Below are 288,358 nucleotides of genomic sequence, written 5' to 3' on the forward strand. Positions count from 1 at the left end.
ATGAATTTCAATTCTTAGAATATCAGGCACGTTTCCATATTTTTTAGGGGGCAGGAGAATTACAGAGGACCCAACTTGAAATAGCTTTGATTGCTTTTATTAGAATCTTTACATCTTTACAGTGAGAAAAAAATGTATGCCATGAGAGGTACCGGATCCTGGCAAATGGATTCCCGGAACGAAACAGTCCAAATCTGAAAGGTGCCGAATCAGCTAAAATTGTCATTGTCAAACTTGGCATCGAATAATTTCCGTGAAAGCTCCTCTGTCCTTTGGAATTGCTTATTTGTGAATGATTGTGACTGACAGAATTGGGATTGAGGCACCTGAATCTGGTGTAGTCGGTGGACTTTAACACCGAGCCCCAGGCCCACGTAGCTCCTGAGACAATGTAATGCAAATGCATGTTGACACTATGTCAACCTAGTGGACAAGCGTAAACACTTTAAGTAGGTATTGATCTCTTAGTGTCACTGGATTTAACAAGCTTTGCGGTTGTCAACAGAGCCACTCTGGCTTCTCCTCTCCAAGCTCCCTCTCTAACTAAGATTTGATGAAAGCTTGGCTCAGTCCTAAATCTCTGCTACACTTGGCAGTGAGTAAAAGCTAAATCTTTCTTAGGATTTTCAAGGATTCTGTTTCTTCGGAATCTTTCTTTACTTGCAGTTCCCCTTTTTTCCATCAGGGGTCTACAGGTGTGCTGCCTGTGTCTCTTTGAGGGACATTAGGGGGCTAGAGACTGAAATACTGATGAAACGTTGCATCAGCAGCCAGCCATATGGACTAGAGCGGTGCTCCTACTATAGCATCAGCAGCCAGCCATATGGACTAGAGCGGTGCTCCTACTATAGCATCAGCAGCCAGCCATATGGACTAGAGCGGAGCTCCTACTATAGCATCAGCAGCCAGCCATATGGACTAGAGCGGTGCTCCTACTATAGCATCAGCAGCCAGCAAGATGGACTAGAGCGGTGCTCCTACTATAGCATCAGCAGCCAGCCATATGGACTAGAGCGGTGCTCCTACTATAGCATCAGCAGCCAGCCATATGGACTAGAGCGGAGCTCCTACTATAGCATCAGCAGCCAGCCATATGGACTAGAGCGGTGCTCCTACTATAGCATCAGCAGCCAGCCATATGGACTAGAGCGGAGCTCCTACTATAGCATCAGCAGCCAGCCATATGGACTAGAGCGGTGCTCCTACTATAGCATCAGCAGCCAGCCATATGGACTAGAGCGGTGCTCCTACTATAGCATCAGCAGCCAGCCATATGGACTAGAGCGGTGCTCCTACTATAGCATCAGCAGCCAGCAAGATGGACTAGAGCGGTGCTCCTACTATAGCATCAGCAGCCAGCAAGATGGACTAGAGCGGTGCTCCTGCTATAGCATCAGCAGCCAGCAAGATGGACTAGAGCGGTGCTCCTGCTATAGCATCAGCAGCCAGCAAGATGGACTAGAGCGGTGCTCCTACTATAGCATCAGCAGCCAGCCATATGGACTAGAGCGGTGCTCCTACTATAGCATCAGCAGCCAGCCATATGGACTAGAGCGGTGCTCCTACTATAGCATCAGCAGCCAGCCATATGGACTAGAGCGGTGCTCCTACTATAGCATCAGCAGCCAGCAAGATGGACTAGAGCGGTGCTCCTACTATAGCATCAGCAGCCAGCAAGATGGACTAGAGCGGTGCTCCTGCTATAGCATCAGCAGCCAGCAAGATGGACTAGAGCGGTGCTCCTGCTATAGCATCAGCAGCCAGCAAGATGGACTAGAGCGGTGCTCCTACTATAGCATCAGCAGCCAGCCATATGGACTAGAGCGGTGCTCCTGCTATAGCATCAGCAGCCAGCCATATGGACTAGAGTGGTGCTCCTGCTATAGCATCAGCAGCCAGCCATATGGACTAGAGCGGTGCTCCTACTATAGCATCAGCAGCCAGCCATATGGACTAGAGCGGTGCTCCTACTATAGCATCAGCAGCCAGCAAGATGGACTAGAGCGGTGCTCCTACTATAGCATCAGCAGCCAGCAAGATGGACTAGAGCGGTGCTCCTACTATAGCATCAGCAGCCAGCCATATGGACTACAGCGGTGCTCCTACTATAGCATCAGCAGCCAGCAAGATGGACTAGACCGGTGCTCCTACTATAGCATCAGCAGCCAGCCATATGGACTAGAGCGGAGCTCCTACTATAGCATCAGCAGCCAGCGATATGGACTAGAGCGGTGCTCCTACTATAGCATCAGCAGCCAGCAAGATGGACTAGAGCGGTGCTCCTACTATAGTATCAGCAGCCAGCCATATGGACTAGAGTGGTGCTCCTACTATAGCATCAGCAGCCAGCAAGATGGACTACAGCGGTGCTCCTGCTATAGCATCAGCAGCCAGTCATATGGACTAGAGCGGTGCTCCTACTATAGCATCAGCAGCCAGCCATATGGACTAGAGCGGTGCTCCTACTATAGCATCAGCAGCCAGCAAGATGGACTAGAGCGGTGCTCCTACTATAGTATCAGCAGCCAGCCATATGGACTAGAGCGGTGCTCCTACTATAGCATCAGCAGCCAGCCATATGGACTAGAGCGGTGCTCCTACTATAGCATCAGCAGCCAGCCATATGGACTAGAGCGGTGCTCCTACTATAGCATCAGCAGCCAGCCATATGGACTAGAGCGGTGCTCCTGCTATAGCATCAGCAGCCAGCCATATGGACTAGAGCGGTGCTCCTGCTATAGCATCAGCAGCCAGCCATATGGACTACAGCGGTGCTGTGAAGCCTTTCTGCACTGCTTTGCATGGCTTAATGCCACTTCTGAGAATTGAAAATCCAGGCCTTAGCATGGGGTTTTGAGCATACAGTTACATGTAACCTCTCTCCTCCTCCTCTCTCTGTATTTGTATGTCTCTCTTTTCTTCTCAACTCTTACTTTCCCTGGCATTCTTATTTCTTTAAAGTGATTTCTGCGTATTTCAGCATTACATATTAATGTGCAGCCAGTGTTGCTGTTCTGTTGGGGTCTGGGCTAAGAGTTAATGTGGTTGTGCATTATATATCCCCCTGCTTAATGAACAGCCCCCACTTCCAACAGGCACATGAATATTACATGTCCCAAAGTGTCAACACGACCAGGATTGTTGGAATAATTACATTATGTAATGTGATAGCCACTGCCTCAAGCGTTGTTCAATAAAACCTCAATAGTCTTCGCTTTTTCACGGGACTGCCATTATATACACACATGAAAGCATGCATGTATGTATGCACACATGCAAGCAGACACACACACACCCACACGCATGCACGCACACACAACTACACACACACCACACATGCTGTACGCACGCACGCACACACACATGTTCAATATAATATGACCCCCCCCCCCCCCGTGGAATCAAGGCACACACACCCACACGTATGCACGCACGCACGCACGCACGCACACACACACACACATGCACACACGCACAGACACACAGACACATGCCACACATGCCTTACACACGCATGCATGCACATATACACACACACACACCTTCAATATCTTATGAACCCCCCGGTGGAATCAACTGATCATCATCTGAAGGCCTTGCTCGAGGACTGCTATCTTCAATACAGCTATATATGCTCACGAAATCAACCAGGCACAGTGGGTTGTAGGTGATTGCGGCCTGCTGCATAGCAAATCAGTCACCAAGTCCCAAATGGCACCCTATTCCCTATGTAGTTCACTAGTTTAGACCAGGACCCAACCTTTGATAGCATTACAGCTGTGAATCTTTCTGGGTATGTCTCTAAGAGCTCTGCACACCTGGATTGTTATTCTATAAAAAATTCTTCAAGCTCTGTCAAGTTGGTTGTTGATCCAGGCTGTATCACATCCGGCCGTGATTGGGAGTCCCATAGGGCGACGCACAATTGGCCCAGCGTCGTCCAGGTTTGGCCAGGGTAGGGCGTCATTGTAAATAAGAATTTGTTCTCAATTGACTTGCCTAGTTAAATAAAGGTAAAAATGAATAAATAAATAAATAAAATTATAAAATCATTGCTGGACAGCCAGTCTTGCTATAGATTTAAGCCGATTTAAGTCAAAACTGTAACTTGGCCACTCAGGAACATTCAATGTCATCTTGGTAAGCAACTCCAGCGTATATTTGGCCTTGTGTTTTAGGTTATTGTCCTGCTGAAAGGTGAATTTGTCTGCCAGTGTCTACTGCCAGAAGAGGACTGGCCACCCCTCATAGCCTGGTTCCTCTCTAGGTTTCTTCCTAAGTTTTTGGCCTTTCTAGGGAGTTTTTCCTAGGGAGTTTTTCCTAGCCACCGTGCTTCTTTCACATGCTTTGCTTGCTGTTTGGGGTTTTAGGCTGGGTTTCTGTACAGCACTTTGAGATATCAGCTGATGTACGAAGGGCTATATAAAAATAAATTAGATTTGATTTCATACCCATGACAGGATGCAGCCACCACCATGATTTAAAATATAGAGTGGTACTCAATAATGCGTTGTGTTGGATTTGTCCCAAACATAAAGCTTTGTATTCAGGACATGAAGTTCATTTGTTTACAACATTTTTTGCAGTTTTACTTTAGTGCATTATTGCAAACACAATGCATGTTTTGGAATATTTTTATTCTGTACAAGCTTCCTTCTTTTCACTCTGTCAATTAGGTTAGTATTGTGGAGTAACTCCAATGTTGTTGATCCATCCTCAGTTTTCTCCTCTCACAGCAATAAAACTGTAACGGACAGATCAACATCTACTGGCGGGGAGGGGATGGTCCAACTTAAGGTGTCATAAAAAAATATGCACCTCCCTCCCCAACGTAAAAAAACATTTTTCACATGACCCTCCCTTTGTACTGTAAAATAAATTCAACACCCTCCCCCCTCATACAATTAACTCAAAATAATATTGGCGACAACAAATAACAATAACTGTAGCGACCCTGTGTTTATTAACGTGGATATCGACTTTGCCACTTCTGCATGCTTTTGTGGCACAGTTGATGCCACGCAGGGTTACGAGCCAGAAGGTTGAGGGTTTGCCGACTACCACCAACGATCTCACTCTCCCTGCCTGTTTCATTACACTTCGATTAGAGCTGGCTGCAGACAATGATCAGCTAGGGGGAATCTGATTTTCAACATTTTTATGCCACATCTATAATTATATAAAATATATGCAACGAATTTTACACCAACAGGTTTCTGTGCCAATGCAACACACAAGCAATTAACAAAGCATACCGAATTTGGGCACTTCAATATCATGGTTTGCGTTTTCAACACCGCAATACAAAGACTATTTCAATCTCGACAAACAGAAAATACATCCCTCTCTAGCTTGTAGACTTACGGCTTGGCTTGAACTTCTCCAGATGTAATAAACCTTTTGGTGTTTAGTAACAGATGACTCTTTCCATTCATCAATTGGCCGCTGCACAGTTTGGATTGATTGATTGGTTGATTTTATTTGTCAGTAGAAAAAATACATACTGTATATAAAAGAAGTGACCAGGATTACACAATAAAGTTGGGACTTATTTTCATTGTGTTCCTACTTTTTACAACATATAATACATATACAATTAAATAGATACAGACACATTACATAGATACATACACATTACAGAGATACAGACACATTACAGAGATACAGACACATTACATAGATACAGACACATTACATAGATACATACACATTACATAGATACATACACATTATATAGATACATACACATTACAGAGATACATACACATTACATAGATACATACACATTACAGAGATACAGTGTCACGTCCTGACCAGTATAAGGGGTTATTGTAGGTTGGTCAGGACGTGGCAGGGGTGTGTTTGTTTTGTGTTGTCAGGGTTTTTGGGTAGTGTTCTATGTTTTGTATTTTTACATTTACATTTAAGTCATTTAGCAGACGCTCTTATCCAGAGCGACTTACAAATTGGTGCATTCACCTTTCTATGTTCTATTTTCTAGTTATTCTATTTCTATGTTTAGTTTATTGTTTTGACCTTCAATTTGAGGCAGCTGTTCCTCATTGCCTCTAATTGAAGGTCCTATTTAGTAGGGGTGTTTTTCTATGGGTTTTGTGGGTAGTTGTTTCTTGTTTAGCTGTGTGCCTGACAGGACTGTTTTCGTCGTTCTTTTTGTTCAGTGTTCATTTATTTAATAAAGAAGAAAGTTAGCATTCACATCCCTGCTGCATTTTGGTCCAATCCTTACGACGCCCGTGACAGAACTACCCACCAACAACGAACCAAGCAGCGGAGGAAGGAGCAGCACCAGGAGAGGAGCTATCTGGAATCGTGGACATGGGAGGAAATTCTGGACGGGGCTGGACCATGGCACCAGGCTGGGGAATACGTTCGCCCTAAGGAGGAGCTGGAGGCAGCCAAGGCAGAGCGGTGCCGTTATGAGGTATTATACGCACCGATTGGACAGTGTGAGAGGCAGCCCCAAAAATATTTTTGGGGGGGCACACGGGGAGTGTGGCTAGGTCAAGCAAGAGCCCTAAGCCAACTCCCTGTGCTTTTTATGGGGAGCAGCGGATCATGAGAGCGCCGGTCTATGCGGAGTTGCGCACAATTTCGCCCATGCGCACGCACAGTCCGGTGCGAGCGATCCCAGCCCCTCGCAAGTGCCGTGCTAGAGTGGGCGTGCAGCCTGGTAGGAGTATGCCTGCGTAGCGCATCTGACCAGTGGTGCATCTCCTGTGCCCAGGCTACCCTGCGCCTGCTCTACGCACGGCAGCCATCAGGCCACTGTACAGCCCTGTTCGCCCTGTGCCAGCACTCCGCCCATGCAGGGCTACTGTGACTACCCAGCCAGGATGGGTGGTGCAGGCTGTGCGCTCCAGACCTCCAGTGCTGGTTTATGGCCCGGTGTATCCAGTTCCTGCTCCTCGTACTAGCCTCAAGGTGCGTGTCCCTAGTCTGGCATCTCCAAAGCCAGCACCACGCACCAGGCCTCCAGTGCGTCAGCCCAGTCCAGTACGTCCTGTTCCCGCTCCTCGCACTAGCCTCGGGGTGCGTGTCCCCAGTCTGGTACCTCCAGTACCAGCCCCACGCACCAGGCCTCCAGTGCGTTAGCCCAGTCCAGTACATCCTGCTCCTGCTCCTCGCACTAGCCCTGTGGTGCGTGTAAATAGTCTGGCGTCTCCAAAGCCAGCCCCACGCATCAGGCTTTCAGTGCGCAGTCCCCGTCCAGAGCTTCCGACGACAGTACCCCGTCCAGAGCTTCCGACGACAGTACCCCGTCCAGAGCTTCCGACGACAGTACCCCGTCCAGAGCTTCCGACGACAGTACCCCATCCAGAGCTTCCGACAACAGTACCCCGTCCAGAGCTTCCGACGACGGTACCCCGTCCAGAGCTTCCGACGACAGTACCCCGTCCAGAGCTTCCGGCGACGGCCTACAGTCCGGAACCGAGAGAGTCGCCCTACAGTCTGGAACCGGCGCAGCCAGAGTCGCCCTACAGTCTGGAACCGGCGCAGCCAGAGTCGCCCTACAGTCTGGAACCGGCGCAGCCAGAGTCGCCCTACAGTCTGGAACCGGCGCAGCCAGAGTCGCCCTACAGTCTGGAACCGGCGCAGCCAGAGTCGCCCTACAGTCCGGAGCTCCCAGAGTTGCCCGCCAGTCAGAGGTCTCCAGCGATGCGCCTTAGCCCTGAGCCTTCAGCAGGGGTGGACAGGTTAGGTTGGGGACTAAGGCCGGAGCCTGAGCCACCTCCGTAGTGGAGGATTGGAGAGGGGGGGTGTAGCACAAGAACCGTCGGTGACGGTGGCCACCCTCCCTTCCCTCCCTTTAGTTTGGGTTTATTTTTATGTTTTTTATGTTTAGGTACATCCTGGGTCTGCACCTTTGGGGGGGGGGGGGTGGGGGGGTACTGTCACGTCCTGACCAGTGTAAGGGGTTATTTGTTATTGTAGGTTGGTCAGGATGTGGCAGGGGTGTGTTTGTTTTGTGTTGTCAGGGTTTTGGGTAGTGTTCTATGTTTTGTTTTTCTATGTTCTATTTTCTAGTTATTCTATTTCTATGTTTAGTTTATTGTTTTGACCTTCAATTGGAGGCAGCTGTTCCTCGTTGCCTCTAATTGAAGGTCCTATTTAGTAGGGGTGTTTTTCTATGGGTTTTGTGGGTATTTGTTTCTTGTTTAGCTGTGTGCCTGACAGGACTGTTTTTGTCGTTCTTTTTGTTCAGTGTTCATTTATTTAATAAAGAAGAAAATGAGCATTCACATCCCCGCTGCATTTTGGTCCAATCCTTACGACGCCCGTGACATACATACATACACATTACAGAGATACAGACACATTACATAGATACAGATGAAAAAATGCTCAACTTCCAGATGAGTATGATGGGGGAGTTTAAGTACAAATCTTACAAGCTTTTTTGGCTACTGGTGAACCATGACGTGCATAATCAAAGTGACACTGGACTAGCGCACTTGCCAGTCTTTAGTGTGTTTATAGCTAGGTTTCCATCCAATTGGCGACAGACGTTCATGTGAGTATTCAAGAATCTTCATAAAAACAATATGCCATTTTCGAGTTTCCTTTAGTAAATTTGACAACGGACAACAAGACAGGGAAGATTTTAATTTACCGGGCATTTCATAAATGTAATGGACATCTATATGCATTCAGATCTAACCATGCTCAGCCATCAATAAACAAGGGATAATGACAAAATGAGCCACATTTATGTGTCCAGCCTAACAAATTACAAAAACACTATTCCTTGTGTTACGATGTGTATCACATGCAAAACCTTATAATCTACTTTCGTAAAACAAAATTGTCCACTAAGGTTCAGCTGTCAGAGATTTGAGCACTTAATGTATCAGGGCATTGCATGCAAAGACCTATTGGCTTAGGTGTCCAACATGATAGCTATATTTTAATATATATCGCTTCCTTTGTGTGTATGTATATACATATATATATATATATATATATATATATACTACCGGTCAAAAGTTTGGACACACCTAGTCATTCAAGGGTTTTTCTTTATTTTTTATAATTTTCTACATTGTAGAATAATAGTAAAGACATCGAAACTATGAAATAACACATATGGAGTCATGTAGTAACAAGACAGTGTTAAACAAATCAAAATATATTTTAGAATTTTCAAAGTAGCCACCCTTTGCATTGATGACAGCTTTGTACACTCTCGGTATTCACTCAACCAGCTTCAAGAGGTACTCACGTAGAATGCATTTCACTTAACAGGTGTGCCTTGTTAAAAGTTAATTTGTGGAATTTCTTTCCTTCTTAATGCGTTTGAGCCAATCAGTTGTGTTGTGACAAGTTAGGGGGTAGAAGATAGCCCTATTTAGTAAAAGACCAAGTCCATATTATGGAAAGAACAGCTCAAATAAGCAAAGAGAAATGACTGTCCATCATTACTTTAAGACGTTAAGGTCAGTCAATGCAGAACATTTCAAGAACTTTTAAAGTTTCTTGAAGTGCAGTTGCAAAAACCATCAAGCGCTATGATGAAACTATCTCTCATGAGGACGGCCACAGGAAAGGAAGACTCAGAGTTACAAGCCTCAGAAACTGCAGCCCGAATAAATGCTTCACAGAGTTCAAGTAACAGACACATCTCAACATCAACTGTTCAGAGGAGACTGCGTGAATCAGGCCTTTATTGTCGAATTGCTACAAAGAAACCACTACTAAAGGACACCAATAAGAAGAAGAGACTTGCTTGGGCCAAGAAACACGAGCAATGGACATTAGACCGGTGGAAATCTGACCTTTGGTCTGATGAGTCCAAATTGGAGATTTTTGTTTGCAGCCGCCTTGTCTTTGTGAGATGCAGAGTAGGTGAATGGATGATCTCCGCATGTGTGGTTCCCACCGTGAAGCATGGAGGAGGACGTGTGATGCTTTGGGGGTGCTTTGCTGGTGACACTGTCGGTTATTTATTTAGAATTCAAGGCACACTTAACCAGCATGGCTACCACACCATTCTGCAGCGATACTCCTTCCCATCTGGTTTGTGCTTAGTTGGACTAGCATTTGTTTTTCAACAGAACAATAACCCAACACACCTTCAAGCTGTGTAAGGGCTATATGACCAAGAAGGAGAGGGATGGAGTGCTGCATCCGGTGACCTGGCCAACACAATCACCCAACCTCAACCCAATTGAGTTGGTTTGGGATGAGTTGGACCGCAGAGTGAAGGAAAAGCAGCCAACAAGTGCTCAGAATTGGGGCGGCAGGTAGCCGAGTGGTTAGAGCATTGGGCCAGTAACCGAAAGGTTGCTAGATTGAATCCCTGAGCTGACAAGGTAAAAATCTGTCCTTCTGCCCCTGCACAAGGCAGTTAACCCACTGTTCCTAGGCCGTCATTGTAAATAAGAATTTGTTCTTAACTGACTTGCCTAGTTAAATAAAAAATATGTGGGATGTCCTTCAAGACTGTTTGAAAAGCATTCCAGGTGAAGCTGGTTAAGAGAATGCCAGGAATGTGTAAAGCTGCCATCAAGGCAAAGGGTGGCTACTTTGAAGAATCTCAAATATAAAATATATTTTGATTTGTTTAACACTGTTTTGGTTACTACCTGCTTCCATATGTGCTATTTCATCATTCTGATGTATTCACTGTCATTCTACAATGTAGAAAAAAGTAAAAACTAAGAAAAACCCTTGAATGAGTAGGTGTGTCCAAACTTTTGACTGGTACTGTATATATAGTCTATATAAGGAAGAGAAGCTTAGGCCTAACCCCAGAGATAGATATATGCCAGTGGCATGTTACGACACCAACATGCACTTCTTAATGTCAAATGGGTACTATGCAGATATAGACGTACATGAGGGTAATTTGTAATTTGTAAATTTTCTATCCAAATATTTCTATCCAAGCATTATATTGTCAGATTATAGGAGTAACTCTGGTAGGACTGAAACATTCTTCCTCGCCTGAAGTTCAACTGTCGGAGTCCGTTGGAGCGCCGGGGCGCGCTGCCTTCATATCATAGGTCTGCAGTAGCTAAAGCTTAATAATAGCCACAACACACCAAACCTTCACAAACATTTTCTTAACATTATTAGGGTAATATCAAAAGTAAGTCAAGCCATTTGTTATAGGGAAAATATGAGCAGAAGAGCAAAGCAGGGAAAAAACCCACTGTCCTCCCCTGTGCCCAATAAAAACCCACACAAACCTCCCTAAACCAAAAAGAAAGTTTAACAACCTTCCCGTTTTGGACCACCCCTCCCCCCAGTAAATTTAGATCTGTCCCTAACTATTATAAAGTAACCTTTGGCTTCATGGTGAAATGCCTGAGCTGTTTCCTTCCTCTCCAGCAACTGAGTTAGGAAGGACACCTGTATCTTTGTAGTGACTGGTTGTATTGATACACCGTCCAAAGTGTAGTTAATAACTTCACCATCCTCAAAGGGATATTCAATGTCTGCTTTTTTTTCTTCTTTAAAAAAGAAATGATTCCATTCTTTGCGAGGTATTGGAAAACCTCCCTGGTCTTTGTGGTTGAATTTGATTTGATTTGATTTTGAATCTGTGTTTGAAATTCACTGCTCGATTGAGGGATCTTACAGATAATTGTATGTGTGGGATACAGAGATGTATGTGTGGGATCCCAAATGGCACCCTATTCCTTAGTGTCTTCAGAATGTATTCACACTCCTTAACTTTTTCAACATTTTGTTGTGTTACAGAATTTTAAAAGGATTGCATTTAGATTAACGTGAAGGTATGTGATGTGGTCATTGTGTAGGTAGCTAGGTGCTCTGTACTATTGTGCATGGGCTCAGTTGGATGATAAATGTTTACAGCACTACATTAAGGAGACATTTTTGCTGGAGGCCGGATCATTCATTCATTGTGAGGGACTGCCCATCGCCTCTCCTGTCTTAAATTAGTCGGCACCTTTCACTTGCAGAGGGTGGTAGGGGGTGAAGGGGGATTAGGGAGATAAATCTTTTGGACGGACAGTTAAAATCATTATTTGGCATCCTGCGGGACACATGGTTGTGCTAAGGGTTTACAAATCAGCTCATTCCTCTTATAAACATCCATAATGCATGCTGTGGGGAGGCAGGAGGGTTCATGTGTTCAAATGCAGTATGAGAAGAACAAACTGACAGCTGAGAGAGAGAGAGAGAGAGAGAGAGAGAGAGAGAGAAAGAGAGACAGACAGAGAGCATCCCTAATGGCACCCAATTCCCTATATAGTACACTATGTAGGGAATAGGGTGTCATTAGGATGCAGACAGAGATAGAGGAGAAAGTGAGTTAGTGAAGATACGGTATTAAAGGCTGTAGGATATCAACAGTTTTTCATAAGGAGCAAACATAACAAGCCCTCATGGCTTCCCTACTCTTCCGCCAAAGATTTACGGTGCTCCACGCTATTCAGCAATTTCCCCCTGGAATCCATTATTTTGCCTTCTTCCGTCAAGGTTGCGGGTGTTGTCAAGTTGAAAGGGCCTCTCAACCCTGGCAAATGGTTAATTTTAGAAACTCGTTGAAATCCCTCCTCTCTCTCAGCCCTCAGCGTGGGATTCTTATAGAGTATCTGTACAGCAGATTCATACTTATTTTTCAAAAGCAATATCTGGAGAACATGAGACTAGAGAGGTTGTAATAATACATTATGGATATGTTGTTGTGAGATATAATTTATATGCTGAGTGACATTGCCTATGTTAATGTTTTAAAGATAAACAGAGATTTGCATATTTAACAAAGCATCTTACAAAAAAAGGTCCAATCAACTTTTTGCAAACAATTCTTACCATCGGAGTCTAATTCAGACCCACAGCAAGTCATCACTGTTTCCTTACTGTGTGTGTGTGTGTGTGTGTGTGTGTGTGTGTGTGTGTGTGTGTGTGTGTGTGTGTGTGTGTGTGTGTGTATCCTCATCCGGTAGTAATCCTGTTAATCTGTTCACTGGCCACAGCTCCAGTATTGATGTTTTCCTGTTGTTTTAGGAGAATGATTAAGCATTGTGGAATTAACAATGGCTTAACCTCTTCACAAGATTCCTCCACAACCCCCTTTCTCACAGAAAGCCTTGGGAAAATGTCTTGTCTCTCCTATTGCTCTCTACTCATCTCAAAATACTCGATGCTCACACAAAAAATCACAAACTATCAAACTATCACAAACTTTCTAAATGTCTAGTAGTTAAAGTGAGAACATAAAGAAAGATCTTTTTTTTTTTGTGAAATACTTGGATTTCTTTGCATCCTCTCATGTACATGTTGCATTAGGCCTATCTTTCCTGAAGCTTCTAAAGCGCTACAAAGGAATTCGCATTATCCTTTGTATTATGAACCAAGAACTACGTATTATCCTTTATAGAGAATAGTCGGCCGGGCCTAACCTCTGACTGACACTTCAGCGTTGTTCTTTCTCATTCTTTCCAGAGCAGATAACATTTCCCAGCCAGGCTGTTTTATCGAGGCAGAAGGTCGGGTTGTTCTTTCTCATTCTTTCCAGAGCAGATAACATTTCCCAGCCAGGCTGAGGTTTTAATGAGGCAGAAGGTCGGGTTGTTCTTTCTCATTCTTTCCAGAGCAGATAACATTTCCCAGCCAGGCTGAGGTTTTAATGAGGCAGAAGGTCGGGTTGTTCTTTCTCATTCTTTCCAGAGCAGATAACATTTCCCAGCCAGGCTGAGGTTTTAATGAGGCAGAAGGTCGGGTTGTTCTTTCTCATTCTTTCCAGAGCAGATAACATTTCCCAGCCAGGCTGAGGTTTTAACGAGGCAGAAGATCGCGTTGTTCTTTCTTATTCTTCCCAGAGCAGACAATATTTCCCAGCCAGGTTGAGGTTTTAACGAGGCAGAAGATCGGAAGCGCCACTTTCCCCATCAGCAGTTGTCCAGTCAAATAATGGTGAGGTCATAATATATATAATTTAAAGATGATCTCTAAAGTGCTAGACATTATGCTACTGCAAGAGAGGAAAGAGTCAACTTAACATTGTGTCTGTAACATTGATCAAAATGGGAAGGGGAGAGGAGACAGGTTCTCAGACCCTGAACCATGGTGGCTACTACGCTAAAGAATACCTCTGAATCCGCAACAAGAGATACATTAATGTCATTCATTTGAAATAAAGATCACCTCCACGGGGTTGCCAGGTGTGAACATGAGGTGCTGATTCGACGACACCTGGGAAAGTGGGTGAGAAAACTCACCTTTAATTTCACAGTGCAAAATAAAGGTGATGAGTTGTGATACAAACTGTCACACGGCTATGCAAAGTCTGGATAAATTCACTCCCTTTTCCAATTCACAATTATTATTTCAGCACAGTACTGAAAAGATCCTGCATGCATTTTGTCTTCATCAATGTTTAAAGGAGATGTTTGAATTTCGTGCATTGAATACATGTTTTTTCATCGCCTCATTGCAAACATTTTGTATATAGGCCTTCAGTCACTGGTAATCATGCCTCTGAGGCAGCGTATACAAGAATGACGTGACTCTGGCAATGAATTAATATACAGTAAATAATCAATATTGATATTGACATGAATAATCAATGCACTGATGTCATATTTATGTCATAGTGTTGTGATGTGTGGTAATAGGCCTACTGCTCCGGAGTGGTGCAGCGGTCTAAGGCACTATATCTCAGTGCAAGAGGTGTCATTATAGTCCCTGGTTTGAATCCAGGCTGTATCACATCCGGTCGTGATTTGGAGTTCCATAGGGTGGAGTACAATTGGCTCAGCGTCGTCCGGGTTTGGCCGGGGTAGGCCGTCATTGTAAATAAGAATTTCTTATTAACTGACTTGTCTAGTTAAATAAAGGTTAAATAAAGAAGAATAAAAAAACACATTCAGTTCTGGAATTAAGATCCAAATCTGTTACGAAGTAAATTAGAAAATGACAAATAATGTGTTCAGACCATAACATATTAAAAAACACTCTGCCCTAGGATTGAACCGCTTGATGACTGGATGAAACATTATTAGGCCCTCATCCTCTTTTTATCTTACTGCGATGAAGACTCCAAACATGATCTACTGATTTAAATCAAAAGACTGTTTCCCATGTTTGTCTCCAGTGACGTAGGCCTAGGTCTCCAAATACTCATTGTCCAAATGGTACCCTTTTTCCTAGCGTCTAAACTCAATTCCATTGCGAAAGAAGTTTCTGATGAACTCCACCATTGAAGTTGAGCAGAGACCAGGCTTTTTGGAATTCAGCTCCAAATACATCGATTCGCCCAAGGTCAATACTTAAAAAAATGCTAATAACGAAACGTTTACCTTGTAACTATGACCTTGGGAGAATCGATGTAGTCGGAGCTGAATTCCTCAAAGCCTGGTCTCTGCTCAACTTTGTTCCTTCAGCATGGAGTTGAGTTTAGTCAGCTACCTTTTCCCTATGTAGCGTACTACTTTTGACCAAAGAAGTATGGGCCCTGGTCAAAAGTAGTACACTATACAGGCAATAGGGTGCCATTTAAATCTCACACTATGATGGCCACCCACTGGATCATTCCTTTGAACATTTTTTCTTGTCCTTTTCCCCCAACAGTTTTATACTTGAAGGGAGATGTTTTAAATAGTTTTCCAGGAAAAATAAGCATTCACAGAAAAGAGACTGACTGACAAACAAGAATAATAAGTATAGTTGCAAGCAGCAATGAATGGGGTTCACAGGATGACAGAAAGGACACAAGATCAGTTGGATTAAAAAGAAAGCACTCTATCATGAAGGAACTTTGTTGTTCTTCTGCATAATTTAAATGGAACATTCATTTGCATGAGACAAAGTCCACTTGATCAATAGTTATTGCTCTGGTATCCTATGGTGCCACTGGTGCCAATGACATCTGTAGTGCCACCAACTGGTCTGGTGCAGCCATCTAAGGTTGCAGTGACTTTATATTTACGCAGCTTCTAAGGACATATATGTGACTCATTTCAGGAAACTAGGCGTATGTCGCGCGTCAATACTTCACAGGACAGCCATTTGAACGTAAATGTGAAAAAGATATCTAAATGCGTTTTTTTGCAGAAATGCCTTCTGGAATGGAAACTTTCATGTGCCTTAATAACAAACTTGTATGCCATCTGTAAATACGAATAACATTTTTAAATTAGGAGCCTAGTTGGTTTAGCCACTGAAAAAGCCAGGAACCTTCCCGTTAGCCATGATTGGCTAAGATAATGGGAGGGCTGGACATGCCGAGAGATGAGTTCGGATTTGTCTGCCGTGTAGTACGCTTCTGTCTATAATATGAGCTGGTCAGTATGTGTAGGTAATCCTTGCTAACGCTGCTTTTAAAAAAAAAAGATATCAGGTAGCATAACTGCAAAGGTGTTGCTCTCCACTTTCTGGAGGACCAAGTTTTGAAATCAGTGGAATGCACAGTGGAATTAGAGTATGATAGCAAAGGAGATAGAGAAAATATGGGCATTTGATTGCAAATATGCAGACGTAGTCGAAAAGAGAACACACAGAAGGCTGTGTTGTATAAAACACCTGGCTCCGGATTTCATCTTCAAACTAAGGCAACCCTGGCATCTGACAGAGAGGGAGAAGTGTCCATCTATGTATACACGTGTAAGATAGTCTAGCTAGTTACATTTTTAGATATTACATGTTTCTAATTTTGTCAGAAAGTCGTTTTCATTTCAAGTTAACCTCTTGGGGCTAGGTGGGACGCTAGCGTGCCACCCGTGGTGCACTCCATCAACAGCAGGTGCATTTCAAGAGCGGCAAATTTGAATCCAAATAAATGTCAAAATTCAAATTTTTCAAAAATACAACTATGTTACACCATTTGAAAGATAAACATCTCCTTAATCTAACCACGTTTTACGATTTCAAAAAGGTTTTACGGCGAAAGCATAAATTTAGAGTATGTTAGGACAGTACATTTACAAGAGTTGTGTGTAATGTTTTGTCAAGTCAAAGACAGGGTCACCAAAACCATAAAACCAGCTAAAATGATGCACTAACCTTTTACAATCTCCATCAGATGACACTCCTAGGACATTATGTTAGACAATGCATGCATTTTTAGTTCTATCAAGTTCATATTTATATCCAAAAACAGCGTTTTACTATGGCATTGATGTTGAGGAAATCGTTTCCCTCCAATAACCGGCAGTCAAGTCAGCGTAACAAATTAAATAATTAAAATTAGAAAACATTGGTAAAATATTATATTGTCATTTAAAGAATTATAGATTTACATCTCTTGAACGCAATCAACTTGCCAGATTTAAAAATAACCTTACTGGGAAATCACACTTTGCAATAATCTGAGCACTGCGCCCAGAAAAATACGCGTTGCGATACAGACTAGACGTCATGTTGGGGAGATCTAAAATCGAAAATACTATGTAAATAATCCATTACCTTTGATTCTCTTCATCAGATGTCACTTCCAGGTATCACAGGTCCATAACGAATGTAGTTTTGTTCAAAAAAGCTCATCATTTATGTCCAAAAATCTCCGTCTCGTTAGCACATGATGTAAGCCAGCCGGACTTCTCGTCATGAACGAGGGGAAAAAATATATTTCCGTTCGTTCAAACATGTCAAACGTTGTATAGCATAAATCATTAGGGCCTTTTTAACCAGAACATGAATAATATTCAAGGTGGACGAATGCATACTCTTTTATAACGTATTGGAACGAGGGTACCCAACATGAACTCGCGCGCAAGGTGTCTAATGGGCCATCATCGTTCCATGGCTCTTGTTCGGTCAGATCTCCCTCCAGAAGACTCAAAACACTTTGTAAAGGCTGGTGACATCTAGTGGAAGCAATAGGAAGTGCCAAAATATTCCTAAACCCCTGTGTTTTTCAATGGGATAGGTTTAAAGTCAATACAACACATCAGGTATCCACTTCCTGTCAGAAAATGTCTCAGGGTTTTGCCTGCCAAATGAGTTCTGTTATACTCACAGACACCATTCAAACAGTTTTGGAAACTTTAGAGTGTTTTCTATCCATATATAATAAGTATATGCATATTCTAGTTACTGGGTAGGATTAGTAACCAGATTAAATCGGGTACATTTTTTTTATCCAGACGTGCAAATGCTGCCCCCTAGACCCAACAGGTTAAAGCGTACTGTTAGATAGCTAGCTGACATTAGCTGGCTGGCTCGCTAGCTAACGTATGTGTAGTAATATTATTCGTATCTCAAAGCCATTTACATTGCTAGTTAAAGTCTACTGTTAGCTAGCTGGCTAACATTGAACCTGGTTGGTTAGCTACCTGTAAATTCATGCAGGGTAGTAACATTATGAGTTGGGATTATGGTTCATTGTTCAGATAGCTAGCTAGCTAGCTACATGTCTAAACAAAAGACTCCACTATGCAAGTAACCATTTGAATAGAATGTTCATGATGTCACTGCGACAACTGTCGATAGACGTAGCTGGTAAATTCGCTATGGATATCTACTCCGATTTCAGAGCACTTGTCTGAGTGTGCCAGAGCGCAGAATAACTGACAAATTTACAAACACTCAACACCTGTTGAATATGGCCGGTGTCAGTAAACGTTGGCAAAAAAGTGTAATTCATTTGTTGCCAGCAGCACAGTTGCAGTCATCAACGCTCTGGATAACATAAAAACAGCCTAACCAGCTCTGCTAGGGCGAGTAAAATGGTCAGAGTGAGCAGTTCCCTCATTTTTGTCTGGAAGTCGCTAGCAAACTAGCTACCATTAGCCAATTAGCTTGGGTGCTTGACTGCTGTTGTTTGCTCAGAACGCTCGGATCAACCCTACTCCTCGGCCAGAGCATTCATTGTGCACTCTGAATGCTCCGTTAGCGAAACGCTCAGAATTTACAAATGGACAATCTGACAATGCTCTGAGTTTACGAACACCCAGAGTGCACTCTGAGCACACTCTGGCACTCTAGATAGAATTTTCGAACACACCCGTAGTATAAACCGGCCTTTAGTCTTGAAATCTTTGGTTGTTTAGTACACGGCCTCACATATGAATCCTTAAAGAGCTGGGTGGGGCTAAAGCTTAAGAGTGTGTGGACGATGCTGAATTGGTATAGACAAAGAAGAGCTCTCCCGTAGGTGTACCAAAACATTCAAAGGACATTTTCTCAAAAGTGAGGTTACAAGTTTATCAACTTTCAAAGCATAATTATATTCCCATTGTTCCTCAACTGTAGTGTATGTATACCATTTTCTAGCTCTGAGTCTCCACTTTCATCCAATGTAAAAAACACAATTTAAAATGTTGCTACATAAGACCGAATTGAGCCGGTTGGTCACATATACTGAACAAAAATATAAACGCAACATGCAACAATTTCAACGATTTTACTGAGTAACAGTTCATATAAGGAAATCAGTCAATTTAAATAAATTCATCAGGCCCTAATCCATGGATTTCATATGACTGGGCAGGGGCACCCACTGGGGAGCCAGGACCAGCCAATCAGAATGAGTTTTCCCCCACAAAAGGGCTTTATTACAGTCAGAAATACACCTCAGTTTCATCAGCTGTCTGGGTGGCTTGTCTCGGACGATCCCACAGATGAAGAAGCCGAATGTGGAGGTCATGGACTGGTGTGGTTACACGTGGTCTGCAGTTGTGAGGCCAGTTGGACGTACTGCCAAATTCTCTGGAATGACGTTAGAGGCGGCTTATGGTAGAGAAATTAACATTCAATTCTCTAGCAACAGTTCTGGTGGACATTCCTGCAGTCATCATGCCAATTGCACGTGGCATTGTGTTGTGTGACAAAACGGCACATTTTAGAGTGGCCTTTTATTGTCCCCAGCACAATCTTGATATGCCACACCTGTCAGGTGGATGGATTACCTTGGAAAATGAGAAATGATCACTAACAGAGATGTAATGAAATTTGTGCAAAACATTTTAGAGAAATAATATTTTTGGCCGTATGAAACATTTCTGGGATCTTTTATTTCAGCTCATGAAACATGGGACCAACACTTTACGTGTTGCGTTTATATTTTTGTTCAGTATACATAAGATTTACATACCAAATGTCAGTCGGTGTCCATCGGTTAAGTTCTAGTAGGCAGTTGTTGTTGCCAATGGCGGAATCATCTACAGGGCTTCACATTAACTTTTTTTGCCACTTGTAACTTATTTAGCCACTTGTCCTTCGGACTGATTTTTTACTTGTATACTGTCCAAAAGCTCAAGTCACTTGTCCAAAAATGCTAAAAATGGTCAGTAACACCATTTGGTGACAGATATTCATGCAAATATTCAACAATCTGCATAAAAACAATTGGTGCATTTTCCCACCAGAGATGTGTTTCCATCACATTGACTTGTTGCGGATAAAAGGCTGTGCGTGATGACGTAGTGCACATAAAAATACCTGTTGCGGTTCAATTCCCATGTACCAAAAAATAAACTATTGATGGTTATCTCACCCCAAAAAATTGCATTATATAGCAAATGTGGCCACTCTGGTACTGGCACTTGCGCTCTAGACAACAGCTTGCAGATGCAGTGCAAAAGCTCTATATATTACTCTATATATCACTATATATTTTACCTCTTGGGGATGTCATTCGAAAACATAATGTTAAATTTCACTGCTATGCGGACGACACACAGCTGTACATTTCAATGAAACATGGTGAAGCCCCAAAATTGCCCTCGCTAGAAGCCTGTGTTTCAGACATAAAGAAGTGGATGGCTGCAAACTTTCTACTTTTAAACTCGGACAAAACAGAGATGCTTGTTCTAGGTCCCAAGAAACAAAGAGATCTTCTGTTGAATCTGACAATTAATCTGGATGGTTGTACAGTCGTCTCAAATAAAACTGTGAAGGACCTCGGCGTTACTCTGGACCCTGATCTCTCTTTTGAAGAACATATCAAGACTGTTTCAAGGACAGCTTTTTTCCATCTACGTAACATTGCAAAAATCAGAAATTTTCTGTCCAAAAATGACGCAGAAAAATTAATCCATGCTTTTGTTACTTCTAGGCTGGACTACTGCAATGCTCTACTTTCCGGCTACCCGGATAAAGCACTAAATAAACTTCAGTTAGTGCTAAATACGGCTGATAGAATCCTGACTAGAACCCAAAAATTTGATCATATTACTCCAGTGCTAGCCTCCCTACACTGGCTTCCTGTTAAGGCAAGGGCTGATTTCAAGGTTTTACTGCTAACCTACAAAGCATTACATGGGCTTGCTCCTACCTATCTTTCTGATTTGGTCCTGCCGTACATACCTACACGTACGCTACGGTCACAAGACGCAGGCCTCCTAATTGTCCCGAGAATTTCTAAGCAAACGGCTGGAGGTAGGGCTTTCTCCTATAGAGCTCCATTTTTATGGAATGGTCTGCCTACCAATGTGAGAGACGCAGACTCAGTCTCAACCTTTAAGTCTTTACTGAAGACTTATCTCTTCAGTAGGTCCTATGATTAAGTATAGTCTGGCCCAGGAGTGTGAAGGTGAACGGAAAGGCTGGAGCAACGAACCGCCCTTGCTGTCTCTGCCTTGCCGGTTCCCCTCTTTCCACTGGGATTCTCTGCCTCTTACCCTTTTACAGGGGCTGAGTCACTGGCTTACTGGTGTTCTTCCATGCCGTCCATGGGAGGGGTGCGTCACTTGAGTGGGTTGAGTCACTGACGTGGTCTTCCTGTCTGGGTTGGCGCCCCCCTTGGGTTGTGCCATGGCGGAGATCGTTGTGGGCTATACTCGGCCTTGTCTTAGGACGGTAAGTTGGTGGTTGGAGACATCCCTCTAGTGGTGTGGGGGCTGTGCTTTGGCAAAGTGGGTGGGGTTATATCCTGCCTGTTTGGCCCTGTCCGGGGGTATCATCGGATAGGGCCACAGTGTCTTCTGATCCCTCCTGTCTCAGCCTCCAGTATTTATGCTGCAGTAGTTTATGTGTCGGGGGGCTAGGGTCAGTCTGTTACATCTGGAGTATTTCTCTTGTCTTATCCGGTGTCCTGTGTGAATTTAAATATGCTCTCTCTAATTCTCTCTTTCTCTCTTTCTGTCTTTCTCTCGGAGGACCTGAGCCCTAGGACCATGCCTCAGGACTACCTGGTATGATGACTCCTTGCTGTCCCCAGTCCACCTGGCCATGCTGCTGCTCCAGTTTCAACTGTTCTGCCTGCGGCTATGGAACCCTGACCTGTTCACCGGACGTGCTTGTAGCACCCTCGACAACTACTATGATTATTATTATTTGACCATGCTGGTCATTTATGAACATTTTAACATTTTAACATCTTGACCATGTTCTGTTATAATATCCACCCTGCACAGCCAGAAGAGGACTGGCCATCCCTCATAGCCTGGTTCCTCTCTAGGTTTCTTCCTAGGTTTTTGGCCTTTTCTAGGGAGTTTTTCCTAGGGAGTTTTTCCTAGCCACCGTGCTTCTTTCACATGCTTTGCTTGCTGTTTGGGGTTTTAGGCTGGGTTTCTGTACAGCACTTTGAGATATCAGCTGATGTACGAAGGGCTATATAAAAATAGATTTGATTTGATTGATTTGATTTGATTTGCAGGTATTGCCTACACGAGACTATTATGGACAAAAGAGCAAGATAATATTTAGTTGTCAAATGGCAGCCAAGCATCGATCATTAAGTCACCATAATAAGACCGTCAATATTTATTGGAAAGGAGCATCAAGCTCATCACCTTGCACTTTCACTACATGTGAAGTTTATCATAACTTATTTCATCTTTAGCCTAATAAACTGCATAGTTTCCCGAGTCGCAGTAGGAGGACCAAACAACATGTCATTGCATGACTCCAAGTTCACTTCAATATGATGGATATTATTTCAATATTTGCTCATAAAAGCGTTTCCACCGATATTTCTCACATAATTAATTTTACAGAAACAAAATGATCCCACCTTGTCTACCGTATTTTGTTTTGTCGACAGGCAACCAGGACATAGGATGTGAAAGTGGTCCATAAACTGGATGACACAGGGTTTGTGTGCTAAGTGGCCCCATTTCCCTATATAAGGGCCCTGGTCAAAACTAGTGCACTATATGCACTATAAAGAGAATTTGGGAGGCATAAGGTATTCCATGATGCCGGCTGTTGCGATGGCTTTAGTGGCTATTTTTGGTCAGGCCCCTGTGATTCATCAGGGGGTGTTTGGCGGTCTGATGTGGCAGGATGTGTCACACCACTAATTGTCTGACTGGCTCATGGTGATTTCTCACCGACCTCTGTGCTCTTGGACAGACCTGACCTGAGACTGAGAGCACTGTGGCTGACACAGGAACAAACTGAGCCCACGGGGGCAAATCTGTTTCATATTTGACTCATCTGAGGAGAATAGAGGTGCAGTTCATCCTCCCATGGCTCATACAATGTCCAAGAAATAGCATACTTTATAAGGTACAGTGTTTTGGGTATGATGAGGAAGCAGTGAAATGTTCTTAAATTCATTGTTGGGGTCTGGGGGGGGGGGGCTGAATAATGAAGTCAAAATCATCAACATGTATTGATCACATCTTTACTAATGCTGCAGGAATGTGCTTTAAAGCAGTATCCAAATCCATAGGTTGTAGTGATCACAATTTAGTATCCATATCTAGGAAAACCAAAGTTCCAAAAGCTGGGCCTCATATAGTGTATAAGAAGTCATACAAGAAGTGTTGTAGTAATTCTTATGTTGATGACGTAAAGAATATTTGCTGGTCTGTTGTGTGTAATAAGGAGCAACCAGATGCTGCACTTAACACATTTATGAAATTGCTTATTCCAGTTACTAATAAGCATGCACCAATTAAGAAAATAACTGTAAAAACTGTTAAATCCCCTTCGGATTAATGAGGAATTGAAAAAGGATGTGGTTGAGAGGGATGAGGCAAAAGGTATGGCAGCACAACTGACTGGCAAACGTATTGCAAATTGAGAAATCATGTGACTAAACTAAATAAAAAGAAGAAGAAACTACATTATGAAACAAACATAAATTCTATAAAGAATGACAGTAAAATGCTTTGGAGCACCTTAAATTACATTTTGGCCAAAAAGGCAAACTCGGCTCCATCATTCATTGAATCAGATGGCTCATTCATCACAAAACCCACTAATAACTACTTTAATTGTCATTGGCAAGATAGCAAACTTAGGCATTACATGCCAGAAACAGACACTGACACTACACATCCAATTATATCTGACCAAATTATGAAAGGCAAGCACTGTACTTTTGAATTCTATAAAGTGAGTGTGGAAGAGGTGAAAATTGATTGTTGTCTATCAACAATGACAAGCCACCAGGGTCTGACAACTTGGATGGAAAATTACTGAAGATAATAGCTGATGATTTTGCCACTGCTATTTTGCTATGTCTTAAATTTAAGCCCACTAGAAAGTGTGTGCCCTCAGGCCTGGAGGGTAGCTAAAGTCATTCCGCTACCTAAGAATAGTAAACCCCCCTTTTCTGGCTCAAATAGCCAACCAATCAGTCTGTACCAACCCTAAGTAAACTTTTGGGAAAAATGGTGTTTGACCAGATACAATGCTATTTTACAGTAAACAAATTGACAACAGACTTTCAGCACGCTTATAGGGAAGGGCATTCAACAAGCACAGCACTTACACAAATTACTGATGATTGGCAGAGAGAAATTGATGACAAAAATATTGTGAGCTGTTTGGTAGATTTTGGTGTGGCTTTTGACATTATCGATCATAGTGACGGCAGGTAGCCTAGTGGTTAGAGCATTAGACTAGTAACTGCATGGTTGCAAGATTTAATCCCCGAGCTGACAAGGTAAAAATCTGTCGTTCCGCCCCTGAACAAGGCAGTTAACCCACTGTTCCTAGGCCGTCATTGAAAATAAGAATTTGTTCTTAACTGACTTGCCTAGTTGAATAAAGGTTAAAAAATATATATATTTGATGTGTGCATAAATATGAGAAGAAAGCGCATGCAACCGGGTGTTGAATACACATGTGCCCAGGGAGACAGCAACCTTACCTTAGACCCAGGGCCAACTCTGGCTTGACCTCTTGTCTGCTGCTAGAAAAACATATGTGTTATGGCTTTAGACCCCCTGCTATATTGTGGATAAAGAGTTACCTGTCTAACAGAACACAGAGTGTGTGCTTTAATGGAAGCCTCTCCAACATAATCCAGGTTGGAATCAGGAATTCCCCAGGGCAGCTGTCTAGGCCCCTTACTTTTTTCAATCTTTACTAATGACATGCAACTGTCTTTGAGTAAAGCCAGTGTGTCTATGTATGCGGATGACTCAACACTATCCATGTCAGCTACTACAGCAACTGAAATGACTGCAACCCTTAACAAAGAGCTGCAGTTAGTTTCAGAGTGGGTGGCAAGGAATAAGTTAGACCTAAATATTTCTAAAACTAAAAGCATTGCATTTGGGACAAATCATTCACTAAACCCTAAACCTCTTGTAAATCTTGTAATGAATAATGTGGAAATTGAGCAAGTTGAGGTGACTAAATGGCTTGGAGTAACCCTGGATTGTAAACTGTCATGGTCAAAACATATTGATACAGTAGTAGCTAAGTTGAGAAGTCTATCCATAATAAAGTGCTGCTCTGCCTTCTTAACAACACTATCAACAAGGCAGGTCCTACAGGCCCTAGTTTTGTCACACCTGGACTATTGTTCAGTCGTGTGGTCAGGTGCCACAAAAAGGGACTTAGGAAAATGATATGCATGTCAATCTCTCCTGGCTCAAAGTTTTTGTAAAATGTTTTGACAAGCTGAATTTTTTATTTAAAAAAAGAATATATATTTATCCTTTATTTAACTAGGCAAGTCAGTTAAGAACACATTCTTACAGACAGCTCGTGAATGCCGAGCTGTCTGTTTAAGCTGCTAGCACATAGCTCGGACACCAACGCATACCCCACAAGACATGTCACGAGAGGTCTCTTCACAATCCCCAGGTCCAGAACAAACCTCTGGAGGCGCACAGTACTAAATAGAGCCATGACTAGATGGAACTCTATTCCACATCAGGTAACTGATGCAAGCAGTAGAGTCAGATTTAAAAAACTGGTAAAAATACACCTTATAGAACAGCAGGGACTGTGAAGCAACACAAACATAGGCACAGACAACATGCATACACACACACACTATACACACACGTACATTGTAATATTGTTGTATGGTGGTATTATACATTTTGTACTGTAGATATGTAGTGGTGTAATAATGTTATATGATGTACAGTTTTATATCTAATGTAAGAGCCTTAATGTGTTTGGACCCCAGGAAGAGTAGCTGCTGCTAATAGGGATCCCTGATAAATAGAAATAGAAATTCAAATACAAATGTCTGGAATTATATCATTAATGCATGTTTCCCCTTATAATTAAAGTCCCCAAGCCTTTCATCATGCAACAAGGTTTACAATGTTGGAATGCAAAATGACTCATTGTTGGCACACAATATTAAAAATGTTTTGAAATGAATAGGCCTACATTTATTAATTATTTAATACATAATTTATCAATTATGTATTAATTAAAATGTTTATTGAAAAAGATAATTAAAGCAAGCAAGCCTTGTAATATGTTCAATATAATAGTCGCTGTAAATGTATTCATAATGCTTTATAGTTTACACAGGTGGTTTATGGAAACTGTTAGCAATATAGGATGAGATAGACAGTTACCATATTCTCCAATCTGGGCGCGTTAAGCATCACTGGTCCACGCGCTGCCTTCAGTCTCCTCGCAGTCGAAGGGAGGAGAGCGAGATAATACGCAGCACCTCCATACATGTAGTGATGCAACTGTTGTATTAAGGTTTCATATATTGTATATTTCTAGAATTCCTTCTTCTGAGAGGGAACAGAACCCCTAGACACTCGGGACAGGTCGGTCGGCGCATCTTCGGCAGCAAAGAATTCACGAGCTGAAGACTGACTGTAGCAGAGTTGTAGGGCTACTGTAAAGCGAGCACTCGACGGTTTCATTAGATGCGTTTGCAGAGAAGTAAAGCATGACAACATCCTCCGCGGGGTAAAACGACGACATTATGTTTTGACGTGAGTAACCTATTTTACATATTTCGTATACAGTAATATCTGCAATGTTTTTAAGATTGGCAATGTTGTGGATGTGGAGCCCTACTGTAGATAAATAGCCCGAGCAAGAATGTAAGACCTTATTTCACTGGTCTACACATAAAGTATGTTAGCCTACACACAAATACTAGAAACTTGGCTTCTTACCCATGCTTTTAAGGTTATCCTGAGGTATAGCCCACATCTACTGCAAATACAGTTGCAGTAGGTTAGCCTATAATAACCTTCACTTCGGTGGATAAATACAGTTAGATTCCAAAAAGAAGCAACCTACTTCAACAATGTTAGGTTGACAGGAGTCAAGAATGTCAAACTTTGAGATAGGCTATTATTGTTGAATAAACTGCAGAGGGCACACATGTAACACAAAACAAAACACATCCATTGCTGTAGTCCTCATATCTAAATAGTAGTTCACACATTGCTGTAGTAGCTAGTAGTAGTTGCTGTAGTTTTCCTAATTCTGTAGAACAGCTTGTGTCCTGGGGTGGTGAGAGTGACAGCACCATGGCTCATCTAAGGGGCCTGTGGCCAAACAGCTACTCATTACTGTGCAGCAGCAGCGCTGGTTTCTGTTGGCTGGAGACGGCGTGTGGCTCATCATCAGGGGTCACTGTGAGGGGTGTTGCGTCGTGATGAAACTACATTTTTTACTAAGAGTAAGGTTAACTAAATGAATTCATCTGAATTCACATACCAAAAATCAATAACAGATCATTAAAACCTTTAATACAGCAGTATCACAAGTATTACATTACAAGTTATGTTTTCTGTTATAATTGTGTCCTAATGCTGTCTCTTAGCCTATGATTATTAATCTCCTACATAAACAGTTCGATTAGGTGTAGTGTCAGTCAATGATAAACACGAGATCGTTAAATGGAAGATTTTCTAAGGTCCTTGATACGTGCCCTTCACCTGGACTCCTGGATACTTAGTTGCTCCTTGACTAGAATGTTAAAGGCTCACACACATAGCACTGATTCTAGCGTTCGTCTGCCGATCATTCAGCGCGCTGTGTTTTAGGGACCACCCGCTGTCTGACTGCCGACATTTTCAGGTGATTCTACGTGTAAAATCGGTGAGCACTCCGTTCGCAAATTGCGTTCAGAGGTGCTTAGTACTCTCAGCCAGCAAACACTATTGGTGTGTCTGAGCCCTAATTCCTTACTAGACTGAAATGGTGTAATCAGTCAACTATTCGTGTTTCTTTCCATTCTCCAAAATGAACAGTGGTTCTCAAACTTTTTGGTTTACTGTACCCCCCCCCCCCCAAAAAAAAAAAAAAAAAAATCTAAAATATTGCAATTGCGATTTGACTTCCAATATAGATGTTGGAATCCTAGAAACAAAATGATTTATATTAAGAAGCAAAGTGGAAGGCAGCATTGTTTTTGTTTGGAACAGTCTGTTGACTGCATTTGACCTAACAGAACAGCATGCAAACGTACACTGAGATTACAAATCATTAAGAACACCTTCGTAATAGTGAGTTATACCCCCTTTTGCCCTCAGAACAGCCTCATTTCGTCGGGGGCATGGACTCTACAAGGTGTCTAAAGCGTTCCACAGGGATGCAGGTCCATGTTGACTCCAATGCTTCCCACAATTGTGTCAAGTTGGCTGGATGTCCTTTGGGTGGTGGACCATTCTTGATACACACGGCAAAATGTTTAGTGTGAAAAACACAGCAGCGTTGCAGTTCTTGACACATTTAAACCGGTGTGCCTGGCACCCTCTGAATGGCACACATACACAATCCATGTCTTAAATCCTTCTTTAACCTGTCATTTACACTAATTGAAGTGGATTTAACAAGTGACATCAATAAGGGATCATAGCTTTCACCTGGATTCACCTGGTCAGTCTATATCATGGAAGCCTATGTCATACACACTCAGTGTATAGTGAATCTAACAGCGTGGAGGAGGAACTGCGCTGCTTGAGTGACAGGGGGCGGGGCTTTGTGTGTATGGGAAGCAGCCACAAGAGGAAAGAGGGAGAGAGACACGACAAACAGAGTAAACTATAAAAACGGACGTTACACGCAGACAGAGTAAACTGTAAAAATGGACGTTACACGCAGACAGAGTAAACTGTAAAAACGGACATTACACGCAGACAGAGTAAACTGTAAAAATGGACGTTACACGCAGACAGAGTAAACTGTAAAAATGGATGTTACACGCAGACAGAGTAAACTGTAAAAATGGACGTTACACGCAGACAGAGTAAACTATAAAAACGGACATTACACGCAGACAGAGTAAACTGTAAAAATGGATGTTACACGCAGACAGAGTAAACTATAAAAACGGACATTACACGCAGACAGAGTAAACTATAAAAACGGACGTTACACGCAGACAGAGTAAACTGTAAAAATGGATGTTACACGCAGACAGAGTAAACTGTAAAAACGGACATTACACGCAGACAGAGTAAACTATAAAAACGGACGTTACACGCAGACAGAATAAACTGTATAAATGGACGTTACACGCAGACAGAGTAAACTGTAAAAACGGACGTTACACGCAGACAGAGTAAACTGTAAAAATGGATGTTACACGCAGACAGAGTAAACTGTAAAAATGGATGTTACACGCAGACAGAGTAAACTGTAAAAACGGACGTTACACGCAGACAGAGTAAACTGTAAAAATGGATGTTACACGCAGACAGAGTAAACTGTAAAAACTGACGTTACACGCAGAGTAAACTGTAAAAACGGACGTTACACGCAGACAGAATAAACTGTAAAAATGGATGTTACACGCAGACAGAGTAAACTGTAAAAACTGACGTTACACGCAGAGTAAACTGTAAAAACTGACGTTACACGCAGACAGAGTAAACTGTAAAAATGGATGTTACACGCAGACAGAGTAAACTGTAAAAACTGACGTTACACGCAGAGTAAACTGTAAAAATGGACGTTACACGCAGACAGAGTAAACTGTAAAAATGGACGTTACACGCAGACAGAGTAAACTGTAAAAATGGACGTTAAACGCAGACAGAGTAAACTATAAAAACGGACGTGGCGTTTCAAAATAATGCGAAATGAATATCTCTTGTGATATGTACATTGCCCGTGAATATTGCAATTTCGATGTGAATTCGATTAATTGTGCAGCCCTACTCACGATTGCATTTTGCACTTCCCAGGATACCACCTCATTTGCATTTTACAAACAGGTCTATGTTGAGTCTTCCTAAGTACCCCCTGCGGATAGGCCAAGTACCCCCCCAGGTTGAGAACCTCTGATTAACAGAATGTATACTCACATTACATGTATACTTCAAATCTAAAGGTTTCAGTTACTTCTCTTTTCAGTTTAGCAAATTTCATTACGGCATGTTAAATGTGTGTTTCTGAACCAAAAATCAAGACTGACATTTTGTTCTACATATTCTTAATTGTTGACTGTCAAAGGGTCGATAGACAGTGTGTGAGTCATCTGAGCGGCCATCTAGCTGAACTAGGCAGGCAGCATCTCCAGTATCTTTCGCATCTTTCTGTGAAAGGTTAGACAAATGCCACAAATAATTGTCAAGAGTAGTTTCCTTATAATGTCTTTCCGTTGGCTTGCCACTATGATTATCCGAGGAGGATAAGGTCAGAGGGGCCAATGAATATCTAGTCGGCCTTGCGGTGTGTGTGTGGAAGCCATCAAGCTTACTGTGACAGTAAGGATGTGAGACTGTGAGGTGTAGTCTTTGACAAATGAGGACTGTCTGTGACGGTGAAAGTGGATTTCTGGCTGCACCTCTTGTTTCTGTGCATCCAGTCACTGCTGCGGCTGTCCCAAATGGCACCCTATTCCCCATGAAGTGCACTACTTCTGGTCAAAAGCAGTGCACTATATAGGGGAAATTATGCCATTTGGGACACACAGCCTGTGTAAAGAGGCCTTAGAGCCAGCTGTTGACAGACTCTGTATGAATGAATGGACTGTGTCTGTGTGGACTCTGCCATGTTAAGCAGCATTACTACAGTAAGTCAAGCACCACTGCCAAGATTAGCAGTGGAAAGCAAGGGTGCGTCCCAAATGGCACCATAGTCTCTATTTAGTGCACTACTTTTGACCAGGACCCTCTTTATATAGGAGTTAGGGTGCCATTTGGGATCGCAGCCCAAGACTCTTAACACTCTAGGCATGGATCTAGCTCCCATCTCGGTGGAATCAGAGATGCAGCTCTGATGGCCGTCGAGTGCTTAACTGGTTCACTAAGCATCATGCTGATGCAGGGCTTGAATTCATGTTTATAAAAGAGGTAGGAATCGAAAAAGGACCGGCTGTATGTATGCCCTCCCTCGTTTTGCCACCAGTGCTTTTGTCTGCCCTGCTTGCAGTGTTTACTCAAGATTTGAGATTTTAGTTTTGAGTGGAGGTGTGTGATGGCTCCCAAAGCAGCGTCCCTAGATACAAGATTTTGAATTGAAAAAAAAACTTTTTCATCAAATGTGGTTTTCATGTAGGTAGCAATTTTATTCCACTGTGTAGTTACTGCCACAAATGGTATTTTCTTTCAAAGGGTATCCTTTTGAATTACCCTTTCAATTCAAGCCCTTATTCCTGCTTTTACACCCAATTTTCAAACTTGTTGGCCTCATGTTTTCAGATATCTCAAAATGAAGTTCTGAGTCACAAGGTGTAACAAGGTGTGAGTCAAGTGACGTTTCTTTTGTTCCCGTAAAACAGATAGAAGCAATTATCTGGGAGCTGCTATAGTGTTAGAGACATTCCATAAACAGTCAAGTGTTTATCGCCCCATAAAGTTCCTTTATTCTGCAGTTTGACATCAAAAGGGGGTTTGTTGATATCGTTTGACAGACAAATTAACAGCATGCTAGTCCAAGACATTCCCATTGAGAGAATGATAATTAGATGTCTGTTTTTTAATACACTGAACATTTAATAGGAGGGCCTGTGGTTGTCAAACTGCTGGCTTTGGGGAATTAGCACAAAGTCTACAAGGAATTGAGAGGCACAGGTTGATTATTTTTGCTCTACCGATCATTTCACCTTTCACTTGGCAGTCTGAGATTTTGAACTTGAAGCTAAAATAAAAGATTCTCAATAAAACAAACTATACTATGTAAAATATCAGGACACAGAGATAGTCACATGGTGGCCAAATGTTCTCATTATTTGCTGTTAAAAATCACCATAGAGGCATCTTGTTGAGCACTGGGGAGGCATTGCTGCATTGATCTGATCTGATTTGTGTTTATATTTATTATGGATCCCCATTAGTTCCTGCCAAGGCAGCAGCTACTCTTCCTGGGGTTTATTATGGATCCCCATTAGTTCCTGCCAAGGCAGCAGCTACTCTTCCTGGGGTTTATTATGGATCCCCATTAGTTCCTGCCAAGGCAGCAGCTACTCTTCCTGGGGTTTATTATGGATCCCCATTAGTTCCTGCCAAGGCAGCAGCTACTCTTCCTGGGGTTTGTTATGGATCCCCATTAGTTCCTGCCAAGGCAGCAGCTACTCTTCCTGGGGTTTATTATGGATCACCATTAGTTCCTGCCAAGGCAGCATCTTCTCTTCCTGGGGTTTATTATGGATCCCCATTAGTTCCTGCCAAGGCAGCAGCTACTCTTCCTGGGGTTTGTTATGGATCCCCATTAGTTCCTGCCAAGGCAGCAGCTGCTCTTCCTGGGGTTTATTATGGATCCCCATTAGTTCCTGCCAAGGCAGCAGCTACTCTTCCTGGGGTTTATTATGGATCCCCATTAGTTCCTGCCAAGGCAGCATCTTCTCTTCCTGGGGTTTATTATGGATCACCATTAGTTCCTGCCAAGGCAGCATCTTCTCTTCCTGGGGTTTATTATGGATCACCATTAGTTCCTGCCAAGGCAGCAGCTACTCTTCCTGGGGTTTATAATGGATCACCATTATTTCCTGCCAAGGCAGCAGCTTCTCTTCCGGGGTACAGCAAAATTAAGGTAGTTATATACAAATAAAAACATTACATTACACTTCACAACAGATTTCACAACACTCTTCTACTACCACATACTGTATCTACAACACAAAATTATGTGTACTTGTGTGTATAATGCGTATGTTATCATGTGTGTGTGTGTGTGTGTGTGTGTGTGTGTGTGTGTGTATGCGTGTGTCTGTGCCTGTGTGTGTGTGTGTGTGTGTGTGTGTGTGTGTGTGTGTGTGTGTGTGTGTGTGTGTGTGTGTGTGTGTGTCTCTTCACAGTTCCTACTGTACCGTAAGGTGTAGTTTTATCTTTTTTTAATCTGATTTTACTGCTATTGTCATGAGGAAAAGTTCATGTTCTGAAGCTTGTGCTCTTTAACCATCATTATAATGTAATGTGCTGTGAGTCACAGATGGCATCGTTGATGGCAGAGGGTACTGTAAGGAGAGACGCTAAATACATTTGTCAAAAAATGTCAAGCACTCACTCATTTTAAGTGATTCACTCTTTATTTAATAGCATCTCCAGCCACTCGTTTGTGTGGGTTGCCTTTGGCAGCCCGCCGTTTCCCATTGTTCATTTCTGCATCTTGCTGTGTCAATCATTTATTGGTTACCTGCCGCACTCGCTGGCTGCATTAGCAATACAATGTCCATTTCTGTAACCATGTAATCAATGAGAGACAACGTGCTGAAGTAGTCTTGGCACAGTTTAACTGCTGTTATAATCTCACACAGTTGTGTTTCTTTTGAAGCACTTAAATAAAGGTTAAATAAAAAAAATGTATTTTGAAGCAGTTACAGCTAGGTTCTCACCTTACATTGGGGGAGAGGGGGTTCATTTGAGCCAAAATAGTACGTTTCTGGGAAACCATGCACAAAATTAATTATTTAACCAAATGTTTAGGAAGAGATCTTCCTTTCATGGAGTTTGTGAAGGAACAAAAAACAGATTTTCACCAACTCAAATGAATTTATTGTGTTAGAGATAATTTTAAGATTGTTCTATACATCATTTGGGGTCTCTATAAGCTTCAATATGAGGTCCTAAACCTAGCATGATAGTGCAACCTTGTAACTGTGTGGGCAACTATAGACAAAATGTTTGCGTTGGGGAAAGTTGAGCCAATGGCCATGGGTTAAGTTGAACCAATGGTTGAGCCAATGGCAAGTTGAGCAAATTGAAGTGCATTCTTCCCAATGCAAGGCATTATCACTGGGATATGAGGTAACAACAGGGCCTGGCCTATGTTAAAGAGCCACTGAGCATTCCGATTGGCATGTGTTTTTCTGTTGCTCATTCGAAAAACAAGATTTCAGTCTTGAATGTGTATTTCCTGACTGATTCCACATTTCGTTAATGATGTTTGTACCCCATGATACGCTGTAGACGTGGAAGCCTGTTTCACTTCTTCAAAATCCCCAGAATGAATCTAAGATAACTCAAAAAATCTGTAATATATTGTGACGTTTTTGCCGAGGATCTTTTGGTTGCGCAATTTTACATCAACCTACTGTAAGGTGTTTGGTGCAGTATTTCTCAGGTAAATAAAGTCGGACCTGCTGAGCACGTCTGTCTCACTCTCTATGCTATTTGAGAGAGAGCAATCACCACAGCTATTCATGTTAGTGGGCAAATGGTCATTGTCAAATAAAAACCCAACCTTCATTTACCCGTTTTGACACATGGATGTTCCAAACTCCGTTTTAGACCAGACTGACTTTATGACCCAAGTTATGCTATTTATCCTTTGTAGTACATTTTGAGACTAGAATAACTGTTACTGACTCAAATCAATGCCACATAGGGCATTTTCAAAGGGATTTGTTGCTTTTTGAAGGCAGTCACTCTTTAAAGGTGTTACAAAAAGTACATTGTTTGTTAGGTGTTAAGCCTGTGTTAAAATATACTTAAAATGAAATGATTAAAAGACAATAAAACAATTGTGATTGTGTTGAATTGTGTTTGGGAAATAAAGATAGACTTGGTTTTAAAAACATAGTGGTAATGTTTAATTCAGCACAGAAATGTGTAGGCGGCTGAACTTACCCTGTCCTGCGGCTCAACTTACCTCACACCCGGTGTAAGTTGTGCCAGGAGACCACTTTTTTGGACAGCTATGTTTTCAAAACTGTTATGTTTACATTCATTCAGATTATTTCCAGGGAAACACAACATCCTGAAATACATGAAGATATCTTTGTTAGAGAGAATACTATATTTCCCTTGACGGAGTGATGCGGAATTTAAAAAAGGCTCAACTTACTCCACTCTCCCCTACCGTCACATGGAGCTAAATATATTATCTTAGATGAGTAGTTTCAAAATGTCATAATAATTCCCATTATGTGCATACATTTATGCACTTTGGATTGACTTACCAATTAACCTGTAGTACTATAAATTCTCTGTGTATTATTTATGCAACTTGTAGGCTATACAGTAACTATAACTTCAAACCTGATAAAATAATTTCCCTTTTGAATGCATATGTTGCATATTTATCAGTTGTGTCCAGAGGGGTCTGCAGGACCAAAATGCACTTCCATCCCTGAAGAGAAAATTGCCTTTGCTGTCTTCTAACATCCAGGTTGTATGAACTGTAATCTGAATCTTGATTTTGATGTGTTTATTAGGGGTGTAACAATTCACCAAGCCCACGGTTAATTTATGTATTGCGGTTTTGGGGTCACAGTTCGGTTCGCTTTCGGTACAGCGGTAAAATGAAATGCCAACAGATACTGGAGTTCATTTTTGTTTATTTAAGAAAATACAAAGTGTTGGTATTCCTGATTGTGAATACTCATAAAAAACAACACTAAAATAAAGTGCAATATGTGTGTAAAGTCAATATGTAAGCAAAGAGAAAAATATTCACAGTTGTGTAACTCTCATAAAGGCGGTGTGTCTATAGTGCATTACTTCTCATCTCCCACTCCGGGGTAATGTGATGGGCTGTCACTGTTAAGTAGCTCTCTGTAGCCCTGGAGGTCCACCATCTGCAGTAAGCGCACCACAGGGTACATTGGCCAATTCATTGAAAACTTGGGCTTTGGCTTGCTTATATTGAGCAGGTACTACCTGTTTGCTGAAATTGGTGCGAGAGGGAAGTTCGTAACGTGGCTCAACCACTTTCACAAGGTGCTAAAACCCTCTATTCTCAACCACCGAGAATAGGCGCATATCCACGGCTATAAACACTAATCGCGCTTGGAATTTCTTTAGCCCTGTCAGAATCAGCTGTGAAGAGCTGCTTGAATGCAGAGGGGAAGCGAAGTTGTGTTGTTGTTTCTTTGCATTTCTGTCAAGCTCCGGTGGTAGGAATATTGGGGCGATTTTGGCGTAAATGTATCAAAATGTTTGAGGTGTTGGCAGCTACATAGGCTATTCTCGATGAGCAGTGGCGACATGTGTTAACGTTTTATACACAGCTCTCTGTCCATCGCCGTTGTAATCTACTTGGAAGCCAACATTTTCCCAAACTGGAGATTTAAACGGTTTATTGACCCCACCACTCTCCATCGTACAGAACTAGTTCCCGGCTGTGCCTCACAAATGGATAGTTTGAAATGCCGCAATTAAGATTTGAATTTGGATTACAATGTGCACATAGGCTCTAGTTGTTTTAACAGAATAGCCTGAAATGTTTTTTCAGTTCAGATTTCATCAAGCAGCATACAGCACAGCGTAGGCATTGCTTATTTTTTTTAATATTGTTTTTTATGTATTCATTCGTGTTCACAGTGCGGACCAAACTGAGTTCCCTGTACTGAACGGTTTGGTACAAATAGGTGTATCGTTACGCCCGTAGCGTTTATACTACAAAAGACACTGTGTTATTGAGGCATTATGTCATACAGCCTTCGGGGGGGAGGATATTGGCAGATACATGAAAGGACTTGGCTGTAGTATAGTGAGAGATAATAATAATAATGGAATGGAAATGTGTTTCTTGCATATCCCGACTCCCCCTGAGACACCAGCAGGGAGTGGGGTCACAGCCAGGGTCACCATTGTCGAGCGCCCCTGGAGCTCTGGTCAAAAGTATAGTGCACTAGGTAGGGAATACGCTGGCATTTGCAAGCAGCTAAAGTAAACGGTCCACAGTGAGGGATGAATAATATTCAACATAGCCGGCACAAACAATAGCACACAGCAAAGGAGAGAGGCTATGGATTATATCATGGAACTGTGTACCATTGAGACGATGGTGGAGATTGCAATTAATGCTCATGGCTCCTCCGAGGGATCTTTGAGGAACCAGTAGTTGTCTGCAGTGGAGTGAGCATGGTTGAGATGATAATGAGGGGTAATGTGGTGCTTGTAAGCAGCATGAAAGTGCCAAAGGAATCAAAGACGAGAAGACACAGAATCCTCCATTAAATATACGTCAATGACAGTGGAAACAAAGAACAAAGACCTAAACTCTTTGTGTTTGTTAAGGGTGGGGTGTGTGTGTGTGTGTGTGTGTGTGTGTGTCTGTGTGTGTGTGTGTGTGTGTGTGTGTGTGTGTGTGTGTGTGTGTGTGTGTGTGTGTGTGTGTGTGTGTGTGTGTGTGTGTGTGTGTGTGTGTGTGTGTGTGTGTGTGTGTGGGTGTGTGCATGGGTATGTGTGTGCGTGTGTATGGGGAGGATAGTTGAAATAGCTTATTTATGAAGGCATCAGCCCCCCTCCCCCTATCACACCAGCTGTTTATGACACTACAGTGGAGGCTTTGATCATCAGGCCAAGGGCACAGAGCTTGACGTGACAGATGCAGACCAGAAGGTAGGAACCGTAATTGTTGCTCTCTCACTCAAGTTTTTAAAATAGATATGTCTCTTCATATCACAGCATTTCTTTACTCCACCGCCAAGTATTGTGTTATTATACCCCTCGTGAAAATACCCCAAAATATGTTTTGGACACACCCCCTGAACTATAGCGCCACGCAATACAGATAAGATCTACTATTGCACTTGTTTGTGAAAAATAGTGCCTCTAACGACTTCAGGTAAATTATTTTTCTAATAACAAGACTTTGTATACAATTACAAGTTTGAACTCAAAGAGACAATAGCATTATCACAACAGTCAACAGTAGTACAAGGTGCCTTGGGAAAGTCCATTCAAAACAGGAGGAATGTTGCACCTGCTACCGGAGCTGTGAATTGTCGTCACTAATTTATTACCAGGGATTTCAGACAACGCAGGTGCCCAAACCCCATACTCATCTGACCTGGAAATGACTGCAAGCCAAACAGCTGCTTCATACATTTATCTCTAAATTGCTGTCATGGACTTGATTGTCCCTATTGAGTGTAATCTAATTATATGATAAGCATAGTAGGCATATATTTTTTGCAAAAAAAGCTATTTGAATGCTATTTGAACTTATACATTTCTGTCATGCGGGGTTACAGGTACAATATTTAAATTCATATAATTTCATATTGAATCCATATTTGTTTTATTAATTATTTCATACATTGTACCTGTGGGCTGCCACTCAGAAGAAGACAACAAGAAGAGAAAATAAAAAAACAATACAAAAGGTGCATAATTACAAAGTATTGATCATTTTGATAATATTTTTGAGTTTAAATAATAATAATTTCAGTACAAACAGGAAAAGAAAACAAAAAAGAAGTGGGCCTCCAACCCCGAACTCCCATCCCATCCCATCCCCCCAACCCCAACCAGCAAACAAACTTCTCATTTCCAAGTAAGGTCCTATGCTGTAGGTGATTTATCGTAATTAATTATATCGACAAAATGTCCACGATAAGTCGTCGGTTTGGTCGGTGTCAATCATTTTCAGTTTATCGTCCCAGCTCTAGTTGACATGGAACATATAAAAAAAGGCTACCTGATCTAATAGCAAGCTCGCGCCACATTTTCATATAGGTAGCAGACCTGCGTTTAAATACATCTGTATTGGAGTATTTGTTATTTTAAATACTTTTTTCTGTGTATTTTAGTATTTTCAAGTACAAAGCCCAAAACAAGTACTTTTATTGGAATGCTTGCATGGTTATTTGTAAAAAAAAAAAAAAATAACAGTCTTCCAAATTATATTTTAAATAATTTTCAAAAACGTATTTTAAATACTATTTTCAAATACCTGGGTTAAATGTATGGCAGTGTATTTGAGTCAGTGTATGTGAGTATTTTCAAATACTTTCCAAGTGTATTTCCAAATACATTGTAATATTCAACTACTTGATTTTTCCAATAAAGGTTATCTGAATACTTACTTTGGAATGTATGTGAAAGTAATTGGGATATTTGAAATAGTACTTGAACCCAGGCCTGATAGGTAGTCACGATAATTATTAAATACATTAATGACATGAAATGCATACACTTCTCTTGCCACTGACGTTTACACCTCAGGGAAATAATTACTATAGCATTGACACGCCATGCATGAGATTTGCATGGCTAGTTAATTCAAGGCAAGGCTATGCTACCCTAGAGCACTCCAGCAGTAGCTGTCAGGGAAACAATTATTTCTACCCAATTATTTTCTCCTCTGAGACAAAGGCGTAAAAGTGAATTGGATATTGGAGGAACTGTTTTATGTTGCTTCTTTCAAGGCTTTTTCTTTTATTGATGTCAGGTCTTTACCAAAGTCTTGTATGCATCACAGAGGGTAATTATATCCTACAATAGATCCATAATGCTATAAACAAGACTGCTGACTTATTGAGACCAGACAAATGACCAATCAATATATTTCATAGAGACACATTTATTTTTTAAATTACATTTACAATGTTTTTCCTTTTCTTGAATATCTTATTTGCCTGATGACAAACTGAATTCTTCCGCAGCTCTATTGTACCCTACAGTCTGAGACTGCCATCATTGAAGTGGTTTATGGTGACGTCAAAATGAGGGGTGTTGAATTTTTTCATGGGGATGGGGGGGTTAAAGGTACCATATTTTAATTGATATAATTTCATATTATATTCCATTTGTTTTTCATTATTTCATACATTCTACCTGTGGGCTGCCACTCAGAAGAAGAAGACCACAAGAAGAGAATTAAAAAAATAAACATTACAAAAGGTGCATAATTACAAAGTATTGATAATGTTGATCATATTTTAAAGTTTAAATAATAATAAATTCAGTATTCAGTGTGAACAGGAAAAGAAAACAAAAAAGAAGTGGGCCTCCACCCCCAATCTCCCATCCCATCCCATCCCCCCAACCAACAAACTTCACATACAGTGGCTTGCGAAAATATTCACCCCCCTTGGCATTTTTCCTATTTTGTTGCCTCATAACTCGGAATTAAAATTGATTTTGGGGGGGTTTGTATCATTTGATTTACACAACATGCCTCCCACTTTGAAGATGCAAAACATGTTTTTTTGTGAAACAAACAAGAAATAAGACAAAAAAACAGAAAACTTGAGCGGGCATAACTATTCACCCCCCCAAAGTCAATACTTTGTAAAGCCCCCTTTTGCAGCAATTACAGCTGCAAGTCTCTTGGAGTATGTCTCTATAAGCTTGGCACATCTAGCCACTGTTTTTTTCCCATTCTTCAAGGCAAAACTGCTCCAGCTCCTTCAAGTTGGATGGGTTCCGCTGGTGTACAGTAATCTTTAAATCATACCACAGATTATCAATTGGATTGAGGTCTGGGCTTTGTCTAGGCCATTCCAAGACATTTAAATGTTTCCCCTAAATAACCTGTTAGGGCTAGGGGGCAGCATTTGCACGTCTGGATAAAAAAATGTACCCGATTTAATCTGGTTACTAATCCTACCCAGTAACTAGAATATGCATATACTTATTATATATGGATAGAAAACACTCTAAAGTTTCTACAACTGTTTGAATGGTGTCTGTGAGTATAACAGAACTCATTTGGCAGGCAAAACCCTGAGACATTTTCTGACAGGAATTGGATACCTGATGTGTTGTATTACCTTTAAACCTATCCCATTGAAAAACACAGGGGCTGAGGAATATTTTGGCACTTCCTATTGCTTCCACTAGATGTCACCAGCCTTTACAAAGTGTTTTGAGTCTTCTGGAGGGAGATCTGACCGAACAAGAGCCATGGAACGATGATGTCCCATTAGACACCTGGCGCGCGAGTTCATGTTGGGTACCCTCATTCCAATACGTTATAAAAGAGTATGCATTCGTCCACCTTGAATATTATTCATGTTCTGGTTAAAAAAGGCCCTAATGATTTATGCTATACAACGTTTGACATGTTTGAACGAACGTAAATATATTTTTTCCCCTCGTTCATGACGAGAAGTCCGGCTGGCTTAGATCATGTGCTAACAAGACAGAGATTTTTGGACATAAATGATGAGCTTTTTTGAACAAAACTACATTCGTTATGGACCTGTGATACCTGGAAGTGACATCTGATGAAGAGAATCAAAGGTAATGGATTATTTACATAGTATTTTCGATTTTAGATCTCCCCAACATGACGTCTAGTCTGTATCGCAACGCGTATTTTTCTGGGCGCAGTGCTCAGATTATTGCAAAGTGTGATTTCCCAGTAAGGTTATTTTTAAATCTGGCAAGTTGATTGCGTTCAAGAGATGTAAATCTATAATTCTTTAAATGACAATATAATATTTTACCAATGTTTTCTAATTTTAATTATTTAATTTGTGACGCTGACTTGACTGCCGGTTATTGGAGGGAAACGATTTCCTCAACATCAATGCCATAGTAAAACGCTGTTTTTGGATATAAATATGAACTTGATAGAACTAAAAATGCATGCATTGTCTAACATAATGTCCTAGGAGTGTCATCTGATGGAGATTGTAAAAGGTTAGTGCATCATTTTAGCTGGTTTTATGGTTTTGGTGACCCTGTCTTTGAATTGACAAAACATTACACACAACTCTTGTAAATGTACTGTCCTAACTTACTCTAAATTTATGCTTTCGCCGTAAAACCTTTTTGAAATCGTAAAACGTGGTTAGATTAAGGAGATGTTTATCTTTCAAAGGGTGTAAAATAGTTGTATGTTTGAAAAATTTGAATTTTGACATTTATTTGGATTCAAATTTGCCGCTCTTGAAATGCACCTGCTGTTGATGGAGTGCACCACGGGTGGCACGCTAGCGTCCCACCTAGCCCATAGAGGTTAAACCACTCAAGTGTTGCTTTAGCAGTATGCTTAGCATCATTGTCCTGCTGGAAGGTGAACCTCCGTCCCAGTCTCAAATCTTTGGAAGACTGAAACAGGTTTCCCCCAAGAATTTCCGTGTATTTAGCGCCATCCATCATTCCTTCAATTCTGACCAGTTTCCCAGTCCCTGCCGATGAAAAACATCCCCACAGCATGATGCTGCCGCCACCATGCTTCACTGTGGGGATGGTATTCTCGGGGTGATGAGAGGTGTTGGGCTTGCCCCAGACAGTGTTTTCCTTGATGGCCAAAAATCTACATTTTAGTCTCATCTGACCAGAGTACCTTCTTCCATATGTTTGGGGAGTCTCCCACATGCCTTTTGGCGAACACCAAATGTGTTTTCTTATTTCTTTTTTTAAGCAATGGCTTTTTTTCTGGCCACTCTTCTGTAAAGCCCAACTCTGTGGAGTGTACGGCTTAAAGTGGTCCTATGGACAGATACTCCAATAGCCTACAATAGATCGATAATGCAATAAAACAACACTGCTGACTTATTGACACCAGACAAATGACCAATCAATATATTTAATAGAGATACATTTATTTTTTAAATTACATTTACAATATTTTACCCTTTCTTGAGTATCTTATTTGACTGATGACAAATTGAATTCTTCTGCAGCACTATCGTTTGCTACATACTTCAGTCTGAGACTGCCATCATTGAAGTCATTTGTGGTGACATCAAAATGAGGGGTGTTGTACAAAACAAAATCATCAGCGATTGGATCATCTCTAACCAATCACATTATCAAAGCCAATGACAAGTTTTCTAACCACCACTTTACCCACGTGTGTTCTGGCTCTGGCCCAACCCATCGGTTTCTGGGACCAATCAGATGGTCGAGAATGGACTTCCATTGGCGTAGCGTTTGGCCGGAGCAAGGAGTTTGGGTTGCCAGGCAATCTGCCTGTAGGCGATGCACTTTATATGAACCAATGTAAAGACTCGTATTTACACTCATTGCTCTAATGTAAGATATCTGACGTTTTTCTTCTCTGTAAGGCTAAGAGATGTTCTTCGATGCCTCTGCGATCTTAAGTTGAATTTCTCATTTTACAGACTCAAAAGCTACAGTGACTCTTTTACCTCAGCCTCTTCCATCCTCCATCATGTACATAATTACAACAGGATGTTCCTAGCTAAGTGAATGTAATTGGGTTCCTGTCATCCCCTAGTGCCTATGTTTTCTCCAGGTAGTCATTCACCTCTTAATATTGAGCTCATGTATTATTCACGAAGCCTGTCCCGCTGCTGCGACCCTTAACTATAATTAGCTTTTCCCAACACCTCCCTTTCTTTAAGACGGACAATCTGGAGAGCGGAGATGGGAGAGGAAGAGAGAGCCAAAGAGATGCAGGGTGCGCAGAAACAGTTAGTGACACCTTGGTGAGGAGTTGGACTGTGAGAAAGAAGGAGGGAGGGGGGGTTATGAAAGAGAGGGAGAGAAAGAGAGAGGTGGTTGCGAAAGAGAGAGAGAGGGAGAAAGAGAGAGCGTGGCTACCGATTGCCATTATAAGTGTTTACGCCACTGTTTTGGAGAGCCAATGATCTGTTCTTGTGTGAGTCATGGAGATTATTAAGACTGGTGGCAGCGTGCAGCACAGAGCATCGGCAGAACTCCCTCACGCTCCTCACACTGACAACAGACAGGAGACAGAGCAGAGAGAGACACTTCTTAAACGTACAGCAATACAGCCGGCAGGTGAGTGAGTGTAAATGCCTGTAGCTGTGATATTTCATGGTTTACTGTGTAAAGCTTGAGCATCCTGTATTCTCTCTCTGCTACCAGCGACTTCAGATGATCACAATCTCTCCCCTCAGCATGCTGTTTTATGTCGTTGTTAGAGGTAGACATAGAGGCAGATCTCGCCCTCTCTCTTTCTCTGTGCATCTTTCTCTCAACCCTTGTCACTCTCCTTCCTGCCTCCCCCTCTGTCTCATTTCTTGCTGTCACTGTCTGTCATTCTTGTCCCTGCCTCCCCTCTCTCTGTCTTCCTCACTCCCTCCCTGCACTCCTCTCTGTGACAGTGAGTTGCCTCATGTCTTGTGTACAAAGGATCCATCAAAATGTCTGTGGTCTGGTGGAAGTAACTAATTTCAGGTGGTTAAATTTGTCATCCAAATCATTGTATTCAACATGCTGTTTAGTCTTTTTGGAAGGAGAAGGTGCATGTCACTCCACCCCCCCCCTCCCACCCCCCCACCCCCACCCCACCCCACACACACACAGCTATAGCCTCCACCTACAAAACAGCCAATGTAGGTGCACACAGTGCCACAGTCTTGTATTACAGAATGACTCATAAATACATACTGTTATAGTGTGCTTAAGGCATCAGTCTACAGTGCAATTCTAATTAAATTCCCTCTCCCTGTCATTTCCATTTAATTCAAATAAAATCCCAGGTCAGTCTTTGAATTCAGATATAATTAAATTCCTTTCAAATCAAATGTTAGGTAAATTCTAAGAATTCAATTCCCAATTAAATATTGTCCCCAACAATTCCACAAATTCAAATTCATTTCCCTTGGGCTTTCAGGCTAATCATGTCACTGTTCAGACAGCCTTGCTACAGCATACGGCTATACTGGAAATATAAATAATATAAATCATTTTAAATAAATCCTGCAGTCCATTGATACTAAGTGCATTAATTCCATTCACTGGAAAATGTACAAATATAAAATTCCAATTCAATTCCAAAGATTTTTTCAATTCCAATTCAAACAGTTCAAACAGTCTAATTCCAATTCAATTCCATTTCCATAACTTGAAGATAGTTAAAATTCAACTTCAATTCAATGTAAATTCTCCACTTCATGAGTGAATTCAATAATTTAATTGGAATATTACATTGGGACTGGAGCTGTGGAGAGCACACACAGGTAAACCATAGAAGCACTGTTAGCATGTTTTAAATGCTGGAATGAATGGTGCTCTGCTTGTCGTTATCGCATTCTATTGTCTGTCTACTATTGTCTGTTTGTTTGAGGAGGATTCTGCTTCTTTGTGTTAAGCGGTGTAATGTACAGCTCTTATGGATGGGGCTAAATATATCCGTGGTTTCTGTGTGTCTGTGTGTGTGTGTGCAGACCCACAACAAGGCATCACTGTTTCCCGTGTGTGTGTGTGTGTGTGTGTGTGTGTGTGTGTGTGTGTGTGTGTGTGTGTGTGTGTGTGTGTGTGTGTGTGTGTGTGTGTGTGTGTGTGTGTGTAGACCCACAACAAGTCATCACTGTTTCCCTACTGTGTGTGTGTGTGTGTGTGTGTGTGTGTGTGTGTGTGTGTGTGTGTGTGTGTGTGTGTGTGTGTGTGTGTGTGTGTGTGTGTGTGTGTGTGTGTGTGTGTGTGTGTGTGTGTGTGCGTGCGTGCAGACCCACAACAAGGCATCAAAACTGTTTCCCTACTGTGTGTGTGTGTGTTTGTGTTTGTGCGTGCAACTTACTGTGTGTGTGTGTGTGTGTGTGTGTGTGTGTGTGTGTGTGTGTGTGTGTGTGTGTGTGTGTGTGTGTGTGTGTGTGTGTGTGTGTGTGTGTGTGTGTGTTGAGAGGTATAGCCTACTGTACAGTAGTCTGAAGATGGGACTAAGCGAAGCGTAGGGGTGTCTGCTGGCCTGCCAAGGATAGTCAGCTGATCTGCTTGGAGGTGCAGGAGATTTATGACCCCCGAGAACAAAAGTGTGTCTGCCTTGGGACCATAAACCATAAATCACAGAGAACTGGTTCAGACCGGGTCAGCAGCTCCTCTGTTCTGTGTTTGTACGTATTTGTATTTATTATGGATCCCCATTAGCGGTTGCCAAGGCAGCAGCTACTCTTCCTGGGGTCCAGCAAAATGAAGACAGTTGTACAATTTAAAAAACATTACAATGCATTACACAACAGATTTCACAACACATTAAGTGTGTGTGTGTGTGTGTGTGTGTGTGTGGCTGTTGTGTTTGTGTGTGTGTGTGTGTGTGTGTGTGTGTGTGTGTGTGTGTGGTGGTTGTGCTTTTAACGCTGTCTCTCCCTGACTCAGATGTTTGTTGACATACTGTTCCTCCTGGGTTGGATGTGCTAGGTTGAATTACAGCCTTATTCTAAAATTGATTAAATAAAAATAAATGTTCATCAATCTACACACAATACCCCATAATGACACAGTCGAAAACAGGTTTTTAGAAATTGGTTTATGTTCCTTGTATGACTGTTGTGATGTTGCTACCCTGAAGTTTTTGCTATCTAGAGGTATTCAGCAGGATAATTGCAAAATGTTTAAGTGTCAATCAAGACATTCTCTTTTTCTAATGCCAAAATGTCACTGGCTTTTCTTTGAAATGACCTCAAACAGTTTTCTGCTAATTCCTTTATTGACCTTTATTTATTTAGGCATTCCACTGACACGAGGTGTTATATATTTTATTGAGACTGTAATATCAAAATAGCAAATTAAGTTTTGTGTAAGGCTATAAGTGAACTAGCAATTCATTGCATTATATTCTATGTTCTGTCTATATAATCTGTCAATCTAATGGATGTTTGTCTGGTTTGGCATTACATGAAGGCTAAAGGTGAACATGGATTTATGCAAAGTTATTAGAGAAAGCGCTCTTGCCATTGAAATCCATTCATTAGATGTGTCTATCCAGCCTCAAGAAGACATACTGGATATATTGCTCCCTCATTGATTTGTTATACAACATTTCAGAGTGAAATAGGTAGCTAGCGAATGCTATACATTACTAGAGGTAGTCTAATTTCAGTACAGTGCCTTCAGAAAGTATTCCCACTTTTTTACTTTTTCCACATTTTGTTGTGTTACAGCCTAAATTTAAAATTGATTATATTGTCAAAGTGGAATAATAATTATGTTTTAATAAATGTTTACAAAATTATACAAAAATGAAAAGCTGAAATGTCTTGAGTCAATAAGAATTTCACCCCTTTGTTATTGCAAGCCAAAATAAGTTCAGGAGTAAAAATGTGCTTAACAAGTCACATAATAAGTTGCATGGAGTCACTCTGTGTTCAATAATAGTGTTTAACATGATTTTTGAATGACTACCTCACCTCTGTACACAACACATACAATTAAGGTCCCTCAGTCAAACAGTGAATTTCAAACACAGATTCAACCACAATGACGAGAGAGGTTTTCCAATGCCTCGCAATTTTTCAAATGAAAAAAACAAACATTATTTAACTAGGCAAGTCAGTTAAGAACAAATTCTTATTTACAATGACGGCCTACCCCGGCCAAACCCTCCCGTAACCCAGACGCCACTGGGTCAATTGTTCGCCGCCCTATGGGACTCCCAATCACTGCTGGGTGTGAGACAGCCCCGGATCGAACCAGGGTCTGTAGTGACGTTGCTAGCACTGTGATGCAGTGCCTTAGACCGCTGCGCCACTTGGGAGTTATGCAAAGAAAGGTATCTATTGGTAAAAAAAGAAGACATTGAATATCCCTTAGAGTATCGTGACGTTATTAATTACACTTTGGATTGTGTATCAATAGACCCAGTCACTAACAAGATACAGGCGTCCTTCCTAACTCAGTTGCTGGAGAGGAAGGAAACCGCTCAGAGATTTCATTATGGCCAATGGTGACTTTAAAACAGTTACAGAGTTTAATGGCTGTGATAGGAGAAAACTGAGAATGGATCAACAACATTGGACTTACTCCACAATACTAACCTAAATAACAGAGTGAAAAGAAGGAAGCCTGTACAGAATATAAATATTCAAAAACATGTATCCTGTTTGCAATAAGGCACTAAAGTAAAACTACAAAGAACAAAGTAAAGAAAATCTCTGGCAAGACTTGAAATTGTCTGTATAGCAATGATCAACAACCAACTTGACAGAGCTTGAAGAATTTTTAAAAGAATAATGTGTAATATTGTATAATTCAGGTGTGCAAAGCACTTAGAGACTTACCCAGACAGACTCACAGCTGTAATCGCTGCCAAAGGGGATTCTAACATGTATTGACTCAGGGATGTGATTACTTACTGTATGTAAATTAGATATTTTTGTATTTCATTTTCAATAAATTTGCACAAATCTTTGCGGGGGTCGTTATGGGGTTTTGTGTTTAGATTGGTGAGACAAAATATACACTACCGTTTAAAAGTTTGGGGTCACTTAGAAATGTCCTTGTTTTTGAAAGAAAAGCAAATGTTTTGTCCATTAAAATAACATCCAATTGATCAGAAATACAGTGTAGACATTGTTAATGTTGTAAATTACTATTGTAGCTGGAAACGGCAGATTTTTTATGGAATATCGACATAGGTGTACAGAGGCCCATTATCAGCAACCACCACTCCAGTGTTCCAATGGCACGTTATGTTAGCTAATCCAAGTTTATCCTTTTAAAAGGCTAATTGATCATTAGAAAACCCTTTTGCAATTATGTTAGCACAGCTGAAAACTGTTGTCCTAATTAAAGAAGCAATAAAAAAACTGCCTTTTTTTGACTAGTTGAGTATCTGGAGCATCAGCATGTAATGAATATGAGGGGAGACAGAGAGCTGGTTTAAAGTGCAGGGTGCAGCAGGTGTTTCTTTGTAAAGGACCACAAGAGGAGGCAGGTAGCTGGGTCCAGGAGCAGGCAGAAGGTCATAAACAGGGGGTCCAAAAAGGCAACAGTACAGGCAGGGAAAAGGCTAGTAACGTAGTCCGGGAGATCAGCCAAGAGGTTGATAACAGGAAATCCAATATGCAAAGGTACAGGCAGGGAATAGGGAAAAAAAGCGTCATTAGTGAGGATGCCCAAAAACTATCATACACAGGAGGGCTAATACGGGAAAAACAGCACTTCGAATAGAAGTGTGTAACAAAACAATCAATACCTCACAATGATGTGTTGCAAAGAACTGAACTAAATAGTGTGTGTAAATGACATACAGGTGTGTGAACAGCTGATCAGAATTCAGGTGATTGGGATCTGGAGAGTGAGCTGCGTTCAGGGGATCTACGTGTTTGAGAGTGTGAGTTGGAAGCAGACGTTACACAGCATTTGTGGGTTCGATTACAGGCTCAAAATGGCCAGAATCAAATAACTTTCTTCTGAAACTCGTTAGTCTATTCTCGTTCTGAAAAATGAAGGCTATTCCATGCGAGAAATTGCCAAGAAACTGAAGATCTCGTACAACGCTGTGTACTACTCCCTTCACAGAACAGCGCAAACTGGTTCTAACCAAAATAGAAAGAGGAGTGGAAGGTTTGAGAAACAAACAAGTCCTCAACTGGCAGCTTCATTAAATAGTACCTGAAAAACACCAGTCTCAACGTCAACAGTGAAGAGGCGACTCCGGGATGATGGCCTTCTAGGCAGAGTTGCAAAGAAAAAGCCATATCTCAGACTGGCCAATAAAAATAAAAGATTAAGATGGGCAAAAGAACACAGACACTGGACAGAGGAACTCTGCCTAGAAGGCCAGCATCCCAGAGTCGCCTCTTCACTGTTGACGTTGAGACTGGTGTTTTGCAGGTACTATTTAATGAAGCTGCCAGTTGAGGACTTGTGAGGCGTCTGTTTCTCAAACTAGACACTCTAATGGACTTGTCCTCTTGCTCAGTTGTGCACCGGGGCCTCCCAATCATCTTTCTATTCAATTTCTTGCATGGAATAGCCTTCATTTCTCAGAACAAGAATAGACTGACAAGATTCAGAAGAAAGTTTTTTGTTTCTGGACATTTTGAGCCTGTAATCGAACCCACAAATGCTGATGCTCCAGATACTCAACTAGTCTAAAGAAGGCCAGTTTTATTGCTTCTTTAATCAGAATGGCAGTTTTCAGCTGTGCTAACATAATTGCAAAAGGGTTTTCTATGACCAATTAGCCTTTTATAATGATAAACTTGGATTAGCTAACACAACGTGCCATTGGAACACAGGAGTGATGGTTGCTGATAATGGGCCTGTCACGTCCTGACCTGTAAGGGGTCATTTTGTTATTGTAGTATGGTCAGGACGTGGCAGGGGTGTGTTTGATTTATGTGTCTTGGGTTTTTTGGGTAATGTTCTATGTTGACTATTTCTATGTTTGAATGTCTATTTAGTCTATTTCTATGTTCAGGTTTTGGTTTGGCCTTCAATTGGAAGCAGCTGTTCTTCGTTGCTTCTAATTGGAGGCCATATTTAATTAGGGGGTTTTTGTCACTGTGTTTGTGGGTAGTTGTTCCATGTATAGCTGTGTAGCCTTACAGGATTGTTTTTTTTTGTCGTTGTTTGTTATTTTTGTTAAGTTTATCCAAATAAAAAAGGAAGATGAGCACGATACCCGCTGTTTCTTGGTCCACTTTTTACGACGCTCCTGACAGGGCCTCTATATGCCTATGTAGATATTCCATTAAAAATCAGCCGTTTCCAGCTACAATAGTCATTTACAACATTAACACTGTATTTCTGATCAATTTGATGTTATTTTAATGGACCAAAAATGTGATTTTCTTTTAAAAACAAGGACATTTCTAAGTGACCCCAAACTTTTGAACAGTAGTGTATATTTAATCAATTTTGAATTCAGTCGAGGGGTATGAATACTCTCTGAAGGCACTGTAAGTTATTTCTGTACGATACGTATTTCAGAGTTATTTTTATAATGCTGGCATGAATATAGATATAAATAATCTGTGTCAGGAATAGGAAGTAATGATAGAAAGATGGATCTTAATTTAGTTGTGCCTGTATTGTTTTTGAAAGAGGTGTCGAGCCGCTGCTGGAAATCAAACACATGCAAATGCCTGCTGTGTTGTGGAATGGAACTGCTTTGGAACATCTGAAGTACTTCAAACTCAAACTGCCATAACAGTTACTACAATATGATTAATAATGTAAGATAAGACTGACCAATAAAATATACAATATGTCAACTTAGTGTAGATGTCTAGCTATTACTGTATGTCATGAGTCCCTGTTGGTTGCTCTCCACTAGGCCGATGCATTGGTAGGATTCAATGCATTTTGAAATTGAGCACATCAGTCTTCGTCAAGACTAAACATTCACTATCAACGGAACAAAACACTTAGCATACTTTGCTTTGGAAAACATCCCAGATGATACATAGGTGTAAATACATAGATTGGAGTAAGGGCGCAGCATTGGATAGCAGACGATTTACAGGCTCCTGACCAATTCTGCTATTTTGTAATTTTGTATTTATTATATATTTTATTATTACGTGTTTTACTTTTCTATTAATTCTTTATTTTCTTTCTCTCTGCGTTGTTGGGAAGGGCCCGTAAGCAAGCATTTCACTGTTAGTCTACACCTGTTGTTTACAAAGCATGTGACAAATAACATTTGATTTGAATACAGATTTAAAAAGGCTACTATTCATTATACGCTTGTTATTATAGAAAATAACAAACATGTTTATTTTCTCCCTGTGTTGAAGAGGCTCCGTTATTCACAGTTTCTTAAAATATTCTAAAAACAAAAACACTACTGGGAGTGAAAAAGCAAGCAAAAATGACCTTTACAAGTGAAATGTTAATTTATACACTGTATGAAAAAAGAACGTGTACTGAATGGTTAGCTAGCTACTGAATCCAGAGCAGCGTTATTCCCCTGGTCGCCTTCTGCGGTTCTTTACATGTGGATTAGGAACAGTTCAGTGGTCATTAAGCAACAATATGCTGGGGGAATTGGTGGTTATGATACTGTATGTTTATTTGTGGCTACAGCATAAAAATGGCCTCATCAAGTCCCTAGGGTCCTGTATTATTACTGGTTTACTGGTATATTAGTGGCTTGTACTATGGTCTTGGTTATAGCCTGTTTGTAGGTCGCTCTGCTCAAGACTCTCCCTCCCTCGTCATTATGAGTGCAGCATAAAAGGGCTTTGAACTCCTCCTGTAGATGCCAGGAACTCATTATTGCCAGACAGCTGTTCGCAGTAAAATCGTTCTAACTCCTATTAAGTACCATTATTATTTTAGAATGCACACCATGTTGTTTTTATGATTGCTTTTACTCCTCTCTGAATGAGAATGGCAGCCAAATGTATATGCCCCCAACAAATGTCCACTAATTACCATCTGACGTTCGCAAATTCATTATTTCAATATGAACCATTTTATTTAAACTTTATTAATCCAGGTTAGTCTTGTCAAGTTAAAATCTATTTTTCAACCATGATGCCTGAGAGGGTCTCTAGTTTCTCTGACTCTATTGTGCAGACGAGCCCTGTTTCCTTTGTGGTAGTCAGACACTAATATGGCCATATACTGTAGACCCATTGTGGCCACTAGTGCTTCCAATTATGCCCCTCTTTGAGTGGATCTGTTCTTACTGTGTAGGTTATTTAGAAGGCGGTGCTCTTGAGCCTCATACAGTGGTACTTTTCCTTTGTTAGTGCTGGGGCCTCTCCCTGGTTGTGTTGCCCGGTATACCGGTCCCACTGTAATATCACGGACCCAAAACGTCATGATACTTATGATACCTTAGTACTGTTTCATATGACGCTGGCGCCTGTTATAAAATGTTTATAAAGTCAGTTTTGTTTATACATTTAAGCAATGGCCACTAGTCTCTGGTATGGGCAGGTCCAATGATATCCACTTCACGTTCATGCCCATATCACCTGTGGCAGCTGTAGTCAGCCAGCCTCATCGCTTACCAGCCCTCACTCACCTGCTTCTCTCCGTCCGGTCTTCAGTGTCTATTCCTCCGTCAGTTTAAAAAATCTATAATTTAGCTGTGATGGCGAGCGGGGATGCAGACCCAGACCCTGATGAGTCTTCTGTTGTTACATTTGTACATTTGTAACATTGGAGCAGTGCACAAAGCGAGTAATGTTGATGCATTCTAAAAGTTCATCACCTGTTGTAACCAAGCACACAGACCAGTCTGAATAGACTCTGCAAGTTCACTGTCATGCAGCCTCTGAGTGTCAGAGAGGGAAAATGGAGCACAACTTTGTGACAGGCATGCTTGCAGCTTAATTTCAAGAACCATGTTGCAGGCTGTTTTTAAACTAACCCCTGGTCGCTAATTATTGGTTTGATAACAAACAACGTAGTTCAGTCATTTTACCTAGCTAGCTGACAACCTGGTAACTTGACAGTAGGTTTAGGCACATCTGATTGGCACAGGAAGAAAGGAAAATGGTCTGCCACTCATGAGATGTGCTTGAAAAGGTAAGATTCATATAGGGCTAATGGAAGACTAAACTACATCAAACATCTATTTCTTTCTGCTGCTCCTTAAAATCTGTTTGGTGCCTAACGTTATAAAAGTTGGTAGCAGTGTGTATTTGTGGGGGAGAGAGAGTGGTGTGTGTGTGTTTATGAGAGTGAGGGAGACAGAGTGAGTGAGGGAGACAGAGAGAGTGAGGGAGACAGAGAGATTGAGGGTGAAAGAGAGCGTGAGGGAGACAGAGAGAGTGAGGGAGACAGAGAGATTGAGGGAGACAGAGATTGAGGGACACAGAGAGATTGAGGGAGACAGAGAGAGTGTGTGAGACAGAGAGAGTGTGTGAGGGAGACAGATAGAGGAAGACAGAGAGAGTGTGTGAGAAGGAAGAGTGTGTCTGTGTTAACTGAACAGTAAAGGTTTCATGCAGTGTTTTCCCCTGACTGACACAATGACATGCAGATCATTATGCAGTGTTTTCCCCTGACTGACACAATGACATGCAGATCATTATGCAGTGTTTTCCCCTGACTGACACAATGACATGCAGATCATTATGCAGTGTTTTCCCCTGACTGACACAATGACATGCAGATCATTATGCAGTGTTTTCCCCTGACTGACACAATGACATGCAGATCATTATGCAGTGTTTTCCCCTGACTGACACAATGACATGCAGATCATTATGCAGTGTTTTCCCCTGACTGACACAATGACATGCAGTGTTGTCTCCCTGACTGACACAATGACATGCAGATCATTATGCAGTGTTGTCCCCCTGACTGACACAATGACATGCAGATCATTATGCAGTGTTGTCCCCCTGACTGACACAATGACATGCAGATCATTATGCAGTGTTTTCCCCTGACTGACACAATGACATGCAGATCATTATGCAGTGTTTTCCCCTGACTGACACAATGACATGCAGATCATTATGCAGTGTTTTCCCCTGACTGACACAATGACATGCAGATCATTATGCAGTGTTGTCTCCCTGACTGACACAATGACATGCAGATCATTATGCAGTGTTGTCCCCCTGACTGACACAATGACATGCAGATCATTATGCAGTGTTGTCCCCCTGACTGACACAATGACATGCAGATCATTATGCAGTGTTTTCCCCTGACTGACACAATGACATGCAGATCATTATGCAGTGTTTTCCCCTGACTGACACAATGACATGCAGATCATTATGCAGTGTTTTCCCCTGACTGACACAATGACATGCAGATCATTATGCAGTGTTGTCTCCCTGACTGACACAATGACATGCAGATCATTATGCAGTGTTGTCCCCCTGACTGACACAATGACATGCAGATCATTATGCAGTGTTTTCCCCTGACTGACACAGTGACATGCAGATCATTATGCAGTGTTTTCCCCTGACTGACACAATGACATGCAGATCATTATGCAGTGTTTTCCCCTGACTGACACAGTGACATGCAGATCATTATGCAGTGTTTTCCCCTGACTGACACAATGACATGCAGATCATTATGCAGTGTTGTCCCCCTGACTGACACAATGACATGCAGATCATTATGCAGTGTTTTCCCCTGACTGACACAATGACATGCAGATCATTATGCAGTGTTTTCCCCTGACTGACACAATGACATACAGATCATTATGCAGTGTTGTCTCCCTGACTGACACAATGACATGCAGATCATTATGCAGTGTTTTCCCCTGACTGACACAATGACATGCAGATCATTATGCAGTGTTTTCCCCTGACTGACACAATGACATGCAGATCATTATGCAGTGTTTTCCCCTGACTGACACAATGACATGCAGATCATTATGCAGTGTTTTCCCCTGACTGACACAATGACATGCAGATCATTATGCAGTGTTGTCTCCCTGACTGACACAATGACATGCAGATCATTATGCAGTGTTGTCCCCCTGACTGACACAATGACATGCAGATCATTATGCAGTGTTTTCCCCTGACTGACACAATGACATGCAGATCATTATGCAGTGTTTTCCCCTGACTGACACAATGACATGCAGATCATTATGTAGTGTTGTCTCCCTGACTGACACAATGACATGCAGATCATTATGCAGTGTTGTCCCCCTGACGGACACAATGACATGCAGATCATTATGCAGTGTTTTCCCCTGACTGACACAATGACATGCAGATCATTATGCAGTGTTTTCCCCTGACTGACACAATGACATGCAGATCATTATGCAGTGTTTTCCCCTGACTGACACAATGACATGCAGATCATTATGCAGTGTTTTCCCCTGACTGACACAATGACATGCAGATCATTATGCAGTGTTGTCTCCCTGACTGACACAATGACATGCAGATCATTATGCAGTGTTTTCCCCTGACTGACACAATGACATGCAGATCATTATGCAGTGTTTTCCCCTGACTGACACAATGACATGCAGATCATTATGCAGTGTTGTCTCCCTGACTGACACAATGACATGCAGATAATTATGCAGTGTTTTCCCCTGACTGACACAATGACATGCAGATCATTATGCAGTGTTTTCCCCTGACTGACACAATGACATGCAGATCATTATGTAGTGTTGTCTCCCTGACGGACACAATGACATGCAGATCATTATGTAGTGTTGTCTCCCTGACTGACACAATGACATGCAGATCATTATGCAGTGTTGTCCCCCTGACTGACACAATGACATGCAGATCATTATGCAGTGTTTTCCCCTGACTGACACAATGACATGCAGATCATTATGTAGTGTTGTCTCCCTGACTGACACAATGACATGCAGATCATTATGCAGTGTTTTCCCCCTGACTGACACAATGACATGCAGATCATTATGCAGTGTTTTCCCCTGACTGACACAATGACATGCAGATCATTATGCAGTGTTGTCCGCCTGACTGACACAATGACATGCAGATCATTATGCAGTGTTTTCCCCTGACTGACACAATGACATGCAGATCATTATGCAGTGTTTTCCCCTGACTGACACAATGACATGCAGATCATTATGTAGTGTTGTCTCCCTGACTGACACAATGACATGCAGATCATTATGCAGTGTTTTCCCCCTGACTGACACAATGACATGCAGATCATTATGCAGTGTTTTCCCCTGACTGACACAATGACATGCAGATCATTATGCAGTGTTGTCTCCCTGACTGACACAATGACATGCAGATCATTATACAGTGTTGTCTCCCTGACTGACACAATGACATGCAGATCATTATGCAGTGTTTTCCCCTGACTGACACAATGACATGCAGATCTTTATGCAGTGTTTTCCCCTGACTGACACAATGACATGCAGATCATTATGCAGTGTTTTCCCCCCGACTGACACAATGACATGCAGATCATTATGCAGTGTTTTCCCCTGACTGACACAATGACATGCAGATCATTATGCAGTGTTTTCCCCTGACTGACACAGTGACATGCAGATCATTATGCAGTGTTTTCCCCTGACTGACACAATGACATGCAGATCATTATGCAGTGTTTTCCCCTGACTGACACAATGACATGCAGATCATGATGCAGTGTTTTCCCCTGACTGACACAATGACATGCAGATCATTATGCAGTGTTTTCCCCTGACTGACACAGTGACATGTAGATCATTATGCAGTGTTTTCCACTGACTGACACAATGACATGCAGATCATTATGCAGTGTTTTCCCCTGACTGACACAATGACATGCAGATCATTATGCAGTGTTTTCCCCTGACTGACACAATGACATGCAGATCATTATGCAGTGTTGTCCCCCTGACTGACACAATGACATGCAGATCATTATGCAGTGTTGTCTCCCTGACTGACACAATGACATGCAGATCATTATACAGTGTTGTCCCCTGACTGACACAATGACATGCAGATCATTATGCAGTGTTGTCCCCCTGACTGACACAATGACATGCAGATCATTATGCAGTGTTTTCCCCTGACTGACACAATGACATGCAGATCATTATGCAGTGTTGTCCCCTGACTGACACAATGACATGCAGATCATTATGCAGTGTTTTCCCCTGACTGACACAATGACATGCAGATCATTATGCAGTGTTTTCCCCTGACTGACACAATGACATGCAGATCATTATGCAGTGTTTTCCCCTGACTGACACAGTGACATGTAGATCATTATGCAGTGTTTTCCACTGACTGACACAATGACATGCAGATCATTATGCAGTGTTTTCCCCTGACTGACACAATGACATGCAGATCATTATGCAGTGTTTTCCCCTGACTGACACAATGACATGCAGATCATTATGCAGTGTTGTCCCCCTGACTGACACAATGACATGCAGATCATTATGCAGTGTTTTCCCCTGACTGACACAATGACATGCAGATCATTATGCAGTGTTTTCCCCTGACTGACACAATGACATGCAGATCATTATGCAGTGTTTTCCCCTGACTGACACAATGACATGCAGATCATTATGCAGTGTTTTCCCCTGACTGACACAATGACATGCAGATCATTATGCAGTGTTGTCTCCCTGACTGACACAGTGACATGCAGATCATTATGCAGTGTTTTCCCCTGACTGACACAATGACATGCAGATCATTATGCAGTGTTGTCTCCCTGACTGACACAATGACATGCAGATCATTATGCAGTGTTGTCTCCCTGACTGACACAATGACATGCAGATCATTATGCAGTGTTTTCCCTTGACTGACACAATGACATGCAGATCATTATGCAGTGTTTTCCCCTGACTGACACAATGACATGCAGATCATTATGCAGTGTTTTCCCCTGACTGACACAATGACATGCAGATCATTATGCAGTGTTTTCCCCTGACTGACACAGTGACATGCAGATCATTATGTAATGTTTTCCCCTGACTGACACAATGACATGCAGATCATTATGCAGTGTTTTCCCCTGACTGACACAATGACATGCAGATCATTATGCAGTGTTTTCCCCTGACTGACACAATGACATGCAGATCATTATGCAGTGTTTTCCCCTGACTGACACAATGACATGCAGATCATTATGCAGTGTTGTCTCCCTGACTGACACAATGACATGCAGATCATTATGCAGTGTTGTCCCCCTGACTGACACAATGACATGCAGATCATTATGCAGTGTTTTCCCCTGACTGACACAGTGACATGCAGATCATTATGCAGTGTTTTCCCCTGACTGACACAATGACATGCAGATCATTATGCAGTGTTTTCCCCTGACTGACACAGTGACATGCAGATCATTATGCAGTGTTTTCCCCTGACTGACACATTGACATACAGATCATTATGCAGTGTTTTCCCCTGACTGACATAATGACATGCAGATCATTATGCAGTGTTTTCCCCTGACTGACACAATGACATGCAGATCATTATGCAGTGTTTTCCCCTGACTGACACAATGACATGCAGATCATTATGCAGTCTTTTCCCCTGACTGACACAATGACATGCAGATCATTATGCAGTGTTTTCCCCTGACTGACACAATGACATGCAGATCATTATGCAGTGTTTTCCCCTGACTGACACAATGACATGCAGATCATTATGCAGTGTTGTCTCCCTGACTGACACAATGACATGCAGATCATTATGCAATGTTGTCCCCCTGACTGACACAATGACATGCAGATCATTATGCAGTGTTTTCCCCTGACTGACACAATGACATGCAGATTATTATGCAGTGTTTTCCCCTGACTGACACAATGACATGCAGATCATTATGCAGTGTTTTCCCCTGACTGACACAGTGACATGCAGATCATTTTGCAGTGTTTTCCCCTGACTGACACAGTGACATGCAGATCATTATGCAGTGTTTTCCCCTGACTGACACAATGACATGCAGATCATTATGCAGTGTTTTCCCCTGACTGACACAATGACATGCAGATCATTATGCAGTGTTGTCCCCCTGACTGACACAATGACATGCAGATAATTATGCAGTGTTTTCCCCTGACTGACACAATGACATGCAGATCATTATGCAGTGTTTTCCCCTGACTGACACAATGACATGCAGATCTTTATGTAGTGTTGTCTCCCTGACTGACACAATGACATGCAGATCATTATGCAGTGTTGTCCCCCTGACGGACACAATGACATGCAGATCATTATGCAGTGTTTTCCCCTGACTGACACAATGACATGCAGATCATTATGCAGTGTTTTCCCCTGACTGACACAATGACATGCAGATCATTATGCAGTGTTTTCCCCTGACTGACACAATGACATGCAGATCATTATGCAGTGTTTTCCCCTGACTGACACAATCACATGCAGATCATTATGCAGTGTTTTCCCCTGACTGACACAATGACATGCAGATCATTATGCAGTGTTTTCCCCTGACTGACACAATGACATGCAGATCATTATACAGTGTTTTCCCCTGACTGACACAATGACATGCAGATCATTATGCAGTGTTGTCTCCCTGACTGACACAATGACATGCAGATCATTATGCAGTGTTGTCTCCCTGACTGACACAATGACATGCAGATCATTATGCAGTGTTGTCTCCCTGACTGACACAATGACATACAGATCATTATACAGTGTTGTCTCCCTGACTGACACAATGACATGCAGATCATTATGCAGTGTTGTCCCCCTGACTGACACAATGACATGCAGATTATTATGCAGTGTTTTCCCCTGACTGACACAATGACATGCAGATCATTATGCAGTGTTTTCCCCTGACTGACACAGTGACATGCAGATCATTATGCAGTGTTTTCCCCTGACTGACACAGTGACATGCAGATCATTATGCAGTGTTTTCCCCTGACTGACACAATGACATGCAGATCATTATGTAGTGTTGTCTCCCTGACTGACACAATGACATGCAGATCATTATGCAGTGTTGTCCCCCTGACGGACACAATGATATGCAGATCATTATGCAGTGTTTTCCCCTGACTGACACAATGACATACAGATCATTATGCAGTGTTTTCCCCTGACTGACACAATGACATGCAGATCATTATGCAGTGTTTTCCCCTGACTGACACAATGACATGCAGATCATTATGCAGTGTTTTCCCCTGACTGACACAATGACATGCAGATCATTATGCAGTGTTTTCCCCTGACTGACACAATGACATGCAGATCATTATGCAGTGTTTTCCCCTGACTGACACAATGACATGCAGATCATTATACAGTGTTTTCCCCTGACTGACACAATGACATGCAGATCATTATGCAGTGTTGTCCCCCTGACTGACACAATGACATGCAGATCATTATGCAGTGTTGTCTCCCTGACTGACACAATGACATGCAGATCATTATGCAGTGTTGTCTCCCTGACTGACACAATGACATACAGATCATTATACAGTGTTGTCTCCCTGACTGACACAATGACATGCAGATCATTATGCAGTGTTTTCCCCTGACTGACACAGTGACATGCAGATCATTTTGCAGTGTTTTCCCCTGACTGACACAGTGACATGCAGATCATTATGCAGTGTTTTCCCCTGACTGACACAATGACATGCAGATCATTATGCAGTCTTTTCCCCTGACTGACACAATGACATGCAGATCATTATGCAGTGTTGTCCCCCTGACTGACACAATGACATGCAGATCATTATGCAGTGTTTTCCCCTGACTGACACAATGACATGCAGATCATTATGCAGTGTTTTCCCCTGACTGACACAATGACATGCAGATCTTTATGTAGTGTTGTCTCCCTGACTGACACAATGACATGCAGATCATTATGCAGTGTTGTCCCCCTGACGGACACAATGACATGCAGATCATTATGCAGTGTTTTCCCCTGACTGACACAATGACATGCAGATCATTATGCAGTGTTTTCCCCTGACTGACACAATGACATGCAGATCATTATGCAGTGATTTCCCCTGACTGACACAATGACATGCAGATCATTATGCAGTGTTTTCCCCTGACTGACACAATCACATGCAGATCATTATGCAGTGTTTTCCCCTGACTGACACAATGACATGCAGATCATTATGCAGTGTTTTCCCCTGACTGACACAATGACATGCAGATCATTATACAGTGTTTTCCCCTGACTGACACAATGACATGCAGATCATTATGCAATGTTGTCCCCCTGACTGACACAATTTACATGCAGATCATTATGCAGTGTTGTCTCCCTGACTGACACAATGACATGCAGATCATTATGCAGTGTTGTCTCCCTGACTGACACAATGACATACAGATCATTATACAGTGTTGTCTCCCTGACTGACACAATGACATGCAGATCATTATGCAGTGTTGTCCCCCTGACTGACACAATGACATGCAGATCATTATGCAGTGTTTTCCCCTGACTGACACAATGACATGCAGATTATTATGCAGTGTTTTCCCCTGACTGACACAATGACATGCAGATCATTATGCAGTGTTTTCCCCTGACTGACACAGTGACATGCAGATCATTATGCAGTGTTTTCCCCTGACTGACACAGTGACATGCAGATCATTATGCAGTGTTTTCCCCTGACTGACACAATGACATGCAGATCATTATACAGTGTTGTCTCCATGACTGACACAATGACATGCAGATCATTATGCAGTGTTGTCTCCCTGACTGACACAATGACATGCAGATCATTATGCAGTGTTTTCCCCTGACTGACACAATGACATGCAGATCATTATGCAGTGTTGTCCCCCTGACTGACACAATGACATGCAGATCATTATGCAGTGTTTTCCCCTGACTGACTCAATGACATGCAGATCATTATGCAGTGTTTTCCCCTGACTGACACAATGACATGCAGATCATTATGCAGTGTTTTCCCCTGACTGACACAGTGACATGTAGATCATTATGCAGTGTTTTCCCCTGACTGACACAATGACATGCAGAACATTATGCAGTGTTTTCCCCTGACTGACACAATGAGATGCAGATCATTATGCAGTGTTTTCCCCTGACTGACACAATGACATGCAGATCATTATGCAGTGTTGTCCCCCTGACTGACACAATGACATGCAGATCATTATGCAGTGTTTTCCCCTGACTGACACAATGACATGCAGATCATTATGCAGTGTTTTCCCCTGACTGACACAATGACATGCAGATCATTATGCAGTGTTTTCCCCTGACTGACACAATGACATGCAGATCATTATGCAGTGTTTTCCCCTGACTGACACAATGACATGCAGATCATTATGCAGTGTTGTCTCCCTGACAGACACAATGACTTGCAGATCATTATGCAGTGTTTTCCCCTGACTGACACAATGACATGCAGATCATTATGCAGTGTTTTCCCCCCGACTGACACAATGACATGCAGATCATTATGCAGTGTTTTCCCCTGACTGACACAGTGACATGCAGATCATTATGCAGTGTTTTCCCCTGACTGACACAATGACATGCAGATCATTATGCAGTGTTTTCCCCTGACTGACACAATGACATGCAGATCATTATGCAGTGTTGTCCCCTGACTGACACAATGACATGCAGATCATTATGCAGTGTTTTCCCCTGACTGACACAATGACATGCAGATCATTATGCAGTGTTTTCCCCTGACTGACACAATGACATGCAGATCATTATGCAGTGTTGTCTCCCTGACTGACACAGTGACATGCAGATCATTATGCAGTGTTTTCCCCTGACTGACACAATGACATGCAGATCATTATGCAGTGTTGTCTCCCTGACTGACACAATGACATGCAGATCATTATGCAGTGTTGTCTCCCTGACTGACACAATGACATGCAGATCATTATGCAGTGTTTTCCCCTGACTGACACAATGACATGCAGATCATTATGCAGTGTTTTCCCCCCGACTGACACAATGACATGCAGATCATTATGCAGTGTTTTCCCCTGCCTGACACAATGACATGCAGATCATTATGCAGTGTTTTCCCCTGACTGACACAGTGACATGCAGATCATTATGCAGTGTTTTCCACTGACTGACACAATGACATGCAGATCATTATGCAGTGTTTTCCCCTGACTGACACAATGACATGCAGATCATTATGCAGTGTTGTCTCCCTGACTGACACAATGACATGCAGATCATTATGCAGTGTTGTCTCCCTGACTGACACAATGACTTGCAGATCATTATGCAGTGTTTTCCCCTGACTGACACAATGACATGCAGATCATTATGCAGTGTTTTCCCCCCGACTGACACAATGACATGCAGATCATTATGCAGTGTTTTCCCCTGACTGACACAATGACATGCAGATCATTATGCAGTGTTTTCCCCTGACTGACACAGTGACATGCAGATCATTATGCAGTGTTTTCCCCTGACTGACACAATGACATGCAGATCATTATGCAGTGTTTTCCCCTGACTGACACAATGACATGCAGATCATTATGCAGTGTTTTCCCCTGACTGACACAATGACATGCAGATCATTATGCAGTGTTGTCTCCCTGACTGACACAATGACATGCAGATCATTATGCAGTGTTTTCCCCTGACTGACACAATGACATGCAGATCATTATGCAGTGTTTTCCCCTGACTGACACAATGACATGCAGATCATTATGCAGTGTTGTCTCCCCTGACTGACACAGTGACATGCAGATCATTATGCAGTGTTTTCCCCTGACTGACACAATGACATGCAGATCATTATGCAGTGTTGTCTCCCTGACTGACACAATGACATGCAGATCATTATGCAGTGTTGTCTCCCTGACTGACACAATGACATGCAGATCATTATGCAGTGTTTTCCCCTGACTGACACAATGACATGCAGATCATTATGCAGTGTTTTACCCCCGACTGACACAATGACATGCAGATCATTATGCAGTGTTTTCCCCTGACTGACACAGTGACATGCAGATCATTATGCAGTGTTTTCCCCTGACTGACACAATGACATGCAGATCATTATGCAGTGTTTTCCCCTGACTGACACAGTGACATGCAGATCATTATGCAGTGTTTTCCCCTGACTGACACATTGACATGCAGATCATTATGCAGTGTTTTCCCCTGACTGACATAATGACATGCAGATCATTATGCAGTGTTTTCCCCTGACTGACACAATGACATGCAGATCATTATGCAGTGTTTTCCCCTGACTGACACAATGACATGCAGATCATTATGCAGTGTTTTCCCCTGACTGACACAATGACATGCAGATCATTATGCAGTGTTTTCCCCTGACTGACACAATGACATGCAGATCATTATGCAGTGTTTTCCCCTGACTGACACAGTGAAATGCAGATCATTATGCAGTGTTTTCCCCTGACTGACACAATGACATGCAGATCATTATGCAGTGTTTTCCCCTGACTGACACAAGGACATGCAGATCATTATGCAGTGTTGTCCCCCTGACTGACACAATGACATGCAGATCATTATGCAGTGTTTTCCCCTGACTGACACAATGACATGCAGATCATTATGCAGTGTTTTCCCCTGACTGACACAATGACATGCAGATCATTATGTAGTGTTGTCTCCCTGACTGACACAATGACATGCAGATCATTATGCAGTGTTGTCCCCCTGACGGACACAATGACATGCAGATCATTATGCAATGTTTTCCCCTGACTGACACAATGACATGCAGATCATTATGCAGTGTTTTCCCCTGACTGACACAATGACATGCAGATCATTATGCAGTGTTTTCCCCTGACTGACACAATGACATGCAAATCATTATGCAGTGTTTTCCCCTGACTGACACAATGACATGCAGATCATTATGCAGTGTTTTCCCCTGACTGACACAATGACATGCAGATCATTATGCAGTGTTGTCCCCCTGACTGACACAATGACATGCAGATCATTATGCAGTGTTTTCCCCTGACTGACACAATGATATGCAGATCATTATGCAGTGTCGTCCCCCTGACTGACACAATGACATGCAGATCATTATGCAGTGTTGTCTCCCTGACTGACACAATGACATGCAGATCATTATGCCGTGTTGTCTCCCTGACTGACACAATGACATACACATCATTATACAGTGTTGTCTCCCTGACTGACACAATGACATGCAGATCATTATGCAGTGTTGTCCCCCTGACTGACACAATGACATGCAGATCATTATGTAGTGTTTTCTCCTGACTGACACAATGACATGCAGATCATTATGCAGTGTTTTCCCCTGACTGACACAATGACATGCAGATCAATATACAGTGTTGTCTCCATGACTGACACAATGACATGCAGATCATTATGCAGTGTTGTCTCCCTGACTGACACAATGACATGCAGATCATTATGCAGTGTTTTCCCCTGACTGACACAATGACATGCAGATCATTATGCAGTGTTGTCCCCCTGACTGACACAATGACATGCAGATCATTATGCAGTGTTTTCCCCTGACTGACTCAATGACATGCAGATCATTATGCAGTGTTTTCCCCTGACTGACACAATGACATGCAGATCATTATGCAGTGTTTTCCCCTTACTGACACAGTGACATGTAGATCATTATGCAGTGTTTTCCCCTGACTGACACAATGACATGCAGATCATTATGCAGTGTTTTCCCCTGACTGACACAATGACATGCAGATCATTATGCAGTGTTTTCCCCTGACTGACACAATGACATGCAGATCATTATGCAGTGTTGTCCCCCTGACTGACACAATGACATGCAGATCATTATGCAGTGTTTTCCCCTGACTGACACAATGACATGCAGATCATTATGCAGTGTTTTCCCCCGACTGACACAATGACATGCAGATCATTATGCAGTGTTTTTCCCCTGACTGACACAATGACATGCAGATCATTATGCAGTGTTTTCCCCTGACTGACACAATGACATGCAGATCATTATGCAGTGTTGTCTCCCTGACTGACACAGTGACATGCAGATCATTATGCAGTGTTTTCCCCTGACTGACACAATGACATGCAGATCATTATGCAGTGTTGTCTCCCTGACTGACACAATGACATGCAGATCATTATGCAGTGTTGTCTCCCCTGACTGACACAATGACATGCAGATCATTATGCAGTGTTTTCCCCTGACTGACACAATGACATGCAGATCATTATGCAGTGTTTTCCCCCGACTGACACAATGACATGCAGATCATTATGCAGTGTTTTCCCCTGACTGACACAATGACATGCAGATCATTATGCAGTGTTTTCCCCTGACTGACACAGTGACATGCAGATCATTATGCAGTGTTTTCCCCTGACTGACACAATGACATGCAGATCATTATGCAGTGTTTTCCCCTGACTGACACAATGACATGCAGATCATTATGCAGTGTTTTCCCCTGACTGACACAATGACATGCAGATCATTATGCAGTGTTTTCCCCTGACTGACACAATGACATGCAGATCATTATGCAGTGTTGTCTCCCTGACTGACACAGTGACATGCAGATCATTATGCAGTGTTTTCCCCTGACTGACACAATGACATGCAGATCATTATGCAGTGTTGTCTCCCTGACTGACACAATGACATGCAGATCATTATGCAGTGTTTTCCCCTGACTGACACAATGACATGCAGATCATTATGCAGTGTTGTCTCCCTGACTGACACAATGACATGCAGATCATTATGCAGTGTTTTCCCCTGACTGACACAAAGACATGCAGATCATTATGCAGTGTTTTCCCCTGACTGACACAATGACATGCAGATCATTATGCAGTGTTTTCCCCTGACTGACACAAAGACATGCAGATCATTATGCAGTGTTTTCCCCTGACTGACACAATGACATGCAGATCATTATGCAGTGTTGTCTCCCTGACTGACACAATGACATGCAGATCATTATGCAGTGTTTTCCCCTGACTGACACAATGACATGCAGATCATTATGCAGTGTTGTCTCCCTGACTGACACAATGACATGCAGATCATTATGCAGTGTTGTCTCCCTGACTGACACAATGACATGCAGATTATTATGCAGTGTTTTCCCCTGACTGACACAATGACATGCAGATCATTATGCATTGTTTTCCCCTGACTGACACAATGACATGCAGATCATTATGCAGTGTTGTCTCCCTGACTGACACAGTGACATGCAGATCATTATGCAGTGTTTTCCCCTGACTGACACAATGACATGCAGATCATTATGCAGTGTTGTCTCCCTGACTGACACAATGACATGCAGATCATTATGCAGTGTTGTCTCCCTGACTGACACAATGACATGCAGATCATTATGCAGTGTTTTCCCCTGACTGACACAATGACATGCAGATCATTATGCAGTGTTTTCCCCCAACTGACACAATGACATGCAGATCATTATGCAGTGTTTTCCCCTGACTGACACAATGACATGCAGATCATTATGCAGTGTTTTCCCCTGACTGACACAGTGACATGCAGATCATTATGCAGTGTTTTCCTCTGACTGACACAATGACATGCAGATCATTATTCAGTGTTTTCCCCTGACTGACACAATGACATGCAGATCATTATGCAGTGTTTTCCCCTGACTGACACAATGACATGCAGATCATTATACAGTGTTTTCCCCTGACTGACACAATGACATGCAGATCATTATGCAGTGTTGTCCCCCTGACTGACACAATGACATGCAGATCATTATGCAGTGTTGTCTCCCTGACTGACACAATGACATGCAGATCATTATGCAGTGTTGTCTCCCTGACTGACACAATGACATACAGATCATTATACAGTGTTGTCTACCTGACTGACACAATGACATGCAGATCATTATGCAGTGTTTTCCCCAGACTGACACAATGACATGCAGATCATTATGCAGTGTTGTCTCCCTGACTGACACAATGACATGCAGATCATTATGCAGTGTTTTCCCCTGACTGACACAATGACATGCAGATCATTATGCAGTGTTTTCCCCTGACTGACACAATGACATGCAGATCATTATGCAGTGTTGTCTCCCTGACTGACACAGTGACATGCAGATCATTATGCAGTGTTTTCCCCTGACTGACACAATGACATGCAGATCATTATGCAGTGTTGTCTCCCTGACTGACACAATGACATGCAGATCATTATGCAGTGTTGTCTCCCTGACTGACACAATGACATGCAGATCATTATGCTGTGTTTTCCCCTGACTGACACAATGACATGCAGATCATTATGCAGTGTTTTCCCCCCGACTGACACAATGACATGCAGATCATTATGCAGTGTTTTCCCCTGCCTTACACAATGACATGCAGATCATTATGCAGTGTTTTCCCCTGACTGACACAGTGACATGCAGATCATTATGCAGTGTTTTCCCCTGACTGACACAATGACATGCAGATCATTATGCAGTGTTTTCCCCTGCCTGACACAATGACATGCAGATCATTATGCAGTGTTTTCCCCTGACTGACACAATGACATGCAGATCATTATGCAGTGTTGTCTCCCTGACTGACACAATGACATGCAGATCATTATGCAGTGTTTTCCCCTGACTGACACAATGACATGCAGATCATTATGCAGTGTTTTCCCCTGACTGACACAATGACATGCAGATCATTATGCAGTGTTGTCTCCCTGACTGACACAATGACATGCAGATCATTATGCAGTGTTTTCCCCTGACTGACACAATGACATGCAGATCATTATGCAGTGTTTTCCCCTGACTGACACAGTGACATGCAGATCATTATGCAGTGTTTTCCCCTGACTGACACAATGACATGCAGATCATTATGCAGTGTTTTCCCCTGACTGACACAATGACATGCAGATCATTATGCAGTGTTTTCCCCTGACTGACACAATGACATGCAGATCATTATGCAGTGTTTTCCCCTGACTGACACAATGACATGCAGATCATTATGCAGTGTTGTCTCCCTGACTGACACAATGACATGCAGATCATTATGCAGTGTTTTCCCCTGACTGACACAATGACATGCAGATCATTATGCAGTGTTTTCCCCTGACTGACACAATGACATGCAGATCATTATGCAGTGTTGTCTCCCTGACTGACACAGTGACATGCAGATCATTATGCAGTGTTTTCCCCTGACTGACACAATGACATGCAGATCATTATGCAGTGTTGTCTCCCTGACTGACACAATGACATGCAGATCATTATGCAGTGTTTTCCCCTGACTGACACAATGACATGCAGATCATTATGCAGTGTTGTCTCCCTGACTGACACAATGACATGCAGATCATTATGCAGTGTTTTCCCCTGACTGACACAAAGACATGCAGATCATTATGCAGTGTTTTCCCCTGACTGACACAATGACATGCAGATCATTATGCAGTGTTTTCCCCTGACTGACACAAAGACATGCAGATCATTATGCAGTGTTTTCCCCTGACTGACACAATGACATGCAGATCATTATGCAGTGTTGTCTCCCTGACTGACACAATGACATGCAGATCATTATGCAGTGTTTTCCCCTGACTGACACAATGACATGCAGATCATTATGCAGTGTTTTCCCCTGACTGACACAATGACATGCAGATCATTATGCAGTGTTGTCTCCCTGACTGACACAATGACATGCAGATCATTATGCAGTGTTGTCTCCCTGACTGACACAATGACATGCAGATTATTATGCAGTGTTTTCCCCTGACTGACACAATGACATGCAGATCATTATGCATTGTTTTCCCCTGACTGACACAATGACATGCAGATCATTATGCAGTGTTGTCTCCCTGACTGACACAGTGACATGCAGATCATTATGCAGTGTTTTCCCCTGACTGACACAATGACATGCAGATCATTATGCAGTGTTGTCTCCCTGACTGACACAATGACATGCAGATCATTATGCAGTGTTGTCTCCCCTGACTGACACAATGACATGCAGATCATTATGCAGTGTTTTCCCCTGACTGACACAATGACATGCAGATCATTATGCAGTGTTTTCCCCCAACTGACACAATGACATGCAGATCATTATGCAGTGTTTTCCCCTGACTGACACAATGACATGCAGATCATTATGCAGTGTTTTCCCCTGACTGACACAGTGACATGCAGATCATTATGCAGTGTTTTCCTCTGACTGACACAATGACATGCAGATCATTATTCAGTGTTTTCCCCTGACTGACACAATGACATGCAGATCATTATGCAGTGTTTTCCCCTGACTGACACAATGACATGCAGATCATTATACAGTGTTTTCCCCTGACTGACACAATGACATGCAGATCATTATGCAGTGTTGTCCCCCTGACTGACACAATGACATGCAGATCATTATGCAGTGTTGTCTCCCTGACTGACACAATGACATGCAGATCATTATGCAGTGTTGTCTCCCTGACTGACACAATGACATACAGATCATTATACAGTGTTGTCTACCTGACTGACACAATGACATGCAGATCATTATGCAGTGTTTTCCCCAGACTGACACAATGACATGCAGATCATTATGCAGTGTTGTCTCCCTGACTGACACAATGACATGCAGATCATTATGCAGTGTTTTCCCCTGACTGACACAATGACATGCAGATCATTATGCAGTGTTTTCCCCTGACTGACACAATGACATGCAGATCATTATGCAGTGTTGTCTCCCTGACTGACACAGTGACATGCAGATCATTATGCAGTGTTTTCCCCTGACTGACACAATGACATGCAGATCATTATGCAGTGTTGTCTCCCTGACTGACACAATGACATGCAGATCATTATGCAGTGTTGTCTCCCTGACTGACACAATGACATGCAGATCATTATGCTGTGTTTTCCCCTGACTGACACAATGACATGCAGATCATTATGCAGTGTTTTCCCCCCGACTGACACAATGACATGCAGATCATTATGCAGTGTTTTCCCCTGCCTGACACAATGACATGCAGATCATTATGCAGTGTTTTCCCCTGACTGACACAGTGACATGCAGATCATTATGCAGTGTTTTCCCCTGACTGACACAATGACATGCAGATCATTATGCAGTGTTTTCCCCTGCCTGACACAATGACATGCAGATCATTATGCAGTGTTTTCCCCTGACTGACACAATGACATGCAGATCATTATGCAGTGTTGTCTCCCTGACTGACACAATGACATGCAGATCATTATGCAGTGTTTTCCCCTGACTGACACAATGACATGCAGATCATTATGCAGTGTTTTCCCCTGACTGACACAATGACATGCAGATCATTATGCAGTGTTGTCTCCCTGACTGACACAATGACATGCAGATCATTATGCAGTGTTTTCCCCTGACTGACACAATGACATGCAGATCATTATGCAGTGTTTTCCCCTGACTGACACAATGACATGCAGATCATTATGCAGTGTTGTCTCCCTGACTGACACAATGACATGCAGATCATTATGCAGTGTTGTCTCCCTGACTGACACAATGACATGCAGATTATTATGCAGTGTTTTCCCCTGACTGACACAATGACATGCAGATCATTATGCAGTGTTGTCTCCCTGACTGACACAGTGACATGCAGATCATTATGCAGTGTTTTCCCCTGACTGACACAATGACATGCAGATAATTATGCAGTGTTGTCTCCCTGACTGACACAATGACATGCAGATCATTATGCAGTGTTGTCTCCCTGACTGACACAATGACATGCAGATCATTATGCAGTGTTTTCCCCTGACTGACACAATGACATGCAGATCATTATGCAGTGTTTTCCCCCCAACTGACACAATGACATGCAGATCATTATGCAGTGTTTTCCCCTGACTGACACAATGACATGCAGATCATTATGCAGTGTTTTCCCCTGACTGACACAGTGACATGCAGATCATTATGCAGTGTTTTCCTCTGACTGACACAATGACATGCAGATCATTATTCAGTGTTTTCCCCTGACTGACACAATGACATGCAGATCATTATGCAGTGTTTTCCCCTGACTGACACAATGACATGCAGATCATTATACAGTGTTTTCCCCTGACTGACACAATGCCATGCAGATCATTATGCAGTGTTTTCCCCCTGACTGACACAATGACATGCAGATCATTATGCAGTGTTGTCTCCCTGACTGACACAATGACATGCAGATCATTATGCAGTGTTGTCTCCCTGACTGACACAATGACATACAGATCATTATGCAGTGTTTTCTCCCTGACTGACACAATGACATGCAGATCATTATGCTGTGTTTTCCCCTGACTGACACAATGACATGCAGATCATTATGCAGTGTTTTCCCCCCGACTGACACAATGACATGCAGATCATTATGCAGTGTTTTCCCCTGCCTGACACAATGACATGCAGATCATTATGCAGTGTTTTCCCCTGACTGACACAGTGACATGCAGATCATTATGCAGTGTTTTCCCCTGACTGACACAATGACATGCAGATCATTATGCAGTGTTTTCCCCTGCCTGACACAATGACATGCAGATCATTATGCAGTGTTTTCCCCTGACTGACACAATGACATGCAGATCATTATGCAGTGTTGTATCCCTGACTGACACAATGACATGCAGATCATTATGCAGTGTTTTCCCCTGACTGACACAATGACATGCAGATCATTATGCAGTGTTTTCCCCTGACTGACACAATGACATGCAGATCATTATGCAGTGTTGTCTCCCTGACTGACACAATGACATGCAGATCATTATGCAGTGTTTTCCCCTGACTGACACAATGACATGCAGATCATTATGCAGTGTTTTCCCCTGACTGACACAATGACATGCAGATCATTATGCAGTGTTGTCTCCCTGACTGACACAATGACATGCAGATCATTATGCAGTGTTGTCTCCCTGACTGACACAATGACATGCAGATTATTATGCAGTGTTTTCCCCTGACTGACACAATGACATGCAGATCATTATGCATTGTTGTCTCCCTGACTGACACAGTGACATGCAGATCATTATGCAGTGTTTTCCCCTGACTGACACAATGACATGCAGATAATTATGCAGTGTTGTCTCCCTGACTGACACAATGACATGCAGATCATTATGCAGTGTTGTCTCCCTGACTGACACAATGACATGCAGATCATTATGCAGTGTTTTCCCCTGACTGACACAATGACATGCAGATCATTATGCAGTGTTTTCCCCCAACTGACACAATGACATGCAGATCATTATGCAGTGTTTTCCCCTGACTGACACAATGACATGCAGATCATTATGCAGTGTTTTCCCCTGACTGACACAGTGACATGCAGATCATTATGCAGTGTTTTCCTCTGACTGACACAATGACATGCAGATCATTATTCAGTGTTTTCCCCTGACTGACACAATGACATGCAGATCATTATGCAGTGTTTTCCCCTGACTGACACAATGACATGCAGATCATTATACAGTGTTTTCCCCTGACTGACACAATGCCATGCAGATCATTATGCAGTGTTGTCCCCCTGACTGACACAATGACATGCAGATCATTATGCAGTGTTGTCTCCCTGACTGACACAATGACATGCAGATCATTATGCAGTGTTGTCTCCCTGACTGACACAATGACATACAGATCATTATACAGTGTTGTCTACCTGACTGACACAATGACATGCAGATCATTATGCAGTGTTGTCCCCCTGACTGACACAATGACATGCAGATCATTATGCAGTGTTTTCCCCTGACTGACACAATGACATGCAGATCATTATGCAGTGTTTTCCCCTGACTGACACAGTGACATGCAGATCATTATGCAGTGTTTTCTCCTGACTGACACAATGACATGCAGATCATTATGCAGTGTTTTCCCCTGACTGACACAATGACATGCAGATCATTATACAGTGTTGTCTCCATGACTGACACAATGACATGCAGATCATTATGCAGTGTTGTCTCCCTGACTGACACAATGACATGCAGATCATTATGCAGTGTTTTCCCCTGACTGACACAGTGACATGCAGATCATTATGCAGTGTTTTCCCCTGACTGACACAATGACATGCAGATCATTATGCAGTGTTGTCTCCCTGACTGACACAGTGACATGCAGATCATTATGCAGTGTTTTCCCCTGACTGACACAATGACAAGCAGATCATTATGCAGTGTTTTCCCCTGACTGACACAATGACATGCAGATCATTATGCAGTGTTTTCCCCTGACTGACACAATGACATGCAGATCATTATACAGTGTTGTCTCCCTGACTGACACAATGACATGCAGATCATTATGCAGTGTTTTCCCCTGACTGACACAATGACATGCAGATCATTATGCAGTGTTTTCCCCTGACTGAAACAATGACATGCAGATCATTATGCAGTGTTGTCTCCCTGACTGACACAATGACATGCAGATCATTATGCAGTGTTTTCCCCTGACTGACACAATGACATGCAGATCATTATGCAGTGTTTTCCCCTGACTGACACAATGACATGCAGATCATTATGCAGTGTTTTCCCCTGACTGACACAATGACATGCAGATCATTATACAGTGTTGTCTCCCTGACTGACACAATGACATGCAGATCATTATGCAGTGTTTTCCCCTGACTGACACAATGACATGCAGATCATTATGCAGTGTTTTCCCCTGACTGAAACAATGACATGCAGATCATTATGCAGTGTTGTCTCCCTGACTGACACAATGACATGCAGATCATTATGCAGTGTTTTCTCCTGACTGACACAATGACATGCAGATCATTTTTCATGTATATCACAGAAGGTTTTTGGCACCTTCATTTGGGAGAACGAGCTCATGGTAATGGCTGTTGCGGAATGAGTGGAATGGTATCAAATGATGTGAGTTATGCGCTGTTCCAGCCATTATCATGAGCCATCCTCCTTTCAGCAGCCTCCGCTGATGTACAGTATAGTCCTTCCTCCGATTCCTCCAGCCAAATCACAGGAAGGCCTTTGCAAGTATGAGAAAATCAGCTATTCTATGGAGAATGTTTAGAAAATGTGAACAAATGTTCGGGGGACGGGGCGAACAGGATGCTAGGCCACTGATTTTTTTCCCACCGTGATATGGCGTAAATACTCGGTATCGTGACACTTGGCCTGGTATCGTATCGTTTGTAAAATGTTGGTATTGTGACAAGCCTACTCCCTGGTACTCAAGACCTAGTACCTTCTCAAGACCTAGTACATTCTCAAGACCTAGTACCTACTCAAGACCTAGTAGTTTCTCAAGACCTAGTACCTACTCAAGACCTTGTACCTACTCAAGACCTAGTACCTTCTCAAGACCTAGTACCTTCTCAAGACCTAGTACCTACTCAAGACCTAGTACCTACTCAAGACCTAGTACCTTCTCAAGACCTAGTACCTTCTCAAGACCTAGTACTTTCTCAAGACCTAGTACCTACTCAAGACCTAGTACCTTCTCAAGACCTAGTACCTTCTCAAGACCTAGTACCTACTCAAGACCTAGTACCTACTCAAGACCTAGTACCTTCTCAAGACCTAGTACCTTCTCAAGACCTAGTACCTTCTCAAGACCTAGTACCTTCTCAAGACCTAGTACCTACTCAAGACCTAGTACCTACTCAAGACCTAGTACCTTCTCAAGACCTAGTACCTTCTCAAGACCTAGTACCTTCTCAAGACCTAGTACCTACTCAAGACCTAGTACCTTCTCAAGACCTAGTACCTACTCAAGACCTAGTACCTTCTCAAGACCTAGTACCTACTTTTAAAGATTTGTAATAGGCTTAATTAACTACATTGTGCTCTGTAACTTAAATGTTTATGACATAACCTAGCTAGACAGGGAAGGCTAGTCATTATATTGTGTCAAAACAAAGCATTTCTGTTTGTAGAAACAGTAGACAGGGCATTTAAATATTTTGATTTTTTTTAATTTAACCTTTATTTAACTAGGCACAGTTAAGAACAAATTGTTATTTACAATGACGGCCTATACCGGCCAAACCCGATCGACGCTGGGCCAATTGTGCGCCGCCCTATGGGACTCCCAATCACGCCCGGTTGTGATACAGCCTGGCATGTACGAATGTCTTGGTTAGATAATACTGTATATTGTGTTTTGTCATTTAATTTTCACTTTTATGAGTCACCAAATTGACAATTAATCCATTAACCAATGTAAATGATATTGAGGAAACTGATTTCCCCATTATGCTGAGGAAGAGGAGGCCTAGTAAAACCCACTGTTCTCTAATTGACCCTTGCAGCCGTATGTTCCTGAAAGATTGCTCTATATCCCAGGTTTTATCATTACTTTTCCTGGTGCAGCTCGGCCTCTGACACAAATCCCCCTCCTCAGCCATGTCATTGCTATGGTCAGGTTTTTTTTAAGCATGTACAGTATGTCATGTTAAGCCTGTAATGCACACAATCATTCTACAGAACAGAAAATGCATTTTCATGCTCAATATTGGAGCACCTCCAAATCAAATCACAGAATCAATATGTCATACAATCATGTTATGTTTCTTGCACAGCATTAGATTTGGCAACCGCAACCTACCGCATTGATTTACAAATAGGTTGTAAAAACATTCTTTATATTCTGAATGGGCATAATCAGGGGTTATTTGGGCCGGAGCCCACGGTGGCACAGAACCACCACTTATGATCCAATTGAGAGCCAGGCGGGGCTGAGCCCCGGTACATTAGGTTGTGGGAATTTTGCCTACAACAGTATCTAATGAAGAATATTGGTATTGTACAACGTTTTGCCCACCCCATGTCGTCAAACCATACGAGACAGGCTGTGCCATTGCTATCAAATTGATGCCGCAAACACCCCAAAAAATATGGCACATGAATAAAGAAATCTGCTGAGCGCACTTTGAAGATGCTGCTGTCCACATTGACTTGTCCCCAGCCAACAACACAAGTAACGAATGGGGAAAAGTAAATGTGGACAGCAGCATCTTCAAAGTGTGCTCAGCAGATTTTTTTATTCATGTTCCATATTTTTTGGGGTGTTTTCGGCATCAGTTTTATAGCAGTGGCACAGTATAACGTGTGCGCTGGGAGTCGGGAAGCAAGTTCAGGGAGTGCATAATTTAATAAACAAAACAAGAAACACGAACAATGCACAGACAGGAAACTGAAACAGAAACAATGACGCCTGGGGAAGGAACCAAAGGGAGTGACATATATAGGGCAGGTAATCAAGGAGGTGATGGAGTCCAGGTCAGTCTGATGACGCGCAGGTGCGCGTAACGATATTGACAGGTGTGCACCATAACAAGCAGCTTGGTGACCTAGAGGCCGGAGAGGGAGCACACGTGACACACAGCCTGTCTCGTATGGTTTGATGACACGGGGTGGGCGAAACGGTGTACAACGCCAATATTCTTCATTAGATACTGTTGCAGGCAAAATTCACACAGGTACTGGGGCTCAGCCCCGCCTGGCTCTCAGACAACCCCCATAGTCAGTTAACTTTTTTCAGTTGTCTTGTCACATTTTATGTGAGAAAATAGTATTCCTCTTGCGGCACTTTCTAATTGTGTGTGTCACAGGGAGAGAATCATGCATTGATATGCATATGCCCAGCCATTGCAGAGTCACGGGAAAAATATCTGAAAGCAGTTGAGTGAACTGCACCATTTTCAAACCCGAGTATCAGCAGAATGGTTTCGGCACATTTAGCGCTTTACATTAGCATTAAGTGCATAGGGAAGACTGGGAACAAATGTAACAAGGCCCCCCCCCCACTTCCCAAATCATAATAACCACTGGGTTTAATGGAATCTCAGGTAGATTATTCAAGGCCAACAACGTTGTCGCTGATTCTCAATGTAGTTATTGTCTTGTAGTTATTGTCTTTTTCAGATAGAGAGGTATTTTTACCTCTCTATCAGAGGTTAAGGTGAGTTACAGGTAGTTAGTGGTACTTTCACAAGCCAATGTTAACTAGCGTTAGTGCAACTAGCGTATTTGTAGACTTCCAGTCATTGCACTAACGCTAGTTAGCATTGGTTCGCGAAACTACCTCTAACTTCCTTCATACTGCACGCAGAGTCATACATTAATCTGACTCTGGGAAAGTAGAATAATCTCTTTAAAGCAGGGATGGGCAACTTTGATGGCCCCCCAGAGAGAACATTTTTATGTTTTAGAGTTTTGCCATGGGGCAGAGAGAAGATTTGGCAATTTTATAACTAGATGTTTTTGTGTTTATTTTGTGCAATTCTACACATTTTGCCATATGGTGGAGAGAAGTGTTTGTAGTTTTTAACATGATATCTGAGTGAGACTGACAAAAAAAATCAATGGGGGCCTCCCGGGCTCTAATTTGACCTTGATTATTACAAGTTTAGATAGCTGGCCGCTAGACTAATTTACCAATCTAACCAATTTTTGCTGACATTGTGTATTCTGCTATTCTACCTCACAACAGTAAGTTGAGACCCTCAGGGATGGGCAACTGGGCCGCCAGTTGCCCATCCCTGCTTCAGAGTAAGGCTACAGTTTACTGTCACAGGAGTGTGGTAACCATCTTCATTGTATGGCCCCCAGGGTCAGGCTGTATAGATAGACACATACTTACTTCAATCTCATTCTTTAAACCATGGCCATGGAACTCAGTTATTTTGTCTCTGGTATGGAGTGTATTGTAAGAATGCAGGCGCTGAGCAGAATGAATGGGTGTTAGGTAGGTGGGAGCTAACTAGCCTAGCGCTGAGGTGGACCTGAGAGATTAGCTGGGAAATTGACACTGACAAATCTTATACATTAAGGCTTCCTTGGCGGTCAGGCAGCTATTGCTAGAGGAGGAAGAAGAGGAGGAAAAGAGAGGGTAGGAAGGTCTACTCTATGGCTAGAGAAGGAGGAGGAGGGTGGGGGGAGAGGGGAGAAAGGTAGGCAGCTATCACAATCTCTACTCTATTTCTAGAGGAGGAAGAGGACGGTGGAGTTAGAGGGGAGGAAGGTAGCCTACTACTCCAGCATCCCGTAAATAGTTTTTGGTTTCTTTAATACTCTGCCAACCAGCAGCATAATCAAATAAAATTGTATTTGTCACATGCTTCGTAAACAACAGGTGTAGACTAACAGTGAAATGCTTACTTACTTATTAGAAAGCAACGAGAAGAAAGACACACACAGCAACACAGCGAGAAAAGAAAGAAAGCAAAGCCAGGTGTGCTCAGAGACTCTTCATTTGACTAATGTGTTTACAGCCAAAGTAATGAATCAAGTTAATTAAGGAAACAAGAGAGAGTAATTAATATGAGCTGTTCATGCTAAATAACAAAGCAAATATGGGCAAAACTGTTTTATTTCCCGTCGGAGCGAGCTGGTGGAGTTTTTCTCATCTTGTCTAGTTTAATTAGTAAATCCAGACGTCTTCGGTCTGGAGACCTACTTATGATTCTGTTCTGCATTAAGTGTAAGTTTTATTGTTGGGAAGTTTTCGGAGGGTGTTTGTTTAAAACTATTGTTCATTACATTTTAACATAAAATGCATTGCAAATAGGGTCAGGTGGTATCCAGATGTTCATACCGTCATACCGTTTCTGTACCATACCGGGGTATGCAGTATTACACAAGGGGAGCTATTTAAAAAAACAACAATGCACAATTTCGGGAACAAGGATCTTGATCCAGGAGGGAATTGATCTTGACATTTAGCCACTTAGCTAGCAACTTAGCAAAGCAAATGCATAGCTGGAACCCTGAGCTGGATATAATTTATTTGACACATCTTAGATTTCTTATAGTTATACTTAACTTATAGTTATACTTAACATAAGCAGTGGCGCAGGTGCAGCAGGTGTTAAAAACAGTATTGAAAATCATACCGTTGGTATTTCAAAATACTCCATTATACGCTTTAAACAGTATATCGCACAAGCCTAATTGTAAACATGATTTATAAAGTAAACATCATTCCCTAAACCCAATTTAATGAGCCCCGTCTTTCTGTATTCAAATCAAATGAAACTGTATTGGTCACATACACATATTTAGCAGATGTTATTGCGGGTGTAGCAAAATGCTTGTGTTCCTAGCTACAACAGTGCAGTAATATCTAAAACAATTCACAACAATACACATAAGTCTAAAAGTAAAATAATGAAATTAAGAAATATATAAATATTAGATTGAGCTGTCAGAGTGGCATTGACTAAAATACAGTAGAATAGAATATAGTATATACATATGAGATGAGTAAAGCAGTATGTAAACATTATTTAAACATAATTAAAGTGGCCAGTGATTCCATGTCTATGTATATAGGGCAGCAGCCTCTAAGGTGCAGGGTTGCATAACTGGGTGTAATTTGGCTAGTGATGGCTGTTTAACAGTCTGATGGCCTTGAGATAGAAGCTGTTTTTCAGTCTCTTGGTCCCAGCTTTAATGCACCTTTACTGACCTCGTCTTCTGGATGATAGCGGGGTGAACAGGCCGTGGTTTGGGTGGTTGATGTCCTTGATTATCTTTTTGGCCTTCCTAGGACATCGGCTGCTGTAGATGTCTCGGAGGGTAGGTAGTTTGCCCCCGAGGAGTGCTTTCTACCTTCTCCACTGCGGTCCCATGGATAGGGGCATTGCTCCCTCTGCTGTTTCCTGAAGACCATTACCAGCTCCCTTGTGTTGTTGACGTTGAGTGAGAGGTTATTTTCCTGGCACCACTCTCCAGGGCCCTCACCTCCTCCCTGTAGGCTGTCTCGTCATTGTTGGTAATCAGGCTTACAACTGTTGTGTCGTCTGTAATTGAGTTGGAGGTGTGCGTGGTGAACAGGGAGTACAGAAGGGGTCTGAGCACGCACCATTGTGGGGCCCCTGTGTTGAGGATGAACGAAGTGGAGGTGTTGTTTCCTACCTTCACCACCTGGGGGCGGCCCGTCAAGAAAGTCCAGGACCCAGTTGCACGGGGCGTGGGTTCAGACCCAGGGCCCCAAGCTTAATGATGAGCTTGGAGGGTACTATGCTGTTGAATGCTGAGCTATAGTCAATGAACAGCATTCTTTCATAGGTATTCCTCTTGTCCAGATGGGATAGGGCAGTGTGCAGTGCGATGGCAATTGCATCATCTGTGGATCAATTGGGGTGGTAAGCAAATTGAAGAGGGTCTAGGCTAGGGTGTCAGGTAAGGTAGAGATGATATGATCCTTAACTAGCCTCTCAAAGCACTTCATGATGACAGAAGTGGGTGCTACGTGGCAATAGTCATTTAGTTCAGTTACCTTTGCTTTCTTGGGTACAGGAACAATGGTGGACATGTTGAAGCAAGTGGGGACAGTAGACTGGGATAGGGAGAGATTGAATATGTTCGTAAACACTCCAGCCAGCTGGTCTGCGCATGCTCTGAGGATGCGGCTAGAGATGCCGTCTGGGCCGGCAGCCCTGCGAGGGTTAACACAATTAAATGTCTTAATCACGTTGGCCGCAGAGGGGGAACCCACAGTCCTTGGTAGCGGTCCGCGTCGGTGGCACTGTGTTATCCTCAAAGCGGACAAAGAAGGTGTTTAGCTTGTCCGGAAGCAAGAGGTCGGTGTCCGTGACGTAGCTGGTTTTCCCTTTGTAGTCCGTGATTGTCTGTAGACCCTGCCACATACATCTCGTGTCTGAGCTGTTGATTTGGGACTCTACTTTGTCTCTGTACTGACGTTTTACCTGTTTGATTAGCTTACGGAGGGAAAAACTACACTGTTTGTATTCGGCCATATTCCCAGTCACCTTGCCATGGTTAAATGCAGTGGTTCGTGCTTTCAATTTCGTGCAAATGCTGCCATCTATCCACAGTTTCTGGTTTGGGTAGGTTTTAATAGTCACAGTGGGTACAACATCTCCTATACACTTCCTGATGAACTCAGTCACCGTACCAGTGTATATTTGTTGATGTTATTCTCAGAGGCTACCTGGAACATATTCCAGTCCACGTGATCAAAACATCTTGAAGCATGGATTCAGATTGGTCAGACCAGCGTTGAAGAGACCTTAGCACAGGTACTTCCTGTTTTGAGGTTCTGCCTATAGCAAGGGAGGAGCAAAATGGAGTTGTGATCAGATTTTCCGAAGGGAGGGCGGGGGAGGGCCTTGTAGGCATTTCGAAAAATTGAGTAGCAGTGGTCTAATGTTTTACCAGCACGAGTACTACAGTCAATGTGTTGGTAGAATTTCGGTAGCATTTTCCTCAAATTTTGTATGTTAAAATCCCCAGCTACAATAAATGCGGCCTCAGGATATGTGGTTTCCAGTTTGCATAAAGTCCAGTGTAGTTCTTTGAGGGCCGTTGTGGTATCGGTTTGAGGGGGAATATACACAGCTGTGATGATAACCGAAAATAATTGTCTTGGGAGGTAATACGGTCGGTATTTGATTGAGAGGTATTCTAAGTCGGGTGAACAAAAGGACTTGAGTTTCTGTATGTTATCACAATCACATCATGAGTAGTTAATCATGAAATATACACCCCCGCCTTTCTTTTTCCCGGAGAGTTCTTTATTCCTGTCTGCGCGATGTACTGAGAACCCAGCTGGCTGTATGGACGGGGACAGTATGTCTCAAGAGAGCCATGTTTCCATGAAAGTGTATGTTACAATCCCTGATGTCTCTCTGGAAGGAGATCCTGGCTCTGAGCTCGTCTACTTTATTATCCAGAGACTGAACATTAGCGAGTAATATACTCGGAAGCAGTGGATGGTGTGCATGCTTCCTTAGTCAGACTAGAAGTCCAATCCGAATACCTCTTCTCTGCCAGCGGTGTTTTGGAGAAGCTTCTGGAATAAGTTAAATTGCCCTGGGGGGTACAAACAAAGGATCTAATTTGGGAAAGTTTATTCCTGGTCGTAATGCTGGTGAGTTACAGCTGCTCTGATATCCAAAGGTTAGTTCTGGCTGTATGTAATAAAACAAAAAATGTCTGGGCTAATAATGTAAGAAATAACACACACAAAAATTAAATACTGCAAAGTTGCTTAGGATCTAGAAGCAGAGCTGCCATATCTATCGGCACCATCTCAGAGTTTGTTTTAAGTTAGCATAAAGATTTTTGCATCTCAAGATCTCAATACTAATACAAAACCTTTTGTACATTTGCTCCTATTAAAATAAAAGTATGTCTTGATTCTTGTTGGTGTACCAACTACCAACTACACTGGAATCCAATCCCCATAGAGGGATTCAGGGATGTAGGAGACAGCTTACCATAAACACACATAAACTTACTATATCCCTGAATAGATACTATTACAGTATATGAAAGTTATTCCTAATAGAAGAGGGAATTCATGATAGGTACTTTGGAGCAGTTGGACTGGCCCACATTAATCCTGGACTAAAAAGCCCTTTCAATGAAAACTTTATCCACTGATCATGCTTTGTACTCCAGAAGTAGGCTTAACAACTTAATCTAGGTCTGTGTACATGTCTTATGCCATGCCATCTAATTCACAAGTTTCATGGTGCATCCCATCTTATTTGTTTTGGACACTGAAGTTATTTCCCTGAAAATAAGTAAGGTTCTCTCACTCGCTGTTGCCTAGCAACGTAGTAGTAGTGCATGTAACTTGTCTTGTGAGCCATCTTGCTTGATCAGTCCACATTTGGACAGTTTTTTTTAATTGAGAGTCCGATCGAGTTGAGGGCAATTAGACGGTAACAACAACAATTGTTGATAAATTCATCAAATGTGTTGGACATGTATTTGTGTACGATGGTGCGGTGTGTGTGTGTGTGTGTGTGTGTGTGTGTGTGTGTGTGTGTGTGTGTGTGTGTGTGTGTGTGTGTGTGTGTGTGTGTGTGTGTGTGTGTGGGGGGGTTAGCCTACAGACTATAATATACAAGGGAGGCATTGTACATGAAACATAGAGGCATTGAGATGAACCCACTGAAACAAAGAATACTTCACAATTTTATATTTAATTTTATACACAGAACAGACTTTTTTATTTTTGGTGGTTGGTTCATCAAGGTGCTGAGCTGTTGAATATTCATCATGGCCGCCACCTAGCTTGTTTTCTTAAAAATAAGTCTCATTAGCACTTTCAGCCTCTCTCTCTCGCTCTTCAAAGTTCTTCTTTTGAGCTCTTGTCACACTCCAAAGAGAAACACAAACATGTTATTAGCCTCTGTCTGAATTCACTGTCTGCATAGTGCATATACACTCGTCATTCACAGTGGGCTCCTTCTGTCTTTGTATCTTTTCAGCATAGTTATCTTTTGTTGTTCATGTTCTGTGTAATGTATGTTACCGTATTATATAAACGAATAATGAAGATATGGAATTAATTTAAAGATCAAATTTAAATGCTAAGCTTATTCCATATGTATGCTAAAATACTAGGGCTGACAAACGCCACAAAAAATGTATTGAGTTAATTGCATGATTTGCTGTATTTAATCGTGATTAATCGCAAATTGAGAATTTGCTCTAATTGAGCTGTAATTTAAAAAAATGTATACAGAAAGCATTACAAGAATATTGACGTGTTGATTTTGTCCAAAGTAGCGGTTAGCAAAATCAGAAAAAAATAGTTTTGACATCATTGACATCATCACATTGATGTTTTTAGCTGTATAGATTATGTATTTTGGATGTTTTCAGTGTATTTTGAAAAAGTGAACTTGAGTTAACTGATTAACTCTGACAGCCCTATACAATCCTAAGCATAACAAAGCTAAAATATGCCAAAAGACGCAGTGTGATCAATCTACAGAAATAAGGTCATCCTACAGTCAGCTAATGTACATTTATCAAATCAAATAAGCTTTACTTATACAGCACATTTCAAACATTGACTGCAACGCAATGTGCTTAACAGGACATTTTTTTGAAAAAACAATCAAATTAAAAGCTGAAATATTTGCTACACAACAAACATAAAATTAAAAAAATAAATAATAATAACACAAACCTAACAACTAAAAAGCACCCTGAGGAAAAGCAAAGTTAAAAAGATATGTTTTAAGATCTCTTTTAAATATGTCCACTGTATCGGCCCCCCCCCCCAGGATCTCTGGCAGGCTATTCCAGAGGCTGTGGGCATAATAACTAAAGGCTGTCTCTCCATGCCTCTTGGTCCTAGGCTTGGGATAGTTAAAAGGCCAGTGCCAGAGGACCTGAGGGAACTACTGGTTACATAACTTAAAAGCATATCTGACATGTATTTGGGTGCACAATCGTGGATTTATTTAAAAACCAATAGAATAATCAAAAAATGTATTCTAAAGCTCACAGCCAGCCAATGAAGAGACCTTTAAACTGGTGTTATTTACATTTCTATCAGCTTTAATCATGATACATGCACTGTGGGATATGGGTATGTTTTCTTCTATTCTGATGTACGTTGCATACAAAATAAATAAGATAAAGAATAAATATCACTGATAATAAATAAATGTTACTTATGTTATCAGTAAGCTATAAAAACAAAGTGAGTCACACATATGTCTAACCTCTCAGTAATTTATTGAGCTTTCCTTTAGTGCTAGATGGGTGGGGAATATTCCATTGGCCACATCACGCCAGGCCAGCTCAATCAAGCTCAATCAAAAATATTTCAAAGAAAACAAACACTATTTGAACCCAGGTCGTGGGCCCGGCCTGTGAGCTGCTGCTGTGTCAGCTACAGACAGGCCCGTTGCCAGCCGTCTCCTTCTGTGGGCATGGCGGTCAGACAGGCGGTCAGGCAGGCAGGCTGCTGTGTGTGCCAGACTACAGTATGTCTGAGGTAATGTGCCGGCCGGCTGGCCTCTGATTGCTGCTGGAGCCTGGCTGGGGCTCTGGGACGGGAGATTAGCCCGCTGCCCAGACCTGATATGCAGCTAGTAGCCAGGGCCAAGCACTGATAGTAAATGGACAGAGAATGGCGGGAGGGATGGATGGAGGAAGGTAGAGAGTAGAACTGCCTGGATATCCACATATCTAAAAGAGGAGGACACTGATTTATGTTATCCAGCCATCTTGGCCTTCATCACAATTAGTTTTCTTACGTTTGGCAGAAGTAGTTTGCAAAGTAGACTGACTCAAGAGGTGACGTCACCTTACCTTGAGACCTAGGACAACAACCTTAACTTCTTTATCTGAGTGGGCGAGTCAATCTTGTTTAGATCACAAGGTACTGGTAGACGGTCCGTTATTGAAGTTAACCCTCATTTACTCCATGGTGCTGTACTACTGTGGCTAACCCTATAAAACAACACATTTAACTGCACCAATCTAGTGTATGTGACAATATTATATATTTTTAGCGATGTGTGACTTATGTGGTACGTTTGTGTTATCATCACAACGTCCCCAAGTAGGGTCGCCCATGAATCAGAATTTTGCTTCTGAAATAGAAAGAGGCCTTATAGGTAACGGACAGAGCACATAAAATACATTTCCCTCAGGGATCTCAGGGAACAGCTGTTAAATGATGTGGCCTCCTCCAGGACAAGCCACCACTCAATCACTCCAGACAGCACAGCCTGGAGGGAAGAGGGAAATATACGACGCTGTTGGCGAGAGAGAGAGAGAGAAAGAGATTGAGGGGTAGACGGAGAGACAGCGAGAGAGACAGAAATACGGTACAAGGGGCTTCTCAAACAGGATTTCCCCCTCAGACCTGGGTTCAAATAGTATTTTAAAATAATTTCAAGCACTTTATATTTGCTTCATTGAGTTAGCTTGCCTGGCTTAATGGACCAATAGAATCATCCCGTAAGTGTAAACCCTGCCCATCTGGTACTCTAGGTATGCTAAAGAAAACGCTTCAAATAGTATTTGAACCCAGCTCTGTCCCCCCCGTTTCCCCATGTGATGCCCTCCCATCCCTCCTATCACCAGCCCTGCTCATTAGTTATCTACGTCAAGTCATAAAATGGCTGATTACTGCCTTAAATTATCTCTACAGCTGAACGGATATAGACCCAGGCTTTTTTTCATGGGGAAATGATGAACCCAATGAAACGCCTGGCAATCATGATGATTGATGGCGTTTGTTTTATTAGCCTAGAAAAGCTTCATCCACAGGGCCAGTGTACTGGCAGTAAGGCCCTGAGAGAGTAGTGGCATCAGTGTAGTGAAGTGGCATCAGTGTGAAGTGCGGTGACACGATTCAGGCCAAAAAGCACACAATGAGAGTGTTCTTGTGCAGACCGTACACATAACACAATAATGATGCCAGTTACGTCAGTCTCTGAAGTATCGCTCTCTGAGGTTTTTGCCTTTGATATAAAACCAATGCCTGGTTCTTCACGTTTATTGTATTTTTTTACCCCCTTTTTCGTGATATCCAATTGCTTCGCTGCATTTCCCCAACGGCTCGGCGACGGTCAAGTGATGCGTCCTCCGAAACATGACCTGCCAAACCGCACTTTTAACACCTGCTCAACCCGGAAGCCAGCTGCACCAATGTGTCAGGGGAAAAATAAACTCATAAGAAACTTCTAGAAAACTAGAAACTCCTAGAAAAAGCATCAACAACTCCTGTACATCCCTTTGTTTCTCTACTATTCACATGCCATTGCTCTGTTCTCTATTGGGATGTCAAGGCCTAGTCTAACTCTGTGTGCTCCCATACAAAAAGAAAATAAATTTCCACAGGTTTAACGTCACATAAAATGTATTTCAAATACATGTAGATATTATCAAGGCACAAGGCGAGACCCAAATGCAGACACAGGAGGCAGATGGTTGGAGTCTTACATTGTTTATTAATCCAAAAGGGTAGGCAAGAGAATGGTCGTGGACAGGCAAAAGGTCAAAACCAGATCAGAGTCCAGGAGGTACAGAGTGGCAGACAGGCTCGTGGTCAAGGCAGGCAGAATGGTCAGGCAGGCGGGTACAAAGTCCAGAAACAGACAAGGAGGACTAGAAAAACCGGGAGGACTAGAAAAAAGAGAATGCAAAAAGCAGGAGAACGGGAAAACCACTGGTTGACTTGGAAACATACAAGACGAACTGGCACAGAGAGACAGGAAACACAGGGATAAATACACTGGGGAAAATAAGTGACACCTGGAGGGGGTGGAGACAATAACAGGATAAGGTGAAACAGATCAGGGCGTGACAGATATATTTGCATCTTTGCTCAAATGCATGTAATGCCAAACAATATTCCAGAAATGCGTGTCTACGACATCTAGTCTACACGGTGGCCAAAGTGGTTCCTAATTCGTCTTCTTAAATTACTCTTTAGGCATTTTTCTTGTTGATTTCACCTCATTTTAACATTCTGTAATAAAGGGAAAAAAAGACTATAGTAAGTGCATCTCTTCAGCTTAATTAAATAAGGAAACTGTAGATCGTACAATGCTCCACAATATGTCAAAGTGTAGGTCTAGGTCTTGTGCTTCCAATGAGTGGTATTATATGGTGTTACAGTCAAATCAAATCAAATTCTTCACATGCGCCGAATACAACAGGTGTAGACCTTACCGTGAAATTGTTACTTACAAGCCCTTAACCAACAATGCAGTTCAAGATATAGGGTTAATAAAATATTTACTAAATAAAGTTACAAAAATCTAATCAATCAAAAAGTAACACAATAAATGTACCTAACAATGTGGAGGCTATATACAGGGGGTACCAGTACCAAGTCAATGTGGAGGCTATATACAGGGGGTACCAGTACCAAGTCAATGTGGAGGCTATATACAGGGGGTACCGTCGAGTCAATGTGGAGGCTATATACAGGGGGTACCAGTACCAAGTCAATGTGGAGGCTATATACAGGGGGTACCAGTACCAAGTCAATGTGGAGGCTATATACAGGGGGTACCAGTACCAAGTCAATGTGGAGGCTATATACAGGGGGTACCGGTACTGAGTCAATGTGGAGGCTATATACAGGGGGTACCAGTACCGAGTCAATGTGGAGGCTATATACAGGGGGTACCAGTACCAAGTCAATGTGGAGGCTATATACAGGGGGTACCAGTACCAAGTCAATGTGGAGGCTATACACAGGGGGTACCAGTACCGAGTCAATGTGGAGGCTATATACAGGGTGTACCAGTACCAAGTCAATGTGGAGGCTATTTACAGGGGGTACCAGTACCAAGTCAATGTGGAGGCTATATACAGGGGGTACAAGTACCAAGTCATTGTGGAGGCTATATACAGGGGGTACCAGTACCAAGTCAATGTGGAGGCTATATACAGGGGGTACCGGTACTGAGTCAATGTGGAGGCTATATACAGGGTGTACCGGTACCAAGTCAATGTGGAGGCTATATACAGGGAGTACCGGTACTGAGTCAATGTGGAGGCTATATACAGGGTGTACCGGTACCGAGTCAATATGCGGGGGTACAGGATAGTCGAGGTAATTTGTAAAGTGACTATGCATAGATAATATACGGGGGGGGGGGTCAATGTAAATAGTCCGGGTGGCCGTTTGATTACTTTAGTTGTTCAGCAGTCTCATGGCTTGGGGGAAGAAGCTGTTAAGGAGTCTTTTGGTCCTAGACTTGGCGCTCTGGTTCCGCTTGCCAGTAGCAGAGAGAACAGTCTATGACTTGGGTGACTGGAGTCTTTGACAATTTTTTGGGCTTTCCTCTGACACCACCTACTATATAGGTCCTGGATGTCAGCAAGCTTGGCCCAAGTGATGCACTGGGCCATACACATTACCCTCTGTAGCGCCTTACGGTCAGATGCCGAGTAGTTGCTATACCAGGCGGTAAATATATATGTCACTGGCCTACGCACAATAACCAATAATGTCAAAGTGAAATTATGTTCTATGAAATTTTTACAAATGAATTAAAAATGAAAAGCTGAAATGGTTTGAGTCAATAAGTATTCAACCCCTTTGTTATGACAAGCATAAATACGTTCAGGAGTAAACATTTGCTGAACAAGTCATATAATAAGTTGCATGGACTCACTCTGTGTGCCATAATAGTGTTTAACATGATTTTTGAACGACTACCTCATCTCTGTACCCCACACATACAGATATTTTTAAGGTCCCTCAGTCGAGCACTGAATTTCAAACAAAGATTCAACCACAAAGGCCAGGGAGGTTTTCCAATGCCTTGCAAAGGAAGGGTACCTATTGGTAGATGGGTAAAAAAAGCAGACATTGAATATCCCTTTAAGCATGGTGACATTATTAATTACACTTTGGATGGTGAATCAACACACCCAGTCACTACAAAGATACAGGCGTCCTTCCTAACTCAGTTGCTGAAGAGGAAGGAAACCGCTCAGGGATGTCACCATGAGGCCAATGGTGACTTTAAAACAGTTAGAGAATTTAATGGCTGTGATAGGAGAAAACTGAGGATCGATCAACAATATTGTAGTTACTCAACAATATTAACGTACACTGTATCTGGTGTGACCACCATTTGCCTCATGCAGCACGACATGTCTCCTTCGCATAGAGTTGATCAGGCTGTTAATTGTTGCCTGTGGAATGTTGTCCCCACTCCTCTTCAATGTCTGTGCGAAGTTGCTGGATATTGGCGGGAACTGGAACACGCTGTCGAACATCCAGAGCATCCCAAATATTCTCAATGGGTGATATATCTGGTGAGTATGCAGGCCATGGAAGAACTGGGACATTTTAGTCTTCCAGGAATTGTGTACAGATTCGTTCGACACGGGGCTGTGCATTATCATGCTGAAATATGAGATGATGGCAGCGGATGAATGGCATGACAATGGGCCTCATCATTCGTGGGGGACGACATGTTTACTGTTGCCTTGTTCAAAAATATACATTACCAGTCAAAAGTTTGGACACACCTACGCATTCCAGGGTTTTTCTTTATTTTTACTATTTTCTACATTGCAGAATAATAGTGAAGACATCAAAACTATGGAATAACACACATGGAATCATGTAGTAACTAATCAAAATATATTTTATATTTGAGATTCTTCAAAGTAGTCACCCTTTACCTTGATGACAGCTTTGCACACTCTTGGCATTCTCTCAACCAGCTTCATGAGGTAGTCACCTGGAATGCATTTCAATCAACAGGTGTGCCTTGTTAAAAGTTAATTTGTGGAATTTATTTCCTTCTATATGTGTTTGAGCCAATCAGTTGTGTTGTGACAAGGTAGGAGTGGTATACAGAAGATACCCCTATTTGGTAAAAGACCAAGTCCATATTATGGTAAGAACAGCTCAAATAAGCAAAGAGAAATGACAGTCCATCATTACTTTAAGACACGAAGGTCAGTCAATATGGAACATTTCAAGAACTTTGAAAGTTTCTTCAAGTGCAGTCGCAAAAACCATCATGCACTATGATGAAACTGGCTCTCATGAGGACCGCCACAGGAAAGGTGGACCCAATATTACCTCTGCTGCCGAGGATAAGTTCCTTCGAGTTACCAGCCTCAGAATTTGCAGCCCAAATAAATGCTTCACAGAGTTCAAGTAACAGACACATCTCAACATCAGCTGTTGAGACTGTGTGAATCAGGCCTTCATGGTCGAACTGCTGCAAAGAAACCACTACTAAAGGACACCAATAAGAAGAAGAGACTTGCTTTGGCCAAGAAACACAAGCAATGGACATTAGACCGGTGGAAATCTGTCCTTTGGTCTGATGAGTCCAAATTTGAGAATTTTGGTTCCAACCGCAGTGTTTTTGTGAGACGCAGAGTAGGTGAACGGATTATCTCCACGTGTAGTTCCCACTGTAAGGCATGTAGGAAGAGGTGTGATGGTGTGGGCATGCTTTGCTGGTGACACGGTCTGTGATTTATTTAGAATTCAAAGCACACTTAACCAGCATGGCTACCACAGCATTCTAAAGCGATATGCCATCCCATCTGGTTTGCGCTTAGTGGGACTATCATTTGTTCTTCAACAGGACAATGACCCAACACACCTCCAGGCTGTGTAATGGCTATTTGACCAAGAAGGAGAGTAATGGAGTGCTGTATCAGATGACCTGGCCTCCACAATCACCCGATTTCAACCCAATTGAGTTGGTTTGTGATGAGTTGGACTGCAGAGTGAAGGAAAAGCAGTCAACATGTGCTCAGCATATGTGGAACTCCTTCAAGACTGTTGGAAAAGGATTCCAGGTGAATCTGGTTGAGAGAATGCCTAGAGTGTGCAAAGCTGTCATCAAGGCAAAGGGTGGCTACTTTGTTTAGCACTTTTGTGCTTACTACATGATTCCATATATGTTATTTCATAGTGTTGATGTCTTCACTATTATTCTACAATGTAGAAAATAGTAAAAATAAAGAAAAAACCTTGAATGAGTAGGTGTGTCCAAACTTTTGACTGGTACTGTATTTCTTACAAATATGTTTAAATGTATGTTGGAATATATTTTACAAAACATTTCCAAATACATTTTAAAATACACTGCTCAAAAAAATAAAGGGAACACTTAAACAACACAATGTAACTCCAAGTCAATCACACTTCTGTGAAATCAAACTGTCCACTTAGGAAGCAACACTGATTGACAATACATTTCACATGCTGTTGTGCAAATGGAATAGACAACAGGTGGAAATTATAGGCAATTAGCAAGACACCCCCAATAAAGGAGTGGCTCTGCAGGTGGTAACCACAGACCACTTCTCAGTTCCTATGCTTCCTGGCTGATGTTTTGGTCAGTTTTGAATGCTGGCGGTGCTTTCACTCTAGTGGTAGCATGAGACTGAGTCTACAACCCACACAAGTGGCTCAGGTAGTGCAGCTCATCCAGGATGGCACATCAATGCGAGCTGTGGCAAGAAGGTTTGCTGTGTCTGTCAGCGTAGTGTCCAGAGCATGGAGGCGCTACCAGGAGACAGGCCAGTACATCAGGAGACGTGGAGGAGGCCATAGGAGAGCAACAACCCAGCAGCAGGACCGCTACCTCCGCCTTTGTGCAAGGAGGAGCAGGAGGAGCACTGCCAGAGCCCTGCAAAATGACCTCCAGCAGGCCACAAATGTGCATGTGTCTGCTCAAACGGTCAGAAACAGACACCATGAGGGTGGTATGAGGGCCCGACGTCCACAGGTGGGGGTTGTGCTTACAGCCCAACACCGTGCAGAACGTTTGGCATTTGCCAGAGAACACCAAGATTGGCAAATTCGCCACTGGCGCCCTATGCTCTTCACAGATGAAAGCAGGTTCACACTGAGCACGTGACAGACGTGACAGAGTCTGGAGACGCCGTGGAGAACGTTCTGCTGCCTGCAACATCCTCCGGCATGACCGGTTTGGCGGTGGTTATAGGCAATTGGTGTGGGGTGGCATTTCTTTGGGGGGTCACACAGCCCTCCATGTGCTCGCCAGAGGTAGCCTGACTGCCATTAGGTACCGAGATGAGATCCTCAGACCCCTTGTGAGACCATATGCTGGTGCGGTTGGCCCTGGGTTCCTCCTAATGCAAGACAATGCTAGACCTCATGTGGCTGGAGTGTGTCAGCAGTTCCTGCAAGAGGAAGGCATTGATGCTATGGACTGGCCCGCCCGTTCCCCAGACCTGAATCCAATTGAGCACATCTGGGACATCATGTCTCGCTCCATCCACCAACGCCACGTTGCGCCACAGACTGTCCAGGAGTTGGCGGATGCTTTAGACCAGGTCTGGGAGGAGATCCCTCAGGAGACCATCCACCACCTCATCAGGAGCATGCCCAGGCATTGTAGGGAGGTCATACAGGCACGTGGAGGCCACACACACTACTGAGCCTCATTTTGACTTGTTTTAAGGACATTACATCAAAGTTGGATCAGCCTGTAGTGTGGTTTTCCACTTGAATTTTGAGTGTGACTCCAAATCCAGACCTCCATGGGTTGATAAATTGGATTTCCATTGATTATTTTTGTGTGATTTTGTTGTCAGCACATTCAACTATGTAAAGAAAAAAGTATTTAATAAGATTATTTCTTTCATTCAGATCTAGGATGTGTTGTTTAAGTGTTCCCTTTATTTTTTTGAGCAGTATATATTTACCAAATACACTCCATAGCCAGTATATTAGGTACACCCATCTGGTACCGGGTCGGACCCCCCTTTGCCTACAGAACAGCCTGAATTCTTCAGGGCAGTGATTCTACAAATTGTCGGAAATGTTCGTTGCAAGGGACCTAACGTGTGCCAGGAATAACATTCCCCACACCAGTACACCACCAGCCTGTTCCAGGCATGATGGGGTCATGGACTCATGCTACTAATGCCAAATCCTGACTCTGCCATCAACATTACACAACAGTAACCGGGAGTCGTCGGACCAGTTACTGTTTTTCCACTACTCAATTTTCCAGTGTTGGTGATTGCGTGCCCACTGAAACGGCTTCTTCTTGTTTTTAGCTGATAGCTGTGGAACCTGGTGTGGTCGTCTGCTGCAATTGCCTAGCCGTGACAAGGATCGATGATTTGTGCGCTCCGAGATACCATGCTGAACGTCTGTTGTACTGCGCCGTTATTTGTCAGTTTGTGGCCCTCCTGTTATTTTGCACGATTCTTGCCATTCTCCTTCGTCCTCTCTCATCAATGAGCTGTTTTCACCCACACTACTGCTGCTGACTGGATGTTTTTTGTTTCTCGCACTATTCTCTGTAAATCCTAGACACTGTCGTGCGTGAAAAGCCTAGGAAGTCGGCCGTTTCTGAGATACTGTATCCGGCGCGCCTAGCATTGATGATAATACTACGCTCAAAGTTGCATAAGTCACTAGTTTTTCCTATTCTAATGTTCAATCGAAACGTAACTGAATGCCTCAATTCCTGTCTGCCTGCTTTATATAGCAAGCAATGGTCACGTGAATAACTGTCTGGAGGAGCGATCCATTTTCATGTTCATATATACATTTAAAATACAATCTATAATATATATTGGAATAGATTTTGTATTAAAATTTTAAATGTAGACATTATTTTGCCAATTTTTAATATTTTTCAATTATTCAAAAAATATCTTTTAAATGTATTCTTTTTTTTGTATGGGCTGCCGCTGAAGACCTGAGCTGCTGATGGGGGTGATTGAGTAGCCTTCTGCTCCAGCGGGTTCCTTTTCTACGGACCAAGTGCCACCCTATTCCCTACAGTTCACCAGAGACCTATGGGCCTTGGTCAAAAGTAGCCATTTGGGACGCATCCAGGGTCTCTTCTGGGCCGCCACTTTTCCGCCTCCCGATATCCAGCTGCGGGGTGATTGAAACAAGAGTGAGCTCTTGTCAGGGAGTCTCAGCCACCATGTAATTGAATTCATCCATGTTTCACAGGGTGCACCAAAGCATAGCCCTGGAAAGACCTAGGGTAAATACACTCAGCACTTAGAGACAAAGCCCGATGCAGTCTCACAAACACAACAAATTCCTGCACACGCACGGACGCCCACACAACAAACAAACACACACACACACACACACACACACACACACACACACACACACACACACACACACACACACACACACACACACACACACACACACACACACACACACACACACACACACGACAGCAATAAACACAATCGGAGGTGCTACTGGGTGTTACAATAGAATAGATACAATAGAACCTGACAATAGTAAAACGGGCAGTGAGCCTATAACATTACCTTTGGAGCATGTTGGAGGAATGTTCAGTAGGTTTCAGTAAGTGGGTATGGGGGGTACTTTCTGTCTGAAGTGCTGCTTTATGTAGGCTACCCACCATCATTACTAGTACACTACCGTTCAAAAGTTTGGGTTCACTTAGAAATGTCCTTGTTTTTGAAAGAAAAGCAAAAAATGTTATCTATCAAAATAACATCAAATTGATCAGAAATACAGTGTAGACATTGTTATTGTTGTAAATGACTATTGTAGCTTGAAACCGCAATTTTAATGGAATATCTACATGGGTGTACAGAGGCCCATTATCAGCAACCATCCCTCTTGTGTTCCAATGGCACGTTGTGTTAGCTAATCCAAGTTTATCATTTTAAAAGGCTTATTGATCATTAGAAAACCATTTTGCAATTATGTTAGCACAGCTAAAAAAAACTGTTGTCCTGATAAAAGAAGCAATAAAACTATCCTTCTTTAGACTAGTTAAGAATCTGGAACATCAGCATTTGTGGGTTCGATTACAGGTTCAAAATGGCCAGAAACAAAGACCTTTCTTTTGAAACTCGTCAGTCTATTCTTGATCTGAGAAATGAAGGCTATTCCATGCGAGAAATTGCCAAGAAACTGAAGATCTCGTACAATGCTGTGTACTACACCCTTCACAGAACAGCGCAAGCTGGCTCTAGCCAGAATAGAAAGAAGAGTGGGAGGCCCCGGTGCACAGCTGAGCAAGAGGACAAGTACATTAGAGTGTCTAGTTTGAGAAACAGACGCCTCACAAGTCCTCAACTGACAGCTTCATTAAAAGGCACCAGTCTCAACGATGCTAGCCTTCTAGGCAGAGTTGCAAAGAAAAAGCCATATCTCAGACTGGCCAATAAAAAGAAAAGATTAAGATGGGCAAGAATATTGGAAAAAAGTCTTATAAACAGACAAATCTAAGTTTGAGGTGTTCGGATCACAAAGAAGAACATGCGTGAGATGCAGAAAAAAATGATAAGATGCTGGGGGAGTGCTTTATGCTATCTGTCAAGCATGGTGGAGGCAATGTGATGTCTGGGGGTGCTTTGGTGGTGGTAAATTGAGAGATTTGTACAGGGTTAAAGGGATCTTGAAGAAGGAAGGCTATCAATCCATTTTGCAACGCCATGCCATACCTTGTGACAGATGCTTAATTGGTGCCAATTTCCTCCTACAACAGGATAATGACCCAAAGCACATCTCCAAACTATGCAATAACTATTTAGGGAAGAAGCAGTCAGTTGGTATTCTGTCTATAATGGAGTGGCCAGCACAGTCACCGGATCTCAACCCTATTGAGTTGTTGTGGAGCAGTTTGACCGTATGGTACGTAAGAAGTGCCCATCAAGCCAATCCAACTTGTGGGAGGTGCTTCAGGAAGCATGGGGTGAAATCTCTTCAGATTACCTCAACAAATTGACAACTAGAATGCCAAAGGTCTGCAAGTCTGTAATTGCTGCAAATGGAGGATTATTGGACGAAAGCAAAGTTTGAAGGACACAATTATTATTTCAATTATAAATCAATTTTTATAACTTTGTCAACGTTTTGATTATATTTCCTTTTCATGTTGCAACTCATTTCATGTATGTTTTCATGGATAAACTTTCTAAGTGACCCAAAACTTTTGAATGGTAGTGTATGTAGGTGAAGAAAAATAGTGGAAACAATAGTGAGAGAGAAATAACGAGAGTTTAATTGTGTGGCTGCCATGGGAGATGCCCTTGTCATGTCAATGGGCTTGTAATAACTAAAGATTTCCACTTTGTTTGTGTAGCCAGCATCCGCAAATCAGATATGAAAGCAACGTTTCCAGACATCCATTCATAGCATAAAAGAAAGTGGCCTTTGCTATGTAATTGTCAGGTTGGAAGTGTCTTTTCCAATTTCCTCTCTGGCATCTGGTGTGTGTGTGTGTGTGTGTGTGTGTGTGTGTGTGTGTGTGTGTGTGTGTGTGTGTGTGTGTGTGTGTGTGTGTGTGTGTGTGTGTGTGTGTGTGTGTGTGTGTGTGTGTGTGTGTGTGTGTACACAGTGGTATACTTCAGGCTGGAAGTATACCCCTGTTTGGAGGGTAAATGGGATTACATAGTCAAGGCTGCTTCTAGGCATGGCAGACATCAGGCTGCGTCTGAAATGGCAACCTATGGTGCAGTAGTTTTTACCAAAGCCCTATGGCACACACACACACAAGCTCAGTCTACTCAGACAACAGCAACGCTCTCTGTGGCCTGTTCCGTGTAAGAAATTGGATTCTCCAAGCGCGATGGGTGAGAAACACACACACCAACACACATGCTCAATCACACATACACACAGTGTGTGCTGTACTTAATGGGTGTAAACTCCTTGGGACATTGTTTCAATCTAAAGGCCATGGCAGGTTCTGCTTGAGCTCAACCCTTCTCAACCCAGATCCTGGGGGCATACTGGTGTGGGGATTTTCTCCTCAACTGTTCTGTCAAATAATTCTCACAGGACCAACGGCACACATGCAATTAACCTTGCGTAGATAAATATTTTCCAATTTGTGCAACAAAAAAACAATTTTTTTGTGTTAGCTAACAAATAGAGGCAAAATAATTTTCGAATAGATTGTCCCAGGTTTGGTATTGAGGTAGGCTGCCATTAGAGAGAAAGAGATAAAGAAAGATATTGAGCCATGATAGTAATACTGTACTGTTTCTTTGTAATAAAGAAGCGGTGTATTTTTGGACTGCCTGCCTCCGAGTCACTGACCCACTATAGGCTATCCAAACACACCGTAGGGGTGAACAGTCCCTCTCCTGGCCTAGCGGTGGCACACCATGTGAAATCTGACACCCTGACCGTGGCTCCCTGCCATGTGGTTTCATGTTAGTTCTGAGGCGATGGCAGAGGCTCTCCAGGTTTCAGATGAGATGCTCCAAAAAGTATCTGCCTGCCTGGCTGTAATTTATATTGCACATCATATGTTTTGTTCCTTGAGCAGCGAAGCATTAAATTGGCCCTTCAGTTGGGTGTGGGTATTATGCAAGGGTCACCAAAGCAGTAGCCGACTGGTAGCTTCTATGGAGAAGAAAGCATTTGATGGGGGAAGCTTGGTCTGTAATTAGGGTCGGCTGTAGCAGTCCGAAACACCACAGTGGTGTGTAGTGGTGCCTGGAGAAGTGGGTATACTCGAATTTTGCACCAGAAATCCCCTAGTGAAAGAAAGGTGTCCTGTGTAAACATTCTATGACAAACTGTGACATACACTCTGAGTGACCAGAATTTCAACTGAATCAGAAAGTCTCTCAAAAGTCACACTTTTTTTAATAGAACAACAACAAAATTGGAGAAAAAAAAGTCCACAACAATGCTTAAACCACATCAGGAGACCACTTGGAAAATAAACTGGAACACGCTGTCGTATATGTCGATCCAGAGCGTCCCAAACATGTCTGGTGAGTATGCAGGCCATGGAAGAACTGGGACATTTTCAGCTTCCAGGAATTGTGTACAGATTCATGTGACATGGGGCCGTACATTATCATGCTGAAACATGAGATGATGGCGGCGGATGAATGTCACGACAATGGGCCTCAGGATCTCGTCCCCGTATCTCTGTGCATTCTAATTGCCATCGATAAAATGCAATTGTGTTCGTTGTCTGTAGCTTATGCCTGCCCATTCCATAACCCGCCATGGGGCACTCTGTTCACAATGTTGGCATCAGCAAACAGCTTGTCCACACGATGCCATACACGTGGTCTGCGTTTGTGAGGCCGGTTGGATGAACAAATTCTCTAAAATGACGTTGCAGGAAGCTTATGGTAGAGAAATGAACATAAAATTCTCTGGCAACAGCTCTGGTGGACATTCCTGCAACCAGTTTATAGGTTCACGGAAGCTATGTTACCATGCACTGTCTATCTGAGATTGCTAAATAATTACAATGGCTGCTTCAGATGATTCCTTTTTCTAAGAAGAGCTGGGCAACTAAAAATGTTTTATGTTATTTTACATAGGAACATACAGCCCTATTTATTTGATCTGAAATGCACTGAAAAGGAGTTGAGACAGCGAGAAAAAGAATTGTGAGACCAGCAAGCAGCGGCGTCAGCCTAAACCAGTTGGAACAGGACTCAGGAGGGCAAATGACAAACAAGTAAGTTGTTTTGCGGTCTGAAGTTAGCCAGTTATAAGCTCTCTTTTTACACAAGGCAGTGTTGTTCAGTACAATAAAATGTGGTGATCGATTCGGCCATAACGGGTGCTTGCTAGTTCCACTACAAGGCAAACTAGCCAAGTTTAGCTAGCTAGCTGTGTATTTGCTATACCTTATATATAGTGTAGTCTAACGTTATAGTTAGCTAGCTAACTAGCTATAACATTATATATTAGGTATAGCAAATACACAGCTAGCTAACTAGCCTAGCTAGTATCAGTGCCTCTCATTAGCAGCAAAACTGGATAAATGTTTTGTTGATGATGGCGGAATGACTTTGGCTTTTTGACTCATATTAGTCTTGGAGTAACTATACCTGTGTGTTGTAGGTAGCTAGCTAAAGTGTGTCTGTGACGCATCTCATATTCTACACCATGCTGCTACGGTAGGAATACAGACATTACATAATGATTGTGCATGAATGTGTAATAGCATTGTCGTCTTTCTCTCACAGACAATACCACCGGGATACAAAGAAGTTGATGAAAGGTCCCATGACAACAATCTCCCCTTGTATTAAAGTGACTCTGAACACCTCACTGCACCACCCAAACACACCATACGCAAGTATTCTCCCTGTAAAACAGTAGTATTTATTATAAGCGTTAGTAGTATATTTTTATTCTACTGTGTATAACATTTCAGGTAAGACCCAAGTGCAGACTGTGTTGAAGTAACAATGTTTAATACAGCAAAAGGGGCAGGCAAACGTGAGGTCAAGGCAGGCAGGGATCGATAATCCAGAGTAGTGGGGCAACGGTACAGGACGGCAGGCAGGCTCAGGGTCAGGCAGAGTGGTCAGGCAGGCAGGCTCAGAGTCCGGACAGGCAAGGGTCAAAACCAGGAGGGCGAGAAAAAGAGACTGGGGAAAAGCAGGAGCAGAGAAAAACGCTGGTTGACTTGACAAACAAGACGAACTGGCAAAAGACAAACAGAGAACACAGGTATAAATACACAGGGGATAATGGGGAAGATGGGCGACACCTGGAGGGGGATTAAGAAGTGAGTTTACGCATCGCCCACAATAAAACAGTGTTTATGTGGCGTATACCTGAATATACCCTGGACTACACGACTAGTATCCCAGGGTCATTATGGTATTCCAGGTTTGGCTGTAGCAGTCAGAACACCCAGGGTCGTCATGGTATCCTAGGGTTGGCTGTAGTAGTCGGAGCACCCAGGGTCGTCATAGTATCCCAGGGTTGGCTGCAGCAGTCAGAACACTTTGTAGAACTACCAGTCTATAATCTTATGACCATTTATTTTGCTGTTTTCATCATCCCATCTCCTCCAATGACATAATTTTACGCCCTATTGAAAAGAAAAACGGCGGACAGCCTGAATAGAAAATTATTCGCTGCTTGCCCCATAAAATATAATTTTCTGATTTAGAGTATTATATCATATAAGCGGTTACACGCCATGTGAAAAACGGTGACACTGAAAAATGAGGGCGCACAAAAAAGGAGGAAATTGGAGAGGGAGAAAGAGAGAGATAGTGAGACTATGTACTGGGTGGTGAAATCCCATGTATAACACGTTGTCAGACTTGTCTAGGTGCCTCTGCAAGCTGACTTTAGCAGGGCTCTGTCCGGCTGCTTGGGCTTACAGTGCAGCCTCCCCTGTGTAGTGTGCAGACCTGGGTTCAAATGCTGTTTGATAGTAAGTTAGGGGTATTAAATAGAGGTCGACCGATTAATCGGAATGGACGATTAATTAGGGCCGATTTCAAGTTCTCATAACAATCGGAAATCGTTATTTTTGGACACCGATTTGGCCAATGTATTTATTTTTTAAATTATTATTCTTTTTTTTTTACACCTTTATTTAACTAGGCAAGTCAGTTAAGAACAAATTCTTATTTACAATGACGGCCTACCCCGGCCAAATCCTCCCCTGTGCGCCGCCCTATGGGACTCCCGATCACAGCCGGTTGTGATACAGCCCGGGATCGAACCAGGGTCTGTAGTGACACCTCTAGCACTGAGATGCAGTGCCTTTGACGGCTGCACCACTCTGGAGCCCTCTAAAGGCTCCCGAGTGTTTAGATAGCTGAATTAGATAGCTACTATAGAAAATAGGAGAATATCTTCTTTGTTATTTATCAACTCCTAATATTGAGAACATTTCACTCATTGGAGCTAATTACACTCATTGGAGCTAATTACACTCACTAGAGTATCTGACATAGGCTTCGAAAAGCACCCGCGAGTAGGCCTACCAGTCAGGGCAAGTGCCACTGGCTGCTGGTAAGCTTTCTTGAGTTGGACGTACATTTTTGCCAGCACATGGCTAACCTTTGTTTAACCAGCTAAACAGCTGCTCTTGGCGAAAATGTATTTGGAGTTACATGCTGACCAAACCGCACCCGTGCGTGCCATCGTGCGCAAACTGATTTTGTTCACCCACACCAGAAGCGATCAGGACACCCAGGTTGAAATATCAAAACAAACTCTGTACCAATTATTCATTTGGGGACAGGTCAAAAAGCATTAAACATTTATGACAATTTAGCTACATTTACATTTTACATTTACGTCATTTAGCAGACGCTCTTATCCAGAGCGACTTACAAATTGGTGCATCTTATGATATCAGCGAGCTAGCTTGCTGTTGCTAGCTAATTTGTCCTGGTATATAAGCATTGGGTTGTTATTTTACCTGAAATGCAAAAGGTCCTCTACTCCGACAATTAATCCACAGATAAAATGGAAAATCAAATTAGTTTCTCATCATCTCATTTCTTTTTCTTCTTTGGACTTTATATGGAGGTTGGCAACCAACTTTACAGCATTACTAAAACCAACCGGAGTGTGGACCTAAGTTAATCTTTTAATCACCCACGTGGGTATATGCTCCTAAAAACCAATGAGGAGATGGGAGAGGCCGGACTTGCAGCGCGTTGAGCATCACAAATAGAACAAATCTCTATTTTAGCACCTGGCCACGCAGACGCTGACTGACGCGCACGAGCAGTGTGGGTGCAATGATTGAATAACATGTATGTGTACATTTATTTTGCAACGTTAGTGCACACCACACGAGCTGTGTGGTCAGCATGTTACCTTGCTAGCTAATAGGCTATTTTAGAGTTTACACTTCCTCTTCCAATTATAATGTGGGGATGTCAAAATAATGAAAAACTATCTACGAAATCTATTCATTTTAAAATGTTGATTACTTCCCCTTGACATTATCATTCACCTGGGGTGTATTCATTAAGCCGATTCTGTTGCAAAACGTTTCTTAAACGGCAGCAAACAGAACGAAACGGGAAGGAATTTACCTAAATTTCTCCAATAGAAACTCTAGTTTTAGTTGCAAAATGGAACGTTTTGCAACTGTCTGGACTAATGATTACAACAATGGTGACAAGGTAGGGATTTCAAACAGTCATACTGTATTGCAGTGGGATGGACAAGGAGCATTACAGTACATTGTAAACAGGTGCTCACATAAAGCATGTATGCATCACATTCAAGAGTGCCTTTTCAAAATGAAGTGCCATCAAGGGGAGACAGAAGAGCATTTTATTTTTCAAACATACTCACTCATCCCAACACACCCACGCACATATGTCCTTGTAATACACACGGCATTAATGGAGAATTTAATTGTCTGGGGAAAGAAATAAACAAAAGAGATTACTGTGCATTATTGGTTCCCCGATAAAAGTGGCCAATGTATTTATCATTCTGGAAGCGGACAGGCTCACCTACGCCTGCATTCTGAGTGGTGACCTTCATCTGCTATTGGATATGACGGTTACATCCCAAATGGCACGATATTTCCTATCTAGTGCACTACTTTTGACCTGGGCCCATGGAGCTTTGCTCAGAATTAGTGCACCATGCAGGAAATAGGGTACCATTTGGGACGTAACCTCTTTGTTAAGTTGAAACACTGTCAACCTTTCATATCAAGGTTTTTCTCTCACGTTGACAAAAAAATGTAATGTCAAACCGTTGTTTGATTTCCTAGAATTTCAACTGCATATTGTAATTGGAGTTGCCATGTCATTGTCTAGAGGGGTGATGGTGGATTGTATTGTAGTCAGTATTGGGTGTGTGGAGGTGTCAATTCAATGGCTTTTAGTGTTGCTTTAGTCTTTTACTGTTGCTCAGACAGAGGACAATTGATGTTGGTTGATTATGTAATTTGTGCATTGCAAAGAGCCTTGTACTAAGTTTGTTAGATAGCTATGGGTCTAGTATTAGAGCAATGTCGTTCTCAGCTCATGTAACACTATGCTATCAGAAGCTTGGTGGAAGCAACACTCTCTTTAAACAGCCTTTACCTACCAGGCATCCTCTGCCTGTTCTCCTTCACAAAGTCGCCGGCTCAGTATGAGTCCAGTCTTAAAGACATGAGACATGGTAGGCTATTTATTTACTGTACCTCTTCCATTTGAATAAGCTCTTCCCTTGTGTGAAACAAGCAGATAATGTATTAACTATAATAAACCTGAGCTGACTTCAGTGGTTTTGAGTTTGAACACTGAATTAATACTGAGTCGACCTGTTCCGGCCTGTGCTGTTTTACACTGAGATTGGGAGATCGGAGGTGTGTAATGTGCAACACAGTGCATTCGCTTGGCAGAGTTGGCCCATGCATACCAAAAAATAACAGATCCCTTTTATAACTTTGGACAGGGTTTCATTGCCCCAGAGAAGTTGTGAATATCGATGCTGAGAAGTGAAATTACTGTAATCTCTGACCCCTTTGTTAGCGGCAGCAGCATTAAAGTTGCTGAGTGAGTGCTTCACATTGAGATACTGTTTATTGTGACTCAGCAGAAATGGTGTTCCAATGGACACACACACACACACACACACACACACACACACACACACACACACACACACACACACACACACACACACACACACACACACACACACACACACACACACACACACACACACACACACACACACACACACACGCACACACACTCATGCAAGCTCAACCCCAAATTGTATGTCTTGCACATCCTGCTACCTGTGTTCAAAACATTCCCTGAAAAATATCACTGGGAGGAAAAGAGTCCAAAACTGTATCCCAAAGTCACCTCATTGACCTTTTGAGAATCTCTGAACTTCAACAGTTTTGTATTACTGCTAATTCTAATCATAAAAAACAAGGTTCTCTGTGGTAACTAAGGCAGACCCACATTTGAACAACACCTCCAATAAAACCCCATCTGTTTATTCATATACCCATTCATTTCCCAGATTTAGCAGCACTGCGTCGAGTAATTCTTCCGATTGCTTACCCATCACCTGAGTTGTTTGGCTGGGTGTTTGGCTGGGGATTCAGCTGGGGGTTTGGGACAGAGGAGCAGAGCATGTGGTGTGTCTGATGCTACATGTCCTCCACCCACCCTCTCGCTCTCTCTGGAGCCCCAGCGGAAGGTGGCATCTGTTCGTGGCATGCATTGTTTGCTGCGTTGACGCACCCTGATTCTATGGCTAATGATGAAAATGAGGGGAATGAACGAAGATGTGTTTAGTGACTGCTCTGTGGTAGGTGTTGTGTTCAGCAATGTGGTGTTCTAGCTCAGCTGAGTATTGAATGCTTATGTAATGTCTGTGCATTTGTAACAGTAGGTGTGTATGAGTGCACAGCACAGTGGATGGAGCACAGCTGAGTTCCAGGGAAACTTTGTGGTTAACAGCAGCAGGGGAATACATGGAACTAGTGATTCTCATTTCAACTGTGCACGTTGTGCTTTGTACAACATCATGATCAGTTATCTATTTTTGTATTCATTTAAAAATATATATAATTTGTAATATATATTATATTAATATATATAATATATACTTTTTTTACGCATTTTTCTCCCCAATTTCATGATATCCAATTGGTAGTTACAGTCTTGTCCCATCGCTGCAACTCCCGTATGGACTCGGGAGAGGCGAAGGTCGAGAGCCGGGCATCCTCCGAAACATGTCCCTGGCAAGCTGCACTGCTTTTTGACACACTGCTCGCTTAACCCAGAAGCCAGCCGCACCAATGTATCGGAGGAAACACCGTCCAACTGGCGACCATGTCAGTGTGCATGCGCCCGGCCCGCCACAGGAGTCGCTACAGCGCCATGGGATAAGGCCAAAACCTCCCCTAACTCGGACGGCGCTGGGCCAATTGTGCGGCGCCTCATGGGTCTCCCCAGTTATCTACTTCATCTAACATTGGTTATATGTGACAGACTGGCTCGATTCGGTCTTATATAGCAACATTTTCAATGGTGTTTTTACATTGGATAAAAGTAGCGACTCAGTGCTAGAAAATGTTATATCATACACTACAGTTGAGGAACAATGGGAAAGTAATTCTGCTTTGAAAGTTGATAAACTTGTAAACCACTTTTGAGAAAGTGGCCCTTTAATGTTTTGTACACCTACTGGAGAGCTTTTCTTTGTCTACACCCATTCAGCATCATTCACACCTTCTTAAGCCTTAGCCCCACCCATCTCTTTAAGGATTCACATATAAGGCCATGTGCTAAACAGAGTGAGTACGGTAGTGTACTAAACAACCAAAGATTTCAAGACGAAAGTCTGGTCTCTACTACGTCTATCGACATCTCTGTCGACAGTGACATCATAAACATTCTATTGAAGTCCGACATCAAACTTGTCGTGGAGAAACATTTTTAACACAAAAACTACACACTGCATGACATCGGCAGCCTGGTGGTCCAAAACAGCATAACTGGTGTATTTTAACACCAATAACCCATCCTTTTAAAAATGAATATAATATATGTCAATCTAGCAACTAAAAGCAACTTTCTGAACAATGTTGTAGTTAGTTTGTAGCTTGTTAGCTAGCTACAGTGGCTTGCAAAAGTATTCACCCACCTTGGCCTTTTTCCTATTTTGTTGCCTGACAACCTGGAATTAAAATAGTTTTTGGGGTGTTGATATCATTTGATTTACTCAACATGCCTACCACTTTGAAAATGCAAAATATTTTTTGTATGACACAAACAAGAAGGAAGACAAAAAAAAACAGAAATCTTTAGCGTGCAGAACTATTCACCCCCCAAAGTCAATACTTTGTAGAGCCACATTTTGTCCCTTGGGGTATGTCTCTATAAGCTTGGCACATCTAACCACTGGGATTTTTGCCCATTCTTCAAGGCAAAACTGCTCCAGCTCCTTCAAGTTGGATGGGTTCCGCTGGTGTACAGCAATCTTTAAGTCATAACACAGATTCTCAATCGGATTGAGGTCTGGGCTTTGACTAGGCCATTCCAAGGCATTTAAATGTTTCCCCTTAAACCACTCGAGTGTTGCTTTATCAGTATGCTTAGGGTCATTGTCCTGCTGGAAGGTGAATCTCCGTCCCAGTCTCAAATCTCTGGAAGACTGAAACAGGTTTCCATCAAGAATTTCCCTGTTTTTAGCGCCATCCATCATTACTTAAATTCTGACCAGTTTCAAAGTCCCTGCCGATGAAAAACATCCCCACAGCATGATGCTGCCTCCACCATGCTTCACTGTGGGGATGGTGTTCTCGGGGTGATGAGAGGTATTGGGTTTGTGCCAGACAGCGTTTTCCTTGATGGCCAAAAAGCTCCATTTTAGCCTCATCTGACCATAGTACCTTCTTCCATATGTTTGGGAAGTCTCCCACATGCCTTTTGGCAAACACCAAACGTGTTTGCTTATTTATTTCTTTAACCTCTTGGGGCTAGGTGGGACGCTAGCATGCCACCCGTGGTGCACTCCATCAACAGCAGGTGCATTTCAAGAGCGGCAAATTTGAATCCAAATAAATGTCAAAATTCAAATTTTTCAAAAATACAACTATTTTACACCATTTGAAAGATAAACATCTCCTTAATCTAACCACGTTTTACGATTTCAAAAAGGTTTTACTGCGAAAGCATAAATTTAGAGTATGTTAGGACAGTACATTTACAAGAGTTGTGTGTAATGTTTTGTCAAGTCAAAGACAGGGTCACCAAAACCATAAAACCAGCTAAAATGATGCACTAACCTTTTACAATCTCCATCAGATGACACTCCTAGGACATTATGTTAGACAATGCATGCATTTTTAGTTCTATCAAGTTCATATTTATATCCAAAAACAGCGTTTTACTATGGCATTGATGTTGAGGAAATCGTTTCCCTCCAATAACCGGCAGTCAAGTCAGCGTCACAAATTAAATAATTAAAATTAGAAAACATTGGTAAAATATTATATTGTCATTTAAAGAATTATAGATTTACATCTCTTGAACGCAATCAACTTGCCAGATTTAAAAATAACCTTACTGGGAAATCACACTTTGCAATAATCTGAGCACTGCGCCCAGAAAAATACGCGTTGCGATACAGACTAGACGTCATGTTGGGGAGATCTAAAATCGAAAATACTATGTAAATAATCCATTACCTTTGATTCTCTTCATCAGATGTCACTTCCAGGTATCACAGGTCCATAACGAATGTAGTTTTGTTCAAAAAAGCTCATCATTTATGTCCAAAAATCTCCGTCTCGTTAGCACATGATGTAAGCCAGCCGGACTTCTCGTCATGAACGAGGGGAAAAAATATATTTCCGTTCGTTCAAACATGTCAAACGTTGTATAGCATAAATCATTAGGGCCTTTTTAACCAGAACATGAATAATATTCAAGGTGGACGAATGCATACTCTTTTATAACGTATTGGAACGAGGGTACCCAACATGAACTCGCGCGCCAGGTGTCTAATGGGACATCATCGTTCCATGGCTCTTGTTCGGTCAGATCTCCCTCCAGAAGACTCAAAAGACTTTGTAAAGGCTGGTGACATCTAGTGGAAGCAATAGGAAGTGCCAAAATATTCCTAAACCCCTGTGTTTTTCAATGGGATAGGTTTAAAGTCAATACAACACATCAGGTATCCACTTCCTGTCAGAAAATGTCTCAGGGTTTTGCCTGCCAAATGAGTTCTGTTATACTCACAGACACCATTCAAACAGTTTTAGAAACTTTAGAGTGTTTTCTATCCATATATAATAAGTATATGCATATTCTAGTTACTGGGTAGGATTAGTAACCAGATTAAATCGGGTACATTTTTTTTATCCAGACGTGCAAATGCTGCCCCCTAGCCCCAACAGGTTAAGCAATGGCTTTTTTCTGGCCATTCTTTCGTAAAGCCCAGCTCTGTGGAGTGTACGACTTAAAGTCGTCCTATGGACAGATACTCCAATCTCTGCTGTGGAGCTTTACAGCTCCTTCAGGGTTATCTTTGGTCTCTTCGTTGCCTCTCTGATTAATGCCCTCCTTGCCTGGTCCGTGAGTTTTGGTGGGTGGCCCTCTCTTTGCAGATTTATTGTGGTGCCATATTCTTTCCATTTAAAAAATATATATTTAATGGTGCTCCGTGGGATGTTCAAAGTTTCTGATATTTTTTTATAACCCAACCTTGATCTGTACTTCTCCACAACTTTGTCCCTGACCTGTTTGGAGAGCTCCTTGATCTTCATGGTGCCCCTTGCTTAGTGGTGTTGAGATCATGTGACAGATCATGTGATACTTAAGTAAAGTCCACCTGTGTGCAATCTAACTAATTATGTGACTTCTGAAGGTAATTTGTTGCACCAGATCTTATTTAGGGGCTTCATAGCAAAGGGGGTGAATACTTATGCATGCACCACTTTTCCGTTTTTATTTTTTCATTATTTTGTATGTCCATTACATGAAATCCAAATAAAAATCCATTTACATTACAAGTTGTAATGCAATAAAATAGGAAAAATGCCAAGGGAATGAATACTTTTGCAAGGCGTTGTAGCTAACGTTAAGTTAGCTGTCTAGCTAGTTCAAATAATGACAATATCCTATAGCTGACAACGTCTTAACTTTAGCTAATTTGTATTAATTATTACAGGAAAATAAAGTCACAATAAGATCATTATTTAGCTCACCATTTAAGTTAATGGTGAGCTAATTACAGAAAATAGCTTATGGATGTAATTGTGACAAAATAAAAGCTGGGCATTTTACCAGAGCATTTTAGAACTTGGACACTGTCTCATTGTTCTAATGTTATATATCCTAATTTGACTTTGGTGCAGGTCATGTTGTTCTTCACATTTCCATCTCTGGTAAACACACACTATATCAAATCAAATCTAAGTTTATTTGTCACATGCACAGGATACAGAAGGTGTAAACTGTACAGTGAAATGGTTACTTGCATAGTGGTCTATGTCTTTTGTTCAGACATGGCACTAGCTAGCTAAACAGTTAACCATAATCCCAACTCGTAATGTTACTACCCTGCATGAATCTGAAGGTAGCTAACCAACTAGGTTCAATGTTAGCTAGCTAGCAAACATTAGGCTATAACTAGCAATGCAAATGGCTCTATTACTAGCAATGCAAATGGTAATATTACTGCAAAGATCATACATGTATCATTAGCTAGTGAGACAGCCAGCTAACATTAGCTAGCTAGCTAACAGTACGCTTTAACTTGCAATAAAACTTACTTTCTAACAAAATGAAAAATGTATAATATCTGAAAATGTAGCTAGCTAGACTCTCTTACCCGTAAAGATGGATGAACTCTTCTCCCGCTCTTTCACGAATGCCATGGTTGCACTTAGTTTAAAGACATAATCTAGAGACAGGTGTTTTATACAACAGCCTTCTGTGTGTTCTCTTTTCGACTCCCTCCTAAGCTATCATACTCTGCTTCCACCGGGCATTCCACTGATTTTAAAACTCGTTCCTCCAGAAAGTGGAGGGCAACACTTTTGCAGTTCTTCGTGATATTAAAAAAAGCAGCATTAGAAAGGATGGCCTACACATACTGAGCAGATCATGTTATAGACAGAAGCGTCCTACATGGCAGACCAATCCAAACTCATCTCTTGGCATGTCCAGCCCATCCATTATCTCAGCAAATCATGGCTTGCTTTTTTCCTGACTTTTTTCATGGCTAAACCAACTAGGCTCGTAATGTAACAATTGTATTTATATTTACAGATGTCATACAAGTTTGTTAGTAAGGCACATGAAAGTTCACATGTTCGAGAAGGCATTTCTGCCAAGAAATGCATTTTGATAAAAAATGTATGTTAAAATGTCTCTCCTGTGAAGTACTGACGTATGACATACGCCTAGTTTCCTGAACCGAGTCACATGTAGTAATTTACTGTAACAGTTTCACCACGTATGGCCTAACCCTAGATGTTAAACTAATGATGATGTATGAACCTGTATAGACATCAGCCAGGGTTTCAAGACCTCTGTTCCGTCCTGTTGTTTTCAGGCAAAAGTCATGCTGCTCGGTTAGAGAGATCAACAGCTGTAGTGTTGTACCTGTATACTTGATTATATGTGACTCACCACCTGGACTTGGTCTTATGTAGCAAAATTCGAAATTGTGTTTTTTACATTGGATAAAAGTAGCTACTCAGAGCTACAAAATGGTATACCACACACTGCATTTTTGAGGAACAATGGGAAAGTAATTCTGCTTTGAAAGTTGATCAACTTGTATACTCACTTTTGAGAAAATGGCCTTTGAATGTTTTGGTGTCTAGTGAAGAGCTCTTCTTTGTCTACATTCAGTATCGTTCACACCCTCTTAAGCTTTAGCCCCACCCATCTTGCTTCGCTCTTGGAGCATTTACATTGCACACTTGACGCTCTGGCCGATGATTTGTTTACCTCTAGATAGCCTAACCAGCTTTTCTGGCAACAATTTCATTACACTTTTTTGCCGACATTTATTGACACCGGCCATATTCAATGGGTGTAATAACATCATACATCTAACGTTTGCTAGCTAGCTAACAGTACACTTTAGCTTAAACATGTAGCTAGCTAGCTAGGTAAACAATGAACCTAGGTAGATAAACAATGTGTAAGATCACACATGTCACGTAACGTTAGCTAACGAGTCAGCCAACTAACATTATCTAGTTAAACAACAATGAACATTGTGCCAAATCATGTCGTTACTACCCTGCATGAATTTGCTGGGAAGTAACCAACCAGGTTCAATGTTAGCTAGCTAACATTAGGCTCTAACTAGTAAAGCAAACAGCTCTGGGATACCAATAATAACGTGATACATGTAACGTTAGCTAGGGAGCCAGCCAGCTAACTTTAGCTAGCTAGCTTACAGTACACTTTAGCTTAAGACATGTAGCTAGCTAGCTAGGTAAACAATGAACCTATCTTGGTAAACAACGTGTAAGATCCCACAAGTCATGTAACGTTAGCTAACAAACCAGCTAGCTAACATTAGCTAGTTAAACAACAATAAACATAGTGCCAAATCATGTTGTTACTACCCTGCATGTATCTGCTGTGAGCTAACCAACTAGGTTCAATGTTAACTAGCTAACATTAGGCTCTAACTAGCAAAGCAAACGGTTCTGGGATACGAATAATAACGTAATACACGTAACGTTAGCTAGGGAGCCAGCCAGCTAATGTTAGCTAGCTAGCTAACAGTACACTTCAGCTTGAAATGAAACCACTTCCTGTCAAAATTAGAAACGTGTAATATCTGAAAATGCAGCTAGCTAGACTATCTTACCTGTATACATCATCATACATGATGGACGTGTCTCCCTGCCATGCCATGGTTGCCCTTAGTTTGAAGATGTAATCCGGAGACAGGTGTTTTCTCCATCTCTTTAGCTTTCATATTTTGATTCCACTGATTTCAAAACTCGATCCTCCAGAAAGTGGAGAGCAACACTTACGCAGCTCCACTACACGATACATAAAAAAAATCTGCATTCGACAGGATTACCAACACAGACCAGCCTTCCCTGTAGCTCAGTTGGTAGAGCATGGTGTTTGCAACGCATGGTGTTTGCAATGCAAGGGTTGTGGGTTTGATTCCCACGGGGGGGCCATGTATGAAATGTATGCATTCACTACTGTAAGTCGCTCTGGATAAGAGCGTCTGCTAAATGAACAAAAATGTAAATATAGACAGAAGCCTTCTTTATGGCAGACCAATCCGAACTCCTCTCTTGGCATGTCCAGCTCACTCATTATCTCAGCCAATCATGGTTACTGGGATGGTTGCTGACTTTTTCTGTGGCTTAACTTCTCTATGGCCGGCGGGACGAAATCGTCCCACCTACGTAACAGCCAGTGGAATCCCGTGGCGCGTTATTCAAATACCTTAGAAATGCTATTACTTCAATTTCTCAAACATATGACTATTTTACACCATTTTAAAGACAAGACTCTCGTTAATCTAACCACACTGTCCGATTTCAAAAAGGCTTTACAACGAAAGCAAAACATTAGATTATGTCAGCAGAGTACCCAGCCAGAAATAATCAGACACCCATTTTTCAAGCTAGCATATAATGTCCCAAAAACCCAGAAGACAGCTAAATGCAGCACTAACCTTTGATGATCTTCATCAGATGACACACCTAGGACATTATGTTATACAATACATGCATGTTTTCTTCAATCAAGTTCATATTTATATCAAAAACCAGCTTTTTACATTAGCATGTGACGTTCAGAACTAGCATACCCCTCGCAAACTTCCGGTGAATTTACTAAAAATGTACTAAATTACTCACGATAAACGTTCACAAAAAGCATAACAATTATTTTAAGAATTATAGATACAGAACTCCTCTATGCACTCGATATGTCCGATTTTAAAATAGCTTTTCCGTGAAAGCACATTTTGCAATATTCTCAGTAGATAGCCCGGCATCGCAGGGCTAGCTATTTAGACACCCAGCAAGTTTAGCACTCACCAAAGTCAGATTTACTATAAGAAAAATGTTATTACCTTTGGTGTTCTTCGTCAGAATGCACTCCCAGGACTTCTACTTCAATAACAAATGTTGATTTGGTCCCAAATAATCCATTGTTATGTCCAAATAACGGCGTTTTGTTCGTGCGTTCAAGACACTATCCGAAAGGGTAAATAAGGGTGACGAGCATGGCACATTTCGTGACAAAAGAATTCTAAATATTCCATTACCGTACTTCGAAGCATGTCAACCTCTGTTTAAAATCCATTTTTATGCCATTTTTCTCGTAAAAAAGCGATAATATTCTGACCGGGAATCTGCGTTTAGGTAAAAAGAGGAAAGAAAATAAAGCACGGGGTCGACTCGTGCACGCGCCTAAGCCCATTGTCCTCTGATCGGCCACTTGCCAAAAGCGTAAATGTGTTTCAGCCTGGGGCTGCCTCGATATCATTCAGCTTTTTCCCGGGCTCTGAGAGCCTATGGGAGCCGTAGGAAGTGTCACGTTACAGCAAAGATCCTCAGTCTTCAATAAAAAGAGCCAAGATGAACAACAACTTGTCAGACAGGCCACTTCCTGTAAGGAATCTTCTCAGGTTTTTGCCTGCCATATGAGTTCTGTTATACTCACAGACACCATTCAAACAGTTTTAGAAACTTTAGGGTGTTTTCTATCCAAAGCCAATAATTATATGCATATTCTAGTTACTGGGCAGGAGTAGTAACCAGATTAAATCGGGTACGTTTTTTATCCGGCCGTGTCAATACTGCCCCCTACCCCCAACAGGTTAACCAACAAGGTTCGTAATTGAATTTTTTTATTCGTTTTTACATATGGCATACAAGTTGGTTATTAAGGCACATGAAAGTTCACAGGCATTTCTGCCAGAAAACGCATTTTGATAACCCCCCCCCCCCAAAAAAAAAACCTTTAAAATGGCTCTCCTGTGAAGTCGGGACTTGCAATATTCGCATAGTTTCCTGAAATGGGTCACATATGTACTATTGTTATTATTACTACTGAAATTAACTGTATTTCATTAACCTCATTGCATTATACTGTATTTACTGAAATGCTGTACCACTATAATGCTTTGGCAATATCTACAAATTGTATTTCATGCCAATAACGCAATCTGAATTTGAATTTGATCTTAACAAGCCAAAGAGACTACCTCCAGAGAGGTAGACAGAGAGAGACAGATAAAGCGACAAAGGAAAAGAGAGCGAGGAAGCAGTAGATCATTTGGAGAAATGAATGAATAAATTGGAGGCGATGTCGACGCTGGTGATCCTCACAGCACTGAGACATTATTGATTTCTAAAGAGAAAATGCTTTCTTTATGCACCCAGAGAGCTTCTCTCTCTCTCTCTCTCTCTCTCTCTCTCTCTCTCTCTCTCTCTCTCTTCTTGCCAACTCTACCAATCCACCTCTTTCTCCCTCTATTTCTCTGTCTTTATCATTTTCTCTGCCTTTCCTCCTCTCTCTCACCATGTTTCTCTCTCTCTTTCCCCCTCTTGCTCTTTCTTCCTCTCCCTTTCTTTCCCTCTCTCTAAGGAAGTTAGCTAGAAAAGAGGCAAGATAACAGGTAAAACCTGAACTACAACAAAGGCCTAGCTGCTTTGTCTAGCCCAGCCCAGCCTAGCCCAGTAGCAGCGCCGGTGGTCTAGCGGGGGCTGGGGAACAACACTGGTTGGGGAACCAAAGGCATGTCTCCACCATCTGCTCCTTTTAACAGAAAGCTGTGAATCAGCTCTTTAATTTCTGAAGGAGGGGAGTGCAGCGCATCCCCAAAGCTCTTTATCTGCAGGGATGGAAACAGCAGAGAATCAAAACGGAGATGGAAATCTCCATAGATAACCAAAGAAATGAAGCAGGGCTCACTGTTAGTGCTCATGACAAGGCTATGTCGTAAACAGGGTAAACCTAACTTTCTGGGACTGAACTTGCAGTTGTTATCAGGTTATTTTACATTCTAATGGCCTGGGTGGAATTTTTCACATGGGTGGGCAAGGTTTTATCAAACTGATTTTTTTGCACCATCTGAAAATGTTTACCTGGAATATTGAATGCAGTAATGTAATCTGTGTGTGTGTGTGTGAGTGTCAGGTGTGTGTGTGGCTCTGTGTGTGTGTGTGTTTAGGTGAAGCTACCATCCTGGGAGAGTGTGTGTAAGTGTGTGTCGCCTGCCTCGGTGCTGGGTGATAGCGCTGCAAAGTTATCAGCTCTTTTCATTTCTGGGTTGACACTGTCAGTGAAGGATTTGGAGGTGAGGTGAGTAGCTGTGGATTAAAGATCATATCAAAGCCAGGAAGGGGGAAGATAGGGGGTGAAGCTGCAGTTCCTGCAGATGGGGAGAGAGAGAGCACCAAGTTTCCTAGTTGATCAGAGTTGCAGGGTGGCAGAGACTGTGATGAAGATTGTTGCGAGGTGTGTGGTACGTGCATCAGAGAAATAGAATGTATGGCTTTTACATTCAAGGACATCGAGAAACACTGCTTTACTTAACTGAGGGAAGTTGCTGTTGTTGGAGGGTGTACAGCAACAACCAACAAAACAATAACAACTCGACTTCTAAAGATATTGTGAGGGAGTTTTGTGAAGGAGTGCATCTTTGGTGAGACAGAAGAAATCCATTTTAATGTTTGAGCTTTACAGGGTTTAGAGAATGAAGAAATGTGTTCCCCTTGGATAGCCATATCCAAGAATCGCTTAGCAATGAGACGATTAAGTGCACACATTAATCCAGGAGTCAGAGCAATCTTGTAATCCACTCAGTATGCTAATTGCCTTTTCTTTTCCAGCAAAGGAGTTTACAGGCCATTAAATGGCACTGAGCAGTTGACAAAGGATAGCCAACATGTTTCTCCACCCACTCTCTCTCTCTATTTCTCTATTTCTCTCTCTATTGCTCTATTTGTCGTTCTCTCTCTCTCTTTCTCTTGGTCGTTCTCTGTCTTCTCTCTCTCTTGTTCTCTATTTCTCTCTCCTTGTTCTCTCTCTCCTCATTCTCTCTCTCTCTCTCTCTTTCACACTCCTGCTCTATTTCTTACTTGGATGGGAGCTGTTGCACACCCACACTTCAATTCCCTCAATCTTCTAGGAAGAAAATCAGAATTGGTATTAGGTATCCTATGTCCTGATCAAATAGCATGGTTGCACTTAAGATTCTGACATTTCTCTTTGGAACACTTTGAGCTTCAAGGACTTGGGAGAGGTTTCTGCAGAGTGTGGACAGTGTTTCCCACAGCTCTGAGGTTGTAACCAGGGATTTTTCTGCTATTGAAATCCTTGGGAGGTGCCAGGTTTCCTCCAGACGTGACGCTTGGCATTCAGGCCAAAGATTTCAATCTTGGTTTCATAAGACCGGAGTATCTTGTTTCTCATGGTCTGAGAGTCTTTAGGTGCCTATTGGCAATCTCCAAGGCTGAAATGTGCCTATTCCTGAGGAGTGGCTTCCATCTGGCCACTCTACCATAAAGGCCTGATTGGTGGAGTGCTGCAGAGATGGTTGTCCTTCTGGACGGTTCTCCCAACTCCACAGAAGATCTCTGGAGCTCTGTCAGAGTGACCATCGGGTTCTTGGTCACCTCCCTGACCAAGGCCCATCTCCCCCGATTGCTTAGACGGCCAGCTCTAGGAAGAGTCTTGGTGCCACAACTTTGGAAGTATGCTTGGGGTCATTGTCCATTTGGAAGACCCATTTGCGACCAAGCTTTAACTTCCTGACTGATGTCTTGAGATGTTGCTTCAATATATCCACATCATTTTCCTGCCTCATCATGCCATCTATTTTGTGAAGTGCACCAGTCCCTCATTCAGCAAAGCACCCCCACAACATGATGCTGCCACCCCCATGCTTCACGGTTGAGATGGTGTTCTTTGCCTTGCAAGCCTCCCCCTTTTTCCTCTAAACATAATGATGGTCATTATGGCCAAACAGTTCTATTTTTGTTTTGTCAGACCAGAGGACATTTCTCCAAAAAGTACGATCTTTGTCCCCATGTGCATTTGCAAACCGTAGTCTGGCTTTTTTATGGCGGTTTTGGAGCGAACCAAACTTGTGGAGGTCTACCATTTTTTTTCTGAGGTCTTGGCTGATTTCTTAAACAGCATTATCGTTACAGAGGCACACCTTGTGCTGGGGACAATAAAACGCCACTCTAAAATGTGCCGTTTGTCACACAACACAATGCCACAGATGTCTCAAGATTTTAGGGAGCGTACAATTGGCATGCTGACTGCATGAATGTCCACTAGAGCTGTTGACAGAGAATTTAATGTTAATTTCTCTACCATAATCCGCCTCCAATGTCATTTTAGAGAATTTGTTAGTACGTCCAACTGACCTGACAACCACAGACCATGTGTACGGCTTCGTGTGGGCGAGCGGTTTGATGATGCTAATGTTTTGAACAGAGTGCCCCATGGTGGCGGTGGGGTTATGGTATGGGGAGGCATAAGCTACGGACAAGAAACACATGCATTGCATTTTATCGATGGCAATTTAAATGCACAGAGATACCGTGACGAGATCCTGAGGCCCATTGTCGTGCCATTCATCCATTGCCATCACCTCTTGTTTCATCATGATAATGCACAGCCCCTTGTCGCAAGGATCTGTACCCAATTCCTGGATCTGAAAATGTCCCAGTACTTCAATGTCCTGCATACACACCAGACATGTCACCCATTGAGCATGTTTGGAATGCTCTGGATCGACGTGTACAACAGCGTGTTCCAGTTCCCACCAATATCCAGCAACTTCGCAAAGCCATTGAAGAGGAGTGGGACAACATTCCACAAGCTATAATCAACAGCCTGATCAACTCTATGCGAAGGAGATGTGTCGCACTGCATGGGGCAAATCGTGATCACACAAGATGTTGACTGGTTTTCTGATCCATGCCCCTACCATTTTTTTTGGTATCAATGACCAATACAAATACAAATACAAATACAAATACAGATGCATATCTGTATTCCCAGTCATGTGAAATCCATAGATTAGGGACTTATTTATTTATTTAAATTGACTGATTTCCTTATATGAACTGTAACTCAGTAAAAGCTTTAACATTGTTGCATGTTGCGTTTCTAGTTTTTTTTCAGTATATTTTGTTTATAAATATATATATTTGATTTTATATATATATATATATATATATATATTTATATATATATATTTAAAAAATATATATATATTTAAAAAATATATATTTTCGGGATGGTAAAATGTTTCCAGTGTAAACTTAAACGACTAAAAGCAAATATAAGGTATGTAGGAAAGATAATGGACCTATATATTTTTTTATAATATAATCTTTGAAAACGAACAATCACTATAATAAAGCTAGACAGTCAGGGAGAATTAAAAATTACAAAAACCAATGGATTTAGCAGAATAGATTTATTATGTTTGAGCAAAAGAACACAGCATTAACCATGTCAAAATGCATAGAATTCCAAGAAATGTGCTTAAAAACTGCAACATTTGCTTTCAGCTGCATGGCAAATTAAAAAATGTATCTACACTGCCAAGATGGGGGCCTTTAAAATTTGATATAAAATTCAGCCACGGTCCGACTGCTTCCACGCCCCATGCCACACCCACCACCTAGACCCTTTTTTGGTCCAGAAAACCCATGGTAACTTTGGTCTGTATCTGACCGCAGTACAATTTATGAAAGAGAAAGAGAGCTAATGTCTCCTACTATCCCACTCTTTCTCTTTCTCCTATTGTTCCACTATCACTCTCTCTCAGCACTCTTTTTCTCCTCTCTCCATTCACTAGAGGTTTACTAAGGTAAAGTATACCATTCACACTGCACCTCCGCCTGCCTACTACTATGTGGTCTTCAAGTGGCCACAGCATTGAGTCGACATGATGGATGTTGTTTCAAACCAGGTTTCTCGCTACACTGATAAAACAGACGTGTCAAAACAAGCTGGCTGGCATTGTATGCAGATAACGATAGTCACAGATTAGGATACGATTTGTGCTTTTTGTTCATTTGTGGAGCCAACTGCCAGGGAATGTGACGGATGACTTAAAGTGACAATGCCGGCATGAAGCCTAAACTGCAAATGTGCTCGGTAATGACCAGAGTGTGTTTTGGAGATGCCACTAATGAGTGTGGCCATTAGGCACAAATTACGTTATAAAACCTGGGGAGTTAGGGCTGTTAGGGCTGAGTTAGGGCTGTGCTGGCTGGGAGAAATGGCTGTTACACCTCTCCATTGATTTATTGGATGACCTCCATGATCATAAACTGGTTGTCTCTCATATTCATCAGAAATGAACAGTTTCAATACAGGCCTAAAAAGAGAGAGATAAGAGACACTGAAGCTAGCAGCAGCCAATGTTTATATTTGTTGGGTTCTCCTGTGCAGGGAGCTTCCTTCCTTTCGTGATCTCTACTGTAATCTAAGCTTTGTCATACATCACATGATAACCTCAGGGTATCTTTTAGCATCTGGAGAGGTGGTGCTAGGTCACGATATGATGCTCTCTGGCTCCAGGAAGGGAAGGCAGGTCCACGGTGTGTGTGGGTGGGGGTTGGGAGGTAGGGAGGTGGGGCAGTTGGAGGTTGTGTGTGGGTGGATGAAAACCCAACGTCTCTGCGACTGCTCACTGAATGGAAATCAGGATAGACTCGAGGATGGGGGAGGAATGAGACTAAAATTTATGAACACGGGCTAAACCGAAATGGATAGTTAAAGGTATGTTCTAGTTTTCAGTAGTCCTGAATATTGAAAGGGGGAAAGATATCTGTCTTAACCATCAGACATATCAGAATAATTGAATCACCTCAAAAGGAAAATGTGAAGTAATTTGGTTTTGTTACCATGAATGATCTTGGTCTAGGGATGTACTTACAGTTGTATTTTACAAAGATGATTCCAATTTTCTTAAGTAATCCCAGCAAACCAACGTTCTGTGAATGTTTCTAGTTCATTAGGTTGCCCAAAAAGTCCTAATAACACAAATACTGTCAAGTTGTACTGATGATTGTACAATGATTGTATAAAACATTCACTATGTTGCAAGAACATTCCCAGAATACATTTTGTTATTACATTACCTGGAAACCTAATAAGAACTTTAGGGGAATTTTCTGTGGTGGTTGTTATAGATGTAGTGCACAACATTTTTGTAAATGTTAGGATAACATTCCAAGGATATTTCATTTAACCCCCCCCCCAAAAAAATAATAAATATATATATGTTTTTAGGATGTTACCAGCTTAGTGTTAGATAACACCCTAACTAGAAGTTCATGTGAATGTTAGCTAATGTCCTGCGAATGTTCCTGGTTTTCTGGGGTTATACTCAACTCATTTTTCCTGTGTTATTACTATATGGTTGCATACCAGCTAAAGCACCATTTTAAAAGGTTGGACAGAGCTTAGAAATGTGTTCTTAACTGATTTTCCTGGTTAAATAAAGGTTTAATAACAAAATAAAGAAGTTTAAAAACAAGGCTGAAAGACCAACCGAAGGGAAGATCAAACAACTCTGAAAATGAGGTCATTTCCACACATCCTTTGATCTGTCCATTTTTCATGTAGGAGACAAATGGTATACAGAGGGATCTATCATAGCGACCAGCTTTAAGCCCCCAAAATTACAAACAAACTAAAGGCGAAGGATCGATAGAGAGTGTCTCACGGAATGATGAACTGGCACTTCGGGGTGGGGGAAAATCAATGTCTCTCATTCTCTTTCTTCTCTCTCTCTTTCTCTCCCTCTCTCTCTCTTTCGCACCACCACACACTAGTGTTTTACTGTGTGTTTACTGAGTCTGTGTGGGTTTTCTTACCACAGTGATTTAACATCCAAATGTTTATTTTTCCCTTTTCTAGCATCGACACTTTGACCTGTGAGAGAGAGGAGAGTCCTATAATGGCCCATAGGATAAGCAGTAAAAGTAAGTACATCAGGATGGATTTACTATCTTAGTGACCCACTCCCTGGTCTCCATACTGTGGTTCATTAAAAGTGGGTTTTAAAATATATACTGTATGTTGATCAATATTGCATTACAGTTAGGGCTGTGATGGTCATGGAATTTTGGATGACGGTTATTGGTCAGCCAAATGACCGTGGTCACCGTTATAATAATTTGTATAGCTCCTGACTGCATGTGCTGCTGCAGAAAGGAGGCATTACCTAGGCAACCAAAGACTCATTTGCTACAACACCTTGCTTGTTTCAGCAAGGAGAAACAAAGTTTCATCATGTTGTAAAGAGTCCATGTAACTGCGGGAATGGACTCAACCGCAAAAATCCCCGGCCGTCCCTTCTTCACTCAGCTATTCGTCCAGTTTGCGGTTTCTTTTATTTTCATTACGGTCTTCATCCATGATTGTCAGTTACACGATTACACGGTCATTCTTCCAGCCTTAATTCTTCCAGCCTTAATTGCGATCTTTAAATCTCCGCATTTAACATACGAAATACAACTAAAAGGGAAACAGGGAATGCTGTGTAATGTAAGAAAATGGCTGACCGTGAGACGGGACGTATACAGTATTATCTTGTAGGATTTCCCTGGCTACTATAACCACATTATGATCTGTCATGTAGTAGAGGAAAGACCTAGTAGCTCTGTGAATATCTATGTTTCCTGTGAGAGATGTGCCTGATTGCAAAGGGAGCGGTACTTTACCACCTTGACAACTGTCAGGAGACACATTATACAAAAAAGCTCTGCTCAAGTGTGTGTGTGTGTGTGTGTGTGTGTGTGTGTGTGTGTGTGTGTGTGTGTGTGTGTGTGTGCTATTCTATATGTTTGGAATATTGCTGCATCCTTGGTGTGTGTTTGCCTGTGTGTGTGTGTGTGTGTGTGTGTGTGTGTGTGTGTGTGTGTGTGTGTGTGTGTGTGTGTGTGTGTGTGTGTGTGTGTGTGTGTGTGTGTGTGTGTGTGTGTGTGTGTGTGTGTTTGTGTGTGTGTGCTATTCTATATGTTTGGAATATTGCTGGATCCTTGGTGTGTGTTTGCCTGTGTGTGTGTGTGTGTGTGTGTGTGTGTGTGTGTGTGTGTGTGTGTGTGTGTGTGTGTGTGTGTGTGTGTGTGTGTGTGTGTGTGTGTGTGTGTGTGTGTGTGTGTGTGCTCCCTACTCAATGTACTCGTGTGAAATTTGTGTGTGCCGACTGTTTGTGTGCCCGTGTGTGTGTGCACCTATAGTATGTGTGTGCATGCGTGCATGCATGCTTATGTGTGTTTGTTTGCTGAATGTTTCTTTGCCTATGCGTCTATGTGCGTTTGTGAGTGATTGAGTGGGTGAGTGTGTATTACTTGTTTGTGCGGTACAGTATTTGTTTCTGTGTGTGTCGGTCATGGGCGTAGCCTGGTTTCTGGCAGCAGTGTGATGTGGGCGAAAGCTCCAGTTCTTTCGCAAGGCAGCGTTGTCAGCACTGGAGAGCTCCTCCTATGAGACCGCTCAAGTTCCCCCATAAGGCAGCGCTGGCAGCACTGGAGAGCTCCTCCTGTCATTCATGCCATCTGAAATTTGGGCTGTGAGATGAAGCAGGAGACAGGTATCCGTCGGAGGGCCTCTTTCTTCTCTGAGCCGGGGGAATCGAAGCGAGGAGGGCTGGTTTGTGGTGTGTGTGTGTCTGCGTGCGGACGCGTGTGTGTGTGATGCTAGTGAAATATTCATACATGAGTGGGGTTTGACAAGCTCCACTTGACACTTTCATACTCATTTTCATCTCTCACTGTTCATCACAACACTCCAGTGGAACACTGTTCTCTTGACATGTATAGTTGTTGTTGGTTGCCTACAGTTTAACATGTAGTTATACAGTATGTTGTCGTGACTGAAGTAAGAGTACCACATACAATTCAGTGTCTAGATACAGTATACAGTATGCAGGATAGTATCTATTCTGATGCCTAGTCACTTTACCCTGCCTTCATGTACATATCTACCTCCAATTCCTCGTATTCCTGCACATTGATCTGGTACTGGTACTGCCTGTATATAGCTCCACATTGATCTGATACTTCCTGTATATAGCTCCATTCTTGTGTGTTTTATTCCTCTTGTGTTACTATTTTAATTTGTATTTTATTTATGTGTGTACTCTGCATCATTGGGAAGGGCTTGTACTCAGGCATTTCATGGTAAAGTCTAAACCCGCTGTATTCGGCTCTTGTGACCAACACAATTTGATTTAGTTTTTGTATTCAGTATTTATTTTCATTAGTTTTATTTAACCTTTATTTTAACAGGGAAGACATATTGAGACCTCGGTCTCTTTTACAAATGCACCCTGCATATAAAACATAAATATATGTATTAAATTCCAAGATGGCGTAGCAGTCGGACGTGTGTTTTTGTCTTGTTCCTTCCTGTCCCTTGTAAAAATCGTTTTTCCTTGTTTTTTTTCCCGTATATATACTGCTCAAAAAAATAAAGGGAACACTAAAATAACATATCCTAGATCTGAATGAATGAAATAATCTTATTAAATACTTTTTTCTTTACATAGTTGAATGTGCTGACAACAAAATCACACAAAAATAATCAATTGAAATCCAATTTATCAACCCATGGAGGTCTGGATTTGGAGTCACACTCAAAATTAAAGTGGAAAACCACACTACAGGCTGATCCAACTTTGATGTAATGTCCTTAAAACAAGTCAAAATGAGGCTCAGTAGTGTGTGTGGCCTCCACGTGCCTGTATGACCTCCCTACAACGCCTGGGCATGCTCCTGATGAGGTGGCGGATGGTCTCCTGAGGGATCTCCTCCCAGACCTGGACTAAAGCATCCGCCAACCCCTGGACAGTCTGTGGTGCAACGTGGCGTTGGTGGATGGATCGAGACATGATGTCCCAGATGTGCTCAATTGGATTCAGGTCTGGGGAACGGGCGGGCCAGTCCATAGGATCAATGCCTTCCTCTTGCAGGAACTGCTGACACACTCCAGCCACATGAGGTCTAGCATTGTCTTGCATTAGGAGGAACCCAGGGCCAACCGCACCAGCATATGGTCTCACAAGGGGTCTGAGGATCTCATCTCGGTACCTAATGGCAGTCAGGCTTCCTCTGGCGAGCACATGGAGGGCTGTGCGGCCCCCCAAAGAAATGCCACCCCACACCATGACTGACCCACCGCCAAACCGGTCATGCTGGAGGATGTTGCAGGCAGCAGAACATTCTCCACGGCGTCTCCAGACTCTGTCACGTCTGTCACATGTGCTCAGTGTGAACCTGCTTTCATCTGTGAACAGCACAGGGCGCCAGTGGCGAATTTGCCAATCTTGGTGTTCTCTGGCAAATGCCAAATGCACGGTGATGGGCTGTAAGCACAACCCCCACCTGTGGACGTCGGGCCCTCATACCACCATCATGGAGTCTGTTTCTGACCGTTTGAGCAGACACATGCACATTTGTGGCCTGCTGGAGGTCATTTTGTAGGGCTCTGGCAGTGCTCCACCTGCTCCTCCTTGCACAAAGGCGGAGGTAGCGGTCCTGCTGCTGGGTTGTTGCCCTCCTACGGCCTCCTCCACATCTCCTGATGTACTGGCCTGTCTCCTGGTAGTGCCTCCATGCTCTGGACACAAAGGCCAACAGACACAGCAAACCTTCTTGCCGCAGCTCGCATTGATGTGCCATCCTGGATGAGCCGCGCTACCTGAGCCACTTGTGTGGGTTGTAGACTTCATCTCATGCTACCACTAGAGTGAAAGCACCGCCAGCATTCAAAAGTGACCAAAACATCAGCCAGGAAGCATAGGAACTGAGAAGTGGTCTGTGGTCACCACCTGCAGAACCACTCCTTTATTGGGGGTGTCTTGCTAATTGCCTATAATTTCCACCTGTTGTCTATTCCATTTGCACAACAGCATGTGAAATGTATTGTCAATCAGTGTTGCTTCCTAAGTGGACAGTTTGATTTCACAGAAGTGTGATTGACTTGGAGTTACATTGTGTTGTTTAAGTGTTCCCTTTATTTTTTTGAGCAGTGTATATTTAATATTTTAATATCACTTTCTATCTACGAACTGAATATACTCTCCTGCAACCCACCTCACCCAATGTGGTATGGATCTGCTATTTTTATACTTAAGAACTCATCAACTCATCAAAATCTAGCCAGCTAACTGGCTACCAGCTAACTGGCTACTAGTTAGCTATGGCCCGCTAGCTGTCTAAAGTACATCGGACTGTTAGCTTAAGAGGCCCATAGGACAAATTCTTTGGCCACTATACACACCATACGGAGCCCTGCTGATCCGTCGTCTGAACCGTTGCCTGAACCGGAAACCCAACAGAAGCCAGCCAGGCTAACTAGCTACTAGCTAGTAGTCAGCTAGCCACTGCTAGCGGTCATCAGCCACCTCTAGCATGGACAACTCTCACCAGTCTGCACAGCGAGACTCAAACCAGAGCAAATCGTACTTATTTTTCTCCATATCTCCGGATTCCTACCGCAAGCTCTGAACCTTTTTTTTCCCACCTGGATCATCGCAGCTAGCTAGCTGCTATTCAAGTGGCCACTCCTTGCTAACGTCACTGTCCCGAAGCAATAACCAATTATCCTGGAGCTAGCCTTGCTAGGCCCATCTCCCGGCTAGCCAAAGAGGTCCACCAGCCACTACTTGGGCTACAATACCTATTTTTTCCAACTGGCTTGGACCCCCGCCGACTCATCACGACTGGACCACCGACGTGATTCGCCCAATGGGGTTTTTCTCAACTGGCTCCGCCATCGCGTCATCCCCTGAAATCCCACCCGCTAGCATGCTAGCCGCGGCCTGCTAGCTGTCCAGAGCACATCGCACTGTTAGCTTAAGAGGCCAACCGGACAAATTCTTTGGCCACTATACATATTCTGCTAATTGGCCTGGTTTACCGCATTTCCCTGGTTGAAAATGATTTGTTATGCATTTGTGCACTGGGCGCTGTCCTCAAATAATCGCATGGTTTGCTTTCGCCGTAAAGCCTTTTTGAAATCTGACACGGAGGCTGGATTAACAACAAGTTAAGCTTTATGTATTGCACTTGTGATTTAATGAAAGTTTAATATTTATAGTAATTTAATTTTAATTTAGCGCTCTGCAATTTCACCGGAAATGCTAGCGTCCCACTAATCCGCAAGAATTTAAATAAGGCGTATTGAGCAGGGCTAGAGGCTCTACAGTGAAAAAAGGCAATAAATACTAACCAAAACAGCAATTGACAAGGCATATTGACGTTAGCGAGACGCATGTGTAGCCGAGTGAGGCAACTATTGGGCCGGGGCTAGCAAGCTAACAGAAGGGCCTGTTGTGGCCCCCTCATGCTATTACAACAGACTTTCTTTCCGAAATCAGTGGTAGGATGACATTTTTTGGGGCGAGGATGGTTTGTCCTCGGGGTTTTGCCTGCCATTTCAGTTCTGTTATACACATCGACGTTATTTTAACAGTTTTAGAAACTCTAGTGTTTTCTATCCAAATCGACCAATTATATGCATATCCTAGCTTCTGGGCCTGAGTAGCAGGCAGTTTACTTTGGGCACGCTTTTCATCCGGACGTGAAAATATTGCCCCCATCCCAAAGAAGTTAACACTTTAGTTCCACCTACCGAACATGCGGTGACATCACCTGGTTTAAATGATATTTCTATGGACAATATCTCTTTCATCGTCACTCTATGCACAGGTTTACCCTCACTGTATCCACATCCTACCATACCTTTGTCTGTACATTATGCCTTGAATCTATTCTACCGTGCCCAGAAATCTGCTCCTTTTACTCTCTGTTATGAACATACTAGACGGACAGTTATTTTAGCCTTCAGCCGTACCCTTACCCTACTCCTCCTCTGTTCCTCTGGTGATGTGGAGGTTAATCCAGGCCCTCCAGTGCCTAGCTCCACTCCCATTCCCCAGGCGCTATCATTTGTTGACTTCTGTAACCGTAAAAGCCTTGGTTTCATGCATGTTAACATTAGAAGCTCCTCCCTAAGTTTGTTTTATTCACTGCCCTAGCACACTCTGCCATCTTCCGGATGTCCTAGCCATGTCTGAATCCTGGCTCAGGAAAACCACCAAAAACCTGAAATTTCCATCCCTAACTGTAACATTTTCTGTAACTGTAATAAGATAGAACTGCCAAAGGGGGCGGTGTTGCAATCTACTGCAGAGATAGCCTGCAGAGTTCTGTCTTACTATCCAGGTCTGTACCCAAACAATTCGAGCTTCTACTTTTAAAAATCCACCTCTCCAGAAACAAGTCAATCACCGTTGCCGCTTGCTATAGACCGCCCTCTGCCCCCAGCTGTGCCTTAAACTGATTCCCATCTATCTTCAGAGCTCGTGCTGCTAGGTGACCTAAACTGGGACATGCTTAACACCCCGGCCATCCTACAATCTAAGCTTGATGCCCTCAATCTCTCACAAATGATCAATGAACCCACCAGGTACAACCCCAAATCCGTAAACACAGGCACCCTCATAGATATCATCCTAACCAACTTGCCCTCCAAATATACCTCTGCTGTTTTCAACCAAGATCTCAGCGATCATTGCCTCATTGCCTGCATCCGTAACGGGTCTGCGGTCAAACGACCACCCCTCATCACTATCAAACGCTCCCTAAAACACTTCAGCGAGCAGGACTTCCTAATCGTCCTGGCCCGGGTATCCTGGAAGGATATTGACCTCATCCTGTCAGCAGAGGATGCCTGGTCATTCTTTAAAAGTGCCTTCCTCACCATCTTAAATAAGCATGCCCCTTTCAAAAAATGTAGAACCAGGAACAGATATCGCCCTTGGTTCTCTCCAGACCTGACTGCCCTTGACCAGCACAAAGACATCCTGTGGCGCTCTGCATTAGCATCGAATAGCCCCAGTGATACGCACATTTTCAGGGAAGTTAGGAACAAATACTGTATACACAGGCAGTTAGGAAAGCTAAGGCTAGCTTTTTCAAGCAGAAATTTGCATCCTGTAGCACAAACTCAAAAAAGTTCTGGGACACTGTAAAGTCCATGGAGTATAAGAGCACCTCCTCCCAGCTGCCCACTGCACTGAGGCTAAGAAACATTGTCACCACCGATAAATCCACAATAATTGAGAATTTCAATACGCATTTTTCTACTGCTGGCTATGCTTTCCACCTGGCTACCCCTACCCCGGTCAACAGCCCTGCACTCCCCACAGCAACTTGCCCAAGCCTCCCCAATTTCTCCTTCACCCAAATCCAGATAACTGATGTTCTTAAAGAACTGCAAATCCTGGACCCCTACAAATCAGCCAGGCTAGACGTTCTGGACCCTCTCTTTTAAAAATTACTTGCTGAAATTGTTGCCACCCCTATTACTAGCCTGTTCAACCTCTCTTTCGTATCGTCTGAGATTCCCAAAGATTGGAAAGCTGCCGCGGTCATCCCCCTCTTCAAAGGGGGAGACACTCTAGACCCAAATTGCTACAGACCTATATCCATCCTACCCTGCCTTTCTAAGGTCTTCGAAAGCCAAGTCAACAAACAGATTAGCAACCATTTTGAATCCCACCGTACCTTCTCCACTATGCAATCTGGTTTCAGAGCTGGTCATGGGTGCGTGCACCTCAGCCATGCTCAAGGTCCTAAACGATATCATAACCGCAATCGATAAGAGACATTACTGTACAGCCGTATTCATCGACCTGGCCAAGGCTTTCGACTCTGTCAATCACCACATTCTTATTGGCAGACTCAACAGCCTTGGTTTCTCAAATGATTGCCTCGCCTGTTTTACCAACTACTTCTCTGATAGAGTTCAGTGTGTCAAATCGGAGGGCCTGTTGTCCGGACCTCTTGCAGTCTCTATGGGGGTGCCACAAGGTTCAATTCTCGGGCCGACTCTCTTCTCTGTATACATCAATGATGTCGCTCTCACTGCTTGTGATTCTCTGATCCACCTCTGCGCAGATTACACCATTCTGTATACTTCTGGCCCTTCTTTGGACACTGTGTTAACTAACCTCCAGATGAGCTTCAATGCCATACAACTCTCCTTCCGTAGCCTCCAACTGCTCTTAAATGCAAGTAAAACGAAATGCATGCTCTTCAACCGGTCACTGCCCACACCTGCCCGCCCGTCCAGCATTCGGTGATGTCATCTATAAAATAGCCTCCAACACTCTACTCAACAAATTGGATGCAGTCTATCACAGTGCCATCAGTTTTGTCATCAAAGCCCCATACACCACCCACCACTGCGACTTGTATGCTCTCGTTGGCTGGCCATCGTTTCATACTCATCGCCAAACCCACTGGCTCCAGGTCATCTACAAGTCTCTGCTAGGTAAAGCCCCGCTTTATCTCAGCTCACTGGTCACCATAGCAGCACCCACCCATAGCACGCGCTCCAGCAGGTATATCTCACTGGTCACCCCCAACGCCAATTCCTACTTTGGTCGCCTTTCCTTCAAGTTCTCTGCTGCCAATGACTGGAACGAACTGCAAAAATCACTGAAGCTGGAGACCCATATCTCCCTCACTAACTTTAAGCACCAGCTGTCAGAGCAGCTCACAGATCACTGCACCTGTACATAGCCCATCTGTAAACAGCTCATCCATCTACCTCATCCCCATACTGTATTTATTTATTTATCTTGCTCTTTTGCACCCCAGTGTCTCTACTTGCACATTCATCTTCTGCACATCTTCCATTCCAGTTTCTAATTGCTATATTGTAATTACTTCGCCACCATGGCCTATTTATTGCCTTACCTCCCTTATCTTACCTCATTTGCACTCACTGTTTACAGGTTTTTCTTTTTTCTATTGTAAATGTGTTAATTCCATGTGTAACTCTGTGTTGTTGTATGTGTCAAACTGCTATCTTGGCCAGGTCGCAGTTGTAAATGAGAACTTGTTCTCAACCAGCCTACCTGGCAAAATAAAGGCGAAATAAAAAAATACAAAAAATATGTAAAAACACAGTAATGGGAAGCACAAATACAACGTCACAAATCACCCAGAAAAACAGTTACCTTCATCCACAAACAAGTTCCCAATCAATACTTTAAATAGCCCGAACGCCACAAAAACATCAATTATGTTCCAGCAATACGATGCATAAAAATTAAAGCAGATTTACCTAGCTTGGTGGAGACCCTAGAAAACTCTGTATTATATATAGGGTTCTATACCTTCAGGACCCCAATGCTATTGTTAATGTTATTCCAGATGGTTAAACTGATCCATCAAACGAAGTGACCAGGTTAGACAGGCAAATTGCACCATTAAATCCAAATTAGATTCCACTCTCCAAATGGGGCTGAAGGTCTCAGAACACTTAATTAATTTCTACCAGATTAGTGGTGGAATATTCTCTAATGTCAATAACAGAAATGCTGCTCTCCTGACAGCAGGCCTCTTTTAATCCAAGCTACTCACAGTGAGACAGCATTGATTGCTGCTGCCATGCTCTGCATAATTCAGCCATGCTGCTCATCCTCATAGAGCAATAAAAAGATTAGCCTCAGGGGAAAAAGTAAACAGGAGAGTTAAAGTTGCAAATCATCACTTCATCCTCCTTTATTTTTTTTCTGCAGTAGCGTCTCCGTAGCTCATCATGAGGACGAGGCCCTATCTCCACATTCTGCAGAAATATCAATATAGATTCATGAGTCTCCCTGAAGCAAGGTCCTCAGCTAATTAAATCTGTAATCACTTTGTAGTGTAAAAACAGCAGAGGGGGGGGGGCATGTTGAAATGGGGGCCAGTAGAGTTTTATTTAACAAAGAAAGATAATTGGGTTCAGGGCTGTTCGTTCTCCTCATAAAACATAGAGGTTTCTACTCCCCATCAGGCTACTGATATCACAATTCCCCCTGAAGAGAGAGAGAGACAGAGACAGAGAGAGAGAGAGAGAGAAAGACACACCGAGAGAGCGAGGGAGAGGGACCGAGAGAGAGGCACAGAGAGAGAGAGGGACAGAGAGAGCGAGCAAGAAAGAGAGAGGGACGGAGAGCGAGAGAGACACACCGAGAGAGCGAGGGAGAGGGACCGAGAGTGAGGCACAGAGAGAGAGAGGGACAGAGAGAGCGAGAGAGAGAGAGAGAGAGGGACGGAGAGAGCGAGAGAGAAAGAGAGAGAGAGAGAGGGAACGAGAGAGAGACACACAGAGAGGGACCGAGAGAGAGAGAGAGAGAGGTTACCTGGAGGAGCAAGACACCGCCGTCAAGGGCACGACAGACAAGCACTCGTTTTGTCTTGAGGGTTTAAGTCAGTGGTGGGATGGAGAAGGTAATGGGATTCAGTGGAGCTTCAGACAGAGCTGGAATTCTAATGGAGGACAGAGGGAGGAGATACTCTCTGTAGGAGTGCATGAACTCCTTTCATCTCTGGGGTATGGTTCAGTCTATCAAGGTGCTGCATGTTTTAGTGCTGCTCTCGTATGACCCAGGTACTAGCATGCTCACACGTCTCACTTTGCTATTCACCTATACACCACCTTGGACCGAGCCGAACCGTAGAATTAAAATAAATATATTCTCAGGCAGATCACTCGCTCATGTTATGTGGACTGGCAGGCCTATTGGGTGAACAATTTGGACTGTTTGATTTGTGACACAATGAAAATGTGTACAACAGCGTACTCTCTCAGACTCTACCTTATTTATCATGGTCCTTTGAGCCGGATAGGAACAGTACAAACTCTCTCCAGACATTATCAAAACGATGAGATGTTATTTTCCTTTGGGGTCACATGACAAGAAAACATAAACTCTCTCTGGAAGTATTCATCATCTGTGAGCTGAGCCTTCAGGTTGGCCCCTCCTCCTCTTCCATGTTACTTTATCTGTGTTACTCACATGTGTGCCCTTTCCCAGTGCACATCATCTAAAGGACTCAGACTGGGAGAGAGGAGAGGCAGGCCAACCACAGTATGTCGGGGTTATCCATGCCCTGGAGGAATGTCCATGGTGACCTGATTTCCTCCTGTTATGTCCCACATTTCCTGGGCCATTCGCTCTCCGATTCTCTAATCCACCTGATCCTGACCAACACTGCCATTTTGTGTAAAATAAAAATGTAAATCAGAGAACTCTTGAACTATCATGAGAACAATTTTGTAATTTACTCATAATCCATCTAACCTTTGACGTGAAGTGTTCTCGACTCCCTGTAGAGATGTCTGTTCCCTTCTTTGATTCTGACCAATAATTAAAATCATAGAAGTTATAAGAAACAATAACTCTCAGGTCATCTTAGATCTGGTTTTGAAATTACTCTTTGAATTACATTGATACTGATGTTGCTTGTTGTTTCCAACATCAGTGGAATACATCAGCAGAGTGTTTTGAAGAGCCCGCCACGGTCCTCCTCATTCCTCGGTCTCATGCTGTCACATTTATTACCCAGATCTGAGTTATCGTCTGTTGATTCTTCACGTCTTCAGTCCTGTCTTTCATTTTAGCATCTGGGCTTAATTGGTGCGATGCTGTAAAGCCACAGCTGCTCTGCCTGTTAGGGCAATAAATTACCCCAATTAGGAGGCAAACAAAGGGGCTTGGCTGTCTGATCAATGCTGCAGCCACTCTGGTACAAACCCATAGGTAGAGGCTGAGTCCCAAACGGTACACTGTTCCCTACATAGTGCACTACTTTTGACCCTATGGAGCCCTACAGAGCCCTACAGAGCCCTGATCAAAAGCAGTGCACTGTAGGGAATAGGGTGCCGTTCGAGACGCAGGCAGGGAAGGACATGCTGTAACGAGGCTTCATTGACACTGAGTTTATCTCAAACACCTGTGTCCCATTTTGGCCTGGATTCCAACTGCTTCCTGCATCATCTGCGTCAGGAAGCATATACCATGGATGAGAGTCAAACAGACATTTTAACGTCATCCATCTCCGATGAAAATATCTGTGACTGCAGGGTGTAGTACGCCAAGCAGTTTGGAATGTGTGTTGGCCATAACGTGGTAACAGCACATCCGCTACTGCTTCACATCTACAGTATGTTTGAGCTCCATAGCAGAAGCATCATGTTAAAACAAAGAAAATTGTCACGTCCTGACCAGTTTAGGTATTATTTGTATTGTAGTTTGGTCAGGACGTGGCAGAGGGTATTTGTTTTGGTTGGTTCGGGGTGGTTGGTTGTGTTTAGGATGTGTGATTTGTTAGTTCTGGGTGTTGGGTATGTTCTAGGTTGTATTTTCTACGTTCTGTCTAGTTTAGTTTTTCTATGTTTAGGTTTGGGTGTGGACTCTCAATTGGAGGCAGGTGTTTCTATTTTCCTCTGATTGAGAGTCCTATATATAGGTATGTGTTTGGGGTTGTTAATTGTGGGTAGTTGTATTTTACACTGCTAGATTCAATATAGCCTGTGAAACTGTCACCTGTCGTTCTTCGTTTTCTTGTTTTCTGTGTTCACTTTATTCTAATTAAATATAAAGATGAACATGCAACCCGCTGCGCCTTGGTCCTCTCTACAACACGACAGCCGTTACAAAAATAAAGGACTAAGTACCTAATCTGTGTATTGAGTGTAAATTACAGAGCTGGTTGCATATGGGGTTCTAGATATACATTCTATAATACAGTCTATAATCCCACCCCAATAGCAGTAATCACTGGATAATCTCTACAGAAAGGAGGGAAGGATACAGAGGAGGAATAACAATAGAAACATCTGTGCCACTTCACAGTTACTATGCCGTAAACCATCACTTTATTCTTCAGTTGGAAAACATTGCCATTTACCCTCTCCATTGCTACATGATATGACATATTTATGTGAAGCTGCAAAATACTTTGGCCCCTGGAAGATATTTATCTCAAGAGGGCTTTACCTCCTCTCAGGTGTTCTAGATCCACTGTATTGCAAAGCACCATGACTCTGTCAAGCAAGTCTGGCAAGCGAGAGGTAGCCTAGCCATTAAGAGTGTTGGGTCAGTAATCGAAAGGTTGCTGGTTCGATTCCCTGAGCCAACTAGGTAAAAAATATGTCGATGTACCCTTGAGCAAGGCACTTAACCCTAATTGCTCCTGTAAGTCGCTCTGGATAAGAGCACCTGCTAAATGACTCAAATGAGATTAAAAGCCATGAAAGAAACAATAGAGAAAGGAGATAGTCAAGCGTTTTGTCCTGATCTAATCATCTCTCTCTCTCTTTACGTCTGGCCCAGCCACACCATCCTTAATCTCTCCACTAGCTGAGGCCCTAAGAACTGAACACGCCATTAAGCCGGACGGAGTTTGACAAGAACAATGAAGTGCGCTTTTTCCTGTGGCCTCGAGTGTCTGTCAGAATAATGAGGGGCCTTGTGGACCCTCCACTTTCTCCTTCTCATTCCATCCGATTCACTCTTCCCCTTCCTGTTCCCTCCATCTCATTCACTCTACCACTTCCTGTTCCCTCCATCTCATTCACTCTTCCTGTTCCCTCCATCTCATTCACTCTTCCTCTTCCTGTTCCCTCCATCTCATTCACTCTTCCTGTTCCATCCATCTCATTCACTTTTCCTCTTCCTGTTCCCTCCATCACATTCACTCTTCCTCTTCCTGTTCCCTCCATCACATTCACTCTTCCTCTTCCTGTTCCCCCATCTCATCCACTCTTCCTCTTCCTGTTCCCTCCATCTCATTCACTCTTCCACTTCCTGTTCCCTCCATCACATTCACTTTTCCTCTTCCTGTTCCCTCCATCTCATTCACTCTTCCTCTTCCTGTTCCCTCCATCTCATTCACTCTTCCTGTTCCCTCCATCTCATTCACTCTTCCTCTTCCTGTTCCCTCCATCTCATTCACTCTTCCCCTTCCTGTTCCCTCTATCACATTCACTCTTTCTCTTCCTGTTCCCTCCATCTCATTCACTCTTCCTCTTCCTGTTCCCTCCATCTCATTCACTCTTCCTCTTCCTGTTCCCTCCATCTCATTCACTCTTCCTCTTCCTGTTCCCTCCATCACATTCACTCTTCCCCTTCCTGTTCCCTCCATCACATGCACTCTTCCTGTTCCCTCCATCTCATTCACTCTTCCACTTCCTGTTCCCTCCATCTCATTCACTCTTCCCATTGAAGATCCAGTCTGGAGAGAGAAAGGGTCTGGAGAGAGAGTCTGGTGAGAGAGTGAGAGAGAGAGAGAGAGGAGAGCGAGCGAGCGCTAGAGTGTGTGTGTGGGGGGGTGGGGGGTGGGGTCTCGGGATCCGGGATTGTCTCAGAATAGAATGGTCATGTAAGACCTGTCACTCTAATTTTGGGAAAAGTGAATTGGATAAATTATGTGTGGGTTTTTCAAACTGAGACCCTCATTTTTGCCATTTATATCCTGCGATGAACAATGGTAAAAAATGTTTCAGTTTAATGGTTTTAATACACAGATTAATACACAAATATGACAAAACAGTATTGAGACACCACAGCACAGAGATGGAGCCACACGGTATAGCGTGTCAGAGAGATATCATTATTGTGATTCATCTTTGAGGCAAGCTAATATTATAAACTCAGTCACACCCACCCACAAAACTGGGTTTATTGTATTCATTTATGAAAGGGGAACTCTATGATGTAATCTAAACAAGTGGATTGATCATTTAATTCAAGTATCTTGCTCTTCGGAAGAACAATTAAATGGTTATTACCGATCAACAAAATTGTTCTAACCAACAGTCCATGAAATTGAGAATATTTTTTATATTAAAGTAAGAAGACATTGTATATCTAATTACAAACCGAGTCCGAGCCCTGAATGCTTTGGCTTAAAGCCATATACCACGGCTATGACAAAACATTTATTTTTACTGTTCTAATTATGTTTGTAACAGGTTTATAATAGCAATAAGGCACCTCGGGGGGTTGTGGTATATGGCCAATACACCACGGCTAAGGGCTGTATCCAGGCACTCTGCGTTGCGTCGTGGGTAAGAACAGTCCTTAGCCGTAGTATATTGGCCATAAACCACAGCCCCTCGTGCTTTATTGCTTAAGTAACTCACTCAGAGGCACAACCAGGAATGGTGTAGAAAATGTTCACTTTTTAGAGTCCACTTTTGAAAGGAGAACACCTTTTGAAAACACCCATTCTCTGTATGTTTCCTTCTGTGTTATAGCCTTGGGTACCCTTATTTCACCCATTTCCAGTGTTAGGCTGCTGTCTGAAAGAAATGCCTCTTCTTAGAGTTTTGTGGATATGACTAACAGGGTCATCCTGCTTATTATGACAATACTGTTATGATAATGGTAGTGAGGGTTTGTGCTATGGTGATAGTGCTGTGGAAATGGATCACCTCTATTATGCGTGGCAGTATGGTCTTATGGTAATGGTTAGCAAGGTCATCCTATATGGGTTATGGTGATGCGCGGGTCAGATGTTTGTTCACCTGCCCACAATTGTTTATAACACCTCCACAACCGCCTGACTATATGTGATGAAGTGAACATCTGAGGCTGCACTCGACCCTAACCTGCTAATATAGAATTATTTGTATTTTTTATTTCACCTTTATTTAACCAGGTGGGCCAGTTGAGAACAAGTTCTCATTTATAGCTGCGACCTGGCCAAGATAAAGCAAAGCAGTAAGACAAAAACAACAACACAGAGTTACACGTGGAATAAACAAACGTACAGTCAATAACACAATAGAAAAATCTATGTGGGCCAGTTGAGAACAAGTTCTCATTTATAGCTGCGACCTGGCCAAGATAGCGAATCACAAATCATCACACATAACACTGCTATCATCATCTTTTACCACTTCACCAAACATTAGACTAATGTTCTGGCCCTTCCATGTAGTAAGATTAGGGAATTAAGGCAATAAATAGGCCATAGTGGTAAAATAATTACAATTTAGCATTAACACTGGAGTGACAGATGTGCAGATGATGATGTGCAAGTAGAGATACTGGGGTGCAGAAGAAAAGAAAAAAAAATTACAAAATGGGGTTGGAGGTAGTTGTGTGGGCTATTTACGTTCCAGAGTCAACATTTACAGTCAGTGTCCAGATTTCAGATAGGCTACTATTCCATTTAACCCATCTGAACAGTACAGTTCCCTTGACGTGTCATTTTGAAGTCTCCATCTTGTGACTGTCGAATTTGTATAGCGAATCACAAATCATCACACATAACACTGCTATCATCATCTTTTACCACTTCACCAAACATTAGACTAATGTTCTGGCCCTTCCTTCTATTTATTTTGAACTCTCTATTTCACAGCTTTTCTCTTATTGAATTAAACTCCTACATTTTCCTTTTTGCCTCAGTGGATTGACGTAAACTTTTTATGACCAAGTTCCCAAAAGCGTTTGTCAATTGGTGTGTATTTGACATGCTACAGTTAGGCCCTAAAGCTGAGGCTACGTACTAACGGCAGATAAAAATAATGAAAGAAAAAACCACAGGGACTGTGGGTTATGAGTCATCCAGCACATCACTAATGTGTGGCAGTATGGTGTTATGGTAATTGCTTGCGAGGGCATCCCTTATGGGTGATGGTGATGGTGCTATGGAGATTAAGAGAGAGTGTTGTCCTCTATATATTGCTGTATATAACTGTATATTACCGTATGATGATGGTTTTGTTCTAATAAAAAAGGGGGTGGGGTGTTCTACTGTGATAATGGCGTGAAGGGCATGACCCGTGCAGGCAGCGTGAATATCCAGAGTAACAAAGACAATGTGCTGTGTGTGTGTGTGTGTGTGTGTGTGTGTGTGTGTGTGTGTGTGTGTGTGTGTGTGTGTGTGTGTGTGTGTGTGTGTGTGTGTGTGTGTGTGTGTGTGTGTGTGTGTATTCTTGGGGGTTTGTGTGTGTATATCTGTGTCTTCTTGTGCATGCAGCAGAGACGGAGCAGCAGAGAAAGAGTGAGAGAGGCTTAGTTAGCTGTCTGTTTGGCGCTCCACCACCCCTGTGATGTATGTTTATGGCCCATCATGGAGAGCCAATTACCCTGCCTCTGTGTGGGAGCACCACACCATCTCATCTCTGCCATCAGTGTCTCTGTGCTCTGCGTAGAGAGGGACAATCAGCCACAGTTAGACTAGATAGAGAGAGAGAGATTGAACGACAGTTAGACTAGAGAGAGTGAAAGAGAGCGAGAGAACAACAGTTAGACTAGAGAGAGAAAGTGAGCGTGAAAGAACAACAGTTAGACGAGAGAGAGAGAGCGAGAGAGAACAACAGTTAGACTAGACAGAGAAAGAGAGAGAGAGAGAGAGCGAAAGAGTCAGCCACAGTTACACTAGAGAGAGAGAGAGAGTCAGCCACAGTTAGATTAGAGAGAGAGAGTCAGCCACAGTTAGACTAGAGAGAGAGAGAGAGTCAGCCACAGTTAGATTAGAGAGAGAGAGAGAGAGAGTCAGCCACAGTTAGATTAGAGAGAGAGAGTCAGCCACAGTTAGACTAGAGACTAGAGAGAGACAGAGTGGACATCGTAGGCAAAGCCAGCGTTTTTACCTTTACCAGGGAAACTCTTGAGAGGAGAGTCATCTTCAAATGTAAGGCAGTGTACTAGGCACAGTGGGAAGCTTTGGGGAGTTGTGACCTTGTTGTTTGCTGTACTGTTTGTTGTATGTGTGCGCACGCAGAAAATCAGCTACTCTTTCACATACACGCTCACATGCACATACACTTACACACACGCTACGGTACATGTGCTCCACACACTCATACACACACACAGAAACACACACGGTATAATACATTGATGTGCGACACATACACACAGAGTACAGAGATGAACAATGGAATGCCGATGTGCACAGTATAATGAATTCACTTCCTGTGCATTTGACTGACTCTCTCTTTCTTTTTGACAGAAACAACTGAGGAGCATCTGTTTGTGGATCCAGTCCATGTCAACCTTCAGAGCAACCAGACATCTTCCCACTAACACATCTGACTTCTGCTGAAAGGTACTGTAATATTGAAAGATATTACTATATTATTATCCAAGATTTGGTAGAAGTAGTTTCAGCCGTGGATAGTTTAATAGTTGGGTTGTTCCACCAATTGAGTACCTTTTGAATAGTGTAACTTGGTAAAAAAAATACATACAGTACCAGTCAAAAGTTTGGACACCTATCTCAGTCAAAGGTTTTTCTTTATTTTTATTATTTTCTACATTGGTTTCAACCGCCGTGTCTTTGTGGCCTCCACAATCACCCAACCTCAATCCAATTGAGATGGTTTGGGATGAGTTGGACAGCAGAGTGAAGGAAAAGCAGCCAACAAGTGCTCAGCATATGTGGGAAATCCTTCAAGACTGTTGTAAAAGCATTCCAGGTGACTTCCTCGTAAAGCTGGTTGAGAGAATGCCAAGAGTGTGCAAAGCTGTCATCAAGGCAAAGGGTGGCTTCTTTGAAGAATCTAAAACATAAAACATATTTTGATTTGTTTAATACTTTTTTGGTTACGGCATGATTCCATATTTGTTATTTCATAGTTTTGATGTCTTCACTATTATTCTACAATGTACACTACCGTTCAAAAGTTTGGGGTCACTTCGAAATGTCCTTGTTTTTGAAAGAAAAACACATTTTTTTGTCCATTAAAATAATATCAAATTGATCAGAAATACAGTGTAGACATTGGTAATGTTATAAATGACTATTGTAGCTGGAAACGCTTGATTTTTAATGGAATATCTACATAGGCGTACAGAGGCCCATTATCAGCAACCATCACTCCTGTGTTCCAATGGCACTTTGTGTTAGCTAATCCAAGTTTATCAAAGGCTAATAGATTATTAGAAAACCCTTTTGCAATTATGTTAGCACAGCTGAAAACTGTTGCCCTGATTAAAGAAGCAATAAAACTGGACTTCTTTAGACTAGTTGAGTATCTGGAGCATCAGCATTTGTGTGTTCGATTACAGGTTCAAAATGGCCAGAAACAAAGATCTTTCTTCTGAAACTCGTCAGTCTATTCTTGTTCTGAGAAATGAAGGCTATTCCATGCGAGAAATTGCAAAGAAACTGAAGATCTCATACAATGCTGTGTACTACTCCCTTCACAGAACAGAGCAAACTGGCTCTAACTAGAATAGAAAGAGGAGTGGGAGGCCCCGGTGCACAACTGAGCAAGAGCACAAGTACATTAGAGTGCCTAGTTTGAGAAACAGCATGGTGGAGGCAATGTGATGGTCTAGGGGTGCTTTGGTGGTGGTAAAGTGGGATATTTGTACAGGTTAAAAGGGATCTTGAAGAAGGAAGGCTATCACTCCATTTTGCAACGCCATGCCATACCCTGTGAAAGGCGCTTAATTGGAGCCAATTTCCTCCTACAACAGGACAATGACCCAAAGCACAGCTCCAAACTATGCAAGAACTACACTGCTCCAAAAAATAAAGGGAACACTAAAATAACACATCCTAGATCTGAATGAATGAAATAATCTTATTAAATACTTTTTTCTTTACATAGTTGAATGTGCTGACAACAAAATCACACAAAAATAATCAATGGAAATCCAATTTATCAACCCATGGAGGTCTGGATTTGGAGTCACACTCAAAATTAAAGTGGAAAACCACACTACAGGCTGATCCAACTTTGATGTAATGTCCTTAAAACAAGTCAAAATGAGGCTCAGTAGTGTGTGTGGTCTCCACGTGCCTGAATGACCTCCCTACAACGCCTGGGCATGCTCCTGATGAGGTGGTGGATGGTCTCCTGAGGGATCTCCTCCCAGACCTGGACTAAAGCATCCGCCAACTCCTGGACAGTCTGTGGTGCAACGTGGCGTTGGTGGATGGAGCAAGACATGATGTCCCAGATGTGCTCAATTGGATTCAGGTCTGTCCATAGCATCAATGCCTTCCTCTTGCAGGAACTGCTGACACACTCCAGCCACATGAGGTCTAGCATTGTCTTGCATTAGGAGGAACCCAGGGCCAACCGCACCAGCATATGGTCTCACAAGGGGTCTGAGGATCTCATCGCAGTACCTAATGGCAGTCAGTCTATCTCTGGCGAGCACATGGAGGGCTGTGCGGCCCCCCAAAGAAATGCCACCCCACACCATGACTGACCCACCGCCAAACCGGTCATGCTGGAGGATGTTGCAGGCAGCAGAACATTCTCCACGGCATCTCCAGACTCTGTCACATCTGTCACATATGCTCAGTGTCAACCTGCTTTCATCTGTGAAGAGCACAGGGCGCCAGTGGCGAATTTTCCAATCTTGGTGTTCTCTGGCAAATGCCAAACGTCCTGCACGGTGTTGGGCTGTAAGCACAACCCCCACCTGTGGACGTCGGGCCCTCATACCACCCTCATGGAGTCTGTTTCTGACAGTTTGAGCAGACACATGCACATTTGTGGCCTGCTGGACGTCATTTTGCAGGGCTCTGGCAGTGCTCCTCCTGCTCCTCCTTGCACAAAGGCGGAGGTAGCGGTCCTGCTGCTGGGTTGTTGCCCTCCTACGGCCTCCTCCACGTCTCCTGATGTACCTGCCTGTCTCCTGGTATCGCCTCCATGCTCTGGACACTACGCTGACAGACACAGCAAACCTTCTTGCCACAGCTCGCATTGATGTGCCATCCTGGATGAGCTGCACTACCTGAGCCACTTGTGTGGGTTGTAGACTCCGTCTCATGCTACCACTAGAGTGAAAGCACCGCCAGCATTCAAAAGTGACCAAAACATCAGCCAGGAAGCATAGGAACTGAGAAGTGGTCTGTGGTCACCACCTGCAGAACCACTCCTTTATTGGGGGTGTCTTGCTAATTGCCTATAATTTCCACCTGTTGTCTATTCCATTTGCACAACAGCATGTGAAATGTATTGTCAATCAGTGTTGCTTCCTAAGTGGACAGTTTGATTTCACAGAAGTGTGATTGACTTGGAGTTACATTGTGTTGTTTAAGTGTTCCCTTTATTTCTTTGAGCAGTGTATTTAGGGAAGTAGCAGTCAGTTGGTATTCTGTCTATAATGGAGTGGCCAGCACAGTCACCGGATCTCAACCCTATTGAGCTGTTGTGGGAGCAGCTTGACAGTATGGTAAGTAAGAAATGCCCTTCAAGCCAATCCAACTTGTGGGAGGTGCTTCAGGAAGTATGGGGTGAAATCTCTTCAGATAACCTCAACAAATTGACAACTAGAATGCCAAAGGTCTGCAAGGCTGTAATTGCTGCAAATTAAGGATTCTTTGATGAAAGCAAAGTTTGAAGGACACAATTATTATTTCAATTAAAAATCATTATTTATAACCATGTCAACGTCTTGACTATATTTCCTCTTCATTTTGCAACTAATTACATGTATGTTTTCATGGAAAACAAGGACATTTCTAAGTGACCCCAAACTTTTGAATGGTAGTGTAAAAAATTGTCAAATAAATAAAAACTTTTGACTGGTACTGTATATCCACAGTTCATTTGGAAACTATTCAGACCCTTTGACTTTTCCAAATTTTGTTACGTTACAGCCTTATTCTTAAATGTATTAAATCATTTTTTTTCTTCTTCCTCATCAATCTACACACAATACCGCATAATAACAAAGGGAAAACAGTTATTTTTTTTATTTTTGCAAATGTATTACAAAATAAAAAACAGAAATATCACATTTACATAAGCATTCAGATCCTTTACTCAGTACTTTGTTGATGCACCTTTGGCAGCGATTACAGCCTTGAGTCTTCTTGGGTAAGACACACACCTTGGGGAGTTTCTCCCATTCATCTCTGCAGATCCTCTCAAACTCTGTCAGGTTTGACAGGGAGCATCGCTGCACAGCTACTGTTTTTTCACGTCTCTCCAGAAATGTTCGATCAGGTTCAAGTCCAGGCTCTGGCTGGGCCACTCAAGGACATTCAGATACTTGTCCCGAAACCACTCCTGCATTGTCTTGGTTGTGTGCTTTGGATCGTTGTCCTGTTGGAATGTGAACCTTCACCTCAGTCTGAGATCCTGAGCGCTCTGGAGCAGGTTTTCATCAAGGACCTCTCTGTACTTTGCTCCGTTCATCTTTCCCTCGATCCTGACTAGTCTCCCAGTCCCTGTCGCAAAAAATTTCCCCATAGCATGATGCTGCCACCACCGTGCTTCACCGTAGGGATGGTGCCAGGTTTCCTCCAGACATGACGTTTGGCATTCAGGCCAAAGAGTTCAATCTTGGTTTCATCAGTCCAGAGAATCTCGTGGGGACGCATTTTACTGAGGAGTGGCTTCCGTCTGGCCACTCTACCATAAAGGCCTGATTGGTGGAGTGCTGCAGAGATTGTTGTCCTTCTGGAAGGTTCTCCCATCTCCACAGAGGAACTTTGGAGCTCTGCCAGAGTGACCATCGGGTTCTTGGTTACCTCCCTGACCAAGGCCCTTATCCCCCAATTGCTCAGTTTTGCCAGAATCTTGATGGTTCCAAACTTCTTCCATTTAAGAATGATGGATGCCACTGTGTTCTTGGGGGTGTTCAATGCTGCGGCAAAGGGTCTATATACTTATGTAAAGAAGGTATTTCAGTTTTTTATTTGTGGTAAATTTGCAAACATTTCTTAAAACCTGTTTTTGCATTGTCATTATGGGGTATTGTGTGTAGATTGATGAGAAACCCCCCTAAATTTGATCAATTTAGAATAAGGCTGTAACATAACAAAATGTGGAAAAAGTCAAGGAGTCTGAATACTTTCCGATTGCACTGTATATTTCCCCTAATTTTAACATTCTGTCATAAAGAGGATATGTTCAACTTCATAAAGAACATGTTTTTTTTGTCTCAAGAGGTTAAATAAAAAGACTATAGTAAGTGTTTACTAAGTGCCAAATAAAGTAACAGGGTTGACATTTTCATCTTAAATCAGCCATAAATCCCCTTGTGACTGGGGGAATGGAAGTTTTGAAGAGTCCACAGAGGGACATGTCAAAATGTTGAATTTGGGCAAGTCTTTATTCATATAAATTTTTTAGGATGTATTCAATTTTCCATTTGGTCTATATTAAAGGGCACTTAATTTAATATAGCAGGCTTTTAAAATGCAATATTGGTGCACAATTTCTAGTTAAAATGTCAAAGGGATGCAAAAGGCGCTCTTTTCGTGCAACGACCCATTTGTTTGTTTTCTCCTTGAATTTCCCTTATACTGTACTTCTCCATACATCAGAGAAGCTACTGTAGCCTACAACTCAGTGTAGCAGAGCGAATGATGCCTCTCGCTGTGATCTGACATTATAAAAGGTGAACACAATGAGAAAGTGCTGTCTCACTGTCGCCTGCATACACTTAAAAAAACATCTCCTAATTAGCATTTACAAATGGGTTTTTCCTTTCCCTTCCGTGGTACAGACACAGAACATGCATTATCTCTGTCTCCATCTGTGGAGGCTGGTGGGAGGAGCTATAGGAGGACGGGCTCATTGTAATGGCTGGAATGGAATAAATGGAACAGTACCAAACATATGGAAACCACGTTTGACTCCGTTCCGTTCATTCCATTCCAACCATTACAATGAGCCAGTCCTCATATTTATCCCCCCCCCCCCACCAGCCTCCACTGGTCTCCATCTGTCTGGTAATTAGTTTCATCAGTTCCTTTCATGAATCTGGGAGGAGGTGAGGCAGAGGACAAAGGATAATTTCATCCTCCTTTTGTATTTTTTTGTTTTATTTTCTATAGAGATCGACAGTGTCAGAGAGTGAGATATATGAGAGGGTGTAGGTTTTAGAAGAGGTGAAGTGGGGGATCGAACCCTGGTCTCCGGGGCAGTATATGTGGTCCTGACCACCGATATGTGTTCTGGAGGTGGGAGCAAAGACTGAGGACACTGACTCTCGGGACACGCTTGTTCGCAATTTTGACATGTTAAAGCTGGCACTGTTGTATTTTCTAACCCTAGCACTAGGATTGGTCATTTACCTGTCTTATATGAGCTGGCTTTCCCTGAGGTAGGAAGGGTGGCAATATCTGAGGTGTGTCCTTAAAAACGTGCGCCAAAGTGCCAATTTCAGTATGGCTGGTGGGGAAAGCTGGTCTTGTGGTTGTGGTTGATTATGGCATGAATTTTCACAACGGAAGTGCAGCCTCTCCAACCGTATTTAAAAACATAAAAAACAAATGTTTTTCCCTCTATTTAAAAAACAAGCATAGCCTCCCCTCCTCTCACTGTACTGCAGGCTGTTTTTTTTGTCCTGCCCAATGCATTCACCAAGTAGTCAAGATTATCAATAAAGGATTTGGATGGTGAGACAGCTTTAAAATGAATCTTAATCACCAAAGCTTTATTAAAATATTAAGTTTGGGAGCAGCAAAAGAGTGAGTGGACATCCCTTTTTTATCTATGTAGGGTATTGTATATTATTTTAGCTAAGTCCTGTTAATATTTTGGATATGGGTAAAAAAAACTCCATGTAGGCTATATGTCCATAATGGAACGAGAGATGAGATAATCCGGTGACACTCATATTTAGAAACATTGAAGTTATTTTCCTGCAACAATTGCTTGTTTTCCATTTCGTTTGATTAAAAAACAAGCCCTTAGTAGGCTATCTTTACCCTACTATAACGAAAGCTGTTTCAACAGCAATGCATCTAGTGTCTTTTTTTGCTGGCCATGCATTAGCCAAGTAGCCTATCCATCAAAGGTTTCTAAATGGTCTAGGCTTTTGCCATCATGCTTTTGCATTATTCAGAATTGACATAGGTCTACCTGCAGTGCATACTCCATTCAGCTCCATTTTCAAGGAGCGCCTGTTGTCCGATTACAAACATATTCACATTTTTCAGTCCTATAACGCCATATCAATGGTAGGCCTAGGCTATATATTTATTGAGAACGTGCCTCACACATACAATACAATTTACGGGAGCCTAGTATTTTTTATTTGAGGAGAAGTGTGATACGTAAAGGCCTATACTCGTTGAAGCCAGTTACAACAATGTTGACTTTCAACACTCCAAACATATTGAGCAAACACTGGATGATTTTTTACTGCTGCTATTACTGTAGCCTATGCCATTTAATCAATAAACTGTAGTATCAATCTACAATGGACTAGGATGAGAATATTCTGTGCCCCCAGCTTAATTGGAGTTGATGACAATGCAAAGACTGTCAATAACCTACAGAACTTGAGACAAACGCATGCAGTATGAAGCCATGAAAGCCTTGATTGACCAATGAGTGACCAAGCCCTCATCACACCTACAACCAGCTATTTTCTCTCATAATTCCATCTGTGAAAATCAGGAAAACAAATTCTGACATACCCCCAGACCTATAGCGCTACCGCCAGCGCTTAGATTTACCATAGCATTAGGTTTGTTGAAGTAGAGCCCTCGGAGTGAAAAGGCTTTATTTTCTGCCTATTGTATCTACACACTGTTGACAGGATCAAACAAGGACAAAGCTGTGTTTGTGTTGGCTGGCTGAAGAAGTGCACTTGCCCAGAGGGTTTATCAAGAGGGAAAATATTGACAGCAAAGCAAAGCCACTGTTGCACTTTGCTGCTGTTATTGCTTTTTACACTTCTGTGCTACAGACAGTAGAGTCACTATGTAGAACAATTGTCAACCGACAGCCAGAGTATATATGTTGTCACTGACAGTGGCACAGCCTAGTGGGATGAAGGGGCCACGTGGAGCTTCTTACCAGTGTATGTGCACAAACAGTAAAGAATCTTTAGTGTTCTCATAGATTGTAAGTTGTAAGTTGATTGTATAACTGGTGGTTCACTCAACAGTTTGAATAGCTTCTGGTTTTTGCTGGTGTCTCAATCTTCCCATTCTCCAGTAAAAAGCCATTGTTAGTTGATTTTCGGACTGGTGGGAGGCGTCATTTATTGACGGAAGCCAATGTGATACATACTTTTCCAATCAACGGATAGCTGTATAAAGTGAGACACTTGAATGCATGAGACATTTGACATTCTTTAAGTGACTTGAAACAGTTTAAAGTGAGAATGAAGAGAACCAGATCTACATCTGCTCGAATGGAGCAACACTGATGTGGGCGATGTACATTAAAGATTTATGCAAACAGCTGTTCTTCCTACAGGACAGACAGCAATAACCAATGCCTGTGTACTCACATTCCAGATCAGGGAGAAGGAGGAAGTAGCCTTGAAAAAAACATCACAGCCGATTGGCGTGGAGCTAGAGCACCTATCCCAGCTGCCCAAGCTGTGCATAGCGTCAAAGAGAGCTCACACTAAGCAGCCCTTTCACAATAACTTTTAATTCAGATTGAACTCAGCTCAACACCACCAGCAGTTTACGTGATGGAGGGCACGGTTGCTTGAGCAGTTGTTAAATAATCTTCAGCATCTGGAATGTGGTGATCACTGGTCGATAAAGTCATTTGTCTTTGGTGATTGCATGCAATTTTTTATGTTAACACCATTGTTAAAATACATTTCAAGTCAAATGTTTAAACAGAGACAAAAGATGATTTTCAGATTAAAAATACAGATTTGCGGAAGACTAGAACACTCTTCCTCCCTCTTTCTCTCTCTTCCTCTCTCTCTCACTATATCACTCTCGCTCTCTCCATCTCCCATTCCGCCACTCATGCATCCTGATCCCCTTTTCGCGGGTGTTCGGGGAGATTGACGTATCGCTGTAAAAGGGAGCTTGATTAAATGTCCAGAGCAATGCAGCATTGAAATGGATTGGACATGCAGTGCGAACCACTGAACAGCGATAGCTAGCTACTACTCTATTTTCTCTCCAGCTAGCCGTATAAAGATGTAGATGATCTTTAAGGAGAGTAACATAATAGCATTCTCTCTCTACCACTGTGAAGGCCATGTCCCAGCTACGTCCCAAATGGCACCCTATTCCCAATGTAGTGCACTATACTGTAAAGGTAATAGGGCACCATTTGGGACGCAGACAGGGACATGGCCCTCACAGTGGTAGAGCGAGAAACATCACGCTATCAGAAACATCACGCTTGCCATCTGAATGGTAATGTGACAATCTGATTGCCAATTTAACACAGTGCACAACAAAGCACTACCCCCTCGCTAAATCAAAATGGATGCCCACAAAATAACCACAAACACGAACAATATGGTCAATCATAAACCAAATGCCATTTTGCATTTCATTTCATACCAATCCAACTGAGTAATTCCAATCACAATGGTGTGAGATCATGAAATGGATAATAGCTCCTTCCAAAGCAAACCTGAGGGGTCTGGAAAGATAAGAAAAGACACACTGTTGGTGTCCAAAATAGCACCCTATTCCTTATGTAGTGCACTACTTTTGACTAGAGTCCGAATGGCCCTGGTCAAAAGTAGTGCCCTGTAAAGGGAATAGGGTGCCATTTGGAACAGAGACAGTGTTTTTCCATCATCAACACAACAAAGTCACACCTTGCTCCATGCAGCCCCCCTCCTGCCTGGCATGCTGAATAACGCCCGCCTCTGCCAAAACCACCACCGCTGAGGCACTGAGCTGAGTTATTCCTGCTGGAAATCACAGTAATAAGCAGGTGATCACCTTTAGAAATAACAGTTGGTTGTTTTTTTCTAATGGAGGAGCCGCATCACACGCCGTCACTCCTCGTTCATCAGCAGCTGTTAGCCAAGATACCATGGAATAGGGCTCTCTTTCTGCTTCAATGGTGGACTAGATCTCATCAGTTCTCAACTGTACAGTATGTTGTTAGCCAACCTACAGTGGTTATGGCTCTCAATGCTCTATGGTGGACTAGATTTCATCAGTATGATACAGTTAATTCAAATACTTAACATTTCATAGGTTGTGTTTACTAGTGTATTAGTGTTACAGTCACTACTACCTCTTTTTTTTAATTAATTAACAGGATATTTTAAGTGGTGATCCGTAATCCAGGGATGATAGTCACACACGTATTTGATCTTGCAATTACGTCCAGGCTGTATCACAACCGGCCGTGATTGGGAGTCCCATAGATTGGTGCACAATTGGCCCAGCGTCAACCGGGTTTGGCCGGTGTAGGCTGTCAATGTAAATATGGCTTGGAGTAGTAGCTGTTAAGGAGCCTTTTGGACCTAGACTTGGCGCTCCGGTACCGCTTGCCGTGTGGTAGCAGAGAGAACAGTCTATGACTTTGGTGACTGGATTCTTTGACAATTTTTTGGGCCTTCACACGCACTACCCTCTGTAGCGCCTTGCGGTCGGATGCCGAGCAGTTGTCATACCGGGAAGTGATGCAACCGGTCAGGATGCTCTCGATGGTGCAGCTGTATAACTTTTTGAGGATCTGGGGACCCATGCCAAATCTTTTCAGTCTCCTGAGGGTGAAAAGGGTTGTCGTGCCCTCTTCACGGCTGTCTTGGTGTGTTTGGACCATGATAGTTTGTTGGTGATGTGAACACCAAGGAACTTGAAACTCTCGACCCGCTCAGCAATAGCCCTGTCAATGTGAATGGGGGCGTGTTTGGCCCTCCTTTTCCTGTAGTCCATGATCATCTCCTTTGTCTTACTCACGTTGAGGGAGAGGTTGTTGTTCTGGCACAACACTGCCAGGTCTCTGACCTCCCAATAGGCGGTCTCATCGTTGTCAGTGATCAGGGCTACCACCGTTGTGTCGTCAGCAAACTAAATGATGGTGTTGGAGTCGTGCTTGGCCACGCAGTCGTGAGTGAACAGGGAGTAAAGGAGGGGACTAAGCACGCATGCCAGCCGATTCATGATTTAGACTGGCTGAGAAACGCTGCCTGTCTGTCTCGTCCCGACTTCCGACACGTTAATTACTATGGGACAGCTGGAGATCGAATTTGAATATTGAAACAATGTTTCAAATGTCGGAGAGACAGAAAGCAAGGTTTATACAAATCTCCGCTGTTGAAGAAAAATAAATGTGAGATAATGTCTAGATGCTTTTTATAGTGGAGATCAAGTTTATAAAGTACCTGGCTGGGCTGATGAGACAGTGGATTGGCAGTCTAATGGAACAGAGTAAATGGGCATTTTAACGTCATAGATTTAGCCGGTGGTAACTTGTGGAATAGCCACCGACTGGAATGCGCTTTTAACCTATCAGCATTCAGGATTAGTCCCAGCCATTGTATAATTTGATACTGACCAAACTTACTTTCGAAGTGTCACTGTTAATCTGTGTTGGAGAGTGTTTCTGTGGTTAGTAGTGATTAGCTACTGGAGAGGATTTGCTCTACTTCTTCTATAAAAGTGGCTTTTTATTTTTCCAAATCTCAATTACAGTGTTTGTGAAGCCTTTCACCTTCCAATTAATTCTAACAGTGCCAGTGGGATCTGTCTGACTTCAATTACCAGAGCAGCACAATACAATAAGTTATCCTGTTTGGCACTCTTATCTCTTCAGCTCTAATCATGGAAAACACAAACCTCTTCCAGCTCAACAATAGTGCCAGCTTCTCCCACAGTAACTTCCATAGTGACCTCTTAGCTGTTTCAGGTTCAGAGTGCAGGACAAAGATCAAAGTGAGAGAGCAAACATACTGTGTCTTTCACGGGTGCTTAAAACTTCATTAGGGTAGGGGGCAGTATTTTCACCTCCGGATGAAAAGCGTGCCCAAAGTAAACTGTCTGTTACTCAGACCCAGAAGCTAGGATATGCATATCCAGATAGAAAACACTCTAAAGTTTCTAAAACTGTTAAAATAATGTCTGTGAGTATAACAGAACTGATATGGCAGGTGAAAACCTGAGAAAAATCCATCCAGGAAGTGGGATTTTTTTTATTTTTGTAGTTTTCTATTGAATGCCATTACAGTATCCATTGACTTAGGACTCAAATTGCAATTCTTATGTCTTCCACTAGATGTCAACAGTCTTTAGAAATTGTTTCAGGCTTGTATTCTGACAAATGAGGGAGTAAAACCACTTTGAATGAGTGGACCATTCAGTGTCCCAGAGGTTTTTCATGCGCGTGACTGAGAGCACCCCTTTCTTGTTTTCCTTTTATATTGACAAAGCTTTTGTCCGGTTGAAATATTATTGATTATTATGACTAAAAACAACCTGAGGATTGATTATAAACATCGTTTGACATGTTTCTACAAACTTTACTGATACTTTTCGGATTTTTCATCTGTCTGTTGTGACTGCCTTTGAGCCTGTGGATTACTGAACAAAACGCGCGAACAAAACTGAGGTTTTTGGATATAAAGAGGGACTTTATCGAAAAAAACGAACATTTATTGAGTAAATGGGAGTCTTGTGAGTGCAACCATATGAAGATCATCAAAGGTAAGTGATTAATTTGATCACTATTTCTGACTTGTGTAACTCCTCTACTTGACTGGTAACTGTTTGTAATGATTTGTCTGCTGGGCGCTGTTCTCAGATAATCGCATGGTATGCTTTCGCCGTAAAGCCTTTTTGAAATCTGACACCGTGGTTGGATTAAAAGAAGTTCATCTTTAAACTGATGTATAACACTTGTATGTTTTATGAATTTTTATAATGAGTATTTCTGTTTTTGAATTTGGCGCTCTGCAATTTCACTGGATGTTGGCCAGGTGGGACGGTAGCATCCCACACCCCCTAGAGAGGTTAAGCTGGATGCTTGCAGCCCAACCACTTGGTATGATATAAACCTGAAGTTTAAACACTCAAGTTTCAGATTGTGTATTTAACTCCCACTCCATGGATCCAGTATTCCAGAATGAAATACTAGCAGAAGGATCGACCTGGTTTCTCACCATCTTGGTTTTCTGTACGTTTGAAATGTCTTAGCAGGCATCAGTCAAAGTTTATCCAATACTGTTGAGAGGAGAAAAACTAAAATGCCCTCCCATGAGATATAATTTCTCTCCTAGCCTTGGGGCTTAGCACACTGACCCTCTGTTAGGGAAGAGGGAGGAAGAGAAGAGAATGACAGAGAGAGAGAAGGAAAGAGAGGTGGGAGGCAGGAGGGTTGAGATTAATGTAGATCACCTGTCATCACCTGGCGGCTGATCAAAAGAGCCCATTGGCAGGCGGAGCACAGAATCCACTGGAGCCTCTTCTTTATGCCAAGCACCAGCTTTTCTGAGGTAGACAACACAAGAGTCTGGCTCCAGGCATGGAGTAGAGAGGAGGTGTGAGAAGGGAGGGAGGGAGTGTGTGATTGGAGGTGGAGAAGTGCGGGCACATAAACACACACATGTACATGTGCATACATACACACACATACATGCACACATACACACACGCATACACAAATGCATGCATGCACGCACCCACGCACGAACACACACACAAACCTTCTCACTCTGTCTCAAGGCATGAATCAGACACTTCAAAATGTCACCAGCATCCCTGAGAAAATGGAATGAGAAAGTGTGATGATGATAAGACGCTTATGCTGTGGGAGGTGTGGGAATATGAGACCATTGAAGGGAGAGACCAATCTGAGAAACCATTTTCACAGAGTAGGAGATGGACAGAAATGAGAAAGAGGTAGAGTGGCCGACCTTGAGTATCTTGTCTCTACCTCTCTGTAGTATCTGTCTATAAAGTGGAGACCAGTTCAAAGAAAATATTTTTGTTAAAAGCTTTAGGAAAATACATTTTACCAGGAAAAAAGTTGTCAGTCGATATGTTATGGTTTAACATAATTATATGTCTAACCTTGCATGCAAGTGTCATAATGTAGTGGCGTGACAATACAACATGACAACAAAAACAACAACATTGTAATAGAATGGAAACACTGTATAGCACATCTCTTTTCAAGGAGTTACTTAGGTGTGCACTTCTTCTAAATCAATGTCAAGCCTATTTCAGAAATACTGATTCAGCAAGTTGCGGAGATATACAGTGGATCTGGCAGTGGTAACCTTTCCAGATTATGGTGACATTAAAAGCTGCATGCGCCGAGCATGGGGACCCGACTACCCAGGCCCTCATCTAATGCAAACGTCCTCTCTCACCTCTATCTGCAAAAGTAATTATGGCAAACTGCTGTGACTTCTTGGGCTGTGTGAGAGAGGGGACAGCGCATTGCATAGGTCCTAGAAAAACACTCATCTGTCCACGTACGGAGGAGACAATTATCTTTTCCAGTGTAGAGGTGCTGGGCTGGAGAGGGAGGAGACCAAGAGCGCCCCTCAACATTACCCCCCTCCTCAAAGTGCACTTCTAGCTGAAGTATGGGTTTATACTGACAGCCTTGAGGACCTCAAAAGTGACACCGCTGAAAGTATGCCTTAGGCTACCATTGCATTTGTCTGGTTGGGTTATCACACTAGACAGTGGGAGCTTGATCAATGTCATGTCAAACACTATTTCCCAGTATTTTCTATGAGATTATATCATATGTTTGTTGGAATATCAGTGAGACTCAAGATAATCAGACATTTGATGATAATTGAAAATGTGCATATTATTTTGTGGCGTCGCTGCTTCTTAAGCTGCTGTTCCAGTCACACAAAACTGGATGCCACATTAATCCTCATGAATACGATGGCGGCATGTGCATTTGTTTATTTCTCCTGCAGTCAAAGTGGTATTACATTATAAAGGGAGGTATCTATCATCGTAGTAGGGGATGTTTGTGCTTGTGTCAGGAGGCTTGAGCCTGGCTGGAGCTTCAGGGAGCTATACTAACCCTTCAGTTCAGAGTCAGTGGGCAGCAGTGGGCCAGAGCGGTGTATCCTAACCTATGGCCTCTGGCAGTTAGCTGCTGTCTTTACCTCCATGGAGCAGGCCAATTGGGCCGAGAGCCCGATAGGAGTGGACATTTCTGGGGCTCGGAGTGTCCTCTGCCCCCATGCTGAGACACAGAGGGCCCAGAGGGGCCAGATAGACAGATTATCCACCCCACTCCAGAGACATGGGGTCAATGTGAGAGAGAGAGATAGAGAGAGAGAGACAGAGTCCACAACTGTGCTTAGCATGGTTGGGGTCAGTGCCATTTCAGTTCAGTAAATTCAGGAAGTAAACTGGAATTCCAATTGACCTCAATGCAGTTAAATGAGAAGATATTCAAAGGGCTCCAACTCCCCTCTTAGGTACAGTAAGTTTACCTCCCAAGGAATAAATAAACGCTTGTAACATAACAGCATTGTGAGTAATCACAAGGGAGGGTGTTTTCTAATCAAGATGTTTGTAGCAAACAAAAAAACTTGAATCATTCACATGGAGAGAAGAAATGTGCAATTAGCTACTGCAGAGAGAAGAGAAAAAAAAATCACATTCATTATGGTGAAATATGGCCACCATGAGGAGATGAAGCCTCTTGAGCTGTAATGAAGTAGGCCCCCTGATCATGAATTCACCAATTATGGGTCTCGTATAACATTGAAATTATGTGCATTTTAACCACTGGTTTATAATACAAACATTCTCACATCTTCCCGGTGGTTTCAAGGAGCCGTCCCTACTTGTACATGCAAGGGTTAATTACAATAATTAAGGCTTTGGTGTTCCTCATACAATCGCATGCTTGGCAGTGGAATATGTATGCTGAAAGAAAACGTTTGAATAGATTGCAAGGCCTTTTCCTTGTCTCATATTGTATAAAACATTTCAGACTTAGCTCCATTTTCTTTTCCTTTTTTTTTTGTATATATTTTTTAAGATGCCCACTTTTTTTTGGGGGGGGGGGGTGAAATAGGAGTGCTGCACTCTCCAGCTCTTATGAGCTTGTAGGCTCTTGAACTCTATCAAACCGAGCCAAGCCAAGCCGTACTGTACCATGCTTGCCCAGTAAGCATACTTTCACACTATTTATTCCAGCATGGTCCAGTTCACTGAAAGTGGGAAGAGCTGGCCCAATATCGTATTTGCTATTGCCCATTTATAAGTGGGCCAGGAGGGCAGAGACTCCTGATGAAGCCCCAAAAACAGGGACCACCCTTTTGTGTCACTGCACTCATCAACATAATGGCATTCAATCTTGAATTTAAAAGATCAATCACATTTTCCTGCATTGGAATTACAATCCCACATTCACCCTCCCTTTTCTGTCAGCACAGCAGTTTTCTATAAAAACAGGTTAGTTAGTTTTCAAACTATGTATTCCCTGTGTTTTGTTGATCTCTGGAATTTGTTCCTGAAATGTTCATATTTCCATTTATACTCTCTATGAAACACTTATAAACATGACAGTGATTTTAAAGTAAGAAATATTGTTGTTTTGAGATCAACAGAATATGTGTGTCTGCATTATGTATGATGTATGTGAGCGAGAGAAAGAGACAGTGAGGTTGTCTGGCTGAGCTTTTATCCTCCTTAAATGTACCAAAATGAGTCTTGGGGAAAAGGAAGCTGTGTGGCTTTTGAAGAATTAATAAGCCTGTCTCATTTAGATGTGTCTAGTGTCGCTGGCAGCCTCTGGAAGCCCCAGTTTAAAATTTTCTTGACAGTGCCTTTGATGATCACTGATAACGTAGCGAGACTCCCAGGGAGCGAAGCATCCGACAATGCAGAGAGTCAGTGGAGACCAGCTCTACTGATCCTGACTGCTCTTTATTGTCTGGCCTCTCTCCAGCATCGCAGAGCCCATCAATGCCTTGGCTTAGCGCTCTCATAAACAGTCGTTATCACATAAATTACACATTCCCTTGTCACAACATCACTGGGAGCGAGTACATGTATGGCACCTTTCTCTTTTCTGCTTATGTGGACAATCAGTTAGGCCATTTGATGAAGGTCAGTGGCTTTTCTGAGCATGCAGGCATTGTACCAGAAACTCAACAGGGTCATTTCATACAGATTTTGGCTCAGTTACCCAAAATGCCCAGTGCTGTTAAAACATTTTTCACAGTGCTCAAAGTGCAAAGACTCTGAACTGAACTTAGATCTTTATTGGAGTTATAGGTGAAGGATAGCACTCTCAATCCCATTACTGTTTTAAACATTTTCTTTTCTTCAAGTTAGTTTCAAATGTCCCCATGTACTGCATCCATTTAAACACACTGCCACACATATTTGGGTTAAAACCTGCCCTTGTCTGTCGAAAATTAGAGTAACGGATTTACTGAAGCAATGAGGTTCCCTCCCAGTAATATAATACTACAATTCAGGTCGTATCTATTCTGGCTCCTAATTCAATGAACGGGACCCTACCTGGAACACACTTGTCATACCAATATGAAGCGTCGACAGGGAGCACTGTAGAGAGCTAGCCTGTGACCCTGTTTTAATATGTTGCCTCAGGGCCTTCACTGGCTGCAATAACATCACTACACTCACTCACTGACATTGGAACCTTGACGGTACAGTTGATACTGAGGCTGAAAGATACTGAGGCAGAAAAGTTTGCAGAACAACGGGGGAATGCAATGAGGCTTCCACATAACCAAGTTATTCCACACTGTTTGTACTTGCTCCTATTGCGCAGAATTCGCCAACCCTCAAAGTTAGTGTCATTAAAACCATGTTTTACATTCAGAGAAGTAAAAGTAAATGTCCTATCAATCATAACAGATGATGATGATGCTCTATTGTTGCAATGTCTTCATGATCTAAATCTGGACCACCTATTGTCGTTTCGTTCACCATGCAGAGCAAAGAAGCTGTGTGTAGTCTACTCAAACAAATCTTATTTGTCACATGCGCCAAATACCTTACTGTGAAATGCTTACTTACAAGCCCTTAACCAGCAATGCAGTTTTAAGAAAATAGAGTTAAGAAAATATTTACTAAATAAACTAAAATACTTGTCCGGTACGGCAAGAGCTTTTTTAATGGTTTGTTGTTTGTGGAACTGAGTCAGACTTCATTAAGGACACAGCTAGGCTTTTAGAGTTGCTTTTAATTATGTTGTGGGTGCAGTTTGTGAGGCTTAGGGATTTGAACCGGCATGAGTGAGAAGACCAGGGTACTGTCAATGGTGTCGTAGCAGATAGATAGGATACTACTGACACCAGATGAGTTTAGTTTTCTGGGGAAGTATAGGTGTTGTTGGCTTTTTATTGTTGAATACTGTGTTTTCAAGAACCCTTCAGCGTGTCCTTTTTCTATGGATTATGGACTTCAGATGGGTTGATAGGGTTGAGTTGTTTGGATTCACTCCTCTGGGTTCTTAAGTTTTCACTATGTTTAGTTCCAGGAACAAGCCTGTTCACTCACAAATCCCCTGTCTGGATTCTTGCTGAAGGTAACCTGCCTATTAGCAAGTTTAAACAACATGGCTGAAGGACTGGATGAAAGGGGCTTGCAAATAAGCTTGAATGAAACACAGCCATGCGCAGCAGGTTATCGACTGAAAGAACAAAATTAGAATTGATTTGCTGAGAAAAAGAGGTTGGCTGCCTTCCTTGGTACTGTAGCCAGTGACTGCTGCAGTGAATTTGTAATCCAGCGGTCTTGGATGAAGTCTCTCATTACTCTGTCAGACAGACAGGCCTGCAGAGGAGCAGATTGGGAACGAGACAGACATCAGGCTGTATTAAGATTCAGCCACTCCTCAATGCTTCCAAGAGACGGTTGGGTTGACGGGAGAAGTCTTCTAGTGCAAAGCATAGTCTTGGTGTCAACCAGGGAATTGAAGGGATATGACTAGGGTTGCAACTTTCAATAAATTCCTTGGTTTTCCCTAAATCCCGGTTGGAGGTTCCCGGAATCAGGAGGGAATAAACAGGAAATCTGGAAACCTCCAACCAGGATTTTGGGAAAACCAGGGAATTTATTTAAAGTTCCTGTAATTTTGCAATCCTAGATATGACCATTACCGGTAAAGAAATCCGAATCCAACCAAACTAACTGTAGCATGAAAATGTATATTATTTTCAAGTTCAACATTTTTTATGTATGTTATTTTCAAGAACCTTTTGGCATCACGACGGGCCCCATAATGCCAAGCGTTACCACTGAAACACCTCTTCACCACACCATAATGTCACAGCATGGAGTTGGTCCTCATACCACCACGCATTCAGACAAAGCTGAAAATTTGGTCTATTAGAGCTATTCAATTAAATAATGGGTTGGATTGAACAAAATAATAATTCCCTACAGTGTTAACAGGACAGCCTGAGTCCTCCAGGGCATTTAAGGGACATGACCATTAATGGTAAATAAAATCAAACAAACCAAACTAACTCTGTGTGGTGTATGGTCGTGGCCAAAAGTTTTGAGAATGACGCAAATATACATTTTCACAAAGTCTGCTGCCTCAGTTTATATGATGGCAATTTGCATATACTCCAGAATGTTAAGAGTGATCAGATGAATTGCAATTAATTGCAAAGTCCCTCTTTGCCATGCAAATGAACTGAATCCCCCAAAAACATTTCCACTGCATTTCAGCCCTGCCACAAAAGGACCAGCTGACATAATGTCAGTGATTCTCTCGTTAACACAGGTGTGAGTGTTGACGAGGACAAGGCTGGAGATCACTCTGTAATGCTGGTTGAGTTCGAATAACAGACTGGAAGCTTCAAAAGGAAGGTGGTGCTTGGAATCATTCTTCTTCCTCTGTCAATCATGGTTACCTGCAAGGAAACACGTGCCGTCATCATTGCTTTGCACAAAAAGGGCTTCACAGGCAAGGATATTGTATCGGATCATCAAGAACTTCAAGGAGAGCGGTTCAATTGTTGTGAAGAAGGCTTCAGGGCGTCCAAGAATGTCCAGCAAGCGCCAGGACCGCCTGCTAAAGTTGATTCAGCTGTGGGATCGGGGCACCATTAGTACAGAGTTTGCTCAGGAATGGCAGCAGGCAGGTGTGAGTGCATCTGCACGCACAGTGAGGCGAAGACTTTTGGAGGATGGCCTGGTGTCAAGAAGGGCAGCAAAGAAGCCACTTATCTCCAGGAAAAACATCAGGGACAGACTGATATTCTGCAAAAGGTACAGGGATTGGACTGCTGAGGACTGGGATAAAGTCATTTTCTCTGATGAATCCCCTTTCCGATTGTTTGGGGCATCCAGAAAAAAAGCTTGTCCGGAGAAGACAAGGTGAGCGCTACCGTTAGTCCTGTGTCATGCAAACAGTAAATTATCCTGAGACCATTCATGTGTGGGGTTGCTTCTCAGCCAAGGGAGTGGGCTCACTCACAATTTTGCCAAAGAACACAGCCATGAATAAAGAATGGTACCAACACATCCTCCGAGAGCAACTTCTCCCAACCATCCAGGAACAGTTTGGTGATGAACAATGCCTTTTCCAGCATGATGGAGCACCTTGCCATAAGGCAAAAGTGATAACTATGTGGCTCGGGGAACAAAACATCGATATTTTGGGTCCATGGCCAGGAATCTTCCCAGGCCTTAATCCCATTGAGAACTTGTGGTCAATCCTCAAGAGACAGGTGGACAAACAAAAACCCACAAATTCTGACAAGCTCCAAGCATTGATTATGCAAGAATGGGCTGCCATCAGTCAGGATGTGGCCCAGAAGTTAATTGACAGCATGCCAGGGCGGATTGCAGACGTCTTGAAAAAGAAGGGTCAACACTGCAAATATTGACTCTTTGCATCAACTTCATGTAATTGTCAATAAAAGCCTTTGACACTTATGAAATGCTTGAAATTATACAAAAATATCTAAAGACACTGAAGCAGCAAACTTTGTGGAAATTCTCAAAACTTTTGGCCACGACTGTACACTGCACAGAATAAACGATTGGTCGTAAAAAATAATAAATATATATATATATATATATACAGTGTCTTCGGAAAGTTGTCAGACCCATTGACTTTTTCCACATTTTATTATATTTTTTATTTAATCTTTATTTAACTAGGCAAGTCAGTTAAGAACAAATTCTTATTTACAATGATGGCAAAAGGCCTCCTGCAGGGACGGGGGATTAAAAATATAGGAAAAAACAGACATCACGACAAGAGAGACACCACAACACTACTTAAAGAGAGACCTAAGACAACAACATAGCATGGCAGCAACACATGACAACAGCATGGTAGCGACACCACAAGTCAACAACATGGTAGCAACACAACATGGCAGCAGCACAACATGTTAGCAGCACAAAACATGGTACAAACATTATTGGGCACAGACAACAGCACACAGGCTAGAAGATAGAGACAACAATACATCACGTGAAGCAGCCACAACTGTCAGTAAGAGTGTCCATGATTGAGACTTTGAATGAAAAGATGGAGATAAAACTGTCCAGTTTGAGTGTTTTTTGCAGCTCGTTCCAGTCGCTAGCTGCAGTGAACTGAAAAGAGGACGACCCAGGGATGTATGTGCATTGGGGACCTTTAAAAACCTCTTAGGGATCGCTGACCGCTAGCGGTCCACCTGAGACAACATCCGGTGAAATTGCAGAGGGCCAAATTCAAAATAAGAAAATTGAAATATTAAACATTCATGAACATACAAGTGTCTTACATCATTTAAAAGCTTAACTTCTTGTTAATCCAACCGCTTTGTCAGATTTCAAAAAGGCTTTACGGCGAAAGCATACCATGTGATTATCTAAGGACAGCGTCCCACATCAAAATACTTTTTCAACCAGCACCGGCTTCACAAAAATCACAAATAGCGATAAAATAAATCACTTACCTTTGAAGATCTTCCTCTGTGTGCAATCCCAAGGGTCCCAGCTACACAATGAATGTTCGTTTTGTTTAATAAAGTCCTTCTTTATATCCAAAAAAGTCAGTTTAGTTGGCGCCATTGATTTCAGTAATCCACTCCTTCAACATGCATACAAAGGAATCCAAAAAGCTACCGGTAAATTTCGTCCACAGAAGTCAAACAATGTTTCTAGTCAATCCTCGGGTACCCTAATATGTAAATAAATGATAATATTTCAGACGGAAAGAACGGTGTTCAATAGAAAAGGCAAATAAAGAAGAGCGCGCCCTCGTTCACGTGTGCCAAAATTCTACCTGTCCTGATGAGAACACCTTGGATAAACTACAACTACTTGTTCGTTTTTCAAGTAACAAGCCTGAAACCCTTTCTAAAGATTGTTGACATCTAGTGGAAGCCATAGGAACTGCAATCTGGGTCCTATTTTTTGTATATCCCATAGGCTAGCAATGAAAAGGCCTGTGACCTAAAACAAAACAAAAATTCCCGGATGGATTTTCCTCAGGTTTTCGCCAGCCATATCAGTTCTGTTATACTCACAGACATTATTTTAACAGTTTCAGAGTGTTTTCTATCCAATTATACCAATTATATGCATATCCTAGCTTCTGGGCCTGAGTAACAGGCAGTTTACTTTCATCTGGAAATTCAGGATACTGCCCCGTAGCCGAATGTGACTGGCAGAGGATGAGGGCCGCAGTACGTATCTCAGATCTCAGATGTCTTGCCATGGGTATACAGAGATGACCAGTTTATAGAGGCACATTTGATGGCAGAATGGTAAAGAACATCTAGCCGCACGAGAGCACCTTTACCTGCCGATCTAGAAATGTCTTCTCCTTAATCTGGCATGGGTAGGATGGTCATCTGAATCAGGGTTAGTTTGGCAGCTGGGGTGAAAGAGGAGTGATTTACGATAGAGGAAACCAAGTCTAGATTTAACTTTAGCCTGCAGCTTTGATATGTGCTGAGAAAAACACTGTACCGTCTAGCCATACTCCCAAGTACTTGTATGAGGTGAATACCTCAAGCTCTAAACCCTCAGAGGTAGTAATCACACCGGTAGCCATACTCCCAAGTACTTGTATGAGGTGACTACCTCAAGCTCTAAACCCTCAGAGGTAGTAATCACACCGGTAGCCATACTCCCAAGTACTTGTATGAGGTGAATACCTCAAGCTCTAAACCCTCAGAGGTAGTAATCACACCGGTAGGGAGAGGGGCATTCTTCTTACCAAACCACATGACCTTTGTTTTGGAGGTGTTCAGAACAAGGTTAAGGGCAGAGAAAGCTTGTTGGACACTAAGAAAGCTTTGTTGTAGAGCTTTTAACACAAAATCTGGGGAGGGGCTAGCTGAATATAAGACTGTTTCATCTGCATATAAATGGATGAAAGAGCTTCCTACTGCCTGAGATATGTTGTTGATGTAAATTTAGAAGAGCGTGGGGCCTACGATCGAGCCTTGGGTTACTCCCTTGGTGACAGGCGGTGGCTGAGACCGCAGATGTTCTGACTTTATACACTGCACTCCTTGAGAGAGGTAGTTAGCAAACCAGGCCAAAGACCCCTCAGAGACACCAATACTCCTTAGGCAGCCCACAAAAATGGAATGGTCAATGATATCAAAAGCTTTGGCCTAGTCAATAAAAATAGCAGTGCAACATTGTTTAGAATCAAGGGCGACATAATTTAGGACATTTAAGGTTGCAGTGACATATCCATAACCTGAGAGGAAACCAGATTGCATACCAGAGAGAATACTATAGACATCAAGAAAGCCAGTCAGTTGATTATTGTTTTTACAAAACTTTTGATAAACAGTGCAAAATAGAAATTGGCATATAACTGTTAGGATCAGCATGATCTCCCCCTTTAAATTTGCTTACAGCCTTATTTTAAAATGGATTCAATTGTTTTCACCCCCTCATCAATCTGCACCATAAACAGTTTTTTGACATTTTTGCTAATTTATATAAAATTAATAACTGAAATATTACATTTAAATAAGTATTCCAACCCTTTACTCAGTACTTTGTTGAAGCACCTTTGGCAGTGATTACATCCTCGTCTTCTTCAGTATGACGCTACAAGCTTGGCACACCTGTATTTGGGGAGTTTCTCCCATTCTTCTCTGCAGATCTTCTCAAGCTCTGTCAGGTTGAATGGGGAGCGTTGCTGCACAGCTAGTTTCAGGTCTCTCGAGAGCTATTCGATCGGGTTCAAGTTCGGGCTCTGGCTAGACCACTCAAGGACCCACTCAAGGACAATCAGAGAATTGTCCCAAAGCCACTCTTGCGTTGTCTTGGCTGTGTGCTTAGGGTCGTTGTCCTGTTGGAAGGTGAACCTTTGCCCCAGTCTGAGGTCCTAAGCACTCTGGAGCAGGTTTTCATTAAGGATCTCTCTGTACTTTGCTCTGTTCATCTTTGCCTCGATCCTGACAAGTCTCTCTGTCCCTGTCGCTGAAAAACATCCCCACAGCATGATTATGCCACCACCGTACTTCACCGTAGGGGCGCTTGGCATTCCGGCAAAATCAGACCGGAGAATCTTGATTCCCATGGTCTGAGAGTCCTTTAGGTGCCTTTTGGCAAACTTCAAGCAGGCTGTCATGTGCCTTTTACTGAGGAGTGGCTACCATCTGGCCACTCTACCATAAAGGCCTGATTGGTGGATAGCTGCAGAGATGGTTGTTCTTCTGGAAGGTTCTCCCATCTCCACAGAGGAACTCTAGAGCTCTAACAAAGTGACTATCGGGTTCTTGGTCACCTCCCTGACCAAGGCCCTTATCCCCTGATTGCTCAGTTAGGCCGGGCGGCCAGCTCTAGGAAGAGTCTTGGTGGTTACAAACCTCTTCAATTTAAGAAGGATAGAAGCCACTATGTTCATGGGGACCTTCAATGCTGCAGAAATTTGTTGGCACATTTCCCCAGATCTGTGCCTCGACACAATCCTGTCTCGGAGCTCTAAGGATAATTATTCTGACCTCATGGCTTAGTTTTTGCTTTGACATGCACTGTCAACAGGGGGACCTTATAAAGACAGGTGTGTGCCTTTCCAAATTGTGTCCAATCAATTGAATTTACTACAGGTAGACTTCAATGAAATTGTAGAAACATCTCAAGGATGATCAATGGAAACAGGATGCACCTGAGCTCAACTTCAAGTCTCATAGCAAAGGGTCTGAATACTTATGTAAATAAGGTATTTATGTTTTTTATTTTTAATACATTTGCAAACATTTCTAAAAATCTGTTTCCCATTTGGGGTATTGTCTGTAGATTGCTGAGGATTTTTAATTTATTTTATCTATTTTAGAATAAGACTGTAATGTAACAAAATGTGGAAAAAGTCAACAGAAAATGTAAAGTGTTGGTCCCATGTTTCTTGAGCTGAAATAAAAGATCCCGGAAATGTTCCATATGCACAAAAAGCTTATTTCTCTCAAATTGTGTGCACACATTTGTTTACATCCCTGTTAGGGAGTATTTCTCCTTTGCCAAGATAATCCATCCACGTGACAGGTGTGGCATATCAAGAAGTCTGTTTAAACAGCACAATCATTACACAGGTGCACCTTGTGCTGGGGACAATAAACGACCACTCTAAAATGTGCAGTTTTGTCACACAACAGAATACCACAGATGTCTCAAATTTTGAGGGAGCCCGCAATTGGCATGCTTACTGCAGGAATATCCACCAGAACTGTTACCAGAGAATTGAATATTCATTTCTCTACCATAAGCCACCTCCAACGTCATTTTAGAGAATTTCACAGTATGTACAACGCGTATGGCTTCGTGTGGAAAAGCGGTTTGCTGATGTCAACGTTGGGAACAGAGTGCCCCTTGCTGGCGGTGGGGTTATGGTATGGGCAGGCATAAGCTACGGACAACAAACACTATTGCATTTTATTGATGGTAATTTGAATGCACAGAGATACCGTGACGAGATCCTGAGGCCCATTATTGTGCCATTCATCCACCGCCATTACCTTATGTTTCAGCATGATAACGCACAGTCCCATGTCGCAAGGATCTTTTATGGGCTCCTAACCAACTGTGCTATTTTGTTAGTTTTTTCACATTGTTTGTAACTTTTTTTGTACATTATGTTGCTGCTACCGTCTCTTATGACCGAAAAGAGCTTCTGGACATCAGAACATCAGAACAGCGATTATACTCACCTCAAACTGGACAAAGATTTTTTCTTTAACTAGTCCGATGTTAAAGATACACTGCTTTATCGAGACACTGCCCAAATCCCTGTCATCCGCGTGAAGAAAAGATGGAGAAAATGTGGAGGAGTGCGGGGTGCCTTGTATGAATTCGCCAACGGTAGGTAAACCACCACTACCCTCCATATTATTGGCCAACGTGCAATCATTGGAAAACAAGCTGGATAATCTATGATTAAGACTATCCTACCAACGGGACATTAAAAACTGTAATATATTTTGTTTCACCGAGACGTGGCTAAACGACGACAACGGATAATATAGAGCTGGCTGACTTCTCCGTGCATTGTCAGGACTGAGCAGCTACGTCTGGTAAGATGAGGGGCGGGGGTGTGGGTCTGTTTGTCAATAACTGCTGGTGCACGATGCCTAATATTAAAAAAGTCTCAAGATATTGCTCGCCTGAGGTAGAATACCTCATGATAAGCTGTAGACCACACTATCTCCCAAGATAGTTTTCATCTATATTATTCGTAGCCGTCTATTTACCACCACAAACCGATGCTGGCACTAAGACCGCACTCAATGAGCTGTATAAGGCCATAAGCAAACAAGTAAATGCTCATCCAGAAGAGGCGCTCCTAGTGGCCGGGGACTTTAATGCAGGCAATCTTAAATCAGTTTTACCTCATTTCTACCAGCATGTCAGAAAGGCAACAAGAGAAAAACAAACTCTAGACGACCTTTATTACACACATGCATACAAAGCTCTCCCTCGTCCTCCATTTGTTAAATCTGACCATAATTCTATTCTCCTGCTTTCCGCTTACAAGCAAAAACTAAAGCAGGAAGTTCCAATGGCTCGCTCAAGTGGTCAGATGACGCGGATGCTATGCTACAGAACTGTTTTGCTAGCACAGTCTGAAATATGTTCCGTGATTCATCCAATGGCATTGAGGAGTATACCACCTCAGTCACCGGCTTCATCAATAAGTGCAACACGTCATCCCCACAGTGACCGTACATACTGTACATATCCCAACCAGAAGCCATGGATTACAGGCAACATCCGCATTGAGCTAAAGGCTAGAGCTGCCGCTTTCAGGGAGCAGGACACTAATCCGTATGCTTATAAGTAATCCCACTATGCCCTCAGACGAACCATCAAACAGGCAAAGCATCAATACAGGACTAAGATTGAATCCTACTACACCGACTCTGACACTCGTCGGATTTGGAAGGGCTTCAAAACTATTACGGACTACAAAGGGAAACCCAGCTGTGAGCTGCCCAGTGATACGAGCCTACCAGATAAGCTAAATGCCTTTTATGCTCGCTTCGAGGCAAGCAACACTGAAGCATGCATGAGAGCACCAGCTGTTCCGGATGACTGTGTGATCACGCTCTCTGTGAGCAAGACCTTTAAACAGGTCAACATTCACAAAGCTGCGGGGCCAGACAGATTACCAGGACGTGTACTCAAAGCATGCACGGACCAACTGGCAAGTGTCTTTACTGACATTTTCTGACACTCTCCCTGACCAAGTCTGTAATACCTACATGTTTCAAACAGACCACCATAGTGCCTGTGCTCAAGAAAGCGAAGGTAACCGGCTTAAATGATTACTGCCCCATAGCACTCACGTCAGGAGCCATGAAGTGCTTTGAAAGGCTGGTCATGGCTCACATCAACACCATCATGCAGGAAACCCTAGACCCACTCCAATTCACATACCGCCCCAAAAGATCCACAGATGACGCTATCTCAATCGTACTCTACACTGCCCTTTCCCACTTGGACAAAAGGATCACCTATGTGAGAATGCAGCTCAGTGACTACAGCTCAATGACTACAGCTCAGTGTTACAGCTCAGTGTTCAACACCATAGTACCCACAAAGCTCATCACTAAGCTAAGGACTCTGGAACTAAACACCTCCTTCTGCAACTGGATCCTGGACTTCCTGACGGGCCGCTCCCAGGTGGTAAGGGTAGGCAACCGCACATCTGCCATGCTGATCCTCAACACAGGGGCCCCTCAGGGGTGCGTGCTTGGTCCCCTCCTGTGCTCCCTGTTCACCCACGACTGCGTGGCCAATCATGACTCCAAAACCATCATTAAGTTTGCTGACGACACAACAGTGGTAGTCCTGATTGCCGACAACGATGAGACAGCCTTTAGGGAGGTTTGAGACCTGGCAGTGTGGTGCCAGGACAACAACCTCTCCCTCAATGTGAGCAAAACAATGGAGTTGTTCATGGACTACAGGAAAATCATGATCATGGACTACAGGAAAAGGAGGGCCCATTAACATCGATGGGGCTGAAGTGGAGCGGGTCAAGAGTTTCAAGTTCCTTGGTGTCCACATCACCAACAAACTATCATCATAGACACATGATGGCGCCGACAGAGATGGTCGCCTCACTTCAGGTCCTTAGGAAACTATGCAATAATTATTTTTTTTATGTATTATTTCTTACATTGTTAGCCCAGAAAATCTCAAATATTATTACATACAGCCCAGGAAGAACTACTGGATATAAAAGTGACGTCAACTTACCATCATTACGACCAGGAATACAACTTTCCTGAAGCGGATCCTTTATTCGGACCTCCACGCTGGACATGGGATCTTATCCCAGAGGCCGACCCAAAACAATGCGGTCGCCGCAGGAGAGGCCGACAGAGCTGCCTACTGGTCAGACTTAGAAGTCGAGCACACCATTCACCGCTTCTGAGCATATTACTCCCCAATGTCCAATCTCTAGACAACAAGGTGGATGAAATTAGGGCACGAGTTGCCTTCCAGTGAAACATCAGAGTTTGTAACATTCTCTGTTTCACGGAAACATGGCTCACTCGGGATATGTTGTCAGAGTCGGTACAGCGGACAGAAACAAACATCTCTGGTAAGAAGAAGGGCGGGGGTGTATGCCTTATGATTAATGATGCATGGTGTAATCATAACAACATACAGGAATTCAAGTACTTTTGTTCACCTGACCTAGAATTCCTTACAATCAAATGCCGACCGCATTATCTACCAAGAGTATTCTCTTTGATTATAGTCACAGCCGTGTATATCCCCCCCAAGCAGATACCTCGACGGCCCTGAAATAACTTCATTGGACTCTATGTAAACTGAAAACCATATATCCTGAGGCTGCATTTATTGTAGCTGGGGATTTTAACAAAGCTAATCTGACAACAAGGCTTCCTAAATTCTATCAGCATATCAAATGCGCGACACGAGCTGGCATTCTGGATCATTGCTACTCTAACTTCCGCGATGCATACAAAGCATACACCTTCCATTCGGCAAATCTGACCATGACTAGATTTTGTTGCTCCCAGCCTATAGACAAACTAAAACAGGAAACACCCGTGCTCAGGTCTAACCAACGCTGGTCTGACCAATCTGAATCCACTCTTCAAGATTGCTTCGATCACGTGGACTGGGATATGTTCTGGGTAGCTTCAGACAACAACATTGACGTATAGGCTGACGAGATGAGCGAGTTTATTAGCAAGTGCATCGGTGATGTTGTACCCACGGCGACTATTTTAACCACTTACATCTAGACGTTCCGCTAGCGGAACACCTGCTCCAATATCCAATGATGGGCGTTTCGTGAAATACAAAGTCCTTGAAAATCCGAAAACTTCAATTTTTCAAACATATGACTATTTTACACCATTTTAAAGACAAGACTCTCCTTTATCTAACCACACTGTCCGATTTCAAAAAGGCTTTACAGCGAAAGCAAAACATTAGATTATGTCAGCAGAGTACCCAGCCAGAAATAATCAGACACCCATTTTTCAAGCTAGCATATAATGTCACAAAAAAACAAAACCACAGCTAAATGCAGCACTAACCTTTGATGATCTTCATCAGATGACACTCCTAGGACATTATGTTATACAATACATGCATGTTTTGTTCAATCAAGTTCATATTTATATCAAAAAACAGCTTTTTACATTAGCATGTGACGTTCAGAACTAGCATACCCACCGAAACTTCCGGTGAATTTACTAAATTACTCACGATAAACGTTCACAAAAAACATAACAATTATTTTAAGAATTATAGATACAGAACTCCTTTATGCAATCGCTATGTCCGATTTTAAAATAGCTTTTCGGTGAAAGCACATTTTGCAATATTCTGAGTAGATAGCTCGCCATCACGGGCTAGCTATTTTGACACCCACCAAGTTTAGCCCTCACCAAACTCAGATTTACTATAAGAAAAATTGGATTACCTTTGCTGTTCTTCGTCAGAATGCACTCCCGGGACTTCTACTTACATTTACATTTAAGTCATTTAGCAGACGCTCTTATCCAGAGTGACTTACAAATTGGTGCATTCACCTTATGATATCCAGTGGAACAACCACTTTACAATAGTACATCTAAATCTTTTAGGGGGGGGCGGTAGAAGGATTACTTTGTCCTATCCCAGGTATTCCTTAAAGAGTTGGGGTTTCAGGTGTCTCCGGAAGGTGGTGATTGACTCCGCTATCCTGGCGTCGTGAGGGAGCTTGTTCCACCATAGGGGTGCCAGAGCAGCGAACAGTTTTGACTGGGCTGAGCGGGAACTGTGCTTCCTCAGAGGTAGGGGGGCCAGCAGGCCAGAGGTGGATGAGCGCAGTGCCCTCGTTTGGGTGTAGGGACTGATCAGAGCCTGAAGGTACGGAGGTGCCGTTCCCCTCACGGCTCCGTAGACAAGCACCATGGTCTTGTAGCGGATGCGAGCTTCAACTGGAAGCCAGTGGAGAGAGCGGAGGAGCGGGGTGACGTGAGAGAACTTGGGAAGGTTGAACACCAGACGGGCTGCGGCGTTCTGGATGAGTTGTAGGGGTTTAATGGCACAGGCAGGGAGCCCAGCCAACAGCGAGTTGCAGTAATCCAGACGGGAGATGACAAGTGCCTGGATTAGGACCTGCGCCGCTTCCTGTGTGAGGCAGGGTCGTACTCTGCGAATGTTGTAGAGCATGAACCTACAGGATCGTGTCACCGCCTTGATGTTAGTGGAGAACGACAGGGTGTTGTCAAGGGTCACGCCAAGGTTCTTAGCACTCTGGGAGGAGGACACAATGGAGTTGTCAACCGTGATGGCGAGATCATGGAACGGGCAGTCCTTCCCCGGGAGGAAAAGCAGCTCCGTCTTGCCGGGGTTCAGCTTGAGGTGGTGATCCGTCATCCACACTGATATGTCTGCCAGACATGCAGAGATGCGATTCGCCACCTGGTTATCAGAAGGGGGAAAGGAGAAGATTAATTGAGTGTCTTCTGCATAGCAATGATAGGAGAGACCATGTGAGGATATGACAGAGCCAAGTGACTTGGTGTATAGCGAGAATAGGAGAGGGCCTAGAACTGAGCCCTGGGGGACACCAGTGGTGAGAGCACGTGGTGCGGAGACAGATTATCGCCACGCCATCTGGTAGGAGCGACCTGTCAGGTAGGACGCAATCCAAGCGTGGGCCGCACCGGAGATGCTCAGCTCGGAGAGGGTGGAGAGGAGGATCTGGTTGTTCACAGTATCAAAGGCAACAGATAGGTCTAGAAGGATGAGAGCAGAGGAGAGAGAGTTAGCTTTAGCAGTGCGGAGAGCCTCCGTGACACAGAGAAGAGCAGTCTCAGTTGAATGACCAGTCTTGAAACCTGACTGATTTGGGTCAAGAAGGTCATTCTGAGAGAGATAGCAAGAGAGCAGGCCAAGGACGGCACGTTCAAGAGTTTTGGAGAGAAAAGAAAGAAGGGATACTGGTCTGTAGTTGTTGACATCGGAGGGATCGAGTGTAGGTTTTTTCAGAAGGGGTGCAACTCTCGCTCTCTTGAAGACGGAAGGGACGTAGCCAGCGGTCAAGGATGAGTTGATGAGCGAGGTGAGGTAAGGGAGAAGGTCTCCGGAAATGGTCTGGAGAAGAGAGGAGGGGATAGGGTCAAGCGGGCAGGTTGTTGGGCGGCCGGCCGTCACAAGACACGAGAATTCATCTGGAGAGAGGGGGGAGAAAGAGGTCAAAGCACAGGGTAGGGCAGTGTGAGCAGGACCAGTGGTGTCGTTTGACTTGACAAACGAGGATCGGATGTCGTCAACCTTCTTTTCAAAATGGTTGGGGGGGGAGGATTCAGGAGGGAGGAGAAGGTGGCAAAGAGCTTCCTAGGGTTAGAGGCAGATGCTTGGAATTTAGAGTGGTAGAAAGTGGCTTTAGTGGCTTTAGCAGCAGAAACAGAAGAGGAAAATGTAGAGAGGAGGGAGTGAAAGGAAGCCAGGTCCGCAGGAAGGCGAGTTTTCCTCCATTTCCGCTCGGCTGCCCGGAGCCCTGTTCTGTGAACTCGCAATGAGTCGTCGAGCCACGGAGCAGGAGGGGAGGACCGAGCCGGCCTGGAGGATAGGGGACATAGAGAGTCAAAGGATGCAGAAAGGGAGGAGAGGAGGGTTGAGGAGGCAGAATCAGGAGATAGGTTGGAGAAGGTTTGAGCAGAGGGAAGAGATGATAGGATGGAAGAGGAGATGGTAGCGGGAGAGAGAGAGCGAAGGTTGCGACGGCGCAATACCATCCGAGTAGGGGCAGAGTGAGAAGTGTTGTAGGAGAGCGAGAGGGAAAAGGATACAAGGTAGTGGTCGGAGACTTGGAGGGGAGTTGCAATGAGATTAGTGGAAGATAATGTTGGTTTGGTTCCAAATAATCCATAGTTATATCCAAATAGCGGCGTTTTGTTGTGCGTTCAAGACACTATCCGAAGGGTGACGCGCCCGACGCGTTTCGTGACAAAAAATTTCAAAATATTCCATTACCGTACTTCGAAGCATGTCAAAACGCTGTTTAAAATCAATTTTATGCGATTTTTCTCGTAAAAAAGCGATAATATTCCGACCGGGAGTCGTTTTCGTTCAAAGACTGAAAATAAAAACATGGAGTCTTCTCGTGCACGCGCCCCCAGTCTCATTGTTCTCAGATCGACCACTATCCAAATGCGCTACTGTTTTTCAGCCAGAGACAGCAGAGTCATCATTCACCGTTCTGCCGCCTTCTGAGAGCCTATGGGAGCCGTAGGAAGTGTCACGTTACAGCAGAGATCCTCAGTTTTCAATAAAGAGAGCGTAGAAGGCCAAGAAATGGTCAGAGAGGGCACTTCCTGTAAGGAATCTTCTCAGGTTTTGGCCTGCCAAATGAGTTCTGTTATATTCATAGACACCATTCAAACAGTTTTAGAAACTTTGGAGTGTTTTCTATCCAAAGCTAATAATTATATGCATATTCTAGTTTCTGGGCAGGAGTAATAATCAGATTAACCTGTTGGGGGTAGGGGGCAGTATTTACACGGCCGGATAAAAAACGTACCCGATTTAACCTGTTAGGGCTAGGGGGCAGTATTGACACGGCTGGATAAAAAACATACCCGATTTAATCTGGTTACCACTCCTACCCAGTAACTAGAATATGCATATACTTATTACATATGGATAGAAAACACCCTAAATTTTCTAAAACTGTTTGAATGGTGTCTGTGAGTATAACAGAACTCAAATGGCAGGTCAAAACCTGAGAGATTCCTTTACAGGAAGTGGCCTGTCTGACCATTTGTTGAACTTCTTTTCCATCTCTATCATTTACTAAGGATCTCTGCTCTAACGTGACACTTCCCACGTCGTCCATAGGCGCTCAGAGCCCGGGAAAAAACAGAATGTCGTCATTCCAGCCCCAGGCTGAAACACATTATCGCCTTTCTCAAGTGGCCGATCAAGGGACACTGGCTTATGCGTGTGACCCCGACCGCCCCCGCCTTTGGGATTTTTTCCTCTGTTTGCCGAAAAGGAGATTCCCTGTCGGAATATTATCGCTTTTCTACGAGAAAAATGTCGTAAAAATTGATTTTAAACAGCGGTTGACATGCTTCGAAGTACGGTAATGGAATACTTAGAATTTTATTGTCACGAATTGCGCCATGCGCGTGACACTTCTTTACTATTTCGGATAGTGTCTGGAACGCACGAACAAAACGCCGCTATTCGGATATAACGATGGATTATTTTGGACCAAACCAACATTTGTTATTGAAGTAGCAGTCCTGGGTGTGTATTCTGTCGAAGACAACAAAAGGTAATGAAACTTTTATAATAGTAAATATGATTATGGTGAGTGCTAAACTTGCCGGGTGTCTAAATAGCGAGCCCGTGATGCCTGGGCTATGTACTTAGAATATTGCAAAATGTGCTTTCACCAAAAAGCTATTTTAAAATCGGACATATCGAGTGCATAGAGGAGGTCTGTATCTATAATTCTTAAAATAATTGTTATGCTTTTTGTGAACGTTTATCGTGAGTAATTTAGTAAAATGTTAGCGAATTCCCCGGAAGTTTGCGGGGGGTATGCTAGTTCTGAACGTCACATGCTAATGTAAAAAGCTGGTTTTTGATATAAATATGAACTTGATTGAACAAAACATGCATGTATTGTATAACATAATGTCCTAGGGTTGTCATCTGATGAAGATCATCAAAGGTGAGTGCTGCATTTAGCTGTCTTCTGGGTTTTGGTGACATTATATGCTGGCTTGAAAAATGGGTGTCTGATTATTTCTGGCTTGGTACTCTGCTGACATAATCTAATGTTTTGCTTTCGTTGTAAAGCCTTTAGATTAACGAGAGTCTTGTCTTTAAATGGCTGTAAAATAGTCATATGTTTGAGAAATTGAAGTAATAGGATTTTTAAGGTTTTGAAAATCGCGCCACAGGATAGCAGTGGCTGTTACGTAGGTGGGACGAATTCGTCCCGCCTAGCCTAGAGAGGTTAATCAGATTCTTGCAAAGTGTGATTTCCCAGTAAAGTTATTTTTAAATCTGGCAATGCGGTTGCGTTCAAGAGATGTTAATCTATAATTCTTTGAATGACAATGTAATATTTTACCAATGTTTTCAAATAGTAATTATTTAATTTGTTGTGCTGATGGACTGGTGGTATTGGAGGGAAAATATTTCCTCAACATCAACGCCATAGTAAAACGCTGTTTTTGGATATAGATATGAACTTGATAGAACAAAAAATGCATATATTGTCTAACATAATGTCCTAGGAGTGTCATCTGATGAAGATTGTCAAAGGTTAGTGCATAATTTTAGCTGGTTTTCTGCTTTTGGTGACGCCTGTCTTTGCATTGACAAAACATTACACACAGCTATTTTCAATGTACTGTCCTAACATAATCTAACTTTATTCTTTCGCCGTAAAGCCTCTTTGAAATCGAACAACGTGGTTAGATTAAGGAGATGTTTATCTTTCAAAGGGTGTAAGATAGTTGTATGTTTGAGAAATTTGAATTATGACATTTAATTGTTTTCAAATTTGGCGCCCTTGATATTTCACCTGCTGTTGATAGGGTGTACCAGGGGTGGGACGCTTGCGTCCCACGTTCCCAGACAGGTTAACAGCTTCTACCCCCAAGCCATAAGACTGCTGAACAATTAATGAAATGTCTACCTTGACTATTTACATTGTTTTTATACACGCTCTAATCTGTTTCACCTGTCCCTCCACCCCCTCCAGGTGTCGCTTATTTTCCCCAGTGTATTTATCCCTGTGTTTCCTGTCTCTCTGTGCCAGTTCGTCTTGTATGTTTTCCAAGTCAACCAGCATTTTTCCGTTCTGCTTTTTGCTATTCTCCTTTTTGTAGTCCTCCCTCTTTTGACCCTTGCCTGTTTCTGCACTCGGTACCCGCCTGCCTGACCATTCTGCCTGCCTTGACCACGAGCCTGTCTGCCACTCTGTACCTCCTGGACTCTGATCTGGTTTTGACCTTTTGCCTGTCCTCGACCATTCTCTTGCCTACCCTTTTGGATTAATAAACAATGTAAGACTCCAACCATCTGCCTCCTGTGTCTGCATCTGGTTCTCGCCTTGGGTTATGATATAGTCACTTTACAAATGACCTCGACTAACCTGTACCCCCGCACATTGACACGGTACGCCCTATATATAGCCTTGTTATGTAATTACTTTTTGATTTTATTAGATTTTTTTAATTTCAATTTTTTTTGAAAATATTTTCTTACCTCTATTTCTTCAACTGCATTGTTGGTTAAGGGCTTGTAAGTCCGCATTCCACGGTAAGGTCTACACTTGTTGTATTCAGCACATGTGGCAAATAAAATGTCATTTCATTTGATCTGTACACAATTCCTGGAATCTGAAAATGTCCCAGTTCTTCCATGGCCTGCATACTCACCAGACGTGTCATGTTGCGCATTCTTGGGATTACTCTGGATTGACTTGTACGCTATTGTTCCCGCCAATTTCCTGCAACTTCGCACAGCCATTGAAGAGCAGTGGGACAACATTCCCACAGCCCACAATCAACAGCCTGAATAACTGTATGCGAAGGCGCTGCATGAGGCAAATGAGTTACACCAGACACAGAATGGTTTTCTGATCCACGCCCCTACCTTATTTTTACAGTATCTCAAATCAAATAAAAGTTTATTGGTCACATACACACGTTTAGCAGATTTTATTGTGGGTGTAGCGAAATGCTTGTGTTTCTTGCTCCAACAGTGCAGTAATATCTAACAAGCAATATCTAACAACTTCACAACATATACCCAATACACACAAATCTAAGTAAAGGAATGGAATTAAGAATATATAAATATTTGGTCGAGCAATATGTAGTAGACTAATATACAGTAGAATAGAATAGAATACAATATATACATATGAGATGAGTAATGCAAAATATGTAAACATTATTAAAGTGACCAGTGTTCCATTATTAAAGTGGCCAGTGATTTCAAGTCTATGTATATAGTCAGCAGCCTCTGATGTGCTAGTGATGGCCTTGAGATAGAAGCTGTTTTGCAGTCTCTCTGTCCCAGCTTTGATGCACCTGTACTGATCTCGCCTTCTGGATGATAGCGGAGTGAACAGACAGTGGCTCGGGTGGTTGTTGTCCTTGATGATCTTTTTGGCCTTCCTGTGACATCAGGTGCTGTACGTGTTCTGGAGGGCAGATAGTTTGCCCCCAGTGATGCGTTGGGTAGCCCGCACCACCCTCTGGGGAGTCCTGTGGTTGCGGGCGGTGAAGTAGCCGTACCAGGCGGTGATATCTGTGACCAACAGATGCATATCTGAATTCCAAGTCATGTGAAATCCAAGGATTAGGGCCGAATTAATTCATTTCAATTGACTGATTTCCTTATATGAACTGTAACTCTGTAAAATCTTTAAAATTGTTGCATGTTGGATTTATATTTTTGTTCAGTATATATATTTACAACGGGTCCGCACCATTGCCAGACTAAACCCCTCTATGGGAGCTCCGTAGTGTGAGAGAGGCTGCAGTGTGACAGTGAAGCCTAAACTGAAGTGACACTTAGTGGCTTGGCTGACGGTGAGGGAAAATGAGCTTTCCTTCCCGGGGAAAGGGGAACCTTTGAATAGGCAGATTGACAGGTTGACAAGTCTGAGGAGATGGAAAGCACTTGTAGTTCGTTATGGGGTCAGGAGCGGAGGGTGGCAGCTCTGCAGGGCGAGTCGCGCTGGCGGTTTGTCATTGGGTCGTTGTGGCTCCCTGTCAAGTGTTTTGTGGTGGCACCTCCCTGTGATCACAGCCAAAGCAACGGGGTCCTGACGGTTGGGCTAATAAAAAAAAAAAGAATCATGTTCTCCTCTGGGGGTTATTGTGTCTCGACAACATGTTTAGCCTCAAATGGTGACGTCGAAACAAGCTTGGTGTTAATCACTTGACAGACTGGTTGTACCACTTCTTGGTATTTCCGCAGGTAACACTTACTTTTTAGAAGTTTGTTTTTAGCTCCCTTTACCTAAGGCATTCATTCCAATTAAAATAATTGGAAGTGTGAATTGGAGGTGTTACAGATGTAGGATCTTCATTTGAGCCAGTTTGCTACAGCAGGAAAATAATCCTGCAGCAACAGGAAATGTGAATTATTATATGGATTATAATTAATGGATATTTTTGTAAGGGTTGATATATTATTCGTGAGGGAAAATCAAGTCTGAAATTTCAGAAGCCTTTTTAAGCCTCAAATGCACTGCACGTTTAAAATGTTTTGCAACAGGGTGATCAAATCAAGATCCTTTATCTGTAGGAATGGAGGTAGTTAGTGCTTAGGCGTACAGGTTGACAGAAGTGATTTGAAACTTCTGTGTGATGTGAGTCCCTTCACTACTTTCTTTCAAAACGGTCCAAAAGTAAACAACTTCCTAATAATGGTTCTGTCTCCTCTATTTTTGTCTCCTCTGAAATTAACCTGTCATTGTTATCTAAAACATTAGAATAGATTAGGCCGCCTGTGCTTGAGCTGGATATATTATCGCCTTCCTGCAACAATATAAGGTCAATCAGCTGATGTAATTGGAGCACATTTGCCCTCGGAGCCTGGACACTGTCACCACATAAACAAGATAATTGTGCTTTAGTTGACCTGAAAGGCAGCAGCGGCTATTTCAATGGCCCAGCATGGCGTTGAAATCCGATAAACCTTTAAACAAGATGTGTGTGCTTTGTGTTTAATCTGATCTCTTGCTGGCTCACCTGCCTTCTCTTAGAAACGACACGATAACAGGCAGGATGTTGTCGTCATTATTTATAAAGTCCCCCATTAGGCTCTGCTCTTGACAGGTGGATGTGCCTTTAAAATATTCCTCTGGCTGGCAGTGGTGCAGTGGAATCAAAACATATTTCATATCGCTCAGTAAACGCTCACAATTCACACTCCAAAATAAATGTGTCTCTTCTTTTTCACCTTTTTGGCTTGCAAGGTGGTTGGTTTATATTCTCATTATCTGCCGAGGGAGCATCAACTCCCCCATGCTGTAGATATTGCCGACTTGTGTACATCTACAAACTCAAAGAGCAAACACATGAGCAGGAGGCAATCAAAGAGAGATGTGCATAATTAGAAGGTTTGAGTTCTCCCATGCTTTACGTAACACATGTTAGCTTATCATGGTCTCGTGAGAAGCCATCAGTGAATTACAGAGTGACTTACAGTTCAGTCAGTGCATACATTTTTGTGCTGGTCCCCCGTGGGAATCAAACATACATCTTGTAATGAATAATGTCGAAATTGAGCAAGTTGAGGTGACTAAACTGCTTGGAGTAACCCTGGATTGTAAACTTTCATGGTCAAAACATATCGATACAACAGTAGCTAAGTTGGGGAGAAGTCTGTCCAAAGTAAAACACTGCTCTGCCTTCTTAACAACACTATCAACAAGGTGGATCCTACAGGCCCTAGTTTTGTTGCACCTGGACTACTGTTCAGTTGTGTGGTCAGGTGCCACAAAGAGGGACTTAGGAAAATTACAATTGGCTCAGAACAGGACAGCACGGCTGGCCCTTAAATGTACACGGGGAGCTAACATTAATGATATGCATGTCAATCTCTCATGGCTCAAAGTGGAGGAGAGTGGCTTCATCACTACTTGTTTTGGTAAGAAGTGTTGACAAGCTGAATTAAATCAAATCAAATTGTATTAGTCACATGTGCCGAATACAACAGGTGTAGACCTTACAATGAAATGCTTAGTTACGAACCCCTAACCGACAGTGCAGTTAAAAAAAATATGGATAAGAATAAGAGAGAAAAGTAACAAGTAATTAAAGTAAATTAAATTAAGTAAAAAATGACAATATATACAGGGGTGTGCCGGTACAGAGTCAATGTGCAGGGGCACCGGTTAGTTGAGGTAGTATGTCCATGTAGGTAGAGTTAATTAAAGTGACTATGTATAGATGACAACAGAGAGTAGCAGTGGTGTGGAGAGGGGAGAGGGGAGAGGGGGCAGCAATGCAAATAGTCTGGGTAGCCATTTGACTAGATGTTCAGGAGTCTTATTGCTTGGCGGTAGAAGCTGTTTAGAAGCCTCTTGGACCTAGACTTGGTGCTTCGGTGCCGCTTGCCGTGTGGTAGCAGAGAAAACAGTCTATGACTAGGGTGGCTGGAGTCTTTGACAATTTTTAGGGCTGTTGCCATACCAGGCAGTACCGAGCAGTTGCCATGCCAGGCAGTTGCCATACCAGGCAGTGATGCAACCATTCAGAATGCTCTTGATGGTGCAGCTGTAGAACCTTTTGAGGATCTGAGGACCCATGCCAAATCTTTTCAGTCTCCTGAGGGGGAATAGGTTTTGTCGTGCCCATTTCACGACTGTTATGGTGTGCTTGGACCATGTTAGTTTGTTGGTAATATGGACACCAAGGAACTTTAGGCTCTCAACCGGCTCCACTGTGGCCCCGTCAATGAGAATGGGGGCGTGCTCGGTCCTCTTTTTCCTGTAGTCCACAATCATCTCCTTTGTCTTGATCACGTTGAGGGAGAGGTTGTTGTCCTGGCACCACACTGCCAGTTCTCTGACCTTCTCCCTATAGGCTGTCTTGTTGTTGTCGGTGATCAGGCCTACCACTGTTGTATCGTCGGCAAATTGAATGATGGTGTTGGAGTCGTGCCTGGCCGTGCAGTCATGAGTAAACAGGGAGTACAGGAGGAGGCTGAGCACGCACCCCTGAGGGGCCCTTGTGTTGAGGATCAGCGTGGCGGATGTATTGTTACCTACCCTTACCACCTGGGGGCAGCCCGTCAGGAAGTCCAGGATCCAGTTGCAGAGGGAGGTGTTTAGTCCCAAAGTGCTTAGCTTATTGATGAGCTTTGAGGGCACTATAGTGTTGAACGCTGAGCTGTAGTCAATGAAAAGCATTCTCACATAGGTGTTCCTTTTGTCCAGGTGGGAAATTGCAGTGTGGAGTGCAATAGAGACTGCATCATCTGTGGATCTGTTGGGGCGATATGCAAATTGGAGTTGGTCTAGGGTTTCTGGGATGATGGTGTTGATGTGAGCCATGACCAGCCTTTCAAAGCACTTCATGGCTACAGACGTGAGTGCTATGGGTCAGTAGTCATTTAGGCAGGTTACCTTAGTGTTCTTGGGCACAGGCACTGTGGTGGTCTGCTTAAAACATGTTGGTATTACAGACTCGGACATGTCAGTGAAAATGTCAGTGAAAACACTTGCTAGTTGGTCAGCGCATGCTCGCAGTACACGTCCTGGTAATCCGTCTGGCCCTGCGGCCTTGTGAATGTTGACCAGTCTAAAGGTCTTACTCACATCGGCTGTGGAGAGCGTGATCACACAGTCTTCTGGAACAGCTGGTGCTCTCATGCATGTTTCAGTGTTATTTGCCTCGAAGCGAGCATAGTTGTTTAGCTTGTCTGGTAGGCTCGTGTCACTGTGCAATCCTCGGCTGTGCTTCCCTTTGTAGTCTGTAATGGTTTGCAGGCCCTGCCACATCTGACGAGTGTCAGAGCCGGTGTAGTACAACTTGATCGTAGTCCAGTATTGAAGCTTTGCATGTTTGATGGTTCGTCGGAGGGCATAGCGGGATATCTTATAAGCTTCCGGATTGAGTCTCGCTCCTTGAAAGCGGAAGCTCTAGCCTTTAGCTCAGTGTGGATGCTGCCTGTAATCCATGGCTTCTGGTTGGGGTATGTACGTATAGTCACTGTGGGGACGACGTCATCGATGCACTTATTGATGAAGTCAATGACAGATGTGGTGTACTCCTCAATGCCAAAGGAGCAATAGAAGTTATTTTTGGTCATAAGAGACGGTAGCGCCACATTATGTACAAAAAGAGTAAATAAAATAAGCTACATTTACATTTAAGTCATTTAGCAGATGTTCTTATCCAGAGCGACTTACAAATTGGTGCATTCACCTTATGATATCCAGTGGAACAACCACTTTACAATAGTGCATCTAAATCTTTTAAGGGGGGGGTAGAAGGATTACTTTATGCTATCCTAGGTATTCCTTGAAGAGTTGGGGTTTCAGGTGTCTCCGGAAGGTGGTGATTGACTCCGCTGTCCTGGCGTCGTGAGGGAGCTTGTTCCACCATTGGGGTGCCAGAGCAGCGAACAGTTTTGACTGGGCTGAGCGGGAACTGTGCTTCCTCAGAGGTAGGGAGGCGAGCAGGCCAGAGGTGGATGAACGCAGTGCCCTTGTTTGGGTGTAGGGCCTGATCAGAGCCTGAAGGTACGGCGGTGCCGTTCCCCTCACACCTCTTCCCCATTAAAAAGTGCCCCTCCCCCCTTTCATCTCTGTCGTCTTAAGCTACAAACAAAAAAACACAATCGGTTGGGTGCACGTAAAACATCTGCCTTCTGCTCCGGGGCTCTGCCTTCTGCACTGAGCTGTCTGTTTAAACTACTAGCATTCAACTCAGACATACCACCAGAGGTCTCTTCACAATCCCCAAGTCCAGAACAGACTATGGGAGGCGCAAAGTACTACATACAGCCATGACTAGATGGAACTCTATTCCACATCAGGAAACTGATGCAAGCAGTAGATTTTAAAAAACGGATAAAAATACACCTTATGGAACAACGGGGACTGTGAAGAGACACGCACAAAGGTACAGACACACGGATACGCACACAAGCGCTAGCACATGCACTCTACATTGTAATATTGTTGTATGGTGGTATTATACATTTTGTAATGTAGATATGTAGTGTTGTAATAATGTTATATGATGTACTGTTTTATCTTTTGTTTTATATGTAATGTAAGAGCCTTAATGTGTTTTGACCCCTGGAAGAGTAGCTGCAGCATCCCTAATAAATAAGAGTAGCTGCAGATCCCTAATAAATACAGAAAATACATTCCCTGCCAACTAAGCCACACAGCACCTTCATTTCTCTCTGACTTAATTTAGCATGTATAGAAAGTTAATGAAGATCTGGCCAGTGTTCTGCCAACACAGGTTAGCTTATCATGGTCTCGTAGAGAACCAATCAGAGAATTGGAACATAAATGTTCCTCTCCTCTGACTTATCCCAATTTAGTACTTGTCTTAAACAAACTGATTGCAACTTTTTATGGCCGTTTGGAAACTAAATGGCCATTTTCATTTGTTTGAAATTGAAGGAGCCATTACAGAAAGCAGGGTCCACGACTGAGGCATTTAACAGCACAATTAAATTCCAACAGCTCGCTATCTATTGAGCAATTAACCTTTGGTAAACCAATTATTATTTAACACTTGATGACAAAAGTGAGGTCCTGGAGGAGCCATGACCTGGTTTAATAGATGGTTCTCATGCAGCAGTAAAGGAGGGAAATGTGAAGCCGTTTCAGTTAGCTGGTCTATTAGCTCAGCCTCACTGAAACTGAAACTTTCACGACTCCTCACTGGCTAGTATTGATTAATTGGAGCTGAACCGCCGATCACACCGCCTGGGATGAAGAAAGAAGGGGGGGATAGTAAAGTATACATGGATCTGATGATGAAAGATTAGCAAAGACAAGTGGCGGTGCCCAGGGCATTGCTGAGAGCTGAGCGCTAGGTAATAAAGGGGAGAAAGGGAAAATGGCCACGGGTCCTCGGTTGGTGCTGGTGCTAGACGATGGATGGTGCTTTCGGGAAAACCTTGAGACCCCAGACACCTTTGATGTCTGAGAACCAGATGCTTTATTGTCTGGTGTGCCATTCCGTTGCTTAGCACTGCTCCTCTAGGTTGCCACGGCAACCAACGTAAAAAATCTGAGAACCTTCTCTTTTCGTGGTGGTACTTCTTGATGCTTGCTCCGTCATCTGGAATAGTGACATGATCTCTGGCCTCACATAGATTTAAGCTGCTGTATGGCATTGTGTCATAAATGTATAATGCATTTAACATCATCATAACACACTTTGTCATATGCAACGGCATTGTAAATGCCATTGTTGACTTGGAGTGACGCTGGAGTGCCATTTGTCATTGGAGATGTGACTCAAACCAGCTGGACGACGCCTCCATTCTATTTCCCCCACGGTACAAGGAAGACTTCAATCATAAATTTACCTCTGGCTAGTCTCAGGCAATATCATTACCTTTAGCCTGACAGCCCCCAAGCAACGGGAGCAATGAGCGGGAATGCAATAAGAGAATAGATTTGATCCCATAGAGCACGGAGCGTAGACAGTTCCCTGTGTTTTATTTCTTCCTCTAGTCTCTGTGATGAAATAGAGAAGAATGGCCGTGTTGAAGGGCTGGACCTACCTGCCGTAACGAACGGATCAAAACAAATAGATCTCTACACACCTAGAATTGCTCAAGGCAGGTCTGGAAATCAGATTCTGGTTTTATAATCAAGAGCCAACCCAAACCCTTGCTAACTTAGACTTATTCTTACCAACAGAGAACCCCATCAAATGCAGTATTCTGTTTCTCTGTATAGTCTTTATGGTGTAAAAGTATTGTGTTTTGGTCCCAAGAAGGCATGCCGAGAACAAGAATGAGCATGGGAAGAAAAGGGATTGTTTGTGTGAACAGCCAAAGAGAAGTGGTACCCAATCTGCTCTGTTTCTCCTTGTGTTGCTCCAGAGACTCTGATTGTTTGTGAGAACAGCCAAAGTTAAGCAGTGACTGGTTTTGACCCCTTGATTCATTCCCAGATCGATAATGATAATGCAGGGTGATCAATAGTGTACCCCTACGGACCACGTGCCGTTGTCTGCAGCAGCCTGTTTGAAATGCATTGTGTGTAGGACGTCCTCCGAAATATTGATATGAGTGCTCATTTCCTGTGTAGCACACTAGCGTCGCTAACACTTTGGTGACGAGAAATTAGATGTTAATGAAAAAGTCAGTGGGGCTTGTCAACTGTCGTCACGACCAAATGAGGCAGAAAGAAGGAAAACGAATAAAGCACACATTTCTCATCACAGGAATCTGAAGTCTAATCAGAATGTCTCATAAATGAAATGTAAGATTCTTGTATTTTATAGAGAGTTAGCACAGAGAAGTAATAAAACACTTTTGTCTGTCAACATCAACAGAAAATCTAATCAGAATATTAATGTGGAAACTGCCAAAGCTCCACATTTTTCTGTCAACACAAATAATATGAAATCTAATCCTGATGATTATACATGCTTTTATTACTTCATTTCATTATCTGTCTCCTTTTTCCTCAATACACAATTTTCATCACTCCTTAGTGTTCAGGGTTTCTGAATAATTTACCCTGGTTATGAAAAAGGTATTAGATGTGTTCAGGACCCGATACAGACAGTGTGAGGTAACATTCACAAAAGAATGTAGGACACAGTGTGTACGATACAGCAAATCCTAGGACTTTGCAGAACAAATGCACCTCTTCCCCATTAAAAAGTGCCCCTCCCCCCTTTCATCTCTGTCGTCTTAATCTATTGTTAATTCCCAGGGTGCTACCACTGCCCCCTGAGAACACAATTCAGCTGTTCTCTCTCCTAATTATCTGTTGGAAAAAACCTTGTCCTTCCCCGCTGAGTCCGCAAACCCCAGCATGCTTTTCTCTGCTCCTGACCCCGGACCCAGCGACCAGACCTCCAAAACGAACCGCGCCGTACTCCGCCGTCACATTTCTGGCGACTGTATTAGCATAAGCTCATTTGTACCTTATTAATTATGCATTGATGTCAACGTTTGTGCTGCCTGTAATGGTGGCAAGGTCAAGGCGGCGGTTTAAAGATGTCAGAGACAATGGGAAGAAGAATTTCATACCTAGGAGAAGCTAGGTAATATTCTAATTATCACCACACATACTCTGCTTTTTCTCATACTTCTCTCTGTCTCTTTCTTTCTCTTCTCTGACTCTCTCGTTCTCTCTCATACACACACCACCACGGACATTCTGTTATTTTTCTCTCTCTGTATTCGCTCCAAGCTCCATGCAGTCTCAGAGCTCGAAGCTCCATGCAATCTCAGAGCTCCAAGCTCCATGCAGTCTCAGAGCTCCAAGCTCCATGCAATCTCAGAGCTCCAAGCTCCATGCAGTCTCAGAGCTCCAAGCTCCATGCAGTCTCAGAGCTCCAAGCTCCATGCAATCTCAGAGCTCCAAGCTCCATGCAATCTCAGAGCTCCAAGCTCCATGCAGTCTCAGAGCTCCAAGCTCCATGCAGTCTCAGAGCTCCATGCTCCATGCAATCTCAGAGCTCCAAGCTCCATGCAGTCTCAGAGCATTGGGAATTCTCTCAGCCCCGGGCCTCCAGACCATCATTATCGACCACCATCTGCCCGACCTGAGCTTTTCATTGGCCTTCTCCTCTCCCCTCCACTCACCAGTCCCACAGAGGCCCCCTCTCACTCGCCCCGCTTCCAGATCTTGGCTCGCAGGCCTCCAACTACTGCCATCTTGGCACTCCACTGAGTGTCACATTTGGCCACTCCAGGCCACTCTTTACGCGCCATCATCCCTCCGTGGGAGTTTTCGCTACATGGACAAGCTGCATGTAAGCTACTCTACCAGAAACACTGGTTACTGACCCGTTCAAAGGAGCTTTGTGAACACTGGACATTTTTTTTTGCTGGGAATTGACAGACAGTGGATGTTTCCTGTCGGTACCTGAAAAGGGAAGATGTTGGATGTAGCGGACCATTAGCTATTGTGAAGGAATTTACCAGAGGCTGGACTTTGAACACAGCCCTTCAATCAAGCTCTCTGCTAAAGAGAAAAATCACCTGAGGCAAAATATTCCATATTCACTGCATCTTTAGTGTCATTCTATTACAGAGCACTTTCTTAATTTCAGAAGGCTGAATGACTATGTCAATTGTGAAGAGGCAGATGTAGAGAATTATCCATGACTTTTATTAATGCTGTCTAAATGTCTTTCCGGGGACATGGTGACATGGGGACATGGGGACATGGTGAAAGTCTGAAACTGACCTCCAACAATCTTACTTATTCTACAGATGCCAAAGTCAGTCACAGGTGGTGGTGTCTGTCTGGTGGCTCTCCAGACCTCACTATTAGGCTACAGCAGGCCTCAACCCTCCCTCCATCAGTCATCGAGTGTATGTTGATGGCAGCGCTCAGTGGTCGGCTCGCTATCAGGCCTGTCTTCCACTTTTTGTTCTCTAAGACTTTTTCTGCCCAGGGAGCTTTCAGACAGGGCCGGGCGAGAGTGGTCGGGATAGGGAGGCCCCTCTTCTTGACAGATAAACAGGATTTTGTGTCTGGCAAGCCGAAGATTGTCAGCTCCAATCTCTGAGAGAATTACAACTGGCAGTCAATGACGGGCTGTGTGGCTCAGAGGCAGGAAATCAGGCTCTGTTTGGGGATGAGTGTTGGGGCCGAGCCCTGACTCTCCATCACGATAGCATTCGACTGATTCCTCGGGGCGGACAGGGACTGATGAAAGTTCCACGCCTTTGGCTGTTGACTGTCAAACAGCCCATTCTTTGATCTGTAAATAAATGACCAAGCCGTTGAAAGACTAAATGACTAAATGAAGCCATCTAAAATCCTAGATTCACCCACTTCTGAGGGGGCTTTATAGGAGGGGGAAATGAGTGTAATGGATACTATATATCTGGTTGAGTGGTCTCATTGACATGCCCTACTATTTCACATTTTCAACAGCCAACAACAGCCTTATTATTGACTTGTCTGTGCACCATGAAATTGTCTTAGCCAGCTAACACCTAGGAATTTGCTAGGGGAGCTAATACAAGTCTTCACTGAACCACCTCTATTCCCCTCAACTATCTTCAGCAGAACATGTAACAACCATGTAATTTCTCACAAGGCTACAGAGAGTGCACTAGCTCAGTTTCATGTCTATAAATAGCCTAAGTGAGGGCACTCCAACCCTGTTCCTGGAGAGCTACCATCCGGTAGGTTTTCCTTTCAACCCCAGTTGTAACTAATCTGATTCAGTTTATCAACCAGCTAATTATTAGAATCAGGTGTACTAGATGAGGGTTGGAGCGAAAACCTAAAGGACGGTAACTCTCCAGGAACAAGATTGGAGAACCCCGGCCATGGCAGTACATGGAAAAGGTGGGCTTCAATTACATTGATGGAAAGTAGACATTTATCTGTGTAACACATTCAGAGCGGGTATGCCTGTCCGTGGGAACACAAGTTCAGGTCCTGACCTTTATCTTCATCCAATTTTGAATCGTGGCTCACAGGTCATATTGTTGTCTTTGTTAAAGGTCAACACTAAGTGTCTCAAAGCAAAGCCTGTAATTTTTCCAAAGCATAGGTTGAAGCTGGATAAAAGCTGTCTCTCGCTCATATAATGCTAGCTTTAAACCTGTGTTGGTTTTCTATCTGTCTTACATGCTGACAACACGCACACGCGCATGCGTCTACATGTGCCATCGCGTGCGTTTTGATTTTGGACATTCACACCAGACGTGATCAGTACACGCAGGTTGAAATATCAAAACGAACTCTGAACCAACTACATTAATTTGGGGACAGGTCGAAACACAAATATTCATGGACATTTAGCTAGCTAGCTTGCTGTTGCTAGCTAGCTAATTTGTCCTGGAATATAAACATTGGGCTATTATTTTGCCTGGACTATAGTGTGGACCTCAGTTCAGCTTTCAATCTGAACCACGTGGGTACCACATGGGTATATGCTTCTAAACACCAATGAGGAGATGGGAGAGGCGGGACTTGCAGCACGTCAAGAGTAAAAAATAGAAGCAAGTTCTATTTTAGCGCCTGGCTACAGAGACGCTCGTTGTCGCGCGCAAGCAGTTTGGATGAAATGATTGAATAACATGTATGTGTAAGGACCGATGCCGGACAGGAGAAGCAGGTACGGGGAGTCAGACATTTATTCAGGAACAAACATAGAACAAGGCAGGAACAGCGTCAGCACACGGGTAACACGGACATATGACAAACAATGCAGAAGCGGGGAACAGAGCTGGGGAACTGACAAATATAAGGGAGGTAATAAACAGGTGATTGATTGAGTCCAGGTGAGTCCGATATCGCTGAAGCGTGTGATGTGGGAAGGCAGGTGTCCGTAAATGATGGTGGCAGGAGTGCACAATGCAGGGCAGCCTGGCGCCCTCTAGGGGGACGAGCGGGAGCAGGCTTGACAGAACCCCCCCTCTAGGGGCGCCACCTGGCGTCCCACCTGGGCGAGCCGGCCGAGACATGGGCATTGGGCAAGCCGGCTGGGGGTAAACTCCTCTCGAACTGGCAGAGGCGTGGTAGCCTGGCGAGCCGGCTGAGGCATAGGAGCCTGACAATCCATCTGAGGCATGATCGCCTGTCGATCCCGCTGCGTTGTGGAAGCCCGATGATCCGGCGGAACGTGACGTGGAATGGGAACCTACCTAGCCAACCCGAAGCAAGGAAACCTCTCGAGCCAGCTAGGACATGGAAGCCCGACGAGCTGGCTTAGGCACCCCCGGTTCCATCAGCGGCGGAATCCAAGCCTGACGTCACCAACAAAACAAGAAAACTCATGGGCCGGCTGGGCGAACAAGACCTGACGATCCGGCTGAGGCCCGACGTGGGATGGGCGAATTCTGAGCCAACCGGGGCAAGGAAACCTCTCGAGCCAGCTAGGGCTTGGAAGCCCGACGAGCTGGCTAGGCACTCCCGGTTCCATCGCCCGCGTCCCAGGACCAACATCACCACCAACCAGAACGCCAATACTCCCCAATGCTTCGTGTGATGGCTGCTGCATTCTGTAAGGACCAACGCTAGACAGGAGAAGTAGGTACGGGGAGTCAGACATTTATTCGGGAACAGACATAGAACAAGACAGGAACAGCATCATCACACGGGTAACACGGACACATGACAAACAATGCAGCAGCGGGGAACAGAGTTGGGGAACTGACAAATATAGGGCAGGTAATAAACAGGTGATTGAGTGAGTCCAGGTGAGTCCAATATCGCTGAAGTGTTTGGATGAAATGATTGAATAACATGTATGTGTAAGGACCGACGCCGGACAGGAGAAGCAGGTACGGGGAGTCAGACATTTATTCAGGAACAAAGGGGGAAGTCAGGTGTGCGTAAATGATGGTGGCAGGAGTGCGTAATGCATGGCAGCCTGGTGTCCTCGAGCGCCAGGGGGAAAGAGCAGCGCCAGGGGGGAAGAGCGGGAGCAGGTGTGACAGTATGTGTACATTTATTTAGCAATGCGTGCGCACGTAACACCAGCGTTGTGGTCAGCATGTTAGAGGGACAGGTTGTATTTCAGCAGCCACCACCATACTTGAAAATATAAAGAGTGGTACTCAGTGATGTTTTTAACCCTTATTTTACCAGGTAAGTTAACTGAGAACACATTCTAATTTACCGCACCAACCTGGAGAGATACAGGGGAGAGGATTTGTATTGGATTTGCCCCAAACATAATGCTTTGTATTCAGGACATCAAGTTCATTTCTTTGCCACATTTTTTGCAGTTTTACTTTAGTGCCTTATTGCAAGCAGGATGCATGTTTTGGAATATTTTTAATCTATACAGGCTTTCTTCTTTTCACTCTGTCAATTAAGGTAGTATTGTGGAGTAACTACAATCTTGTTGATCCATCCTCAGTTTTCTCCTATCACAGCCATTGAATTCTCTAACTGTTTTAAAGTCACCATTGGCCTCATGGTGAAATCCCTGAGCGGTTTCCTTCCTCTCCGGCAACTGAGTTAGGAAGTACACCTGTATCTTTGTAGTGACTGGTTGTATTGTTACACCATCAAACGTGTAATTAATAACTTCACCATGCTCAAAGGGATATTCAATGCCTGCTTTTTTGTTTTTTGACCTATCTACCAATAGATGCCCTTCTTTGTGAGGAATTGGAAAACCTCCCTGGTCTTTATGGTTGAATCTGTGTTTGAAATTCAGTGCTTGTGAATTTGTGAATTTGTAAAGAGATGGGGTAGTAATTCAAAAATCATGTTAAACACTATTATTGCACACATAGTGAGTCCATGCAACAAATTATTTAAAACTTGTTAAGCAAAAAAATTATTTAGGCTTGCTTTTAACAAAGGGTTGAATACTTATTGACCGCACACATTTCAGCTTTACGTTTTTAATTAATTAGTAAAAATGTCTAAAAACAAAATTCCACTTTGACATTATGGGGTATTGTGTGTAGACCAGTGACACAAAATCTCAAATTAAGCGATTTTAAATTCAGGCTGTAACACAACAAAATGTATTAAAAAAAAGTTGAGGGGTGTGAGTGCTTTCTGACAGCACTGTATTTAACCTCTATGGGCTAGGTGGGACGCTTGCCTACTCAACAGCCAGTTGAATCCTGTGGCGCGTTATTCAAATCCTTAGATATGCTATTACTTCAATTTTTTTTAAATATGACTATTTTACACCATTTCAAAGATAAGACTCTCGTTAATCTAACCACACTGTCCGATTTCAAAAAAGGCTTTACAATGAAAGCAAAACATTAGATTATGTCAGCAGACTACCCAGCCAGAAATAATCAGACACCCATTTTTCAAGCTAGCATATAATGTCACATAAACCCAAACCACAGCTAAATGTAGCACTAACCTTTGATGATCTTCATCAGATGACAACCCTAGGACATTATGTTATACAATACATGCATGTTTTGTTCAATCAAGTTCATATTTATATCAAAAACCAGCTTTTTACATTAGCATGTGACTAGCATGTGACTAGCATTCCCACCGAACACTGCCGGTGAATTTACTAAATTACTCACGATAAACGTTCACAAAAAGCATAACAATTATTTTAAGAATTATAGATACAGAACTCCTCTATGCACTCGATATGTCCGATTTTAAAATAGCTTTTTGGGGGAAAGCACATTTTGCAATATTCTCAGTAGATAGCCCGGCATCACAGGGCTAGCTATTTAGACACCCAGCAGGTTTAGCACTCATCAAAGTCAGATTTACTATAAGAAAAATGTTATTACCTTTGTTGTCTACGTCAGAATGCACTCCCAGGACTTCTACTTCAATAACAAATGTTGGTTTGGTCCAAAATAATCCATCGTTATATCCAAACAGCGGCGTTTTGTTCGTGCGTTCTAGACACTATCCTAAAGGCTAAATAAGGGTGACGAGCATGGCGCAATTCGTGACAAAAGAATTCTAAATATTCCATTACCGTACTTCGAAGCATGTCAACCACTGTTTAAAATCAATTTTTATGCCATTTTTCTCATAAAAAAGCGATAATATTCCGACCGGGAATCTGCGTTTAGATAAACAGACAAAGGAAAAGATACCATTCGGTCGAAGCGGGCACGCGCCTAAGCCCATAGTACTCTGAGTGGCCACTTGCCAAAAGCGATAAAGTGTTTCAGCCAGAGCCTGCCTCGATATCGTTCAACGTTTTCCCGGGCTCTGAGACCCTATGGAAGACGTAGGAAGTGTCACGTTATTGCACAGATCCTGAGTCTTCAATAAAAAGACCCAAGATGAAACACTACTTCTCAGACAGGCCACTTCCTGCTTGAAATCTTCTCAGGTTTTTGCCTGCCATAGGAGTTCTGTTATACTCACAGACACCATTCAAACAGTTTTAGAAACTTTAGGGTGTTTTCTATCCAAAGCCAATAATTATATGCATATTCTAGTTACTGGGCAGGAGTAGTAACCAGATTAAATCGGGTACGTTTTTTTATCCAGCCGTGCAAATACTGCCCCCTATCCCCAACAGGTTAATCCCTTTTTTTGTTGGCACAAAACTACATCCATACTTCCATTCATTTTTAAACCGGTATTGGTTACCTTCAGATGAGTCCCGTGACACTTGTGGGGGACCTAGAGCAAAACTGAGAACACCACCACATTCGTGAGAGTCTCCCCTACATAGTGGGGTCATATTAGTGTGTAGCCCAAGCTGTTCTGACGATACAGACAGAATCAAATCAAAATCAAATCAAATTTATTTTTATATAGCCCTTCGTACATCAGCTGATATTCTCAAAGTGCTGTACAGAAACCCAGCCTAAAACCCCAAACAGCAAGCAAAGCATGTGAAAGAAGCACGGTGGCTAGGAAAAACTCCCTAGGAAAAACTCCCTAGAAAGGCCAAAAACCTAGGAAGAAACCTAGAGAGGAACCAGGCTATGAGGGGTGGCCAGTCCTCTTCTGGCTGTGCAGGGTGGATATTATAACAGAACATGGTCAAAATGTTAAAATGTCAAATAATAATAATCATAGTAGTTGTCGAGGGTGCAACAAGCACGTCCGGTGAACAGGTCAGGGTTCCATAGCCGCAGGCAGAACAGTTGAAACTGGAGCAGCAGCACGGCCAGGTGGACTGGGGACAGCAAGGAGTCATCATACCAGGTAGTCCTGAGGCATGGTCCTAGGGCTCAGGTCCTCCGAGAGAAAGACAGAAAGAGAGAAAGAGAGAATTAGAGAGAGCATATTTAAATACACACAGGACACCGGATAAGACAAGAGAAATACTCCAGATGTAACAGACTGACCCTAGCCCCCGACACATAAACTACTGCAGCATAAATACTGGAGGCTGAGACAGGAGGGATCAGAAGACACTGTGGCCCCATCCGATGATACCCCGGACAGGGCCAAACAGGCAGGATATAACCCCACCCACTTTGCCAAAGCACAGCCCCCACACCACTAGAGGGATGTCTCCAACCACCAACTTACCGTCCTAAGACAAGGCCGAGTATAGCCCACAACGATCTCCGCCATGGCACAACCCAAGGGGGGGGCGCCAACCCAGACAGGAAGACCACGTCAGTGACTCAACCCACTCAAGTGACGCACCCCTCCCATGGACGGCATGGAAGAACACCAGTAGGCCAGTGACTCAGCCTCTGTAAAAGGGTTAGAGGCAGAGAATCCCAGTGGAAAGAGGGGAACCGGCAAGGCAGAGACAGCAAGGGCGGTTCGTTGCTCCAGCCTTTCCGTTCACCTTCACACTCCTGGGCCAGACTATACTTAATCATAGGACCTACTGAAGAGATAAGTCTTCAGTAAAGACTTAAAGGTTGAGACTGAGTCTGCGTCTCTCACATTGGTAGGCAGACCATTCCATAAAAATGGAGCTCTATAGGAGAAAGCCCTACCTCCAGCCGTTTGCTTAGAAATTCTAGGGACAATTAGGAGGCCTGCGTCTTGTGACCGTAGCGTACGTGTAGGTATGTACGGCAGGACCAAATCGGAAAGATAGGTAGGAGCAAGCCCATGTAATGCTTTGTAGGTTAGCAGTAAGACCTTGAAATCAGCCCTTGCCTTAACAGGAAGCCAGTGTAGGGAGGCTAACACTGGAGTAATATGATCAAATTTTTTGGTTCTAGTCAGGATTCTAGCAGCCGTATTTAGCACTAACTGAAGTTTATTTAGTGCTTTATCCGGGTAGCCGGAAAGTAGAGCATTGCAGTAGTCCAGCCTAGAAGTAACAAAAGCATGGATTAATTTTTCTGCGTCATTTTTGGACAGAAAATTTCTGATTTTTGCAATGTTACGTAGATGGAAAAAAGCTGTCCTTGAAACAGTCTTGATATGTTCTTCAAAAGAGAGATCAGGGTCCAGAGTAACGCCGAGGTCCTTCACAGTTTTATTTGAGACGACTGTACAACCATCCAGATTAATTGTCAGATTCAACAGAAGATCTCTTTGTTTCTTGGGACCTAGAACAAGCATCTCTGTTTTGTCCGAGTTTAAAAGTAGAAAGTTTGCAGCCATCCACTTCTTTATGTCTGAAACACAGGCTTCTAGCGAGGGCAATTTTGGGGCTTCACCATGTTTCATTGAAATGTACAGCTGTGTGTCGTCTGCATAGCAGTGAAATTTAACATTATGTTTTCGAATGACATCCCCAAGAGGTAAAATATATAGTGAAAACAATAGTGGTCCTAAAACGGAACCTTGAGGAACACCGAAATTTACAATTGATTTGTCAGAGGACAAACCATTCACAGAGACAAACTGATATCTTTCCGACAGATAAGATCTAAACCAGGCCAGAACTTGTCCATGTAGACCAATTTGGGTTTCCAATCTCTCCAAAAGAATGTGGTGATCGATGGTATCAAAAGCGGCACTAAGATCTAGGAGCACGAGGACAGATGCAGAAGTTGACACATTGGCGGTACCGACTTCAGACGAATCCCGTGGGGTTTGTGGGGGACGTAGTACAAAATGAAGAACACCATCATGTTCGTGAGAGTCTCATTTTCCCTTCATTTTTTAGGCCTATCCGTTCGGATGCTACAGACGTTGTTGAGAGAAGACCGATTTTCGGGATGTCTCCTGGTCTGACAAACAACGCTGTAGTTCTGCCACTTTCCACCGCAGATGCAGATGGCGACATACGTTGATGCAAGGGTGCGTCAATAGACTTTTTAAGATGATTAAATCAATTGAAATTAGTTGGCTGCTAGGAGGCCCTTTCACATTGAGTGGCATTAACTTTGCTTTGAATCAAATGGCTCCCTATTCCCTATATAGTGAACACATTTTTACCAGAGGGGCAAAAGTAGTGCACTCTATAGGGAATAGGGAGCATTTGGGATGCAGCCCCCAAGATAGAGCAGCTCAGACATGACGAGCTGCATTAACTGCAGTCAGGTCTCTGGGTGGTAGAATTGGGATTGTCTGTGAACGTTCGTTGGCCTGCAGCAGCCAAGAGCCCACAGACTCTAATTAAATGCTTTCGTTTGGGGCTGACAGTCTATAATTTCACCACGGAAGGTATCACCACTGGTATTTCTATGTCAAGGATTGGATAAATATAATTCTATTCCCAGACAGTGAGACTATCTTCTATCCATCAAAGAGGCTTTGTGGAAAAGCGCATTGGGGGGAAAAAGTGAATCAATGTCCATTTCTCTCGGCCTGCCTAAAGCCCAAAGCCCAGATGTAAATCTAATTAAAAGTCTTATATGCAAAAGAAGAGAGAATGAATTACAACAGATGTCAAGGAGAACATAGCTGAATAATTCAATGACCTAACTGTGGACAGGCATTTACCTGATTTGTACAATTAATGGCATAGAGGTCAAGCCAAAAGAAAGGTTAGTGGGGCTAGTTAATAGCAAAGGGCACATAAATCTTCAATGTCTGGTAGAAAGAGAGGAAAATAGATAGAGAAAGAGAGTTACAGAGAGAGAGTGGAAAATGCTATGTGATTAATTTGAGGAATGAAAGATGATAACAGAATAATCTTTGGTCTTTGTTGATCTAACCTGCGTTGCCTTTGAGACTTCAGGGAAGGATATTTAAACTACGTTTTGATGAGGAGAAAAAAACAGGAGTATTAAAACATAATGAAGAGTAACAACCCATGTATCTGAGATTCTGCCCGTTGCAGTGGAAACACCTACACTATCTACAGTTCCTCTGGCTGCACTATATGAAAAGCCTTTCTAACTCTCTATAGAAACTTTGCCACTGTGTATGTCTATTTCACTCTAAATACAGACATAGTTAACTTCACTTTTTTGCATGCTGCATTTTTACAGTCCATTTCTAATTTACGAAGCATCAAAACGCCACCTCATGCAATTTTGGGATTCAATACAGTGTAAGCCAAAAGCCACATCAAACAGCAGACAGAGAAAAGTAAAGTTGTGATATGTGAACGTCGCCTCCTCTCTCATAAGGGGACTTCCATTCTCTCCTTGAAGAGCCTCCCATTTGTGTTATTGTCTTCTATTGTAAGAGACGCGTGGAGTAAAATGGAGGGAGTTAACTAACGCCAGTCCCCAACAGAGACTGCCCACAAAAAGACTGTGACTGATACAAGGGATCCGCTCGTTCTCACAACCAGACCTGGGTTCACATACTATCTGAAATCTTTCAAATACAGTACCTTTTGCGTTGAACTTTGCTCTATTCTACCAGAAGGGTGGGGCTTAAGACTTTTCTCATGGTTCCATTGTGCCAGGTAAGCTGAAACAAACACAGATAAGTATTTGAAACTATTTCAAATAGTATTTGAACCCAGATCTGCTTACTTGTCCTCACAACAAAAACACCCTCTCTTCTCATTTTCTCTCCCAACCCACGATTCCCTTTCTGTCCCTAAGGCGTCCAACTTCTAAATGCCAACTGCAGTATGGAGTTATCGCAATTACTTCCCAAGTGAGAAATGTCAGATGGATCATGATTTTGTGGTTTATGATTTCATGGTTGTGACCCAACAGACGGAGAGAAAATATACTAGTGTCCTAGTTTGATAAGTGGGGCATAGTTGTCGAAAATACATGTCAGTAATAAAAAAACATTTATAGGATTTATTTTTTTACTGTAAACTGTAACTGAAATGTAAGCCTGACCCATTGGGCTAAAACTGTTTGAATCAACATTGTTTCCATGTAATTTCAACCCAAAAGATCTATGTGATGAAATTGAAACAACGTGTAAAACTGATTGGATTTACAAAAAGTAATTAACCTAAATCCAATGACATGGTGAAATGTTTTGTTGATTTCACGTTTATATCACATTAGTTGACAACTCAACCAAATGTATATCAAAACTAGACGTCGAACTGACGTCTGTGTCTGGTGGGGAGTGTGTGAAAGCGTTTCTATACACTGACGTCCTTGACATCAAGTTATTCAGTCAGAGTACTGCAGAGCCGCCAGTAGTGTATACAGTCTACTCCTCTGATGTAAATCCCATCATTGGGGGTTGAAGCGTCCCATGAATGATAACAACAACCGTCCACTGTATTAGTTTCCTGTCTTTCATTCAGGATGAGTTTCACAGTTCAAGTCACACACAAGAGGAGAGAAAGAGCAGGCCAGGCTCAGTGCCCATCATCACTCATTCTGAACACCAGACAATAATCCTCCATGCATTTCCAATCTGAGACAGAATGAAACAAGGTGACAAAATGTATGCTACCACAGTCCCAGCCCAGCAGCACTGAGCTAGGAGGGAAATGTGAGAGGACACTCAATGACCCGTAACCACTTTCAGCATCACTGCTGACGTATCAAAAGACATCGAGATTGAGGGTTGAGGTGTCTTCGGTTGATGGACACCCATGGCTAAGCAAATCAGAGAGAACACACCGTGGAAAACAACAATGTAATCACTTTGGCAGGCCGTGGAAACTCAAGTAGTCTCTGTGTCAAGGGATCAAGGCAGTGAGTGGATTGATAGAACAGAGTGGTGACACATGATGGAATTGTGTAGGTAGCTTATAGCCTGTTACACAGAGATTTACCAGTTATGAATTGAAGCACAGAGAAGGGACTTATAATGGATCTTTTTTTGCCTCCTTTTGAAGGATTATTAACTGGACTGTAATGCCTTGGTTCTCATAAAACCCAAATATAAATATATCACAAAGATGGCAGAAAACCAAGTATAAACCGCAATTTTTATGAATAGCAGTGATCGCATTGAAATGATGTACATTAATCAATCACCCATAGAATATGACATTTTCTAGCCTCAAATGTTACTGTTCTCAGTATTCTATGCGTCTTGAATTGATTTTAGAATGGCTTTTTTTGTATTACTTATCATACTTCTTACCAGGAATGTAGTGGTGGAGGGTTAGCCTATGCTGAGTCGCCAGAAAACGCTAACATCAGATTCTCAGGGATAGAGTATTTTCAACCTAACTTCCGTTTCCCCTGAAAAACGGAAGTGGGAACTCTGCTCTGTCATCTTTCTACGCCTGCTATGTTAGGTTAGTGGAGGGTAAACACACGTAAACGCTATTTATGCACCTTTTAATTTGTGAAATAGCGTTTACTCACCTTTTTATCTTGTTAATTATCGTTTACCCACTTATTATTTCTTTCCCAGCGTTTACCAACGCTCAGCATGCAGAATTATGGATCTGAGTTCTAATCTTGCCTGCCTCTCTGTGAACAAGTGTATTCATGATTCAGGTATGCTCGTTATGTTCGCGTGTTCCCCCCGGATTTGCCTTGTTAGCAGCTCATTCATTCACCACTCTGTCCAACGGCACAGGCCGAGACGTGAAATAGGAACTACTGTACCTCAGCCGAGCCCATGCAAGTACTTGAACAGTCAAAAAAAGTAAAATGCCCATCCCTACCCCGAACGAAAAACTCTTGGATAATGAGTGTACAACTGGTAAGTAGTCGCTGATACACTACATGACCAAAAGTATGTGGACTCCTGCTTGTCGAACATCTCACTCCAAAATCAAGGGCATTAATATGGAGTTGGTCCCCCCTTTGCTTCTATAACAGCCTGCACTCTTCTGGGAAGGCTGTTGTTCAAACTTAGATGTTTGAACATTGCTGCGGGGACTTGCTTCCATTTTGCCACAAGAACGTAATTGAGGTCAGGCACTGATGTTGGGCGATTAGGCCTGGCTCTCAGTCGGCGTTCCAATTAATCTCAAATGTGTTCGATGGGGTTGAGGTCAGGGCTCTGTGCAGGCCAATCAAGTTCTTCCACACCGATCTCAACAAACCATTTCTGAATGGACCTCGCTTTGTGCACAGGGGCATTGTCCTGCTGAAACAGGTAAGGGCCTTCCTCGAACCTGCCACAAAGTTGTAAGCACAGAATTGCCTAGAATGTCATTGTATGCTGTAGCGTTAAGATTTCCCTTCACTGAAACTAAGGGGCCTAGCCCGACCCATGAAAAATTGCCTCAGACCATTATTCCTCCTCCACCAAACTTTACAGTTGGCGCTTTGCATTGGGGCAGGTAGCGTTCTCCTGGCATCATCACTTCAGAGAACGTCTTTCCACTGCTCCAGAGTCCAATGGTGGCGAGCTTTACACCATTCCAGCCGACGCTTGGCATTGCGCATGGTGATCTTAGGCTTGTTTGCGGCTGCTCGGCCATGGAAACCCATTTCATGAAGCTCATGACTAACAGTTATTGTGCTGACGTTGCTTCCAGAGGTGGTTTGGAACTCGGTAGTGAGTATGTCAACCGAGGACAGATGATTTTTACGACTTCAGCACTCGGCAGTCTCGTTCTGTGAGCTTGTGTGGTCTACCACTTTTCTGCTGAGCCGTTGTTGCTCCTAGTCGTTGCCACTTCACAATAACAGCACATACAGTTGACCAGGGCAGCTCTAGAAGGGCAGAAACTTGATCTGATCTGTTGGAAAGGTGGCATCCTATGACGGTGCCACATTGAAAGTTAATTTTTGTCTAAGGAGATTGCAAGGCTGCGTGCTCGATTTTATACACCTGTCAGCAACGGGTGTGGCTGAAATAGCCGAATCCACTCATTTGAAGGGATGTCCACATGCTTTTGTGTATATAGTGTATTTCAGTCAGGTGACTAGCTACTGCTCTGTCTACTGTTAGCCAGCTAGCTAGCTAGCTAGCTAGAAGGAGGAAGTTATAAGCTAACGTTAAACAGAGCCTGACCTCAGGAAGAGCAGTTGACTGATATTAAGCTAGCTATAATCTTAACAGATAGGCTACTATAAGTTCTCATAACAAAATACCTAGCAGTCAGGGATCCATGTGTCCCCTGCAATTTAAATGGGGTCCCCTGAGATAATCTGTAATCTTATCAACCACATTCATAACTTGTTTTTCTTGATATGCTTATAGAAGACAACATTTTAGATCCAACTAAGGGCCTTTTACACTGTTAGAATTCACTTTCATGTCATTATGTGTTGGGACAGCCTGAACGACCTAAAATGTACATTTTAAAGATCATTTAAATATGCGTGCAGCGGTCTAAGGCACTGCATGTCAGTGCAAGAGGTGTCACTACAGTTCCTGGATCGAATCCAGGCTGTATCACATCCGACCGTGATTGGGAGTTCCTTAGGGTGGCGCACAATTGGCCAAGCGTCGTCCGGGTTTGGCCGGGGTAGGCCGTCATTGTAAATAAGAATTTGTTCTTAACTGACTTGCCTAGTTAAATAAAGGTTCAATTTAAATAAGTAAAACATGTAAAAAATGATCAGCAGAGGTCTCTCATCATTGTATACCATTGAGCTCATTCTTGTCTCTGTTATTTTAAAGGAGCAATAATGATAAGTTCCTGAGACAAGTTTGATACATTTATTAGACTAATGATCTTAGTCTGAAGTGATCATTTCAGAAATATCTAAGAAGTATGAGCCATAAAGGAGATCTATACATTGAATGTGTGTCACGGGTGTCGTAGGGTAGAGACCAAGACGCAGCGGGAAAATGTACACTCATCTTTTTTATTTGGTGAAGAAGGAAAACACATAAACGTATACAAAACAAAACAAACTTGACAGTCTTGTCAGGCAAACAGCTAAACAAGAACAATCTCCCACAAAATCCCATGAAAAACAAACTCCTAATTATAGGACCCTCAATCAGAAGCAACAATAACCAGCTGCCTCCAATTGAAGGTCCAACCCCAATTAACTAAACATAGAACTACAAAAGACTAGATAGAACATAGAAATATGCTAACATAGAACAATGACTAACAAACACCGGACTAATAAATCAAATACCCCTCTACCTAAATACATACACAAAACACACCCTGAACCACATAAAACAAACACCCCCTGCCACGTCCTGACCAAACTACAATAACAAATAACCCCTATACTGGTCAGGACGTGACAGTGTGCAACGTCTCCTCCATGTCTCATTTATTTCTCTTAAAATTACTACAGAAGCTATACATCAGCTTGATTAATGAGATACGAATTAAATTTATTTAGCATTAATTTGCACTATTAATTATGATTACCTGTTAAAAACAAGAATGAAAGCTGATACAGTTCAACAAATGTATTCAACAGTACTTATTATATTAACAAAGCATCTCACTTTTCATTCCCAGCACAGATTGGGTTCCATTAACTGTAAGAATGTAAATAAAATCAATATACAGCATATGCTCTTGTACCTGATTTGAAACATTAGGTAAACCCAAAATAATATTGTAGAGATGAAAATAGACAGTTGTCACCCACCAGATGTAGTGAACAAAAAGTTGAACCTACATGTGACACCAGTAAGCCCATAACAGTTGTTAAATTAATCTTATTGCAAATATGAACATTGCATATTGTACACAAACATTTTTTTTTTGTACATTCACTTCTCTGTATGTCCTGCTCTGGTCCTACACTTGTTGATGAATGCCTTCTTCAGTTTGGCTTCATCGATTCCGGTCCAACCATCCAATTTAGCACATCGCAAGACGAAGGGTGGAATAAAGTATATAAAACATTTGATGAATATTTTTACAAAAAGCACATAAATAACACATGACAATTCTACTCAAGGACTCACAGTATGCAAAACACAAATGTCTTAAAACAAAATGTTCTTAAAAGGACAATGGGGATTTATTTTTTATTTTTTGGTATTTAAGCTACAGTTTTCAGAAACTTGGTTTGACTTGATTGCAGTGATGAATTAGAAAATAACATATGTAAATACTTTTCATCAAAATTCAATCCAAATTTGCTGTAGGCAGTTTTAAGTAACAAAGTAACCTAGCTTTGAGAAAATACTTACTTAGAATTCCGCTGACCTTCTTCCGGTCGAGGACTCGCTTCCCCTTGGGATCTTGTCATGGCGTCCAAAGGCAACTGAATTGACACATTCTTCCACTGAGAAAAAATTGTCAAAAAGCAAATGAAACAGACGCAAGCAATCTTGCCTAGATGCCTGATGGATGGCAGCAAGGCAGAACGATGAGAGGAACATGCCACTGTCAGGAAACAGCTCTTGCTCGCCAGACGGCACCGATGGCCTTCTCCTGTAGCTCACAGTGTTTCTCCAACAATGTCAATGAGACTGTGCAGCTCTCGGGATCTGGACTGGGTCTGAGAGGAGACAATAGCACATACAGTACATTCATTATGTATTCAAGGCCCAATCACTCTTCCAAAGGTAAATAAAAAAACACAACAGAAATGGGGTTGGACAAGTTTATCAACATGATTTACAATTCAACTTCACAAAATATATTTTCATAGGTGACATGATATTAATTCCTTACCTATTCTCAGTGCGTGCCTTACCTAGTCTGGTGCGTGCTGTCCCACTGGGACTGGTGCATTCCATCCAGTGGGAGCTAGTGTGTGCTGTCCCACGGGGGCTTGGGGAAGCTGTCCCACTGCTGGTGGATGATGTCCCACTGCTGGTGGATGATGTCCCACTGCTGGTGGATGATGTCCCACTGCTGGTGGATGATGTCCCACCAGGGTGGATGCTCTCTCACTGCTGGTGGATGATGTCCCACTGCTGGTGGATGATGTCCACTGCTGGTGGATGATGTCCCACTGCTGGTGGATGATGTCCCACTGCTGGTGGATGATGTCCCACTGCTGGTGGATGATGTCCCACTGCTGGTGGATGATGTCCCACTGCTGGTGGATGATGTCCCACTGCTGGTGGATGATGTCCCACTGCTGGTGGATGATGTCTCACTGCTGGTGGATGATGTCCCACTGCTGGTGGATGATGTCCACTGCTGGTGGATGATGTCCCACTGCTGGTGGATGATGTCTCACTGCTGGTGGATGATGTCCCACTGCTGGTGGATGATGTCCACTGCTGGTGGATGATGTCCCACTGCTGGTGGATGATGTCTCACTGCTGGTGGATGATGTCCCACTGCTGGTGGATGATGTCCCACTGCTGGTGGATGATGTCCCACTGCTGGTGGATGATGTCTCACTGCTGGTGGATGATGTCCCACTGCTGGTGGATGATGTCCCACTGCTGGTGGATGATGTCCCACTGCTGGTGGATGATGTCCCACTGCTGGTGGATGATGTCCCACTGCTGGTGGATGATGTCCCACCAGGGTGGATGCTCTCTCACTGCTGGTGGATGATGTCCCACTGCTGGTGGATGATGTCCCACTGCTGGTGGATGATGTCCCACTGCTGGTGGATGATGTCTCACTGCTGGTGGATGATGTCCCACTGCTGGTGGATGATGTCCCACTGCTGGTGGATGATGTCCCACTGCTGGTGGATGATGTCCCACCAGGGTGGATGATGTCCCACTGCTGGTGGATGATGTCTCACTGCTGGTGGATGATGTCCCACTGCTGGTGGATGATGTCCCACTGCTGGTGGATGATGTCCCACTGCTGGTGGATGATGTCCCACTGCTGGTGGATGATGTCCCACCAGGGTGGATGATGTCTCACTGCTGGTGGATGATGTCCCACTGCTGGTGGATGATGTCCACTGCTGGTGGATGATGTCCCACTGCTGGTGGATGATGTCTCACTGCTGGTGGATGATGTCCCACTGCTGGTGGATGATGTCCACTGCTGGTGGATGATGTCCCACTGCTGGTGGATGATGTCTCACTGCTGGTGGATGATGTCCCACTGCTGGTGGATGATGTCCCACTGCTGGTGGATGATGTCCCACTGCTGGTGGATGATGTCCCACTGCTGGTGGATGATGTCTCACTGCTGGTGGATGATGTCCCACTGCTGGTGGATGATGTCCCACTGCTGGTGGATGATGTCCCACTGCTGGTGGATGATGTCCCACTGCTGGTGGATGATGTCCCACTGCTGGTGGATGATGTCTCACTGCTGGTGGATGATGTCCCACCAGGGTGGATGCTCTCTCACTGCTGGTGGATGATGTCCCACTGCTGGTGGATGATGTCCCACTGCTGGTGGATGATGTCCCACTGCTGGTGGATGATGTCCCACTGCTGGTGGATGATGTCCCACTGCTGGTGGATGATGTCCCACTGCTGGTGGATGATGTCTCACTGCTGGTGGATGATGTCCCACTGCTGGTGGATGATGTCCCACTGCTGGTGGATGATGTCCCACTGCTGGTGGATGATGTCCCACTGCTGGTGGATGATGTCCCACTGCTGGTGGTTGCTCTCTCACTGCTGGTGGATGATGTCCCACTGCTGGTGGATGCTCTCTCACTGCTGGTGGATGATGTCCCACTGCTGGTGGATGATGTCCCACCAGGGTGGATGATGTCCCACTGCTGGTGGATGATGTCCCACCAGGGTGGATGCTCTCTCACTGCTGGTGGATGATGTCCCACTGCTGGTGGATGATGTCCACTGCTGGTGGATGATGTCCCACTGCTGGTGGTTGCTCTCTCACTGCTGGTGGATGATGTCCCACTGCTGGTGGATGATGTCCCACTGCTGGTGGATGATGTCTCACTGCTGGTGGATGATGTCCCACTGCTGGTGGATGATGTCCCACTGCTGGTGGATGATGTCCCACTGCTGGTGGATGATGTCCCACTGCTGGTGGATGATGTCCCACTGCTGGTGGATGATGTCCCACCAGGGTGGATGATGTCCCACCAGGGTGGATGATGTCCCACCAGGGTGGATGCTATCTCACCAGGGTGGGTGTGTGCTGATTCATGGGGGCTGGGGGATGCTGTCCAACTGGGGTTGGTTGATGCTGTCTCACCAGGGTGGGTGTGTGCTGTCTCATGGGGGCTGGGGGATGCTGTCCAACTGGGGTTGGTGCATGCTGTTCAATTGGGGTTGGTTGATGCTGTCTCACCAGGGTGGGTGCGTTGCCACCATAGAGAGATGGACTGGCTGTGTTTTCTCTGCAGAGAGGGGGTATTATTCTGACATCTTTGCCGTGTTCAGACAGTGGGCTCCTCTCAATTATTACAGTGTCACTTGAACACGGTGAGCTTAAATGTTCAGTTGTGGGTGACTGACATACTGTTGGTTGAGTTGGGCAGCCCTTCTCTAGCTTGTCCATATCTAATGTTTTTCTTTCAAACCTTTTTTTCAATCTGGTCTGGCTGCCCAATGTATTCAACAGTGGCCCTATAAAATCTGCCGTCTGACACCTTGGCTAGAATGGCTACTCCTGACCTAAGATCTTGCAGATTGTCTGATAGGAACGTCCTCTTCACTTAGAATATCAGACGTTAGGAAGATTTTTGCCGTGTATCCATCCTCAAACCTCACAAAAGCAAAATGTCCTGAGAGAGACAAAGAGAAGAGGGAGAGAAAATGTTCAAGGCAGGCTGCCATATGTTACTCAAAAGATCACTGTTTGAGACACTTGAAAAGCAACATATATTTGCACATCATCATATTCTCCTGCATGGTGCTTATCCTACGGGTAGCAAACAGATTAGCGCAGTATTTATCAGAACGCTCATTTGGGTCTAATTCTGGAGATATATCCTGCACCTTTTTTGTGGGAAATAGCCCTGAAAATGATATATTACATATATTATTATTTCACCTCGGGGTCCGATAATTTAATTGTTCACAGTGTATTCAGTTTATTATGATTCTTACCTTCTTTACTTAGCAAATTCAAACTATCTGCGGCGAGGGTCCGCATAGATCAGTCATCATCAGCATCAGCAAAGCAATGATCTAAATCCAATCTCCAACTGTAATTCCCGCGACTGGCGTCCAATCACATTTCAAATAAGGTCGTCCAATGAATTATATGGTTTTTGAAATAAACGCGAAACAGTATATGCCCGTGTTGATTAGCTAGTTGCCAGGGAGCAAATAGACTTGATATGGTTTTGCCAGGGAGCTCTTCTTACAAACTCACGGGGGAAAGTTGCATCAGTGTTTGCAAGAGTAAGTAAGTAAAATAGCTTTATCTGTTTGTATTAGTAATGCAAGTTTATCAAAGGGGGATACCTAGTCAGTTGTACACCTGAATGCCTTCCAGATTTAACCCAACCCCTCTGAATCAGAGCGGATCGGGGGGCTGCCTTAATCGACATCCATGTCTTCGGCACCCAGGGAACAGTGGGTTAACTGCCTTGCTCAGGGGCAGAACGACAGATTTTTATCTTGTCAGCTCGGGGATTCAATCCAGCAAACTTTCAGTTACTGGCCCAATGCTCTAACCACTAGGCTACCTACACATAATATACTTCAGTCGAGACCCCCATGCATATTCCATTCCAGTATAATGTTAGCCTAGCTGGTAGCCTTATTATTTTGTTTTTGATATGCATGTGTTTATGTACAACAACACCCCTAGTATTTCAGCATATGTGTGTAAGGGAAAGGGTAAGGGGGATACCTAGTCAGTTGTCGAACTGAATGTATTCAACTGAAATGTGTCTTCTGCATTTAACCCAACCCCTAATGTTTATAAGGGACAAAATTTCTAACAATTTTATTTGGTAATGCATATTAGTATTGCATCTTGAATCTTTATAAGATGTGTTAGGCCTATACGTATCTTGATGATAATTGAGTGAGCAAACACATTGTAGCACTGGGCTAGCCGTAATTAGTTGTATCTCTATTGAATAATATTGGAGACTCAAAATGACAAGACCAGAGCCTGGAAGCCGATGGAGAAGAAAGATGAATAAAGACAACGCTGGGCCACTTAAACGACCAAGAAGGACTGCACATTAGGTGAGTGGCGTGGCATTGCTCTGCCATATTTTAACATGGCAGACACAATTTTAATAAAACATTTTATTTTACTCCCTGCAGCCTGCCCACATGAATGGAACACAACCACCCCGTCAGGACGGATCGACGCACCAGCCCCATCAGGACAGAATGCACCCTCAACATCAGGACAGAATGCACCAGCCCCATCAGGACAGAATGCACCCTCAACATCAGGACAGAATGCACCCTCAACATCAGGACAGAACGCACCCGCCCCATCAGGACAGAATGCACCCTCAACATCAGGACAGAACATACGCGCTCCATCAGGACAGAACGCACCCGCCCCATCAGGACAGAATGCACCCTCAACATCAGGACAGAACATACACGCTCCATCAGGACAGAATGCACCCGCCCCATCAGGACAGAATGCACCCTCAACATCAGGACAGAACGCACCCTCAACATCAGGACAGAACGCACCCTCAACATCAGGACAGAACACACCCTCCCCATCAGGACAGAATGCACCCTCAACATCAGGACAGAACGCACCCTCAACATCAGGACAGAACATACCCTCAACATCAGGACAGAATGCACCCTCAACATCAGGACAGAACGCACCCTCTCCATCAGGACAGAATGCACCCTCAACATCAGGACAGAATGCACCCTCAACATCAGGACAGAATGCACCCTCAACATCAGGACAGAATGCACCCTCAACATCAGGACAGAACGCACCCTCAACATCAGGACAGAACATACCCTCAACATCAGGACAGAACACACCCTCAACATCAGGACAGAATGCACCCTCAACATCAGGACAGAATGCACCCTCAACATCAGGACAGAATGCACCCTCAACATCAGGACAGAACATACCCTCTCCATCAGGACAGAATGCACCCTCAACATCAGGACAGAATGCACCCTCTCCATCAGGACAGAACACACCCTCCCCATCAGGACAGAACGCACCCGCCCCATCAGGACAGAATGCACCCTCAACATCAGGACAGAACGCACCCTCCCCATCAGGACAGAATGCACCCTCAACATCAGGACAGAACACACCCTCTCCATCAGGACAGAATGCACCCTCAACATCAGGACAGAATGCACCCTCAACATCAGGACAGAATGCACCCTCAACATCAGGACAGAATGCACCCTCAACATCAGGACAGAACGCACCCTCAACATCAGGACAGAACATACCCTCAACATCAGGACAGAACGCACCCTCAACATCAGGACAGAACATACCCTCTCCATCAGGACAGAATGCACCCTCAACATCAGGACAGAATGCACCCTCTCCATCAGGACAGAACACACCCTCCCCATCAGGACAGAACGCACCCGCCTCATCAGGACAGAATGCACCCTCAACATCAGGACAGAACGCACCCTCCCCATCAGGACAGAATGCACCCTCAACATCAGGACAGAATGCACCCGCCCCATCAGGACAGAATGCACCCTCAACATCAGGACAGAACATACCCTCTCCATCAGGACAGAATGCACCCTCAACATCAGGACAGAATGCACCCTCAACATCAGGACAGAACGCACCCGCCCCATCAGGACAGAATGCACCCGCCCCATCAGGACAGAATGCACCCTCAACATCAGGACAGAACGCACCCTCCCCATCAGGACAGAATGCACCCTCAACATCAGGACAGAACGCACCCGCCCCATCAGGACAGAACATACGCGCTCCATCAGGACAGCGCAACTAATGAACAAAATGTAAGTTATACATTCTTATTCCAATTCCTATGTTTTATAGTAGCACCCTCTTGTACTAGAAACAGATTTGCATAAACATCTCATTTGCTTTTATCACATATGTGTGTGTTATCTTGCCAAGTTTTTTTGAGACCCATGTGAACACACAGTGATGGTGCTACACAATGTTTTACCATTAATAAATGTTGTCTAAACATACTATTAAACTGTTGTTTTATTATTTTCTGTTACCAGCACAAGAGAATGTTTCAATGACAGACTTTACCATTGAAAATGAAGAGCCAACTTCCAACTTCAGATCAGCCAGCAGAGATATACAACTGTATGTGACAATACTGATCAGTATGATCCATGTAAATCTTTTGAGGAAGTGTTGCCTGATTTCATGGATTGGCCCTATGATGATAGCTTTATCTTCAGTGAGGGATTTGAAAAGGTGTCCAGTGAGGACGGTGCACAGTCAACATCCAACAACACAACATAACAGGCAAACCATTATATGACAATGTATCCATAACCGTTGGAGATGGCCTTTTGGTAATTATGGCTTATGCAAACTGTTATAAAGTAACTGGTAAGGCCCTTAGTGATTCGCTTAAATTAAGAACATTGCTTTGTCCAGATAGTCTCAACACAGACTGCTTGAGCAGTGTACAGAAGTTCGGAGACTTTTTTCCCCACTCTGCATCTTCCCCTATTGTGATACATCCTGTAAGTATTGCCGTAAATGTTTTGCGTCAGTAGAGTGAACAATGTCTGACCTGTGGGACCAGCATGACAGAACAAGGATCAGCATCATCCTTCATGGAGGTTCAAATTGATGCTCAAATAAGGTTTCTCAAGTCTGGTTTTCAGGAAAAGCTTCACTTTAGATGTTGTAAGAAGAAGAGATATCCTAACAACATAGAAGATATATGATGCAGAAGTTTACAGACAGCATGCAGATGGGGGTGATCCTAGAAACATCTCACTTACATGGAACACCAATGGGGTACCTATTTTTAAATCATCTACATTTTCAGTGTGGCATTTTTATTGTACCAATAATGAATTGAGCATAATTGAACGCACAAAAAGTGGAAATTCAATTTTTTTTTTGCTGGGCTTTGATATGGGGACTCAAAACCATCTATGGTTACCTTTCTTAGACCACTAAGTAACACACTGAGTAAACTTCAAGAGGATGGAATTCATGTGCAGCCTGCAGAGGGCTCTGAAACGTTTTTGTTTTTTGTGCAAAGTGCTCACTATGTGACTTTCCTGCCAAGGCAATAGTACTAAATACATTGCAGTTCAATGGGAACTTTCGATGTTCGAAATGTGAGCAGTCTGGAAAGACTGTGAAGACGGGGCAAAGGGGAAATGTTCATGCATTTCCATTCCAAGAAATGGATCCAAAAGGGCCACCTCACACATATCAAACGCTTGTTTATGATGATAAAATGGGCTATGAGACAAAAATCACTGTGAAAGGTGTGAAGGGTCCCTGTTGGCTTAGCCAACTTAAAAGTAATGACCTAATCCGTAGCACTGGTATAGACTACCTGCACTCAGCTCTGTTAGGAGTGATGCACCTTCTGATGCTTCTGTGATTTTCCACTGAGTTTTCTCATCAGCCCTTCAACATGTCAAAAGAAACAAAAGAAATAGACAAGCGATTTCACAATATCTGACCACCATCCTTGACACGATATCCTCGATCAGTAGCATCTCACAGGATGTTTTTTAAGGCATCAGAATATCGGCTCTTTTAATCTTGTTTTGACCTGTTTGTTTCTGTGGTGTTCTTGGAACGCTTTACTACAGTCACTTCATCCTTCTAAGTGAAGCTATTTTCATTCTTCTGATGGATTCCATATCAATGCAACAGATCGGTCATACAGAGAATCTGCTACGGAACTTTTGCTCTCAAATTAGGAATCTCTATGGTGAGTGTTACCAAACTGCAAATATTCACCTTCTTCTGCACCTAGCAGGCAGCGTCAGAGTCCTTGGCACATTATGAACTCATTCATGTTTCCATTTTGAAGACAAAAATGGCTATTTGTTAAGGCTCATACATACATGGTACTCAAAATATACCAATGCAAATAGTCCTTGCGGTCAAACTAGTGCAGTTTATCCCTGCTATTTCGCAAATCATAAAGCCAGCTAAAGCCATAGCTGACTTTTACGCATGGATGACCAATGACCATAGTTCTTCTGACGAAAACAGTGATAAGTCGAGAACAAACATAATTGGAGCATCAAGTGAACTTCAACTGGAGGCAAGGCACCTCTCTGCAATAGAAAAACATGCTGGTCGCCACATTAATTCACTGCATTCAGTGAAAGCATTTCACAGGGCACAAGTTAAGAGAACTTGTCTCACATCAAGGCATTATGGGAAAGGAAAAAGAAGGAACAATTGTACATTTTTTTTTCTTCTAATGTAGCACAAATAAAGTATGGACAGATTGATTTCTTCTTTACCTTTGTGGAATCAGGTGACAAATGTGCACTTATTAGCGAATTTGAAAATGCAGGTTTTTCTTTGCTGCAAGATACTGTAACACATGGTAAATGCTTTCATGTTGTGCCCCTATTGGAAACTCCTGTCAACACAGTTGTAATTTCCCTTGAGCATGTTTTGGGCAAAGTTGTTATCCTTGACTTGACATCTATGCCCGGTATTGTGTTTGCAGCTCATTTCCCAAACACACTTGAGAAGGACAAGGTATACTCAACAAATGACTTGTGTTGGAACAGTATGAATGTATATTAAATGATGAATTAATGGAAATAAATCATATCTGCTCCACTTTTGTGATTATTTTACACTTCAGCACCACTTTGAGATCATGTAAAGATATCTCTGAGATAACATTTGCATGAATTGATCAGACCTATAACAATTAGTCTCATATATAGTTCATAGTGAAGTAGGTCCAAGATTACAATGTGTAAAGAGATCTGTATTGGGTAAATGTAAGACATGTTTGAGATAGAGCATCTAATTGATTGTATCACATTGAGACTCATTTAAGATCTTGTACTACTCTCATTTATATAGTAGCTGAGACTGAGAAAAGAGACAGGTGTGAGAGAGTTCAGAGAACTCATACAGTGATAACTCTGAAACAGATCCATGTCTACTTCTCAGGAGTGACAACTGAAATATATGAGAAAATGTACATCTCACTTTAGTATTGACTAGTGCACTTTTTTGTCTAGGAGATGGACAGATGTTATGAAGGAGATCTCATCTTGGATTTTGCTTTCCTATGGGATGCTACAATAATATAAAGGCCGGAATGCGCGTCTAATTTACCCATCTCCGTCTGGCTTTCAGGGGTCACCTTGCTTTTTAATTGTAAAGATGATGATTGTTTTAATTGCAGCTGCAGAGTCTTAAAACAGCCTATCACTCGAATATCGTTGCTTTAAATCAGTGCATGTGCAAGCACTCTCTCCATCAACTCCATTCATATCGCATCCAAAATATATAATCCTGTTCTAGATTGATATATAGCCCTATATATAGATGTCCTAGCCTACCTCTTTCAGGTAATATATTCAATTCAGTATTAGCCTTATATTTAGCTAATTAATGATGGGTTATGCAAAATAAGCTTCTAACTTATAACACGCAAGCACTTGTGCTCCGCTGGACTCTCCTTAAAATGTCCTCCCATGCAGGGAAAGCTAGACTAGAATAGCTTGTTGGACATCTTTTTTTTTTTAGCATTTCTTATACCAATAGACTATTCGAAGAGGGACGCAAGCTCTTTTTTGCTGAATGTTAAATGCAGCAGCCCAATGGAACTCACGGGTATTTAAAAGAAGTGCGAACGTGCAATGGCAGGTAGGCTATAGCAGTTATTTATTCAGACCCATAACCATTCAATCTTTGAGAAGAGAAGTGAAAGCCTTCTGCATCTAATTCTAGTCCAACATTATTCAAGGATGTCATTAGAATGAGGAAGATAAGGACAACAAAACGTATTTCATTTAACTGTTGAAAGCGAGGTAGAAATGAAGCAACAATAAAGAGAGAAATGGAAGAGAGGCTAATAACATTAAGGGAAATATGATGAAAGGTTTATATGCGTCAGCCTACCAATTATACAAATTGGACCTATTATATTTCAAAATTAAAATCCAATTCGCTAGCCTATACTTGTAACTTTGTAGAGTCGCATGTGCTGCACCTGAATCGCATGTTCTATTCTGCTTTATCACTTTTTGAACGAAGTGTGTAATTTCAGTCCATATAATACAGTATTATACAATACAGTACAGTAATAGAGTTCACACAAAAAAATATTAGCCTACTGTAGCTAGTTTCATTAATTCACCCAAGAGAACATATTGCTAGCTACATTTATTGGCTTTTATGTTTTTCTGTCGTGCACAATCATTTGGCCTTTTTTGGCTTTGGGCTCATTAAATGTCGTTAATGTAGGGCTCATAAAATGTATTAAATATATGGCTCATCAGTAGCATCAGGTTTGAATTTTCATGCTAATCAAAGCTCTAATCAAATCCAGACATATTTATATGCTTTATAATGTTTTTGAAAGACACTTCCAGTTTTGATGGGAAATACCGGGTTACCTGGGAGAAAAGTGATTTCTTCTCGGGATGGAGCATTTATAGAATACCGGAAAATTCTATACCCAAGTAAAGCAACACCTAAACTTAAAAAATATATAATCAGTGTAATCAAACAATACAATAATTCAAAAAATGTAATATGTTTTGGTTTATATCCGTGGTTCTTCTTCTTATCTCAATCACCCACTGGAGTTTACAGTATACCCACCTTTTTTTTACCACTACATCACTGCTTCTTACAGACCATTTTGATCTTGCAATCTGCATTTTACCATACTCATTCACCTTAATCTCAATCTTAAACCTCCCAGGAGAAAACTTGAATGGACCTGAACTAGAGAACTGGCATTGTCTCCGCCTTCTGATTGTGTCTATTATGAGTAGCACATGATGCAATGGGCTCAATACTCCTTCATTACATCTCCTCTCAATCCACTTGTCTCTTCTGGAATACCAAACTATCTAGAGGTCCAGGAAGATATCGAACAAGTGATCAGTCATACCTCGTCCCTCTCTCATTTCATTAGCATGGTTTCCACTAACCACATTATCTTCGAGCTAGTCAGTGGTTGCTAATGCCAGAGATGTTTGAAGCCAAGAGACTCAACATGCAATTACTTCCTGCAGATACTGTACCTCATGAGGAGATGGCACAATACTGGAAATCATGCTAGTGAGAGTAACTTGCCTCCAAAGACAATGGGGTTGTGTGGCCCTTTCTGTTTGGCTGGAGTTGGATGCACTGCTTCAGCCCCCACTGCATCAGTGGAGAGGTATACACTGACTCCATATGCCCTACACTGAACACACAGTGTAGGGCATAAATATTTGAAGAGGCCGGTACAAAGCTTGGAGAACTTTAAACTCAAATCACTGGTCCCCATGCATCTTTAATGGGGTCTGCCCCTTTTGTCCAGCAGCAGGAAGGGGATAACTGCAGGGGCCCAGCGTCCGAGAACTAGCAGCCTTCTTCCTTGATGAATAAGTAAACACATTCAATTGGGCAGAGATGCAGTCGGCGAACTTCCAGTCGATAACAAGCAGATTTGTTTTCTTCTGAAAGTAATGCTGTTCACAAGCTACCGATTACTTCTAAAAATGTGATCCATCTCGCAACAATTTCCACTGAAGCCTGACATGTTCAGTAGTTCTGAGTTTAACCACATTCTTTACTTTCTCTGCTTGTAAGGAACTAACCTTTTGGGAAATGTACTGCACCATATAAGCACGCCCATAGGATACATACCATAATATACACATTCAGTCCATTATGTTTTTGGTAGTAATACAGTCAACCCACATGAAAAAATACTAATTTAGTATTCTACAGTATACTACAAAATGTTATAGTAAGTAAGATACATGATCGAGGGAAAATACAGTGTGTAGTATAGTATTCTACTACAGTATTCTACAGTTAGTAGAGAATTCTGTACTAAGTCCTGTAGTATTCTTTAGTAAACTGTAGTATACTGTAATAGAATACTATATTACACACTATTTTCCCTCGATCATATATAGTACTTACTATATAATTTTGTAGTATACTATAGTAAATACTACAGTATTATCTGCAAAAAAATCTATGTAGTAAATATTAATATAATGTCCACAAAAACACTACAGTCTGCAAAAACTCAGCAGTTTTCTTATATAGTATATACTACTGTATTTAATTTGTATACACCCTGCCCATTCACCTCCCCCATATCCACATTTTTGCCACCCATAAGTGAGAAACATACATGCCAAGTATAGACCGTTTATATTGTGTATCTGTTCAGATTCCAGTCCTACCTACCTACCTACCTACCTACAGGTTATGGGAAATTTGTGCTTTTAGTATTTCTCCAGTGTTCCTCAAGGAGAAAGCCTCTGCTTCTATGTCAAAGATAATAAAACAAAAACACTATAGAAAATACTCCAGTAATGTCTGCAAAAACACTATATATAAACACTATATATTACAGTCTGCAAAAACACAATAAATACTACATTATACACTGGGTGTACAAAACATTAGCCATACCTTCCTAAAATGTAATTGCACCCCCGTTTGCCCTCAGAACAGCCTCAATTCGTCAGGGCATGGAATTTACAAGGTGTTGAAAGCATTCCACAGGGATGCTGGCTCATGTTGACTCCAATGCTTCCCACAGTTGAGTTAAATTGGCTGGATGTCCTTTGGATGCTGGACCATTCTTCATACATCAGAAACTGTTGAGCATGAACAACCCAGCAGCATTGCAGTTCTTGACACACTCAAACCGGTGCACCTGGCACCTACTACCATACCCTGTTCAAAGGCACTTAAATCTTTTGTTTCTAAATGGCACATATGTACAATCTCAATTGTCTCAAGGCTTAAAAATCCTTCTTTAACTGGTCTCCTCTCCTTCATCATCTACACTGATTGAAGTAGATTCAACAGATTCAGATGTACAGGGTTGCAGATGTGATTGCAGGGTGCAGTGAAAATCTTAGGCTCTGAGCTCCAACATGCAGGACCAAGTGAAATAAAATAATGACAATTGTAATAAAAAACAACAATAGAAATAGAACTATATAATAACAACAACTGTAGCAGTGATGAATAAATACATGGGGGGGGTGACCTCAGTGATGAATAAATACATGTCCATTGGGTAGGAGGCAGAGCTAAGACTGTTGAGGGGGTTGGGGGGGAAATGACCTCAGTGATGAATAAATACATGTCCATTGGGTAGGAGGCAGAGCTAAGACTGTTGAGGGGGTTGGGGGGGAAATGACCTCAGTGATGAATAAATACATGTCCATTGGGTAGGAGGCAGAGTTAAGACTGTTGAGGGGGTTGGGGGGGAAATGACCACTGTGATGAATAAATACATGTCCATTGGGTAGGAGGCAGAGTTAGACTGTTGAGGGGGTTGGGGGGGAAATGACCTCAGTGATGAATAAATACATGTCCATTGGGTAGGAGGCAGAGTTAGACTGTTGAGGGGGTTGGGGGGAAATGACCTCAGTGATGAATAAATACATGTCCATTGGGTAGGAGGCAGAGTTAAGACTGTTGGGGGGGAATGACCACAGGGGGAGCAGCATGACCATTGAGGGGGGTGTGGGGTCCAAGTGAAATAAAAACGGTACAAATTATTATTAAAAACATCTATAATATACATATTAACAACTGCAACAGTGATGAATGAGTAAAAGTATGTTGGGGGGGGTCCATAGGGGAAGAAGCAGGTAAGGTAAGTGTCTGTTGAGGGGGTGTGGGGGGGTGTCCATAGGGGGAGCAGCAGGGGAGAGGGAGGAGCAGATAGCTGACAAGTGGTGGCTATTCCGCAGCCTGATGGTCTGAAAGTAGAAGCTATTGGCCAGTCTTTCAGTTTTTGCCATAATGTTCCTGTACTGCCGTGTCTGAGTGATTGTAGCATGGAGAACAGGGCATGGCTTGGGTGGCTGGGGACCCTGATGATCTTCAATCAAATTTTCAATCAAATGTATTTATGATGCCCTTTTTACATCAGCCGGTGTCACAATATTCTATACAGAAACCCAGCCTAAAACCCCAAACAGCAAGCAATGCAGATGTAGAAGCACGGTGGCTAGGAAAAACTCCCATGAAAGGCAGGAACCTAGGAAGAAACCTAGAGAAGAAGAAAGGCTCTGAGGAGTGGCCAGTCCTCTTCTGGCTGTGCAGGGTGGAGATAATAACAGTAGATGGCCAAGATGTTCAAATGTTCATAGATGACCAGCAGGGTCAATTAATAATAGTGACAGTGGTTGTAGAGGATACAACAGGTCAGCACCTCAGGAGAATGCGATTGCATCTAGGTTATTATGTCCGGTTAAATTGAGTTCCTCAGTTAGGTGGTTAACCGATTTTTATACTCTGACATCCTTGGATAGGTGGAGGGAGTCTGGAGGGGCATCTAGGAATCTTTGGGTTGTCCGAGAATTTATAGCACGGCTTTTGATGATCCTTTGTTGGGGTCTAAGCAGATTATTATTGCGATTGCAAATGTAATAAGATGGTGGTCCGATAGTTATCTTCTTGGCCTTCCAGCGAAACCTGGTGTTGTAGGTGTCCTGTAGGGTAGGCAGTGTGCACCCAATGATGCGTTCGGCTGCACGTATCCCCCTCTGAAGAGTCTTGCAGTCCGTGTTGGTGGAGTTGCCTTAGGTGACATCAATAAGGGATCATAGCTTTCACCTTGATTCACCTGGTCAGTCCATGTCATGGAAGGAGCAGGTTTTCATAATGTTTTGTACAGTTAGTGTATACTACAGTTTTTTTTACTACGTTATTTATACCAGGGGCGCAACTTTTTTTTACAAAGTCGAATAAACACTCCAAACAGCCTTCCCGACCGCTCGGAGGTGTCCGCATGTTCCTCAAGCACATTGTTGCCTCGTTTTTGTATCACATTCCAATGCTAAAACTGGAGGGGGTAAAAAATGACACGTCCCCCCGTCCCCAGTGATTTATACTATAGTTTTAGTTCTTTATACTAAAGTTACAGCTTTTTTATTTCACCTGGCTGCCAATTCCTGATCTTCTGAGAACATCATTTGAGGAGTCGCCTGAAGCGTGAGAGGAATGGGAGATGGAGGAATACAGCAGTGCTGAGGCAGAGGGCTCGTAATGAGGACGACTGGCTACTATTCTGAACTTTGTGTGGAGATCATTCTGGTGCCCAGAGCTGCTGAGGCATCACCCAAGTGGCTGCCTCACAGACTGGAAGAGAAGAAGTCCAATGACCAAAAGAGTCAGACTGGTTCCCAGACTTGCCCTCTACAAGATCATCAGCAGACTCCATCACCATCATCTAGCATCCTCTGACCAGCTCTCTCCGCTCAAGCCATGAACTCACCCTCTCCACCTTCGGAGGATGCAGCTTTCAAAGACTTGGCCTCTATCGGTTGACCAATCATGATGTATTTCTTGTTTGTTTTTTGCTCTTGAAGTGCTTTGAGATTCTATGAAAAGCGCTATAGAAATGTAATACACTATAGTTAACTGTAAATACTACAGTATAATACAGTAAATACTTTAGTCCGCAAAAACACTACAGTGGATCCTATAGTATTTATACCATACTATACTATGGTATTTTTCATGTGGGAAACCTGGGTTCACATTCTTTTTGTTTTCTTTTAAATACTTTCAGTATTTGATTTAGCTTGTCTGGAGTAGCTTATATAAGTAGAGACATTTCCCTGTAGGTGAGAGTTATTTCTTCTCCCTCAGATAAAACATTGATTGCTATTTTTTAATAAACCCAAATCTGTTATGTTGCCTGCATGTCATCAAACAAATGAACAATAGTGTTTACCAAATGGCTTTGTTGTACAACACACCCGCTTATTAAAATGGCATCTCATTAGCCGCATTGAGCAGCCGTTTTACATAAGATTAATTGGCTTTTTTGAAAGCACTTTTTCTTCATTATCATTCTGTCTTGCAAATGGATTCATTGCGCAACAACGATGCATATTCATATTCATTTTAGAGGAAGCTTGAAAATTGTTAGGAAATGAGCCAAAGGTGGACCTCGGCTGGTGTACTGGCAGTACCAGGCACAGGCTGAATTCTAAACACATGAGCTTCTGCCCCTGAGGCAAATGGGACCAGTTAGTTACTGTTTCTGAATGGAATACATTTTGAGAAGTTTTAAAATGGGGCATATGCCTTTTTTGTGGATTTCATAATTTGTGTTCTCTCCTAGTTCATTTTATTTTTTATGTGTTATAATTCAACTTTATTGTATCTAAAAAAATGCATGGGCAAGACATTAGTGCAGCAAGACAAGAGTGCAGCAAGACAAGAGTGCAGCCAGACGAGAGTGCAGCAAGACGAGAGTGCAGCAAGACATTAGTGCAGCAAGACGAGAGTGCAGCAAGACGAGAGTGCATGTAGGCTACACTCTTTTCAGAGTATGTGGTGCATGTGTGTACTGTTGGTATGTTTCTGTATAGGACTCAACAGTAGGACTTTGAAGTCATATAAGAATATTTCCAGTTACCTCGTCCTCTTTCTGGACATCAATAATAAAATCAGGAATGCTTTCACTAGCCTCTGATTTGATATTTCACCAAGTTCGGGGATAGTTTATACTATGCATAAGTTCCTGTGAGGGCTACTAGCAAAGTTTTGAAAAAACAGGTAGGATTGGTTATTTTTAAGACCTATACTCCAGTATGTAAGAATGTGTATATTGCTACATAAGAGAGATACCAGGTTTGTGTTCCAAATGGCACCCTATTCCTTACATAGTGTACTACTTCTGACCATGTGCCCTATGGTACCTGGTCAAAAGTGGTGCACTTTATAGGGAATAGGGTGCCATTTCGGACGCAGCTTGATCCAGGTTGAGAGCCTGCCTTAAGGTTGAACAAAACAAAAAGTTTTCTTTATGCAAAAAAAACAACATTAAAATAAGAATTGTATAGTGTTTTACCTGAGCCTTGCAGAAATACTTCAAAGATAAAGGGCTTGCTTTGTTAGAAGCAGAGACTGACAGCAATATACATGTATGTACCGAAATACAAACACAGCATAGTTGCGTATGATGCATATAGCATTTGGAGGTAAAGAAAACGGCCGTCTTAACTAGAGTATGTGGTCGTCTGTTCATGCACAACGACATTACATGTCATTTATTACATACTCACTGCATACAGTACACCACTTGAATGTAAAACCTCACCCTTGGCTCGTGTATGTCATTGCATTTTGGAATTTTTTGTCTCTTGTGACTGGATCATATTTTTATGTGCAACGACATGACATATCATTACCTATTCTGATTATTGGTGACATTTGGAGTCACCAAACATGACTTTAGTCAATTCTCTATGGGGTGACAAGGGGAATCAGACATGGAAAATTAGCCAAAGTCACCAGAGTAGAAAAGCAGTTAGTCTTTGCTCTGAGCATAAATGTCAGTGAACAGTAAACCAGTCGTTAATTAAAGTGTAATTGCGTTACAGGCCGTTTAGTGCCTCATTTAATTCTGTCTGATTATAAGACTAAACATCCATTACTGATTGGAAAAAAATATTTCATCAAACATCTCATTATATGAACATATTATTATATACGCAGTTTTGGTGGTATAGGCCTATCACTTACAGTTTAGTCATTCATATTATCAGATATTAGGCAAAATATTTAGCATCATTTTTACAAGTAAGTCAAGTGCCGTATAATGGCCACTAATGTTTGGTGGATGACTCAGAAGTGTTAGAACAACACTATAGTTGAGTAAGACTGGAGACATTAGGTCTGAAAATAGCCAATTAATGAACGCAGCACATCCCATAGGACACAGGGAGCCAGACAGACAAAGACAGTGTAAAAACATCCTCATTAGCTTGTTGTTATTGTTATAAACGAGTCATTTACAAAAGAAAGCAGTACTGAAAACAATGAAAGCAGAGAAATTAATACCCCAAAAGCAGAATTTTGGAAAATACAAAACAAAATTTTTTGGGGAAAAAAATCGAACAGATTTTATAGTGCCCGCTTAGAGTGGTTTATTAAGAAGAACCTGCCTATTTGAAAGCTAAAAATCAGTAGCTTGCAACATGTCTTTTTTTTTTTTTAAGAATCTCATGCTAGAAAAGATTAGATCCCTGATAAGGCAGTAAAAAACAAGGTCTGGACTATAGCAGGGTTGGTTGCCTGGTCAGGATTATTGGAGATAAATGACTTTTAGTGATTGGTCCAGCGCACACATTCCTCATCAAATATTAATGCTGAAGGGAAGACTGGGGAGATTGGGTGGATGCTGGATGCAGGGTTATAGGATACTCTTCATCAGTCATGAGAGAAGATGTACAGTAGAATACAGTGTCCTGCTGAGACAGCTGCTGACAGAGGATACTGCTGTTTAGGATGCTTTAGTCAACATGGAATAACAGACATGTATTGTTCACTAAGGTAGGCTACTGCGTTCTTACTTAGCTGTGTAAAGCTGTTTTATATCATGGTTTTTGAGGTCTCAATAGTTTGATTGTTGGGCTTTACTTTCAGTGAGGTGTTTTAGGGTTTTGCTAGTAACATACAAAAAGGAAAATGTTGAAAATTACGTAGAATGTTTTTTATGTACAGTATAATGGAATGGTGAAGTTATTCAGTATCTGCTCCTAACTTGTACAGTACTGGTGATTTGTTACATCACTTTCCTCCTTGTTCTAAACCCCAATGATATGAGCACTATTCATCTCTGTGGTTACTTTCCTAATCCCAGAGGCTCATTTCCTAAGAGCACTACTTCTTCTGTTCTGTTCTCTGTTGTCAGATTGGTGGGAAACTGGGCCATCTTATTGTATCTTTCTGTGGTCCTCATTTCAAAACCACAGAGAGACAGAGCCCTTTGAAAAGCCTGCCAATGCCCTGCACTAAATGTGTGGGGAGAAGATAGTGCATTCTCATGTTATCTGCCACGGGCCCCTTGCCCCTTCAGCCATTTTCTCATTTCACAGATTTGACCAGGAGGTGACCTTGGCTTTTTAAGAGCTTTTAAGGCAGAGCCAAGTCCCCCCGTCTACCTTCCGACTCCCGTCTCCAAAACTGACAGACAGAGAGAATTCTCTCCTCTCCTCTTTTTTTCTCTCCTGTCCTCAATGGCTTTTTTTTCTCACCCAGAGCAGCCTCTGTCCAGTCCTTTTATAGATAGAGTGGACGAGTTGCTGACAGTTGTCTGAGGAGAGGAGAGGAGAAGAAAGAAGATATACACGTGAGGCCTCTGGTTCTGGATTAATGCTGCAGCATATGTTGATGACATGTGACGTCATACACAAAGGGCAAGGATGGATAGTCAGTATGCAGCAGCAGGACTACTCAACACGCAGGTCAGCCATGGGCTGAATGTAGCCTGTCCATGGTGATAAATTAACAGAATATTCTGACACTTGATAATAACTTCAGAATATGTTACATAACCATGTGGTACTCTAATGCTATGGCATCATGTGTCTCACAGTCTGTGTCTAGCAGTAACACATTTTTATGACACCAAAGACAGTGTTCTAACCGAAACCGTGTGTGTGTGTGTGTGTGTGTGTGTGTGTGTGTGTGTGTGTGTGTGTGTGTGTGTGTGTGTGTGTGTGTGTGTGTGTGTGTGTGTGTGTGTGTGTGTGTGTGTGTGTGTGCGTGTGTGCCTGCATGTGTGTGTGTGTGTGTGTGCGTGCATTCATATGTGCGTGTTTGTGTCTAGTACAACATGTCCAGTGTGTTTTCGAGTGGAAATGAGCCAGCCGTATCGCGGCCCTCCATCTCCAGCCCTCCCCAGCGGGCCTCTGGCGGAGTGCTAATCTGGGTCAAAGTGCAAACTGCTGAGAAGGGCCTGGGAGAGGCTCGCTTACACATGAATCATTTCTCATGCCTCCCGTCCTCATTACGCTCGCCACTGATGGAACCACAAAGCCTTTCATGTTTCCTTCTGACCTTAAAGGTAAATACCCAGATAACACTGTGGAAGCAGCCCGGCACCCAATTCACTGTAGCATTCATTGCCCTTACCCCCATCACAGAGACACTTTGAGGGTGTTGCTCCTCGGTCTGATCAGACCCTGTCATTACAGTGGAACTCATATCCTCTTTCAACTGGCCGCTGTGATGTTACAAATGTATGTCAACAGATCACTGTTCTCTCTCTTCTCGTAGTTCTTTCTTCAATTGATATCAATACAGTCATAATGACAAAGGCAATCTCCCTTTCAAATCCAACATCACAGTGATATAGCCAGTTAATGATCACTTGTGCAGTTGTCCAGGTGTGGAATGCCTGCATTTGGTGGCCTTGAAAATATATTATACAACCTTTAGCTTTGCCACTGGCCAACTAGAAGGAAATCCAACAGAAAAATATGGACCATTCCAATGTTGAAGAACCCTCTTAACGATCGCATTTCAATCATGGCTGGCGTCGAACTATCAGGAGCGCTTGTACTGCAGCCAAAGGACTACCATTTGTTCCAAGTGTTTTGAAGCCTGATTGCGCTGAAGCTAGCATCAATGGGCGACACATGTTCAATATTTTATGAGGAACCCATTCCAGAAGCTCCGCACCTGTGTCACCTGCTCTGGTCCTTGCATAAAAAGATTGGATGGTAATAAATGGCAATGAGTTTTAGGACTGTATGTGAATCCAAACTGCGGCTGGACTTAGAACAAAGCTTAGCTTCCTAGAAGTCATCAAAAATAGGTAATGGTTTTGAGTTGGAAGCATCCATAACACTATGGACTTCTGCCAGACAGAGGGAGGCTTAGAGAGTATTAAAATGTAAGTCTATGTAGTCACTACCGAAAGTTCTTCTGGATAAGAGTGTCTGCTAAACAACTAAAATGTTAATAGATATGCAGGCAGGAAGGCATTGGTATGAGGAATGTTTCTGATTTCCTGTTTGCGAGGTGCACCACCAAGCCCTTATGGGAGAACAGCTGGAGCTGCAGTTGTCAACGGGCTGGCTCTGGCTCCCATGGGGCGGTGGTGGCAGTGAGGGCCAGCTTGGACAGCATGTCTGGGGGGAAACACACACACACACACACACAGTGTGTCCTGGGGGGAATCTCACACACAACCTCCCGTTAGAGTCTGTGCGATCAGGCTGCTGACAGCGGTGACAGGCCTGGAGCAGGAGGGGAGTGTGTGTACATCTGTTTGGACCTTGGCACCGATGAGCCTCTGGAGTTCCACACAGCCAGCCAGCTTGTCGGTACCGGTTACTGGTAGAACACAGCGTCTGGACCCGATGAAGATGATCAGATCTGATAAGGTGTTGGCAGCTAAGTGAGCACACAGTCACGGTGCCGACAGACTGAGCAGCAAACAAGAGGGGCGCAGAATCAATGCGGGTGTGTCCTGTAGGTTCAGTAGAAGTTAGAATAGGAGTTAGTGGAATACAAGATGGAAGAGTAGCTGTATCTTCTCAGGTTGGGGAACATGATTGACAATGTTCCAGCCTTGATAGTTGTAGCCTTGTTGGGGTGTATGGTAATATCTATGGATTGCATGATGAAATTGCTTTCAACTTTTTAATTTATTGCTCTAAAGAGTGATAGTGCACCAATAGTAATCCCCTTCGGTGTGCTGCCTATGTTGATAATTCAGCATCTTTCGAAAAAGAGGTCGATATCTGTCACAGTCCTTTAAGTCTTTGTAGATGATAGATTCTCTTTGTGTGACAAATTCCATAAGAATGTGGTAATTGGTCAACTGTTTGGCCAATTTGAATTCTTAGCTAAAAAATTTAAAAAAATCATAATGAAGAGATTTATTATTCCGCGCTTTGCTACAATTTTGTTATCAACACCAGCCTCCGGTATTTCCCTCTTTTGTGGGAGAAAGAAAATCCATTGAAAGTGGCTGAAGGCCTGACACAAAGCAACTGCTGAACCCCTGCAAATCTGCAGGCTTAATTGATTATTTGTGCAGAGCTGTATATCTGTGAGGTGCAGGATACCCAGGGGAAATAATGTCAAACAGATAACAACATCAAATGTGGGAGAAATGCTTTCTGCTGCCCATTTTATTCATCTTTTTCCCTTTTCTCATTCACAATGTGTTTTCCATCCGGGTTTTCCCATTACACGAGGCTCGCCTATTTTTGAATTTTTTAATGTGTCACTAAATTGCGGAGTTTAAAGTGACTTAGACTCGAAAGAAAAGTGTTTGTTAAGGGTTTATTTTGATGTCTGAATATCACATTGAGACCCCAAGGTTGTTCCCACCTCACACTCCCAGAGGAGAACTCTTTACTACAAAATCTTTACTTCATTGTTCTGTCTTCCTCAGTGCCCTGCTGCCAGTACCCTGCTAAAGGAATGAATTCATTATGTAGATAATACTGTACACAAACACATTGAAAAGCTTGGTATTCTTGATTATTTTATTGCCAGAGCTTGTCAAATGCAGGTTTCAGAGATATTTCACTTTTGCTTTGACAGTGTAACCATTCTCTGGGGTGGTATCTTGAATATATAATATTCAATATAATTTTCAATATAATATAATTTTATTTCAGTGGGATAAGCTTCAGAGGAGTCGAGCCTTGAGAGGCATTAGTGGAAATGGTGGAATTTGACTTGAGTTTTGTACTTACAGTGCTCAACTCAATGCCCTTTAACTACTTGTTACTTTCCTCACTCTTCAGATCCATTTCCCTTACAGACTGTAAGTGACAGGTAGCAGTCTTTCATAGATAGCTATCAAACCATTTCCAACTGATGTGAGAGACTACTACAGCGTGTTGTGTACTGTTATCATATCATAAGTAGTATTATATCAATGAGTGGCAGTGGTGCGGTTTCTTTGGTTCAGTTCAAAGTATAATGGCTCTTTATCACTATCCTGCTGCAATGTTACAGCAGGGAGCTCGGATGGCTGAGGGAGTGATTGACTGCCATTATGACAGCCCATTAAAATACACTTACCCCTTTCTCTGCAAACCACAGACTAAGCTCCTCTGGACTCATGATAGTCAACACATGCACGCATGCACTCGCTCGTGCACACACATTCATATTTTAGAGACAGTCCGGTACACTTACAGACACATACCCTCAAAAACTTGATTTGATTTTGGTACAGGATATGCATATTGCATATCAAAAGCCATTCCTTTTGGGGAAAGCAGTGCAGATTTTTGGCACATCCTTGCCACAGCAGCTCTTTGAGTGTGCAATAAGAGTGTAGAGAGTGAAGTAGGTACCTGCAGCTGTGCCTTTGGCAGGTTTAGGCCACAGCTTCCTCTATCAAGCCCGAGCCCAGATAGACTGAATTATTGAAACAAGGTATGCGTCCCAAATGTCACCCTATTCCCTTTTAAGAGCACTACTTTTTGACCATGGCCCTACTTTTGACTAGTACTCGAATAGGGTACCATTCAGGATGCAGGCAAGCAGCCAGTACAAAGTGCTAATCCAACCTGCATTATCAGGACACCAAATCCAGCACTCATGTGTGAGAGACAGAATACCACCCACCCAGCATGAAGCAGAAAATTCTAAAATTGCCCAGTTGTGTAATTGTAGTATTTAGTCTGCAGTGGCCCAACTAACATTTATTTTGTTTATTTCAAGATGCTTTTCTTTCTTCCAACCCCTCCCCTGTTGTCATTTGCTTACTTTCCCGTAATGTAGTTTAAAAAAGCGACTGAAAAAGGTTGCCAGTGCCACATTTTGCTGTGGCTGTTGACTTTTGACAGGAAGAGGTGACAGAGGTGACCCAGGAACTATTTTATCAGGTGGTGGTGTTGAGTCCACTGTGCTGCTGCTGCGGACTGAAGTCAGCACTGCAGCTTTTTGTCTGATGTTAGTCAACCACACTACAGAGGTACCTTTGGAAGGACATACAGATGTTGGATCTTAACGTGATCACTCTTTTTGTTGCTAAGAATGTCCCTGCACCACAGAAAATGCAGATGACCTTTGTGATTTACATAGATTCACTGAAAACCCACACTAACACACAGTTATATTAACAGTATGTAATTTTCCTCTTTTAGCTAGCTAATAGCCTAACATTATGGACTAAACATTAAAATCCTCTTGCTGCAGGATTATTTAGCTGTGACAATATAGGTCAAATGAAGATCCTACATCTGTAATTATCCGGCCTGTTCTCACTCTAGCCCACATCAGCTAAAACCTGCCACTTTGTGGTCTCTTCAACAACCAAGGTCGGCCAGCCCTGCAGTAAATTGCACTGACTGAGTTTGGAAATTTAATGGCTGTGTGGCAGTGAAGGCTACTATTTGAGAGAGAGAGAGAGAGAGAGAGATTTGGAAGTCACAAGCTGTCAGTGTAGATGAAGAGAGCTACTTGTTTGGCTCAATATTATATTATTACTATTATTAGAACTCTTGGCCACTAATTGATGCATTTACTGTAGGCAGGTGTTTCTTTAGGCTACCGTCATAATGATTAGAACAAAGGTTCCATCAATACCTATTCTTTTTCAATGATTTGTTCAATACCTTTTTATACTGTATGCATTACCAGTTGGCTACTACAGGACATTGAGATATACCGATGTAGAAATTAAAGGAGAGTTGTCTGTTAAAAAATTTTCAACTCTGTAAGCCATAATTATGCAAAATTGCAAAAGCATCAACAGTGTCTAATTACGCACAACCAATACCAGTCATGATTGAATAAATAGCCTTCAAAGAGACAGGATGTTAGCGTCAGTTTTAGACCCCGAACAGAAATGTATTGACCAGCCCTATTCCCAGGTGATCCAGGCTCCCGGTGTTCGTGATCGATGTGTGTGTGGTCATTGAACCAAGCTTACAGCTAGTTTGTATTCCATTAGGCATCTCTGGGGCTTTGTAGCAGTGTCACAAAATAGCTTGCTGACGCCTAATTGCGTTCTAGAAAAAAAACGGGATTTATTTATGTTACTCTTCGTATTCTTTGATCAATTTCTGGTGGTACTAGTTGTATTCCACTAGAATATTTATATGTCAGTTGTTTGCCAGTACCATGTTATTTTGAAAATAGTTTTTTCCCACTATGCACTATGTCCAGGAAGAGTTGTACTAACGTGATTTCAGTACAACAAGGTGATGCTTGAAAGAACAGGACATTATTTATAACCACTTCATCTGATGGCAGTCTGTAGGCCAACCCAGTCTCATGAACTATATGTTCCATTTCAACGTTTTTCTACGCAGCTTGCTAATGTGCCATTCCCCCTGTGTTTCCCTGCAGATCCCAGTGAGTGTCTCCATCATGAGGCTGGTGTGGAAGTCCCTGGACAAGATGAGGTGCTTCCGTAAACGCTCCACCATCCCATTCCTGGGGGTCCTGATCACCTGTCTCCTCTTCCTCAACCTGTACATGGAGGATGGATACGTCCTGGTGAGTCTTCTTCTATATTTTTCACTTGAGTCATAAAGGGCAAAGTTCACCCAATTTTTTTAAAGGTCAGATGTTTAAAGTTTAAAGGCAGGCTAAGTCTACCTGCAGGCTCCGATCCCAAATAAAGTTTTAAAAAAACATAATAGCCACAATATAATTACTACTATTTAGGGGGTGCCTCTCTATTCCATTGTTTTGGGATTGAGGCCTGCAGATTCCCGCTGATGGAGAATCCTCACAGCAGATGGCATAGAAAATGAATTCCAAACTAGATCCGTTTTTGGGGTATTAAAACATCTGACAGAATTAGATTTTGGGGTGTACTACCCTCTTCGACCTCTCTCCTCTCCTTAATCAAACAACATCATTTTCACCCACAAGTTCACTTTAGAATTTAACCATGTTGTCCCTTTTATAATTACTTGTTTTCAAAAGGAAACATTTTCATGATGTGGACCCAAAGCCGATTATTTATTTTTTATTCATGATGCCATCAAATGTTGGTAATCATAACACATTATCTGTATTTGTTATTTAAATTATTGAGAAATTTTGCATATCTTCAATGATATTGTGCTCTCACAAAGTCCATTTCCATGGCAATAAAAAAATGCCTCAATGGTTTTAGAAATCTTTGAAATCAGATTGACGTATCCACATTTCTTATCGGTTGGCTAACCCTTCTTTTTCTTTTTACACATTATATTCTTGAGGAGTTTAAAACCAAAATGTGTTATTTCTACCTCTGTATTATTTACAGACGAATGTGAGACATGTCAAGGAAATTAGTTGACTTTGCTGTGTGTGTTTGTGGCTTATAAATGAGATGAGACATTGGTTTGTTTGCCATTCACTATGTGAAGTCGTCTCATCTGATCTGTTGTCTTTGTTGTGTGTTGCAGGAGGAGGATAAAAGACCGCTGAGAGAGACATCAATGCATCCTTCAAACACTGAGAGATATGTTCACACCTTCAGAGACCTCACTAATTTCTCTGGAACCATAAACGTCACATATCGTTACCTCGCTGGGAACCCACTGCCCCGAAAGAGTAATTGTATCTTTGACTGTCATTACATGTTGCTTGGTCACTTTCATCTTTGTTATTCCACAAATTATATTTTCAATGTACGCTTTAATAATATAGACTTTTCTGTTTACAGAATATCTTACCATTGGATTGTCATCCGTGAAAAGAAAAAGAGGGAATTACCTCATGGAGACGATCAAATCAATTTTTGACCAGTCCAGTTATGAGGAGCTGAAAGAGATTGTGGTGGTGGTCCACCTGGCAGACTTTGACCTGGCCTGGTGTGAAAACCTGGTGCAGGACATCTCCAGGAAGTTTGCCCACCACATCATCGCTGGGCATCTCCTGGTGATCCATGCCCCTGAGGAGTACTATCCATCACTGGATGGGCTAAAAAGGAACTACAATGACCCAGAGGACAGGGTACGATTCCGCTCCAAGCAGAACGTGGACTACGCCTTTCTCCTCAACTTCTGCACCAACCTCTCTGATTTCTACATGATGCTGGAGGATGATGTGCGCTGCTCACGGAACTTTCTGACATCCCTGAAGAAGGTGGTCACCTCCAGGGAAGGCTCCTACTGGGTGATGCTGGAGTTCTCCAAGCTTGGCTACATAGGGAAGCTCTACCACTCAAGAGACCTGCCACGCCTGGCCCACTTCCTGCTCATGTTCTACCAGGAGATGCCCTGTGACTGGCTCCTCATTCACTTCCGGGACCTGCTTGCCCAGAAAGATGTGATCCGCTTCAAGCCCTCCTTGTTCCAGCACATGGGCTACTACTCCTCATATAAAGGGGCAGAGAACAAGTTGAAGGATGATGACTTTGAAGAAGACTCCATTGATATCCCTGACAACCCGCCTGCTAGCCTGTACACAAACATTCATGTATTTGAAAACTATGACGCCACCAAGGCTTATAGCAGCGTGGACGAATACTTTTGGGGGAAACCCCCTTCTACCGGAGACTTCTTTGTTATAGTCTTTAACAAATCAACTAAAATAAGCAAAATCAAAATCGTGACAGGAACGGACGATCGTCAGAACGATATCCTACACCATGGAGCTCTGGAAGTAGGAGAGAAGCTGGTGGGGACAAAAAGAGGAAGGCAGTGTTCTTCCTACATCACCTTAGGGGAGTTTAAATATGGCAACATTGAGGTTCAAGACGTGGACCACAAGATTGCCTTTGACATTGAGTGTGTTCGTATTGTGGTGACTGCCAGTCAGAAAGAATGGCTGATCATTAGGAGTATAAGCTTGTGGACTACACAACCTCCCAGTCAATGAGGACAATACAAAAACAGTTGGCTTAGACAACAGTTGGTTTAGTAATTCATTTGACAGTGTATTTATTTATGTACTTATTTCTGTATGTATTTATACATTTTTGCATTTAATTTATAATTTATTTTCACATATATTTATTTCATTTTATAGTATACTGTATACTGTATGTATTCATTCATATTTTGATCTAGATTTTTTTTAGATTTGAAGGGAGCTTTATCGAATTTTACAGTTATGGAAATCATCACAATCCATGTTTTTAAGGATTGTCTGACTGACCTCTTTTATGGGTGTGACCCGTTTTTATGGGTGTGACCTCTTTTATGGGTGTGAGTATATAGGAATGGTCTGTTGGTTATTTCACTCATGATGTTATTTATTTTTCTGTATATTTTTCTCAGTTTCTTTCCACATCGAAAGCAGCCTCTGGGTCCTCTGGTCTTGAACAGTGTTGCTTAATAAATAACACCCCTGCAGACAATTTTTTCCCCAGGAACATAGCATTGCACCAAATGTTCTTGCTATCAGTAAGTACTGTAGCTCCATTCACCTCTTTCCGAAGTTATCCTTTACATGTTACCCTATAAGCATTATGATGGTAAATATTTCCACAAATATCCATTGTGTCAGGGCTTTACTTTTGTCAGTGCTGCTTCAATCCCTCCTATCTAGGCTGGTGTGGTGTTGAAGTGTTGGAGCGAGCTGTGCTATTTCCCTGTATGTTCCATCAGAGCCACTGACGGGAGAACAATGTTTGTTTTCACCCATCTTCTCTAACAGCTCAGATCGGATTGTGAAAAATGGGGTGGACCTGATCTTTCCCTTTTTTCCACCACAGCACAATTTTACCCCAGTAAATTGGTCTGTGTTTGGCACGCTCTCTCTGCTTTACACCTGCAAACAACCCCCCCTGGAGCTAGGCTCTCCAGTACATTTTCTCTCTTTCCCCTATGTTGTGCTCTCAGCCACTAATGTATCTTCTCTTAGAATGTTTCTGTAATATAGAAACAAATACATTTTACTCTGTGTGGTACCCATGGGCGATGGTATACTATGTACTGTGTTTTGGTATAGTAAATACAATTATATCCCCAGCTACTTTATCATAATACCTCTGTCCAGAACTTAAAGCCACCAGTAATATACAAGTGATAAAATATACCCTGTAATTTTGAAAAAAAAATACATATAAAGTAAATTCTCAAAATGAGATAAGGACTACTGTCATAACAATTCAGAAACGATTTTGAAGAATCACCTTGTCCTCTCCCTTTTCATACAATGTTGTTCTGTTAGCAAGTGTAGCTTTGTGACAAATATCTTTCCATAATCAAGAGCATCATCACTTTCAACAAATCTTTGCAATGCAATAAAATGATACATGTTTGCGTACATGATACCAATATTCTGCTGAAATACTAAAGGTGGAGGTGGAGGCATGGTTCAAAACCTACAGCAGTTTTTCTTTTCACACAAAATGCCTTGTATGCCTGCTGTTTCAATCAATCACATCCATTTCTAAAGCCCATTTTACATCAGCAGTTGCTTATACCGAAACCAAGCTTAAAACCCCAAAGAGCAAGCAATGCAGATGTAGAAGCACAGTGGCTAGGGAAAACTCCCTACAAAGGAACCTAGGGAGAAACATAGAGAGGGACCAGGCTCTGAGGGGTGGCCTGTCCTCTTCTGGCTATGCCAGGTGGAGATTATAAGGGTGCATGGCCTGTTCCATGTTGTTCTCCCATTTGGTCTTGTTCAGACACAGATCAAGGGTTTCTCTTTATCCATGGCTCTGATCTATTCATTATAAGCTTCTGTGTTCCAAATCACCTTGAATAACAACCTCTTCCTTCTTATCAAACATTTGATTACGTGAGGCCCCGACCTCTTATGACTTCATTTTGTGCATATTAAAAAGTCAGTAAATAAGGTAACTATTCACTGTTTATAGCTTCTCCTTGCAATACAATTGCTATGGTCATAATTAAACTGTAGTGCTCTGTACAAACAAACCTTTTCGTAGATGCTCTTATCCAGGGCAACTTACAGGAGCAATTAGGCTTAAGTGCCTTGCTCAAGGGCTCTGGGATTCAAACCAGCAATCTTTCGGTTACTGGCCCAATGCTCTTAACCACTAGGCTACCTGCTGCCCCATCATCTTTTGTACAGGTCATCAAATTATATATTACTTCTTCTTAAGCCCATTCTTCAAAATTATTTCGTTTCACTTCAAATCCTCTGACGTTTAGAACATAATGTCTTACTGCAAGCATTATTAAAAGGCCCAGTGTGGTCCTTTCATTCAAATTTTGTGGACTTTATTGAAAAGTGTAAGAACATTATTACAGAATGCAATGAAATATATGTGCTGATGTACACAGCAGTGCCAACGAATCAGGTCAGTGTACTACCTGTAATGATACAGCTTAAGCCATGGACACATGTCACAGTAGAATCCCTGATTTTCCTGGAATCCCTGGGGATATTCCTGGGATAGAGATTGTGATTCCAAGATTCCTTTATTTGATCCTGGGAGGTTGTTGTACATGGATATTACTTGAGGGGAAATTGCTGTCATAGCTGAAGAAAGTCTGAAGTCAAAACTAGCATTTACATCTTGGCGGGGAAACATAGAAATATGAATAAATTCTGTTCAGCTCAGTGTCAGCAAACTGATGCGTACAGTTGTCCCGCCTTTGGCGACTTGACTTCAAACAGCAATATCTCCTAATACTTTTTAGTGAGCTCAACATATACATTATGTGGTAGCAAATGCACCCCATTAGATAATTCCAGGGTGTTTTTTTATAATAATTTCCAACAGATCAGTAGCCATGCTACCCAGGAGCCTTCTGCCACTGTTCCCATAACTCACGAATAACAAGAGAAAGCAGTGTATAAATGGAAATTCTGGGTTGTTGGGAAGTTTTGCTGTCTTCCAATTGTGAGTGTACAAAGGTGCATGCATCTGAACAACACCAAGTGTTAAGTGAGTAATTGAATCCTTTTATATTCCAGGATCTATAACTTGTTGTCCAGCATCTGCAGTGGAACTTGACTGAAAATGTACTTGGTTTGTGACTAGATGCTTACCAATACTACCTTACTTACTTACAACAGGTTAAATCTCACTTGTGCTATATTGTTCAGTGGAGAGAATGTGTAGAGATGTCGTTTTCGTGTTGTATTTTCCGACATTGTTCGTCAAACAGTACTGTATGTATATTGTTGTAAAATGACATATATTTTTTTACATGTATCATTTCAAATGTTTTATTGTATATATTGTATTTAAATCAATTTAGATTAAACAAAACGAATGCCAATAACCTTGGGGGAAGTGCATTGACTTTGCAAAAGTCTACCACTACTTTCATTGATATCAATAGTCTACCACTACTTTCATTGATATCAATCGTCTACCACTACTTTCATTGATATCAAAAGGGGAAAAAATGCTGTGTGAGAAATTGCACAGCACAAAATGATGAATGACATCATCGTCTGCATCAGTACATTCAGTGGGGCATGAACATGGTATTCAATGGTTAAAGGAGAGAGAAAGAGCTATTGAGAACAAGTTAGCCTTGAGTCAATACAGTATGTGTTATTATAATGTCTTTGCCTGAACATGTTACAGTATGTTTTGATATAGAAATGTTTACCAATAAATGTAGATCGTGCAATTTGGCTACCCTCGTCACAGTGCAAATAAAAACAACTGGTGTGACATTTGCTGTTCCTTGAAACTTCCAGCAAACGCAGGAAGGCAACGTGTTTGACTCAGATCTTGCAGTAGCCAAGAGCAAAATCCATACATTATTCATTTCAACATTCATGTGCTTTCTGCCTTTTTACTGTAGCCTTTTTACTGCATACTTAATGTCTGTGTAGTGCTAGGGTCTTACTGCCTTTTGGGGTGGAACTGTTTATAACAGTGCTGCTTCATCACGATGCTCTTTGTTTGGCTTACAGAGGACAGGACGTGCATTACTTTACCATATTTAAGAGAGCTGTCATAGACAACAGACATCAAGTAAAGGATGGTTCTGAAAGTGGGCTGAGCACTGTGAACTCAAAGCACTGTCAGTTACGGCCAATATATGAAATATAGAAATGTGTATATACGTGAATATATACTGAACAAAAATATAAACCCAACATGCAACAATTTCAAAGATTTTACTGAGTTATCGCTCATATAAGGAAATCAATCAATTGAAGAAAAAAAACTATTAGGTCCGAATCTATGGATTTCACAACTGGGAATACAGATATGCATCTGGTCACAGATACCTTAAAAAAAGTTGGTCAGGGCGTGTATCAGAAAACCAGTCAGTATTTGGTGTGACCACCATTTGCCTAATGCATCACGACACATCTACTTCGCATTAGTCAGGCTGTTGATTGTGGCCTGTGGAATGTTTTCCCACTCCTCTTCAATGGCTGTGCGAAGTTGCTGGATACTGGAACACGCTGTCTTACTCATCGATCCAGAGCATCCCAAACATGCTCAATGGGTGACATGTCTGAGTATGCAGGCCATGGAAGAACTGGGATATTTTCAGCTTCCAGGAATTGTGTACAGATCCTTGCGACATGGGACTGTGCATTATCATGCTGAAACATGAGGTGATAACAGCGGATGAATGGCACGACAATGAGCCTCAGGATCTCGTCACGCTATCTCTGTGCATTCAAATTGCCATCGATAAAATTACATTTTGTTTGTTATCCGTAGCTTATACCTGCCCATACCATAACCCCACCACTATCACAGGGCACTCTGTTCACAACGTTGACATTAGCAAACCACTCACCCACACAACGCAAACCACCCAAATTCTCTAAAATGATGGTGGAGGTGGCTTATGGTAGAGATATCAACATTCAATTCTCTGGCAACAGCTCTGGTGGATATTCCTGCAGTCAGCATGCCAAAACTTGAGACATCTGTGGCATTGTGTTGTGTGACAAAACTGCATATTTTAGAGTGGCCTTTTATTGTCCCCAGCACAAGCTGCACCTGTGTAATGATCATGCTGTTTAATCAGCTTCTTATGCCAAACCTGTCAGGTGGATGGATTATCTTTGCAAAGGACAAATGCTCACTAACAGGGATGTAAACAAACATTTTTGAGATATAAGCTTTTTGTGCATATGGAACATTTCTGGGATCTTTAATTTCAGCTCATGAAACATGGGACCAATACTTTACATGTTGCGTTTATATCTACTTATACATAGATTTGAGTTCCTGTATAGTGAGATTTTAGACTCCTCACACTGGGCTGGTTGTTGGTTGGTAATATACTTTTACAGGTCTTTAACTTTCCCTTCCAGACACAGATACTAGATTCAGACCTTCGTTCCACCCTGCCCATCTCTTCAAAGTGAACTGGAACCATACGGGGGTGAGTCTACACAGCAGCCAGCATATCTCGGCAACCATTTCTAATGCACACTTTAGAGAGCTGCCAGAGTGGTGTGTCCAAAGCAATAACCCATAATAGGTAGTGCACCAGACGCAGTTGCAGTCGACACCACCCAATCCATTCCTGGTTGCCATGGTACCGCCAGCAGTGTGTAACTAGAAGCGCAACACTGCACCATCAGGTAATATGAATTGTTTGGATTTCCTCGTTTGACTTTTGATCAGTTATGCTCCTGGCTCCCGCAGCCTGACTGAACTCACCTCTGTGATCATCACAGTGGATGCTAATTCGCTTCACATAGGCCTACAGTGCTGTACAGTATGTGGTGGAGATGCCCGTGTATGAATCCAATCCAAAAAGCATTTGATTCACTTCCAAGATGCAGTACGTTTCGAGATTAAAACATTTATTGTTTTGAGTCCAGGTGGATGTAGTATATTTTGAGAATATTGTGTACTGATGCACCATCACATGTACAGTATTTGTCTGTGTGCAAGTAACACAGTTCATTATTATTATTATTTTATTTAACTAGGCAAGTCAGTTAAGAACAAATTCTTATTTACAAAGACGGCCTAGCAAAAGGCCTCCTGCGGGGACGGGGACTGGGATTAAAAATAAAAATATAGGACAAAACACACATCACGACAAAAGAGACACCAAAACACTACAGAGAGAGACCAAGACAACCACATAGCATGGCAGTAACACATGACAACACGGCATGGTAGCAACACCACATGACAACAACATGGTAGCAACACAACATGGCAGCAGAACAACATGGTTTATGTAACAGTGAAAAGTTACATGAACCTGAGGTAGGATGGTAAAGGTGAAGGTCAACCAGAAGGAGCTTGTTATAAGCATGCGTGCAAACATGTGGAGGAGACAAAAATAAGAAACGTGGAGAGCCTTGAACAGATGAATGGTTAAATAAGGGCCTTTAAAAGCCTAGGGGAGAAGAGGACAGAGGGAGAGCAGAACAGACGGGGGGGGTGATGAATGGCTTGCAATAAGCTGGCGGGAGACTGTGATTGTGTGTGCTGGTGGTGGGAGGATCCCAAGCCGGGTGTTCGGAGCGTTCCGTCGACCACATGCTTTAAGGAGGTGATGACCGGAGCCTGGCGACTAGCCGCGTCTGCAACCAGAGAGATACAGGATTGGACCAGGCCTGTAACATAGACCAGAGCAGCCTCTATTGTAGTGTATCTGACAAATCACTAATCAGGGATCTAAAAGGGGATGGATGAGATGGAAAGGTATTGTAAAGCAGTGTTCAGGCAACACCCATATCTGGATGGTCAATTGGGTAAGTCAAAACAGTATTCTTCCCTTGCCAGATAGCAATTTAGTAGGTTTTCATAAAAATGAAGGGAAAAAGGCCAAAGTCTTGATAGTTGAGTCGAAATAAAGTAACAACACCGTACAGCTGTTGGATAGATTCATGACATCACCATCAAAATCTTACTCATCACCATCAGAATCTTACTCATCAGAATCTTACTAATCACCATCAGAATCTTACTCATCATCACCATCAGAATCTTACTCATCAGAATCTTACTCATCGCCATCAGAATCTTACTCATCACCATCAGAATCTTACTCATCACCATCAGAATCTTACTCATCACCATCAGAATCTTACTCATCACAATCAGAATCTTACTCATCATCTCCATCCGAATCTTACTCATCATCACCATCAGGATCTTACTCATCACCTTCAGAATCTTACTCATCACCATAAGAATCTTACTCATCATCACCATCAGAATCTTACTCATCACCATCAGAATCTTACTCATCACCATCAGAATCTTACTCATCATCACCATCAGAATCTTACTCGCCAGAATCTTACTAATCACAATCAGCATCTTACTCATCATCACCATCAGAATCTTACTCATCAGAATCTTACTCATCGCCATCAGAATCTTACTCATCAGAATCTTACTCATCACCATCAGAATCTTACTCATTACCATCAGAATCTTACACATCATCACCATCAGAATCTTACTCATTACCATCAGCATCTTACTCATCATCACCATCAGAATATTACTCATCACCATCAGAATCTTATTCATCACCGTCAGAATCTTACTCATCACCATCAGAATCTTACTCATCATCTCCATCAGAATCTTACTCATCATCACCATCAGAATCTTACTCATCCTCACCATCAGAATCTCACTCGTCATCACCATTAGAATCTTACTCATCACCATCAGAATCTTACTCATCACAATCAGAATCTTACTCATCATCACCATCAGAATCTTACTCGCCAGAATCTTACTAATCACCATCAGCAGCTTACTCATTATCACCATCAGAATCTTACTCATCAGAATCTTACTCATCGCCATCAGAATCTTATTCATCAGAATCTTACTCATCACGATCAGAATCTTACTCATTACCATCAGAATCTTACACATCATCACCATCAGAATCTTACTCATTACCATCAGAATCTTACTCATCATCACCATCAGAATATTACACATCACCATCAGAATCTTATTCATCACCGTCAGAATCTTACTCATCACCATCAGAATCTTACTCATCACCATCAGAATTTTACTCATTACCATCAGAATCTTACTCATCACCATCAGAATCTTACTCATCATCACCATCAGAATCTTACTCATCACCATCGGAATCTTACTCATTACCATCAGAATTTTACTCATCACCATCAGAATCTTACTCATTACCATCAGAATCTTACTCGTCATCACCATCAGAATCTTACTCATCACCATCAGAATGTTACTCATTACCATCAGAAACTTACTCATCATCACCATCAGAATCTTACTCATCACCATCAGAATCTTACTCATCACCATCAGAATCTTACTCAGCACCATCAGAATCTTACTCATCATCACCATCAGAATCTTACTCATCACCAATAGAATCTTACTCATCATCACCATCAGAATCTTACTCATCATCACCATCAGAATGTTACAGATCACCATCAGAATATTACTCATCACCATCAGAATCTTACTCATCAACATCAGAATCTTACTCATAAACATCAGAATGTTACACATCACCATCAGAATCTCATCATCACCATCAAAATCTTACTCATCACCATCAGAATCTTACTCATTACCATCATAATCTTACTTATCAACATCAGAATCTTACTTATTACCATCAGAATCTTACTCATCATAACCATCAGAATCTCACTCGTCATCAACATTAGAATCTTACTCATCACCATCAGAATCTTACTCATCACCATCAGAATCTTACTCATCATCACCATAAGAATCTTACACATCACCATCAGAATCTTACTCATCACCATCAGAATCTTACTCGTCACCATCAGAATCTTACTCATCATCACCATTGGAATCTTACTCATCATCACCATCAGAATCTTACTCATCACCATCAGAATCTTACTCATCATCACCATCAGAATCTTACTCATCACCATCGGATTCTTACTCATTACCATCAGAATTTTACTCATCACCATCAGAATCTTACACATTACCATCAGAATCTTACTCGTCATCACCATCAGAATCTTACTCATCACCATCAGAATGTTACTCATCACCATCAGAATCTTACTCATCATCACCATCAGAATCGTACTCATCACCATCAGAATCGTACTCATCACCATCAGAATCTTACTCAGCACCATCAGAATCTTACTCATCACCATCAGAATCTTACTCATCACCATCAGAATCTTACTCAGCACCATCAGAATCTTACTCATCATCACAATCAGAATCTTACTCATCACCAATAGAATCTTACTCATCATCACCATCAGAATCTTACTCATCACCATCAGAATGTTACTCATCACCATCAGAATGTTACACATCACCATCAGAATCTCATCATCACCATCAAAATCTTACTCATCACCATCAGAATCTTACTCATTACCATCAGAATCTTACTCATCACCATCAGAATCTTACTCATCACAATTAGAATCTTACTCATCATCACCATCAGAATCTTACTCATTACCATCAGAATCTTACTCATCATCACCATCAGAATCTCACTCGTCATCACCATTAGAATCTTACACATCACCATCAGAATCTTACTCATCACCATCAGAATCTTACTCATCAGAATCTTACTCATCGCCATCAGAATCTTAATCATCAGAATCTTACTCTTCAATATCAGAATCTTACTCATTACCATCAGAATCTTACACATCATCACCATCAGAATCTTACTCATCACCATCAGAATCTTACTCATCATCACCATAAGAATCTTACACATCAACATCAGAATCTTACTCATCACCATCAGAATCTTACTCATCACCATCAGAATCTTACTCATCATCACCATTGGAATCTTACTCATCATCACCATCAGAATCTTACTCATCACCATCAGAATCTTACTCATCATCACCATCAGAATCTTACTCATCACCATCGGAATCTTACTCATTACCATCAGAATTTTACTCATCACCATCAGAATCTTACTCATTACCATCAGAATCTTACTCGTCATCACCATCAGAATCTTACTCATCACCATCAGAATGTTACTCATTACCATCAGAATCTTACTCATCATCACCATCAGAATCTTACTCATCATCATCAGAATCTTACTCATCACCATCAGAATCTTACTCAGCACCATCAGAATCTTACTCATCATCACCATCAGCATCTTACTCATTATCACCATCAGAATCTTACTCATCAGAATTTTACTCATCGCCATCAGAATCTTACTCATCAGAATCTTACTCATCACCATCAGAATCTTACTCATTACCATCAGAATCTTACACATCATCACCATCAGAATCTTACTCATCACCATCAGAATCTTACTCATCATCACCATAAGAATCTTACACATCACCATCAGAATCTTACTCATCACCATCAGAAACTTACTCATCACCATCAGAATCTTACTCATCATCACCATTGGAATCTTACTCATCATCACCATCAGAATCTTACTCATCACCATCAGAATCTTACTCATCATCACCATCAGAATCTTACTCATCAGAATCTTACTCATCGCCATCAGAATCTTACTCATCACCATCAGAATCTTACTCATCACCATCAGAATCTTACTCATCACCATCAGAATCTTACTCATCACCATCAGAATCTTACTCATCACTCCATCAGAATCTTACTCATCATCACCATCAGAATCTTACTCATCACCATCAGAATCTTACTCATCACCATAAGAATCTTACTCATCATCACCATCAGAATCTTACTCATCACCATCAGAATCTTACTCATCACCATCAGAATCTTACTCATCATCACCATCAGAATCTTACTCGCCAGAATCTTACTAATCACAATCAGCATCTTACTCATCATCACCATCAGAATCTTACTCATCAGAATCTTACTCATCGCCATCAGAATCTTACTCATCAGAATCTTACTCATCACCATCAGAATCTTACTCATTACCATCAGAATCTTACACATCATCACCATCAGAATCTTACTCATCACCATCAGAATCTTACTCATCATCACCATCAGAATATTACTCATCACCATCAGAATCTTACTCATCACCATCAGAATCTTACTCATCACCATCAGAATCTTACTCATCATCTCCATCAGAATCTTACTCATCATCACCATCAGAATCTTACTCATTCACCATCAGAATCTTACTCGTCATCACCATCAGAATCTTACTCATCACCATCAGAATCTTACTCATCACCATCAGAATCTTACTCATCATCACCATCAGAATCTTACTCGCCAGAATCTTACATCACCATCAGAAGCTTACTCATTATCACCATCAGAATCTTACTCATCATCGCCATCAGAATCTTACTCATCAGAATCTTACTCATCACCATCGGAATCTTACTCATTACCATCAGAATCTTACACATCATCACCATCAGAATCTTACTCATTACCATCAGAATCTTACTCATCATCACCATCAGAATATTACACATCACCATCAGAATCTTATTCATCACCGTCAGAATCTTACTCATCACCATCAGAATCTTACTCATCACCATCAGAATCTTACTCATCACCATCAGAATCTTACTCATCACCATCAGAATCTTACTCATCATCACCATCAGAATCTTACTCATCACCATCGGAATCTTACTCATTACCATCAGAATTTTACTCATCACCATCAGAATCTTACTCATTACCATCAGAATCTTACTCGTCATCACCATCAGAATCTTACTCATCACCATCAGAATGTTACTCATTACCATCAGAATCTTACTCATCATCACCATCAGAATCTTACTCATCACCATCAGAATCTTACTCATCACCATCAGAATCTTACTCAGCACCATCAGAATCTTACTCATCATCACCATCAGAATCTTACTCATCACCAATAGAATCTTACTCATCATCACCATCAGAATCTTACTCATCATCACCATCAGAATCTTACAGCATCACCATCAGAATATTACTCATCACCATCAGAATCTTACTCATCACCATCAGAATCTTACTCATCACCATCAGAATCTTACTCATCACCATCAGAATCTTACTCATCACCATCAGAATCTTACTCATCACCATCAGAATCTTACTCATTACCATCAGAATCTTACTCATCACCATCAGAATCTTACTCATCACCATTAGAATCTTACTCATCATCACCATCAGAATCTTACTCGTCATCACCATTAGAATCTTACTCATCACCATCAGAATCTTACTCATCACCATCAGAATCTTACTCATCATCACCATAAGAATCTTACACATCACCATCAGAATCTTACTCATCACCATCAGAATCTTACTCGTCACCATCAGAATCTTACTCATCATCACCATTGGAATCTTACTCATCATCACCATCAGAATCTTACTCATCACCATCAGAATCTTACTCATCATCACCATCAGAATCTTACTCATCACCATCGGAATCTTACTCATTACCATCAGAATTTTACTCATCACCATCAGAATCTTACTCATTACCATCAGAATCTTACTCGTCATCACCATCAGAATCTTACTCATCACCATCAGAATGTTACTCATTACCATCAGAATCTTACTCATCATCACCATCAGAATCTTACTCATCACCATCAGAATCTTACTCATCACCATCAGAATCTTACTCAGCACCATCAGAATCTTACATCATCACCATCAGGATCTTACTCATCACCTTCAGAATCTTACTCATCACCATCAGAATCTTACTCATCATCACCATCAGAATCTTACTCATCACCATCAGAATCTTACTCATCATCACCATCAGAATCTTACTCGCCAGAATCTTACTAATCACCATCAGAATCTTACTCATTACCATCCGAATCTTACTCATCATCACCATCAGAATCTTACTCATCACCATCAAAATCTTACTCATCACCATCAGAATCTTACTCATTACCATCAGAATCTTACTCATCACCATCAGAATCTTACTCATCACAATTAGAATCTTACTCATCATCACCATCAGAATCTTACTAATCACCATCAGAATCTTACTCATTACCATCCGAATCTTACTCATCATCACCATCAGGATCTTACTCATCACCATCAGAATCTTACTCATCACCATCAGAATCTTACTCATCAGAATCTTACTCATCGCCATCAGAATCTTACTCATCAGAATCTTACTCTTCAATATCAGAATCTTACTCATTACCATCAGAATCTTACACATCATCACCATCAGAATCTTACTCATCACCATCAGAATCTTACTCATCATCACCATAAGAATCTTACACATCAACATCAGAATCTTACTCATCACCATCAGAATCTTACTCATCACCATCAGAATCTTACTCATCATCACCATTGGAATCTTACTCATCATCACCATCAGAATCTTACTCATCACCATCAGAATCTTACTCATCATCACCATCAGAATCTTACTCATCACCATCGGAATCTTACTCATTACCATCAGAATTTTACTCATCACCATCAGAATCTTACTCATTACCATCAGAATCTTACTCGTCATCACCATCAGAATCTTACTCATCACCATCAGAATGTTACTCATTACCATCAGAATCTTACTCATCATCACCATCAGAATCTTACTCATCACCATCAGAACCTTACTCATCACCATCAGAATCTTACTCAGCACCATCAGAATCTTACTCATCATCACCATCAGCATCTTACTCATTATCACCATCAGAATCTTACTCATCAGAATTTTACTCATCGCCATCAGAATCTTACTCATCAGAATCTTACTCATCACCATCAGAATCTTACTCATTACCATCAGAATCTTACACATCATCACCATCAGAATCTTACTCATCACCATCAGAATCTTACTCATCATCACCATAAGAATCTTACACATCACCATCAGAATCTTACTCATCACCATCAGAAACTTACTCATCACCATCAGAATCTTACTCATCATCACCATTGGAATCTTACTCATCATCACCATCAGAATCTTACTCATCACCATCAGAATCTTACTCATCATCACCATCAGAATCTTACTCATCACCATCGGAATCTTACTCATTACCATCAGAATTTTACTCATCACCATCAGAATCTTACTCATTACCATAGAATTACTCGTCATCACCATCAGAATCTTACTCATCACCATCAGAATCTTACTCATTACCATCAGAATCTTACTCATCATCACCATCAGAATCTTACTCATCACCATCAGAATCTTACTCATCACCATCAGAATCTTACTCAGCACCATCAGAATCTTACTCATCATCACCATCAGAATCTTACTCATCACCATCAGAATCTTACTCATCACCATCAGAATCTTACTCAGCACCATCAGAATCTTACTCATCATCACCATCAGAATCTTACTCATCACCATCAGAATGTTACTCATCACCATCAGAATGTTACACATCACCATCAGAATCTAATCATCACCATCAAAATCTTACTCATCACCATCAGAATCTTACTCATTACCATCAGAATCTTACTCATCACCATCAGAATCTTACTCATCACCATTAGAATCTTACTCATCATCACCATCAGAATCTTACTCATTACCATCAGAATCTTACTCATCATCACCATCAGAATCTCACTCGTCATCACCATTAGAATCTTACTCATCACCATCAGAATCTTACTCATCACCATCAGAATCTTACTCATCATCACCATAAGAATCTTACACACCACCATCAGAATCTTACTTATCACCATCAGAATCTTACTCATCACCATCAGAATCTTACTCATCATCACCATTGAATCTTACTCATCATCACCATCAGAATCTTACTCATCATCACCTTCAACATCTTAGTCATTATCACCATCAGAATCTTACTCATCGCCATCAGAATCTTACTCATCAGAATCTTACTCATCACCATCAGAATCTTACTCATTACCATCCGAATCTTACTCATCATCACCATCAGGATCTTACTCATCACCTTCAGAATCTTACTCATCACCATCAGAATCTTACTCATCATCACCATCAGAATCTTACTCATCACCATCAGAATCTTACTCATCACCATCAGAATCTTACTCATCATCACCATCAGAATCTTACTCGCCAGAATCTTACTAATCACAATCAGCATCTTACTCATCAGAATCTTACTCATCGCCATCAGAATCTTACTCGCCAGAATCTTACTAATCACAATCAGAATCTTACTCATCAGAATCTTACTCATCGCCATCAGAATCTTACTCATCAGAATCTTACTCATCACCATCAGAATCTTACTCATTACCATCAGAATCTTACACATCATCACCATCAGAATCTTACTCATTACCATCAGCATCTTACTCATCATCACCATCAGAATATTACTCATCACCATCAGAATCTTATTCATCACCATCAGGATCTTACTCATCACCATCAGAATCTTACTCATCCTCACCATCAGAATCTCACTCGTCATCACCATTAGAATCTTACTCATCACCATCAGAATCTTACTCATCCTCACCATCAGAATCTTACTCATCATCACCATCAGAATCTTACTCATCACCATCAGAATCTTACTCATCACCATCAGAAGCTTACTCATCATCACCATCAGAATCTTACTCGCCAGAATCTTACTAATCACCATCAGAAGCTTACTCATTAACCATCAGAATCTTACTCCCATCAGAATCTTACTCATTACCATCAGAATCTTACACATCATAACCATCAGAATCTTAATCATTACCATCAGAATCTTACTCATCATCACCATCAGAATATTACTCATCACCATCAGAATCTTACTCATCACCATCAGAATCTTACTCATCACCATCGGAATCTTACTCATTACCATCAGAATTTTACTCATCACCATCAGAATCTTACTCATTACCATCAGAATCTTACTCGTCATCACCATCAGAATCTTACTCATCACCATCAGAATCTTACTCATCACCATCAGAATCTTACTCAGCACCATCAGAATCTTACTCATCATCACAATCAGAATCTTACTCATCACCAATAGAATCTTACTCATCATCACCATCAGAATCTTACTCATCACCATCAGAATGTTACTCATCACCATCAGAATGTTACACATCACCATCAGAATCTCATCATCACCATCAGAATCTTACTCATCACCATCAGAATCTTACTCATTACCATCAGAATCTTACTCATCACCATCAGAATCTTACTCATCACCATTAGAATCTTACTCATCATCACCATCAGAATCTTACTCATTACCATCAGAATCTTACTCATAATCACCATTAGAATCTCACTCGTCATCACCATTAGAATCTTACTCATCACCATCAGAATCTTACTCAACACCATCAGAATCTTACTCGTCATCACCATAAGAATCTTACACATCACCATCAGAATCTTACTCATCACCATCAGAATCTTACTCATCACCATCAGAATCTTACTCATCATCACCATTGGAATCTTACTCATCATCACCATCAGAATCTTACTCATCATCACCATCAGCATCTTACTCATTATCACCATCAGAATCTTACTCATCAGAATCTTACTCATCGCCATCAGAATCTTACTCATCAGAATCTTACTCTTCAATATCAGAATCTTACTCATTACCATCAGAATCTTACACATCATCACCATCAGAATCTTACTCATCACCATCAGAATCTTACTCATCATCACCATAAGAATCTTACACATCAACATCAGAATCTTACTCATCACCATCAGAATCTTACTCATCACCATCAGAATCTTACTCATCATCACCATCAGAATCTTACTCATCATCACCATCAGAATCTTACTCATCACCATCAGAATCTTACTCATCATCACCATCAGAATCTTACTCATCACCATCGGAATCTTACTCATTACCATCAGAATTTTACTCATCACCATCAGAATCTTACTCATTACCATCAGAATCTTACTCATCACCATCAGAATCTTACTCATCACCATCAGAATCTTACTCAGCACCATCAGAATCTTACTCATCATCACCATCAGCATCTTACTCATTATCACCATCAGAATCTTACTCATCAGAATTTTACTCATCGCCATCAGAATCTTACTCATCAGAATCTTACTCATCACCATCAGAATCTTACTCATTACCATCAGAATCTTACACATCATCACCATCAGAATCTTACTCATCACCATCAGAATCTTACTCATCATCACCATAAGAATCTTACACATCACCATCAGAATCTTACTCATCACCATCAGAAACTTACTCATCACCATCAGAATCTTACTCATCATCACCATTGGAATCTTACTCATCATCACCATCAGAATCTTACTCATCACCATCAGCATCTTACTCATCATCACCATCAGAATCTTACTCATCACCATCGGAATCTTACTCATTACCATCAGAATTTTACTCATCACCATCAGAATCTTACTCATTACCATCAGAATCTTACTCGTCATCACCATCAGAATCTTACTCATCACCATCAGAATGTTACTCATTACCATCAGAATCTTACTCATCATCACCATCAGAATCTTACTCATCACCATCAGAATCTTACTCATCACCATCAGAATCTTACTCAGCACCATCAGAATCTTACTCATCATCACCATCAGAATCTTACTCATCACCATCAGAATCTTACTCATCACCATCAGAATCTTACTCAGCACCATCAGAATCTTACTCATCATCACCATCAGAATCTTACTCATCACCATCAGAATGTTACTCATCACCATCAGAATGTTACACATCACCATCAGAATCTCATCATCACCATCAAAATCTTACTCATCACCATCAGAATCTTACTCATTACCATCAGAATCTTACTCATCACCATCAGAATCTTACTCATCACCATTAGAATCTTACTCATCATCACCATCAGAATCTTACTCATTACCATCAGAATCTTACTCATCATCACCATCAGAATCTCACTCGTCATCACCATTAGAATCTTACTCATCACCATCAGAATCTTACTCATCACCATCAGAATCTTACTCATCATCACCATAAGAATCTTACACACCACCATCAGAATCTTACTCATCACCATCAGAATCTTACTCATCACCATCAGAATCTTACTCATCATCACCATTGGAATCTTACTCATCATCACCATCAGAATCTTACTCATCATCACCTTCAACATCTTAGTCATTATCACCATCAGAATCTTACTCATCAGAATTTACATCGCCATCAGAATCTTACTCATCAGAATCTTACTCATCACCATCAGAATCTTACTCATTACCATCAGAATCTTACTCATCATCACCATCAGAATCTTACTCATCACCATCAGAATCTTACTCATCACCATCAGAATCTTACTCATCATCACCATCAGAATCTTACTCATCACCATCAGAATCTTACTCATCATCACCATCAGAATCTTACCTCATCACCATCAGAATCTTACTCATCACCATCAGAATCTTACTCATCACCATCAGAATCTTACTCATCATCACCATCAGAATCTTACTCATCACCATCAGAATCTTACTCATCACCATCAGAATCTTACTATCATCACCATCAGAATCTTACTCATCACCATCAGAATCTTACTCATCATCACCATCAGAATCTTACTCATCACCATCAGAATCTTACACATCATCACCATCAGAATCTTACTCATCACCATCAGAATCTTACTCATCATCACCATAAGAATCTTACACATCAACATCAGAATCTTATCATCACCATCAGAATCTTACTCATCACCATCAGAATCTTACTCATCATCACCATTGGAATCTTACTCATCATCACCATCAGAATCTTACTCATCATCACCATCAGAATCTTACTCATTATCACCATCAGAATCTTACTCATCAGAATCTTACTCATCGCCATCAGAATCTTACTCATCAGAATCTTACTCATCACCATCAGAATCTTACTCATTACCATCAGAATCTTACACATCATCACCATCAGAATCTTACTCATCACCATCAGAATCTTACTCATCACCATCAGAATCTTACTCATCATCACCATCAGAATCTTACTCATCACCATCAGAATCTTACTCATCACCATCAGAATCTTACTCATCATCACCATCAGAATCTTACTCGCCAGAATCTATCACAATCAGAATCTTACTCATCAGAATCTTACTCATCGCCATCAGAATCTTACTCGCCAGAATCTTACTAATCACAATCAGAATCTTACTCATCAGAATCTTACTCATCACCATCAGAATCTTACTCACCATCAGAATCTTACTCATCACCATCAGAATCTTACTCATCACCATCAGAATCTTACTCATCATCACCATCAGAATTTTTCGCCAGAATCTTACTAATCACCATCAGAAGCTTACTCATTATCACCATCAGAATCTTACTCATCGCCATCAGAATCTTACTCATCAGAATCTTACTCATCACCATTAGAATCTTACTCATTACCATCAGAATCTTACACATCATCACCATCAGAATCTTACTCATTACCATCAGAATCTTACTCATCATCACCATCAGAATATTACTCATCACCATCAGAATCTTATTCATCACCGTCAGAATCTTACTCATTACCATCAGAGTCTTACTCATCATCACCATCAGAATCTTACTCGTCATCACCATTAGAATCTTACTCATCACCATCAGAATCTTACTCATCACCATCAGAATCTTACTCATCATCACCATCAGAATCTTACTCGCCAGAATCTTACTAATCACCATCAGAAGCTTACTCATTATCACCATCAGAATCTTACTCATCGCCATCAGAATCTTACTCATCAGAATCTTACTCATCACCATCAGAATCTTACTCATTACCATCAGAATCTTACACATCATCACCATCAGAATCTTACTCATTACCATCAGAATCTTACTCATCATCACCATCAGAATATTACTCATCACCATCAGAATCTTAATCATCACCGTCAGAATCTTACTCATCACCATCAGAATCTTACTCATTACCATCAGAGTCTTACTCATCATCACCATCAGAATCTTACCGTCATCACCATTAGAATCTTACTCATCACCATCAGAATCTTACTCATCACCATCGGAATCTTACTCATTACCATCAGAATTTTACTCATCACCATCAGAATCTTACTCATTACCATCAGAATCTTACTCGTCATCACCATCAGAATCTTACTCATCACCATCAGAATGTTACTCATTACCATCAGAATCTTACTCATCATCACCATCAGAATCTTACTCATCACCATCAGAATCTTACTCATCACCATCAGAATCTTACTCAGCACCATCAGAATCTTACTCATCATCACCATCAGAATCTTACTCATCACCAATAGAATCTTACTCATCATCACCATCAGAATCTTACTCATCATCACCATCAGAATCTTACAGATCAGCATCAGAATATTACTCATCACCATCAGAATCTTACTCATCACCATCAGAATCTTACTCATAACCATCAGAATGTTACACATCACCATCAGAATCTCATCATCACCATCAAAATCTTACTCATCACCATCAGAATCTTACTCATTACCATCAGAATCTTACTCATCACCATCAGAATCTTACTCATCACCATTAGAATCTTACTCATCACCATCAGAATCTTACTCATCACCATCAGAATCTTACTCATCATCACCATTGGAATCTTACTCATCATCACCATCAGAATCTTACTCATCACCATCAGAATCTTACTCATCATCACCATCAGAATCTTACTCATCACCATCGGAATCTTACTCATTACCATCAGAATTTTACTCATCACCATCAGAATCTTACTCATTACCATCAGAATCTTACTTGTCATCAACATCAGAATCTTACTCATCACCATCAGAATCTTACTCATCACCATCAGAATCTTACTCAGCACCATCAGAATCTTACTCATCATCACCATCAGCATCTTACTCATTATCACCATCAGAATCTTACTCATCAGAATTTTACTCATCGCCATCAGAATCTTACTCATCAGAATTTTACTCATCACCATCAGAATCTTACTCATTACCATCAGAATCTTACTCGTCATCACCATCAGAATCTTACTCATCACCATCAGAATGTTACTCATTACCATCAGAATCTTACTCATCATCACCATCAGAATCTTACTCATCACCATCAGAATCTTACTCATCACCATCAGAATCTTACTCAGCACCATCAGAATCTTACTCATCATCACAATCAGAATCTTACTCATCACCAATAGAATCTTACTCATCATCACCATCAGAATCTTACTCATCACCATCAGAATGTTACTCATCACCATCAGAATGTTACACATCACCATCAGAATCTCATCATCACCATCAAAATCTTACTCATCACCATCAGAATCTTACTCATTACCATCAGAATCTTACTCATCACCATCAGAATCTTACTCATCACCATTAGAATCTTACTCATCATCACCATCAGAATCTTACTCATTACCATCAGAATCTTACTCATCATCACCATTAGAATCTCACCCGTCATCACCTTTAGAATCTTACTCATCACCATCAGAATCTTACTCAACACCATCAGAATCTTACTCGTCATCACCATAAGAATCTTACACATCACCATCAGAATCTTACTCATCACCATCAGAATCTTACTCATCACCATCAGAATCTTACTCATCATCACCATTGGAATCTTACTCATCATCACCATCAGAATCTTACTCATCATCACCATCAGCATCTTACTCATTATCACCATCAGAATCTTACTCATCAGAATCTTACTCATCGCCATCAGAATCTTACTCATCAGAATCTTACTCATCAATATCAGAATCTTACTCATTACCATCAGAATCTTACACATCATCACCATCAGAATCTTACTCATCACCATAAGAATCTTACTCATCATCACCATAAGAATCTTACACATCAACATCAGAATCTTACTCATCACCATCAGAATCTTACTCATCACCATCAGAATCTTACTCATCATCACCATTGGAATCTTACTCATCATCACCATCAGAATCTTACTCATCACCATCAGAATCTTACTCATCATCACCATCAGAATCTTACTCATCACCATCGGAATCTTACTCATTACCATCAGAATTTTACTCATCACCATCAGAATCTTACTCATTACCATCAGAATCTTACTCGTCATCACCATCAGAATCTTACTCATCACCATCAGAATCTTACTCATCACCATCAGAATCTTACTCAGCACCATCAGAATCTTACTCATCATCACCATCAGCATCTTACTCATTATCACCATCAGAATCTTACTCATCAGAATTTTACTCATCGCCATCAGAATCTTACTCATCAGAATCTTACTCATCACCATCAGAATCTTACTCATTACCATCAGAATCTTACACATCATCACCATCAGAATCTTACTCATCACCATCAGAATCTTACTCATCATCACCATAAGAATCTTACACATCACCATCAGAATCTTACTCATCACCATCAGAAACTTACTCATCACCATCAGAATCTTACTCATCATCACCATTGGAATCTTACTCATCATCACCATCAGAATCTTACTCATCACCATCAGAATCTTACTCATCATCACCATCAGAATCTTACTCATCACCATCGGAATCTTACTCATTACCATCAGAATTTTACTCATCACCATCAGAATCTTACTCATTACCATCAGAATCTTACTCGTCATCACCATCAGAATCTTACTCATCACCATCAGAATGTTACTCATTACCATCAGAATCTTACTCATCATCACCATCAGAATCTTACTCATCACCATCAGAATCTTACTCATCACCATCAGAATCTTACTCAGCACCATCAGAATCTTACTCATCATCACCATCAGAATCTTACTCATCACCATCAGAATCTTACTCATCACCATCAGAATCTTACTCAGCACCATCAGAATCTTACTCATCATCACCATCAGAATCTTACTCATCACCATCAGAATGTTACTCATCACCATCAGAATGTTACACATCACCATCAGAATCTCATCATCACCATCAAAATCTTACTCATCACCATCAGAATCTTACTCATTACCATCAGAATCTTACTCATCACCATCAGAATCTTACTCATCACCATTAGAATCTTACTCATCATCACCATCAGAATCTTACTCATTACCATCAGAATCTTACTCATCATCACCATCAGAATCTCACTCGTCATCACCATTAGAATCTTACTCATCACCATCAGAATCTTACTCATCACCATCAGAATCTTACTCATCATCACCATAAGAATCTTACACACCACCATCAGAATCTTACTTATCACCATCAGAATCTTACTCATCACCATCAGAATCTTACTCATCATCACCATTGAATCTTACTCATCATCACCATCAGAATCTTACCATCATCACCTTCAACATCTTAGTCATTATCACCATCAGAATCTTACTCATCAGAATCTTACTCATCGCCATCAGAATCTTACTCATCAGAATCTTACTCATCACCATCAGAATCTTACTCATTACCATCCGAATCTTACGCATCATCACCATCAGGATCTTACTCATCACCTTCAGAATCTTACTCATCACCATCAGAATCTTACTCATCATCACCATCAGAATCTTACTCATCACCATCAGAATCTTACTCATCACCATCAGAATCTTACTCATCATCACCATCAGAATCTTACTCGCCAGAATCTTACTAATCACAATCAGCATCTTACTCATCAGAATCTTACTCATCGCCATCAGAATCTTACTCGCCAGAATCTTACTAATCACAATCAGAATCTTACTCATCAGAATCTTACTCATCGCCATCAGAATCTTACTCATCAGAATCTTACTCATCACCATCAGAATCTTACTCATCACCATCAGAATCTTACACATCATCACCATCAGAATTTCCAGAATCTTACTAATCACCATCAGCATCTTACTCATTATCACCATCAGAATCTTACTCATCGCCATCAGAATCTTACTCATCAGAATCTTACTCATCACGATTAGAATCTTACTCATTACCATCAGAATCTTACACATCATCACCATCAGAATCTTACTCATTACCATCAGAATCTTACTCATCATCACCATCAGAATATTACTCATCACCATCAGAATCTTACTCATCACCATCAGAATCTTACTCATCACCATCAGAATCTTACTCATCATCACCATCAGAATCTCACTCGTCATCACCATTAGAATCTTACTCATCACCATCAGAATCTTACTCATCACCATCAGAATCTTACTCATCATCACCATCAGAATCTTACTCGCCAGAATCTTACTAATCACCATCAGCAGCTTACTCATTATCACCATCAGAATCTTACTCATCGCCATCAGAATCTTACTCATCAGAATCTTACTCATCACGATCAGAATCTTACTCATTACCATCAGAATCTTACACATCATCACCATCAGAATCTTACTCATTACCATCAGAATCTTACTCATCATCACCATCAGAATATTACTCATCACCATCAGAATCTTATTCATCACCGTCAGAATCTTACTCATCACCATCAGAATCTTACTCATTACCATCAGAGTCTTACTCATCATCACCATCAGAATCTCACTCGTCATCACCATTAGAATCTTACTCATCACCATCAGAATCTTACTCATCACCATCGGAATCTTAGTCATTACCATCAGAATTTTACTCATCACCATCAGAATCTTACTCATTACCATCAGAATCTTACTCGTCATCACCATCAGAATCTTACTCATCACCATCAGAATGTTACTCATTACCATCAGAATCTTACTCATTATCACCATCAGAATCTTACTCATCACCATCAGAATCTTACTCATCACCATCAGAATCTTACTCAGCACCATCAGAATCTTACTCATCATCACCATCAGAATCTTACTCATCACCAATAGAATCTTACTCATCATCACCATCAGAATCTTACTCATCATCACCATCAGAATGTTACAGATCACCATCAGAATATTACTCATCACCATCAGAATCTTACTCATCACCATCAGAATGTTACTCATAACCATCAGAATGTTACACATCACCATCAGAATCTCATCATCACCATCAAAATCTTACTCATCACCATCAGAATCTTACTCATTACCATCAGAATCTTACTCATCACCATCAGAATCTTACTCATCACCATTAGAATCTTACTCATCACCATCAGAATCTTACTCATCACCATCAGAATCTTACTCATCATCACCATTGGAATCTTACTCATCATCACCATCAGAATCTTACTCATCACCATCAGAATCTTACTCATCACCATCAGAATCTTACTCATCACCATCAGAATCTTACTCAGCACCATCAGAATCTTACTCATCACCATCAGAATCTTACTCATTACCATCAGAATCTTACTCGTCATCAACATCAGAATCTTACTCATCACCATCAGAATCTTACTCATCACCATCAGAATCTTACTCAGCACCATCAGAATCTTACTCATCATCACCATCAGCATCTTACTCATTATCACCATCAGAATCTTACTCATCAGAATTTTACTCATCGCCATCAGAATCTTACTCATCAGAATCTTACTCATCACCATCAGAATCTTACTCATTACCATCAGAATCTTACACATCATCACCATCAGAATCTTACTCATCACCATCAGAATCTTACTCATCATCACCATAAGAATCTTACACATCACCATCAGAATCTTACTCATCACCATCAGAAACTTACTCATCACCATCAGAATCTTACTCATCATCACCATTGGAATCTTACTCATCATCACCATCAGAATCTTACTCATCACCATCAGAATCTTACTCATCATCACCATCAGAATCTTACTCATCACCATCGGAATCTTACTCATTACCATCAGAATTTTACTCATCACCATCAGAATCTTACTCATTACCATCAGAATCTTACTCGTCATCACCATCAGAATCTTACTCATCACCATCAGAATGTTACTCATTACCATCAGAATCTTACTCATCATCACCATCAGAATCTTACTCATCACCATCAGAATCTTACTCATCACCATCAGAATCTTACTCAGCACCATCAGAATCTTACTCATCATCACCATCAGAATCTTACTCATCACCATCAGAATCTTACTCATCACCATCAGAATCTTACTCAGCACCATCAGAATCTTACTCATCATCACCATCAGAATCTTACTCATCACCATCAGAATGTTACTCATCACCATCAGAATGTTACACATCACCATCAGAATCTCATCATCACCATCAAAATCTTACTCATCACCATCAGAATCTTACTCATTACCATCAGAATCTTACTCATCACCATCAGAATCTTACTCATCACCATTAGAATCTTACTCATCATCACCATCAGAATCTTACTCATTACCATCAGAATCTTACTCATCATCACCATCAGAATCTCACTCGTCATCACCATTAGAATCTTACTCATCACCATCAGAATCTTACTCATCACCATCAGAATCTTACTCATCATCACCATAAGAATCTTACACACCACCATCAGAATCTTACTCATCACCATCAGAATCTTACTCATCACCATCAGAATCTTACTCATCATCACCATTGAATCTTACTCATCATCACCATCAGAATCTTACTCATCATCACCATCAACATCTTAGTCATTATCACCATCAGAATCTTACTCATCAGAATCTTACTCATCGCCATCAGAATCTTACTCATCAGAATCTTACTCATCACCATCAGAATCTTACTCATTACCATCCGAATCTTACGCATCATCACCATCAGGATCTTACTCATCACCATCAGAATCTTACTCATCACCATCAGAATCTTACTCATCATCACCATCAGAATCTTACTCATCACCATCAGAATCTTACTCATCACCATCAGAATCTTACTCATCATCACCATCAGAATCTTACTCGCCAGAATCTTACTAATCACAATCAGCATCTTACTCATCAGAATCTTACTCATCGCCATCAGAATCTTACTCGCCAGAATCACAATCACAATCAGAATCTTACTCATCAGAATCTTACTCATCGCCATCAGAATCTTACTCATCAGAATCTTACTCATCACCATCAGAATCTTACTCATCGCCATCAGAATCTTACTCATCAGAATCTTACTCATCACCATCAGAATCTTACTCATTACCATCAGAATCTTACTCATCAGAATCTTACTCATCACCATCAGAATCTTACTCATTACCATCAGAATCTTACACATCATCACCATCAGAATCTTACTCATTACCATCAGCATCTTACTCATCATCACCATCAGAATATTACTCATCACCATCAGAATCTTATTCATCACCGTCAGAATCTTAATCATCACCATCAGAATCTTACTCATCATCTCCATCCGAATCTTACTCATCATCACCATCAGGATCTTACTCATCACCATCAGAATCTTACTCATCCTCACCATCAGAATCTCACTCGTCATCACCATTAGAATCTTACTCATCACCATCAGAATCTTACTCATCACCATCAGAATCTTACTCATCATCACCATCAGAATCTTTCTCGCCAGAATCTTACTAATCACCATCAGCAGCTTACCCATTATCACCATCAGAATCTTACTCATCGCCATCAGAATCTTACTCATCAGAATCTTACTCATCACGATCAGAATCTTACTCATTACCATCAGAATCTTACACATCATCACCATCAGAATCTTACTCATTACCATCAGAATCTTACTCATCATCACCATCAGAATATTACTCATCACCATCAGAATCTTACTCATCACCGTCAGAATCTTACTCATCACCATCAGAATCTTACTCATTACCATCAGAGTCTTACTCATCATCACCATCAGAATCTTACTGTCATCACCATTAGAATCTTACTCATCACCATCAGAATCTTACTCATCACCATCAGAATCTTACTCATCATCACCATCAGAATCTTTCTCGCCAGAATCTTACTAATCACCATCAGCAGCTTACCCATTATTAACATCAGAATCTTACTCATCGCCATCAGAATCTTACTCATCAGAATCTTACTCATCACGATCAGAATCTTACTCATTACCATCAGAATCTTACACATCATCACCATCAGAATCTTACTCATTACCATCAGAATCTTACTCATCATCACCATCAGAATATTACTCATCACCATCAGAATCTTATTCATCACCGTCAGAATCTTACTCATAACCATCAGAATCTTACTCATTACCATCAGAGTCTTACTCATCATCACCATCAGAATCTCACTCGTCATCACCATTAGAATCTTACTCATCACCATCAGAATCTTACTCATCACCATCGGAATCTTAGTCATTACCATCAGAATTTTACTCATCACCATCAGAATCTTACTCATTACCATCAGAATCTTACTCGTCATTACCATCAGAATCTTACTCATTATCACCATCAGAATCTTACTCATCACCATCAGAATCTTACTCATCACCATCAGAATCTTACTCAGCACCATCAGAATCTTACTCATCATCACCATCAGAATCTTACTCATCACCAACAGAATCTTACTCATCATCACCATCAGAATCTTACTCATCATCACCATCAGAATGTTACAGATCACCATCAGAATATTACTCATCACCATCAGAATCTTACTCATCACCATCAGAATGTTACTCATCACCATCAGAATGTTACACATCACCATCAGAATCTCATCATCACCATCAAAATCTTACTCATCACCATCAGAATCTTACTCATTACCATCAGAATCTTACTCATCACCATCAGAATCTTACTCATCACCATTAGAATCTTACTCATCATCACCATCAGAATCTTACTCATTACCATCAGAATCTTACTCATCATCACCATCAGAATCTCACTCGTCATCACCATCAGAATCTTACTCATTACCATCAGAATCTTACTCATCACCATCAGAATCTTACTCATCACCATCAGAATCTTACTCATCATCACCATAAGAATCTTACACATCACCATCAGAATCTTACTCATCACCATCAGAATCTTACTCGTCACCATCAGAATCTTACTCATCATCACCATTGGAATCTTACTCAACATCACCATCAGAATCTTACTCATCACCATCAGAATCTTACTCATCATCACCATCAGAATCTTACTCATCACCATCGGAATCTTACTCATTACCATCAGAATTTTACTCATCACCATCAGAATCTTACTCATTACCATCAGAATCTTACTCGTCATCACCATCAGAATCTTACTCATCACCATCAGAATGTTACTCATTACCATCAGAATCTTACTCATCATCACCATCAGAATCTTACTCATCATCACCATCAGAATCTCACTCGTCATCACCATCAGAATCTCACTCGTCATCACCATTAGAATCTTACACATCACCATCAGAATCTTACTCATCACCATCAGAATCTTACTCATCAGAATCTTACTCATCGCCATCAGAATCTTACTCATCAGAATCTTACTCTTCAATATCAGAATCTTACTCATTACCATCAGAATCTTACACATCATCACCATCAGAATCTTACTCATCACCATCAGAATCTTACTCATCATCACCATAAGAATCTTACACATCAACATCAGAATCTTACTCATCACCATCAGAATCTTACTCATCACCATCAGAATCTTACTCATCATCACCATTGGAATCTTACTCATCATCACCATCAGAATCTTACTCATCACCATCAGAATCTTACTCATCATCACCATCAGAATCTTACTCATCACCATCGGAATCTTACTCATTACCATCAGAATTTTACTCATCACCATCAGAATCTCACTCGTCATCACCATTAGAATCTTACTCATCACCATCAGAATCTTACTCATCACCATCAGAATCTTACTCATCATCACCATAAGAATCTTACACACCACCATCAGAATCTTACTTATCACCATCAGAATCTTACTCATCACCATCAGAATCTTACTCATCATCACCATTGAATCTTACTCATCATCACCATCAGAATCTTACTCATCATCACCTTCAACATCTTAGTCATTATCACCATCAGAATCTTACTCATCAGAATCTTACTCATCGCCATCAGAATCTTACTCATCAGAATCTTACTCATCACCATCAGAATCTTACTCATTACCATCCGAATCTTACTCATCATCACCATCAGGATCTTACTCATCACCATCAGAATCTTACTCATCACCATCAGAATCTTACTCATCATCACCATCAGAATCTTACTCATCACCATCAGAATCTTACTCATCACCATCAGAATCTTACTCATCATCACCATCAGAATCTTACTCGCCAGAATCTACTAATCACAATCAGCATCTTACTCATCAGAATCTTACTCATCGCCATCAGAATCTTACTCGCCAGAATCATAATCACAATCAGAATCTTACTCATCAGAATCTTACTCATTGCCATCAGAATCTTACTCATCAGAATCTTACTCATCACCATCAGAATCTTACTCATTACCATCAGAATCTTACACATCATCACCATCAGAATCTTACTCATTACCATCAGCATCTTACTCATCATCACCATCAGAATATTACTCATCACCATCAGAATCTTATTCATCACCATCAGGATCTTACTCATCACCATCAAAATCTTACTCATCCTCACCATCAGAATCTCACTCGTCATCACCATTAGAATCTTACTCATCACCATCAGAATCTTACTCATCACCATCAGAATCTTACTCATCATCACCATCAGAATCTTACTCGCCAGAATCTTACTAATCACCATCAGCAGCTTACTCATTATCACCATCAGAATCTTACTCATCAGAATCTTACTCATCGCCATCAGAATCTTACTCATCAGAATCTTACTCATCACGATCAGAATCTTACTCATTACCATCAGAATCTTACACATCATCACCATCAGAATCTTAATCATTACCATCAGAATCTTACTCATCATCACCATCAGAATATTACTCATCACCATCAGAATCTTATTCATCACCATCAGAATCTTACTCATCACCATCAGAATCTTACTCATTACCATCAGAATCTTACTCATCATCACCATCAGAATCTCACTCGTCATCACCATTAGAATCTTACTCATCACCATCAGAATCTTACTCATCACCATCAGAATCTTACTCATTACCATCAGAATTTTACTCATCACCATCAGAATCTTACTCATTACCATCAGAATCTTACTCGTCATCACCATCAGAATCTTACTCATCACCATCAGAATGTTACTCATTACCATCAGAATCTTACTCATCATCACCATCAGAATCTTACTCATCACCATCAGAATCTTACTCATCACCATCAGAATCTTACTCAGCACCATCAGAATCTTACTCATCATCACAATCAGAATCTTACTCATCACCAATAGAATCTTACTCATCATCACCATCAGAATCTTACTCATCACCATCAGAATGTTACTCATCACCATCAGAATGTTACACATCACCATCAGAATCTCATCATCACCATCAAAATCTTACTCATCACCATCAGAATCTTACTCATTACCATCAGAATCTTACTCATCACCATCAGAATCTTACTCATCACCATTAGAATCTTACTCATCATCACCATCAGAATCTTACTCATTACCATCAGAATCTTACTCATCATCACCATTAGAATCTCACTCGTCATCACCATTAGAATCTTACTCATCACCATCAGAATCTTACTCAACACCATCAGAATCTTACTCGTCATCACCATAAGAATCTTACACATCACCATCAGAATCTTACTCATCACCATCAGAATCTTACTCATCACCATCAGAATCTTACTCATCATCACCATTGGAATCTTACTCATCATCACCATCAGAATCTTACTCATCATCACCATCAGCATCTTACTCATTATCACCATCAGAATCTTACTCATCAGAATCTTACTCATCGCCATCAGAATCTTACTCATCAGAATCTTACTCATCAATATCAGAATCTTACTCATTACCATCAGAATCTTACACATCATCACCATCAGAATCTTACTCATCACCATCAGAATCTTACTCATCATCACCATAAGAATCTTACACATCAACATCAGAATCTTACTCATCACCATCAGAATCTTACTCATCACCATCAGAATCTTACTCATCATCACCATTGGAATCTTACTCATCATCACCATCAGAATCTTACTCATCACCATCAGAATCTTACTCATCATCACCATCAGAATCTTACTCATCACCATCGGAATCTTACTCATTACCATCAGAATTTTACTCATCACCATCAGAATCTTACTCATTACCATCAGAATCTTACTCGTCATCACCATCAGAATCTTACTCATCACCATCAGAATCTTACTCATCACCATCAGAATCTTACTCAGCACCATCAGAATCTTACTCATCATCACCATCAGCATCTTACTCATTATCACCATCAGAATCTTACTCATCAGAATTTTACTCATCGCCATCAGAATCTTACTCATCAGAATCTTACTCATCACCATCAGAATCTTACTCATTACCATCAGAATTTTACACATCATCACCATCAGAATCTTACTCATCACCATCAGAATCTTACTCATCATCACCATAAGAATCTTACACATCACCATCAGAATCTTACTCATCACCATCAGAAACTTACTCATCACCATCAGAATCTTACTCATCATCACCATTGGAATCTTACTCATCATCACCATCAGAATCTTACTCATCACCATCAGAATCTTACTCATCATCACCATCAGAATCTTACTCATCACCATCGGAATCTTACTCATTACCATCAGAATTTTACTCATCACCATCAGAATCTTACTCATTACCATCAGAATCTTACTCGTCATCACCATCAGAATCTTACTCATCACCATCAGAATGTTACTCATTACCATCAGAATCTTACTCATCATCACCATCAGAATCTTACTCATCACCATCAGAATCTTACTCATCACCATCAGAATCTTACTCAGCACCATCAGAATCTTACTCATCATCACCATCAGAATCTTACTCATCACCATCAGAATCTTACTCATCACCATCAGAATCTTACTCAGCACCAATAGAATCTTACTCATCATCACCATCAGAATCTTACTCATCACCATCAGAATGTTACTCATCACCATCAGAATGTTACACATCACCATCAGAATCTCATCATCACCATCAGAATCTTACTCATCACCATCAGAATCTTACTCATTACCATCAGAATCTTACTCATCACCATCAGAATCTTACTCATCACCATTAGAATCTTACTCATCATCACCATCAGAATCTTACTCATTACCATCAGAATCTTACTCATCATCACCATCAGAATCTCACTCGTCATCACCATTAGAATCTTACTCATCACCATCAGAATCTTACTCATCACCATCAGAATCTTACTCATCATCACCATAAGAATCTTACACACCACCATCAGAATCTTACTCATCACCATCAGAATCTTACTCATCACCATCAGAATCTTACTCATCATCACCATTGAATCTTACTCATCATCACCATCAGAATCTTACTCATCATCACCTTCAACATCTTAGTCATTATCACCATCAGAATCTTACTCATCAGAATCTTACTCATCGCCATCAGAATCTTACTCATCAGAATCTTACTCATCACCATCAGAATCTTACTCATTACCATCCGAATCTTACGCATCATCACCATCAGGATCTTACTCATCACCTTCAGAATCTTACTCATCACCATCAGAATCTTACTCATCATCACCATCAGAATCTTACTCATCACCATCAGAATCTTACTCATCACCATCAGAATCTTACTCATCATCACCATCAGAATCTTACTCGCCAGAATCTTACTAATCACAATCAGCATCTTACTCATCAGAATCTTACTCATCGCCATCAGAATCTTACTCGCCAGAATCTTACTAATCACAATCAGAATCTTACTCATCAGAATCTTACTCATCGCCATCAGAATCTTACTCATCAGAATCTTACTCATCACCATCAGAATCTTACTCATCACCATCAGAATCTTACTCATCATCACCATCAGAATCTTTCTCGCCAGAATCTTACTAATCACCATCAGCAGCTTACCCATTATCACCATCAGAATCTTACTCATCGCCATCAGAATCTTACTCATCAGAATCTTACTCATCACGATTAGAATCTTACTCATTACCATCAGAATCTTACACATCATCACCATCAGAATCTTACTCATTACCATCAGAATCTTACTCATCATCACCATCAGAATATTACTCATCACCATCAGAATCTTATTCATCACCGTCAGAATCTTACTCATTACCATCAGAGTCTTACTCATCATCACCATCAGAATCTCACTCGTCATCACCATTAGAATCTTACTCATCACCATCAGAATCTTACTCATCACCATCAGAATCTTACTCATCATCACCATCAGAATCTTTCTCGCCAGAATCTTACTAATCACCATCAGCAGCTTACCCATTATCACCATCAGAATCTTACTCATCGCCATCAGAATCTTACTCATCAGAATCTTACTCATCACGATCAGAATCTTACTCATTACCATCAGAATCTTACACATCATCACCATCAGAATCTTACTCATTACCATCAGAATCTTACTCATCATCACCATCAGAATATTACTCATCACCATCAGAATCTTATTCATCACCGTCAGAATCTTACTCATCACCATCAGAATCTTACTCATTACCATCAGAGTCTTACTCATCATCACCATCAGAATCTCACTCGTCATCACCATTAGAATCTTACTCATCACCATCAGAATCTTACTCATCACCATCGGAATCTTAGTCATTACCATCAGAATTTTACTCAGCACCATCAGAATCTTACTCATTACCATCAGAATCTTACTCGTCATCACCATCAGAATCTTACTCATCACCATCAGAATGTTACTCATTACCATCTGAATCTTACTCATTATCACCATCAGAATCTTACTCATCACCATCAGAATCTTACTCATCACCATCAGAATCTTACTCATCACCATCAGAATCTTACTCATCATCACCATCAGAATCTTACTCATCACCAATAGAATCTTACTCATCATCACCATCAGAATCTTACTCATCATCACCATCAGAATGTTACAGATCATCACCATCAGAATCTTACTCATCACCATCAGAATGTTACTCATAACCATCAGAATGTTACACATCACCATCAGAATCTCATCATCACCATCAAAATCTTACTCATCACCATCAGAATCTTACTCATTACCATCAGAATCTTACTCATCACCATCAGAATCTTACTCATCACCATTAGAATCTTACTCTCATCACCATCAGAATCTTACTCATCACCATCAGAATCTTACTCATCATCACCATTGGAATCTTACTCATCATCACCATCAGAATCTTACTCATCACCATCAGAATCTTACTCATCATCACCATCAGAATCTTACTCATCACCATCGGAATCTTACTCATTACCATCAGAATTTTACTCATCACCATCAGAATCTTACTCATTACCATGAGAATCTTACTCGTCATCAACATCAGAATCTTACTCATCACCATCAGAATCTTACTCATCACCATCAGAAGCTTACTCAGCACCATCAGAATCTTACTCATCATCACCATCAGCATCTTACTCATTATCACCATCAGAATCTTACTCATCAGAATTTTACTCATCGCCATCAGAATCTTACTCATCAGAATCTTACTCATCACCATCAGAATCTTACTCATTACCATCAGAATCTTACACATCATCACCATCAGAATCTTACTCATCACCATCAGAATCTTACTCATCATCACCATAAGAATCTTACACATCACCATCAGAATCTTACTCATCACCATCAGAAACTTACTCATCACCATCAGAATCTTACTCATCATCACCATTGGAATCTTACTCATCATCACCATCAGAATCTTACTCATCACCATCAGAATCTTACTCATCATCACCATCAGAATCTTACTCATCACCATCGGAATCTTACTCATTACCATCAGAATTTTACTCATCACCATCAGAATCTTACTCATTACCATCAGAATCTTACTCGTCATCACCATCAGAATCTTACTCATCACCATCAGAATGTTACTCATTACCATCAGAATCTTACTCATCATCACCATCAGAATCTTACTCATCACCATCAGAATCTTACTCATCACCATCAGAATCTTACTCAGCACCATCAGAATCTTACTCATCATCACCATCAGAATCTTACTCATCACCATCAGAATCTTACTCATCACCATCAGAATCTTACTCAGCACCATCAGAATCTTACTCATCATCACCATCAGAATCTTACTCATCACCATCAGAATGTTACTCATCACCATCAGAATGTTACACATCACCATCAGAATCTCATCATCACCATCAAAATCTTACTCATCACCATCAGAATCTTACTCATTACCATCAGAATCTTACTCATCACCATCAGAATCTTACTCATCACCATCAGAATCTTACTCATCATCACCATCAGAATCTTACTCATTACCATCAGAATCTTACTCATCATCACCATCAGAATCTCACTCGTCATCACCATTAGAATCTTACTCATCACCATCAGATTCTTACTCATCACCATCGGAATCTTACTCATTACCATCAGAATTTTACTCATCACCATCAGAATCTTACTCATTACCATCAGAATCTTACTCGTCATCACCATCAGAATCTTACTCATCACCATCAGAATGTTACTCATTACCATCAGAATCTTACTCATCATCACCATCAGAATCTTACTCATCACCATCAGAATCTTACTCATCACCATCAGAATCTTACTCAGCACCATCAGAATCTTACTCATCATCACCATCAGAATCTTACTCATCACCATCAGAATCTTACTCATCACCATCAGAATCTTACTCAGCACCATCAGAATCTTACTCATCATCACCATCAGAATCTTACTCATCACCATCAGAATGTTACTCATCACCATCAGAATGTTACACATCACCATCAGAATCTCATCATCACCATCAAAATCTTACTCATCACCATCAGAATCTTACTCATTACCATCAGAATCTTACTCATCACCATCAGAATCTTACTCATCACCATTAGAATCTTACTCATCATCACCATCAGAATCTTACTCATTACCATCAGAATCTTACTCATCATCACCATCAGAATCTCACTCGTCATCACCATTAGAATCTTACTCATCACCATCAGAATCTTACTCATCACCATCAGAATCTTACTCATCATCACCATAAGAATCTTACACACCACCATCAGAATCTTACTCATCACCATCAGAATCTTACTCATCACCATCAGAATCTTACTCATCATCACCATTGAATCTTACTCATCATCACCATCAGAATCTTACTCATCATCACCATCAGAATCTTAGTCATTATCACCATCAGAATCTTACTCATCAGAATCTTACCATCGCCATCAGAATCTTACTCATCAGAATCTTACTCATCACCATCAGAATCTTACTCATTACCATCAGAATCTTACGCATCATCACCATCAGGATCTTACTCATCACCATCAGAATCTTACTCATCACCATCAGAATCTTACTCATCATCACCATCAGAATCTTACTCATCACCATCAGAATCTTACTCATCACCATCAGAATCTTACTCATCATCACCATCAGAATCTTACTCGCCAGAATCTTACTAATCACAATCAGCATCTTACCATCAGAATCTTACTCATCGCCATCAGAATCTTACTCGCCAGAATCTTACTAATCACAATCAGAATCTTACTCATCAGAATCTTACTCATCGCCATCAGAATCTTACTCATCAGAATCTTACTCATCACCATCAGAATCTTACTCATCATCTCCATCAGAATCTTACTCATCATCACCATCAGAATATTACTCATCACCATCAGAATCTTATTCATCACCGTCAGAATCTTAATCATCACCATCAGAATCTTACTCATCATCACCATCAGAATCTTACTCATCATCACCATCAGGATCTTACTCATCACCATCAGAATCTTACTCATCATCACCATCAGAATCTCACTCGTCATCACCATTAGAATCTTACTCATCACCATCAGAATCTTACTCATCACCATCAGAATCTTACTCATCATCACCATCAGAATCTTTCTCGCCAGAATCTTACTAATCACCATCAGCAGCTTACCCATTATCACCATCAGAATCTTACTCATCGCCATCAGAATCTTACTCATCAGAATCTTACTCATCACGATCAGAATCTTACTCATTACCATCAGAATCTTACACATCATCACCATCAGAATCTTACTCATTACCATCAGAATCTTACTCATCATCACCATCAGAATATTACTCATCACCATCAGAATCTTATTCATCACCGTCAGAATCTTACTCATCACCATCAGAATCTTACTCATTACCATCAGAGTCTTACTCATCATCACCATCAGAATCTCACTCGTCATCACCATTAGAATCTTACTCATCACCATCAGAATCTTACTCATCACCATCAGAATCTTACTCATCATCACCATCAGAATCTTTCTCGCCAGAATCTTACTAATCACCATCAGCAGCTTACCCATTATCACCATCAGAATCTTACTCATCGCCATCAGAATCTTACTCATCAGAATCTTACTCATCACGATCAGAATCTTACTCATTACCATCAGAATCTTACACATCATCACCATCAGAATCTTACTCATTACCATCAGAATCTTACTCATCATCACCATCAGAATATTACTCATCACCATCAGAATCTTATTCATCACCGTCAGAATCTTACTCATCACCATCAGAATCTTACTCATTACCATCAGAGTCTTACTCATCATCACCATCAGAATCTCACTCGTCATCACCATTAGAATCTTACTCATCACCATCAGAATCTTACTCATCACCATCGGAATCTTACTCATTACCATCAGAATTTTACTCATCACCATCAAAATCTTACTCATCACCATCAGAATCTTACTCATTACCATCAGAATCTTACTCATCATCACCATCAGAATCTTACTCATCACCATCAGAATCTTACTCATCACCATCAGAATCTTACTCAGCACCATCAGAATCTTACTCATCATCACCATCAGAATCTTACTCATCACCAATAGAATCTTACCATCATCACCATCAGAATCTTACTCATCATCACCATCAGAATGTTACAGATCACCATCAGAATATTACTCATCACCATCAGAATCTTACTCATCACCATCAGAATGTTACTCATAACCATCAGAATGTTACACATCACCATCAGAATCTCATCATCACCATCAAAATCTTACTCATCACCATCAGAATCTTACTCATCATCACCATCCGAATCTTACTCATCATCACCATCAGGATCTTACTCATCACCATCAGAATCTTACTCATCCTCACCATCAGAATCTCACTCGTCATCACCATTAGAATCTTACTCATCACCATCAGAATCTTACTCATCACCATCAGAATCTTACTCATCATCACCATCAGAATCTTTCTCGCCAGAATCTTACTAATCACCATCAGCAGCTTACCCATTATCACCATCAGAATCTTACTCATCGCCATCAGAATCTTACTCATCAGAATCTTACTCATCACGATCAGAATCTTACTCATTACCATCAGAATCTTACACATCATCACCATCAGAATCTTACTCATTACCATCAGAATCTTACTCATCATCACCATCAGAATATTACTCATCACCATCAGAATCTTACTCATCACCGTCAGAATCTTACTCATCACCATCAGAATCTTACTCATTACCATCAGAGTCTTACTCATCATCACCATCAGAATCTCACTCGTCATCACCATTAGAATCTTACTCATCACCATCAGAATCTTACTCATCACCATCAGAATCTTACTCATCATCACCATCAGAATCTTTCGCCAGAATCTTACTAATCACCATCAGCAGCTTACCCATTATCACCATCAGAATCTTACTCATCGCCATCAGAATCTTACTCATCAGAATCTTACTCATCACGATCAGAATCTTACTCATTACCATCAGAATCTTACACATCATCACCATCAGAATCTTACTCATTACCATCAGAATCTTACTCATCATCACCATCAGAATATTACTCATCACCATCAGAATCTTATTCATCACCGTCAGAATCTTACTCATCACCATCAGAATCTTACTCATTACCATCAGAGTCTTACTCATCATCACCATCAGAATCTCACTCGTCATCACCATTAGAATCTTACTCATCACCATCAGAATCTTACTCATCACCATCGGAATCTTAGTCATTACCATCAGAATTTTACTCATCACCATCAGAATCTTACTCATTACCATCAGAATCTTACTCGTCATTACCATCAGAATCTTACTCATTATCACCATCAGAATCTTACTCATCACCATCAGAATCTTACTCATCACCATCAGAATCTTACTCAGCACCATCAGAATCTTACTCATCATCACCATCAGAATCTTACTCATCACCAATAGAATCTTACTCATCATCACCATCAGAATCTTACTCATCATCACCATCAGAATGTTACAGATCACCATCAGAATATTACTCATCACCATCAGAATCTTACTCATCACCATCAGAATGTTACTCATAACCATCAGAATGTTACACATCACCATCAGAATCTCATCATCACCATCAAAATCTTACTCATCACCATCAGAATCTTACTCATTACCATCAGAATCTTACTCATCACCATCAGAATCTTACTCATCACCATTAGAATCTTACTCATCATCACCATCAGAATCTTACTCATTACCATCAGAATCTTACTCATCATCACCATCAGAATCTTACTCATCACCATCAGAATCTTACTCATTACCATCAGAATCTTACTCATCACCATCAGAATCTTACTCATCACCATCAGAATCTTACTCATCATCACCATAAGAATCTTACACATCACCATCAGAATCTTACTCATCACCATCAGAATCTTACTCGTCACCATCAGAATCTTACTCATCATCACCATTGGAATCTTACTCAACATCACCATCAGAATCTTACTCATCACCATCAGAATCTTACTCATCATCACCATCAGAATCTTACTCATCACCATCGGAATCTTACTCATTACCATCAGAATTTTACTCATCACCATCAGAATCTTACTCATTACCATCAGAATCTTACTCGTCATCACCATCAGAATCTTACTCATCACCATCAGAATGTTACTCATTACCATCAGAATCTTACTCATCATCACCATCAGAATCTTACATCATCACCATCAGAATCTTACCTCATCACCATCAGAATCTTACGTCATCACCATTAGAATCTTACACATCACCATCAGAATCTTACTCATCACCATCAGAATCTTACTCATCAGAATCTTACTCATCGCCATCAGAATCTTACTCATCAGAATCTTACTCATCACCATCAGAATCTTACTCATTACCATCAGAATCTTACACATCATCACCATCAGAATCTTACTCATCACCATCAGAATCTTACTCATCATCACCATAAGAATCTTACACATCAACATCAGAATCTTACTCATCACCATCAGAATCTTACTCATCACCATCAGAATCTTACTCATCATCACCATTGGAATCTTACTCATCATCACCATCAGAATCTTACTCATCACCATCAGAATCTTACTCATCATCACCATCAGAATCTTACTCATCACCATCGGAATCTTACTCATTACCATCAGAATTTTACTCATCACCATCAGAATCTTACTCATTACCATCAGAATCTTACTCGTCATCACCATCAGAATCTTACTCATCACCATCAGAATGTTACTCATTACCATCAGAATCTTACTCATCATCACCATCAGAATCTTACTCATCACCATCAGAATCTTACTCATCACCATCAGAATCTTACTCATCACCATCAGAATCTTACTCAGCACCATCAGAATCTTACTCATCATCACCATCAGAATCTTACTCATCACCATCAGAATGTTACTCATCACCATCAGAATGTTACACATCACCATCAGAATCTCATCATCACCATCAAAATCTTACTCATCACCATCAGAATCTTACTCATTACCATCAGAATCTTACTCATCACCATCAGAATCTTACTCATCACCATTAGAATCTTACTCATCATCACCATCAGAATCTTACTCATTACCATCAGAATCTTACTCATCATCACCATCAGAATCTCACTCGTCATCACCATTAGAATCTTACTCATCACCATCAGAATCTTACTCATCACCATCAGAATCTTACTCATCATCACCATAAGAATCTTACACACCACCATCAGAATCTTACTCATCACCATCAGAATCTTACTCATCACCATCAGAATCTTACTCATCATCACCATTGAATCTTACTCATCATCACCATCAGAATCTTACTCATCATCACCTTCAACATCTTAGTCATTATCACCATCAGAATCTTACTCATCGCCATCAGAATCTTACTCATCAGAATCTTACTCATCACCATCAGAATCTTACTCATTACCATCCGAATCTTACGCATCATCACCATCAGGATCTTACTCATCACCTTCAGAATCTTACTCATCACCATCAGAATCTTACTCATCATCACCATCAGAATCTTACTCATCACCATCAGAATCTTACTCATCACCATCAGAATCTTACTCATCATCACCATCAGAATCTTACTCGCCAGAATCTTACTAATCACAATCAGCATCTTACTCATCAGAATCTTACTCATCGCCATCAGAATCTTACTCGCCAGAATCTTACTAATCACAATCAGAATCTTACTCATCAGAATCTTACTCATCGCCATCAGAATCTTACTCATCAGAATCTTACTCATCACCATCAGAATCTTACTCATTACCATCAGCATCTTACTCATCATCACCATCAGAATATTACTCATCACCATCAGAATCTTATTCATCACCGTCAGAATCTTAATCATCACCATCAGAATCTTACTCATCATCTCCATCCGAATCTTACTCATCATCACCATCAGGATCTTACTCATCACCATCAGAATCTTACTCATCCTCACCATCAGAATCTCACTCGTCATCACCATTAGAATCTTACTCATCACCATCAGAATCTTACTCATCACCATCAGAATCTTACTCATCATCACCATCAGAATCTTACTCGCCAGAATCTTACTAATCACCATCAGCAGCTTACCCATTATCACCATCAGAATCTTACTCATCGCCATCAGAATCTTACTCATCAGAATCTTACTCATCACGATCAGAATCTTACTCATTACCATCAGAATCTTACACATCATCACCATCAGAATCTTACTCATTACCATCAGAATCTTACTCATCATCACCATCAGAATATTACTCATCACCATCAGAATCTTATTCATCACCGTCAGAATCTTACTCATCACCATCAGAATCTTACTCATTACCATCAGAGTCTTACTCATCATCACCATCAGAATCTTACCGTCATCACCATTAGAATCTTACTCATCACCATCAGAATCTTACTCATCACCATCAGAATCTTACTCATCATCACCATCAGAATCTTTCTCGCCAGAATCTTACTAATCACCATCAGAAGCTTACTCATTATCACCATCAGAATCTTACTCATCGCCATCAGAATCTTACTCATCAGAATCTTACTCATCACCATCAGAATCTTACTCATCACCATCAGAATCTTACACATCATCACCATCAGAATCTTACTCATTACCATCAGAATCTTACTCATCATCACCATCAGAATATTACTCATCACCATCAGAATCTTATTCATCACCGTCAGAATCTTACTCATCACCATCAGAATCTTACTCATTACCATCAGAGTCTTACTCACCATCACCATCAGAATCTCACTCGTCATCACCATTAGAATCTTACTCATCACCATCAGAATCTTACTCATCACCATCGGAATCTTAGTCATTACCATCAGAATTTTACTCATCACCATCAGAATCTTACTCAGCACCATCAGAATCTTACTCATCATCACCATCAGAATCTTACTCATCACCAATAGAATCTTACTCATCATCACCATCAGAATCTTACTCATCATCACCATCAGAATGTTACAGATCACCATCAGAATATTACTCATCACCATCAGAATCTTACTCATCACCATCAGAATGTTACTCATAACCATCAGAATGTTACACATCACCATCAGAATCTCATCATCACCATCAAAATCTTACTCATCACCATCAGAATCTTACTCATCATCTCCATCCGAATCTTACTCATCATCACCATCAGGATCTTACTCATCACCATCAGAATCTTACTCATCCTCACCATCAGAATCTCACTCGTCATCACCATTAGAATCTTACTCATCACCATCAGAATTTTACTCATCACCATCAGAATCTTACTCATCATCACCATCAGAATCTTTCTCGCCAGAATCTTACTAATCACCATCAGCAGCTTACCCATTATCACCATCAGAATCTTACTCATCGCCATCAGAATCTTACTCATCAGAATCTTACTCATCACGATCAGAATCTTACTCATTACCATCAGAATCTTACACATCATCACCATCAGAATCTTACTCATTACCATCAGAATCTTACTCATCATCACCATCAGAATATTACTCATCACCATCAGAATCTTATTCATCACCGTCAGAATCTTACTCATCACCATCAGAATCTTACTCATTACCATCAGAGTCTTACTCATCATCACCATCAGAATCTCACTCGTCATCACCATTAGAATCTTACTCATCACCATCAGAATCTTACTCATCACCATCAGAATCTTACTCATCATCACCATCAGAATCTTACTGCCAGAATCTTACTAATCACCATCAGAAGCTTACCCATTATCACCATCAGAATCTTACTCATCGCCATCAGAATCTTACTCATCAGAATCTTACTCATCACCATCAGAATCTTACTCATTACCATCAGAATCTTACACATCATCACCATCAGAATCTTACTCATCACCATCAGAATCTTACTCATCATCACCATCAGAATATTACTCATCACCATCAGAATCTTATATCATCACCATCAGAATCTTACTCATCACCATCAGAATCTTACTCATTACCATCAGAATCTTACTCATCATCACCATCAGAATCTTACTCGTCATCACCATTAGAATCTTACTCATCACCATCAGAATCTTACTCATCACCATCGGAATCTTAGTCATTACCATCAGAATTTTACTCATCACCATCAGAATCTTACTCATTACCATCAGAATCTTACTCGTCATTACCATCAGAATCTTACTCATTATCACCATCAGAATCTTACTCATCACCATCAGAATCTTACTCATCACCATCAGAATCTTACTCAGCACCATCAGAATCTTACTCATCATCACCATCAGAATCTTACTCATCACCAATAGAATCTTACTCATCATCACCATCAGAATCTTACTCATCATCACCATCAGAATGTTACAGATCACCATCAGAATATTACTCATCACCATCAGAATCTTACTCATCACCATCAGAATGTTACTCATCACCATCAGAATGTTACACATCACCATCAGAATCTCATCATCACCATCAAAATCTTACTCATCACCATCAGAATCTTACTCATTACCATCAGAATCTTACTCATCACCATCAGAATCTTACTCATCACCATTAGAATCTTACTCATCATCACCATCAGAATCTTACTCATTACCATCAGAATCTTACTCATCATCACCATTAGAATCTTACTCATCATCACCATCAGAATCTTACTCATTACCATCAGAATCTTACTCATCACCATCAGAATCTTACTCATCACCATCAGAATCTTACTCATCATCACCATAAGAATCTTACACATCACCATCAGAATCTTACTCATCACCATCAGAATCTTACTCATCACCATCAGAATCTTACTCATCATCACCATTGGAATCTTACTCAACATCACCATCAGAATCTTACTCATCACCATCAGAATCTTACTCATCATCACCATCAGAATCTTACTCATCACCATCGGAATCTTACTCATTACCATCAGAATTTTACTCATCACCATCAGAATCTTACTCATTACCATCAGAATCTTACCGTCATCACCATCAGAATCTTACTCATCACCATCAGAATGTTACTCATTACCATCAGAATCTTACTCATCATCACCATCAGAATCTTACTCATCATCACCATCAGAATCTCACTCGTCATCACCATCAGAATCTCACTCGTCATCACCATTAGAATCTTACACATCACCATCAGAATCTTACTCATCACCATCAGAATCTTACTCATCAGAATCTTACTCATCGCCATCAGAATCTTACTCATCAGAATCTTACTCTTCAATATCAGAATCTTACTCATTACCATCAGAATCTTACACATCATCACCATCAGAATCTTACTCATCACCATCAGAATCTTACTCATCATCACCATAAGAATCTTACACATCAACATCAGAATCTTACTCATCACCATCAGAATCTTACTCATCACCATCAGAATCTTACTCATCATCACCATTGGAATCTTACTCATCATCACCATCAGAATCTTACTCATCACCATCAGAATCTTACTCATCATCACCATCAGAATCTTACTCATCACCATCGGAATCTTACTCATTACCATCAGAATTTTACTCATCACCATCAGAATCTTACTCATTACCATCAGAATCTTACTCGTCATCACCATCAGAATCTTACTCATCACCATCAGAATGTTACTCATTACCATCAGAATCTTACTCATCATCACCATCAGAATCTTACTCATCACCATCAGAATCTTACTCATCACCATCAGAATCTTACTCAGCACCATCAGAATCTTACTCATCATCACCATCAGAATCTTACTCATTATCACCATCAGAATCTTACTCATCAGAATTTTACTCATCGCCATCAGAATCTTACTCATCAGAATCTTACTCATCACCATCAGAATCTTACTCATTACCATCAGAATCTTACACATCATCACCATCAGAATCTTACTCATCACCATCAGAATCTTACTCATCATCACCATAAGAATCTTACACATCACCATCAGAATCTTACTCATCACCATCAGAAACTTACTCATCACCATCAGAATCTTACTCATCATCACCATTGGAATCTTACTCATCATCACCATCAGAATCTTACTCATCACCATCAGAATCTTACTAATCATCACCATCAGAATCTTACTCATCACCATCGGAATCTTACTCATTACCATCAGAATTTTACTCATCACCATCAGAATCTTACTCATTACCATCAGAATCTTACTCGTCATCACCATCAGAATCTTACTCATCACCATCAGAATGTTACTCATTACCATCAGAATCTTACTCATCATCACCATCAGAATCTTACTCATCACCATCAGAATCTTACTCATCACCATCAGAATCTTACTCAGCACCATCAGAATCTTACTCATCATCACCATCAGAATCTTACTCATCACCATCAGAATCTTACTCATCACCATCAGAATCTTACTCAGCACCATCAGAATCTTACTCATCATCACCATCAGAATCTTACTCATCACCATCAGAATGTTACTCATCACCATCAGAATGTTACACATCACCATCAGAATCTCATCATCACCATCAAAATCTTACTCATCACCATCAGAATCTTACTCATTACCATCAGAATCTTACTCATCATCACCATCAGAATCTTACTCATCATCACCATTAGAATCTTACTCATCACCATCAGAATCTTACTCATCACCATCAGAATCTTACTCATCATCACCATAAGAATCTTACACATCACCATCAGAATCTTACTCATCACCATCAGAATCTTACTCATCACCATCAGAATCTTACTCATCATCACCATTGAATCTTACTCATCATCACCATCAGAATCTTACTCATCATCACCATCAAAATCTTAGTCATTATCACCATCAGAATCTTACTCATCATAATTTTACTCATCGCCATCAGAATCTTACTCATCAGAATCTTACTCATCACCATCAGAATCTTACTCATTACCATCAGAATCTTACTCATCATCACCATCAGAATCTTACTCATCACCATCAGAATCTTACTCATCACCATCAGAATCTTACTCATCATCACCATCAGAATCTTACTCATCACCATCAGAATCTTACTCATCACCATCAGAATCTTACTCATCATCACCATCAGAATCTTACTCGCCAGAATCTTACTAATCACAATCAGCATCTTACTCATCAGAATCTTACTCATCGCCATCAGAATCTTACTCGCCAGAATCTTACTAATCACAATCAGAATCTTACTCATCAGAATCTTACTCATCGCCATCAGAATCTTACTCATCAGAATCTTACTCATCACCATCAGAATCTTACTCATTACCATCAGAATCTTACACATCATCACCATCAGAATCTTACTCATTACCATCAGCATCTTACTCATCATCACCATCAGAATATTACTCATCACCATCAGAATCTTATTCATCACCGTCAGAATCTTACTCATCACCATCAGAATCTTACTCATCATCTCCATCCGAATCTTACTCATCATCACCATCAGGATCTTACTCATCACCATCAGAATCTTACTCATCCTCACCATCAGAATCTCACTCGTCATCACCATTAGAATCTTACTCATCACCATCAGAATCTTACTCATCACCATCAGAATCTTACTCATCATCACCATCAGAATCTTACTCGCCAGAATCTTACTAATCACCATCAGCAGCTTACTCATTATCACCATCAGAATCTTACTCATCAGAATCTTACTCATCGCCATCAGAATCTTACTCATCAGAATCTTACTCATCACGATCAGAATCTTACTCATTACCATCAGAATCTTACACATCATAACCATCAGAATCTTAATCATTACCATCAGAATCTTACTCATCATCACCATCAGAATATTACTCATCACCATCAGAATCTTATTCATCACCGTCAGAATCTTACTCATCACCATCAGAATCTTACTCATTACCATCAGAATCTTACTCATCATCACCATCAGAATCTCACTCGTCATCACCATTAGAATCTTACTCATCACCAAAGGAATCTTACTCATCACCAAAGGAATCTTACTCATTACCATCAGAATTTTACTCATCACCATCAGAATGTTACTCATTACCATCAGAATCTTACTCGTCATCACCATCAGAATCTTACTCATCACCATCAGAATGTTACTCATTACCATCAGAATCTTACTCATCATCACCATCAGAATCTTAATCATCACCATCAGAATCTTACTCATCACCATCAGAATCTTACTCAGCACCATCAGAATCTTACTCATCATCACAATCAGAATCTTACTCATCACCAATAGAATCTTACTCATCATCACCATCAGAATCTTACTCATCACCATCAGAATGTTACTCATCACCATCAGAATGTTACACATCACCATCAGAATCTCATCATCACCATCAAAATCTTACTCATCACCATCAGAATCTTACTCATTACCATCAGAATCTTACTCATCACCATCAGAATCTTACTCATCACCATTAGAATCTTACTCATCATCACCATCAGAATCTTACTCATTACCATCAGAATCTTACTCATCATCACCATTAGAATCTCACTCGTCATCACCATTAGAATCTTACTCATCACCATCAGAATCTTACTCAACACCATCAGAATCTTACTCATCATCACCATAAGAATCTTACACATCACCATCAGAATCTTACTCATCACCATCAGAATCTTACTCATCACCATCAGAATCTTACTCATCATCACCATTGGAATCTTACTCATCATCACCATCAGAATCTTACTCATCATCACCATCAGCATCTTACTCATTATCACCATCAGAATCTTACTCATCAGAATCTTACTCATCGCCATCAGAATCTTACTCATCAGAATCTTACTCATCAATATCAGAATCTTACTCATTACCATCAGAATCTTACACATCATCACCATCAGAATCTTACTCATCACCATCAGAATCTTACTCATCATCACCATAAGAATCTTACACATCAACATCAGAATCTTACTCATCACCATCAGAATCTTACTCATCACCATCAGAATCTTACTCATCATCACCATCAGAATCTTACTCATCACCATCGGAATCTTACTCATTACCATCAGAATTTTACTCATCACCATCAGAATCTTACTCATTACCATCAGAATCTTACTCGTCATCACCATCAGAATCTTACTCATCACCATCAGAATGTTACTCATTACCATCAGAATCTTACTCATCATCACCATCAGAATCTTACTCATCACCATCAGAATCTTACTCATCACCATCAGAATCTTACTCAGCACCATCAGAATCTTACTCATCATCACCATCAGCATCTTACTCATTATAACCATCAGAATCTTACTCATCAGAATTTTACTCATCGCCATCAGAATCTTACTCATCAGAATCTTACTCATCACCATCAGAATCTTACTCATTACCATCAGAATCTTACACATCATCACCATCAGAATCTTACTCATCACCATCAGAATCTTACTCATCATCACCATAAGAATCTTACACATCACCATCAGAATCTTACTCATCACCATCAGAAACTTACTCATCACCATCAGAATCTTACTCATCATCACCATTGGAATCTTACTCATCATCACCATCAGAATCTTACTCATCACCATCAGAATCTTACTCATCATCACCATCAGAATCTTACTCATCACCATCGGAATCTTACTCATTACCATCAGAATTTTACTCATCACCATCAGAATCTTACTCATTACCATCAGAATCTTACTCGTCATCACCATCAGAATCTTACTCATCACCATCAGAATGTTACTCATTACCATCAGAATCTTACTCATCATCACCATCAGAATCTTACTCATCACCATCAGAATCTTACTCATCACCATCAGAATCTTACTCAGCACCATCAGAATCTTACTCATCATCACCATCAGAATCTTACTCATCACCATCAGAATCTTACTCATCACCATCAGAATCTTACTCAGCACCATCAGAATCTTACTCATCATCACCATCAGAATCTTACTCATCACCATCAGAATGTTACTCATCACCATCAGAATGTTACACATCACCATCAGAATCTCATCATCACCATCAAAATCTTACTCATCACCATCAGAATCTTACTCATTACCATCAGAATCTTACTCATCACCATCAGAATCTTACTCATCACCATTAGAATCTTACTCATCATCACCATCAGAATCTTACTCATTACCATCAGAATCTTACTCATCATCACCATAAGAATCTTACACACCACCATCAGAATCTTACTCATCACCATCAGAATCTTACTCATCACCATCAGAATCTTACTCATCATCACCTTCAACATCTTAGTCATTATCACCATCAGAATCTTACTCATCAGAATCTTACTCATCGCCATCAGAATCTTACTCATCAGAATCTTACTCATCACCATCAGAATCTTACTCATTACCATCCGAATCTTACTCATCATCACCATCAGGATCTTAGTCATCACCTTCAGAATCTCACTCATCACCATCAGAATCTTACTCATCACCATCAGAATCTTACTCATCACCATCAGAATCTTACTCATCATCACCATCAGAATCTTACTCGCCAGAATCTTACTAATCACAATCAGCATCTTACTCTTCAGAATCTTACTCATCGCCATCAGAATCTTACTCACCAGAATCTTACTAATCACAATCAGAATCTTACTCATCAGAATCTTACTCATCGCCATCAGAATCTTACTCATCAGAATCTTACTCATCACCATCAGAATCTTACTCATTACCATCAGAATCTTACACATCATCACCATCAGAATCTTACTCATCAGCATCTTACTCATCATCACCATCAGAATATTACTCATCACCATCAGAATCTTATTCATCACCGTCAGAATCTTACTCATCACCATCAGAATCTTACTCATCATCTCCATCCGAATCTTACTCATCATCACCATCAGGATCTTACTCATCACCATCAGAATCTTACTCATCCTCACCATCAGAATCTCACTCGTCATCACCATTAGAATCTTACTCATCACCATCAGAATCTTACTCATCACCATCAGAATCTTACTCATCATCACCATCAGAATCTTACTCGCCAGAATCTTACTAATCACCATCAGCAGCTTACTCATTATCACCATCAGAATCTTACTCATCAGAATCTTACCATCGCCATCAGAATCTTACTCATCAGAATCTTACTCATCAGAATCTTACTCATTACCATCAGAATCTTACACATCATAACCATCAGAATCTTAATCATTACCATCAGAATCTTACTCATCATCACCATCAGAATATTACTCATCACCATCAGAATCTTATTCATCACCGTCAGAATCTTACTCATCACCATCAGAATCTTACTCATTACCATCAGAATCTTACTCATCATCACCATCAGAATCTCACTCGTCATCACAATTAGAATCTTACTCATCACCATCAGAATCTTACTCATCACCATCGGAATCTTACTCATTACCATCAGAATTTTACTCATCACCATCAGAATCTTACTCATTACCATCAGAATCTTACTCGTCATCACCATCAGAATCTTACTCATCACCATCAGAATGTTACTCATTACCATCAGAATCTTACTCATCATCACCATCAGAATCTTAATCATCACCATCAGAATATTACTCATCACCATCAGAATCTTACTCAGCACCATCAGAATCTTACTCATCATCACAATCAGAATCTTACTCATCACCAATAGAATCTTACTCATCATCACCATCAGAATCTTACTCATCACCATCGGAATCTTACTCATTACGATCAGAATTTTACTCATCACCATCAGAATCTTACTCATTACAATCAGATCTTACTCGTCATCACCATCAGAATCTTACTCATCACCATCAGAATCTTACTCATTACCATCAGAATCTTACTCATCATCACCATCAGAATCTTACTCATCACCATCAGAATCTTACTCATCACCATCAGAATCTTACTCATCACCATCAGAATCTTACTCATCATCACCATCAGAATCTTACTCATTATCACCATCAGAATCTTACTCACATTTTACTCATCACCATCAGAATCTTACTCAGCAGAATCTTACTCATCACCATCAGAATCTTACTCATTACCATCAGAATCTTACACATCATCACCATCAGAATCTTACTCATCACCATCAGAATCTTACTCATCATCACCATAAGAATCTTACACATCACCATCAGAATCTTACTCATCACCATCAGAATCTTACTCATCACCATCAGAATCTTACTCATCATCACCATTGGAATCTTACTCATCATCACCATCAGAATCTTACTCATCATCACCATCAGAATCTTACTCATCACCATCGGAATCTTACTCATTACCATCAGAATTTTACTCATCACCATCAGAATCTTACTCATTACCATCAGAATCTTACTCGTCATCACCATCAGAATCTTACTCATCACCATCAGAATGTTACTCATTACCATCAGAATCTTACTCATCATCACCATCAGAATCTTACTCATCACCATCAGAATCTTACTCATCACCATCAGAATCTTACTCAGCACCATCAGAATCTTACTCATCATCACCATCAGAATCTTACTCATCACCATCAGAATCTTACTCATCACCATCAGAATCTTACTCAGCACCATCAGAATCTTACTCATCATCACCATCAGAATCTTACTCATCACCATCAGAATGTTACTCATCACCATCAGAATGTTACACATCACCATCAGAATCTCATCATCACCATCAGAATCTTACTCATCACCATCAGAATCTTACTCAGCACCATCAGAATCTTACTCATCATCACCATCAGAATCTTACTCATCACCATCGGAATCTTACTCATTACCATCAGAATTTTACTCATCACCATCAGAATCTTACTCATTACCATCAGAATCTTACTCGTCATCACCATCAGAATCTTACTCATCACCATCAGAATCTTACTCATCACCATCAGAATCTTACTCATCATCACCATCAGAATCTTACTCATCACCATCAGAATCTTACTCATCACCATCAGAATCTTACTCAGCACCATCAGAATCTTACTCATCATCACCATCAGCATCTTACTCATTATCACCATCAGAATCTTACTCATCAGAATTTTACTCATCGCCATCAGAATCTTACTCAGCAGAATCTTACTCATCACCATCAGAATCTTACTCATTACCATCAGAATCTTACACATCATCACCATCAGAATCTTACTCATCACCATCAGAATCTTACTCATCATCACCATAAGAATCTTACACATCACCATCAGAATCTTACTCATCACCATCAGAAACTTACTCATCACCATCAGAATCTTACTCATCATCACCATTGGAATCTTACTCATCATCACCATCAGAATCTTACTCATCATCACCATCAGAATCTTACTCATCACCATCAGAATCTTACTCATTACCATCAGAATTTTACTCATCACCATCAGAATCTTACTCATTACCATCAGAATCTTACTCGTCATCACCATCAGAATCTTACTCATCACCATCAGAATGTTACTCATTACCATCAGAATCTTACTCATCATCACCATCAGAATCTTACTCATCACCATCAGAATCTTACTCATCACCATCAGAATCTTACTCAGCACCATCAGAATCTTACTCATCATCACCATCAGAATCTTACTCATCACCATCAGAATCTTACTCATCACCATCAGAATCTTACTCAGCACCATCAGAATCTTACTCATCATCACCATCAGAATCTTACTCATCACCATCAGAATGTTACTCATCACCATCAGAATGTTACACATCACCATCAGAATCTCATCATCACCATCAAAATCTTACTCATCACCATCAGAATCTTACTCATTACCATCAGAATCTTACTCATCACCATCAGAATCTTACTCATCACCATTAGAATCTTACTCATCATCACCATCAGAATCTTACTCATTACCATCAGAATCTTACTCATCATCACCATCAGAATCTTACTCATCACCATTAGAATCTTACTCATCACCATCAGAATCTTACTATCATCACCATCAGAATCTTACTCATCACCATCAGAATCTTACTCATCACCATCAGAATCTTACTCATCATCACCATCAGAATCTTACTCGCCAGATCAATCACCATCAGAATCTTACTCATCAGAATCTTACCATCACCATCAGAATCTTACTCGATCAATCACAATCAGAATCTTACTCATCAGAATCTTACTCATCGCCATCAGAATCTTACTCATCAGAATCTTACTCATCACCATCAGAATCTTACTCATTACCATCAGAATCTTACACATCATCACCATCAGAATCTTACTCATTACCATCAGAATCTTACTCATCATCACCATCAGAATATTACTCATCACCATCAGAATCTTACTCATCACCATCAGAATCTTACTCATTACCATCAGCATCTTACTCATCATCACCATCAGAATATTACTCATCATCACCATCAGGATCTTACTCATCACCATCAGAATCTTACTCATCCTCACCATCAGAATCTCACTCGTCATCACCATTAGAATCTTACTCATCACCATCAGAATCTTACTCATCACCATCAGAATCTTACTCATCATCACCATCAGAATCTTTCTCGCCAGAATCTTACTAATCACCATCAGCAGCTTACCCATTATCACCATCAGAATCTTACTCATCAGAATCTTACTCATCGCCATCAGAATCTTACTCATCAGAATCTTACTCATCACGATCAGAATCTTACTCATTACCATCAGAATCTTACACATCATCACCATCAGAATCTTACTCATTACCATCAGAATCTTACTCATCATCACCATCAGAATATTACTCATCACCATCAGAATCTTATTCATCACCGTCAGAATCTTACTCATCACCATCAGAATCTTACTCATTACCATCAGAGTCTTACTCATCATCACCATCAGAATCTCAATCGTCATCACCATTAGAATCTTACTCATCACCATCGGAATCTTACTCATTACCATCAGAATTTTACTCATCACCATCAGAATCTTACTCATTACCATCAGAATCTTACTCGTCATCACCATCAGAATCTTACTCATCACCATCAGAATCTTACTCATTACCATCAGAATCTTACTCAGCACCATCAGAATCTTACTCATCATCACCATCAGAATCTTACTCATCACCAATAGAATCTTACTCATCATCACCATCAGAATCTTACTCATCATCACCATCAGAATGTTACAGATCACCATCAGAATATTACTCATCACCATCAGAATCTTACTCATCACCATCAGAATGTTACTCATCACCATCAGAATGTTACACATCACCATCAGAATCTCATCATCACCATCAAAATCTTACTCATCACCATCAGAATCTTACTCATTACCATCAGAATCTTACTCATCACCATCAGAATCTTACTCATCACCATTAGAATCTTACTCATCATCACCATCAGAATCTTACTCATTACCATCAGAATCTTACTCATCATCACCATCAGAATCTCACTCGTCATCACCATCAGAATCTTACTCATTACCATCAGAATCTTACTCATCACCATCAGAATCTTACTCATCACCATCAGAATCTTACTCATCATCACCATAAGAATCTTACACATCACCATCAGAATCTTACTCATCACCATCAGAATCTTACTCGTCACCATCAGAATCTTACTCATCATCACCATTGGAATCTTACTCATCATCACCATCAGAATCTTACTCATCACCATCAGAATCTTACTCATCATCACCATCAGAATCTTACTCATCACCATCGGAATCTTACTCATTACCATCAGAATTTTACTCATCACCATCAGAATCTTACTCATTACCATCAGAATCTTACGTCATCACCATCAGAATCTTACTCATCACCATTAGAATCTTACTCATCATCACCATCAGAATCTTACTCATTACCATCAGAATCTTACTCATCATCACCATCAGAATCTTACTGTCATCACCATTAGAATCTTACTCATCACCATCAGAATCTTACTCATCACCATCAGAATCTTACTCATCATCACCATAAGAATCTTACACATCACCATCAGAATCTTACTCATCACCATCAGAATCTTACTCATCACCATCAGAATCTTACCATCATCACCATCAGAATCTTAGTCATTATCACCATCAGAATCTTACTCATCAGAATCTTACCATCGCCATCAGAATCTTACTCATCAGAATCTTACTCATCACCATCAGAATCTTACTCATTACCATCAGAATCTTACTCATCATCACCATCAGAATCTTACTCATCACCATCAGAATCTTACTCATTACCATCAGAATCTTACTCATCATCACCATCAGAATCTTACTCATCACCATCAGAATCTTACTCATCACCATCAGAATCTTACTCATCATCACCATCAGAATCTTACTCGCCAGAATCTTACTAATCACAATCAGCATCTTACTCATCAGAATCTTACTCATCGCCATCAGAATCTTACTCACCATCAGAATCTTACTCATCACCATCAGAATCTTACTCATTACCATCAGAATCTTACTCATCATCACCATCAGAATATTACTCATCACCATCAGAATCTTATTCATCACCGTCAGAATCTTACTCATCACCATCAGAATCTTACTCATCATCACCATCAGAATCTTACTCATCATCACCATCAGAATCTTACTCATCACCATCAGAATCTTACTCATCATCACCATCAGAATCTTACTCGTCATCACCATTAGAATCTTACTCATCACCATCAGAATCTTACTCATCACCATCAGAATCTTTCTCGCCAGAATCTTACTAATCACCATCAGAAGCTTACCCATTATCACCATCAGAATCTTACTCATCAGAATCTTACTCATCGCCATCAGAATCTTACTCATCAGAATCTTACTCATCACCATCAGAATCTTACTCATTACCATCAGAATCTTACACATCATCACCATCAGAATCTTACTCATTACCATCAGAATCTTACTATCATCACCATCAGAATCTTACTCATCACCATCAGAATCTTACTCATCACCGTCAGAATCTTACTCATCACCATCAGAATCTTACTCATTACCATCA

General features: G+C 41.7%; 1 protein-coding gene across 3 annotated transcripts; it reads left to right on the top strand.

Moving 5' to 3' along the window:
• The first annotated feature begins 26,674 nt into the window (after positions 1–26,674).
• On the top strand, positions 26,675–233,739 carry mgat4c (mgat4 family member C). 3 transcript variants are annotated; one of them, XM_014125695.2, is made up of 6 exons: positions 26,675–27,032; positions 121,724–121,788; positions 139,624–139,719; positions 227,541–227,690; positions 228,593–228,740; positions 228,853–233,739. In XM_014125695.2, exons 4-6 carry the CDS (start codon positions 227,562–227,564, stop codon positions 230,007–230,009), a joined length of 1,434 nt encoding a protein of 477 aa, XP_013981170.1. In that variant the 5' UTR covers positions 26,675–27,032; positions 121,724–121,788; positions 139,624–139,719; positions 227,541–227,561; the 3' UTR covers positions 230,010–233,739. The 3 variants fall into 3 exon arrangements, with proteins under 3 accessions (XP_013981170.1, XP_013981167.2, XP_045544405.1); XM_014125692.2 differs by lacking the exons at positions 227,541–227,690; positions 228,593–228,740; positions 228,853–233,739 and adding exons at positions 206,389–206,488; positions 206,570–208,240; positions 208,475–211,064; XM_045688449.1 differs by lacking the exons at positions 227,541–227,690; positions 228,593–228,740; positions 228,853–233,739 and adding exons at positions 206,389–208,240; positions 208,475–211,064.
• Positions 233,740–288,358: the final 54,619 nt, after the last annotated feature.

This window comes from Salmo salar, chromosome ssa10, assembly GCF_905237065.1.
Source record: "Salmo salar chromosome ssa10, Ssal_v3.1, whole genome shotgun sequence".
NCBI lineage: Eukaryota > Metazoa > Chordata > Actinopteri > Salmoniformes > Salmonidae > Salmo > Salmo salar.

What these genes read in the sequence shown, in the direction of transcription:
- mgat4c (XM_045688449.1), top strand. Translation starts at nt 206,583, where the DNA reads ATGGAACACAACCACCCCGTCAGGACGGATCGACGCACCAGCCCCATC. An exon ending in GCGCAACTAATGAACAAAAT is followed by an intron (nt 208,241 to 208,474) that starts GTAAGTTATACA and finishes TTCTGTTACCAG; the next exon opens with CACAAGAGAATGTTTCAATG.